At 46.8% G+C, this 219,162-nt stretch overlaps 2 protein-coding genes across 51 annotated transcripts; both read left to right on the forward strand.

Moving 5' to 3' along the window:
* Positions 1-16,531: 16,531 nt before the first annotated feature.
* Positions 16,532-178,218, forward strand: LRRFIP1 (LRR binding FLII interacting protein 1). 50 transcript variants are annotated; one of them, XM_027538063.1, is made up of 26 exons: positions 16,542-16,710; positions 104,890-104,976; positions 111,553-111,570; positions 115,427-115,474; positions 118,221-118,265; positions 118,885-118,935; positions 122,009-122,047; positions 125,678-125,737; positions 128,748-128,810; positions 131,574-131,651; positions 133,012-133,056; positions 134,203-134,268; positions 139,889-139,978; positions 148,449-148,484; positions 148,881-149,006; positions 150,499-150,570; positions 152,501-152,671; positions 156,329-156,421; positions 157,344-157,436; positions 158,601-158,693; positions 160,228-160,369; positions 170,643-170,692; positions 172,810-172,927; positions 173,984-174,063; positions 175,600-175,704; positions 177,358-178,218. In XM_027538063.1, the coding sequence occupies exons 1-26, from the start codon at positions 16,615-16,617 to the stop codon at positions 177,466-177,468; spliced, it is 2,076 nt and encodes a 691-aa protein (XP_027393864.1). In that variant the 5' UTR covers positions 16,542-16,614; the 3' UTR covers positions 177,469-178,218. The 50 variants fall into 50 exon arrangements, with proteins under 50 accessions (XP_027393860.1, XP_027393858.1, XP_027393864.1 ...); XM_027538064.1 differs by lacking the exons at positions 157,344-157,436; positions 158,601-158,693 and having other exon boundaries at positions 16,551-16,710; XM_027538013.1 differs by lacking the exons at positions 170,643-170,692; positions 172,810-172,927; positions 173,984-174,063; positions 175,600-175,704; positions 177,358-178,218 and adding an exon at positions 162,584-165,508 and having other exon boundaries at positions 16,551-16,710.
* A 10,918-nt stretch (positions 178,219-189,136) lies between these two features.
* On the forward strand, positions 189,137-214,299 carry RBM44 (RNA binding motif protein 44). The gene is made up of 15 exons (XM_027538068.1): positions 189,137-189,245; positions 190,240-191,843; positions 192,128-192,183; positions 194,016-194,192; positions 194,814-194,997; positions 195,088-195,110; positions 195,243-195,324; positions 197,203-197,317; positions 198,203-198,331; positions 200,320-200,399; positions 200,499-200,572; positions 202,438-202,723; positions 208,891-209,036; positions 209,172-209,316; positions 213,476-214,299. The coding sequence occupies exons 1-14, from the start codon at positions 189,173-189,175 to the stop codon at positions 209,293-209,295; spliced, it is 3,153 nt and encodes a 1,050-aa protein (XP_027393869.1). The 5' UTR covers positions 189,137-189,172; the 3' UTR covers positions 209,296-209,316; positions 213,476-214,299.
* Positions 214,300-219,162: the final 4,863 nt, after the last annotated feature.

Below are 219,162 nucleotides of genomic sequence, written 5' to 3' on the forward strand. Positions count from 1 at the left end.
AGGAACATAAACCCTGCTCCCAATGCAGGGGCCCCAGGTTCAATCCCTGGTCAGGGAACTAGATCCCACATGACACAGTTAGGAGTTTACACGCCACAACTGACAATCCCACACACTGCGACTAAGGCCTGGTGCAGCCAAAAAAATTAAAATAAATATTTAAAAAATTAAGCAATCTAAGTATTTTAAGAAAGGAGGAGGGCAGCTTCTACTCTGTTTGCTGGGCTTTTCCTGTGTTTGCGTATATGTGTGCGCAGTCTGACTCTTTGCGACCCCATGGACTGTAGCCCGCCAGGCCCCTCTGTCCATGGGATACTCCAGGCAAGAATCCTGGAGTGGGTTGCCATTTCCTCCTCCAGGGGTTCTTCTGAACTCAGGGATCGAACCTGCATCTCTTGCATCTCCTGCATTGGCAGGTGGATTTTTTTACCGCTGAGCCACCTGGGAAACCTGTGTCTGCCATTTCTCAAAACAATCAGCTCAGAATAAGCCTCACACCAAAAAGGCATATTTTGGGATACTGCATCCTGCTACCCTTGGGGGCTTAACACTTGTGCCCTTTGGGCAGTGAAACTGTGGCTGTGGACTAAAAAGTGAAGTCGCTCAGTTGTGTCCGACTCTTTGCAACCCCATGCACTATGGCCTACCAGGCTCCTCTGTGCATGGGATTCTCCAGGCGAGAGTACTGGAGTGGGGTGCCATCTCCTTCTCCAGGAGATCTTCCCAAACCAGGGATTGAACCAGGTCTCCCGCATTGCAGGCGGATGCTGTACTGTCTGAGCCTCCTGGGAAGCCCGCTGTGGCCGTGAAGCCCGTGTAAATGCAAGGCTGCAGCTCATCGCCTTGCTGCCTGGGCTTTCTGAGGTTACCACTTCTCCCTGTGGGAACAAGTCTGGTGCATCCACAGGACTGTGCCACTCCTTCCTGATTTTCCCAGCGAGAAGCTCCGCTGGAGCAGAGCCAGTCTAGGCCTCCGTTTGCTGCCTTGAGACCCACGGGGGACAGGAGCCGGCTCTTGCTCATCGTTCTTTCTCCCTGACCGCCTTGCATATAGTAGGTGTGCTAATGTACATTTCCAGCGGGCTGTGCTCTGCCGGGCACTTGGCATGAGTTGTGATTTCATTTAATCATCCCAGTGATGCTAACTTGCATAGTGATTAGATTTTACTGTGAATAAACAAACCGCCCCCCAAAAAAAATGTTTCCCAAGAAGAAAACCATATCACCTCTGTTCTGCTTGAGGCAAAGCTGAATTTTAGACACTGCTTGTAACAAATTTTACAAACTGCTCTTTGTCTGGGAGTATGGATATCAAGAGCTCCAACTTGAGCACAGACTGCAAATGAGTAAGTGGCGAACTATTTTTCTATTATGTTCCTAAAATAGCCTGAGTGCTGGCACTGAGCGCTTCATCTCAGCCCAGAACCCTTGGGCGCTGTCACGGTAGACAGTCACACGAGGCAAAGCTCAGGCCGCGCCAGGCTGGTCTCAATTGTTCGGCGCTATCTTAATGTAGAAAAAATTTCCAGTGAACTTCTCAGGAGAAAGTCTTCGGCGCGCTCTTCGGTAGAACCAAAACAGGGGGAAATGTTTGTGCTATTTTAAAATTGGCAAATTCAGCACACAGAACGCTCTTCAAAGCTACTGCCAAAAATACAGCGAGCATCTTCCTAAAATACTGAGAAAGACCTGAAACATGTGATTCAGTCCCCGCCTGGGAGGAGTGGTGTTGAGCAGCTGATAAGGACGCTGTTTGCTCATAGATAGCAGCGATTCCTCAAGGGGGAAAGCTCCATTTGCTGACCGGTCCCTGTGAGGGCTGGAGAAACCAGTGACCTCCTACTCAGGGTGCCTCCCTGCCCTGCCATCCCTGCAGGTTGGAAAAGAATCTCCCGATACAGTATTTCAGAAGGGGGTGAGTTTATTAAGAACAAAGAGCAGAGATAATCAGGGCGTACCAAGTACAGTGGGCTGACCTTCTAACAGGCCAGGGAGAAGCAACACTTTTTGTGGGTTTGTAGCCAATTTTTATAGCCTCAAAACAAAGGAAATTCTTGCCAGAAGGTTGGCATTAGGTGATTGGTTAGGGGACTGTATGGTGATCCCTGAGGTGGGCGTTTTTGCCGAATTTAGGTTCAGGAAGCCTGCTGGTGAGGATCTGGCAGCGGTTATAATGGGGCTCAGTCAGCTTCAGAGGTGACCTTGGCTCCGGGCTCTGCTTCTGAAGCCTTGGTGCATGGCCTTGGCCCTGTGACCTCGGGGCCAGACCCCACACTCACCAAAGAAAAGCTACGAGGATATGTTGTACAGCAAGGAGTGTAGAGCCAATATAACTTTAAATGGAGTGTAACCTATAAAAACACTGAATCACTATGTCGTGTGCCTGAAACTAATCCAATATTGTAGATCAACTATGTATGCTCAGTTGCTTCAGACGCGTCCGAGTCTTTTCGACCCTGTGGACCACAGCCCACCAGGCTCCTTTGTCCATGGGATTCTCCAGGCAAGAATACTGGGTTGCCACTTCCTCCTCCAGGGATCTTCCTGACCCAGGGATCGAACCCACGTCTCTTATGTCTCCTGCATTGACAGGTGGATTCTTTACTACTCTTGCCACCTGGGAAGCCCAGGGTTGCCATATGCTTCCATTAAAGAAATAAACTTGGCTGAAAACCAGAAAAGAAAAAGCCTCACCAGAGGCACAGATGTATACAAACTGTCAAACACGCCACAGGAACCAGCCCACAACTCAGATCACCTTGCAGTACCGGACAGGAAACACGGCAGATCAGACACCGCCGGGATTTCCCTGGCCCCGCCCTCCAGCTTACAGATGCTCAGTGACCACGAGGACAGACAAGCTCACAGGGAGACAGGACCACAGGACACCTGATGAGCTGGCAGGAGGCAAAGAAAAGAAGTGAGCTTGGGGATTCTTTTCAGAACTGCCACAGTGGGCTGAACTGGATGGTGGGAAGATCACCTCTGTTTCCATGTCCTGACGCTACCCGTGGTCCTTCTGCAGCAAAGCAGCAGGCCAACGGCTATCTGAGACCCCACCACAAATGACCACCCCAACCTCCTGACACTCCCAGGAGACGGGGGTCAAACAGGCTGACACCAAACACCCCTTCACGGCATCTGTGTGTCCAGGCCTCCTCATCCTGGAGGAGGTGATGTGTGGTCAGCCGTGTGTCAGGTTACGGGCTTTCAAAAGTCATTACACTATAACCACAAGTCTAATACGATGCTCAGAGGGGGCCAGTGCTCTCTCCTGTTGTCTCCTTATGTTTCCATCGGTTTCATCTCATCATCACTTTTTAAAAATATACTTACCTGTTTATTATTTTGGCTGAGCGGGGTCTTAGCTGCGGCCCCGGGGGTCTTCACTGCAGCACATGAACTTCTTAGTTGTGGCAGGAGGACCCTCAGGTGCCCCACCCATATGGGATCTAGTTTCCCAAGCAGGGATCTAACTCGGGTGCCCTGCACTGGGAGCCCAGAGTTTTACCCAACAGACCTTCAAAGAAGAACTTCATCCTCATTTTTAAGTACTTTTTGAAAAATTGTATAATTTATACACAGTAGTGTGCATGCAATGGACATGTGTGTAGATGTGCATGCAGATTGCACAGATGCAATCATCTCACACGCTAGTAAAGTCATGCTCCAACTTCTCCAAGCCAGGCTTCACCAAAACGTGAACCGTGAACTTCCTGATGTTCAAGCTGGTTTTAGAAAAGGCAGAGGAACCAGAGATCAAATTGCCAACATCCGCTGGATCATGGAAAAGGCAAGAGAATTCCAGAAAAACATCTATTTCTGCTTTATTGATTATGCCAAAGCCTTTGACTCTGTGGATCACAATAAACTGTGGAAAATTCTTCAAGAGATGGGAATACCAGACCACCTGACCTGCCTCTTGAGAAATCTGTATGCAGGTCAGGAAGCAACAGTTAGAACTGGACATGGAACAACAGAATGGTTCCAAATAGGAAAAGGAGTACGTCAAGGCTGTATATTGCCACCCTGCTTATTTAACTTATATGCAGAGTACATCGTGAGAAATGCTGGACTGGAAGACACACAAGCTGGAATCAAGATTGCCAGGAGAAATATCAATAACCTCAGATATGCAGATGACAACCACCCTTATGGCAGAAAGTGAAGAGGAACTAAAACTGAATTGAACTGATGACCAATGTGGACACACATCCTTGCACTGTGACCAGCTGACTCCACTTTCCCTGGGACTGTCCGTCTTTGTCTGAAAGGAACAGGTCTCAGAAAGCCCTTTGTTGTTCAGTCTTTGTTCAGTCTCTCAGTTGTGTCCAACTTTTTGCAACCCCATGGACTGCAGCATGCCAGGCTTCCCTGTCCTTCCCAATCTCCCAAAGTTTGCTCAAACTCATGGCCATCGAGTCAGTGATGCCATCCAACCATCTCATCCTCTGTGGCCCCCTTCTTCTCCTGCCTTTAATCTTTCCCAGCATCAGGGTCTTTTCCAATGAGTCAGCTCTTCACATCAGGTGGCCAAAGTATTGGAGCTTCAGCTTCAGCAACAGTCCTTCCAATGAATATGCAGGACTGATTTCCTTTAGGATGGACTGGTTTTATCTCCTTGCAGTCCAAGGGACCCTCAAGAGTCTTCTCCAGCACCACAGTTTGAAGGCATCAATTCTTTGGCTCTCAGCATTCTTTATGGTCCAATGCTTACGTCTATACATGACCACTGGAAAAACCATAGCTTTGACTCTATGGATCTTTGTTGGCAATGTAATGTCTCTGTTATTAAATATGCTGTCTAGGTTGGTCATAGCTTTTCTTCCAAGGAGTAAGTGTCTTTGAATTTCATGGCCGCAGTCACAATCCACAGTAATTTTGGAACCCCCAAAAATAAAGTCTGTCACTGTTTCCATTGTTTCCCCATCTATTTGCCATGAAGTAATAGGACCAGCTGCCATGATCTGTGTTTTTGGAATGTTGAGCTTTAAGCCAACTTTTTTACTCTCTTCTTTCACCTCATCAAGAGCTCCTTCGTTCCTCTTTACTTTCTACCATTAGGGTGGTATCATCTGCATATCTGAGGTTGTTGATTTCTCCCTGAAATCCTGATTCCAGCCTGTGCTTCAACCAGCCCGGCATTTCACATAATCTCCTCTGCATATAAGTTACATAAGCAGGGTGACAGTACACAGCCTTGATGTACCCCTTTTCCAATTTGGAACCAGTCTGTTGTTCCATGTCCATTTCTAAATGTTGCTCCTTGACCTGCATACAGATTTCTCAGAAGGCAAGTAAGGTGGTCTGGTATTCCCATCTCTTTAAGAATGTTCCACAGTTTGTTGTGATCCACATAGTCAAAGGCTTTAGCATAGTCAATGAAGCAGAAATAGATGTTTTTCTGGAATTCTCTTGCTTTTTCTATGATCCAACGGATGTTGGCAATTTGATCTTTGGTTCCTCTGCTTTTTCTAAATCCAGCTTGAACGTCTGGAATTTCTCAGTTCATGTACTGTTGAAGCCTAGCTTGAAGGATTTTGAGCATTACCTTACTAGCATGTGAAATGAGGGCAATGATGCCATAGTTTGAACATTCTTTGGCATTGCCTTTCTTTGGGATTGGAATGAAAACTGACCTTTTCCAGTCCTGTGGCCACTGCTGAGTTTTCCATATTTGCTGGCATATTGAGTGCAGCACTTTCACAGCATCATCTTTCAGGATTTGAAATAGTTCAGCTGGAATTCCATCACCTCCACTAGCTTTGTTCGTAGTGATGCTTCCTAAGGCCCACTTGACTTCGCATTCCAGGATGTCCGGCTCTAGGTGAGTGATCACACCATCGTGGTTATCTGGGTCATGAAGATCTTCTTTGCACAGTAAATCTGTATATTCTTGCCACCCCTTCTTAGTATCTTCTGCTTCTGTTAGGTCCATATTGTTTATGTCCTTTATTGTACCCATCTGTGCATGAAATGTTCCCTTGATATCTCTAATTTTCTTGAAGAGGTCTCTAGTCTTTCCCATTCTATTGTTTTCCTCTATTTGTTTGCACTGATCACTGAGGAAGGCTTTCTTATCTCTCCTTGCTATGCTTTGGAACTCTGCATTCAAATGGGTATATCTTTCCTTTTCTCCTTTGCCTTTGACTTCTCTTCTTTTCTCAGCTATTTTTAAGGCTTCGTCAGACAACCATTATTGCCTTCTTGCATTTCTTTTTCTTGGGGATGGTTTTGGTTACCATCTCCTATACAATGTTACAGACTTCTGTCCATAATACCCAGATAAACCTGGACAGTTATTTTCCCTATGCAGCAGCCACCTCATGGAAGGAGCATCTACTTCATTCAGAAGCTTCCCTGTGCCCCTTTGTAGTCAGTCCACTCATCCTGCAGCTCCATTCATTCGCTCAGTCGTGTCTGACTCTTTGCAACCCCATGGACTGCAGCACACAAGGCTTCCCCGTCCATCACCAACTCCCGGAGCTTGCTCAAACTCATGTCCATCGAGTCAGTGATGCCACCCAACCATCTCATCCTTTGTCATCCCCTTCTCCTCCTACCTTCAATCTTTCCCAGCATCAGAGTCTTTTCTAAGGAGTCAATTCTTCACATCAGGTGGCCAAAGTATTGGAGTTTCAGCTTCAGCATCAGTCTTTCCAATGAATATCAGGACTGATTTCCTTAAGGATTGTCTGGTTGGATCTCCTTGCTGTGCAAGGGACTCTCAAGAGTCTTCTCCAACACCACAGTTCAAAAGCATCAATTCTCCAGTGCTCAGCTTTCTTTATAGTCCAACTCTCACATCGATACAGGACTACTGGAAAAATCATAGCTTTGACTGGACAGACATTTGTTGGCAAAGTAATGTCTCTGCTTTTTAATATGCTGTCTAGGTTTGTCATAGCTTTTCTTCCAAGGAGCAAGCGTCTTTTAATTTCATGGCTGCAGTCACCATCTGCAGTGACTTGGGAGACCAAAAAAAATAATGTCTCCCACTGTTTCCATCTTTTCTCCATCTATTTGCCATGAAGTGATGGCACAGGGTACTATGATCTTCGTTTTCTGAATGTTGAGTTTTAAGCCAACTTTTTCACTCTCCTCTTTCACTTTCAACAAAAGGCTCTTTAGTTCTTCGCTTTCTGCTATAAGGGCGGTGTCATCTGCATATGTGAGGTTATTGATATTTCTCCTGGCAATCTTGATTCCAGCTTGTGCTTCATCCAGCCCAGCATTTCACTCGATGTACTCTGAATTTAAGTTAAATAAACAGGGTAACAATATACAGCCTTGACATTCTCCTTTCCCAATTTGGAACCAGTCTGTTTTTCCATGTCCAGGTCTAAGTGTTGCTTCTTGACCTGCATACAGGTCAGATGGTCTGGTATTCCCATCTCTTGAAGAATTTTCCACAGTTTGTTGTGATCCACAGTGAAAGGCTTTGACATAGTCAATAAAGCAGAAGTAGATGTTTTTCTGGAAGTCTCTTGCTTTCTTGATGATCCAACGGATGTTGGCAATTTGGTCTCTGGTTCCTCTGCCTTTTCTAAATCCATCTGGAACATCTGGAAGTTCACAGTTCACGTTCTGTTTGGCTTGAGAATCTGAGCATTACTCTGCTAGCATGTTCGATGAGTCCTACAGAGGTCATCACCGTTCTATCTCCACAGCTTAGTGTTGCCTGTTCTAAGTTTCATATAAACAGAACCATTCAGTACGCACATTTTTGTGTCTGACTTCTTTCACTCAACATCGTTTTTCGGAGATTCACCCACATTGTTGTCTGTCTTAGGGGTTGTTAGTTTATATTGCCAAGTACTGTTGCTCTATGATGTGCTTGTCTATCCACCTACTGACGGACACTGGCTTGCTTTTGGCTTTGGGCTACTCTGAACATTCTTGCACGTGTCTTTTTGTGGACATGTTTTTCATTTCTTTGGGGCAAATACTAGTGAGTCTAGTGACCAGATCACAGGGTAGGTTATGTCTTTAAGAAACTCCCAAACAGCATTCCAAACTGGCTGTACAATGCCGTACTCCCACCAGCAGTGTGAGAGTCCCAGCTGCTACACATTACCCACATTTGGTCTTGTCCGTCTTCCCAATGGTGGGCAATCTGGCAGATGCAAACTGGGATCTCACTGTGGTTTCGCTTTACATATTCCTAACGCCAAGGATGTTGAGCATCTTTCCTGCACTTTGTGGTCATCTGTGTATATTTTTCAAAGAACGTTTCACTGAAGTAGAGTTGATTTACAGTGTGGTGTTAGCTTCAGGTATACAGCTAAGTAATTCAGTTTTATATGATATATAAAAATATGTGTGTGTGTATATATATTCCTTTCCCATACTTTTCCATTAAAGTTATTACAAAATATTGAATACAGTTCCCTGTGCCATACAGTATGTCCTTGTTCTTTATTTTATATATCTGTGGAGAAGGAAATGGCACCCCACTCCAGTGGTCTTGCCTGGAGAATCCCAGGGACGGGGGAGCCTGGTGGGCTGCCGTCTATGGGGTCGCACAGAGTCAGACACGACTGAAGTGACTTAGCAGCAGCAGCAGCAGCAGTGTATATCTGTTAACCCCAAACTAATTTACCACTCTCCTCCCCTTCCCCCTTGGTAAACATAAATTTGTTTTCTATGTCTGTGAGTCTATTTCTGTTTTGGAAGTAAGTAAAGCCATTTGTATGATTTTAAGATTCCTCATATAAGTGACACATGGCATTTGTCTTTCTCTGTCTCGCTTTACTCAGTGTGATGGTCTCTAGGTCCATCCACGTTGCTACAAATGGCAGTATTTCATTCTTTTTAGTGGCTGAGTGATATTCCAGTATATACATACAGCACATCTTCTCTATCCATTCACTTGTCAATGGGCATTAGAGATACCAAGGGAACATTTCATGCAAAGGTGGGCTCGATAAAGGACAGAAATGGTATGGACCTAACAGAAGCAGAAGATATTAAGAAGAGATGGCAGCAATACACAGAAGAACTGTACAAAAAAGATCTTCACAACCAGATAATCACGATGGTGTGATCACTGACCTAGAGCCAGACATCCTGGAGTGTGAAGTCAAGTGGGCCTTAGCATCACTACGAACAAAGCTAGTGGAGGTGATGCAATTCCAGTTGAGCTATTTCAAATCCTAAAAGATGATGTTGTGAAAGTGCTGCACTCAATATGCCAGCAAATTTGGAAAACTCAGCAGTGGCCACAGGACTGGAAAAGGTCAGTTTTCATTCCAATCCCAAAGAAAGACAATGCCAAAGAATGCTCAAACTACCACACAATTGCACTCGTCTCACACACTAGTAAACACATGCTCAAAATTCTCCAAGCCAGGCTTCAGCAATACATGAACTGTAAACTTCCAGATGTCCAAGCTGGATTTAGAAAAGGCAGAGGAACCAGAGATCAAATTGCCAACATCTGCTGGATCATGGAAAAAGCAAAAGAGTTCCAGAAAAACATCTATTTATGCTTTATTGACTATGCCAAAGCCTTTGACTGTGTGGATCACAATAAACTGTGGAAAATTCTGAAAGAGATGGGAATACCAGACCACCTGACCTGCCTCTTGAGAAACCTATATGCAGGTCAGGAAGCAACAGTTAGAACTGGACATGGGACAACAGACTGGTTCCAAATAGGAAAAGGAGTATGTCAAGGCTGTATATTGTCACCCTGCTTATTTAACTTACATGCAGAGTGCATCATGAGAAATGCTGGGATGGATGAAGCATAAGCTGGAATCAAGATTGCTGGGAGAAATATCAATAACCTCAGATATGCAGATGACACCACCCTTATGGCAGAAAGTGAAGAGGAACTAAAGAGCCTCTTGATGAAAGTGAAAGAGGAGAGTGAAAAAGTTGGCTTAAAACTCAACATTCAGAAAACGAAGATCATGGCATCTGGTCCCATCACTTCATAGGAAATAGATGGGGAAACAGTGGAAACAGTGTCAGACTTTATTTTTTGGGGCTCCAAAGTCACTGCAGATGGTGACTTCAGCCATGAAATTAAAAGATGCTTACTCCTTGGAAGGAAAGTTATGACCAACCTAGATAGCACATTCAAAAGCAGAGACAGTACTTTGCCAACAAAGGTCCATCTAGTCAAGGCTATGGTTTTTCCAGTGGTCATGTATGGATGTGAGAGTTGGACTGTGAAGAAAGCTGAGCGCCAAAGAATTGATGTTTTTGAACTGTGGTGTTGGAGAAGACTCTTGAGAGTCCCTTGGACTGCAAGGAGATCCAACCAGTCCATTCTGAAGGAGATCAGCCCTGGGATTTCTTTGGAAGGAATGATGCTAAAGCTGAAACTCCAGTACTTTGGCCACCTCATGCGAAGAGTTGACTCACTGGAAAAGACCCTGATGCTGGGAGGGATTGGAGCAGGAGGAGAAGGGGACGACAGAGGATGAGATGGCTGGATGGCATCACTGACTCGATGGACGTGAGTCTGAGTGAACTCCAGGAGTTGGTGATGGACAGGGGGGCCTGGTGTGCTGTGATTCATGGGGTCGCAAAGAGTCGGACACGACTGAGCGACTGAACTGAACTGAACTAGGGGAATTACTTTTTTGAAAAGCTTTTAAATTCTTGAAAGCTATTTGTCCACTTTTGAGTTTTGGTTGAAACTAGATTACATAAACCATAAATCCATTTAATCTTGTTCATCCAAATGTATCAAAATATTCTGAAAATGATCTAATGAGAGAAAAGGCCCTCGGAATACATTGTGATATGACCTACAATGACTTACAGCGACATTATAGATCAAATATTAACATTTGATATATAACACTCTTATATTTAGTTTAAAATACATGTTAGTAGAAGTTTTAGTATGTTCTGCCTGTACCCCAGTTGTCTCATGCACCCCACCCTGGAGACCCCAGGTCCAGGAGATCCTGCAAGTCATCCATAGGTATGACAAGATGAAGCAGTTACAAACCATTGTGGAGTAGGCAAAGATGTGGAAGGGGAATAGACTCAATTAGAGATGAAGGATAAGATAAATTTTTAAAAATCCAACATGACTCCAAAGTTTTAACTACAAGAAAAATGGAAAATAACTGCAAGTGTTACTATCCTGGGAGAGAAGAGGCATTTTAGAATGGCAAAACTGGGTTGGGTGGATCCATCCAATTTGCTACTTGGAGATGCTGAACGAGGCAACTGACAAAGGCCATCGGGCCATCGGAGACGTTAACCTCTCAGGCATGGTAGAGACACTGACCTCAGCCAGCCCCGCTCTGGGCATGATTTTGGCTCTGTGTTCTGCCCACTGCCTTTTGAGCCATCCCTGTGAAGGGCTGTGACCCTCCGCAGCCCTCCTCCAGCTGTAATCCCCGTGAGCTTTACCCGTCCTCTGTTAATTGGAAGAGTAAGACTGGAACTTCCCAGTCTTGCTTCTCAGGTGATGTTAGTGGTAAAGAACCTGCCTGCAATTCAGGAGATGTAAAAGACATGGGTTCTATCCCTGGGTCGGGAAGATCCCCTGGAGAAGGAAATGGCAACCCACCCCAGCATTCTTGCCTGGAAAATCCCATGGACAGAGGCACCTGGCGGGCTATAGTCCGCGGGGTCACAAAGGGTCAGACAGGACTGAGCAAGCCGCAACAAACAACAAGACTGGAACATGAGTGGACAATGTTTGAAGCACAGAGAAGGCCTTCTCAGCGGACCCAGGTGAGTGGCGTAGCATCTCTGTCTCCTGCTCAAAAATAACCTTGCATGGGTAGTGTAGTCACCTGGAACAGGAAAAGGGCCACGTGGGAGGGGGCTTTAGTGCCAGGGGCAGTCTTCCAGGTAGAAGCAGCTTCATGGACAACCTTGCAGGAGCAGCTGAGTGTCCAGAGCAAAGAGAAAGCCACTGCTCCTTGGTGAGCCATGGCTCAGCCTGACGGATGGAGTCTTGTGGGCTTCTGTATCCCTCAAGGGGCACCCCAAGAACAGGGGATACCCGCAGAGCTGTCTAATGCCCTTGCGCACCCCCTCACGCCTCAGCAGAGGCAGATTCATCCCAGATCCTGGCCCTTTGGGGACAGGAGCGCAAGGACCGCTTATTGACTGCTGTGTATCAAGCCCTGAAATACCTCATTACATGAACTGCCTGCACCCAGACAACGCAGGTATCGTTCACAGGCCAGAACCGATCCCCAAGGGAGAAGCCGTTGCAGAGCACGTCACCAAAGAAGGAGGAAACAATGGATGGTGGTCCACGAGGTCATGACCTCATGGGACCACGTGAGGACCAGCAACCTTGGTTCCGATGATTCCCAAGAAGCGGCCCTTTCCCAGATGAGGGTGGTTGATGGAGGAGAGGTGGGAGACAGAATTCACTGCAGTGTCTGAGGACACTGTGTAGGGACTGAACTTTTCAGAAATACCTCCAGGCAGTCCCTGAGGCAGCGAGTCCTCCCGTCTCTGGACAAAACCCAATGGGGTCAGTCAGGAGCGGGGTCGGAACCTGTACTCAGCCCCCAGTTTCAGACAGATGCTCTCATTATGATTAAAGCAGTGAAACATCCAGTCCCCAGTGAGGGCAGACAGCTGAGCAAGATAAGGTCAGCACAGAAGAATTTCAGTGCTGGCATACAGAGCGGCTTGATGTCCTGATGAAGACGGGTGAGGGAAGCAGAAGCAGCCTTAAAGAGCTGGAAAGACTTCTTCCAGAAGGGAGCTGTTGGGGACTTTCCTGGTGATCCAGGAGTTAAGACCTGATACTTTCCCTGCAGGGGGCACAGTTCTGATCCCTGGTTGGGGAACTGAGATCCCAATATGCCATGCAGCATGGCAAAAAGAAAAAGAGTTTTAATTTCTTAAAAATTAAAAAAATTTATAAGTTAAAGATTTCAATTAAAAGATTAAAATAAAACAAAGGAGATATTGGAACTTGGATATGTCATTGGATGAGCAGTTCCGGGTGTCTTGGGTAAGTCCAGAGAGAACAGCGGCTCTGTCTGAGTCCTTGGCGGGTCTGCCCCAGCCTCTGGCACAGATCCTGCCAGGCAGCAGGTGTGGGTGAGTGAGTGAGGGAAGCCATGGGCACCAGCCTGAGCAAAGACAGAGCCTTCACAAGGCATCAGGTGCTGGGGGAGCGGTGAGCCTCCAGCAGGACTGAAGAGAGACCTAGGGATGCTCTTCCACCCAGGACTGCGTCATCTAAGGACTGTGGGGACCTAGGCGGTATAAAATGTGATGTAGGAAACCCAGTCCACAGACACTTGCCCAGTCCCTCCACTGTGACAAGCAAATGCAAGCTCCCGGAGTACAACAAGGAACGAGGTCACTGCCCCTCTGCCCTGCTGACCCACCCCACAGCAGTCCACTAAGATGTCCTGAGCAACGGCACCTCCTGGGTCACTCCCCCACCGTCTTTTCGCCGCAATAAACCTCCAGCATCCTTCTCGGCCACTGCTGGGTCCCCTTTCTGTCCCCTCTTCCAGATTACCCCCAGGTTACTTCCTAAGAGCCCAAACCTACCTGGACACATCACTTGGTCAGAAACATACCAAACTGTTAACCATACTTATCTCTGAGGGGGAGGAGGGTAGGAAACACAGGTGACTTCAGAGTGGGCCTGCCCTCCTTTCTTCTCTTGAGCATTAAAGTTCTCCCCACACCCCAAAATAGTGGTAACTTTTGAACCCTGAGTTTCTACCAGCACATTTCTTCTTCCCTAATCCAATACTGACAGGTAGTTGGGTCTTTACCCTGAGTGAGAAGGCAATGGCTTTGTAAATCTTATCTGATCCTCCAGTTTATTTTGTTTTTGAAATTGAAGTATAGTTGATACACGACGTATAGAATAGTTGATATGCACACTCAGTCCGTCAGTTGTGTCTGACACTCTGTAGACCCCATGGGCTACAGCCCCCCAGGCTCCTCTCTTCATGGGATTTCCCAGGCAAGAATACTGGAGCAGGTTGCCATTTCCTCCTCCAGAGGATCTTCCCAACCCAGATATGGAACCCGAGTCACTCGCGTCTCCTGCATCGGCAGGGCAAATTCTATACCACTGTGTCACTTGCTAAGTACCAAATAAACTATAGTTGTGTTAGTTGCTCAGTGGTGTGTGACTCTTTGTGATGCCATGGACTATAGACTTTCAGGTTCCTCTGGCCATGGAATTCTCTAGCCAAGAATGCTGGAGTGGGTTACCATTCCCTTCTCCGGGGGATCTTCCTGACCCAGGAATCGAACCCGGGTTTCCTGCATTGCAGGCAGATTCTTTACCTTCTGAGCCACCAGGGAAGCCCATAAATAAACTATACCTCAGAGTTATTTTTAAACCCACCCTTAGAGTGTGGAAGGTAAAGCTCAGGTTGTGGAAGGTAAAGCTCAGGTGAAGTCATTCCTTTTTCAACATCTACTTCCTGAGAATAGCCGACCTGTCAGGGCTTTTCCTAGAAGATGGGGATACAGGAATGAAGTGACAAGTCCCAGAAAACATGCCCCTGAAGAAGGAAGCGCCATCAACACAGGGTTTCTGAATGTGCTCTAAGGCTCGGCAGAGGGGGTGGGATGGGGGTTTGGTGGTGGCCAGATCCCGCAGCCTGGTAGACTGGAGCCAGAGCTGAACGCCCTGCTTATTTAACTTATATGCAGAGTAAAATGTGAAATGCCGGGCTGAATGAAGCACAAGCTGGAATCAAGATTGCCAGGAGAAATATCAATAACCTCAGATATGCAGATGACACCACCCTTACGGCAGAAAGTGAAGAACTAAAAAGCCTTTTGATGAAAGTGAAAGAGGAGAGTGAAAAAGTTGGCTTAAAGCTTAACATTCAGAAAACTAAGATCATGGCATCCGGTCCTGTCACTTCATGGTGAATAGATGGGGAAACAGTGGAAACAGTGACAAACTATTTTGGGGGGATCCAAAATCACTGCAGACGGTGACTGCAGCCATGAAATTAAAAGACTCTTGCTCCTTGGAAGAAAAGTTAGGACCAACTTAGACAGCACAATAAAAAGCAGAAACATTACTTTGCCGACAAAGGTCCCTCTAGTCAAGGCTATGGTTTCTCCAGTGGTCATGTATGGATGTGAGAGTTGGACTATAAAGAAAGCTTAGCACCTAAAAATAGATGCTTTTGAACTGTGGTGTTGGAGAAGACTCTTGAGGGTCCCTTGGACTGCAAGGAGATCCAACCAGTCCATCCTAAAGAAAATCAGTCCTGAATATTCATTGGAGGACTGATGCTGAAGCTGAAACGCCAATACTTTGGCCACCTGATGCAAAGAACTGAGTCACTGGAAAAGACCCAGGTGCTGGGAAAGATTGAAGGCAGGAGGAGAAGGGGACAACAGAGGATGAGATGGTTGGGTGGCATCACCAACTCAATGGCCATGAGTCTGAGTAAACTCCGGGGGTTGGCAATGAACAGGGAGGTCTTGTGCGCTGCAGTCCATGGGGGCCAAGGAGTCAGACACGCCTGAGTGACTGAACTGAACTGAGGCCTGACTCCATCTGTGAGGTCAGACCCCATCTCACCTGGGGTGTAGGTTTGAACCAGGTCCCTACAGCCACCTGTTAGTACAAACCCCTTTCTGCAACCCAATCACTTCGAGTCCTCCTCTGTCCTCGCTGAGGTCCAGACACAAGCAGTAGCCCCTGCCCTGAGGAGGTCAGCCCAGGATTGCCAGGGAAGTCCACCCTCCAGGGTTCCCCATGGGGCCAACCCAAACCCTGGGGGCTCCAGGCATCTCGGGCTCCGCCTCCTTTCTCTGATCGTCTGCCATGGCTTGCTCCCGGTCCCCACCAACGACCCGAGCCCCCATCACCCCCTCCCTGGCGCCCACAAGCTCCCCACCCTGAGCCATCCCAGGCCTCCTGCCATTTTCCTGTTCACTGTCCCCTGTCGTCCCGCACCCCCATCCCTGCCTCCCACTGGAATCCCCAGCCCTCATAGTTCCCGTGCCCCTGCGCCTCCGCCTTGCTCTCGCTCCTCCAGCCCCTGTTCCCACCGGAACCCCCAGTCCCCTTGCCCCACGCATCCTCATTCCCCTTCCCTGACTCCCAGCGGTCCCAAACCTCCCGAATCTCCACGCTCACGGTCCCCAGGCGTCCCCGGGCCCCTAGCCCCCAGCGCCCGGATCCCTGGCCCCTGGAGTCCCAGCGCACCCGGCTCCCGGGTCCTTCGGCGCATCCCCACAGCCCGGGACCCGTGCCCCTCTCCCCGGGAGTCCCCAGACTCCAGCCCCCAGCGCCCAGGTCCCCATCTGGCTCGCCCCGGTCCCCGTGTCCCTTCACCCCCACTCCGCTTCAGGCTCCCCAGCCCCTGTCCCCCGCGTCCCTGCAGTCCCCGCAGCCCGGGTCTCCGTGACCCCCTCCCGGGCGTCCCCAGACCCAGGCCCCCAGCGCCCGGGTGCCCATCTGGCGCGCCCCGGGGTCCCTGCAGTCCCCGCAGCCCCGGTCCCCGCGTCCCCCTCCCCGGGCGTCCCCAGCCCCTGTCCCCGCGTCCCCGCGTCCCCGGCCCGCGCCCGCTTACGCCATGACGCCGGCGGAGGGCGGGGCGGAGCGGGGCCGGGCGGCCAGAGGGGCGCGGGCGGCGGAGCCAGGGTCCCGCGGCGCAGCGGGCGGCGCGGCCGATGGACATGGGCACGCAGGGCTCGGGGCGCAAGCGGCTCCCCAACCGGGAGCGGCTGACGGCAGAGGACGACGCGCTGAACCAGATCGCACGCGAGGTGAGCACGGGGCCCGGCCGGAGCGGGGCGCGGGCGCCGGGCTCCGCCGCAGCTGTCGGGCGTCCGTCCGCCGGCTCGGCGGGAGGGGCGCGGGCCGGGCCGGCACCTCGGTGGGCCGGGCGCGGGTCCTCCGCCGCGGGGACGGGCAGGCGACACCGAGCCCTACCCCCAGGCCCCCGGCCCCATCCGGCCGCCGCCCCCTCGCCGAGCCGGACTGGGGTGCCGCCCCTCTTGCGCACGGTGGCCTCGGGCCGGCCTGGTGGGGGGCGAGCGCCCGACTGGGTTGTTCGCCGCATCGTGGGGGTGACGTAGGCCCGACCCCCGGAGCCTGCGGACAGTCCCCGGAGGCCACATGGCCCTGGCGAAATGACCCGGCTCCTGTGTCTGACCCGCTGTCGTCTCGATTGTCACACAGGGCGCAGCTGGGGCGCGAACTGGGGTCTCCCTGGATTTCGTTTCCGGACCGAGGCTTAAAGCGGGCCCAGGCACGCTGAGGTTCTCATCAAAGTTTCCAGGGCAGAGTTTATTATGACGGTCGATGATGAACTTGAAGTGTGCAAATTAAAGGAGCCCCGCTAGGGTGACTTGTACAAACGCCTTTTCTTCCCACAAGAATTCAACCTTTGGGCTAAACAAACCGCAGGGGAAAGATGGCAGGGAGACCCGGGGCAGCAGGTTCCCTGGGAAGGGGTGAGATTCCTGGGGCCCACAGGGGACAGAGCTTGGCTTGTCATGTCACAGAACACCTTTGTACGCCTTCTGGATTGCCTAGCCAGCGTGCTCACTGTAGACAGGCCCCCCTCCCCATCCACTCTCTTCCAAGTGTTGGAGTGTGATGGAGAGGCTGTCTACATGTCATTATCATCACGTGGAAAAACCTCCAGGCGGTGTAGACTGCGGTGTCTGGTTGCCTCACTCAGCTATTTATGGAGGTCCACTCTAGTACCAGGTCTTAGATGATTGGCTTTTATGGATTCGTGGCTGTCGCTCAGTATTTGTTGAATATTGAATGAATAAATGCATTTATTTTTCTCCATGTGGGAAGAAACTGGGCTTTCCAGGAAAACTCCTATTCAGCCCTTAAAACCCATGGTAGATTTGTGTCCTGTGTGGGACCTCCCCCATAAGCCCAGGCAGAGGTCTCCCTGCCTGCACTCGGGCTCCTCTAGCTTTTGCTCCCTACATCTGCCGTGGTGGTCACGTGGCTTCAGCCATTTCTGTTCACCTGTCCGACCCCCGTGGAAGGTAGCCACCAGGCAGGCACCGTCTTACTCATTTCGCATCCCCAGCACTCAACACAGAGCCGGGCGCATAGTAAGTGCTACTAAGTCTCTGTTATATTGCCTAAAAAACCTAAGGGGTATGAGGCACTTACAGTACATGTGGCTAAATATAGGCGCTTGCTAAATGTAGCAGCTTGAACATAATCCCCACCCCTGTGAAGACGGTCATGTAAGTAAGTGTTTAAACATAAAACCAAACAGGTGTTCTCCGGGAGGCCTGAGGTGACATGATCCGTGGGCCTTGTCTTTCCAGCAGTGGTTGCGGACAGAGGAAGGAGACTGAGGGTCCCGAAGTCCACCCCGTGTCTGCTGGATTTTATTAAAACAGACTGAAAGGAAAGGCCAAGGGATGCTCCTGGGGGGAGAGCCTTGAGATGCACAGTAACCGGGCACCCACGGGCCTGCCTCCCAGCCTAGGGACGCAGTTGGCAGTGACAAATTCAGACACCGGCGTCAGACCCAGGACTGGAGCTACACACAGCTCCTCTGTGCTCTCCTAGTCAGCCCCTTCCCGGTCTCTGTTTTTTCATCTTTAAAATGGGGAAAAGACCTCCCCTGAGGCTGTCAGGAGTAATGGAAGTGAGCAGCAGATGTAAAGTGAGTCACTGGCTAGATGTAAGGACGACAGGCTTGGAGCGTCCCAATAACCCTGGCCATGTAGCTGTTCCGAGTGCTGAGTGGCAGCTATTTGTCATGTTGGAAGGAGCCGGTGCAAATACATTTTACTGCCAACTTAACTCTGTCTCCCAACTGTGAAAATTAGAATCACTATTCAAATGGCAAATATCTATTCACCATGGAGTTCTAGAGAGTTCTTATAAAAATCAACAAAATTATCTTAAAGTTTCATATGAATACTTTCTCATTTGCTCATTGACTCAGCAGATACATGCTGCTCTTTCTGAAGCCCTGTACTAGGGAGACTGGGATTCAGGGATGGACTTAAAGAGCATCCGCCCTTGAGGAGTTGGGGTCTGACTTAGAGCATGACAATAATAGAAGACAGGAAGAGATCTGAGATTAAAAGGATATTGGGCCATGAAGGTTTGAAAATGAGAGAGTAACAATTTATTGATGGGACTAAGAATAGCAATCAGAGGTGGCTCCCTGGAGGAAGTGGCATTTTGAGTTATTCTTGAAGAAACCCTGACCTGGACTGGCCTCCACCAGGGGAAATGTTCTGGCTGGAGGGCAGATTCTCTGGGCAGTGTCCCCAGGGCGGTGGACCCTGGTCTCCACAGCGTCTCTGCAGCTGGCTCTGCTGGGCGTCTCTGCAGGTGGCCTCATCCTCAGGCTGCCTTGCTTTAGCAGACTCTGCCCCCCACCCCCTGAACCCACATGCTCCGTCTCTTCTGGTGGCTCTGTCCTGGGAGCTGGAAGCATCTTCCCTGACAAATCTCGCAAGTCTCCCTGCTGCTCCTGAGCCAAGCTCTCTGACCGCGGCACGGGGGCAGGGCAAGAAAGGTTACCCAGTGATCAATCAGGCCTCTCCTGGAAGTGGGAAATGGGGGGACGTGGCCTCCCCCGAAGCTCTTGGGGACATGAGGGGGGCCTGACGGAAAAAATCAAGAGGCCTCAGGAAAGTGGCAGGGGGTGGGACAGGCTTGGGTCAGGCAGGCCCCCAGGAATGTGCACTCAGAGGATAAGTGGAGAATTCCAGGCTGCAATGATGGAGTCGGGCAGGGACAGGGAGCAATGAGGACGGAGGGGGTGGGGGACGCGGGGAACAGGGGCAGGACCACAGTGGAGGGCTGGCTGCATCCCCCTCGATAGCTTCGGACTCTCTTTGTGGAGGAACAGGAAGCAGGGACCCAGTAGAAGCTCTGCTTTTATATTTCCGCAGTTCCCTTATGGTCTCACTCCGGGCAAGTTGATAGTAAATGGAGCTGTAACTTGAAAACGCTGCAGATGCATTTGCAGGAGTGGCTTGTTTCTCGCTGTCTGAGGTGGGATTCAGGCAACATGTTGTCAGGAAGAAGGTCCAGTAAGCTACCTTGAGGCACTGGAGCAGCGTGTCTCTCACCCCCGGGAGGGGTGTCTGAAAGCAGATGTAGTTTTCTCTCCCACCGCCTTGAGCGTTCTGCTCAGGATTCTGGTAGCATCCACACCTCTCATCCCATGCTCTGCTGGGAGTGCGAGCATGTTGTCTCAGAACACTGGCCGTTTGTGTTTCCAGTACAAGGAAGTTGGCTCTGCAGGCTGCAGGAGACCGGCCCTTCGGTGAGCTCACCACCCAGTGAACGCTGGTGGGGTTTCCTTCCTCTTTCACAGCACAGCGACCCGCCACGACTGTGGCCTCCTTTCCAAGGTGGTCTTGCTGGGACGCTGCCCTCGGGGTACCCTCGCCAGGGTACTTCCCAGGTTCCCCCCTATTGGTGGAAGTTGACCCCTGACCTGTGAGAGCAGCTGTTCTGGGTTCATGACCCCTCCCCTTCACTAGAGAAGCGCCCATGGCCCCATAAGGGTCAACCTTTCCGGGGAGGGGAGTTAAGACCTCGTACCCCAGGGCCAGCGACTGACCCAGGGGAGTGAGGATGCAGGAAGCCCCACCCCACCCGCTTGCCTCCTGAAGGAACCGACAACGGGGTGCAGGTCACCCTCCAGGGCCCCCGAGGGAGGGCCCGAGGGCAGGCTCCACTGAGGCCACCTCCCTTCCCCCCAGCCCCTCACCGCCCCCCACTGACAGTGCTCCCTGGACAGAACACTCACCTTCAAACCCCAGCCCCGGGCTCCACTTCTGGGCACCCAGCTTAGGACAGCCTCCGTGCCTCACTCTGGGTGGTCCCACGAATACAAAGTGTTCTGTCCTAAAGCCCCCGGTCACTTGCTGTCCTCCCACCCCCCATCCTTCCCAGATAGCCCCAGAGAGATCACCCTGTCCTGAAGGACCCTGACTGCTTTCCGGTCCAGCCTTGAGGCCATTCGAGGGCCCAGTCTGGGCGTGGGCCTCTGCAGAGCGGCCCCAGAGTCCGGTTCCGTTGGACCCCCGCTTCCCCTTCTTCCAGCTCTCGGCAGGCAGGTCTGACTCCTCTGGAGTCAGAGGTGAGCCCTGATGGCACGATGCAGGCTGCTGGTGTCCGGGCGTGGCCCGTGCCCTCGGGGGAGGTCACACGGCGGGCGGCGTCTACAACCTGGGCTTCCTGCAGCTGGTTTCCCTCATTTGAACCGTCACCTTCACTCGCTTCTCCCCAGCGAGTTTGCCTGTTTGAAGCTGGCCAGTGGATGCAGGCCGTTTGGACTGGAGGATGAAATCTATCCAGTGTGGCCGCGGTTTGGGACTGGGGTGGTGTCAGAGCCCCTCCTTCCAGGGTGGGAAGAGGTGAGGGGCCTTCAGACACCCCCACCCCCGGCCCCAGTTCTAACGCAACCACCGTGGGGTGACCCCGGGCCCCTCCCTGGCTTGTCGTCCTGAGACACTTGCACACATCTTGGTGCATCAGTAACAAGCATTAGGAATATGACAAGACGAGCCTTCCGAGTGGATGTGTGTCATGGTCTGAGCTGTCGGGAATGGCCTGCGCCCTGCCTGTGACCTGGGGCTGATTCCCGACAAGACGGTTCTGGGTGGGGGGTGGGCAGTCCTGCTGGACTCCCATGATCTGTGGGCCCCGCTCCACGGCTATTTCTGTCAGAGGGCCAGCTGTCTCCCTGTCCCTTTTCTGGGCGACTCTGTGATGACTCACGGCTTTAGTAGTCAGGGCTGTGAATGCATGTGGAGGACCTAAAGCATCTGCTCCATAGAGTGACTGTCAGGGACCTGGGTTCTCACTGAGCCTGTCACCTGCGAGCCTTGTCAGGGTTCAGGAGGGACAAGGGGGACAGGTGGCGACCGAGGGTGCTTTTAAGGTCTGAGGTGCGTCAGGGACTCCCAGGAGCTTCTCCCCTGTAAGTGTATGCCATCCCATCGGAAGAGTTTAGAGCATCCCTGTTAGATGTGGAAAAACTGCTCCGAGATGCTCGGTGACTTGTCTGAGGTCATCTAGTAACTCAGAGGTGCCAGGTCATCGTCCAGCCTGTTTCCTGCATCAGAGTCTTGGCTCCACACAAGGCCCTATTCCAGGCGGTGTCCTGAAGTTAAGCTGACTTGCTTCCCATCTCAGGCACTGTTGTCCTCAACTGCCCTCTGAACCATCAGGCTTAACATTGCATGTTCAGTTCAGTTCAGTCGCTCAGTCGTGTCCGACTCTTTGCGACCCCATGAATCGCAGCACACCAGGCCCCCCAGTCCATCACCAACTCCCAGAGTTCATTCAGACTCACGTCCATCGAGTCAGTGATGCCATCCAGCCATCTCATCCTCTGTCGTCCCCTTCTCCTCCTGCCCCCAATCCCTCCCAGCATCAGAGTCTTTTCCAATGAGTCAACTCTTCGCACGAGGTGGCCAAAGTACTGGAGTTTCAGCTTTAGCATCATTCCTTCCAAAGAAATCCCAGGGCTAATCTCCTTCAGAATGGACTGGTTGGATCTTCCTGCAGTCCAAGGGACTCTCAAGAGTCTTCTCCAACACCACAGTTCAAAAGCATCAATTCTTCTGTACTCAGCTTTCTTCACAGTCCAACTCTCACATTCATTCATGACCACTGGAAAAACCATAGCCTTGACTAGACGGACCTTTGTTGGCAAAGTAATGTCTTTGCTTTTGAATATGCTATCTAGGTTGGTCATAACTTTCCTTCCAAGGAGTAAGCATCTTGTAATTTCATGGCTGCAGTCACCATCTGCAGTGATTTTGGAGCCCGAAAAATAAAGTCTGACACTGTTTCCCCATCTATTTCCCATGAAGTGATGGGACTGGATGCCATGATCTTCGTTTTCTGAATGTTGAGCTTTAAGCCAACTTTTTCACTCTCCACTTTCATTTTCATCAAGAGGCTTTTGAGTTCCTCTTCACCTTCTGCCATAAGGGTGGTGTCATCTGCATATCTGAGGTTATTGAGATTTCTTCCAGCAATCTTGATTCCAGCTTGTGCTTCTTCCAGCCCAGCGTTTCTCATGATGTACTCTGCATAGAAGTTAAATAAGCAGGGACAATATACAGCCTTGACGGACTCCTTTTCCTATTTGGAACCATTGTGTTGTTCCATGTCCAGTTCTAACTGTTGCTTCCTGACCTGCATACAAATTTCTCAAGAGGCAGGTCAGGTGGTCTGGTATTCCCATCTCTTTCAGAATTTTCCACAGTTTATTGTGATCCACACAGTCAAAGGCTTTGGCATAGTCAATAAAGCAGAAATAGATGTTTTTCTGGAACTCTCTTGCTTTTTCGATGATCCAGCAGATGTTGGCAATTTGGTCTCTGGTTCCTCTGCCTTTCCTAAAACCAGCTTGAACATCTGAAAGTTCACAGTTCACGTATTGCTGAAGCCTGGCTTGGAGAATTTTGAGCATTACTTTACTAGCGTGTGAGATGAGATGAGTGCAATTGTGCAGTACTTACTGTTTCTCCTCCTCCTCTTGTTTTTTTTTTCACACTTTCATCTTTAAAAATTAATTTTATGTCATTAAAGTAATGTTTGTTTTCACCCTGGTCCCATATTCTCAGGCCATTCTCCACACAACAGCTGGGTGGTCCTTCTAAAACATGTCAGATTGTGTCGTAATGGCTTTCCATATCCCTCAGTAAAAGCCAAGCTCTTAATGGGCTTTGTTGTTGTTGTTCATTCAACAACCCCATGGACAGTAGCACCCAGGCTCTTCTGTCCTCCACTGTCTCCCAGAGTTTGCTCAAATTCATGTCCATTGAGTCGGTGATGCCATCCAACCATCTCATCCTCTGTCATCCCCATCTCCTGCCACCTTCAATCTTTCCCAGCATCAGGGTCTTTTCCAGTGACTCAGCTCTTCACATCAGGTGGCCAAAGTATTGGAGCTTCAGCTTCAGCAACAGTCCTTCCAATGAGTACTCAAATCTGATTTCCTTTAGGATGGACTGGTTAACGGCCTTAAAAGACCCTAAATGACCTGGTAATGGGCTCCCCATTTGTAAATAATATGCATGTGCACTATTCATTGATTTTTCAACTGTAGGCACCGTGTGCTGGCCTCCTGATTGGAGGGGAGGACTTGGGTCTGTGGGTCTAGCTCAGGTTCACTCCCCGCTTTCTCCCCGCTCTTCTTCACGTCATAGTCACCTTGCGCTTATAGATTCATAAGCAACCGCTAGCAGAACAATAGGCTGGTTAAGAGTGTGGGGGCCCAAGTCAGTTTTCCTTTTTCCTGGGTTCAGTCCCCGATCCTTGCACTTGCTCCATGACCTCAGGCAAGTTCCTTAACCACTTTGTGTCTCTATTCCCTCATCTGTAAGATGGGAACATTTTAAGAGTATGCTTCTTCCCGGGTTTTATGGGGGTAAATGAAGTATTTCCTGACAAGACTTCAGAGGATGACCAGAACATGCTCAGTGAACACTAGTGGTGATGATGATGTAGTGTGATAGCGCTAACTGCAGAGCCAACAAGTATACGATGATGTTTTTCTTTATACAATTTTCTGCTTTTTTTGGAGTTCATTATTTCCTTTTTTCCCCAATCGCTCATCTCTTTGCGTATCTCTCATGCCTAATTTCTCACGAGCTTTTGAACAGAAACCTTCGCAATATTATTTTCTATGTGATTAAATGAATCTATCAGTTCCGCTTTATGCCCTCCTGGAAATCTCCCCCCGAGACCTCTGTCCAGTCTGTGCTGAGTGCTCTCGGGGTTTGTGTCAGCTGCCCTCCCTTTGCCACTTCTTTGTTGCTGTCGATGCATCCGTGTGTGCTGGATTCTGCACTGTCTTCTTTCTTGAGCTACTAACTCATTTTGTTGGAACACACCCTTCAGTAGCTTTCTGAGAGGGAATGCCTTTTCTAAGCGCTTGCATGTCTGAAAATGTCTTTATTGTACCCTCACACTTGATTGTTCGGCTGAGTATAGAGTTCTAGGTTAGAATAATTTTTTTTCCGAAGAATGACAGAGATTTCTATGTATACTTTGAAATTATTTCCAGTGTGTATTGTTAACTGGGAAAAAAAGCAATGTGCAGAAAATGAAGATAGCATGCCATTGCTCAGGTGAGGAGGTCTGTGACTTGCCTGCATTTGCATAAGGAAACTGGCAGAAAGTCCAGTAAAAGCAATGTGGACATGTAAGTGGAAATGTAGATTTGTTACATGTAATTTTTATACTCCTTTGATATTTGAACCCTGTGACTGTATGATTTTTATGTGATTTTATCTCTTTATTTTTGGCTCTGCTGGGTCTTCCCTGCTGCACGGCCTCTTCTGTAGTCGTGGAAGCGGGGACTGCTCTCTAGCTGCAGTGTGCAGACTTCTGATTGTAGCGGCTTCTCGGTGCGGAGCTAGGGCTCTAGGCACGCGGCTTCAGTAGCTGTGGTGCCCGGGCTTCGTTGCTCCACAGTGTGTGGAATCTTCCTGATCAGGGATCGAACGAACACGTGTCTCCTGTATTAGCAGGTGATCTCTTTACCACTGAGCTACCAGGGAAGCTCTGTATTACCTATTTAATAAAATAAAATAATAAATACCAAAAACGTATAATTAACTGTTTTCTACCACAATTTTGAAGACATTTTTTTCCATTTTATTCTACCTTTCAGAATTGCTTTGATCATTTTGATGCCTTATATATTCTCAGTATCTTGTGTAACATCTATTTTTACACTCTACAAGCTTTCAGGATCCTCTCTTGATTTTCAGTATTCTGGATTTTATTTTTACATTCATTCAATCTGGAAATGTATATCCTAAAATTCTGGGATATTTTCTGAAAAATTTCCCCTTCCCACTATTTGCTCTGTTCTTTTAAAGCAACTGCTGTTGATAGAAGTAGCTTCCTTTTTCATCTCATTTTCTAGCTTTTTGTATTTTGGTGATACTTTATAGCTAATTACTCAGCTTTATCTTCTCCTTCTTCTACTAAACTTATTTGTCCTATATTTTATTTCTAAGAGTATCTGTTCGTTTGTTTTGGTTCCGTGGTCCATTTTTGCAGCATCCTTTTTGAGTCACTAATGCAGCACCTTTTTCTGTCATTCTGAGGAGTGTTTATTTTGGTTTTCTGATTGTTCCCGAAAATCGCTTTTGTTCCCTGTGTGATGGTCTATTCCTTTCCGTCCTTTGTGTGATTTGGCCTCTGTCTTTAACCTTGGAGCCCTTCCCAGAGGTGTGGTGATCCTTGGATCCATTCATGTATGAGGACAAGGCACTAAAAAACTGGGAGACAATTTGAGGGAAGGCTAGGAGGGCTTCCCAGATGGTACTGGTGGTAAAGAATCCACCTGCCAATGCGTAAGACATGGGAGAAGGAAGTGGCAACCCACTCCAGGATTCTTGCCTGGAGAATCCAGAGGAGGAGAGCCACAGAGGCTGGTGGGTAACAGTCTATGAGATCACAAAGAGTCAGACACAGTTGAGTACATAGGAGGGTAAATACCACAAGATTCGGCCAGGACACCTCCTGGGGTGCAGTGGGGTGGCGGAGGTGTTGGCCCCAGACTTTAAGTAGCTCCTCAGGGCACTGGCACACAGTCAGGATTTGAACCCGAGTCCCCCTGTCTTCTGGGGAAGGCAATGGCACCCCACTCCAGTACTCTTGCCTGGAAAATCCCATGGACGGAGGAGCCTGGTAGGCTGCAGTCCATGGGGTCGTGAAGAGTCGGACACGACTGAACGACTTCACTTTCCCTTTGCACTTTCATGCACTGGAGAAGGAAATGGCAACCCACTCCAATGTTCTTGCCTGGAGAATCCCAGGGATGGGGGAGCCTGGTGGGCTGCCGTCTCTGGGGTCGCACAGAGTCGGACACGACTGAAGCGACTTAGCAGTAGCAGCAGCAGCCCCCTGTCTTCAAGGCCAGCAACTTGACCACAGGGTCAGTGTTCAGAGGAAATGCTGCTTAATGCGAACAAACCAAGCCTCTCTAATTTGGTACCTAGAGATAGAGTTTTGTTTTGATGAAGTGGGTAGAAGAGATTGAGAAGAAAGTTGGAAAATAGTCTGAGACTTATACCAAGGAAGAGGTTGTGTCCATACAGCCCAAACTGGAGAACTGGTCACGACAGTGTGCTTTTACTCAGGGTGGAAAAATGTCAAATTAGGTGAGCAAACAGAGAGCTTTGTTTTAAAAAATAAGATTTTCATAGCTTCAGGCATCAAGAAGAATTCATTTGTTGGTTCGGAAAATTCTCTTAAGATCTGAGAGATACTTTCCATAAAACAAATAGAAAATACCTGGAGAGGTTAGGTAGGCAGAATGTGATATGGTCTTGGCAGCGGGTGAGCCCCTGGATCAGCAAGAGCCAGAGCCAGAGCCGTCCAGTGCCTCCCCTGGCGGATTAAGTTGCAATGTTCCCACCCACTCCTTGGCTCAGGGGAGCGAACGAAAAACCCCGCAGTGGTCACAGTAGTGTTTCAGCAAGCAGAAACCAGGAGATCTAAAGTTGTTCGTTAGGCTTTGAACCTCCCTCGCATAAGTTTATCCGTTTTTCCACCCTTACCCTTGATTGCTTTCTATTTATCTTCTTTTGTGATGGCTCTTGTTGTTGTGCCTTTTAATATGCTTTCTAGGTTGGTCATAGCTTTTCTTCCAAGGAGCAAGCATCTTTTGATTTCACGGCTGCATGCTGTGATTTTGGAGCCCAAGAAAATAAAGTCTCTCACTGTTTCCACTGTTTCCCCATCTATTTGCCAGGAAGTGATGGGACTAGATGCCATGATCTTAGTTTTTTTTTTTTTTTTTTGAATGTTGAATTTTAAGCCAACTTTTTCACTCTCCTCTTTCACTTTCATCAAGAGGCTCTTTAGTTCTTCGCTTTCTGCCATAAGGATGATGTCATCTGCATATCTGAGGTTATTGGTATTTCTTCCAGTAATCTTGATTCCAGCTTGTGCTTTATCCAGCACTGTGGTGTTGGAGAAGACTCTTGAGAGTCCCTTGGACTGCAAGGAGACCAAACCAGTCAATCCTAAACGAAATCAGTCCTGAATATTCATTGGAAGGACTGATGCTGAAGCTGAAACTCCAATACTTTGACCACCCTATACAAAGAGCCAACTCTTTGGAAAAGACCCTGATGCTGGGAAAGATTGAAGGCAGAAGGAGAAGGGGACGACAGAGGATGAGATGGTTGGATGGCATCACCAACTCTATGGACATGAGTTTGAGCAAGCTCTGGGAGTTGGTGATGGACAGGGAGGCCTGGCGTGCTGCAGTCCATGGGGTCGCAAAGATTCGGACACGACTGAGCCGCTGAACTGAACTTGTTGTGCAGTTGCTAAGTCATGTCTGACTCTTTGCAACCCTGTGGACTGCAGCATGCCAGGCTCCCCTGTCCTTCACTATCTCCCGGAGTTTACTCAAATTCATATCCATTGAGTCAGTTATTCTCTCTAACCATTTCAGGCACATGAGAAGATATGGAGTTTTCCAAGTTGACACTGGGAGAGATGGAATTTCCATGTTGATTGAACAACTAATACGACCCCACCCTGGATGCCCTAAAATATAGCTTGAAGTTACCCTTGAAGCCCTCAGAGCAGAGCTGGCCAGTAGGACTTTCTGTGATGATGGAGATGCTCTGTGTCTATGCTGCATTGCTGTCGAGCACTTGAAATGCAGCTAGTACAGCTAAGGAACTGCATTTTAATTCATGCTTCGTTTTACTTCCTTTAAACATAAATAGACACCCCTGGTTGGTGGCTACTGTATTGGACAGCACAGCTCTTGAGCAATGATTTATTCTTTGTTGAAATCTGCTGTCCTGGAGGTGTGCTCTCTATTGCAGAAGCTGTTGATTCTCATCCGGAGAGGGGTGACAGGTGGACAGGCCTGGCGTCCCGCAGGCCGGAAGTGAGTCCAGCCCAGGGAGAATGCATCGGGCAGTGGGAGAAGCACAATCAGCCTTTTGAAGTTGTGTGTCCGTAGGCAAGTTAGTGAGTCCGAGTCTCCTTCCCTTTGTCTGTGACAGAGGAATAACGTTTTCCATGTGGTTGTGGTGATGAGTGGAGCTTCCCTGGTGTCCCCGTGGTGAAGGATCCACCTGCCAACGCAGGAAGCAGGAGACTCAGGTTCGATGCCTGGATCAAGAAGATCCGCTGGAGGAGGAAATGGCAACCCACTGCAGTATTCTTGCCTGGAGAATCCCACGGACAGACGAGCCTGGCGGGCTACAGTCCATGGGGTCGAAAAGAGGTGGACACGACTGAGCGACTGAGCATGCCTGTGGTAATGAGTCGTGCCAGGAAATGGAGAGCATCTGCTGGGGACAGGAAATACACGATGGTTCTGGTGGGTGCCTGGGTACCTAGTGGGCGCTAACTGGATAGTGGCTATTTTCTCCCTCCTGCCGGCTGTGTTCCTCTCTACCAAGGGACAGCAGTACTGCCAGACTGGCCAGGATGTGCCCCGGGCATCACCGATGCAGAGACAGGGGTGATTGGCAGGTGGATGCTTTACCACTGAGCCACCCTCCCTCATAAGATGAGGGCTGGAACGAGAGACCAGGATCAAGATAAGGAAAGAGAGTGGCCTATAGGAAAAGTGTGAGAAAAATACAGGAGAGATGATCTCCTGTGTGCTGGGGGGGAAACAGACAGCCCTGGCTCTGGGTCAGTGAGCTCAGAGGAAAAGCCCTCACCGCTACCCCTTTAAATACGCTAACCCCATAAACTTTGTTTAGTTTCAGAACCCCATGTGCTTTCTTATAGTTTAGAGCCTGTGTTCAATTCTTTGGCCTTGAGATGGAAGGGACCCTCCGCTTTCGATTGTTTTTTGCTTCTTGGCCTTGAACTGAAGAACCAGTAATAAGATGCAGTCATATTTTTCTAGCCCCTTTACTGTCAGGCAGCCAAGCTCTGGTGTCGGGCCTCTGGTTAACGTCCTGGAGATGACGGCCCACTTCACCCAGGCCATGTCCCGCACCATTTATCTTTGGGTTTATCTGACCTCTCAGAAGCTACTAAGCTACCTGCCTATTTTTAACCTGTGCCTGGAGCCAGCTCCAGAATGAAGTGGCCACATGAGCCACGATGAGGTGGTGACCACACAGCCTTCCAAATCTTCACTCCGCTTTCTCGGGCTTTTCCTCTTTTGTGTCGGGGTTTGCCAGCCTCGGGATTACTGACATTGGGCCGGATGTGGGGGTCAGGGGAGGGTTTCTGGACATAGCGGAACGTTTAGCAGCATCCCTGGTTTCCGCCCGGGAGTGACGACCGCAAGGGCCCCAGGGAGCAGAGCGGCCTGTGGAGAACCATCGTGTTTCCTGTTCCCGCTGGGAGTGTACCTCAGCTCTGGACCACACGCCTCGTCTCCAGAAACCTGGTTCCTTTGCTCTCACCTCTGATCGGTGGCTGCAGCTGCTCCCCAGGAGGGCAGAAAGCACCAGCTGACCAAACCACATGGTCCTGGGAGTTTTTCCCAATTAAACCTCCCGGAAGTTACTCTGAGGGGCCGCCTACTCTGGAAAGTTGTGGTGGAGCTGTTCTAGGAGCAGCTGTGCAGACTCAGGAAGTTGGGATGTTCATAGCAAACTCGATGAGCCTTTGCTGAGTGCCAGGGGACCCTTGAGTCGATGGTGGGGTGCGAGGGGCATGGGGAGAGGCTAAGGGGGGCTGGAATGGACCCTGAGAGGCAGGTACAGCAGTAACTCTGGCTGCCTCCACGGAAGGTGGGCTGGCACGAAGCTGGGGGCTGGTGAGAGGTGGTCTTTTGTGTTACATCCTACTAGAGAGAGTGGCTCCTTTGTGCCCACTGGAGATGCCCTTTGCCTTCTGGATGTGCTTGAGGGCCGTCAGGCCAACATCAGGCCCAATTTGGGGACTGCAGAGCAGAGCTGCCTGCCACCAGGCCGTGTCTGCCTGTCTTTCTCTCTGGGAAAAGCCCCAGGCCCACGGCTCAGGTGCGCTCTGGGGACAGCAGAGACGAGGTGGCGTCATCCACGTGGTCACCATGGTGAGCGCTGTGGAGAGTCGGCTCTGCCCTGGGGGCGGGGACGCTGCAGGGTTGACCTTCCCAGCCAGCCGGGGTCCTGTCCCCCCAGCCCACAGGCTCTGCCCAGCGCCCTCCAACTCCATGCTGGGGATTCAGCAAGAGATGAAGACAGAGAGGTGCTGCTGGACGCTGCCCGGACATAGCTAAGCATAGCCACCTGCGACGCCCCCCATCCTGTAACCCTGAGTGGGGCATCTCCTTACAGCACGCACCGCCCCCCTCCCCCAGACAAGGGAAGCAGCCTGGGACAAGCATCGGTCCAGTAAATGGCCGGGCCTGGGATGACACTGCTGGTTGACTTGATGTCCCCAAAAGGGCAGGAACGGGGCAGTGTAAGGCCAAGGGAGGGAGCCCAGGCTGTCGCCTTGTCCTTTTAGAGCCAGGAGGCCTCCGTGGCTGGGTATGACCCTAGCACGCCTGCCAGCATCACTGCTCATTCGAAATCCCAGGTGTGTTGTGGGCAGGGAGGACCCCCCCCCCCCAACTTTAGCGTCACCAGTGGGGGCGGTGCTGGCAGCCCATTAATACTCCAGATCCCCAGGGAGGCCCGCCCCCCAGATCAGAAGGACGCTGGGTGTCGAACGACGTGAAGACTGGTGACCAGCACACTTCCACAGGGCTAAAATTGTCCCAGTGCCTCCCAAGAGGCACAGTTGCTTTTGACATTTGTAGCTGAACTTCTTAAAACAGATGACCAGTTCTGGGCCCTGCGAGGACCCCTCTGTGTGCCGGGGTCTTTGCTCGTCTTGTTCTTTAGGAAGTTCTGTGCAGCCCCGTCTCCCCATACTTCCAGAGTGAGAACCAGGAGAATCAGCCATCCTAAGGGCTCACCTGCCCCGCCCATCCAGGGCCTCGCTTCCCTCTGGATTCCCTGGGGCCCAAAGGCCTGTGAGTCACCCCAGACGCTGCAGAGATGAGGCAGGAAGTGGCCGTTAGCCGTGGGGATGCTCTCTGTTCTGTCATATTGCCTTCCGAGGTTTAGAGCTCTGGCTTCTGTTTTAATATACAGTTTTCAAAGAAAAACACAGACATACCGCATCCCTCTCATGCTTGGAAAATTCAACTTTAAGATTCCTTTCACTTAGATTTTTGCTTGGTGAACAGCGCCACAGTTTTCTTCTATTTTTTTTATCTTTCTTAAACATCTTTTCCAACTTTCCCTAAACGTGATGAGGCAGATGATAAATTACCCTGAATACCGGACGCCGTGGGCGGGTTGCCTTGCAGCTTGGCATTGTGTCCAACACTAGCCAATCGCCTGCTCTTTAAATATGATTAAGTGTAGAAAAACACAGCAGGTGAAAAGCACAGCGTATGTAATGTGCATCGTGTCCTGTGCGGTTCCAGCTCACTCTGTCTGTGCTGCTCTGTATCCGGCTTTTCAAATGTTGAATTCTGTCGGGTGAGGATGCGCCCGGCCTGTTGGTGGGTTTCACGGGCATCCTTTAGAGGGTCATCATGCCCCCTGTCTCGGGCCCTGGCCGCGTTCCGTGGTAGATGGTCCATTTCTTCCGGAGAAGTATAAGCTGGCCCAGCCCTGCTGACCCCTGGATCTGGGATGCGGGTCCTTCACTCTTCTTGCAGCACCAGGTCCTGGGCGGTAGGGTGAGGACGTGGTGTTGAGAGGACTCAGGAGAAGATGCCTGTTGGTGGCCGGGGTCTGGGCTTCCCTCCGACCTCACCCTCCCGGAGGTCACTTCCTCTGGGAGGCCCCAGGCCGTGCGTCTCCCACCCCCAGGCCTGAGACGAGCATCCTTCCCAGTGTCCGCAGCTCCTCCCGTCCCCGCAGCCGTGGGCTGGCTGCTGCCTCCTTGTCTCCGCCCTCTCCGCACCCCCGACCCCCAGCAGGCTGTGTGCTCTCCTCTCTCGGGGCTGTGCCACGTCCAGTGCCCCTGAGGCCCGTGCCCCGGGCACACGGGAGGCCGTCACAGCCCACCTGTGACTGAATGCAGCTCAAAGCGCAAGCCAGTGTTCCTCTTCAGGTGGCTGGGGACGAGTATCCTCCGATTAAAAGGAAAGCCTTTGAATGTGGCGTTTTTCTTCCAAGGAGTTTCAGCTGCCTTTACTACACGCAGTGGGTTTCTTGGCCACTCATTCTGCATCCTGACAGCCTCCGCAGGCGCCAGCATAGGTCAGGAGCCGGAGTCGCTCTGTCCGCATGCTGGCAGCGTCATCGGCGTTCATCGGCGAGGGACCGGCACCCCCAGAACCACGCTCAGCTCTGCCGCCGAGGCCAGGTCCATGTTAGCTCCTTTCCGGCTCTCCTTGTCCACCGTTAGTGTGGCGGACAGCGTTGTGGGAAATGCACTGTCCTCCTAATTCCCATGGTTAGAGACATGAGATCATCTTTAGGAGCCCTGCAGAGAAGGTGCGCATGGGATGTCAGGGTCAGGAGACCTGGGTCTGAGTCCCCAGGGCACCATCTCCTGGCTTCGCCACTTTGGACACGCCACCCAGCCTGCCTGAGCCCAGCTGTGCCCACCTGTAAGGTGAGGTGAGAACCGTGGGGTGAGCACCAGGTGAGGGCCTCTGGACAGAGTGCGCCTGCCCTCCATCGGGCATCCAGGTCTCCCCATGCACAGATGCTCTGAAACCGGGTCAGGGGTCACGGGGCCCCTGCCACCCACGTTAGATGAGATGTGGACGGAGACAAGCCTGGCTCCTGTCCCCGGCTCCAGGCGCTGCTCCAGGCTGCCTGCTGGGGAAGTGGGAGGCATGGGGGGTGTGGGGGGGGAGGGGGCGTGCATGGTAGGGGCTGTGCCTGGGATGAGTCCTCCTCAGCTTCGACCTCCTTAACTACTATAAGGAGGGATGACCCCCACCCGCCAGCCTCACAGGGTTCACGTGAAGCCCAGGTGGGAAAACACATGAGCACGTGCTCACAAGCCCTCAAGGGCTCTGCACACATAAGACGGTGGTATTACTGTCGGAAAAGTTGGAAATAAATTCTTAACACCTGGGCGTCTCAGGCTGTCTTGTAGCTGCTCCTGGGGCTGGGAGAGGAGTGCTCACGGCAAGAGTGGTGCGTTTTTCTTCACATGGGGCCCTGTCTCTTTTTTATTTCTTAAATGTTACTGGGGTGTAGTTGATTTACAGTGTTGTGTGACTCTGTCTCTTGTGGTGCTGATGTTGCTCTCTTCTAAGACTGGAGGAGGAAGCCCTGCATGCCTGGCATGTCCATCAGGAAAGAAGCGGGTGGAGGTAGGGCGGGAGGTGCAGGAGCCGTGGCCCAGAAGCGGTCCACACGCAGCCCTGGTCTGGCCTTGGAGGCCTCTGCTCCTTTCAGGTCCGTGGGGAGGGGAGGAGGAAATGGACCAGAGTCACCATCACCATGACAACCACAGATCCCCCCGGCCCTGGCTCAGGGAGGGGTGTTGGAGGGGCTGGCACGGGCGCCCTCCTAACCTTTTCTAGTCTCTCTTGAAATCTCTTTTTGCCTTAATTCCCTGCAGTCTGGCCCTGCGTGCCATCTGCATAGAACAGGAGGGAAGTAAGTGATAGAAGATCCGATCTCATACAAGGAAGCGGCCCCTGTTCTCAGCACACGTGCGTGCTGTCACTTACACACTGTTACTGAATCAAGCCTTGTCTCAGGGACACAGGAGGGCGCTGGACTCTTAGAGCTTCGTGTGGACTTTGCAGTAAATGGCGTCCTTTTGGCTTTGTGGCCTCTTTTGCGTTTTGTGGAATCAGCTGTACAGCAAACCAGCAAAAACCACCAGTCCTCATGGGGTGGAGTCGAGTCACCTGTCACCCCAATGGGTTCTGGTCCCTCGGAGAGGGATGTTCACAGAGCTTCTCTGAAATAGTAGCTGTTAAGTTACTCAAACTGACTCTGAGTATACAAAGCACACTGGGCTGGAATTGAAGGTGGCGGGTAGCATCTTAGATCAGTGGTTCTCAAAATGTGGCCTCCAAACACAGTATCCACACCCCTTGAACTCTTTAGCAATGCTGGTTTTCAGTCCACCCACCCAACTGAATCAGAGCCTTGGGGTGGGGCCCAGCCACCTGTCCTGAAAGCCATCCCAGTGGTTCACATATACTCTGAAGTTTGAGAAGCTCTGCTTTAGATTAAACGATGCTATTGGTGAGTCTGATTATAAAGATGACGTGAGGGTGTGAGTGAAAGTGACTCAGTCACGTCCAGCTCTTTGCGACACCATGGTCTATCCCTGGAGTTCTCTAAGCAATAATACTGCTGTGGGCTGCCATTTCCTTCTCCTGGGGATCTTCCTGACCCAGGGATTGAACCTGAGTCTCCTGCATTGCAGGCAGATTCTTTACCATCTGAGCTACCAGGGAATCCCATAAAGATGAAGAATAGCCTTTATACTAATACTTCTGATTAGAATAGTAGGGCCTTTTCCTGCTCAAATGCCTGAGGAGTCAGTCAGGCTGGGTAAACCTGCTTGTTGAGGAACTGACCCTTCTCACAGGTTTTCCCCACCCCGTCTCCCCTCTCCATGAGATCCTGGTGTGGCTGCCAGCCCTGATGGTCAGCCTCCTGGCACATAACAGGTGCTCAGTTAGTAGGGTTAATGGTGAATGAATGAACAAGTGAATGGCTGAATGAATGATTGGATGGATGGTGGATGGATGGATGGATGGATGGATGCTTGAGTGGATGGATGAATGGATGGATGGATGGAATTAGCCCAACTTCAAAGTAATATTTGAAAATACAGATTCTTTTGAAACTAGAACAAGATTTTTAAAGGTTTTTGATGGTTACTTGGGTATAAATGAAGATTTTCATTTACTGAATGAAAGCTGTTGCCTGCAGGATCTCACTTGGCAAGCTCTTGATCCTGAAATGTCCATTCTGTTTCCCCGCCACAGCTCCACCTTGGGCAGCTTGGTCAGTGACCTCGTCCGCCTTGCATGCAATAGGAGACGGAAGGAGAAATAAAGCAGGAAACTTTCCATTCTTTCCGGTGGTGCATGCAGTTGTTCCCTCCTCCCAACTCCTCCTTTTCAGACTTTGCCCCTCGTGTTTTTCCATTGTGTTGTTTTGTGATGTTGGCACTTGGGAAAAAATCTTTGAATTATCCTAGTGATGGCCATTTGGACAGGGCACGGGCGATCAGGTTCCACAGCATGTCGCCAGTGCCCCGAGCTCACAGTCGCTAAAAAGGCATTCATTGTGTCCAGGGAGACTGCTAAGGCTGGTGGCACCCTACCAGGGGCTGAAGTAACTTGGACTGGGTTTGTAGAACATTCTCCTCTGGTTTCCCTATTGGGGAGCAGGGTTTGGACTGGAGGAATTTAGGTGTATTCATGTATCCTGCCAGGTGCAATAAATAGCTGTCTTTGCCTGACCTTACCCCCCACGTAAGTTCTAAAAAGCCCTGTGCACACCAGGAGGAACTGAACACTTTAGGAGCAGGCTGATGCTAGTGTAACACGTCAGAAGCATGTTGGGCACACAGATGGAAATTGAAATGATTAAATGTTGGAGATATGCCTTGTAAAACCAAAAACTTAGCTAGACTGATCATTAAAAGAAGGCCTAACCTGTTCTAAGTGACTTTTGTTTGCCAAACTACAGACCTTAGACAGATCTCCCAGCTTTGTTTTTTCTGTGTTGGGGTTCTTGTTTGTTTTAATAAAGTCTTCTTTCTGTTTGGGGATCCACACTGCATTTTGTCATTGTGTTGCCCTTGTCTCTTCCAGCCTGTGATGGTTTCCAGGGACTTGTGAAGAGTGTCAGCTGTGTATGCACTAGAATGTTCCTCAGCTTGGATCTGTCTGATTAGACTGAGCTGTGGACTTGGGGGAGAATTCACAGGTGCAGTGCCCTTTTGCTCAAATCACATCAGGGGTGCCTGATGTCAGCATGACATCCTTGACAACATCCCCCCGGACCCACGGGCTAAGAAGGGGTCTTGCCAGGTTCCTCCATGGCAATGTTACTGGTTTTACATTTCCCTGCTTTTTCCTCAAGAAGTGCATCCCTAAACCCAGTCCATCTCAGTGGAGGGGACATCTATTCCACATCTTAGAGGGAGGACTATCAAAGAATGTGTGGTCCTAGGTTGAAACCATCACTGTAATTAGCAAATTTGAGGAGAGATGTTTTCAGGCTATGCAGATATCCTGTGCTACCCTAAAGTTTTTCAGTGGATAAGGCATTCTTTCTTAACTATGAGTATCGAAATTGAGTTAGTAATTCCCCTACAACAGAAACAAGTTCTATCCTGAAAACGTGTTCTTAAGTCCTGGATGGCATCACCAACTTGATGGTCATGAGTTAGAGTGAACTCCAGGAGATGGTGAAGAACAGGGAAGCCTGGCATCCTGCAGTCTATGGGGTCTCAAGGAGTTGGACATGACTTAGCGACTTCCCTGGTGGCTCAGAGGGTAAGGCGTTTGCCTGCAATGCGGGAGACCTGGGTTTGGAAGGACCTGGGTCAGGAAGATCCCCTGGAAAAGGAAATGTCAACCCACTCCAGTATTCTTGCCTGGAGAATCACATGGACGGAGGAGCCTGGTGGACTATAGTCCATGGGGTCACAAAGAGTCGGACACGACTGAGCAACTTCAGTTTCTTTCTTTCACTTTCTAACAACTAAACAACAGCAAAAAGTCCAACAAATTTAGCCTACCCAACTAACACAATCAGCTATATAGCACTGTACTCTAATAGGTTTATAGCACTTTTCACACAAATAATACGTAACATTAAAAAACAAACACAAGAAAATAAAGAAAACGTTTTTAATCTTATACTGCGTTACCTTGAAAAGTACAGCAGTTGCAGCTACATCATCGCTGCTTTCACACTTGCTCCCTGACAACCTGGGCTTGAAATAAAGATGCTGTACTGCGCCCTCTGGACAGTACTCCACGGTAAAGTACACAAAAGCACAGCCACCTGCAGAGGATCCACACACATGACAATGTACGCCAGACACATGAATAACTTACATCATTGGACATGCGAGTTCAGTTCAGTCCAGTCACTCAGTCGTATCTGACTCTTTGCAACCCCATGGACTGCAGCACAGTAGGCCTCCCTGTCCATAACCAGCTCCCGGAGTTTACTCAAACCCATGTCCATCGAGTCGGTGATGCCATCCAATCATCTCATCCTCTGTCGTCCCCTTCTCCTCCTGCCTTCAATCTTTCCCAGCATCAGGGTCTTTGCAAAAATGAGTCAGTTCTTTGCATCAGGTGGCCAAAGTATTGGAGTTTCAGCTTCTGCATCAGTCTTTCCAACGAACACCCAGGACTGATCTCCTTTAGAAAGGACTGGTTGGATCTCCTTGCAATCCAAGGGACTCTCAAGAGTCTTCTCCAACACCACAGTTCAAAAGCATCAATTCTTTGGTGCTCAGCTTTCTTTATAGTCCAATTCTCAGAGCCATACACGACTACTGGAAAAACCATAGCCTTGACTAGATGGACCTTTGTTGGCAAAGTAATGTCTCTGCTTTTCAATATGCTGTCTAGGTTGGTCATAACTTTCCTTCCAAGGAGTAAGCGTCTTTTAATTTCATGGCCGCAATCACCATCTGCAGTGATTTTGGAGTCTAAGAAAATAAAGTCTGTCTCTGTTTCCATTGTTTCCCCATCTATTTTCCATGAAGTGATGGGACCGAATGTGATGATCTTAGTTTTCTGAATGTTGAGTTTTAAGTCAACTTTTTCACTCTCCTGTTTCACTTTCATCAAGAGGCTCTTTAGTTCTTCTTCTTCTGCCATAAGGGTGGTGTCATCTGCATATCTGAGGTTATTGATGTTTCTCCTGGCAATCTTGATTCCAGCTTGTGCTTCTTCCAGCCCAGCGTTTCTCATGATGTACTCTACATAGAAGTTAAATAAGCATGGTGATATACAGCCTTGATGTACTCCTTTTCCTATTTGGAACCAGTCTGTTGTTCCATGTCCAGTTCTAACTGTTGCTTCCTGACCTGAAAAGGCAGAGGAACCAGAGATCGAATTGCCAACATCCACTGGATCATTGAAAAAGCAAGAGAGTTCCAGAAAAACCTTTGTCTGCTTTATTGACTATGCCAAAGCTTTTGACTGTGTGGATCACAATAAACTGTGGAAAATTCTGAAAGACCACCTGACCTGCCTCTTGAGAAATGTGTATGCAGGTTAGGAAGCAACAGTTAGAACTGGAAATGGACAGGCAAACACACAGAATTTGAAGGTTCACGTGTAGGGGACTTACTGTATTTGGTGTAACCGCTGAACCCAAGAATAGAGCTTGGTCAGGGGTTGTGGGCCCTGACCTGGCCTCTTCCCAGCCCGGCCCTGTGGCCTTTTCTGCTTCTCCTCGCTGTACAGACACCGGCTGCGGGGGGTGGGGGGGTTCCTCTGGGTCCCACCAACCCCTTTGAGCGTTCTGCTCACCACTGCATGTGGACTGGATGCTCCAACACCGCCCCGCCCTGCACCTGGTCCCCTTCCTCCCAGCTTCCATCAGCAGGCGCGTGCTCTGAGCAGCAGCCCCATTCCCGTTTCCTCGTGGTGCGGCCAAGAGAGGCCACGCTCCCATCCCAGGGGGGACAAGACTTGCTTGGGAAGATAATTCTCTCTCTTTTGGAGGGCATTCCAAGGAGACTAAACAGTGGGTCGTTATTGAATGAAGGTTATATAATGCATCCCTGGAGTAGGGAATGGCAACCAGCCCAGTATTCTTGCCCGGGAAATCCCACGGACAGAGGAGCCTGACAGGCTACAGTTCAGGGGGTCACAGAGAGTCGGACACGACTGAGCACACGCACTAAGACGGATAGAATAATGACTTTTTTCATCTTCACTCGTCACTTTTCATAGTCGAGACGTTTATTGCCTCAGTTTGAGATGAGATCTCAGTTTTTAAAGGCACAGGTCTGCCGTAGAGAAGCTCTTGAACATGTCACCTTGTACAGAAGTCCTTTGGCAGAAAACAATCACCTTTAGTCACTTGAAGCTCGCTTTGCAGTTAAACCTAAATAAAAGTAGCTGCTGTTTAGTGCACATACTTTTTGCTAATTTTGTTCCCTGCTTTTTTACCAATAAAGTGAGCCAAGACTTAAGGGGAAAAGTCTAGTGGAAAGAAGGGCAAATACAGCACCTGCCTTTTAGAAATTATCCTAAATAACAGTGAGCCATAGAATGTGAGAAAAATTGGGGGGGGGGGGCAGAATGCAGACCAGACTATTAGAAGACAAAATGTCTAAATTGCAGAGAATTATAAACCTTTCAATGGCAACCCACTGCAGTACTCTTTCCTGGACAATCCCATGGATGGAGGAGCCTGGTGGGCTGCAGTCCATGGGGTCGCACAGAGTCGGACACGACTGAAGTGACTTAGCAGCAGCAGCAGCAGCATAAACCTTTCCCTGGAAATGCCAACCAGAAATCCACACAAAGCAGCACTCATCGGGTTCTAGAGAGCTCTCAGAATTGCAGTTCTCCGTAATCTCTGGCCTAGCTCTTCATCCTGTGATACGGTTCTTTTCTTCTTTTCCTGAGATTGATTATCCACTGTGGGCGCCCTTGGTAATAAGATCAGGATAACAACAGAGGGAGTGGTAGCGGCTTTTCCTGAGTGGTTAATACCCTTTGATTAACTCACTAAATCTTCCCAGTGACACTATAAGGCAGTGTATGGCCTGAACGACCGTCCTCCCCACACCACTCATACAGCTGAAGCCCGGTGTGGCTGTGTTTGGAGGTGGGGCCTCAAAGGAAGTAGTTAAGGATAAATGAGTGCTTCAAGATGAGACCCTGACCCGACGGGACTGGTGTCCTTACATGAAGAGCTCTCGCCTTCTGTGAGCACACAGGAGAGGGTGGCTGTCCACACACAGGAGGAGCACCTCGCCAATACCTGTGCCTGCTGGCATCTTGATCTAGGACTTCCAGACTCCATGACTGTCATTTAAACTGCTGTTTAAGTCATTTATGTGACTTCTGCTCTCAGCAGCAGTGAGCAGAGGCCACAGAGACTTGTTCACTGGCTCTGACGCCTCTGCCCTGAAATGGCACACGTTTCGGACACAGGTGGCAGGGAGCATGCTGACTGAGCCCCTGGCCAATGGGAGACCCTCTGTGCAAAGGGGCAAAGGGAGGAGACCCACCCCGCAGGTACCCCTTAGGTGGGCAGACCCCAGGATGTGTGGCTGCGAGGGGCGGGGACAGGTTCTAAGCATGTTTTGTCTCTTCAGCCAGTGTTCAGTTAGTGGGAGGCCCCCCACCCCAGGTCCTGGCCCTTGGTTGTGTCTCAGCTGAGATGGAATGAGGTTTTGCCTCTTTTTTAAAAAAATAATTTTGTCTATTTGTTTAGTAATTTTTGGCTGGGCTGGGTCTCTGTTGCTGCAGCTGGGCTTTCTCTAGGGGGCTTCTCTTGCTGTGGCGCTTGGGCTTAGCTGCCCCACAGCACATGGATCTTCCTGGACCAGGCATCGAACCCATGTCCCCTGCATGGGCAGGCACACTCTTAACCACTGGACCACCAGGGCAGTTGTGTTTGGCATCTTTTCAGCCTCCGTGGGAATTGTCAGGAGCAGTCGGGGCTGCCCCCAAGATTGCCATTCAGACTGTTATTGATGTTGAAGCCGTGTCTGTTTATTGAAGGTTCCAGAATCTGGGGATGCACTTACTCTTTTCCCTGGTGTCCTCAAGTCCTGAGGCCTGCTCTTGACGACAGCTGCATCTGCACCGCAACGTGAGGCAGCGTCTGAGGACGATGGTCTTTATGCTCTGTTTCACTTCCCTTGTTTGGATCCCAACATCACCCTCATTCTGTGCCCCTGTTAAAATTGCTTTTGAAAGACCAACGAACAAAGCTAGTGGAGGTGATGGAATTCCAGTGGAGCTATTTCAAATCCTAAAAAATGATGCTGTGAAAGTGCTTCACTCAATATGCCAGCAAATATGGAAAACTCAGCAGTGGCCACAGGACTGGAAAAGGTCAGTTTTCATTCCAGTCCCAAAGAAGGGCAATGCCAAAGAATGTTCAAACTACCACACAATTGCACTCATCTCACATGCTAGCAAAGTAATGCCCAAAATTCTCCAAGCCAGGCTTCAACAGTGCATGAACCGAGAACTTCCAGGTGTTCAAGCTGGACTTAGAAAAGGCAGAGCAACCAGAGATCAAATTGCCAACATCTGTTGGATCATAGAAAAAGCAAGAGAATTCCAGAAAAAACATCTACTTCTGCTTCGTTGATGCTAAAGCCTTAGACAGTGTGGATCACAACAAACTGTGGAAAATTCTGAAAGAGATGGGAATACCAGACCACCTGACCTGCCTCCTGAGAAATCTGTATGCAGGTCAGGAAACAATAGTCAGAACCAGACATGGAACAATGCACTGGTCCCAAGTTGGGAAAGGACTATGTCAAGGCTGTATATTGTCACCTTGCTTATTTAACTTCTATGCAGAGTACATCATGAGAAACACTGGGCTGGAGGAAGCACAAGCTGGAATCAAGATTGCCGGGAGAAATATCAATAACCTCAGATATGCGGATGATACCACCCTTATGGCAGAAAGCAAAGAGGAACTAAACAGCCTGTTGATGGAGGTGAAAGAGGAGAGCGAAAAAGCTGGCTTACAACTCAGCATTCAAAAAATGAAGGTCATGTTAAAAAGGCTATACAGTATAAGCATAGGAAGGCTGGAGGAGCTATATGGATAATAGGTAAAAGTTCAAAATAGAGATAAAGAGATATAAAGTGAGACTGTATAACAATAGAAAGATCAACTCATCAGAAAGATAAAAATCATTAATGCACATTTGTCTGATTAAAAGAAAAGCTTCAAAATACATAAAACATGATTTGCCCAAAGTTTAGGGGAAAATGGGCTTCCCTTGTGGCTCAGCCAGTAAAGAATCCACCATTCAGGAGACCTCGTTTCGATCCCTGAGTTGGGAAGGTCCCCTGGAGAAGGGAAAGGCTACCCACTCCAGTATTCTGGCTTGGAGAATTCCATGGACTGCATAGTTCATGGGACTGTGAAGAGTCGGACACGACTGAGCGACTTTCACTCACTCACTCATAGGGGAAAATAGTGCATTAAAAAAAAAAAAAATGAAGGTCATGGCATCTGTTCCTATCACTTCATAGCAAATTAATGGAGAAACAATGGAAACAGTGACAGACTTTATTTTCTTGAGCTCCAAAATCACTGCAGAGGGTGACTGCAACAACAAAATTAAAAGATGCTTGCTCCTTGGAAGAAACGCTATGACAAACCTAGACAGCATATTAAAAGCAGAGACATCACTTTGCCAACAAAGGTCCAGCTAGTCAAAGCTATGGTTTTTACCATAGTCATGTATGGATGTGAGAGTTGAACCATAAAGAAAGCTGAGTGCCAAAGATTTGATGTTTTTGAACTGTGGTGTTGGAGGAGACTCTTGAGAGTCCCTTGGACTGCAAGGAGATCCAACCAGTCCATCCTAAAGGAGATCAGTCCTGAGTGTTCATTGGAAAGATTGGTGCTGAAGCTCCAATACTTTGGCTGCATATTGTGAACAGCTGACTCTTGCAAAAGACTGTGATGCTGAGAAAGATTGATGGCAGGAGGAGGAGACGACAGAGAATGAGATGGTCGAATGGCATCACCAACAAAATGGATACTAGTTTGAGCAAGCTCCAGGAGATGGTGAAGGACAGGGAAGCCTGGCGTGCTGCAGCCCATGGGGTTGCAAAGAGTTGTTCATGACTGAGCAACTGAACAACAGCAAATGCCCAGTGAGGGTTAATACCCAAGATACATACAGAACCCATGCCACTCAATATACAAAAGCAAACAACCTCATTCAACAATGGGAGGATGGCCTGAATAGATACTTTTCCCAAAGACTATAGAAGATGGTCCCAGATACGTGAAAAAATGCTCAACATTGCTGATCATCAGGGAAATGCAAATCAGAGCCACAACGATGTATCATCTCACACCTGTCAGGACGGCTCCTGCCAAAAAGACCACAGATAACAAGGGCTGGTGAAGATGTGGAGAAAAAGGAACCATTGTACAAACTAGTGCAACTACTGTAGAAAACCATATGGAGTTTCTTTTAAAAAATTAAAAATAGAACTACCATACAATCCAGCAATTCCACTTCTGGGTATTTTTCCAAAGAAAACTAGTTGAAGAAGACGTGTGCACACCAGTGCTCTTTGCAGCATTGTTTACCATAGCCAAGATACAGAAATAACCTAAGTGTCTGTGGGTGGATAACATGGATGATGGATGGACATAGGGGGTATTACGCTAAGTCAGTCAGAGGAAGACAAGTCCTGTGTGATTTCACTTGAATGTGGAATCTAAAAAGCAAATGAGCAAACATAGCAAAATAGAAATAGAGTCATAGATTCAGAGAACAGACAGGTGCTCTCCAGAGAGGAGGAGCATGGAGGGGCAAGTGAAGCAGGGAAGGGAGATTAAGCAGTAGAAAGTTCCAGTTACACCATAAACGAGTCATGGGGACAAAATGTACAGTGTGGGGAATATAGTCTTCAGTTCAGTTCAGCCACTCAGTCATGTCCACTTCTTTGCGACCCCATGGACTGCAGCACGCCAGGCCTCCCTGTCCGTCACCAACTCCCGGAGTTCACCCGAACTCATGTCCATTGAGTCGGTGATGCCATCCAACCATCTCATCCTCTGTCGTCCCCTTCTCCTCCCACCTTCAATCTTTCCCAGCATCAGGGTCTTTTCAAATGATGAATATAGTCTTAAGTTTGAAAACAAGGAAGAGATTTCTGTCCCAGGCTACGACACAGATGAACCTTGACGACACGATCTAAGGAACTGAGGCAATCACAAAAGGACGAGAACCACGTGATCCCACTTATATGGGGGAGATCTACGGACAGGAAGCAGGTGGTGGGGCCTGGGGCGGGGAGAGAGGGCTGGGGAATTTTTAATAGGGTTTGGGAAGATGAAAAAAGTTCTGGAGTGGGATGGTGGGGGTGGTTGTACAACGTGTTGTACTTAATGTCCGTAAAGTATACACTTAAAAATGGTTAAAATGGTAAATTTTATGTTATGTATATTTTACCATGAAAGAAAAAGGGGTGCGGTGAGGGGGAACTTGAGGTGGGGTCTACATTGTAGGGGTGAGGTGTGGAGTAGCAGTGTCAGATGGCAGGTGGAGATGAGGATGGAATTAAGAAAAACCGGGCGGTCTTCTACACAGGAGTTTAGCTGTATAGACTTTCAAGGGCAATACATAAAAAATGTTTCAAAGTTAAGGAGAGGAAGTAGCCACTTTGGGCCACTTCTCTATGGTGACCTTGGAGGCAGTTAAAAAAAAAAAAAAAGCAAAATCCAGTAAACTCTTGATATAATTTTCAGGCCAGGCTAAATGTGCTTCCAGGGAGTGTGTCCTCAAAAACAGATCATACCAAATAGATTATATAAAACAGATATCTTTGGGGTGATGGAAAAGTTCTAAAATTAGATTGCGGTAGTGTTTGCATTGCCTTGTAAGTGTGCTGAAAATCCTTGAATTGTACACTTGAAGGAGATGATCGGTGTGGAAATTGTGGCCAGTAAAGCTGTTAAAACACACGCACAGGCAGAAATGGTTGTGGGTCCCTGTAACCCACCTGATCCCTTAGCCAGAGGCGCTCTGTCTGTTGTCCATTTCACTAGGAAAAGAGGGTGGTGGCGGGCAGTGGGCTATCCAGCTGTCGGGACCCTTCGCGCTTTTACGCCTGGAAAGCGTTCTAATCTGGATGTGTGACCTCATTGCGGGCGGCTCCTTGGTGCAACTCAGCAGTCCGCTCCCGGGCGCCGGTGGTGAAGGCTTCACCATGGGGCGGGGGTGGGGTGGGGGGGGTGTCACCAGGATGAGGCCAGCTCTCGGGTGCCAGCCACGCTCGTTGGTCGTGGGGTGGTGAGCCCTTGGGAGGTGTGAGGGTGCGCCCACTTCTCCGCACAACCCCCGCCCCCACCCCAGTCACTCGGCCTGGCCCTCTGCTGTCCCTGCCGCCACGCCAGGCACCTCCCCAGGCGGCGGCAGCTGGGTCCGCAGACCCGGCTGGAGCCCCAGGCTTTCCTGCAGTAGCTGCAGTAGCTCTGAGCACAGCTCTCTGTCCGCAAGCCATTTACCACCTCATTCCTTTCCATGCTGCCACCAGCCCCTGTGCCCCCTCCAGACTCCATGGGGGCAGGGCCGAGCCCGCGGTGCTTGCTAGCGGGGAGGCATTCGGGCCGGGTGACTGGAGTGGGGCAGCTGTTCCCACCGGGGTCTGAGTCTATAAAAGGAGCATAAGGCATACCCGAGCTCTCTGCTCAGACTCAGTGAGGACCGATGCTAAAGGCTCTCGGGAGCTTCCCGGCACTAAATCAAGCGATCACAGTGACTGAGAGCTGGAAGGGGCCTTAGAGATTGTTCATTTCTATCCCATCGCCCTTATCTGAATAACGAGACTCAGAGGGCCTAGGACTGTCCCGAGGATACACAGCCAGCCAGGGTCAGGACTCAGACTTTCTGCCCCGTTTCTGGCTGGGCTGACTTCACTCCCTCAGGCCTGATGACCCCCAGCCCGCCTTACTATATTTAAATGCTTCCGTAACCCAACAAGGCCCGTCTGTTCAGGGACGAGATGACTTACACGTGCGTAATTAGAGCAACCTGACAGTTTCAGGAAACGGACAGATGGCTGTGACCCGCGATGGCAGTAAAGCCTGAATCTGGAGTGAAATGACTTCAGGCCCAACTGTGTCGGCCCCAGTAGAGGACTAGGCTGTCACCCACATGACTGTAGTTTTATCAGTTTATTTAGGTGTTTAGTTGGTGTCAATTCACAAGGGATTTTTTTCAATGTCAAGGCTGTCTGGCACCTAGAAGGCATTCTAAACTGTTCACTATTCTTTTATGATGTGAGTCACTAGCTTGGAAACCAGGACTTGGAGGCTTTGAGGGGTGGCCCCTCTGGGAGGGTCACTCAGCCCGGGGGACTCAGAGCTGGGGGCGAGCCCCAGTTGGACATCTTGATGACTGAAGAGACTCTTCTTGTGCCCAGATTGGCTTAGGAACTACTCTTCTAGGGCACAGCAATCAAAAATAATTTTTTGAAATCACAATTGCATAGCAAGGTCACAGTGATTTTAGAAGACTCTCCAGGCCAACTCAGCATCACTCACATTCTAAGGGAGAAGGGTTTTGTGTTTAAAAGGAAGACGGATGCCTACCGTTTTTCTAGGAAGCTGAATTCACGGTGGCAACACAGATGTCTCTAAAATCCCCCACTGCTGGGTGCTAAATGGGATTCCTGGTGATCTCTAAGTCCCGTACATATCTGTTGGCAGAGCCAGAAAGCATGCAGGGCAGGTTGTCTAAACCTCCTGCATTCACAGAAGCTGATCTGCTCCCTTGCATTGTAATTGGGTTTATATAGTACAGCTTTATGATTTAACTCAAAACAGTCTGTGTACTCACTGTAGAAAACATACCAGCTCAGTGTTGACTGACATCCAATCATGTAGACAAAAGGAAAAGTATCTGAAGATATTTTTATGTCTTTTTATATACAAAAATATCCATTGAATCTGTAGATTGCTTTGGGTAGTATAATCATTTTCACAATATTGATTCTTCCTATCCAAGAACATGGTATTTCTCTCCATCTGTTTGTTTCATCTTTGATTTCTTTCATCGCTATCTTAGAGTTTTCTGAGTACAGTCTTTTGCCTCTTTAGGCAGGCTTATTTCTTGGTATTTTATTCTTTTTGTTGTAATGGTTAATGGGATTGTTTCCTTAATTTTTCTTTCTGATCTTTCCATAGAGTATAGCAATGCAAGGGATTTCTGAGTATTAATTTTGTATCCAGCAACTTTACCAAATTCATTGCATGAGTACTAAGTCATGTCTGACTCTTTGTGATCCCATGAATTATAGCCCACAAGACTCCTTTGTCCATGGAATTTTCCAGGCAAGAATACTGGACCAGGTTGCCATTTCCTCCTCCAGGAGATCTTCCCCACCCAGGGGTCTAAGCAGCGTCTCCTGTGTCTCCTGCATTGTCAGGGAGATTCTTTGCCCCTAAGCCACCTGGCAAGCCACCAAATTCATTAATTAGCTCTAATAGTTTTCTGGTAGCATCTTTAGGATTATCCGTTTATAGTATCATGTCATCTGCAAAAGTGACTTAAAGTTTTACTTCTTGTTTTCCAATTGGGGTTCCTTTTATTTATTTTTTCCTCTCTGATTGCTGTGGCCAGGACTTTCCAAAACTATGTTGAATAATAATGGAAAAAGTGGACATCCTTTTGTTCGTGATCTTAGAAGAAATGCTTTCAGGTTTTCACCATTGAATCTAAAAATATCCAGACCCTCAGTTGAAATAATCAAAGACAAAACAAGAGAAAAACTACTTTTTTGCTATTGAAAAAGACGCGTAATTCCACCAACAGGACAGACATCCCTTTCTGGTCTCATCTTGTTTTCTGAAATGGTTCCCAGTCTCAAATTTATGCATGTAGTAAACTATCAGTTTTGTTGTTGAAGTTGTTTCTCTTTCATTTCATTTGGTTTTGACCTTGACTCTCTGGGCCTGTAATCTGGGTGAAGAGATTGAGAGGATGGGAAGGATGGGGACCTACCTGGCAGGAATTATCTGAAAGTGAAAGGGTTAGTTGCTCAGGCGTGCCCAACCCAACTCTTTGCAACCCCAGGGACTATTGCCCGTCAGGCTCCTCTGTCCACAGGATTCTCCAGACAAGAACACTGGAGTAGGTTGCCATTTCCTTCTCCAGGGCATCTTCCTGACCCAGGGATCAAACCTGGGTCTCCTGCATTGCAGGCTGATTCTTCATGGTGAGCCACCAGGGACTTACCTATGTAGCCTTTAAAAAAAAAAAAAAGAAGAAGACAAACTTTTTGGTGGCAATTGTGCTACATATTTGGGCTTCCCAGACCCAGGTTTTATCCCTGGGTCGGGAAGATCCTCTGGAGAAGGGAATGGCAACCCACTCAAATATGCTTACCTGGGAAATCCCGTAGATTGAAGAGCCTGGCAGGCTACAGTCCACGGGGTCGCACAGAGTCATCCTCGACTTAGAGACTAAACAGCAACAGCACTGCTGCCGCTGCTGCTGAGTCGCGTCAGTCGTGTCCAACTCTGTGCGACCCCAGAGACGGCGGCCCACCAGGCTCCCCCGTCCCTGGGATTCTCCAGGCAAGAACACTGGAGTGGGTTGCCATTTCCTTCTCCAATGCATGAAAGTGAAAAGTGAAAGTGAAGTCACTCAGGCGTGTGTGACTCCCAGCGACCCCATGGACTGCAGCCCACCAGGCTCCTCCATCCATGGGATTTTCCAGGCAAGAGCACTGGAGTGGGGTGCCATTGCCTTCTCCGAAACAGCAACAGCACTATTGTGTTAAAAAACTAAATAAATTGAAACAAAAATCCCTTAAGCAAATCAGTGCTACCTATATATTTCCCTTTTGCTTGTTTGCGATAGAAGCCTTCTTTATTATGCAATTAAGGGTTAAAGTAAGAGTAATTAAAAAAAGGTACTTACTAGGCAGGAATGAGGCATGGATTTTTAAATCTTTGAATGTGTGTGTTAGTCGCTCAGTCATGTCCGACTCTTTGCGACTCCATGGACTGCAGCCCACCAGGCTTCTCTGTCCATGAGATTTTCTAGGCAAGGATACTGGAGTGGGTTGCCATTTCCTTCTCCAGGGGATCTTCCCAACCCAGGGATCGAACCCGGGTCTCCTGCACTGCAGGCAGATCCTTTACTGACTGAGCTATAAGGGAAGGCCCTAAATCTTTGAATCTATTCAAATCTTTGAATAGATTTACTCAAATTACATATATGCTCCTTTTTTGGCCAAGTTGAGGTACATGGTTTATTATATTATTTAAATACCTTTCATGGTCAGTAAATCAACTAATATTTATTGAGCAACTATATGTACAAGACTTCGGCTAGATTTTGAAAGCAGTGGTTCTTGGCTGTGGGCCACAGAGCCCTCAGAGTCACAGTGCCTGGTACTCTTGTATTCACATCAGTCACTGTTGAGGACAGTGATTGAAATCCAGCAGCAGATTTCAAATAGAATCTCTATCCAACACACGTGTGGTTACTTATTCATAATTATACGTGCACTACCTCCAATACTCTGGCCCCCTCATGCAAAGAGCCGACTCACTGGAAAAGACCCTGATTCTGGGAAAGATTGAGGGCAGGAGGAGAAGCGGACGACAGAGGATGAGGTGGTTGGATGGCATCACCAACTCGATGGACATGAGTAAACTCCAGGAGATTGTGAAGGACCGGGAAGCCTGGTGTGCTACAGTCCATGGTGTTCCAAAGAGTCAGATACGACTTAGCGACTGAACAACAACCACCACAATAAAAGTTAATTCACTGTACAGTACAGTGAATAAAAATAGAAGGAGAAACTAAAAAAAGACGAGAAAAAAGATCATTTGAAGAGCATACATTTCACTTTGGAGAAGTAGGCCTACCAGACAAAGATAAATCTGCCTTATACCTGAACAGACTTTTAGTTTTCAAGCATTTGTTGATGCTATCGTCCTTAATAAAGCAGGCGGTGGAGAGTCAACACATGCAAAATTGGAATCCTCAAAGAAGAAGCCAAAATAAATGGAATGCAATAAATATTTCAAAACACGGATTAACAGAACACCTTAAAAAGAAGACTTGAATTTACACTGTGACCCAGAAAACAGTCATAGTGCAGTCAATACCAAGGCGCAGTCTAATAAAGTTACTAGATGCCATAATAAAGATTCCCATGGGAAGCTAAGCAAAAAGATCAAGTCACACATGAAAGGAAAAACATTCACGCTGGCCTGACTTCTCCATGGTAACACTCAAAGTAAGACAGTTGGAGCAATGGCCACAAAGCCAAGGACAGGCAGGATGACCCAGGATGGTACACCCCACACTGCCATTCAAATTTAAAGAGGAAAAAAGTTGTATGCAATTACTTTGCCAACAAAGTCCATCTAGTCAATGCTGTGATTTTCCCTGTGGTCATGTATGGATGTGAGAGTTGGACTGTGAAGAAAGCTGAGCGCTGAAGAATTGATGCTTTTGAACTGTGGTGTTGGAGAAGACTCTTGAGAGTCCCTTGGACTGCAAGGAGAGCCAACCAGTCCATTCTGAAGATCAGCCCTGGGATTTCTTTGGAAAGAATGATGCTAAAGCTGAAACTGCAGTACTTTGGCCACCTCATGCGAAGAGTTGACTCACTGGAAAAGACCCTGATGCTGGGAGGGATTGGGGGCAGGAGGAGAAGGGGACGACAGAGGATGAGATGGCTGGATGGCATCACCAACTCGATGGACGTGAGTTTGAGTGAACTCCGGGAGATGGTGATGGACAGGGAGGCCTGGCGTGCTGCGATTCATGGGGTTGCAAACAGTCAGACACGACTGAGCAACTGAACTCAACTGAACTGATATGTGCATAGAGTTTCTCTGAAGAGATGTGTATGGAAACAAAATTCGATTTTTGAAAATGCAAGAATTCAGGAATATCACTCCAGAAGCCCCTTCTTGGATAAACTATTGGGGATGGTGTTTTCCATGTAATGTTGCTCAGCGGAACCACCTGGAGGTCCTTTATAAATCCCCTTCCCAGGCCACACCCCACACTCATTAAGTCAGTTGCTCTGCTGTCTGCACCGAGTGACCAGTATTTTTTAAAATCCCAAGTTTGAGAATCAGTGCAGCCAAGAGAGTAAACCACCACACAAAAGGCCTGAACGTGAGCTTTGTGCCTATTGCGCTGTAGGACTAAGGTTAAAACCAGTGGAGAAGAGCTGTGACCCAGAGGACCACCTGGGAAAAGGATTACAAACAAGGCGTGAACCCAGTAGGGCAGCTGGCTGTGAAGAGCTGCACTGAAGTCAGCGGGCTCCATAGACACATGCAGTGACCAGTTTAGCAGCTATGATGGAAAAAAACAGTCCCATTTAATAACTGCAAAAATTAAAAATAAAAACAAGAAATAAGCTTAACAGCGCACAGTTTATGTAAAGTAACCTTTAAAATACCATTTGGAGATGCAAAGACTTCAATAGTAGGAAAGGCATACTATAGTCTCAAATAGGATGACTTAATATCAGAAAAATATCAAGCCTCCCACATCAATCTGCAGAATGCCAGTTCCAATCAAAATAGCAATAGGATTTCTTTTGAAACCTGATTGACAGCCTGATTCTAAGATACATATGGGAAAATTAACAAGCAATAATAACCAGGAAATTCCAAAAAAGTAACATTCATAGGCAGATTATCCTTAAAATATTAACTACATTATAAATCTGTAATAAATAAGGCTGTATGATACAAGCACATCTCAGAATAGGCAGGTCAGGTACAAGGTACAAAATGCAGAAATAAAGAGCTGTTATTTGTGGTCAAAGGAGCATTTCAAACCAGTGGGGGAAAATAAATTATTAAGTGATTGTTTGGGGACAAATAGCAAATTGTATGGAATAAAGTTAGGTCAGTAAATGCTTCACAACTTATATCAAAAATAACAAGAGTATCAATGACTTAAATAGAAAAAAAATGAAGCCATAGAATTATAAGAAGAAATGAGAGAATCTTGAAATAATATTGGAAAGCCTTTCAAAGTAAGATATGAAACATAGGAGTTATAAGAGATGCTTACATTTGACTTAAACATGAATATATTCATTATGGCAAAAGTGAAAGTGAAGTCGCTCAGTTGTGTCCGACTCTTTGCGACCCCATGGACTGTAGCCTACCAGGCTCCTCCATCCATGGGATTTTTCAGGCAGGAGTACTGGAGTGGGTTGCTATTTCTTTCTCCAAGGGATCTTTCCAACCTGGGGATCGAACCCAGGTCTCCCCCAATGCAGGCAGACACTTTACCATCTAGGGAAGTCATTATGGCAAAAACCAACATTAAAAATAGGTCAAAAGACAGTCAACCAACAGAAAAAAGCTGTTTGCCATTCTCGGGCCCCCAGGAGTTTCCCGTCGGGTGGAGCGTCTGCTTTCCCAGCCTCTGCTAGTTGTGGGGGACACAGTGGACCACGTGTCCAGCCAGCCCAGACGGCACCACGCCTGGAGCCCTCTCCTCTGACTGCAGGTTCCCCCACGCTCCTGGGAGGGCAGGCAGCAGGAGTGTTGGTTCTTCGGAGCCCTCCGGCTGGCAGGCTGCCCTCCCCAGCACCCCCCCTGCCTCTGGATCCCAGTTGAGTCTGGGACGTGGCTGGCACTCGCTCTCGCTTACCCCACCGCCCACCTTGCTCTGGGCCCTGGTCCTCCCTGCCTGGGGCCCGGGGCTGTGTGGATGCCCCTGTCCTCAGCGTGGTGCCAGCTTCGTCCTCGGTGCGATCCTCTCGGGCGGAAGCAAAAGACTAAAGAAGATCCCGATGGCCTCGTCGCTGTCAGTGGGATTTTAAAATGAAGCTGAGGTGTGTGACGGGCATGTGCCAGTCATAGCAAGTACATCCGCTTGCCCTGCATGGGGACAGCTCCAGAAAGACGATGGCAGCACTTCTCTGTCTCCCGCATCCCCCCCTGCAGTTATGTGGCCAGACTGCCTGGCAGAGGCTGTGCCAACCGGGTACCCGTGAGCCCCCAGAAGAGGGGTCACTAGGATTCCTTTGGGCAAGATGTACAACCTGGCAACCTACGACAGGGAGCTTTTGTTATGCCCTGAGGTGGCCGTCACAAACTGCTGCAAACGGGGGGCTGAAAACAGTGTAAATTCCTTCTCTCGCGGCTCTGGAGGCTGGAGGGGTCGTTCGGGTCAGTTCCTTCTGGAGGGTCTTGGGGAGAGTCTGTTGCCTCTCCAGCTTCTGGGAGTTGCTGAAACTGTCATGTACACGCACGCCTCCAAGCTCTGCCTTTGTCTCCACCGCTTTCTCCCTGAATGTCTGTGTCTCTGAGTCCAGGCTTCTCTCTCCTTACAAGGATGAGGGTCCGTCCTCATCTAGGATGACCTCAGCTCAGCCTGACTGCATCTGCAGAGAACCTGTTTCCAAGGAAGGTCACGGTCACAGGTTCTGGGTGGACATGATCATTGGGAGGATGGAGTAGGGACAGTGCTCCTACGCTCACGAGTGTGCTCGTGTCCCTCAGGGTGGAAGTGTGTGGTGTGTGTCCTGTGCTCTGAAGCCCTTCAACAAGATCAGGAAAACCTTTTTTTCCTCCCAGGCCTAGCCACTGAAGGTATTTTTTCCCTTTATCTTGGGACTTGAAGACGTATAACAGTATGTGATAAACTGACCTGAAATACCTGTTTGTTCTGCAGTAAAATCCATTAATAATACCTGATAACTAGGACAGTTTTATGCTCCCTTTCTCAATCTGGCTATTTATAGTGAAACCTATTTTCTCTGAGTTAAAGTGCACTGGTTACCATTAACAGCTGGCACTGGTTTAACTAAAAGGACTCGATTTTTCCGTTTGATTCTGTCACCCCAGACCACTTGACCATCCTGATAACGACGGTCTTAAAACATGATGGATAAAGACTTTGCCTGTTCTGACACAGGAGGGAAAGAGGTGAATAGCTAGATTTCCGGCATGGGGAAGGAGGGTACGCTGTCACGGTACTGTTTATCCAGACTGGGGAGCCAGGAGGCTGGCGGGGCAGGGTGGCACACAGGGGAGAGTTAAGAGTCCGTCTGAAAGCATTGTGTTTGAGGGAGCTGAGGGCTGCCCCGATGGAAAGGTCTAGCAAACGTTCAGACATGGTGACCTGGAATTGGGAATCATCTCATTTGGGGATGGTCCATGAAATCTCGTAAGGAGATGGGGAGAATGGGATGCAGAGGGTAGACAGACAGGGCCAGAGAAGAGCCACCCAGACTCAGGGGGGAACCCGGCAGCACCTCACGCCTCGGGAAGACCCAGAGGGGCATAGTTAGAGGATGTCAGGGGGCCTAGCCTGGGGCTTCAGGAAGGGCCACGGTGGACTGAACCTCGGTGGCAGGACTGCGGATGGAGGTAGGGTTTGTGTCATGGGCGTTGCAGCAGTCTGAACACAGGTTGCAAAAGAAGCTCCAGACTCAGAGGATCTCAGAAAGGAGTGAGTTTATTAAGAACAGAGAGCGGAGAGCTTGTGGGCATTGCAAGCGTGGCGGGCCAACCTCCTGAAGGCGGAGGAGAGCGGATAATTTTTGTGCCCTAGTAGCCAACTGTTACAGCCTTAAGACAAAGCTCCTGCTAGAAGAGTGGCATCAGGGAATTGGTTACGGCACCATTCTCAGGTGGCACTAGTAGAAAGAACCCACCTCCCAGTGCAGGAGATGCAGGAGATGTGAGTGTGATCCCTGGGCCAGGAATATCTCCTGGAGGAGGGCATGGCAACCCACTCCAGTGTTCTTGCCTGGAGAATCCCATGGACAGAGGAGTCTGATGGGCTACAGTCCATGGGGTCGCAAAGAGTTGGACATGACTAAAGTGACTTGGCACTGGGCACTGTAGGATGAGTACCAGGGTGGGTATTTTTGCCTAATTTGGGGTCAGGAAGCCTGCTGGTGATGATCAGGGGGGCTTTTGGCAAGGCTCCCTTCTATACAAAATGGAAAGTGATGCTGCTCAGAAACTGAATGGACTTCCTTGAAGATGTGAGGTCTGGTATCTGGAAGTGTGTTTTTGCTGCCTTCTTTGAACTTTTTTGTTTGAATACTAGAATTTTGAGCAAGTATCATTTTTTAAAATAATCACTGTAAATGTACATTTTTCTACCCACTGGCTGCACAGTGCTCTTCCGATATTTACCACAGTCTGTGCACATAAGCCCCTCATTCCCTTGCTCTAAATAACATGGAGACGAACAGCCACGTTTAACCATCTCTGCCTGCATCTCTGGCGTGGCTGGAAGTGAAATCGCTCAGTTCAGAGGATGCGAGCTTTTGTGAAGGCTTCTTGAGTGTACTGAGTCTCATGCCCCCTTGAATTAGTTTTCCACTACATTGCGGAATTTCGTGACAGCCAAGAATCTCCATTCACGAGACTGCACGTAGGGTTTTTTCTGGAAGCTAATACACGACTTCAGGCTTGTTATCGGCCCACTGCACCGTGCTGACTCTGAAAGATTTCTGAGTTTCTCATGTATCTTAAAGAACACATACAATTTTAATAATTCATGAAACATTTAAATAAGCTTCTTACTGTTAAATAATGCAGGAGGTCTGATGGTGGAATAAACTATTTACTGATGCTTTTTGAAGTTAACGAAACTGAAGTCTAAGGGTTTCAAATAAAGGTTAATGTAAAACACAATAGCAATTTTGTTTAAAAAGAAAGAAATGTTGATTTTGTTATTTACTGGAGTGAATTGTTCTCCTGACATATTTATATTTTGAAATGATTTAATTTAATAGCCTGCAATTTTGATAAAACATATATAAATAACCTATGATCTGTGAAACACAGGAGTCCCGATGTTTCTCCCAGATTTGAGAGTCAGCATAGGAATCCAGTCTTCCCGTGAGACTGAGTTGGTTCTTGGAGACAGCTATAACGCAAGATATCATAGTCTGAGGCCTCATTGATTATCAGCACAGTATTTCAAAGTGAATTTTTATCCTAACTCATTTCCTGCCATAAACTACGAAAAGGCACTACAAAAATAAAGCAATAATATGTTCTGTTAATAAATTTTATTTTATATTGGACTATGGTTGATTGGCTCAGAGGTTAAAGCGTCTGCCTCCAATGCGGGAGACCTGGGTTCGATCCCTGGGTCGGGAAGATCCCCTGGAGAAGGAAATGGCAACCCACTCCAGTATTCTTGCCTGGAGAATCCCATGGACGGAGAAGCCTGGTGGGCTACAGTCAACGGGGTCGCAGAGAGTGGGACACGACTGAGCGACTTCTCTTCACTATGGTTGATTCACAGCGTTGTGTTAGTCTCAGGTATACAGCAACAAACATGTGCTCTTCATAAGCCTCATTAGCATGAAAACTGGACTTTCTGTGGAAGCGATCTTGTGTGTGTGTGGAGGGGGGTGTTTGACAATTTCCGCACAGCTGAGTTGGCTGGTGTAGCAGAGAGGCGACACCCCTTCCATGTGGAAAGCATGACGGGCATTCTTTACCTGGCGAAAGGGCTGGGACTGAGGTCAACGCTAGGGGCCCTGGGACCAGCTATTCCTAACTGGCTGGATTTGCAGGACAGAGGGTTTCCATGGCAACTCCCTGCTGCTTTCCAGGCCCCTGACCCCGAGGATCATTGATTCAAAACACCCAGGCTCCCAGACCTTCCCCTTGGGGGAGCCCCTGGGTCCTGGCCACACCACCCACCAGCCACATGACTTGGGGCAATTTATTCAATAGTTCACCTTTTTTTTTTTTCTTTTTTTTTGCCTCCATAACCTTCCTTGGAAAATGGCTGGGGTGGAAATTAAATAGGAGAACCCAGGCACTCAGCAGGCTCCAGAGTCAGGTTCCTGCCCGCCACGTGGAGCACGTGCTGTCTGTGGAGGGACATGGACGCAGCCGTGAAGCAGGTTGGGGCCGCTCAGCCATGTTCCTGCTGTCCAGTTGCTGGAGGCCCCTGTGGGCTGGCGTTTCACTCTTCTTGCCCGTCCTCTCAGAGACTGGGGTTTTTCTCTTACCTGGAGATGGAGCAGGAGGCAGGGAGGGTGCAGGGGAGGGAGGCTGGCCCTGCCGCTGTGGAGGCCAGAAGCCGACGTCCCACCTCCGTGAATGGGAGCACAGCTCGCTCATCCACCCATCACCACCCACAGTGTGGTACCCGCGGCTTCCGTCCGGGATGGACACAGACCAGAAACCACCTACGCAGGGGCTGGGGAGCCGCGCTCTGACACAGAGCGGCCCCTCGGCCTCCCTTCCTGCCGTGTGACCCTCAGACCATGTGTTTCCCACCTGCCCCTGTCTGTCTCCTCTGTCACACCCTAGGCTCTTCTTTGTGCAGCCGCTCCCACGGCTTTAACCCCCGTCACGACCTCTCCACGTCCTTCCCTGAAACCCTCTCCTTCAAATTTGGTTTGATGATGCTATGTCCACAGCACTGAGCATCTTCACCCCTAACCGGCCACTACCCCCCTGTATCTCCCGTCCCCACCCCGCCACAGCCGCCTGAGCCAGGATCCCTCATCTGAACCCCAACCCCCTCCATGTCCCTCCCTCTGTGGAGCTGTGAGCATGGCTCGCGTGGTTGCCTCTGTAGCTTCCTAGCCTGTGGGCTTCCAAGACTGGCTCCCCTCAAACCTGTCTTCACTGTGGTGTCCCAGGGAGTCCCAGCAAACACAGACCTCATGCCACAGTTTCCGTCTGTTACCATCCTTGTGAAAGTGAAAGTCGCTCAGTTGTGTCCCACTCTTTGCAACCCCATGCACTGTAGCCCACCAGGCTCCTCTGTCCGTGGAATTCTCCAGGCCAGAATACTGGAGTGAGTAGCTGTTCCCTTCTCCAGGGGGTCTTCCCAACCCAGGGATCGAACCCAGGTCTCCTGCATTACAGGCAGATTTTTTACCGTCTAACCCACCAGGGAAGTGCCTTCACCATTCTTAATGACTCCCTATAGCTTCTAGGGTCACAGTCCATGGGGTCTCCCTACAGCTTCCAGCTGCAGTCCATGGGGTTGCAAAGAATCAGACATGACTGAGCAACTGAACTGAACTGATAGCATCCAGGACCAATTTAAAGCTCTTAGGATAACACCAGGGGCCTCTTAGCTCCCCTTCCCATCTCCTCTCTCTCCCGCAGCATCTTGCACTGCAGACGTGCTGAGCTACCCAACAGTCTCTCCCATCACTGTCCATCCTTCTAGACTCAGTTTGCCCTTCCTCCAGGAAGCCCTCCCTGACTTCCACAGGCTGGGTAAGAGCATTCACACCCACTGCATATTCTCCTGAGAGCATTTATCCTAAAATTTGGTTTACAACAAGTTTTTGGCTGAATAAATGAAGAAATTACCAACAAGGGTAATAATTGCTGACGACAGGAAATGTTTATTACATTAACTGTCGTACATATTCATTGTAGAAAATAATTAGGAAAATTCAAACAGAAAATAAAAATGATGCCCTGTACTGTGACCAAGCATAAGACCTGTTAGCATTTTGCTCTATTCCCCTCTATTGTATCAATGGCGTTTTTAAAGATGGCTTCAATTATATGTTTAGCAATACTGCATCTTTCGTTCTCCTCTTTAAGGAAAGAAATCCACTCAACCTCGGTACTGAATGCTCTGTAAAACCTTTAAATGGCCACAGGATACAGCACTGAGGTTGTTACATTGTGTCTTTGTTTTCCTCTTGTTGGATGAGAAAAGGTGTTTTACAGGTGTCTCTTTTCTCAGTTGTGAATAACATGGCAGATGAATGTCTTTAAGAATAAATCATGTTTTGTAGGAAAGTGTTAGTGGTTCAGTCACGTCCGACTTCGCAACCCCGTGGGCTGTAGCCCACCAGGCTCCTCTGTCCATGGGATTTCCCAGGCCAGAATACTGGAGTGGGTTGCCATTTCCTTCCCCAGGGGACCTTCCCAGCCCAGGGATAGAACCCAGGTCTCTGGCATTGCAGGCGGATTCTTTACCATCTGTGCCAGCAGGGAAGCTGATTTCCTTGAATGGGATATTGGAAGTGCAAATAAAGCTTTTAAACGCTTAAACACGTGTGAGGGTCCCAATACTTGTTTTCCAACTGCCTGCCTGAGAGGCTGTCAGTTTACATTGGCATCTGTGTCGTCTGGAAGGATCTCACCACAAGAGGAGGTGCCTTTGTAAATCTGGGAGATAAAAACTGGTGACTCTTTGATTTGTCAGTCTCGAAAGCTCTTTTTCAAACTGTCAAAGCTTGCTTGCAGTGTTAGTATTTCTTTCTTTCTTGGTGACTTAGAGCTTACTTATTAACCCGTTTGCATTGCCTGTTGCAAATCTGTCTCCTTAGCTGAGATTAGGAGAGTGTCTTTGGCCATGCTGGGTCTTTGTTGCTGCGCACGGGCTTTCTCTGCTTGCGGCAAGCAGGGGCTGCTCCCTGGTTGCAGCGTGCGGGCTTCTCGTGCGGGGGCTTCTCTTGTTGCCAAGCACAGGCTCTCGAGTGCGTGGGCCTCAGCAGTGTGGTACACGGGCTTAGTTGCCCTGAGCTGTATGAAATCTTCCCACACCAGGGATCAAACCCAGGTCCCCTGCACCGGGACTCCTAACCACTGGACAACAGGGACGTCCAAAATCGGGAGCTGAACATCTTCCTCCTTGCCTGCAAGAAACACCCTACCCAGGTGCTTGATAACCCTAAAATAGGTTCTCCACCGGGCTTATCTTATAAGATGTTGAAGCCGACACCGGGTGTTAGGCCGATGAATGAGAGCAGAAAGTTGGACTTAAGTGGGACCAAAAAAAGGACTCCAGCTCGGGTAAAGGCGTATACGCACTCCTCTCTTTAAAAAGAACATGATCTCCTTAGACGCCGACTAGTTGTTCCATCACACTGTTCCCTAGGCAACAGTCACTGACGAGCAGAAGCCTGCAAGGTCTCCTTAGCTTCCACCCAGCTGAGATGTGTCCATTGGACACAAAGTCTCCCACATCGCCCAGAGAGTGGGCTTGAGTCAGCTTCTGGCAGGAGATCAGGACAGTCTGGACAACTCTGAATGTTAGACACCAAGCCATCTAACAAAAACCAGCTGGGAGGAGTAGGTTTCCTGTGTTCTTGGACACTCGACAAATGGTGGTAGATGGTTGTAATTCTGAAAGGGAAAAAATAACACATTATCTAAGGACAATTTGTCAACTGGGTTTTTTTCACGGAGAGGAAAAAGCCTGAAATGTCCCCAGTAAAGCTGTTTGCCATCGTTATAACCACAGTTGGCGGGGCGGAACACGGAGGCTGAAGCGAAGATGGCTCTGTCCTGGGTGTGGTGCTCGGCCGTGCGGTCTTGGACAGGTCACTTGTCAAGGCTGGAAAAGTGACGTCCACTGGGAGCAGCAGCCAGGCCAGATCATGTCCGGAGGCCCTTCCAGCTGTGGTTTTAAGAGGGAGAAAGAGAACATTTGTCCGGTGGAGGCAGGGCTGGGGTAGGAAAGAGCCGGGGCTAGGGAGGGAGCCGTTGAGCTCCTGGTGTGGCCACGCCATCTCGAACCTGCGTCAGCTGGAATCCATCACTCAACCCCAAGCCACGATTTCCAAAAAGATGCCCGGGAATAATAATAACCACCTTTCAGGGCTGTCGAGGCTTAAATGAGATAAACCCGGAAAGTGCCAACACAGCGTGTGATACAGGGTTCAGTGGCCGTCTTGTGATGGTTTGGGGACCCCTTCACACCGGTCCTGGGCTCACAAGGCCCCACTGCCTGCTGTTTCCAGGACCTCAACGAGCCTCTCTCCCTGTCTCCACCTCCATCCTAAATCGGAGAGTGGGTCCTTTCTCCTGATGGGGCTTCTGTGAGAAATAACAAAGCATGTCAGGCACTTCGATAGCCTCTGCTACACAGTATTAGTGATTGGTTTTGTCATCAGCCTCATGGGGAAATGTTTCCCTTGAGAGTCGAGCAGAGATGCTGAGCGCAGCACATGGGGCTTGGGGTCGGGGGGTTTCACAGTGAACCCTCCCCCCACAAGGTTCTCATCCGCCCCTTGTTTTATCTGAACAGACACACAATATCTTCAGGTCGTATGTGGAGAACCAGTCTATTCTATTGCATTTTAAAAGGGTCCTGGGGTCCTGAATTAAGGGAACCCCTTCCAGTTCATGTGGCAATTATTGCTGTAACATTGGTCTCCCCCTTTGCAAGGGACGAGCAATGGCCTTGTGTCAGCTCGTGGCGTCAGTCATGGATCGTGTGACAACGTGCAGCATGCACACACTCGACAAGCAGTAGTGGGTGGTTCTCAGCTGCTCTAGAGGCTCAGAGCCGAGAGCCAGAGGCTTTCCACAGCAAGTCAGGTCCCCACACGCTTAATCCCAACCGGTGAAAACAAATGGTCCCACAAAAGCTAATTCATCTGCCACACGTCAGACACCCAGGACAGCACAACTAGATTCTCTCTTGCTGTTGGTCATCTAAGTCAGACACTTCCAATTAAGGGTAAACCCTTGCTTTCCTGGTGGCTCAGACAATAAAGAATCCTCCTGCAATGCAGGAGACCCAGATTCAATCCCTGGGTTGGGAAGCTCCCCTGGAGAAAAGAAATGGCAACCCACTCCAGTATTCTTGCCTGGAAAAGTCCATGGACAGAGGAGCCTGGCCGGCTACAGTCCATGGGGTCTCAAAGAGTCAGACACGACTGAGCGAATTACACACACTATAGTGGTGACATTTGTGTTGGGTCTTTTGTATCCTTAGGACAACCACAGAGAATAGCTGGGGGCCAGGGGGCTCTGCAAAGGCTGAGGGGCTGCGGCGGGCAGCCCACCAGCTCTTCAGTGCCTGTCCCCGCTTCCGTGGTCCCCGAGAAGCCAGCCCGGCCCGGGGCGCACGGCCAGCACTGGCGTTGTGTGTGTGGCTGAGGGGCTGCGGCAGGCAGCCCACCAGCTCCTCACTCCCTCTCCCCGCTTCCGTGTCCCCGAGAAGCCAGCCCGGCCCAGGGCGCCCGGCCCAGGGCGCACGGCCAGCACTGGCGTGTGTGCATCTGTGCACGTGTGTGCACGTTTCCTTGTGAAGTATCTCAGACCACCTCGCCAAGTAGATTAAGAGACGTGCAGAACCAGTCTGGTAACATACTTCTTACAGCTTTTTCGCTGTTCACAGGGTTGAGTTTCTTTTCCTCATTCTAATCTCTGCATTTTTTACTAAATGAAATGAATATTAGGTCCTCAGGTTTCTAGAAGTCTATGGAAGCACACAACGAGCAGGTCAGTCTCAGGACAGAGTCACTGATAGATCCTTAGAGATGAAGGGTCAGTGCCCCCCATTTCTTGTCCTGTTACTGACTTTAAATGTGCAGACAACATAGAGCTTCCTAAAGCAGAGGCAGAAAATGTGGTTCTTGGAAAGAGAGTTATACTTTTGTGTTCAATGAGAGTTTAATATTTGAAAAATTAAAAATTGAATACAAATAAGATATTCAAAAATTCTTAGATAGCCATTATGATCATATTACTTGTTCAAACTGGAAAGCAGAAATTTTTCTGTACCGTATGACACAAATTTTATCTTGCCTTAAAAAAATACTGACCTAAATTTAAGTTTGTTCTATACTTGGTTTATTATTCTGGTTATTCTAAAAGAATATATACTTTATCTTATATTAAAATAAGACCTTACAAATATCTTAGAATGGATGATACATATTTTAAAATGTCTCTTAGCTTGAAGTGCTAATCAAGTCTTGCAATGTGATTCACCCTGTATTTTTCAAATATTGCTATAAATAAGCAGCAAAATGCTGACTTTCAGTGCCTTTAATAAATTGTTAATTTTTCAGTTCTTCACAGAGAATAATGTGTTTACAGTCTGTAGCACTGTTCAAACTTTATAGATTAAAAGTAGGCTTATCAATGTGTGTATATTCCATCTGTGAGACAGAAAAGTGATCTTGTTTCTGTGTTAAATAAAACTCTGACATAGATGAGCTTGTTACCGAGGTTCCTCAGCTGGGAGTTGGGTCCTCTTTTATTACAAATGCTGTTAGAAACACTGTAACGAACTGTCTCATGGACGGAGGAGCCTGGCGGGCTACAGTCCACGGGTTCAGAGTCAGACACGACCAAGTGCCTAGGCCCACACATGAGCTGAGTTCGTGGGAAAAAAGAAACACGGGGACTCAGCCGCCAAGGTTGGAAGTGACCACCAGGAGGCAGTCCTCTGCCGCCGGCCTGAGACTGCAGGGTGCCGCTCGGCCGCGTTAGGGCGCCAGGAGGCCACCAGGAGGCCTGGGGACTCGGAGTGTCGCCCTTTGTCCGGCTTTCAGAGGGGAGCCCCACCAGCCTCACGGGAGGGCTCTCCTCTCCCCCACCTCGAGTCACTTGTTGTTTTCTCAGAAACACAAAGCTGCGTGTTCTGGCTGCAAGCCCCACGCCTGGCACGTGTGGGGATATTTTCATTGAATGGCATGGCACCTGTCACGGTTATAAGTGGTTACTTATCTGTGCAGTTACTTGACATCAGTCTCCCCCCAGAGGCATGACTGCCCTGTCCCCTGTTACGTCCGTGGTCTCTGACCCGTGGCAGCCCCACCCCCGCGTGATGACGGGATGAGTGACAGGAGTGGATGACGTGACGATGATTGGCAGGGCGATAATGGGGGCGGGGAGGGGGCGGCACCGGGGACAACTGCGGTAATTCTGAGGAGACTCGCTGAGGCGGGGCTGGGGCGGTGGCCCGGGGGCACCTTGAAGTGACTCAGAGAGGGGAAGCCGACTTGCTGGTGGACTGCGCAGGGCGGGGAGGAGCGCCGGCCTCACTCGGGCGGGCATTTGCTGATGTCCGGACCTGAGGGATCATTTAGTCCTCCCACCAGCCCCGAAGGTTGTGTCTGCCACTGCCTCTCCTTCACTGATGGGCAGCTGAGACCCAGAGACCGCAAATGAAGTCTTCCCCAGAGGCGCTGGTCGGCAGCGCCCCCTTGGAAGAGAAAGTGCAGAGGACAGACCGTTGGAGGCGACAGGAATTCCATTTTGAATACATCTCGAGCTTGAGGTGACTGGGCCCTCCAGGCAGAGATGTCCACCTGGCCGGTGGGCTGAACCTTGGACAAATCAAGAGAAAAGAAATACAGATCTGGACTGGGGAACGTCTGGGTCACGGTCAATGAGGCGGGGCTGGCCAGGGGCCTTACGGGAAAGAACTCTGAAGACTTCCTGGGAATCCTAAAATCCGTGCCCCCAGGAGCATGGGATGAGGATGTAAGTGCAGCTGTGTGTTCGCTTTCTTTCTGGGGCATTCAGAAGTAGGTGCAATATGATGGATAAAGATGCAACAGTTACTGCTTACTGCTTGCAAGACGGGTTGACCATATCAGTGAAAAGAGAGACGTGCACCAAAGACATGAGCTTGCATCACCGTTATTTTCTCTTGCAAAGAGAAACCTGGCATCAGTGATCCACCCTGTGATCACGCGATCAAGCCTGTGACTTTTAAAGCAAATTTTAAGGAAGAAAAAAAAAGCACTTTAACACCCAGAAGGATTCTGAACTTTGGGTCCCCTCACCCTCCAAGGGCCTTTGGTTAGATTTCAAAGGATCCCTGAAATTGGGTCAGAATAAAAAGAGCAGCATTACCTCACGTTATGAGTGCCAGCCTCAAACCCGAGCAGAGTTAGAAGTGCGCGTGGTTTCATCACCGAGTACTGTTTTTGTGTAACTTTTCGGTGGTTGCAGACAGCTGGGGAAATTCACATGGTCGTGTGGATATTAAAGTAGACGTGAGGTCTGGCTACTCAGGGCACCAGGAAAGAAGCTGGTACCGGGGCCAGTTATTCCCGGCCGTGTGACGCTGGGCCGGCGCTCTGCGCACCTCATCTCCCCCGGGCTCTGCCCACGGGCGCTAGGGGGCGACAGTGAGGCGGAGGAAGGAGACAAGTCTGCTCCGCCCCGCCTGCTTCCTGTTTCTGTAAGCCGTCGCCCCAGCAACCGCCTTCACCGGCAGCCTGGTTCTGTTTCCAGCGTTCTTCATGCTCTGAGAAACCACTGCCGCGGAGCCCGTGGAGGTTCTGGAGCACAGTGCCTTCTGAGTCTTTGGGGTACACTAACTCACCCCTCTGTTCCCCCAGCCCTAGTGTTCCCCGAATTATTACCTCCTTGTTACCTGAGTCTCCTATGCCTTCTAAGTCATTCAACACTTGCTTAGTGGGTCCCCTGTATTAAATTACTCCTATTAACATAACTGGTATAATTTCTCTTTTTTTTTTTCCTGTCTGTATTGTGATTGATTGATTGCTGTTGTTGTTGTCAATAAGTCATGCCCAACTCTTTTGCGACCCCATGGACTGTAGACTGCCAGACTCCTCTGTCCATACAATTCTTCAGGCCAGAATACTGGAGTGAGTAGCCATCTCCTTCTCCAGGGGATCTTCCCCACCGAGGGGTTGAACCCACATCTCCTGTTTTGGCAGGTGGTTTCCTTACCACTGAGCCACCAGAGAAGCCTGTGATTTATACTGTATCACAATTTTAAAATATATTTTGACAATACGTTTCATAATAATCACTTTCCTTTGTAACTGTGTATACTTTGTTTTACAGATCTTCCCTGTAGCTCAGACTAGGTAAAGAATCTGCCTGCAGTGAGGGATACCCGGGTTCAATCCCTGGGTCAGAAAGATCCTCTGGAGAAGGGAATGACAATCCACTCCAGTATTCTTGCCTGGACAATCCCATGGACAGAGGAGCCTGGCAGGCCACAGTCCATGGGGTTGCAAAGAGTCCGATACGACTGAGCAACTAACACTATACTTTGCTTTAAGCACTTACAAATACCATTCTGAGGATGGCCACAGGCTTCACCAGCCTGCCTCACCAGGGGCACCTGTGGTGGTATAGTAGAAAAGTAGGAAAGAGGCAAACACAGTAGAAGCAGCCTAATTAATTGCAGTTTCCTTTTAGGTTTAAAAGCCTCTAGGAAATGAACACATAAAGGTTTTTCTTTTCGTTCTTCTTTTCCTTTCAAATAAAGTTACAGAGGAAAATGAAACTGTGTTATTCCCCCCTTTAAAAGTAGTACATGTGTATAAAAAAAAAGGTGAAAAATAGAAGGAAACAAAAAGCTATCTATACTCTCATTATAACATAAAAACAATCATGGCACTATTTCAGCTCATTTCCTTGGGTCTAGTAGTGAAAGTCGATCAGTCACGTCCAACTCTTTGCAGCCCCATGGACTGAACTCTCCAGGCCGGGATACTTGAGTGGGTAGCCTTTCCCTTCTCCAGGGGATCTTCCCAACCCAGGGATTGAACCCAGGTCTCCCACACTGTAGGCAGATTCTTTACCATCTGAGCCACAAGGGAAGAATACTGGAGTGGGTAGCCTATCCCTTCTCCAGGGGACCTTCCTGACCCAGGAATCGAACGAGGGTCTCCTGCATTACAGGCAGATTCTTTACCAACTGAGCTATCAGGGAAGCCCTATTTTGTTAGGGTCTTTGTTATTTATTTTTTCATAGATGTTATTGGAGTGTGTATGTTGACAGTGTGCACTCAGCATGGTCCTAAGCGCTTTGCATTCTATTACATACTCATCAAATATACCATTTTTATAGCCAGACAGAATGCCATAAAGTAGATATCCCAAGATCAATTTGGCCATTTCTTATGGTCTAAAACTTTCAACATAAATTAATTTTTAGTGTGGTAAAACACACATAACATAAAATTCCCCATCTTACCCATTTTAGGTATACAACTCAGTAGTATTAAGTACGTTCACAGTTAGCAACCATCACCACCACCTTCTCCAGAGCCCTTCTCATCTTCCCAGACTGAAACTTTGTGTCATTTAAACACTGACCCTCATTCCTGTGGGTTTCCCAGGTGGCGCTAGTGGTAAAGAACCCACCTGCCAATGCAGGAGACGTAAGAGACGGGGGTTTGATCCCTGGGTAGGGAAGATCCCCTGGAGGAGGGCATGGCAACCCACTCCAGTGTTCTTGCCTGGAGAATCCCCAAGGACAGAGGAGCCTGGTGGGCAACTGTCCATGGGGTTGAGAAGAGGTGGACACGACCGAAGAGACTTGGCATGCATGCACTCATTCCTGTGTCCCCTCCATTTGGCAACCACCTTCTACTTTCTCTATAAATTTGACAATTCTAGGTATCTCATGTAAGTGAAATCATATTTGTCCTTTTGCAATGCGCTTATTTCACTTTGCACAATGTTTTCAAGGTTTTATTCACATGGAAGCATGTATCTGAATTTCCTTTTCTTAAAGGCCCAATAATATTCCATTGTATGGATATACCACGTGTATTTATCCACTCATGTATCAGTGAACACTTGAGGTGTCTGACATTACTAGCCAATAAGAAAGCTTTCGCTCAGGCCCCTTGGGAACACTCACCTGTGGCCAATGGGAGGCAGCCACTGAAATTTCACCACCCCTCCCAACTGTGTATCTGTTTCTCCTTAATTTCTCCTGTTCTTCCCTACTTATGAACTTCCCAGGTGGTGCTGGTGGTAAAGAATCCACCTGCCAACGCAGATGTAGGAGATGCAGGTTTGATCCCTGGGTTGGGAAGATCCCCTGGAGGAGGGCGTGGCAACCCACTCCAGTATTCTTGCCTGGAGAATCCCATGGACAGAGGAGCCTGGCGGGCTACAGTCTATGGCGGGCGTCACGAAGAGTTGGACACGACTGAAACGACTTAGCACGTGTGCACTCCCTACCTACACATCCTTTTGCCTCCTTCCGGAGATAAAGATGCTAGAAGATACGGTGTTGTTATAAGTAAGTAAGCAAGTGAGTGAAAGTCGCTCAGTCGTGTCTGACTCTTATCAACCCCATGGACTATAGTCCATGGAATTCTCCAGGCCAAAATACTGCAGTGGGTAGCCTTTCCCTTCTCCAGGGGATCTTCCCAACCCAGGGATTGAACCCAGGTCTCCCACATTGCAGGTGGATTCTTTACCAGCTAAGCTGCAAGGGAAGCCCCAGTTTTATTATATTTTATGCTAAATGGAGGACACATGTTCTAAATAATCATAGAATATTCAAACTGAAAACTTTGAATATCTTTATTCAAAATTCTTAGTTGCTTCACTGTGGGACAATTTCTTCTTTTTCAAAAATTGTACCAAAGGAGAGTCTCTTTACCCAAAAAGAGAAGTTCGTGGGCTTCTGTTGCCTAATCCCCTTCTTGGGAGACACAGTCGTTTCTCCTTATCTGGGCTGTGAAGTTCAAGTCCAGTCATCTGACCAGAACTTCCTTCAGAGTGTCTGAAGGCAAATAACGTTCCCAAAATTCAGGCCACTTGTTCTAGAACAGTAATCATGGTTCCTCCTACTCCAGCTCACAACTTAGAGTTGCAGTTCGTCTTCTGGTTGCAGGGGCTTACCAAGCCTGTGTGTTTCCCCTGCACCAGAGCTACCCAACAGGCTGTGGCTTCTGAGCCACGGAGATACTGGCAGAGATAGAAGCCAGAGTGGGTGAGGCCGGAAGGCAAGAAGGAGGGGCGGCTGGTCTGGGACAAAAGTTAACTCTCAGATCCCTTTGTGAATAGTGACTGGTTCCAGTAGATTTAGGTTACATGTGCCTTGAAGAACTTTGTAACGTGTGCACTGTGAACCAAACACCTGCACCGCACTTTATTTATTTAAGTACAGGCTTCGAGTCATCACGGATGGAACCTGACACACCGCGTGCACCAGGTTACTGCCGCTGTCCGTCCTCTCTGACGGATGAGGAAACCGAGGGGTGGACCGAGGTTACAGGACTGGCCAAGGCGGGCACCACGTTCTTGGCAGAGCGCAGCTCCCCGCACGGGCAGTGTCGGTCCCAGACCTGATCGTTCCTTCTCGGTGCCTCTCCCTGCAGAAAAAAATCAGACAGTGACGCTGACAATAATAATTAGCTTTTCACTGACTTCAGTGCTAATCCTCCTTCAAGTCGCTTTGCCTGTTTATCTTTTATTGTTTAAAATTAGATTCTGGCCTTTAGGCAAGAGTGTCTTTTTTCTGAGCCTTATAATTTCTTTCCTTTCAGGGGCTTTATCGAGTGGCTGACAACAGAGTCTCTGTTTACTTTCTAGGCAACTGCAGTGCTCTTTCTGTTCTAATAAGCCTGCCGTCCTGTCCTGTGTTATTGCAGCGCAAGCACAAACTCCCAAAGCTGCTGAGTCCTTACTGCTTCCCTAACTCAGAGCATCCGATGGAGGAAGAGACGGCAGGCCGGGGCTGGTGTAACGTTCTGATGATGGGAGTGCTGCTGTTCAGACAGGATAAAGAGATCAACAGTGTAACTACTGAAGAGAGAGAGAGTGTGTAACTACTTGCACGCTAATCCAAAAATTCAGCCCCAAACTGAGTCCTGTGTTTGTAATTATATAAACAAACATCCATAGTAGAGGGGAAGGGTGAGGGGGGAGGGATGGTTAGGCAGTTGGGGGTGGACATGTACGCTCTGCTATATTTAAAATGGATAACCAACAAGCACCTGTTGTACAGCACAAGGAACTCTGCTCAATATTCTATAACAACCTAGTGGGGAAAAGAATTTGAAAAAGAGTAGATACATGTAGGTAAATAACTGAATCACTTTGCTGTGCATTTGAAACTAACACAACATTGTTAATCAGCTGTGCTCCGATACAAAGTTAATTGGTTGATTAAATGTGCTCAGGGAAAAAGTTTCTCTACTTCTCCCCTCCCCCGGAAAAAACCATTGCATTCTCATACACCATGGTCGTTTTTTTTTTTTTTTTTTTTGAATGATGGCAAGAAGATAAGCTTTCATTCAAAATAGCATTTAGGAATAAAGAAATGTGCAAGGCCTATATGAAGGCAACTATAACAATATACCAAAGGACATAGACTAAAAAAATGGAGAGAGAGGTACCTTGTTTCTGAATTAGAAGACTCTGTATTGAAAAGATGTTAATACATCCATAAAGTAATTCCAATGATATCCCAGTTTAGGGGACAAGGTTGGCTTAAAGTTAAAAAAGTAGACTCTGAAGCTGATCTGGAAGAATAAATAGTGAAATCAGCCAAGAAACTTTTGGAAAAGATTAACAAAGGTGATTTTTAACCTTTTTTTGTTTCCTGCAACTTCTTTGTTCAAACAAAATTCTACTTCCCTATTCAAACACTTTCAGTGGGTCCTTTACTGCCTCCTGAATAAAGTGCAAGTTCCTTAAGCTATTATATACAAAGAGCGTTCTAACAATATCTGAGGATATTCTGAACAGCAATACAATTCTATCACTTAAATAGAGCAGCTCTTTTGTTTATGTGTTTCCTTCTGGTCTTTGTCTACGGTTTCACAGAGTCCTATTCATAATACATCAAGACCGCAGAAAGCTTGGCTTTGGGGAACTAGTAAAGCCAAAATTCTGGACTTGGAAGGGGGAGGTTCCAGAAAGAGGACAAAGCACCCAGTGCTCAAAAATGCTGACCAAAGCTTTCAACCTAATGCCAGCCAATTAAGTGACATGGGACTCACTCTACCTGCAGCTTCTCTCAACCTATGTGTCAACTGTTCATTCCAGAGTCCCTTACCTGCAGGAAGAATAACCCATGTATTTTCGAATAACAGCCAGAGTGTGCAGCAGGTGCCAGCCTGGGGTCTTACCACTTACCCGCTGCCTGCCTGCTGGCCGCATCTGTGCTGTGTCACACAGGAAGCTGTGGAGGTCACAGCAGTGGCCCGAAACTGCAGCCTCGCCAGCAAGAGAGCAAGAATTCTATTCAGCTTTCTCCCAAACCTCTGCTTTGGAGGTTTTTCACTTTGTTTTCCTTGTTACTGGCCTCTTTCGTTGGTTTACAGTATCCTGTTAGTTTCAGGTATAGAGCACAGTGACTACGTTATATATAAATGTGCATATATATATATATATATATATATATATTCTGTTGAGACTCTTTCCCATTATAGGTTATTACAAGATATTGGATATAGTTTCCTGTGCTATACAGTAGGTCCTTGTTGGTTTTCTATTTTATCTATAATAATGTGTCTCTCTTACCCCCAGCCTCCTCATTTACCCCTCCTCCCCACCTTCCCCCTTTGGTTACCATAAGTTTCTTTTCTGTGTCTGTGAGTCTATTTCTCTTTTGTAAATAAGTTCATTTGTATAGTTCGTCGCTCAGTCGTATTTGACTCTTTGCAACACCGTGGTCTGCAGCCCGCCAGGCTCTTCTGTCCATGGGATTCTCCAGGCAAGAACACTGGGGTGGGTTACCATTCCCTTCTCCAGGGGATCTTCCTGACCCAGGGATTGAACCCGGGTCTCCCACCTTGCAGGCAGATTCCTAACCATCTAAGCCACCAGGGAATCCCGGATAGTTTATTTTAGATTCCACATATATGTCTCATCGTATGATGTTTGTCTTTCTCTGCTGGCTTACTTCACTCAGGAGGCTTTGGAGGTGTGAGGGCCCCTGCGCTGTGTGGACTCTGCCAGCCGCCTGTGGGCCCCCACCCTCGCCCTGGCTGTGTTCTCCATCACGCCCCGCTTTTGGATCAGGTCTTCCCACCGGGTCCAGGAAACCAAACTCAGTTCTTTGACCGTCTCACTTCCTGTGTTCTTCCTTCCAGCCCACCTCCACTGTCACCGCCTTGCCCTTGGCCTGACTGCACCAACTCTGAAAGCTCCGTCTCTCTCTTCCCACCCTGTGGCCCCCGCTTCCTACCTTTCAGTGTCAGTCCTGACTTTCTCGCTGCTCCTGACCGTAACATCCAGCCCCGCTTTTGAGTTTTTACTTGAAAAACTGAGGGCCACAGACATCAGAGGACATGGTGAAATATTTCTGTCATGACCATTACTTCTGTGCATGTTTAGCTTGGATCTGTTGGGGTGTGACTCCTCTGTGTGAGTTAGTAAGTCCTTCTACAGTGTGGGTGTCTTGGATGAAGGCACGAGCTCCCTAGATCAAGGGTTCTCAGCAGGTTCCCTTCGCCTCCCAGAGGACATCTGTCGGTGTCTGGAGACACCTCTGGTTGTCGCAGGAGGGAGGAGACTGCTACTGGCACCTAGCGTGTGGTTGCTGTTCAGCCGCTCAGTCACGTCCGACTCTGCAGCCCATGGACTGCAGCACTCCAGGCTTCCCTTCCTCTACCATCTCCCAGAGTTTGCTCAAATTCATGTCCATTGAGTCGGTGATGCCATCCAACCATCTCATCCTCTGTCAGCCCCTTCACCTCCTGCCTTCAATCTTTCCCAGCATCAAGGTCTTTTCTAATGAGTCAGCTCTTCACATCAGGTGGCCAAAGTATTGGAGTTTCAGCTTCAACATCAGTCCTTCCAAAGAATATTCAGGACTGATTTCCTTTAGGATGGATTGGTTGGATCTCCTTACAGCCAAGAGACTCTCAAGAGTCTTCTCCAACACCACAGTTAAAAAGCATCAATGCTTTGGTGTTCAACTTTCTTTATGGTCCAACTCTCACATCCATACTTGACTACTGGAAAAACCACAGCTTTGACTAGACGGACTTTTGTTGGCAAAGTGATGTCTCTGCTTTTTAATATGCTGCCTAGGTTAGTCATAGATTTTCTTTCAAGGAGCAAGCGTCTTTTAATTTCATGGCTGCAATCACCTTCTGCAGTGATTTTGAAGCCCAAGAAAATAAAGTCTGTCACTGTTTCCATTGTTTCCCCATCTATTTGCCATGAAGTGATGGGGCCAGATGCCATGAACTTCCTTTTTTGAATGTTGAGGTTTAAGCCAACTTTTTCACTCTCCTCTTTCACTTTCGTCAAGGCTCTTTAGTTCCTCTTCACTTTCTGCCATTAGGGTAGTGTCATCTGCATATCTGAGGTTATTGATATTTCTCCCGGCAGTCTTGATTCCAGCTTGTGCTTCACCCAGCCCGGCATTTCGCATGATGTACTCTGCACAGAAGTCAAATCAGCAGGGTGGCAACATGCAGGCAGGGAGGAGAGTGCTGTGGCGCCCAGTGTGTGGAGGCCAGGAATGCTGCTGGTCATCCTCTGACGCACAGGGTAGCACCCAGCAAAGAATCACTTCACCCCAGATGTCAGAGGAGCCACGGTTACAAAACCCTGCCCTGTATTTGTATTAAAGTTCCATCTGGGGAGGGAGATGGGAGGGAGGTTCAAAAGGGAGGGGACATATGTATACCTATGGCTGATTCGTGTTGATGTTTGACAGAAAACAACAAAATTCTGTAAAGCAGTTTTCCTTCGATTAAAAATAAACATATAAAGAAAAGTTCCCTCAAAGTCTAATCCCATATTTAATACACATGCCTCAGTGGAAGTGAGGATAATAGGAAGGGACTTCAATGTAATCTGAGTAACTAAAAATCAAACCCACAGGTCAGAAGAGGCATTTGGAAATCCTACAATGGACTTAGGGAGCCACGCCCTTCCATTACCGAAGGCGGGTCGAAGCTGCCCGGTGAGGTGGCGGGTATAAAGGTGCCTCTAATTGACCTGTCGGCTGGTACTCAGAGCTGACGTGGTCAGGAGTGCTATTTGATCTCTAGTTATTCCAGAATTTCCACTCTCGTGCCAAACATGTCTCTTCAGACGGCTGTTCTTCGCTCTTCCTTAAACTTCTCTTGAAGTTCATCTGAAGTCTTCGTGTTTCAGAGGTGAGGTTTTTATGCTCTGTGTTAAGTCTTCTGGAAAGATGTCTGGTTCATACAAATTGGTGATAAAGGAGGTGCCCATAATCTGGCACCTTTCTGAGGCTATTAGTTGATGGTTTTTCTTTGCACTGTATTTCAGGGGCTAAAATGCAGAAGGGAAAATCCTTATTTTAGGCTGTGGACATGTGTTTTTAGTGTTTCCCAGGTGGCACAGGGTAAAGAATCCAGGAGACACAAGAGATGTGGGTTCGATCCCTGGGAGGGAAGATCCCCTGGAGGAGGAAATGGCAACACCCTCCAGTATTCTTGCCTGGAGAATCCCATGGACAGAGGAGCCTGGCGGGCTGCAGTCCATGGGGGCGCGAAAGGGCTGGACACGACTGAGCGACTGAGCACATACACAGTGTGTTACAGTCTTTGTTTTCTTTAGAAATATGTATTTTCTTAGGAAGATTATTTTAGGGATGCTGTTTTAGACATTTCTGTACCGTAGGCGAGAAGGTTGCTTACTTCTGATGTTTCTGATTTTCCTGAAGTCGGGTCACCTTCAAGTCAAGCTGTTTAGCAGGAAGGCCTGATTTTAAACCTTTGAATTCATCCTACATGCCCTCAAATTTCCCTATGTGCTGTGGGTACTGTTTAAATTTAGATTATAAACTCCTGTGTTTCCCATACTTCCTTTCTATGCATGACATTTGTCAATAGCATTTGTAGCCTGACTGATTTCTGGATTTTTCAGTGAGCAGGGTAAATGTTTGTTTCATGGTTCTGATTGTTAGGCACTTTTTATCTCTCCTAGATGTTAAACTCATAGGCAAGATTACTGAGGCCAGAGCCAAATAAATCAGTGAGCATCTAGAAGAAATATTGCTTTTATCTGTAATCATTTTATTTTCCTAAATATATATTGAAACATTTCCTTTATTTCTTACCAGAAAGTGTTCTGTTAGCTAGTAAATACAGTTGTTGAAAGTAAAGCACATTTTTTCTGTCTATTCTGATCGAAAGTATTATACATGTACTTTTCCAAGTGCATGTAGAGATATTTTTTCCTTTGAATTAGGGTGGACTTAGAAGGGCTTTTCAGCCTTTTCCTATATTATGGAGAAATATGTAATGGATTTCAGTTGTTTTGTCCTCAATATTTTTAGAAAATAATTGGCTGATACTTGCAGCGTGTTGTGTTCATGAAAAACAGAATTGGTTTTGCTAAGAGACGCTTTATCACAGGTGTTTGTGGCCGTTTCCTTGGCCACAATACATGAGGAGTGTTCCCGTGATCACTCTCATCTTGGTCTTAAGGATCAACCGTTCTGAGGAATGGATTGAAAAAAACTGATACATTTCCCCCCAAGACTGCTATGGACTTATTCCCGGGCACTCTTGGAGATGAACGTAATCCCAGAGTAAAATAAGCTAGAAATTACTTTACATGTGGGTAGCGTTTACCCTGCCGCAGCATTTGTGGGCTGTCTGGAGCCCCGTGGAAGGGCTCCGGGTGCAGGTCCTGAGACCAGCATCGCCCAGGCTGAGCCAGAGGCAGCTCTCCCGCATGCCCTGCAATTTCTGCTCCACCCGCCCTTCTCCTGCCCCAGCTCTGTGTCCACAGTCTCTGCACCAGGCCTGTGCTTCTCGTGGTCTGTCCTCTCCTGGACACTGCGGTTTTCTCATCCCCATCTTAGCTCGGAATCAGGCCAAATGCTGAAAGTCCGGAGAAACCCCCCAGCCCACCCCCTCCATCCCTTAGTCAGCCGTCTTGCCCACGCCCCCTCTGTTTTTCCTCCCTCTCCTTTTGACTCTCCCACTTTTCAGTCTCCAAACTGGCTCAAGTCGCTTCCATCCTTAAAAACAGATGGGCAAGTGAACATGTCTCTCCCCACCCAATCCCTCTTCTTGCTTCTGTCTTCCTCCCGGGCTGTCATGTGTCATGTACTATATGAGCAGAAACCACTGAAAATGCTGGAATGTAGAATTTCAACAAGAGAATACAAGAGCCAGTGTTTATCGAGTTGCAAATTAAAGGCTTTCCGGACCCTGTTGTCATCACTTCATCTGCCTTGCTTAACACTGGTATTCACACCAGCCTTCTGAATAGTGGTTTCCAGAAGGCACCTCTGTTATGCGTTTCTCTACCCACCCATCGTCTGTGTTGACTAAGTGTTCTTGTATTATGACGATGATGATCTGGCTGTTCTGGGTCTAAGTCGCAGCATGCAAGCTTGTCAATCTTGGTCGAGCTTGCAGGATCTAGTTCCCTGACCAGGGATCAGACCTGGCCCCCTACATCGGCAGTGTGGAGCCCTACCCACTGGACCACCAGGGAAGTCCCCCTACGTCGGCAGTGTGGAGCCCTACCCACTGGACCACCGGGGAAGTCCTGGTGTTGGCTTGTTCTTATCACTCCTCCTATTCATGAAATGTGGGGATCCCCAGATTCCTTCCTTCAGACTAGTTTCTGTTATATGCATGCCACCATTTTTCTCATCACCTTAAACCAGTTTATACTTCTGGTGCCAAAGCGCCTGTTGGACACCTCCAATAAGGCTTTCTGCCCCTGCTTCTAGTTCAGTCCAACCAAAACTCGAACTCATCACCTTGCTTAGAAAATCCAAAGGGATTTTAAACATACATATTAAATAAAAAAGAAGTCTGGTGAATTGCTGGGTGCTAGGTAGCCATGCAGAAAAAAACATTCCTAAAGTCATGCCACTTTTAGAAGAGAGTTTCTATTCTCCGTGGCTACAAAAATATAAAATACATAAGATAAATAAGAGTTGATGAGAAGCTATCGAAGTCCCTCGTTTTCGTGGGAGAATCACCTGTGCATCTGTCGTTTATGAACTGCCCTCTGTCCCCCGAGGTGAGCACATGCACCCATCCCTGAAGGGCCCACTCAGTCCTGGGCGACAGTGAGGACCACGCAGGCAGCCATGAGGCTGAAGGATGTGGTCGTAGGACACCGGCCCAGGGTGGGTGCTTAATGAGCAGGAGCTGTTTGTGTGCTAGAAACAAGCTCCCTCGCTTTCCAGTCACTTGCCTCCAATACTTGTGTCCACCGGAGGCTGTCAGGATCTTGGCTCGAGGGTCAAGTCCACTGTGGCCTGAGCTGGGCCAGCTGACTGGGAGGTGAACGGCATGCAGGGTCTGACTCCCTCACCTGATGCTCCTACCAGTGCCCTGGTCTTACCAGGAGAGCCGGCTACACCCTTGACCTTGATCTGGCTACATTATTTTGTCGGTACCCATGGAGCGGGAGATGGGGCTACTGGTCCAGACTGAGCCCAGGGAGGCGGCCTGTCTGCTGACTGTCTGTCCCAGTGAGCATCCCTGGCTGGCCCGGGCAGGGAGCACCTCTGTGTCAGACAGTGTACTGGACACTGAGGGCTTGGACTTGGGTTAAAAGCCGGGCTCCACTCTTCCAACGATCATCTGTGTGGACACGCGACACAACCTTTGTGGCCTCAGTGTGTGTACAGGCAGACCTCTACTTTACTGCACTTCAAAGATACTGTGGTTTTTTTGTTTGTTTGTTTGTTTAACAAATAGAAGGTTTATGGCAACCCTGTATTTAAGAAATATGTTTCATTAGGTTATCGCTGCCATACATAGTGATTCCTCTGGTGGACTTGGGCAAAGTAAATTAAAACCCTTCTAAAAAGTATTCACTATGCTTCATGCCATTAAGAACATTTGTAATGCATTGGAAGAGCTCAGAATATCAACACTGACAGAAGTCTGGAAGAAGTTAATTCCAGCCTTCATGGGTGACTTTGAGAGCTCAAGACTTCAGTGGAGGAAGTAACTTCAGATGTGGTGGAAACAACAGGAGAACTAGAATTAGAAGTGGAGCCTGAAGGTGAGCCTGAATTGCTGCGATCTCATGACTAAATGACATTCGCTGGCTCATCGGACATGAGTTTGAGCAAACTTTGGGAGATGGTGAAGGACAGGGAAGCTCTGCGTGCTGCCGTCCATGGGGCTGCAAAGAGTCAGACATGGCTTAGCAACTGAACAATAAAACATGTGGACAAGCAATGCTAATGGTTTCTTGAGATGTAATCTACTCCTGTGAAGATTTGTTGACATGTCAACAAAGGATTTGGAATATTCCATAAACTTAGTTGCTAAATGATAAAGAGAGTTTGAGAGGAGGGACTCCAATTTTGAAAGAAGTGCTACTGTCCACAAAAATGCTATCAAACAGCATTGCATGCTACAGAGAACTCCTTTGTGAAAGGCAGGATCAATCACTGTGGCAAACTTCATTGTCATCTTATTTTAAGAAATTGCCACAGCAGTTCTTAGCCTTCAGCAACCTCAACACAGAGGCAAGGCCGTCCTCCAGTGAAAAGATTATGACTTGCCAAAGTTTCAGATGATGGTTGGGGCTTCCCTAGTGGCTCAGTGGTAAAGAATCTGTCTGCGATGCAGGAGACTAGGGTTCAACCCCTCTAGGTCGGGAAGATCCCCTGGAGGAGGGCATGGCCCACTCTAGTATTCTTGCCTGGAGAATCCCATGGACGCAGGGGCCTGACAGGCTACAGTCCATGGGTCACAAAGAGTCAGACATGCCTGAGGGACTGAGCACACACACACATGATGATTAGCGTTTCTTTAGCAATAAAGTATTTTTAAATGAAGGGCCTCTTGAAGATAAGAGAGGGGAGTGAAAAAGCTGGCTTAAAACTCAACATTCAAAAAACTAAGATCATGGCATCCAGCCCTGTCACTTCATGGCAAATAGATGGGGACACAATGGAAACAGTGACAGATTTTATTTTCTTGGGCTCTAAAATCACTGCAGATGGTGACTGCAGCCATGAAATTAAAAGATGTTAAAAAAATAAATAAATAAATAATAAAAAAAAATAAAAAAAGATGTTTATTCCTTGGAAGAAAAGCTATGACAAACCTAGACAGCTTATTAAAAAAATAGAGACATCACTTTGCTGACAGAAGTCCATATAGTCAAAATTATGGTTTTTCCAGTAGTCGTGTATGGACGTGAGAGTTGGATCACAAAGAAAGCTGAGCACTGAAGAACTGATGCTTCTGAACTGTGGTGTTGGAGAAGACTCTTGAGAGTCCCTTGGACTGCAAGGAGATCCAACCAGAACATCTTAAAGGAAGCCAGTCCTGAATATTCATTGGAAGGACTGATGTTGAAGCTGAAGCTCCAATACTTTGGCCACCTGATGGGAAGAGCTAACTTATTGGAAAAGTCCCTGATGCTGGGAAAGATTGAAGGCAGGAGGAAAGGGGGATGACGGAGGAGGAGGTGGTTGGATGGTATCACCGATTCAATGGACATGAGTTTGAGCAAACTCCAGGAGATAGTGAAGGACAGGGAAGCCTGGCGTGCTGCAGTCCATGGGGTCGCAAAGAGTCAGACATCACTGAGTGACTGAACAATAATGACAACTTTAAAATTAAGGTGTATACATTATTTTTTAGACATAATGCTCTTGCATGCTTAATAGACTACTGCTGCTGCTGCTAAGTCGTGTCAGTCGTGTCCGACTCTGTGCGACCCCATAGACCGCAGCCCACCAGGCTCCGCCGTCCCTGGGATTCTTCAGGCAAGAACACTGGAGTGGGTTGCCATTTCCATCTCCAATGCATGAAAGTGAAAAGTGAAAGTGAAGTTGCTCAGTCATGTCTGACTCTTCTCGGGTCCCCATGGACTGTAGCCTACCAGGCTCCTCCACCCATGGGATTTTCCAGGCAAGAGTACTGGAGTGGGGTGCCATTGCCTCCTCTGAATAGACTACAGTGTAGTGCAAACATCTTTTTTTATCCGCTAGGATGCAAAAACTTCATGTGACTCTCTTTATTATGACACTCACTGTATTGCAGTGGTCTGGAACCAAGCCCACAGTATTTCTAAGGCATGCATGTGTAAAATGCTTTGTAAACTGAAAGACGTGGTGCACATCTGGGTAATCGCTTCATGAACCAGCTTTACTACATGGAGTGTTCTTTTATTTTAGTCAAAGGGATCCATGGGAAGTTATAACATACATGTAAGCTCACTGTTTGTAGAAGTAATATAGAAATGTTTACTCTCCTGAAACCAATGACTGGTGATTCATGTTTATGAAAAACAGCTGTGATGGCTATGATTTGGAAAAATGGTTTTGTGCGAGCTATCTGAAGAGCAGGACGGCCAAGGACCACCCTGCTTTCCCCTCCCGGCCCTTTGCCTTGTCCTGCAAACCTGGAAGCGTTTGTCTTGGTTGCTGTAGCTTTCAGAACCAAACCACAGAAGCAGGCGATGCTGGTGAACCTAGCAACGGCTCAACACCATGGAGACCAGTAAACGAGTTAGGGTGTGGCCCCAAAGTGGTTGAATGTTGTGGCGTTTGCTGGTGAGCTATGAAGGCTGATGTTCCCAGAACAAAATTAGATCATTCTACTTACCTGTTTGTCCTTATTAGGCATCCTTTAAGAAGTTAAGTTCCTGCACGTAATCTTGAATGTTGGAGAACTGCTTTTGAGATCTGGGACATTACACTTTTGGGGGGAGGGCTCCAAGCAGCATAAGCATGGTGGCTTTTAGGAATGCCCGGGACAACCGGAGCTTTCACAAAACCTGAGGCCCCTCTCAGGACAGAGTCCCTGGGTGCCTGTAGGTGAGTGGCTGCCCGCAGCTTGGAAGGAGTGAAAGTAGCCAGCCTGCTGGAAGTGGGGATCTTGACCGAAAGAAGGGAAAACGGAGCCTGTGTCACTGACCTCACAGCTCTGCATATAAAGACCCTAGGCCCACACTGGAGCAGTCAGGATGCATGGCCTCCCTCTTCCTGACCCCTCCCCAGTCCCCCCTCCCCATTTTGCGGCTCAGATCTTTCAAAGGTGCCCTGGGTTTCTTCTGCCAGCCTCCCTGAGGATGGAAACTGGGGGCTTCTTGTCTGATTTTCTTCTTACCTGACACTCTTAGGTGACTCTGGTTTTGTCTTCCCCAATCTAAAGGATTTAGGTTACTCTGCCTAGTGGAGGAGGGAATGGTAACCCACTGCAGTATTCTCACCAGGAACATCCCATGGACAGAGGAGCCTGGCGGGCTGCAGTACGTAGGGTCGCAGAATCGGCCATGGCTGAGCTGTGGCCCTAGTGACCTAACACACACCCCTGGTGACCTAACGCTGTGAGCACAGGGGTAAAAATGTAGTGCACGTCCGTGGTTTCTCTTCTACAAAATGTCACTTTCTTTGACTTCTGTGTGGACTTTCCCAGCACCAAGTATGTAGGCGACACTCAGTAGTCATCCTCACAAGTGTCCATGGTGAGTTTAAAACACAAGAGCGGGGTGAGTACTGCTGAGAGAGGGCCCCAGGGGGGCCCCTTTTCATCGGAGGGCTGCTTATATCAAAATAAAGGCAACTAGACCCTCGACACTGTGTTCTGGGGCCCCGGCGTCTAAATAACAGAGAAGTGTGAATTCTGCAGCACTTAAAATGCAGACTGACATTTGCCCTACAGCTGGGACCGGTCTGAGCTGTCCCCCCAGGGTGGCTGGCTGGGACACATGTCAGAATGTCCTGGCCTCTCATCTACAAGGATGTTGGTACAGCTGCTGTGGCTACTGGGTGGAGTCAGAAATCTCTTGTGCCTTTACTATTATTATCTTACTGTTGGTGTTGTTTGTTCCTGGGACTAAAATTAATCAGCCAGTTGCTTCTTCTGAGACAGTGTCCTGCCACCTGGGGCTTCTGCAGCTGGGCCCTCCCATAGCTTCTGTGGGGGCTGTGGGTTTGTTGTCTTCTCTGGGGCTACTCACCATCTTTCCCGGTTCTCAGCCATGTTAACCTGTTGTTGCCCAGCTTTCCTCCTGCTGCAGAGCAAGGCAGGTAGGCCCGGGTGCCTTGTGGGGGGTTTCTGGAGGCAAGGGGAAGGTAGGAGGCCAAGAGGCAGCCAGGCGGCTCCACCGACTGTGCTCAGGGGGGCCTCCCCTTCACCCTGGGCACTTTCATTATAACTGGCAGGTTTCAGATGAAACTCGAGACACAGGGGCTAAGTAACTTGCTCACAGTCCTACAGCCAGTGACAGGGCCAAGAACTGAGCCAGAGGGTTTAACTCCAGGGCCCACTTCCCTATGCGGTTTTCATAAAGCTGACAACTAGCAACTGGAAGGCCACCCGGGAGGTGGTGGGGAGGGGGTGCCCGTGTCTACAAGCATTGCCCTGAGACCTGCAAGACAAATGAAGCCTTCTCCCTGGCCCTGGCTCAGGGAGATGTGGTCACAGGGTTCCAGGTGGCAAGTAGCTCTAGAATCTGCTGATCTACATCAGAATATTCCAACTGATCAGATCAGATCAGTCGCTCAGTTGTGTCCGACTCTTTGCGACCCCATGAATCCCAGCATGCCAGGCCTCCCTGTCCATCACCAACTCCCAGAGTTCACTCAGACTCACGTCCATCGAGTCAGTGATGCCATCCAGCCATCTCATCCTCTGTCGGCCCCTTCTCCTCTTGACCCCAATCCCTCCCAGCATCAGAGTCTTTTCCAATGAGTCAACTCCTCGCATGAGGTGGCCAAAGTACTGGAGTTTCAGCTTTAGCATCATTCCTTCCAAAGAAATCCCAGGGCTGATCTCCTTCAGAATGGACTGGTTGGATCTCCTTGCAGTCCAAGGGACTCTCAAGAGTCTTCTCCAACACCACAGTTCAAAAGCATCAATTCTTCAGTGCTCAGCCTTCTTCACAGTCCAACTCTCACATCCCTACATGACCACAGGAAAAACCATAGCCTTGACTAGACGAACCTTTGTTGGCAAAGTAACGTCTCTGCTTTTGAATATGCTATCTAGGTTGGTCATAACTTTCCTTCCAAGGAGTAAGCATCTTTTAATTTCATGGCTACAGTCACCATCTGCAGTGATTTTGGAGCCCAGAAAAATAAAGTCTGACACTGTTTCCACTGTTTCTCCATCTATTTCCCATGAAGTGATGGGACCGGATGCCATGATGTTCGTTTTCTGAATGTTGAGCTTTAAGCCAACTTTTTCACTCTCCACTTTCACTTCCAACTGAAGGCTCCCAGAAGGCGATTTTATTAACAGGTTATCCTTCTCATCTGTGGAGCTGTTACTCAAATTATCTTTGCTTTCCACCAGAGATTCCCCAAATCCCATAGGTATTTACATAAAATAACTTAAAATTTTCTCCAACGTGTTTAATCAAGAACTGTTAACACATTAACGGATTTTAAAAGCGTTATAGTAAGAAGACAAGGTATTAAAGGTACGCATTTCAGTCTTTCTGAAAGTTATTCTTGCGAACCTGACAGTCCTGTGCATTAAAGCTTAGCTGCCGTGTTCACTTTCATCAAAGCTGACACCTGCTGTTTCTCCCGCGGTGGCCACTCTGGGTCTTTACTCGGCCTTGCTTTTCTGCTGCCCCTACTCCCTCCTAGGTTAGAACCCCCGGGCCCCCCAGAACCTCCTCTGTCCACCCCGCCCCGTCCTCCACACACATACATACACCCTTCCTTCCAGAGCCCCCTCCCCTGAAGCCAGAGTGGGAAGGTGAGCGCACACAGTCCGCCGCGCTGACACTTTACTGAGAGCTAGGTTAGGGTGGCGGAGATCGGGAGACGGGGCGACGGTAGCATTTAAGTGCGCATTGGTGGTCTCAAGACGCTTGCTGGAGCCGCCTTTGCAGACACCTCGGCCCAGCCTTCCTGTTGGAAGTTTTCATTTTGAGGTGGGGAGGTGGTCTTTCTGAGAAGGGCTTCCGAACACGTGCCCTCAGGGCGAGGTCAACAGAGGCCGGGGCCGCCTGGATGCGGCGTAGGAGCAGGGGGCGCCGCGGGCGCGGGGCATGGCCGGGACAGGCTGGCATTCCCATAAAAATCTGCGTCCTTCCTTCCCGTCGCTCCCGCCCCGGCCTGGCGAGGTGGGGACACGTTTCCATGATTTGCTTGTAGGACTTTTAAAGAACGAGTCACGCGTGTTCTGGGGCTGGAGGAGGCGCGTGCGGAGCCGCGGGGGCCCCATCCCGCCGCGGACACTCCCCTCCGCGCGGCCCCAGCCTCGCACGACCTCCCGCAGGACCCTGGACGGTGCGGCCAACCCCCCCGCCCCCACCAACCCCGGCGCTGAGACCCCGGATCCGCGCCGAACATTATTCTTCTGCCGCGGCTTGTTGAGCGGGAGCCGGGCGGGGGGGCGCACTCGGCCACCGGATGCTTGTTCTCACCCCGGCGGGCAGCGCATTCTGCTCGCCCTAGAAGGCGGCCCTTTCTCCGGGGGACGCGTTAACGGGGTACCCCGGCCAGCAGACGCTGCGGAGCTCGGGCGAGGCTGTCGTGTCCGTAGAAGCTCAACTTGGCTTGAATTTGGGGCCGCAGCCCAGCACCGACGGCGCGGGGGCGGCGGGCGGGGGCACAGGCGGGGCCTGGAGAGACTGTCAGCTCTGCCCCCAGAGGACGCCGCCCCCATTACCCCGCCCCCGGAGGACCCCGCCCCAGGGCCCCGCCCCCGGAGGGCTCCGCCCCCGTGCAGAACCCGCCCCCTTACCGACCCCTCCCCAAGGGGAGCCAGGCCCCGTGCGCACCTCCCCGCTCCCGCATCTTCCAAAACTCCTCAGTTCGCCCTCCCTCCGCGGGTGGTGGGTGACCAGGGCCGGCCGGGGGTTTTCTCCTCGGGTGGGGACCGAAGGGGGCTGCCGGTGATTAATGACCGCGCCGGGGGGCGCGGCGTGGGGGCGGAGCGCGCCCGGTGGACCCGGAGGGCGGCGAGGGCGGAGCGCAGGGGCGGAGCTCGCGGGGGGGGCGGCCCGTCTCCTCGGCTCCCCGCACCGCCCCCCGCCCCGGCCCGCGGGCCCCGGCCACCTGCGCCCCGCCCCTGCGGCCGCGCCCGAGCCCCGGAACCGCGGAGGCGCGCTCCGCCCGGGCGAGGGCGAGGTTGCCGTCCCGACGCGCGGGTAGTCTCAGGCAACGCGATCCCGCTGTTCTCGGCATGCGGCTGCGCTGAGAGCCCGCCCGCGGATCCCGGGAGCCAGACGTCCACTGAGGATCTCTGCTGGCTGTGTGAGAAGGTGGTCTTCAGCCGGCAGGATGACCAACCCTGCGGCCGCGCAGAACCAGGAGATAGACTGCCTGAGCCCAGAAGCTCAGAGACTGGTAAGAGGACAACACATCTCCGAAACGTTTGGTTCTGACTGCGAATGTGTGGACCTTGTGGATGTGCTGGGACCGGCCGAGGGCGGGCGCCACCTTCCACCGCAGCCATCTGTGCCTGGTGAGGTGTGGGTGGGCCCCGCCTGGCCGGGGACCCCCTTAAGCGAAAGTCCGTCCCCACGCGAGGATGTGCGGCGGGGCGGGGGTAGGGAGTTCTCGGTTCAGTTCGCGGTTTCGTTTGTGCTGCCCGCCTTGCACCCCGAAAACACGTTTCCCGGGACGGCGTTCCTCGCCACCGCGGAAAAGAACTCGGTCTAGTCCGCTCAGGCCGCATTGTCGGGCTCTGCCCAGTTGGGTGTTTCGTCCGCGGATCCAGCCGAAATCTGAGACCTGCGCGTGGTCTATAGAGTTTCACTCACAACTGCTGGTTTGGTGTTTTACAAAACAGAGCACCTGGGCACTGGTGCCCAGGGGCGGTGCCTTCAGCCTGAGGCTGGCACCCCCAGCGGCTGGGTGGTTTGCAGTGTTTATCCTTCTCTGGGCCTTAGAGCCTTCTCTAGTCCCCGAGATTCCAGTTCCCAAATCCTCCTTGGCTGGTCTCCTGGGGTCTCTCCGTCTGGTGGGGATCTTTCATCTGTGGGATTTTGCAGTTATTCAGCTCAACACCCAGTATTGGGACTATGGATGTGAGGCATTAAGAGTCCAGCAGGGGATGAAGTGGGGAAGGTTTGTAATTACCTATTTTCGTGTGGCTTGTGGCTGATCATGAATGGGAATATTTAAAAGTGAAAGGGTGCAATTTGGAAAAGACATACATTATTAAGTTAATACTGTAGAGAGAGAGAGACCCTAGATTTTCACTTTATTGGGCCTTTGTGGAACCTTAATCGAAGTGTAAGCCCCCAATAATCACTCCTTCACCAGGCAGGAATTAACCCCCTACTGAGTGTTTCTGGAAGGTTCAAGATGAATAAGACTGCTCTGCCCTCAGCTTCCTGGTCAACCCCAGAAAGAAGTGTAGAAATAGATTCTGATGAACACACACTTGAAAATCACATTCCTTCCTGAGGACTGTCAGGTGGGTATTATTTTTAATGTCCACATTCGGTGTGCTCCTCTGGCCTTAGATTCCAGCCTTGAACCAGATCCTTGGAGCTGGTTCCTACCCCTTGGCCTAATTGGGAACCTGCAGAGAGAGCCTTGCGTCAGCATCAGGGAAGGGCCCTTGGAAGAAAGAAGGATGGGAATGCTCTGAGAAAGGCCGGTGCTTCCAGGAGCCGCCTAGGCAAGCCATAGATGGCAAGAACAGACTGATGTTAGTCCTGGGCAAGATTCGAGCTCAGAGGAATGAACTGCTGGGCACGGAGAAGAACAGAGTGACTGTGGGGAGCAGGATTTGAGGCAGGAGTAGAAACAGCACCTCTTGTTCAACGGCACTCGATGCGGCGTCTCTTTAAGCCTTAACTTACCTCGGGATCGGGTCTGGTGGAGATGTGTGCCTCACAGACATGCTGCTGGGAGCCGGAGCCAGGAGAGACTAGAACAGCTGCTCGTTGAGAAGGTGCCCACCCCCTCCTGCCCACGATTCCAGGATCTAGTATAGTCAGAAAACTAAGGCTGTTTCTCTTTTTTGTAAGTTGTGAGCAGAATTCATTTGGCAGTGACGGGAGGCTATTTGTGTCCCCTCCCAAGTCTCATCGTATTGTGGGGTCCTGTGCCAAGTTCTCCAGGTCCCATTTATTTGGCTGATGGGAGGTTATTTTCAGTCTTTATTCTTCTTAGTGTGAATGCGCATACATTTCTCTGCAGCCCCGTTAAGGTACTTGATTAAGGACTGTTACTCTGAGTCTTTAGAGAACATACAGTGTATGCCTCTTATTACCCTTCTAAAACCCAAAAATGCTGAATTCTGAAACATCCTTGGTCCCAGGGGTTTTCAGTAATCAGTTGTGAACTTGTTAGAGTTTTTGTTTGTTTGGGAGAGGGCTTGTTAAGGAGGGGTTTGTTTGTTTTTAGTAAAAAAACAGCAAAAAAAAATTTTTTTTTTAAGCAGAACATGGGGAACAGAAGTAAAACTCAGTCCTTGTTTTATGACATTAGTGGTTGAAAGGAAACAAGTGAGGTGGGGTGGGGTGGGGTGGGGGTGGGGTGTTGGGTGGGCCATGTCCGAAGGACTTACCCAGCGGCCACCCTGGGCATTAGTATTCTAGCCAGAGAAGGGTGGGCATTTCAGACTGGTTTGTGCCGGCTTGTGTTCAGCACTAAGTGACCCTGTGTCCCAGGAACAGTGGTCCCCAGTGGAGGAGGAGGAGGGCCGGGGCCCCATGGGTGTGAGGCCAGGGCTGGGATTGGCAGGAGGACATGGATTTGTCTAGCTCCACCTCAAAGCAAAAAGCAGGATCCGAGCAGGAAGTCCAGGCTCCTTGCAGGACTGGACGGTGTGGAAACCGTGTTTCCTTAACTTGGGCAGCTTCCCCGTGTGCACGCTGGTTGTGTCAGTTGGCTTTTTCCCACGAACTGAGCAGCAAAGGGTCCTCACAAACACCCAGCCCCATCCTGAGAGAGGCTGTCGGGGGAACGTGGACCCCCCAAGTCTCCTCGCATCGTAGGTGCCTGTGCCCGGGTCCACTGGCCCTGGCGAGTAGAAACACGCAGCGCTCGGGTGCCTGGCCCTGCTAGGCTCAGCCTGAGACTGGGTGTTGGAACCCTGGTTTGTGTTAGGTGCGTCATTGCCCCAAGCTCTTAAGATATAAAAGCAGTAAGTTAGGTCTTTTCTCTTAGTAGTAAAAGTGTCCCACTAGGGCAAAGATGGAGACTCAATTTCCCCTTTTCTTTAAGAATTAGTTTCTGTTCAGCCTGAACTTATGTCAACGGAGCGGAAGCCTCATTTGCACCCTTTTTTTTTTCTTCAGATCCTGCAGTCTACACTGCCGCTTACACTGAGCACAGGAAATTGCGTTATTTATAGCGGCTCAAGTGTTTTCAGACAAAGTTGATCCGAGTATTACCTGATTAACAGTGAGGTTCTTATCTAGTTTCTACAGAATTACAAGGTCGCATGTTGGTGTGATGTTTGCTCCTCAAAAGGCAATGTTCAGGAGGAAATTCTTATCCTTGAAAAATCAGGCTGTGTGACTCAGCAAAGGAAATGTTTATGACTGGTTGATTACTCATATGCCAGTGTTTCCAGAATATCTGATCATACTTAAAAGTTTTGACCTCGGAGCCCCACTGGCCATAGGGTTCAGGTTACTAACCTGTTAGAGCAGGAAGGCTGCTATATCTCACTGTATGTTAGACATGGGTCAGAGAGAGAGGAATTTTTGTTACTTCACTGCTTTTACTCTGGGGCACCCCAGTTTTAGTGCACGCACACTCACGTGTGTGTGTGTGTGTGTGTGTGTGTGTTTTAAAGCAGGTTATTTCCATATTTTCATGGATTGGATTTACCAGAACTTTTACGGTTCAGACTATCTAGAAAAAGTAAATGAACTTCTAATTTAAACAAAGCACTGTCTTGACTACATCCAAGATTCAGTGATTCAGAATTCCTGTGCATTTAATGGTGGACCACTACTTAAATCCCCTTTCTGAGACTGATGTTTTTGTTTAGGGAAGGGCGGGAGTTTCAAGTGGTTTTCTCCTTCAGGCTATAAGCTGACACCTTTAAAACCTGTGTAAATACTTTGGTTTGGACTCTGAAGGAGGGCTACTTTGTAGTTTAAATTACTATAAAGATTTACTTTTCCTTTTAACTAAAATGTTTCATTTATATGTTTGTGTCCTAGAGCTTACCAGAGCAACATGGTTTCTGATCCTCAGGTCTGTTTTATCTCTGGCCGGTGGGGGTGGAATTCTCGCGGCGGGGAGAGAAACAGGAGTGGGCTTTTGGTGTGGGTGGGCTATCTCCCCAGCACACTTACTCCTGGTGGGTGTTTCAGCATGCTCGTCTTCTCCCTTGTCTTGTAAGCTTCCTCTGAGCTGAGTTCACGCTGCTGGGACAGAGACAGTGTGTAGGTAGACACAGTTGGTAGCGTTTCCCAAACCCCTGCTGTGTCAGCGATCTTCAGGGTTTCCTGTAGAAATCTTCCCTTGCCCTGGCGTATCTCAGGGGCAGTTAGGTTATCTCCACTTACACATAAAGAGAAGATGAGCTCAGAAGGTTCAGGGGACTTTCCCAAGACTGCACAGCCACAGGCCGCGGGGCCCGTTGGGCCCCAGGCAGGATGGCTCAGAGCTGATGATGGTCACTGCCACCCCTGTCCAGCCTGCTCAGGCAAGGTCTGGTGAGGCGGCTGGAGAGCATTCTTGCTGTTGTCAGCCTGTCTTCTGAGCCCTGGGCCGTCAGCCCCAGGCTCGGGCCGAAGGACGTCTTTCTGCTAAGGCAGCTTCTCAGGACACACGTCTTTGCAACTGAAGTCTTGATTTGATTAACATTTCCTTTCTATTTCTGGTAGTTTTTCAGACAAAAGAACACTCAATGGGCTATTTTTTCTAAATAAGAACATGAATAGAAACCACATAGCTGCCAGAATTTTTATTTTTCTGTAGTTCATACCGTACCCACGTTTTAGCTGTCACTTGGGTCAGCCCGCAGCGGGAACTGCTGGGTACCAGCCTCATTCCCATGTGTTGTAAAGCTCCTCCCCACCATCCCAACAGACGAGCCTGCTGAGGATGTTTGAGGGCTCCTGGCCCTTTCCTGGCTGGTTCCAGGAGGATCACCTGGGCAGAGGAAAGGGTGTCAGTAGCTGTGTGCTGCCTGCGTGGGAAAGCATGGGGCTACTGGAGCATCAAGTCTTTTTTTTGAGAAGGAACAATGTCAGTGTTTTGTGTCATCTCAAAGGGGTGGGGGGTGGGGCGGCTTCCCAGATGGCTCATTGGTAAAGAATCCGCCTGCAGTGCAGGAGAGACAGGTTCGATCTCTGGGTCGGGAAGATCTCCTGGAGAAGGACATGGCAACCCACTCTAGTATTCTTGCTTGGAGAATCCCATGGACAGAGGAGCCTGGGCTGGAGTCCATGGAGGGTCACAAAGAGTCAAATACAGCTTAGTGACTGAACAGCGAGAAAAGTATGCGGTTTACAAGGAAGAACCTGAGCGGAGCAGGTGAAGCGAAGGCCACAGAGACCAGATGGATTGCCCGGAGGGAACCTGTCACAGGGAGCGCTGCTCATGTGAGGCCAGGCTGCTCCCACCTGTCACTTGTCAGTCACACATGAGGTTATTTGCGACTATTGCTTGCTTGTAGCTCCAATATGCTGAGACCCTGAAGGAAGTATGAACATCCCTCATCTCAGAAAAACATTTAAGATGTATTAACAGCAAGAGGAGAACTTTTTGCACGGAAAATACTGTGCCCTGTTTTTTGTTTTTTTTTTTTAGTTTTTATTCATTCGGTTTTATTTTTGGCTGTGCCGGGCCTTCATTGCTGCACACAGCCTTTCTCTAGTTGCAGCGAGCGGCGGCTGCTCTCTGTTGCGGTGCACAGGCTTCTCATTTCGGTGGCTTCTCTCGTTGCAGAGCACGGGCTCTAGGTGCTCGTGCCTCGGTCATGCGGCCTCTGGGCTCAGCAGGTGCGGTTTTCAGACTCTGGAACACAGGCTCGGTGGTTGTGGCACCGGGCTTAGTTTCTCCGTGGCATTTGGGATCTTCCTAGACCAGGGATCGAACCCGTGTCTCCTGCACTGGAGGGCGGATTCTTTACCACTGAGCCACCAGGGAAGCCCTAAGTATGCGCTGTTTTTGTTCATCAGCTTGAGTGCGGGTCACTGCTAAGCTGAAGATCGTTTTGTGAAGTTTCAATAGGTAATTGCTATTAGTCTGCTCTCTGTTAAGTAACATGAACACTTTTGTTCGTGATGAAAATGTTTGTTCTTTTGGTGTGTTTCTCTGAGAAGAAAAGTCAGGAGATTTCCAGTAGCAAAACGGGGAAAGAGAACTCTGTGGACAGTCTCAGTGTAACAGATAATTCACCCCTTTGTAGACCAAACATTTCAGAGGCAAAGCAAGCTCCTAGAGACCACGTCACCGGGTTTCCAAAGTGACGTGATTTGTCTAAGTTGTCATAATGGGCGAGTGGCAGAGCCAGCACTCACAGCTTGGTCTTGAGACCCCTCTCAGGACAGTCTCAGTCTTTGGAAACCCTGGACCCTGCTGAGAACACCACCACCAGGAGAGGTGGTTTCTACGCCTGGTCCCCCGAGACCAGAGGATGCGGCGCCAGAACTCGACCTCTGGGCACAGACACGGGTGGCCTTGTGAGGTCAAGGCTTCTTTGAAGGCTGCTGTTTTATTATAAAATTCCTTGATCATTTTATAGTCCATAACTCATCTGATTTGGTTTTGATGGAAACATAGTGTTTTAAATAACCAATTAAACTTTAGCCTGATTAGTCCTTAACTGTATGTCCTCCATATCATCAAGTGAAGTTGATAACTTGTTTATTTTGCGGCTTCAGCACTGGCCCCCAGACCTGTGCCCTGAACCTGTGGTCAGGCTGTTTCAACAAGCGTGGACATGCAATAGAGGGGTTCAGCGTCCCCATTGCACCCCAGAGTTTTAAAAAAGTGGTTCCCAGTCATGTCAGACCCAATGTCCCTTTTTATAACAGGTTTTTAATATCCTTGTTACTAAACCAGAAATGAAATTCCTAGGTGGTAGAAGCTACCTTCACACATAATTTCAAGTCAATATAATGTTTGCACCATAACATTAAAAAGAAATCAAATGAAAGTAAAGTGCAGGAATAGAATGTGAATATTGTGAATAACTCTTGGGAAGGTTCTGAACAAAGCCGTGTATAATCTTTCCTGATTTCCATGCAGATTGCATTCCTGGAATATTCGATGTATGTTGAAACTACCCATAACATTTTGAATTTACATGTGAGTCGAGATCAGTTTGTAGGTCTGAAAGTTATGAATGTGGTTTTTAGATCTGGTGGGAAAATTCCTCATTGTACAGGCCTGCCCGAGGACAGGATGGTTGGCATGCCATGCCCTGCCCCCAAATGCCATCAGTCTCTGCTCCAATCACTGTGACTTCCCAACACCTGCCCCCTCCCCCCAGCATTTCCTAAATGCCCTCTGAGAGCTGGCACATGCTCCCTGACAGCGTCATCCCAAAGTGCCTTTTCCTCCCTGGCGATCATACAGTTGTGGCTGGAAAGGCAGGCCCCTTCGTGGAGGGACTTACCATGATTGAGGGGGTTGGAAAGATGAAATTTTGAGACTGGAGTCCAATCCCCATGGCAGCTGAGGGGTGCAGGGAGGGCAGTGGACACACATACAGAGACCCGGGTGCCCACTGATTCTGGGCTGCCAGCCGGATGTTCCCTCTCCTGTTCCTGCCTGTGCGGGAGAACACATGGCCCCATCTACTTGGTTACTTTGACTAGCACGCTATTTTTAGAATCTACTGCATATGAGGAGTTGGGGGTCTATGTAGAAAACAAAAGTTGGTGGCTATTGTCAGTTCCTGTAGCCAAGTCAACTCAGCAAAATAATAAAGATCAGAGTGTACATAAATAAAATAGAGATTAAAAAATCAGAAAAGATCAATGAAACCAAGACCTAGTGTTTTGAAAGGATGAGGAAAATCAGCAAACCTCTAGGCAGGCTCCCCAAGGAAGAAAAGGGAGAGGACCTAAATCGAAGAAGAAATGAAAGAGTAGAAATAACAACTGAGACCCCAGAAATACAAAGAATCATGGTTATAAATACTATGGATGGCCGTGTGCCAATAAATTGGACAACCTAGGAGAAATGGGCATGTTTCTAGAAACACAGCCTGCCAAAACTCAGTCAGGATGAAACAACTAATTTGAACAGACTGATCACTAGAAGTTAAATAGAATCTGAAATTTAGGGAGGAAAAAAAAAAAGAACCTCCCTGCACACAGAAGTCTGGGACTAGACAACTTCACTCGGGAATTCTACCAAACATACAAGGAAGAACTTATATGTATCCTTCTTAAACCATTCCAAAAACTGAAGAAGGGGGCACACTCCCAGACTCATCCTGTGAAGCCACCAACACCCCGATGCCAAAACCAGACACAGACACTACAAAAAAACGAAAGGTACAGGCCAGTGTTGCTGTGAATGTAGATGCAAAATATTAGCAAAGCACATACAACACTGCATAGAAAGGGTCATGCACACAGTCCCGCGGGATTCATTCCAGGGCCACAAGGACGGTTCCACATCAGCAAATCGATCAACGTGATATACCGCATCAACAGAAGGAAAGATGGAGACCACGTGATCACTTCAGTAGACGTGGAAAAAGCATTTGACAAAATCCAGCCTTTGTTTATGGTAAAAACTCTCACCAGAATGGTTATAGAGGGAACATATCTCAATGTAATAAAAGCCATTTATGATAAACCCACATTCAACATAATATTCAATGGTAAAAAGCTGAAAGCCTTCCTGCTAAATTCAGGAATAAGACACAGTTGCCCCTCTCATTACTTCTATGCAGCATAATATTGGAAGTTCTAGTCATAGCAATCAGACGAGAAAAAAAATACAGAACTTACCTGGTGGTTCAATGGTTAAGAATCTGCCTTCCAATGCACAGGACATGGATTTGATCCCTGATCGGGGAACAAAGGTCCTACATACCACTCAGCAGCTAAGCCCATGCGTCACAACTGGAGAGCCCGTGCACTCTGGAGCCTGTGCGCCGCAACTAGAGAGCACAAAGAACGCACAGGCCAGCGAGGACCCAGCACAACCAAACTAAAAGTAGATGAATAAGAAATACAAGGCATCTAAACTGGAAGAGAAGAGGCAAGCTGCTACTGTTTGTACATAACATGATGCCCTATACAGAGAACCGTGAAGTCGCCACGTAAAGCCTATTAGCACTAATACATGAATTCAGCAAGACAGCAGGATACAGGGTTAGAAACCTGAACCTGTTGCATTTCTTTAATAAGAAAATATCAGGAAAATAACCTTTAAAAAAAAAATCCTGTTTAAAATCACATCAAAAAAAAAAAAACAAAAAACCTAGGATGAAACTTAACCGTGGTGGTAAAAGAGCTGTATGCTAAAAATTATTAAATGTTGATTAAGGAAATTGAAGAAATCCACAGGATCACTAAGTGTCAGACACAAGTGAGCAACTGAACTGACTGAACTGAAGGAAATTGAAGATAATTCAAAGAAATGGAAAGATATCCCATGCTTTTGCTGACAAAGGTCCATATAGTCAAAGCTATGGTTTTTCCAGTAGTCACGTAGGGATGTGAGAGTTGAACCATAAAGAAGGCTGAGTGCTGAAAAATTGATGCTTTCCAACTGTGGTGTTGGAGAAGACTCTTGAGAGTCCCTTGGATGGCAAGGAGATCAGTCCTGAATATTCATTGGAAGGACTGATGCTGAAGCTGAAGCTCTAGTACTTTGGCCACCTGGTGCGAAGAGCTGACCCACTGGAAAAGACCCTGATGCTGGGAAAGATTGAAGGCAAAAGGAGAAGGGGACGGCAGAGGATGAGGTGGTTGGATGGCATCACCGACTCGATGGACATGAGTTTGAGCAAGCTCCGGGAGACAGTGAAGACCTGCAGTCCATGGGATTGCACGGAGTCGGGCGCGTCTTAGCAGCTGAACAACGACGTAGATCACCAGAACGGAGAGCCCAGAAATAAACCCACAAACCTCTGGTCCAACTTCAGCAAAGGAGGCGAGAATGTAAAACGGCAAAGCGGTGTCTACAGGTGGTGCTGTGAAACTGGACCACTGCATGTAAATCAGTGAAATTAGCACACTCCCTCACACCATATAAAGCATAAACTCAAAATAGTCTAAAGACCTAAGTAAAAGACATGACGCCATAAAACCCCTAGAAGAGAACATAGGCAGAACATTCTCTGACATAAGTTATAGCAATATTTCCTTAGATCAGTCTCCCAAAGCAAAAGAAATAAAAGCAAAAATAAAATGGGACCTAATTAAATTCAAAAACTTTTGTATAGCAAACAAGACTATAAACAAAAGGAAAAGACTGGGAGAAAATATTTGCAAAGGATCTGACCAGCAAACAGTTAATATCCAAAATGTACACACAGCTTCTACATACAACTCAATCTCAATAAAACAAACAACCCAATCAAAACATAGACAAGACCTAAATAGACATTCTCCAAAGGAGACATACAGATGGCCAGCAGGCAGATGGAAAGATGTTCAGCATTACTAATTATTGGAGAAATGCAAATTAAAAGCCCAGTCGGGTATCACCTCCCACCAGTCAGAATGGCCATCATTAAAATGTCTACAAATAATAAATGCTGAATAGGGTGTGGAGAAAAGGAAACCCTCCTACACTGTTGGTAGGAAGGTAAATTGATGCAGCCACTGTGGAAAGCCATGTGGAGGTGCCTTTAAAAGCTGAAAATAGAGTTGCCATGTGAGCCAGCAATCCCACTCCTAGACATATCCACTTATGTGTGGAATCTAAAGAATACAAAAGAATTTGTACGCAAAACAGAAACAGACTCACAGACCTCAAGACGAACTTATGTTACCAAAGGGAAAGGCAGGGAGGCAGCACAAATGAGGAGCTAGGGACTAACAGATCCAAAGTACCGTGGATAAGATAGACACACACCAAGGCTATACTCTACAGCACAGGGAATTGTATTCAATATCTTGTAGTAACCTGTTAATATAATAGCATAGAGTGTGAAAAATAGCTGAATCACTTTGCTGTATGCCGGAAACTGACACAATCAATTCTACAAAAATTTTTTTTATAAAGGCAGGTCAGGGAAGGGCTTCTGTGTTAGAGCCTCATGGTGTCCCTGCACGGAGTGCAGCGTTGTAAGTCCCTTCAGCCTGGGGCCCTGTGTGTGCTCCGGTGAGTCTGCGAACTTGGTCATCTGTTCTTTCCTCATTCCAGGGACCAGTCACATGTGGATGGACGGAGGGCCCCTGCTTCTTTCTAAACAAAACCGGTTCTTTGTCCCACTTCAGGCTTCAACCCCTTGGTACTCCTCTTACATTAAAGTGTGCGTGCGCTTTAGTCCTTTAACTTTTCCCAAGAGGTGATAAATACCGTGGTAACATGTCCTGTGGCTGGAAGAAAACTCTCCCATCACAGAGCTTTGGGGTCACTGATCCACATGTCAGCCAAGAGCATAAGTCTCCTGGGCTCTGCGGGGCGGGGTGGGAGCTGCTTCCAGCAGCGACACCCCTTTCCAGGCCCCGGGGCTTCTCTGCGGAGAGGGAGGAGATGACAAAGCTGCCAAGCTCATTTCCCAAGACTCACACCAGAGTTATGGCTCATAAATCCCTGCCCCTTTCCATGTAGAATTCTGGAGCCCCAGGAGAATCTAAGAACAGAGGAGGAGCTTTTTCTGTGACATGGGATAAGGGATGTGGGGATATAGAATTCCACACTTTGCTTGAATCCCAGCAAAGCTTTGGAGCTCGGAAGAAAGTGTGCAGAGTCAGGACTCTGGACTTCATGTGGGGCTTTTCAGAAAAATATTGAGTCTGCCTCCAGGCACCTCTGTCCTCTCCAAGCAGGCAGGACTTGGGTTCCACCGGCGTTTACCACATTTCTGTTTTTTAAAGACGTGGGGTTGAATTGGTAGCAGCCACAAAAGGATACAAAGAGTATTAGAGCTCTTAGAGCCCCCCAGACGCCACTGAAATTGGGGTGCAGGGTACTGGGGTGGTGTGTGGTCACTCCACCCTTGGGCAGAGTCTCCCCTTCCTGCTTACGAAACCCCCACCACAGACAGGAGGTGGGGGGAGGAAGGAAGCTGTGCTGGGGCCGGGCTAAGAGGCAGGGCACACCTCGCCACTTTCTCCTCCTGCCCTGGTGAATCACTTCTGCTTTAGTTTTGCTCAGTCCCCAGGCCAGGCTGGGCTGTCCCTGAGTTCCCTGAAGAGAGGAGCAGCTGAGGTCCTTGGAGCAGTCCGAGCAGGGGGCCTGTCGGGGTCCCTGATAGAACAGGGGTGCGTCTGACTGTTTATCCACTGACTCCGGTGTTTCATCCTGGTAGAACCCACTTTTGCTCTGTGGTCTGATCTAGAACCAGAGCCCATCGAGCCCTTGGCATAGAGACCCGTCACCAAAGTAACTCCTGCTTTTGCTGGTGACATCTTCACATAGCTCGCCAGCCTTTCTCTGGCCCTGTCTGGGTCTGCGCCTGCCTCAAGGGCATTTCAGACAGAGAAGCACTGAAACCACTGGGTGTCATTTCTGGGGCTCCAAAGAGCTCAGGTACCATAGACCTTTCTGTTTCAGTGCAGAAAGAATTCAGTGAGAGAAAAAGTTATAGGTAAGAAGTGATTTGTTATTTGGTAGAAACCAATGCAATACTGTAAAGTTACTAACCTTCAATTAAAAAAAAAAAAGAAGTGATTTATTAGAATAGGATGCTTGTGAGGCTTACGAGCGGGCAGGCAAGGTGGTACCACATGACTTAATGAAAACTTACTGGGCTACAGTTTTATAATCAAACAAAAAGTGGGAAAAGGAGACCATCTTTGTCTTTTTTGAGCAGATGTCGCGCCTCCCTTATCAGCTTCTCCTCCAGGTTGAGCAGAGGAGTTTTCTGGTCCTACTTGGTCAAACCAGGTTCACAAATTATTGTTTTTTAATGTGTGTGCAGAGAGCATGTCCTGCGTGCATGTGTGCTAAGTCACTTCAGTCGTGTCCGACTGTGGGACCCTATGGACTGTAGCCCTCCAGGCTCCTCAGTCCATGGGCTTCTCCAGGCAAAAATACTGGAGTGTGTTGCCATGCCCTCCTCCAGGGGATCTTCCCAACCAGGGATCAAACCCAGGTTTCCCACATTGCAGGCAGATTCTGTACCATCTGAGCCACCAGGGAAGCCCAAGAATACTGGAGTGGGTAGCCTATCCCTTCTCCAGGGGATCTTCCCAACCCAGGGGTTGAAAGCACATCTCTTGCATCTCCTGCACTGGCAGGCGTGTTCTTTACCACCTGTGAAGCCTGAGCATACCCTAGGGATCATCAGCTTGCTGAGCTCACTGGGCAGGATGTGGGTCTCATGCCAACATTGTTTCATTGTTTGGGCACATGTCTCAGGCTTCTGCTGGGTGATTTTGTTGTTAGGCAAGCCTGCTTGGTTTTGCAGTTAAGCAAACCTGCTTTTCTGAGTAATCATTAACTTACAAGGGTCTCCCATAGTTTTTCTACTTACAGTCCCCTAGTGAAATTAACTGCTTAATCACCTACTTTGTCCCTTTAATCTGACCGTATCAGCAATACTTTGGCTGTCTGTCTCTCCAGCCAGCCCGTGTGCTCTTGTGGCTGGGTTGCTGGCCGGAGGTCTCCGAACCTCCATCCCAGACCATGGGTGGCACTGCAGGGCTGGCACCCCAGGCTCTGACTGGGTGGGCCTGTCTGTTTTTAATTAACCCTTTGTTCAGAAGTCCCCGGAACTCAGACTTTGCTGCTCTGTGTATTTTTTAGCGTCTCTCAGACCATACCGGTCACCTCAGGGTCAGAGTGTTATCTTGTTTATCGCCAATAAAATGTTGAAAGTGGAACTTTGGAATCAGGGGTTCAGCTTTTGAGGATTATTTTGAGGCCACTGGGGCGATAAAAGAAACTTTCTCACCCCAACCATCTCCATTGTCAAAGGCTGCCTTGCTTTAAAGCCCAGCATCTGTAAGGCTCTGTTTGTGGGGTTCCAGGTCAAGTGGGACCTGGGGATGGGGGAGCTGTGTCTCCTGGGAGGGGCTGGGCCTCTGGCTCTCGTTCCCCTCCAGCCCTGGACTGTCCTGAGAAAGCTGGGGAGCCTGGATCTCATCAGAGGAAGCCTGGCCGGGTCAGCTCCTCCACCCCCCCTCCGACCTCCTTGGTCCTGGAGTCTCGGCGGGACAGGGAGGGGGGCCCAGGTTGGGGGTGGGGGCAACACTGCAGGGGTGTTTAGTGGCAGAACCAAGGCTACCTTCTCACAGCAGGGAGCTTGGTTTTGGTTTCAAGGCTCCTTCACTTCCTTCCTTCCTTCTCTCTCTCCCTCTCAGCCTCTGCTCCCTTCCCCCACCCTTTCCTTCCTTCCTTCAAAAATGTTTGCTCTTTGTTATGAAAAACGTCAAACATACCCAAGCGGAGATGGAATAACAGAAAGCGGAGGTCGTCGCCCTGGAGGAGCAGCCAGCACCCGGGGCATGTTGCAGCCCAGACGGGCGTGGCCCAAGGCTCTGACTCAGCGGTCTTGGGTGGAGCTGGGCATTCTGCATCTTTAACAAGCCCCGGGGGGGGGGGGGGGGGGGGGGGGGGCGGGGGGCTGCTCCTGCTGCTGCTGCTGCTAGGGAGCAAGACCCTTCCCCCATCCCACCACCAGCCCCCGCAGCTGTCAGCTTGCGTGAGGCCCTGAATGTCTCCTTTGTATCTCGACAGAGATCATCTTGGGCAAAGGAAGGAGGGTCTGGGGTCCGGAGCCCCTTCCAGGGATAGTGGACTGACGGAGGAGCCGCAGGACTGGTGGGGCCCGACGGCCAAGCTCTGGAGGGAGCGGGGGAGGTGGACCTCAGCCCTGCGGTGCCCTGGCATCACAGCCGGCAGGCCTGGGCTCAGTGACCAGGGGGAGACCCGCGGACCTTGACCTCCAGTGAGTACGAAAGGACTACCACTGGCAGCTGGGGAGGCAGGTGGGAGAGGAAGCCTGTGCAGACTCGTGCTTTTCTATGTGTGTGTGTGTTTAAATTTTTATTTTGTATTGGAATATAGCTGATGGCTTCCCTAGTGGCCCAGACGGTAAAGCGTTTGCCCGCAACGTGGGAGACCTGGGTTCGATCACTGAGTCAGGAAGATCCCCTGGAGAGGGAAATAGCAACCCATTCCAGTATGCTTGCTTGGAAAATCCCATGGATGGAGGAGCCTCATAGGCTACGGTCCGTGGGGTCTCAAAGAGCCGGACACGACTGAGAGACCTCACGTCATAGCCGACGAGCAATGTTCTGGTAGTCCCAGGTGGCCAGGCCGGGACGCGGCCGCGCAGGTACACGTGTCCCTCCCCCTCCACACTCCCCTCCCGTCCAGGCTGCCTCCACACTGAGCAGAGCTCCTCGTGCGCACGGTGGGTCCTCGTGGGCCGTCCGTTTGCATTATCGCAGTGTGCGCATGCGCTTGGTTCCAAGGCCCTGCGAAGGTCGTAGCTTGTGCTCTGAATTCCGTGGGTCTGTCAGCCCCTCTCCATCCTTCCCCTTGGTCATCATCTCCTGTGAGGCTGGGAGCTGGGTGGGCAGAGGGTCAAGGTGGAGAAATAAGCCATCTTCAAGGCCAGGGGCGTCAGCAGACCATGTGAGTCTGGGTGGGCCTGCTGCGTGGGCCTGGGTCTGGGCTCTTGTCCATGGCTCTCAGCTTCCCAGGGCCTCGGGGGCCTCCTTGGGGCCTCGGGCTCCTGACCTCCTTCCGGAATCCTCTCCCATCTCTGCTCAGCATCATCCTTGGCACGTGGTTTATGCTCACAGGCTCTCTGACCGGAAGCGTCCCCTCCTCGCCTCCTAGGTCTCAAGTCCCTCCTCCCACCCCCGCTCCCGCTCCCCACCCTCATCCAGAGCGGTGTTTCTAAAGCAGAAGTCAGACCCCACTGTGTTCCTCCTCCTTCAAACCTGTCAGTGCTTCCGCATTCCTTCCTGAGATAAGGTTCCAGACACCAGGGCTGCAGCTGTGGGGGATGCCTGAGACCTTGGGGACCACCCCCCGCCCCCGGCCCAGGCCCTATCCTGGCACCTCGCCACCCGCCCCCTCGCCCCGGCTTTCTCTTTGCTCCTCAGGGTGGGCTCAGGGCTCCTGATCCCCGAGTGGGTTGTGTTCTCCTCCAGACAGCCCAGCAAGTTTTTTTTTCTCACCCAATGTAGCACTCGTCACTTGTCCACAGCCCCCCATTGCTTTGTGTGCACCCGTGAGACTGGGCCCCAGCCTTCCCTGGCTGGCTCAGCAGTGCTGCATGACCTGGGCTGGTGGTGGCGAGGGTCCTGCAGCCCGTCCCCTACAGGCACGGGGCAGAAAGTGAAAGTGCATTAGGAAACTTAAACAGTCCAACGTGGCTGTGACCCCCGGCATGTGAGTTGGTATTTTACAAAGTGTCAGTCTGAAGTGGATTTGTCCTGCACCATGGAGGCTCTGGCTGTGGGCACATCGACCGTCAGAACTGCTACCCAATGGTCGCCAGCTAGAGGGCAGGGCTGGGCCCCGCTGGAAATGCTGGGTGAGTGACCTCATGCCTGCAGGTCACCAGGGTGGACCATCGCTATTTGGTACTTTTTAGTTCCCTGGACAACTTGATCTTACCGGAGATTTCCTCTGCTGCTGTCTTGAAGGATGGGTATTCGGGATGCTCTGTGTCCGTTTTGTGTTCTTGGCAACATGAGTGTTTCAGGATGCACTGTGTTATCGGGGATCTGTGTGGTTTTCTCTCTGGCATCTCAGGCCATGTCAGGGTTGTTCTGCTGGTACTAGTTTTGTGCTGGTGAAGTTAGCTGTGTGTAGGTTCTGTGCCACTTGAAACGTTGGCTTGTGTATCTGTCAGCTTCTAGCCAGAGTCCCAGAGGCAAGCATGGTTGTTTCTACTTCCTGTGTCGTGAGAGCCTGTTCTCCACGTATGAGTCATGTCAGAATCCATGAGATGAAGGGACTTCGTATGGTGGTGACTGCAAGCATTTGAAACTGTGCTGAATCCTCTCCTTCCCTCCCGCCTTCTGATCTAAGGTGAAGCGTGGCCGTGTTGACGTGTCCGCAAGGTTGATTAGCTTGGTATCCTAGCAGGGAGTTTGTCCTAGGACTTGGTTCATCCATGTGGTCCCTTTAGCAATACAGGCCCAGGTCCCTCAGATCATGGACGGGACAGACAGGCTGGATGGATGTAAGGACCAGAGAGGGGGCGGGCCCTTTCCTGGGGGGAGGGTGACCCGCCAGAGTAGCCAGGGTCTGATGATGGGCCATGATTTGGGAGACCTGCCAGTCTGATGGGGAGGTCACCCCAGGAGGTGGGGGCTACCTGCTCAGACAGGTCCCTTTGAGGATCATTGCTCCTGTCCCAAGCAGGGCAGGACAGACAGGCCAGGGAGGAGCTGGGCGACCAAGGGCTTGGGCTCCCTTTGATCACAAAGGCTCCCACGCTGTGTGAGCAGGAGTCATCCAGCCCTCACCCACTTGGGCCAGTTCTCCACTGCTGTGTAACCAGTGCCCACAAACATGGCAGCCTGGAACAGCACACGTTTTTCAGCTCACAGATTCTGAGGGTCAGGAGTCTGGCCGCAGCCTCCCAGGTCCTCTGCTCAGGGTATCAAACAGGCTGCAGTCAGGGTGTTGGCTGGGCTCAGTCTTTTCTGGAGCGCAGGGTCCTGAGCCCAGCTCCCATGGGTGTTGGTGGTGGTCTCGTCCTGCTGGTGTGGGACCGGGGTGCCGCATTCCCATCCGCTGGGGCCACGCTCAGCTCTCAGAGGCCCCCACACTCCTTGTCGCGTGGCCCCTCATGGGCAGGAGACTCTGATCTCTAGACCCACCTTTCCAGGCCTCCCCTGGTGAGGTCAGGCCCACACAGAACTCAAGTCTGCAGTTGAGGGGATCTTGCTCACCGGGGCAATTGTCTCTGCAGCGTGGTGTAACCCAGCCCCAGGGTGACACCCGTTGGACAGCGCTCTGCCCACACTCAGGGGCAAGGCATGTGTGCAGCGTGTACATCGGTGACGGGCATCTCAGGGACCACCTGGAGTCCTGCCCGCCGCTCACCTCTCTCGCTGTCCCCCGCCAGCAGCCCCTCCTTCTCCAGCCCCTGGGCTCTTTCTTACATCCTCACTCCTCATCCCCCTTCTCTTCCTCCTTGGCTTTCTTTCTGCTTTTCCCAACTGCCCTCCTCCCAAGCTGAGGGACTCTGACTGCCTGGTTCCCCACTGGTGTGGACCCTGAGCCTACAGATCTGGAGCCCACGGCTCCCCAGGCAGGGCTCTGAGGCCACTGCGCTCAGCGTGAGTGCAGATCTCTTGCTGGCCCGTCCACGGGGCTGTCGGGACTCCGCGTGGCCAGGGGCCAGTCTGTTGGACCTCCCCCCATCCTTCCCCCCACCGCACGACACCCCGGCTCTCCAGTTTGGCTCATCACACAGTGTAACATGGTTTAGAAAGCTGAAAATGGCAACGAGGTATCAAAGTTCTGATGGAGCTTGATTCTTGACACCATTGATTTGAAGGACTTGGGCTTGGGTTGGTTGATCAAGAAACCACATGAACAAAGCAGGTTATAGAATAAATTCCTTGTAAAGACATTAGCCAGCCAAACTGCGGCAGGCCAACTAAGGCCAGTTTTCAACTTAGATTAGAATTTAGAAAGAAGATGAATTTGTAGCGCTATGCAATATAATTTGGAGAAAGAAATGGCAGTCCACTCTAGTATTCTTGCCTGGAGACTCCCATGGACAGAGGAGCCTGGCAGCCTGCAGTCCATGGGGTCGCAAAGAGTCGGACAGAACTGAGCAACTAACACACACACACATGCAGTATAATTATAGGGTGGAAGTGAGGGGCGTCGTAGACATCAGGACCCACCATCCTGATGGGAGTTTGGGGTACAGGGTGCCCCGCCCTCAAAATTGGACAAGAGGACTCAGGCCGCCTCACAGCTAGCCAGACACAGTGACCACACCAGAAGCATGCTGGCCGTCTCAGTGGCCTCATTTTAGGATGATCTAAGGAACAGTGAAAGCTGGGTCAGAACTGTTGGAAGCATTACAAGTGAATTCCCATAAAAATTTAAGTGGAAAGGAAAACGGATTTGTTTTAACAGCAGGAAACCTGGATCCTGGCACCTCTGCACCATTTAGCTCACTGGGCCGGTTTATCACCTGCAGCAGTGCATAAGCTCGAGATTTGTAGAACAGGAAACAGGGTTCAAGCACCAGGTCCCACGGCATTGGTTAGTCTTGGTCAAGCATTTTTGAAAGTTTTTAAATAGAATATTGCGTGCGAAATCAGCTGCAAGTTGACTAGTAGTTAAATGGAGTCGGGTTTTGTTTTAATGTAACCTTTCTAAACAGCTGGAGCCACTCAGCTCTGGTCTGAGATGCTTTGAGAGAAGGTGGGGCTTGCCCAGGCTCCAGTGCTGAGCCTGGAGGCAGCAGGGAACAGCGAGGGGTGACCAGACTAGAGTTCTGGGAAGCAGGGGCAGAGTCCCAGCCCCGTGACCTTGGATGGGTCTGGTGGCCTCTCCAGGTCTCTGCTCCCTGCTCTGTACAGGGAGCACTTGAACTGGTGACCCCAGGGTCTTGTCCAGCTCTGATGCTCTGTTCTTGCATTAATCTGTCATCCCTCCAGAGGAATGCAGACCGCCCAGTCCTGCCACTTGACGGGCTGTGTGACCTTGGGCCCATTGCCCTCTCTGTGCCCTAGGTCTCTTACTTGTTAACTGGGTGTGATAACATGATCGTTGCAACAAGGCTGCTATGATGAGCCCACAGCTTAATGTGTGTGAAGCCCTCAGAACAGCGCCTGCTTGGCCTTTAGCAGAGTGAGCAATCCTGACTACTGAAAGTATTGTAATTCCTGGGCCCTCTTTAACACGTACGGGTCTGTGTTACTGTGTGTTTGGTAACCTCCGAACCAGAGCACCATGGTTGACCGGAGCCTGGAAAGGAGCCGCTGGTCTGTCTGCTAACACAGTCTCTGGGTCTGTTGCAGGCGGAGGCCAGGTTGGCGGCGAAGCGTGCGGCCCGTGCGGAGGCCCGAGAGATCAGGATGAAGGAGCTGGAGCGGCAGCAGAAGGAGGTAAGGCTGGGCTGGTCAGTGGGCCCCCAGGAGGGTCCCTTCCAGGCCCTGTCCCTCCTGTGATTCTGGTCCTGGTCAGGCCAGGCGCGGCGTCCTGGACACTCGACCCGTCCGATCCGCACAGCGCACTTGCCCGCGTGGATCACACTGGACCAGCCTCCCGGCCTAAAGGAACCAGGAGATGCTGCTTCCAACTGTGGAGCCACAGTTCCCATCCTCTGAATTAAAACGTGAAAGAACAGATTATTATTTTTTGAGGCTACCCAAACAGTCCTGTTTAAAAATACTTCCCTTGCGGTTTTTACACTTTGTAATAGGTTTCATGAGACCTGAAGCCCCGTTAAGTGATACAGGGAACAGAATAAACGCCGGATGAAATGGCCAGGGGGGGACATGGCCCTCCTGGGAAGTGGACAGCGTGGTGTTTACACACCCGTTAATGCTGTTTGCTGCTTTCTTTCACCACCTCGAGCCGGAGCCAGAAGCCACGTGGGCGGCATGAGGGCTCTCTCACTCGCAGCTTGAGGGGTGGGCTTTCCCCTGACCTTAAAGCTCACGTGGTGGGTGAAGGAGTCCCTCTCCAGAGGCTCCGCCTTCTCCTGTGGGCCTCGGCCTCTGGGGGTCTCGGGAGCAGCCACGCCAGGCCCCCCCGGAGGGCTCTCTCTGTTGGGAAGATTTGAACATTGTTGTATTGGAGAGGGGGCCAGATGCCTTCTCACAGCGGATTTTCGTACAGAGTCTGGTCTGGTTCACGTAGTCACATTTTCTAAGTTGAACCAGTGTTTTAAAATTCGTCAGGCTTCAGATAAAACTGGATTTCCAGCCTCTTGTGAAACTGCAGTTTCTGCCAGGTTCCCAACGTCACATTCCCCGTGGGGGTGAGTCCCTCACGCTCACTCTCGCCCCTTCCCGCTGCCTGCAGGGTCAGCCGCTCTGAGTGAACTCAGGGGAGGGGCGTGGACAGGTCTGAACTTGAGGAGGAAACCTCTTGCGTGTGGCTGCGAAAGCAGGTTGGAGGTCACTAGAAACTCAAGCCCGGGGGCTTAGTTAGGGGAGTCATACCTGGGTCCCAGTGGTGGAAAGCTGAAAGCCGCCAAGGAGGGTGTGATGTCCCTGAGAGAAGGGCCACCCCCCAGGCCAGCAGGGATGCTGGGAAGTGAGCCCGCAGTAGGGCAGCAGCCACGTTTCTTGGGCATCACTTGTCCTGTGTTTACATGCAGACAAAGACTAAACAAATATTTGAAGGTAGATCAACCACGCCCTCCCTCCTTGTTGGAAATACAAATAGGATTGTAAGTAAGTTCTCGCTTTTATGATATTTTGCCTCTAGAATTAATTTAGTATTTTAATTTGGGGGCTTTTCTTTTGATTTACTTGGAGAAGCATGGGTCTGACATTTTCTCAGTGCCTCTCCCACCTAGAATCACATTTACCATTTTAAAAAATGGAAATAGAGCCTCCTGAATTCTCAAGTTAGTTATTTGAACTCTGCAGTTGAGCTGAAACTGCTTAATGCTGGGGTTACCTGCAGCCCCTCCCCTGCCATGAGGCTGGTTAAGGGCGAGGGTGGGAGCCTGACTCATATTCTTCTGTAAACAACTCTGGGGACTGGACCTGGCCCAGAGTAGTTGTTAAAGTGCATTCCAAGAGGCGTTTTCAGGAGACGCTTCAGGGAGGAGTACTTGCACTGGGAGGTGGAGAGGAGGCGTAGACCTCGTTGTCTGTGGGCCTTTGTCACCTGTCTGTCTGAGACACGTCACCTGGGCTTTAGGAATCACCCTGACACCAAGAGCCGGCACTAGACGGACATAAAGCGTACGCATTGGAGGCCACCTCGGTTTTTAGGTTAGGGATTTTATTTATTTGTTTTAGATTTAATTTTATTCTTTATTCTTTATCGGCCGCTCCGCAGTTTATGAGACTTCAGTTCCCCAACCAGGGACGAACTCAGGCCCCGCCAGTGAGAGTGCTGAGTCCCAGCCACCGGACCCCCAGGCAGTTCCCCGAGTCAGAGATTTTAAGTGACGGATTGATTGTTCGGACTGCCTGGTGCTGATGTCTGTTCAGAATGTTGCTGTTCACGTAGTAACTCCTTGCACACCCTGAGTGCAGGACACCGGGAGCCCCTTCCCTGTGCTTTGGGAACCCACGGCAGGGACGTTCAGGGGTTAGTGCCGCGGCTTCATCAGTTCCTGGGGCAGGGGCTGCGTTCCCCAGCCTCCAGCAGGAGTGGTGGCTCGTTCCTTCGTCTGCTTCCCCTGCTTCTCCTCCAGCCCCCAGTCTTTTTATATTAAGGCCTTAAAAGGGCTGTAAGAAGAATTTTCCACAGTGTTTTGTTGCCCCATCCTGGTTTCTCCGCCTCTGACTGAGTATCCACACTGCACCCTCCTCTGCTGGTAGTAAGTGTTTTTGGCGGCCTGTGGCTGTCCCCTCTACCTGAACCACTGGACTCGGGAAAGATGACCTTGAACCTGAAAGGAGGATTCCCTTTGGTTTCCGTGGTGGAAATCATTTTACCATTTGTCTCACAAAGTAAGAGAAAGTTACTCTCACCAAGAACACAAAGGGAAAATTTCTACCAAATCAAGATTAAAGTGAGTTAAATAGTATGTGTGTACATATCTGTCCTCCAGATTATAATATATTCTATCCTTAATTATGGGCAGAACTGAATTAAATATATATTAGGCTGTCCAGAAAGTTCGTCCCAGTTTTCCTGGGCGCTCCCAGACGAACTTTTTTGGCTAGCCCCTGCTGAATCATATGAGCAGCATGTTATTCACAAAGTTCTTTGGCAGAAGTTCTTGTTTTAGAAAATAAAGGTTAAGAGGAATTAAGCTAAGTAAGAAATTATGTGAAGTGCCTCCTTTAAAAGCAAAGCACCCCTTTCTCTTTTGAGTCAAGGGAAGTCCCCTTCCGTTCCACGTTAATTCTGCAAAGTGATCTCTTGCTGAACTCCTGCACTGCAGTTGCAGTACCTCGAGCTGCAGAACTGCAGCTGCTACCCAAAGATGGGAAACTGCGTCCGGGCCATTCGATCTCGGTATCATTAAATGGGCATTGGGTGTCAGCAGGGGAGTGACCTTGTGGAGTCTTCCCCCAGCCCACCCCCGCCAGCACAGCGCTCCCAGGACAGAGGAGCCCGAGGACTTGAGCAACCTGGCCCAGCTGCTGTGTGGCGTGGCCTGCCCTCGGGTGTCTGGTGACTACTAAGGACCTCAGGCTTTGCAGAGAAATTTGATTAAAACCTGGGAAATCTGATTTAAAAATGCCACAGTTTGCCTCCCTCGGTCAGACACACAAGTGCCGTTGGTTAATAGATGCCATTAGAATTTCAAAAAAAATTTTTTAATTTTATTGAGGTATAGTTGATTAATAACATTGTATTAAACCTCTGCTATATGGCAAGGTGATTCTGTTTTACCTATATATTCTTTTTTGTCTTTTTTCCCCATAGTGATTTATCATAGGATCTGATTATAGCTCCCTGTGGTACACAGTAGGGCCTTGTTTATCCATTCTTTATGTAGCAGTTTGTACAGAAACTCTGTATTCTTACAGTAGAGACACATACGTGGTCACGGGGTGAAACGGCATTGTTGTGACTCAGGTTCCGGGGAAGGTCTTGCACGAAAGTGGTGCACTGACCAGGGGGTTCTTAGCATTCAGTCCCCTCAGGGACGCTTTCAGACATGGGAACGGGTTTCCAGGGTGGGTGGGTCTGAGCGTGAGGACCCAGAGGAAAGCTCACCTTCACTGCCTGGAAGGTACCTTAGGTAAACGTCACCTTTTTAAATGAGCCCTGTGTGGGTCTCCTCTGTGGGACCCTTCTCCCTGCCATGAGCTCAGGGACAGGCCAAGGAGACTGTGACGGTGTCTTCTCTGCTGAACGCACGCCTTTCTCAGGGTCAGACCACATGCCTGGCGACCACGCCCCACACTGTGAATTATCTGGGTGCAGAAAGACACCCTGAGTGTGGGGCCTTGCATGTGTCAGGGAGGAAGCAGAGGAACTAACTCTTGTCAGCACAGCGAGTGTGGACACCGAGTGAAGAAGCTGCTGGTGGAGAAAGGCAGGGCGGGCAAGGAGGCTGTGGGCAGAGAGCTGGATGGCGGAGGCTGGAGCGCGGACAGGGGCCCTGGCTCGGCCCAAGGTTTGTATTCAACCTGTGAGCCTACGAGCGCTCACTCACACCAAGGACAGCTTCGCGCGCATAAATCCAGTGTCCTTGGGGCAGGAGAGCATTGCCACGGACCGTTTCTGTCTAGTTCCTCAACTAAGGGATTTGGAAGGTTTAAGATAAAATACGTGGATATGTATTAATAGTCAAAGCGGACTGGGGTGGGGCAGGGGGTCGGCAGGGACCTCCCGGAGCCGCCTGGAATGTGGCGGTGCTGGGCTTGGGTGCCCTCACCGTTGGGAACAGGGTCTATCCGGGTTTTACTGACAGATGAGGAAAGCAGGCCTTAATTAGACAGAAGCCAAGAAGGTGGCCGAGCCAAGATTCAAACCTAGAACCGAAAAAGCTGCAGAGCCTGTAATCCTCACCCTCTGCCTCCAAAGCAGGCGTGTCATCACCGGTGGCAACAAAGGGCCTCACCAGTGTGTTGACCTCGGGATTAACACCAGCAGGGCGCACGCTGGCACTCATGCAGCACGGGAGTGCAAACACCCACGTAATCCTCAGCGGTTCACAAGCGGAAGCACACCTTGAAAAACCAGTTTTTTTCCCTTGGTGCTGATTCGGGGCACGTCATGGGAACGCAGAACAGACCGTGGTGTCCGCCCGTGTGCTAGAGAGACACGAACAGTAGCTGTTGGTCTGGCTGATTCTTAGCGTGACCCAAGTCCAGGGCTGCGGGGTGTGCACAGGTGTGCCCATCTGGAGAGAGGAGGCAGACGGCTTTCAGGTTTGGGGCCCTGCTTTTAGTAGCGAGGATGGCATGCAGGCATACTCCTGGGTCTCCCCTTCGCATATCACGTCTCTGGGCCTGCCTATAATTAGATCCAGCCCCACAATCTGTGTTACACAATCTGTCAGCACTGGCATTTTAAGTTGTTGATGAAGTGGAAATGAATATGCTTTGGAAGACCGGTGTTTAACCTGTAGCATTGGTATTTCAGTATAAAAATTGAGAAACACGATCCCTCCTTCCGTGTGGTGGCGAGCCACCACACCGCTGCTTCTGAGCAGGGCAAAGGCCTTCCTTGACACGGAGGTGGGCTTGGCAGCAGGCGAACGGAGCCTGTGAATGCCTGGAGAGCAGTGAGGTCCCTGGAGGCTCATGAGAGCAGGAAGCTGACGACACCACTGGAAGGTGTTGGAGGTGGGTGGTGCATGAAGCCACGCTGGTGCCTGGGCCCCTCCAAGGCCAGCGTGGAGAGTGCACACAGAGCAGAGGTGAGCCGAGTGTCCCCCCTCTGGTGCTGGAGGAGCTGGGTCTGTCAGCAAGGCCTAGCAGACCCTGCGGACACGGGGGCTGGGAGCAGGCTGGTGATCCATCCTGGTGGTGCAGGCAGCCCCAGCCTTGCAGCTGAATGGTTCAGAGGTTCTCTTCACCCCTGCGGATGCTGAGAACCGACTGCGTGGCTGTGCTTTGGGGCTATCTCAGAGAACTATGAGCTCCTTCTTAATGGATTTATTAGGGAGAATATGCAGATGTTCTTTGGGAAATCTGAGTGAAACTTCAACTCTGTCTGAGAGCCTAAACTAATGGGAAAAAAATTCTGGTGTGATGATCAGGTGATCTGATGATCAGGGCGTGTCTCTTGTTGTTACTGACCTGATCAACATTTCTGTTGGAGACTAACATCTAATGCAGTACAGGTGCTGGGTATATTGACATCTGCTCACCTCTGTAGGACTGGAAGCGTGGGGTCTGAAGACTTAGAGCTGTAGCAATGCCTTGGGCCATGCTCGGCAGTTTTGTTGGGTGAATAAAGAATGAATGAGTGAATGAGTGATGGAATAGGCATCTCAGTCTTACCTAGGGATTACTACAAAATTAGGAGAAACCTCTAGAGCAAGCTAGTATGTCCCAGTATGATAATAAGCGTTTCAAAATGTGTTTCAATTATATCCTCGCGATCAGTCTGTTTGGTGGAAGTTTTCCTGATTTGTATCTGCATGAATCCAAACATGAAAGAATGTTTCCTAACTCTTTGTGAATCTGACCAGCTGACTTTCCAATTAAATTTCTGTACTTCTTTGCTACACTTTGGTCATGTGAAAAGAAATTTTATATTGAGGATGAAGTTCTTTTTCCCATTAGTGGTATTAGTTAACACAAACTTTTGCATTAGACTAATAACAGGATTCTCATAGACTTGTGTGGACGTGCCTGTATTTCATCAACGTAACTAAAATAGAATGTAAGATCTGTTATGAAATTACTGATTATTTCGATGAGACTACAAGAGAGTTTTTTTCATTCCCGTTTTACCGGTTTTTGCTTTGTTTCAATATGGCTTTTATTCATATTTCTAGGTCCTTATAGAACCTTTCTTTCTGATTTTTCTACTTCTGTAATTGGATTTTGTGTTTCTTTCCCGATTTCTTTTGCCCTTCTCTGAAGATCTATCAGGTTCAAAAGGTAGGCTCTTCCATATTTATTTTCTGATTTGCATGTACTCTTTTTCCCTTGCCAAGGACCTGGTCGCCTTTCAGAAATAACGCCTTTGATTGAGAACTCATTAAAGTTCTTACTGCTTCTTTTACTGTCATATTCGTGAATTGGTTTGAGCACGAATGCTTAGGTGTTCACATCAGCCCCCACGAAAAGCAGCCGTCAGCACACACGTCTGTGTACTGAATGCTTTTTCTATCTCCATTTTTCTCAAGAAATTGGAAAATTGTTTAAGAAAAAAATTAAGACAAAATAAATCACACTTTAGAGTCTGGAAAACCGTTTAGAATCAGACATTTGAAAAGAAAGAGTATCCTTGCATGTAATTTTATTATTAATAGTAAGTGTTGAAATTTTCAGTACATGTTACTATACGTTGAGATTATTACATACTGAATTAAAACTGAGTAAAAAAAGAAAATGATGGTATAACAATAAAACCCGGTAGCTTAAAACACACCTGCCTTCCATCCCTAATATTCAGAGTGCTACCATGCATCTCTGTTTCCTAAGGGTATTTTGTAAAGGCAGTGAGGTTTAGAAATAAATGCGCTGAGCTGTCCCGCTACAGAAAATAAAAACAACCAAGTCAGTGAGTCCTGATCCAGCAATAATGAAGGCAGGCGCGAACGGTTCCCTGGGAATTTATAGGAAAGTGTTCACAGGGAGTCTTTCCCATAAATGAATTGAAATAATTTCCTATTTACAAACATATTTAGTTTATAAAGAAGAGTTGTAGTTGTCTTTGAGAGCAGCTAAGAAAATCAACAAGGTGACCTAATCTCATGGGTTAGAAAATGCAAGCCCTTTAAACACAGAACATCAGTGTGTTTAAATTTCCAGAGTCTCCAGCTCCTGGGGCTGCTGTCTGGTTAGACCCCAACCCGGAGCCACGTCTGATTTCTTTAGAATCATAACCTTCTCTGGAGAGTCTAAATTGCCTCAAGTAGCAATTTCCCAAATTTCCATTTGGTATTCAATGAAAATGCCCGTTCACCAGGATTTAGAGTTCTAAGAAGCGTACACCAGACAAACAAAATGAGTAACATCTCCATTTCCTTCTGCACTTGACTCCTCAGCCTTCACTAGCCCTCCGGGAGCCACCTGGCACTTTATAAGAATATTAAATGCAGTGTTAATTTTGAAAAAAAAAAAATTGTTTCTGGATTCCTTTACCAGCTGCAGTTCCACATTGCCTCCCCCCTGCCCCTCTCACTCTGCATAAATATTATCCCCCAAAGTGTCAAGAAACCAGTTAAGAAGGTGCCAAGATCTATTAGAACTTTGTTAGTTTTTGCAGAGTCCACTTGGAACTGTATACTGAGGCTAGAGTTCGAAACCACACATAGAGAATCCAGGTCAGAATTTCACAGGCGAAAGGCAAGGCTGGGAACCGTCACGGTAACTGATGGAATAGGACACAGTCAACTAAAACCTAGACAGGGACTCCTCTCTGGTCGTTTCTACTTGACTCATTCCCATCTGGTGCTGGATCAAGAATATCTCCTCCTCACTCCCAGGGATACGCCGTTAGAATCTTGTCAGAATGGTCACGTGTCACACAGTACAGGCGGCCCAGCTGGCCCTTAGTGGTAAAGAACCCACCTGCCAATGCAGGAGATGCAAGAGACCTGGGTTCGAGCCCTGGGTCGGAAAGATCCCCCGGAGGAGGGCACAGCAACCCACTCCAGTGTTCTTGGCTGGAGAATTCCATGGACAGAGGAGCCTGGAGGGCTACAGTCGGACATGACTGAGGCGACAGCACAGCACGCACACCCAGCACACACACCCAGCACACACAGCTAAAGGGAGCTCAGGGAGCCCTCAGCGGAAAAGCAGATGTCCATTATTATCATAAAGACATGACCCGGGACGCAGGGGGAGGAGGCAGTAAGGTTTGGTGGCAGCCCGTGGGCTGTCTCCATCACAGTTTCTCTTGTGTTGAATCAAAGCTGTTTCTGAAAGTCAAGCACGTGTGCACCCGTCTGGCTCTTGCTTCCCTCTGCATGGCTCACCGGCTCCTCACAGCCTGCGTGTGCGGTGTCGTGCACTTCCTAGAGTTTGCTGTGCCGCCCCTGCTACTAACACCAGGACGACTCCTTAACTGTGCTTTTCCAGGGGCGTCCTCTCCCCACGATGGCTTGGAAACGTAGCTAGAGTTACCGCAGCTGTTTATAAGGCCACCTGTGAACTCAACGGAAGATTTTAAATACTGGTTCTTACTTTTGTCCTAAAAAGTGGGACAGGTAGAATGCAGTATTTGATACGGGTATAGAATTGGCCAAAAAGGAAAAGACAGAAATAGAAAAACGGATAATGCGGACCTCTTTTGGAATTTACTTTTTTGTCAGATTCTATAGGCCCATTCCTTTTTAAAAGCCACATTTTCTATCTGTGTAGTCAGGGCATGAGATAAAGGAGGGTTGATGGCATCGAACTTTTATACATGGAGCTTGACAGTGAAAGCGGAGCTAGCAGGATTTGAACGCAAAATAGCTTTAAGCAGTTGTGTTTAACTTAAGCTGTTGTTGAAACATGACTGTGGGAAGTATTTCCCTTCTCAATTTATAGTCTAAGGGAAGGAACTTACAGAAAAGTGTTTGGCTCATGTGCTTTAGCTGCTCAGGTTCTATATTGGTTGAATTTTTAAAGCACTGATAAGTTCTCTCCTAATTTTCTTCGTCACGTTTTCTACTTACCACCATTCCTAAGAGAAAGGGGCGAGACCATTGAAGGGCCATATGTTTTAAATCTGGCCGACTTTCAAAATAAACAGAAACTAAACCAAATATAAAGCCAAGTATAACAGCAGCAGCCTGTTTGGGTCATTGTAAAACCATTTCAAGTGCTGTCGTGCACTTCTCACATGCGGTATTTTCCCTCTGATTTTAAGTTTTTTGTGTGCGAAAGGAAAATCGTCTCTGTGTTATACGATACAAAGGTTTAGATGGTGGTTTCTTGGTTTTCTTATTGGAAATCAAGGGAAAAGTGAGGAGAAAAGCAAAGCCCCTTTATTTGGGACTCCACCGGGGCTCCCACCTAAATTGGGAATTGCTATATTTTGGCGACAATAATAGCCATCCTGAATCTGCTTTTGTAATTCTCACTTGGGCAGCTGCAGTTTAGATAGGCAAGGTGAAAGCATGGAGATATTGGCTTTTTTTCCCTGTATCAAGACCTCTTCTACAACAGGCTGCTTGGCCATCTTGCCGTTAGCAGCATATGATAAAGACGTCCACAGCCCAGAAATTCTCGAGGGCCTAAATTTAGCATAGATATCAGATGGCTGGAGCAAGTGTATCAGAAATCTAGGGCTCAGGACATGGTTTCTGCCCCTTTCCTCTGGTTTTCTCATCCCTGTTGTAGCAACAGAGAAATGGCTCTCCAGTTTGGCTTCTCTTAAACAGGGGTGGAAAAGAGCCGGACACGACTGAGCCACTGAGCACACGCACACGTGTGCGCGCGCACACACACACACACACAGTGTTTTATGGCTGCAGTACATTTTCTCTGAGGGCACAGCCAGCTTGACAGAGGGGCTCGTCATGCTGCCGGGCTGTTGAAATTCCTGGTCTCTACGGAGGTCTCCCCCTCGCCCCAGCAATGCTTTGTCCTGGCCTGTCTTCCCAGGTGGGGAGGGTCATCTTCCTGGGCTCACAGGTGGTGTGGGGGTCTGCAGCCCCCCGCAGAGCCCCGCCTGTTCTAACTCTTGTTGCCTCGGCATGTTCCCTTGACCCTGGGGCTTGGAAATGCATGTCGGAACAGTGTCCTACTCAGAGCGCGTGTCACTTCTTGCCTCATCTTCTTTCCCTTCTGTCTACAGAAATATTATGGGCTGGATACAAAATGGGGCGACATCGAGCAATGGATGGTAGGCCTCAAATATGATTTTTCAAAGCTTGAAACGGTCTGTGATTTCATTCTCCCACACTGTAATTGCATAGCTAGATCCTGGCTGCCCCCTAATTTAATACTGAGAGGCTGCCTTCCGGGGATGTTTGCATCTGGTCTGCTTGTTTACAGCCCCTGTGAAGGCTGCTTAGAAAAGGTCCGGCCAGGCGTCTGGTGAGGCGGCTGGCTCCTGGAGCCCCCCAGGCTAGCATGGGGACACTCATGCCGGACCAGGGCCCCCCAGTGTGAGAACCTTCCTGTGACCGGCCGGCCTAGCCAGCAGCTCTAGCCGGAAGCCAGAGGAAGCATTGTGCTGTGTGGTCTCCATTCCCAATTGCAGTCAGCTGCCCGGCCACTCTCCTTCCGAACTTTATCCTTCACTGCTGGGCCCTGCTCACCTCGTGCACTGTCCCTGAGAAACCATGGTTCTTGGGGGAGAAAATTCCTTTATCTTCTCACCCTGTTTCCTGGCACAACTTATCTGTTCTTCGTTGCCGGGGACCAGCCCCGGCTGATCCAGGGTATTCGAAGGAGAGGCGACGTAGGCGAAGATCAGGAAACAATTGCTTAATTAAACGTTAATTAAGGATATAAAGAGTAATAGAATGAGGATAGCTCAGTGAGGAAATTCAGTAGAGAAAAGAGGCTGAAATAAGGATAGCTCAGTGAGGACATTCAGTGTAGAAAAGAGGCTGAATAATTCAGCCAGAAGGTAAGAGAAAGAACGACATGGTGAGACCAAGTTTCGGTGAACAAGGCCCGCACTTTATTTTCCAAAGTAGTTTTTATACCTTAAGTTATGCATAGAGGATAATGGGGGAAGGGGTAGAGTCATGCAGCAAGCCAGGCTTTCTTCCTGCAGACTTATCATATGCAAAAGCTTAGGTGATTTGCATCATCTTCTGGCCCGGAGGCCTGTTAACATTTTAAGACCCTTTCTTCAGAAAACTTATTTTTCTCTAAAGGTGATTGGCCAGGAGCCACCCTCCAAAAGCATTAGATAAAGTTGCATTCCTACAGAGCAAAGGTGTGGTGGGCTATAACAAGAAAAAGAATTAACTCAAGGGTCCTAGGTTACAAACATTAAAGCTACTACTTACACCAATTATATTAATCAATGCACTGCCAGGGACACAGCAGGTAAGGGATATGCAGACTTAGCAGCAAACATTGGCCCAAGAAGTGAAAATCCCTTCACCAATACAATTTCTAATCAATCTTTTAACTACTCAAAAGAATCTGTGTTTAGACAGTTTAGAACATCTCCTGCCTCTCACGGTTGGGAGGCTCTGAACAATCACATGTGGCCGGAAAAACCTATTCAGGCAGGCTAGAGGATTTCCAAAGGAGTTTGTAGGTTAAACACTGTCACACCCAGGAATCGTTAACTGGAGCTGTAAGCTAACTCTTTTTTCAGAGAGGTAGTGGGGGACAGCCCCCCATAAAGTCAGAGGTGTAGGTGAAAGCTCAAAGCAGAAAGTAGGCAGACTCTGGTTTTGGGGGTAGATGGGGGACTCCTGAGGCTCGATCCCACCTTTGCGTATGCCGAGCCTCCTTCCTCATGACCTTTGTCATGGGCGGAGTTCCTCACTGGCTCCCAGCAGTGATAGAATTCCAGTTGAGCTATTCCAGATCCTGAAAGATGATGCTGTGGAAAGTGCTGCACTCAATATGCAATATGCAATATGCACTCAATATGCAATATGCCGGCTCCCGGCACTTCGTCATTTAAGAGCTGGCCTGCCCTTCACGATACCACCCCCCGTCCTTACAAGCCTTTCAGGCGGAGATGTTGCCCCACAGTGGGAGGCTCTGGAAGGGGGGTGGGCTCTGAGAGCCGTCCAGTGGTCATCAGTTCACCCCCGAGTGCCCCCCACCTCTCCTTGTCCTTGTCACCTTGCTTGCTGGCCTCACAGACATCATCGCATCCTTCCAGCCTTTGAGAACCAAGCCAGTATGCAGCTGTCCCATTAAATGTCCGTTATACATAAAATGATCCAAGGAAATAGAAAATTACCTACATCGTAGAGATCTGTGTATAATATAAAAGAAAACAGCTGTTGATATACAAAGAACACACAATTCCTCTATTTAAACAATTAACTTCAACCTCTGTTATGTGTAACCATCATTTTAACGCTTATATGGCATAGGTATAAATTTAACAAATCTTAAGACACAGTTAAAAGAGGTGTCAGTGTTTTATATGCCACTGAGAAAGAAAATGCTAATTATAATTGTGAGCAACTTTGATTATAAGGTATGCCTCGACTTCAGAGAAGTCCAGATGCAAAATGAAACATCTTAGGATGCAGTGAATGTAGTAGATAGGGTGGCATCCACGTTGGATCTCTTGCAGAAATGGTTTCTTCTCTGATTCCTGAACAGAAGTGAGTAGGTTTTGAATGTCAAAAGTAGGTTGATTTAAATGCACCAGATTCGATTAGGAAAAAAAAAAAAGAGCCTGCTTTTCACCGAACACATGCTTGTTTTTAAAGCCAGAATGAAACATCCCAATGATTTGTGTGCTTAAGTTCCAGCCTCCACCCCCACCTGCTTTAGAAGAAAACATTTTCTCCCAGTGGTTTAATTGAGGCCTTTAAGCAAAGTAAATATTTGTTTGACATTTATATCAGAAATACTGTATTGAGACGCGGTTGGACGGTCTTAGGGCTTCTCCTGTCTGCCTCTAACCTTTCTGTGCTGTCTCCTCATTGCTTTGGTAGGAAGACAGTGAACGCTACTCTCACAGATCCAGAAGAAACACGTCGGTTAGTACTGTCTTCCTCTGTTACCTCGGCGTTTCGGCTGAAGTCTGCTTGGCTATTCTAGTGGCTGAAATAACATTAATTATCTCTCTATCCGCCCACCTATCTATAAGTATATATATCTGTCTACAGATCTGTGTCTATATCTATATCTAAGAAATTAACACTGATACGATTACCGATACAAAGACTGTGAACTCAGCTTTTAGTACTTTGACTTGACTTTGGTGAGAGGAAACTTTGAAAATTTCCTCAGTATTTATGAATGTTTTAACGAGTATTAATATGTTCATTACAGTTTTAGTGCTTTCTTTGCTGTTGAATACTCATGAATAATTTGCAGTCATGTGCATGAAGCTATATATTTGTACATAACCAGCGAAGTGAACAACACCACTTTAATGAAGTTAATGTAAAACCATGTTATCCAGAAACAGTCCTGTGATACTTTGCACAAACAGAGCCCTTTTGGGGAGCACACAGGTTCATGGGCACTGAGATTCTCAGAGGGGCCTGACCTGCCCCCGGCCGTGTGTCAGGTCAGCTGCTCTCCTCTGAGAGCTGGGCGTCTCATGTCTGTTACCATATCTCCTCACGGTTGTTTCCATCTTTCTTTCACTAGGCGTCTGATGAAGATGAGCGCATGTCAGTGGGTAGCCGCGGAAGCCTGAGGGTCAGTAACCAGGATGGTTGGGTTTGCATGGTACAGTCTGTGTCCGTGGTCTGTGCCCTCCCACCCCTGCGTTCAAAGTCCTCGTTCATTGTCAAGATGCTTATTTAACATCTGTCCAACGTTGGGATGTTTCTTTGCGATGCAGAGAGTTGATTGATGCGTTGTGTCTTTCTCCCCAACGTGGAAGTTATCGTTTTTTCATGTTGGGTCCACGTCACCAAACTGCCCCATTTAGATCGGGTCGTCTCGTTGCTAGTATGATGAGAGGAGCATGAAGACACATTCTGTCCTTACAGAAGTGCAGGCTCCCATCCAGTTGGAATCTCAGTGAAGTAACTACAAGTTAAAGTAGCTGTTATGCAGTGATGCTTTGCATGGCTCCTTGAAAGCTGCTGTGGGCTGCCTGGTAAAAAGTTGGAGCACGTTGAATCTATCCAGCCCGGGGCCTTCGGCAGCCTTCCCTTTCATCAACTGTAATGAAATCTCTGCATCACGGACAGCTTGATGGTTGATAAACAGAAATACACATCCTTCCTTAAACATTCCAAAAATCTTAATTATACTTGAAAACATGGTGTGCTTTGGGAAGTTACGTAGAGAATATGTGTTTGGCTTATTGGTTCTTCAACTCAATGAGTTAAACTCAGCATGTCATTGACATTTGTTGATGTTCAGTTGCTCATTCGTGCCCGACTCTTTGCGACCCCATAGGCTGCAGCACACCAGGCTTCCCTGTCCTTCACCATCTCCTAGAATTTGCTCTGACACGGAGTCAGTGTCATTTGCCACTGGGTTAAAGCTGCATCTCCCTGGTAATAATTCAGTCTCAACACAGCCTCTCATTTTACTGAAGGGCTGTATGGAGCAGAAGGCTCACTTTTAATCACTGTGACGACTAAGTTGTGATATCACTCCTAGCCTTCTTATATTCCCACTAAATGTGCATTTAATTCGGCTGTTTATAACAGAAAACTACAAAGGTGATCACAGTTCGCCTTTCTTATCCCCAAGTTCTGCATGATCCAACCAACCAGAGATTAAAAATAGTCAAGGAGAAAAATTTCCAGAGAGTTATAAAAAAGCAAAGCTTGAATTTGCCGCACCGGCAACTATTTACATAGCATTTGACATTGTATTTACAACTATTCACATAGCAAAGAGTCAGACATGACTTTGTGACTTTGCGTCTGAACGACAGCAACACAGCATTTACATTGTGTTGGGTGTTGTAGGGACTCTAGAGATGACTGAATGTATACAGGAGGGTGTGCATGGGTTATGTGCAAAAGCCAGGCAATTTTGAACTAGGAACTGGAGCATGTGCAGATGCTGGTGTCTGTGGGGGTCCTGGAACTGACCACCGCCCCCCGACAGATGCTGAAGGACGGCTGTATATTGTTGCTCTGGTGTTAGCAGTGGTCATTGTCCTTAAAGTGCCAAAAGCAGATACATGGTGACCTTGCCAGAAAGTTACAGTTTAAAAGTGAAGTCAAAGAGCTTCCTTTCTATTTGAAACTTTCTCCTTAGCCACCTACTTGTAAATTCCTCATCTGTCCTGTGACATGATTCATCCAAGAGGAAGTAAGATTCATGTAACGCAAACAGTATCAGTGTAGAACTCAGTTTATAGACTCTGTAGTCAAGGGACAGAAATCACAGCTGTTGAGCAGACCCAGGAGGAGATCAGGTCCTTAAAACCAAGTGAAGAGGATACTTTTTCAAGGAGGAGGAGGGTGAGCATGTGAGCACAGGACTCACATGACCGTTAGCCTCCACACCATGAGGAGGTCCACAAGGGAGCTTTTGATGGAAATAGAGCAAAACCTGATTATTTGGGGGCTCAAAGCTCTCTATCAAAACAGCGTTTTCCATCTATGATACTCCTTGAACTTGTATTCAAGATTTTTTATGTACTTGCATTTTTCTGGGAAAATAATCAGTTCACTTTAAGATTCTCAGAGGGTTTCCTGGCCCCCTTAAAACTATTGTACTATTCGTTACTGTTTGGCTGTTTACAGCATTTATTTCATTTTTAAGGATTTTAACCAGAAATGAGCTAAGCTTTTATGCTGGATACCTGTCTCTGCCAAGATATCAAGTGTGTTTGTTTTAGGATATAAAATTTTAGAGGACCTCCACAGTTAGGACACTGAATAAGAGAGGGGAGAAAGTGGAAAGTTGGTGGTGGGTGGTGTTTGTCGTTAGCCGAGGGGTATGTTCCCGTAATGCTCTTGATCTAAAGGAATAGCTTAAAGATTTTAAAGATAAAAACCACAGACCTTGAGAACCTGGATCCTGGGAATAAGAGTGAAACTTTTTTATTTTTATCAATATAGAAAAAGCCCAGAGCAATTGAGGAGGCTGCTCAGAGCCAGGGCTTTGTGACAGCATCACCCCTCAAGCCCCTCCGGGGCCCAGAAGCTCTGGTCTCTCCAGGTTGGTGGGCGAGCAAGGCTCCCCACTGCCCCCTGAGGGCAGCTCATCTCAGTCCATCTCTGGGTAGGACCAATTTCTGCTGTTTTACATATTTTAATATTTGAAAATCTTTATAGTTTGCAAAGTTCAAAAACCATATCTTTTATCTCCTGACTTTCTCAAAACACAGGCCGTCTTCATTCCATTCACAGTGATGATAAGCCCTTAAAAATGGAAGAAATTTTTTTTTCTAGTGTTTGTATGGACATCCTCAGAAAATCTGGATTTAGATATCAGAAGTCTAAGTTTTCTTTATTTAAAAATTGATAGTGATGCATCTACTGATGCTCTGTCTAATGTAAATGGCGGGCACTAGGTAGGGGAGGAAGCAGGATTGTTCAAACTGCTTCAGATTTCATGAATTACAGCAACGTCTGCCATGGAGGTTTTATTCAACGTTAATGCATTTTATGGCAGCTGCCCTGCTGCTGTAACTGCGTTTGTAAATGCACATGAGATCCTAGAAGTCATGAAGAAAATTAATTTTAAGATTTTCAAGATTGCTTTGTTTTATGTTTCTGTTATATTATGCTTAGCTTTTACCTGATTGTGGGCAACTCTCTTCTGTTGTTTTTCTCTTCCATCCTTCCTCCGACAGTCGCAGCCTGACTTGGAGTACGGGGGCCCCTACGCCTGGGTGAGATGTGCTCTGATCCGAATAGTGTGGCCTGGCAGATAATAACCTGTGGTGTGTCCACTAATATTGTGGGTGCTTGTCTAAAAAGCCAAGTTCATCTTTGTGCGAAGAGACACACGTGCCCCCCTCCAGTCCTTTCCTGGAGACTGAGGCCAGAGGGCAGGCGTGCCCGCAGCTGTGCTTCCGAGAGCCTCCTTGCAGCTCTGCCCCTCCTCCGGTGTCCAGAGTCCAGGTGTGGACGCTTGACCGTCTCCCTCACCGGGCAGCCTGTGAGCACCGCTGTTTGCCAGGCTCTGGGGTAACAGCCGTGGGCACCAGATGGAAGAGACGGGGTCTTCTTGCAGGAAACCCCAAATCAGATCAAGAATTCCCAAGCCTCTACATTTCCTGTAACAGATTAAATTTAAAGTCATTTTATCTAATGAAAAATTTATTATTTCCTAATCTGTATCCTTTCAAATTAAATGTCCCAGATGGCTCTTTGGCCAGAGAGTGCTCTTTGAGAAAGACCCCAAATCCAGTAACAAAATAAAGCCTTTAAATTCAGCATTTCCCTTCTGACATCTGTCTAGAAGAGTTTCTGCAGCTTATGCTTTCTGTAAACCTATACATTTAAATTACACTCAAGGTAGAAAAATGTAATCTCACCAGCATTAATCACACTCAGCATTAAAGTGACTCAGCACTGAAATTATATTGGATTATACACTTCTCTGCTTGAAGGATTTTTTTCCCAAAAGGATTTTGTGCTTCATTCATCCCATTGTGCTGAAAAATTATTTAGCAAACTACCATTTTTAAAACACATGTTTACCCTTAAGGTGATAACAGGGCACAGCACAGCTCATCTGCACAGACATTTGTCCCCAGAGCCTCCCCGTGGAGCGGCTCTTCTCCACTTCAAAGACAACTGAGTGCATCGAGTGCGCTTCAGAGCTTTTATTTTGCCTTTCGTTATTTGTTTCCCATCTCTGATGCCCTTGAAGGTGCTCTATCTTCTGACTTGGTAGAAACAAATGGTCAAGTATCGGCCTGGAATGCAGGCGACCCTAGTTCAATCCTTAGGTTGGGAAGATCCCCTGGAGAAGGGACTGGCTACCCACTCCAATATTCTTTGCCTGGGAAATCCCATGGACAGAGGAGCCTGGCGGGCTACCGTCCATGGGATCAAAGAGTCAGACATGAATAACCAACTAAACACACATATACATTAATTTTAAAAAAACTATTTAATAACAGTTGCCTTTTGCATGGTCATGTGTGGAATTGGTTGATACTTTGACAGCACTGCATGTTATTAGATGACTAATTAGAAGTTCCATTAGACTCATTGGTTTTGATGGGGCATCTATTTTTGTATCTTGCTCGTCCTTTTCCAGAAAATGCAGATTGGTAAATGTCTCTTTACTCTGTTCTCTCTTAAGAGCAGTGCTTCCCAATGTTACTGTATGAAGGATTCACCCGAACTTGTTAAGATGCATATTCCCAGGCCTCTGGGGATTCCGATGTCTAAGGGGCGACCAGGATGCAGGGGGTCTGTGCAGTGAAGAGAGCTGAAAAAAATTTCTGTAGAGCAAAGCTAGGTGAACACATGCCTCCTGTGGGCTTTTCGTTCTAATGTCGTGACAGTTAATTTTCAACTCTCCTTATTATCCTCTTATGCCACTAAAAATGGTCCCACCAACCTGAAGTCAACACAGAAAAACTACCCAAGAGGAGAAAGGTGGTGTGTTCGCTAAGAAGGTCAGAGAGATTCTTTCTAGAGATGTTGTCAGTGAGATCTCTGTGTGGAGGCTATGTTGTAGGAATACATTCTCTGCGACAGAATTTCATTACGACAGAGAAGTGTGGATATTCATTCCGCAAAGCTTTCCAAAGAAGGGTTTTTCCCGCATGTTCATGGAAGGCCAGAGTAGACAGGGACAACTGGAGGAGTGCCTTTGCCCTCTCAGCCCCCACCCGCCCTCTGCTTCTTGCTGCAGGCTAGACTGGAGACAGAGAAGAGGAAAGGAAAAATTCACCTAAAGCAGTATGTATGTTACAAGCAATAATGGACAGCCAGAGGGTTTATATATGCAGTGTGTTTTCTTCCTTATTTATTAGCAAAGTAAAAGTCACCTAAAATTGATTGATGCTAGCCTTCAATATTATATTAATTTTTTTCCAGAAACTAGTTTCTAAACAGATATCAAAGGAATAAGATTGAGATCTGAAATGTAAAGTCCTTGACATTTAAGATTATTTCCAATAATCTCATCAGGCAAGAGAAAAAAAGGAGGCTGAATAAAATGTCTGCCAACCTCCAAAGATTTTTTATTATCAAATTTATTTCAGAAATGTTTTAATGTACTCATAGTTTTAAATTTTACTTTTGAAGGATTTCTGCATACTCCTTCTCATTCGGAAACCTCATATTGACTTGCTTTTGAGTTGTAACACAAGTAAATACATAGTTTTATAGTCAAGGTTTCCTGACCCTGGCTTTATAATGTCTGGAAATCCGTGTATTTATCGTCCATCAGCATCACAGCTGCAGAGTATGTCTGCCTACCCCCACCCTTCCAACAAGGAAACATATCCTGGTCCTTCCTCTGTGCTGGGCGCGTCCCCATCTGGGCAGCACATCCTTCACAGTCAGCCCTGATCTAATCACTCGTTTTAATCAGATTTAATCCCCACAAGGGCCTTGTAAAGTATTTATGACTCTGCACGTTTTCACAGCCACAGCAGTGGAAGTTCCAGTGGATGAAGTAACTTGCTTTAGGCCACATGACGGAGCTTCTGCTTGGAGTCTGGACTCACGTGTGACCCCGGGCATGTCCTTCCACTTTTAGCCGCTGTGCCTCCTTTTTCCAACTCGAGAGCTGGCTGTGTCCCTGACACCTGACAGTTCTCATCCTGAAGCAGCAGAAATTTCCTTATAGGTGAATGAGAGCAGGTGTAGAAGCCCAAGCAAACTTTGACAAGGACTTGGGAGGAAAAGGGAGACAGACACACTCTTAATCATTCTCTCTTTTTTTTCCTGGAGAACAAATTATGAAATACGTCCTCAGATTTCACTTTGAAAAAGTAGGAAAACTGGATGAATGAAAGCCTCATATTATAGATTAGATTTTCCATGATGAACGTTTGCATTTAATTACGAATTGAGTAGACCGCTGTCTTTGAATCTTCTGAACACAGCTTCATAATGAGCTGTGGTTTTAAGGGTGTCATGGCGAACCAAGAGCTGAAAACTAGTTGACTCAGATGGAGGCATTAGCCTGCTTGGCTGGCATTCAGGCTTCTCAAAGGCTGGGATTCGCGCAGTACCACCACAAAACTGGAACGCAAGTGCGACTCACTCCACGAAGACGTGGCACTGCTTCCATCCCTGAGTGAGTGCCTTGTAGGCTCCAGTGATACTAAGAGGACAGCTTTGACTCCCGGACAGGGCTGGCTTCTCCTGAGCTACAGCTCAGAAGCATGGAGCCAGTGGGGCGCCTGCTGGGACACGTGCTCTGCTGGGCATGTCCATCCACTCCACTCCAAGAGCTCAGTCTGTGCCTGGCTAATTCTTCTTGCCAACCTGTCCCTGTCTCTTCGTTTGTGTACTGATACCAGCTTCTCTCCTTTTCTTCCTTGACACAGACAAATGGGTATGATGGAGACTTATATGGATCACAGTCCCTGAGTAGAAGATCTGGCAGGGTTCGTATAGTAAATGTACATGACGCACAACTCAAACAGGTTGCTGCAAAGCCTTTTTAAAAAGTCTGCTAGATTTAGCTTCTTTGGTTCTTTTCTGTGTTATATAGTCCTCTTGTGTGTGTGTGCATGACAGAATGAAAGCTAACGTTTTTCAACTGGCTAATGGTCTTTGTCTTCTAACATTCTAAATGTTAGTTTAAGAGATCAATACTGAAAGGAATCTCTTAGGTACTAAAAGGTTGAATTAAATATTAGCTCTCTCTTTATTTTATTGCCCTGGGTATATGTATATGATGTGCATATGACTATATCCAGCTCTCAAATACACTTAAATTCGACATTTTCACAGTTCTCCACATTGATCCTTTGTAATTTCAAAGACACATGTACTAGAGCCTGTGTTTTGCTAAACATTGCTGCTTGCAGTGTTCACAGCTTTGGGGTGGGAAGCGGGACAGAAGCAGAGAAGGGCTGTACATGAGGAGAGAGGCCTTGGGATTGGTCAAGGAGACCATTGGGAATTCAGGTGCTTGAACTGGGCACATTTGAATTTAGTTTTCCGGATCTGCTGCACATCTCTTATACATTAAATTATCTAAAATCTTCCTGTTCTTCTTGACTTCATTTATTTTCTTGTTCAGTTCAGTTCAGTCACACAGTCGTGTCCAACTCTTTGTGACCCCATGGACCACAGCACGCTAGGCCTCCCTGTCCATCACCAACTCCCAGAGTTTACTCAAATTCATGTCCATTGAGTCAGTGATGCCATCCAACCATCTCATCCTCTGTCGTCCCCTTCTTCTCCCGCCTTCAATCTTTCCCAGCATCAGGGTCTTTTCAAATGAGTCAGCTCTTCGCATCAGGTGGCCAAAGTATTGGAGGTTCAACTTTAACGTCAGTCCTTCCAATGAACGCTCAGGACTGGCCTCCTTTAGGGTGGACTGGGTGGATCTCCTTGCAGTCCAAGGGGCTTTTGGGGCTTCCCAGGTGACACTAGTGGTAAAGAACCCACCTGCCAATACAGGAGGCTAAGAGACTCCTGTTCAATCCCTGGGTCAGGAAGACCCCCTGGAGGAGGGCATGGCAACACACTTCAGTATTCTTGCCTGGAGAATCCTATATACAGAGGAGCCTGGTGGGCTACGGTCCATAGGGTCACAAAGAGTTGGACACGAAAAGTGAATTAACAGCAAGAAATTTTACTAGTTGTGTAAAATAGTATTTTTAAAATTTATCTTAGTTATATTTTATTAAGAAATATTATATGTACTTTTAAAAATATTTTCAAGTTCCAAAGGAGAAACTCAACACTCTCTTAGCTTTCTGAAACTAGCCGATCAGGTTTTACTGCCTTATCCCTATAAGGATTGCATCCACTTCTGTTTCATCTAGTTTTTCTCATTCCAAGCTAAAAGATCCTCCCACTTTAAAGGCCCTGTCTTCCCCTTTATGTTGCTTTTTGCACTGACAGCTTTTGGACTTTCTCGAGCTCTGTTTTCCTTTTCAGTAATAATACAGCACTCAGGAGACAGAAGCAGTTGCAGCCATTCTGTTCTCTTGGGATGCTGACAACTTTGCTTCCTGTGCTCAGCATCCCTACAGGCTGTCTACTGCTGACATCACAGGACAGGGACTCTGATGGCCCCCGACTGCTTGTCGGGGCTAAATTGACTAGTTAGTAACTTACCACCCTAGATGCGTTATTCCACTATGTTGATCACAAAGATTCATAGTTTAGAGTGGAAGTTACTTAAGAAGTTCCTTAGTCCAACTTCTACCCAGGATTACATTCTTCTCTAGAACGTCCCAAACGTGTAGTTGGCAGCGTTTGTGCCTGTACAGGTGGCATCAAGCTCTGTATTGCTTATATCCACATATTTTAATCTTTGATTTTTATATTGAAACAATAAAAGTGTGCCTTGTGCTTTCATGATTAAGTAATGCCTCTAGAAATTAGATAGAAAAGAACTTGACTATCAAACTGTTCACTGAAGAGCAAAATTGAATATAAAATCGATTTAATAAACAATCAGGAAATAGAATGACCCAAGTACCGAATAGCCTACATCTAAGCGGCATCTTGGGCTCCCAGGTGGCACTAGTGGTAAAGAACCCACCTGCCATGCAGGAGATGTGAGAAACCTGGGTTCAGTCCCTGGGTCGGGAAGATCCCCTGGAGGAGGGCACGGCAACCCACGCCGGTATTCTTGCCTGGAGAATCCCATGGACAGAGGAGCCTGGCGGGCTACAGTCTGTGGGGTCACCAAGAGTCTGACATGCCAGAAGCAACCAAGCCTGCGTGCATTGTAACGGCCACACACACCACCTCCCCAGCCACAATCTTGGTGGGATCCTCTCTTTATAAGGTGTGTGTTGAGACCCCACAGGGCGACGGCAGGGCCCAGCCTTCTGTGGATGGTTCTCAGCTGCAAGAGGGTGCCGCTTCCCTCAGGCTCCACTCGCCTCCCTCCAAAGCCTCCCTGGAGCTTTAGAGCTGAGCTGTAGCCCTCGGATGTGCTGAGCTGAGCAAAGGGTGAAAACTGTGCAATAAGTGGAATTTCAGTTACCGACAAAGAGGTGCATTGGTTCGGCCAAAAAGTTCGTACGTCTGACAGAAAAACCCAAGTGAACTTTTTGGCCAACCCAGTAACACGGGAAGTCTAGACTAAGAGGTTATAGACAGTCCACCATGAGATTTAGTTAGTAGTTACAAATAATAATAAACAGGTACGCTGAAATATAAAGAGTGAAACCCTAATGATAATAGTTAAATCACGTGATGCCACCGAGACATAAACAAAGCTTTGCTTTGTAAAACAAAGCTCAGGCCCCTAATGGTTAAAGGGTTCTGCTGTCGTGGAGCATGTCAGTTCTCTCGCTGCCCGTCAGTCCGGGAGTACTAACACTGGTCTGGCTGTGTGATTGCATAGTCGCCTCTTAACCGAGACTGGTGGTGCTTTGCAGGAGTGAGAAAGGGCTCATCACTTACACTGTCTTCTTTGCCGCTCAGAATTCGAGCTACAGCGGTGACGGCCGATTCTCCACTCTGTCATCATCCAGAGAGGACACCTTGGTTGGTTTTCCCTTAAATCTTTCCTGTCCTCGCTGCAGAAACTGTAGGTTTTGTAGCATGTGCTCTTGTATGTGTAAACTCAGCTCTCTTTCTCTTTTAATGTCTGTTCTATGAAGTTTCATTTGGATAACTGTTAAGGTCCATTTAGGAGCAGTAATTAACATGATATTTTTAATTCAGATTTACCCCACTATCTTGCCTTTGATTTCAGATTCGAAAGTTGGAATACACATTGTGATGTCAGGTGAGGTACGGTGAAAGAAAATAGGTGGATATTTAGTAGTTAGAATTAATCAAAGGGGAAAGAGAGAAGAAGCCTTGAAATTCTTTCCTTGAGGGTTCTTGAAAGCAGACTGACCTTGCAGGGTAAATGCACACATGGAGTAATTTTACAGGAACAGACTAGACTTGAAATGAAAATCCAATCCAAATGTCTACACAGGAGCATTCCTTCACATACTTTAAGGACACAATCAACCTTGATAGGCACATATTTCTCAATTATTGAAGAGCCCTAATGAGCAAGGCTCGTTTATCCTAGGTAAGGCTTGTGTTCACTCAGCAAACACTAGGGAACTAGTTTAAGTGGGGCAGTCACAGCGACAAGCAGGCGAGTTAGGTCCTCTGGAAGCATTTACTTCTAGAACAGAGGACAGATCCCTGTATGTGATACACTGGAGCAGAAACTAATTTTGCCAGGAAGTGTCATAATACAAGGATGTCAACTGACTCTTAAAGAATACATGGGGAGGGGAAATAAATAGAAACTAACTTGGCAGAGCCACAGCATTCTAACCATGGTCCTCACCCTGTCCTCAGCCCCCTTCCGCTTTGTGTTCCTGCTGTGAGGGAGGCAGGGGCTCCAGCTCCTCCATCACCCCATCAGCTTGCCCACTTCCCAGCCCCCCACTGCTGCCCCCCGGCCCCCTCTAATGATGAATATCCATCCTTTCCTTCCCTGAGGAGGTGAATTCCGACTGAGTACAGGATCAGCTGTCAATACCCAAGGACTGGTGGGGTTTGACACCATGAATTTTTTGTGTATTGGGGGCATTTCTTAATTCAGTGGGAGATTTTGCTGCCAAAAAGAGCGCTTTGTCATTCAGAAAACTTAACTTCCTCCACACTTTCCAAGCTTAAATACTTTCTGTAAAATAGAAGACAATGAGAGAAATCTAATACTCAGATGTGATTTGGTCATCAAAGTTCAGCATATACCTGACTCCTTTAAACTCAGTTGAAATAACCCACATCCAAAGTACTAAGGGCGAAAGTAGAGCTGTCCAAAAGTAAATTAATTAAATAAAAGGTTTACTCATATAAGGGGCTTCCCTGGCGGCTCAGATGGTAAAGAATCTGCGTGCAGTGGGGGAAACCCGGGTTCAAACCCTGGGTCAGGAAGATCTTCTAGAGAAGGAAATGGAAACCCACTCCAGTATGCTTGCCTAGAGAATTTCATGGACAAAGGAGCCTGGTGGGCTAAAGTCCATGAGATCACAAAGAGTTGGACACGACTGAGCGACTAACACACTTACTCATATAAAAAGTAGAGCTGGCCCATTCAAAACCCGAAACATCAGAACTTCCCGAAGGACGTGTGTCCCTACCATGCAGCTGCCTGAGATCACGTTTTACTCAGCATCCTCGGAGGCTTGCTGGTAATTCCTGTGCTCCGCAGCTGCCATAGCTGTTCCTGCAAACACACTGGCTGGTTTGCTTTGATTTCACTCTAACGATGGGAAGGAATCATGCGGCGCACAGTACTGTCTTCAGTCCTGTAGTGCTGTCTTCCTTTCTGCAGACCCTCTCTTGCCTTAGACTTGCCGGAAGCAAGCCCTGGACGTGGCCGTGCAGTGTCAGGTGGAGGCCTTGGGCTCTTTCTGTGACCCAGAGGGGCTGACAGGGTGGCTTCCACGAAGGGCACTCTCTCAACCTCTGGAACAGGTTTTCGGATTCATGTTAAATGTTAAAAACCTTCTACCTGCCCATCCCAGGATTCCACTCGCTTGTCCTTCAGGTCATTCTAGGGTAGTTTCTTCAAGGCACACAGATGACAGGCTCCAGTTATGGGATCCTCAAGGCCCAGTGGAATATCCTAGGGACCATCAGACTGTTTCAACAGCATCACTTCATCCCCTTCAAGCACTGCCCTGGGTTTGTACCGTCAGGAAAATACTGCTGATGTGGGGATCAGAAACCGCTGGCACCCTCGTCAAGGATCCTTCCTTTTGGATAGAACGCTTTGGATAGAAACTATTCATCTATCTAGTAATATTCCCCAGAAATGCTGTATAGACTGCTGGCCTCAGAACCGTACCACTGAGTCAGTCATGTCTTCTGTGAGTCCTGAGCACGTGGAGCATGTCCATACCTAACCAAGGACTCCAAGCTGCAGATCGTCACCAACTGGCTGCATAGAACGGAGATTACTGTCTCTGTAAACTCCTGACTTTGAGTTTTTCCCACCAAATGTTAAATATTAGAGTTTGCATCAAAAAGACCTTCAGAGCCCCTAGGGCCTAGCTGTCGGCTCAGAGCGATGAGCTCTGCCTTTGCCTGGGCATAGACTCCGAAGTCCTGACTTGGTCCCGTGGCACAGCTCTGTCACCTCACTGAACTGTCTCTGTGCTCTCCCCTCTCTCTCGCTTGCATGTCCTTTCCTGATGTTGCGGAAGCCGGTTTTCTGTGCCTTGATGATGCCTTTGAGATGGAATGAAGCTGTAAGCTTTTTCCCCACCTCCAGCCCGTTTTCTCTGATTCCAGGGACTTTCCTGCTCAGACCTTGGGCTTCGCCATCGTGGCCTGGCTCCCAAACCCCTGTCTGCCCAGAATGGAAACCGGGTCTGTTCTGCTTTTTACCTCACTCTTCCCTCTTCTCCCTTCTGTTGACTTTAATTCTGAGTGAATGGACATGGACGCTTCAACCTCTTCGTGTGACATCCGAGGAGCCAAGCTTAATAGTGTGTTTCCACTGGCCTAACTGCTGAAGACTTTTCTCAAACCATTTAAAACATTATCAAAAATAATTTAAGACCTTACTTTTTTTTTTAAAGAAGCTTAGGAAAAAGGAGGATCTACTGAATGTATGTTTTCAAGAGCTCTAGTCCAAAAAATTGGTCTCTTGGGTCTCTCCTCCTTTTCCCGCAATTGTTCCCCATTTAGGGTTTCCTTTGTTTTTTTAAAAAAAACATTTTTCTCTTGTAAATGTGTCCAGGAAGCAATTTGGAAGGTTTCTGTGCATAATTGGACTCCTCCGTCCCGGATAGTGGGGAGAGCAGCCTTATTTCTCTGGCTGGCTCCCGGCCGTGTTTCCTGTTTGTACAAGGCCGGCCGAGATCGTTTTCAGCCCCAGGTACAGGAGGCCGGTGCTCTGGGAGGAAGTCGGAGTCAGGGCCCTAGGAATGGATCACGTCACGGAGGTTGAGCTGCCCTGTCCTCGCATTGCCGTGTTCCCTGAGTGATTGCTCCCCGGTCCTGCACATCCCCTAACCCACCGCTGGCCCCGAGCCTCGGGCTCTCCTGGTCCTCTCTGCCTGCAAACGGGTCAGCATGCTCTTCTGAGCCGAGGCTCAGGCCACACCAGCACACCGCCTGTGTGTCCCAGCGCACCCCGCGGACTTTGTCTCTGCTGCGGGTGTGGGCTCCCCTGTGACAAGGACGTGCCCCCACCCCAGCCCCGGAGCAGCTGAGAGCTTCCCAGCTCCTTCTGTATCTTGGAGACCGTCACTCGGATCCTCCAACACAAAGAAGCAGGTTCCTCCCGCCACACCGCTCCTCCTCTGGGGACGTCTGTGTATCAAACGCCCCGACGTGCTTTCTTCCCCTGGGACTCTGGGTTGCGGGGTTGGGGCTCTTGTGGGTGCCGTTGACCTTGTCACCATTCTGTCTCCTTCCCCGACCCTTTCTTCCAGGAATGCCTGAAAAGAAGTGACGAGAAAATAGCCATAGTTTCAAAGGTTCTGCGGGAAGTTTACTATTTTTAAAGCCAGAAATCCTCTCCTATTTATTTTCCTTGTAAATGTGGATTTCCCTCTGTCAGATTTACTGAAAGCAGGGTACCTCCTGGGACTCTCTTCCTTCTGACGGTTGTACAGTCGCTTGGCTGTGATGATCACTGGAAGCATCGTGACGACCTTGTCAGTATTATCTGTTGCTGTTTTTTCAAGGGTTTAAAAACCTGCCATTTGCTTTCATCCTCCAGCCCTCCTACCTGTACAGCGCTGCCCGGCCGGCGGGGAGTAACCTGGTGCGTGTTTCCCCCACCCCGGCCCTTCTGCCGCCCCCTTGGCCTCTCCCAGACCCCACCCAGTCCCGCTTAAGCGCCCCCGCCCCGCTGACTCTGCGCCCCTGCGCCCTCACCGCGCATGCGCACCCCTCTCGCGCCGAGCGCCTGCTCCGAGTGCCTCAGACTGACCTGTTTGCCTCCCTTCCGAGGGAGACTCACCCCTTTACTCGGAGCTTTACACGGAGCCCCCACTGTCCAGATCTGGGATTTATTTCTCTTAACAGGTGGCAATAGCTGGGGAAGACACGTGTCTGCATAGGATGGTTAGGCATGAAAAAATCATTAGCAACGTTTACTTAATCAGTGGGCAAAAACAAAGCTCTTTATTCCTTTGGTAGCCTTAACGGATATGAATCCATTATTCTGCGTTACTTTGGGAAATTTTCAGTTTTAAATACAAGGTATTAATACCCTGCAGGAAACTTAAGTATTAAAGTAGCTATATTCTTCTTACTAATAACTTTCTGAATCACCATCCGATTGCACATTTATGAATTAGATATATAACTGGCCCAGCAAACCCACTGTGTCTTTCGGGGAAAATGGGGGAAATTAAAGTGCCATTTATCCTATTGTAAACTCCTGTTTGCCCTCAGTGATTAATTACATAGGATTTTCAAGTTGATGAAATGTTCTGTCCTTTAGTTAGCACTTCTTAAAGAATGATAAAATGTTGAGCTCTAATCACCATGCTGTTTTTATTCCAAAGTCATTTCATATTGGAGTAACTTTCTGAGGGTCAAGTATGAGGATGCCTTGACAAAATTCAGCATATTTGAACTATCTGCTCATTTTAAGTCTGTATTAACAACTTTTTACTTAGCAAGGAATATTTTTTAGAATCCGATTTAAAGGATCTGTTGGAAATTCTATTGCATACCGGTTGACAGCACCTGAGACTCCCCTCTCCCAGATTTCCGCATGACCCTGTTTTGCTGCACTGTCCTTGCCTGTGGAGGCGGTTTTGAGCCTTTGCTGCAGCTCTGCCGCCGTGATGTTTTCAGGACGTGTTCCCAGCATGTCACTCTCCTCTAGCTTACGCTTCAGTGTCTCCCGGGTGCCGATGGAGAGGAGGCACCCCGTCCTCACAGTGTGTTTCCGTCACAGGCGTCTGCGTCCGACGAGAGCAGTCTCGGTGGGGCTCGGCGGGGCAGCGCCTGCGGTTCTCAGGCTGTAAGGCACTTTCTGTGTTTCCCGAGCTTTCTGCTGCATGACCCAGGGGTGACTCACTCTGCACAGCTCCAGTCCTGGGAGATAACTAACCAGAATTGTAGGGAGGAAGCACTATCTCATCCCAGTTTTCCATGCTAGTGAGGGTCATGGATAACATGAGTCATGTAGCCTTTAGTGGCTGGTTTCACGTCCTCAGTCAGTCATTTCAGTCAGTCACGTCCGACTCTTGGTGACCCCACCCCATGGACTGTAGCACACCAGGCTTCCCTGTCCATCACCAACGTCTGGCGTCCTCACCCATCAATTTATGTTAATGTCCTCATTCATCAATGTGTGTTGACGTCAAGGGGAGAAAGACTGACCTTCATTGAGTTGCATCCGCTCTTTCCCTGCAACAAAGCTGGAGTGATCTTACAATAATAAAAAACGGCAAAAGGGAATTCAGCAGGCCACAAAATATTCTCACCTCTCGATAGTCAAGGAAGATGAACAAATTTAAGGACTCGGAATATTACACATATGGAATCTCCTTATTTTATTGTCCTTTCACCTCTTCAAAGGATTTGAAGTGATGGGCTTTCTCGATAAAGGTGTGGAGAGTGGAGTGGAGTCGCTCAGTCGTGTCCGACTCTTTGCGACCCCATGGACTGTAGCCTACCAGGCTCCTCTGGCCATGGGATTTTCCAGGCAATAGTACTGGAGTGGGTTGCCATTTCCCTCTCCAGGGGGATCTTCCCGACCCAGGGATCAAACCTGGGTCTCCCACATTGTAGACAGATGCTTTACCATCTGAGCCACCAGCTTAAAGGTGGAGTAGTTGTATAAGAAATACTTGTTGTGTGGAAAAGATGAGTGAATGAGTGAAGGATAAAGGTAGACAAAATGGAAAAATGAGACCAGTCCATGGAAGTGAGGAAGCTGGTGGCCTGTCCTGAGACCGGTTGAAACTGAGCATGAGCCCCAACTCAGCCCTCCCCAGGGGCAAAAGTTTCTGCCTCCCGGGTCTCCTCCACAAATCCTGGAAAGATGTGTTCAAGCCTCACGTGAAATATGATGGCATAGGAAATACTTGAAAGTACTCTTATAATTTTGCTTTGGGAAGTAATTGACTACTTAATTAGGGGCTTCCCTGGTAGCTCAGACGGTAAAGAATCTGCCTGCAAAGCAGGAGACTCAGGTTCGATCCCTGGGTTGGAAAGATCCCCAGGAGAAAGAAATGGTAACCCACTCCAGTATTCTTGCCTGGAGAATTCCATGGACAGAGGAGCCTGACAGGCTACAGTCCATGGGATCACAAAAGAGTTCGACACAACTGAGTGACTAACACTTTCACTACTTAATTGATTGGCTAAACAATCCAACTTTATAATTTATTATATTTCTCCAATCATCTTGAATATTCAGGAATTCCTGTGAAGAAACCAGCATAACTTACAGTTTTCTTCAGAATGTAATTTTTATAAATATTAAATCTAATAGAGATAGCATGGGTTTTTAAAATTTTTTATCGGAGTATAGAAATCCCGTGGACTGAGGAGCCTGGTGGGCTACAGTCCATGGGGCGGGTTGGGGCGGCGGGGGGGGGGGGCGCGGTCACAAAAGGGTCGGACATGACTTAGCAACTAAACACCAGCAACATAGTTGATTTACAATGTTGGGATAGTTTCAGGGGTATAGCAAAAAGATTCTAATACACACACACACACACACACACACACACACACACACACTTGTACACTCTTTTGTAGATTCTTTTCCCATACAGTTTGTTACAGAGTATTGAGTAGAGTTCCCTGTGCTCTACAGGAGGTCCGTATCAGTTTTCTGTCTTATATTTAGTCGTGTGTGTGTGTCAGTCCCATGCAGCAGGAGTTTTTGCTGACATCTAATTAAACACTTGCATTGGACACTTTTATACTGCATAACATTTTGAGGCAGTGGAGTACACTATACTAAGTCTTTCCCCCAGTTCTTAAATATTTTTGTAGGCCCTTAAAAAGCTCACAAACTACACATGCTGGATAAAATAGCTCTGGCCTATCTGACAGATAAAATGCAACTAAATGCTTTTCTTTCATCCGTAAGAGACAGCAGCATCCTAACTCTTTAAGAGAAGGAAACTTCTGAAACACCAAAGCAGAACTCCTAACTGTTTGGCGGGATGTTCGTCTCATAGGTTCTCTTTGATGTTACTTCTGTAGATGGACTTTCCCCGTAGCTGATTCCTGGCCTTCAGAGTGCAGCGATCAGCATTGCCGATTGCTCTTGTGTACGGCATGCTTTCAGCCTCCTGGAGGAACCACCAGGGAGGGATGGTTTTAGGGAGTTGAGGTGAAAGATCTGGCAGCAGAAAGCCTAAAATAGGGCTCCTGTGGCTGGTATCACGCCAGGCAGAAGAAACAGAATAAAAGGACGTTTTTCCGCACCTAACACTGCATTCCTACGAAGAGGGAGCACAGCACGTGTTTATTAGATTAAATGGGACAAATTGAACCCTGGGACACAATCCCTCAGGAGAGAGTTCTGTGCTGGCCCGCTGCAGGCCAGCGGGCTGAGCAGGAGGGAAGGTTCACTGACCTCTTGTTCTCTGCCAGCTCAGCTCACAGAGTCACAATAGCCCTCCAGGGGGGTACGGAGTTCCCCACGCCCAGGAATGCAGTTTCCCAGGTTCTCCCTCCACATAGGAGCTGTGGCTGCTGATAAATCCACGTACAAAGATCTGAGGACACTGCGCCTCTGGGGTCCCTTCGGTCCTGACCCGTGGTGCTCTGACCTCAGAGTCCAGGCTGACCCCAAGCCCGCACAAGCCAGCCCCGAGCCCCCTTTGAAAGACATGTCCTCATCTTCCTTCTCCCAGAAAGTTTGCCTCAGACACAGGATGTGTTTACAGCTAAACGACTTACTGTGTGCATAAGTTGCTTCAGTCATGTCTGACTCTTTGCAACCTTATGGACCATAGTCTGCCCAGCTCCTCTGTCCATGGGATTCTCCAGGCAAGAATTCTAGAACGGGTTGCCATGCCCTCCTCCAGGGGATCTTCCCGAACCAGGGATCGAATTCACATCTCTTGTGTCTCCTGCATTGGCAGGCGGGATCTTTACCACTGGCGCCAGCTGGGAAACCCCACTTATTCATAAATGACTTATCACAGTTACAGTTAAATGATTCTTTTTTTAATGACTAGTTCTTAACAGTAGAACAGTTTTTTATATTTTAATTGGAGGCTAATTACTTTATAATATTGTAGTGGCTTTTGCCACATTGACATGAATCAGCCATGGGTGTACATCTGTTCCCCATATTGAACCCCCCCGCCACCTCCCTCCCCATCCCATACCTTGAAACCTTTCTATTTTGTACCTTCCTTAGCATTCGTAAGCTGCTTGTATGTTGTAGGGAGGACTCCTGGCCCTGTGTGACATGACCTTCTAGGTTGTTCTGACCCTGGGTCATCACCACCATGCCACCCGGTCCAGGAGCCATGCAAATTGTTTTATCAGGAGGAGACAGCAGGGAAAAGCCAGCTTGCGTTCTCTGCGTCATCCTCCCCACCCGCGTGGTCAGTAGCCCTACGTGATGCCACCGGTGACATGCTACACAACTTTGCTAAGGTCTCCCAGCTGATTAGAAATGGACCCTGGACTCAGAACTCTCTACCTTACGTCAGCCCGCAGTTAACCACGTTGGCTCCAAAGCACGGGTGGCTCCGAAGGTGCCACATGGACCCCATGGCACAGGCTTTGAACTTGACCCTTCCCTCACCAAGTCAGGTCAGATGATGTGAGAGCAGCTTTTGACTCAGGAATTGGGGGAACTTGGGTCAGAAAGAAGCCTTTTTAACAAGAATCCACCACATCTCTGCACCATAAACCGGGATGTGAATGATGTAGAATATAGTAGGATTTGCCTACACGAGAAAGTTTTCCTCACTTTTTCATCAGCGAAACCCAAAAGGCAAAATATTGCTTTACAGTGCTGATGTCGAGTGTTTTTCTTTATTTTGAACAAATTTTCTTTATTTTGAAGAAAGCTGAGAGGTGAGGCCAGTGACACTGGTGAATTTCCTGTACGTGCCCTGTGTGGCAGTGATTCCTACACGCGGTGTACGTGCCGCCGTGTTGGGTCTGTGCGTCTGAGAAAGCATCTTTCACCTACGTGTAAATATACCTGAAGTGTTTATGCAGCCGAGGGGTGAGTCCGGGCAGGCAGAACCAGTCTGGGGAACTCACGTCTCCATCAAGGCTATTTACAGTCTAACGTTGAAGTGGTTCGTTCAGCAAGTATTTCTCAAGTGCCTCCTGCATGCCAGGCCTCCTCTGGTGGCCAGGGATTCAGCAGGGAGCAAAATACACACAGACTCTGCCCTTGAGAATTCCACGCTGATGGAAAACAGGCAGAGCGAGCAATGGTATTTGCGATAAGGATCAGGAGAAGCCCCAAAGCTATGGCTCCTCCTAACCTGCAGTTGGCATGATGCCTGCGGGTCTCAGAGTGGGGGTGGGGTGGGGGGCAGGGAAGGGACAGTCAGCGGAGGCCTCTCAGACCACTGCTCAGTCTGCTGACGCCCTGGGTCCTAAACAGTGTTCAAATCCTGCCTCTCCTCCCACCCACTGCCTACCCTGCCTTGTTTAAGAGGCAGGTAAGATCTTGTTGTAGGGCTAGAACAAATGTGAATACAGATCAAAGTTAAGAGGGCAGAGCCTCCGGATAAACGATTTGCTGGTGTTTTCCTGTACCAGAAGAGAGAAAGTTTAACAGATCAAAGTTAAGAGGGCAGAGCCTCCGGATAAACGATTTGCTGGTGTTTTCCTGTACCAGAAGAGAGAAAGTTTAGGGAAGATGGATACGTGGTAATGGATACAGGCTTCCCTGGTGTCTCAGTGGTCAAGAATTCGCCTGCAATGCAGGAGGCGCAGGAGACTCGAGTTCGATCCCTGGGCCAGGAAGATCCACTGGAGAAGGAAATGGCAACCTACTCCAGTCTTCTTGCCTGGAAAATCCCATGGACAGAGCAGCTTGGCGGGCTACAGTCTATGGGGTCCCAAAGCATCGGACACCACTGAGCAACTAAAGAGCAGCAACATAGACACACACACAGGCAGCCAGATAGAAGGTCCTGTAGCACTTGAACAAGCCACGGCTAGTCTTGTATTGGCCCTGGGTCTTGTTTTGTATCCACTCGCAGAGATAGTAGAGAAGCAGACTTCTCCGTTGCCCCAAAGCCAGGCCTCTGTCCCCGCCTTTCCTGTTCCCATGCCAGGAGGCAGCTCACAGTCCCCGTCCCCCACCAGCTCTTCCATGTCATCCAGGGTTCTCTGCACAGAAACCGGACGTCCCCCCAACCCCCGGCCAAGCAGGTGCTGTGTGTGACCTGCACCCAACCGAGCAGGAACCCCACGTTCCTTGATAGGATGATTAAGTTGTGTGTTCTGAGTGGCTGCAGGTTGGGAGCTGGGACAACACTGCCTTCTTGCAGGGGGCCGCCGCTGGCCGCACTAACCTCTCCTTCCTCCCTGAGCTGCTCCCGCTGGCCTCGCCACTAACCGGGGCGTCTGTCATGTGGCCCCCCTCCTCCTCACTGACCTGTTCCTCTGTTTCTGTCTCTGTGTCCCGCGGCCAGCTGGGTGGGCAGGCTTCGGAGCTCAGCGGCCACTTCAAGTCCAGCTCCCGCGCCTCCTCCAGAGCCAGCTCTGCGCGGGCCAGCCCAGTGGTGAGTGGGTCTCTCTCTCTCTGGCCCCTGTCCCCTCCCTTCCTTCCCTGCCTCCTGCCCTCAGACCCTGATCTTCTGACCCCCAAGAAGACCCCCCAACCCCAGCCTCCAGATGCCTGAACCCAGGAGCAAGCCAGAAGGCGTTCCATGACTTAGTCCAGGTCTCAGTTTAAAACATAGGATTGGGGAAGACGCTTCCAAATTTAGAAAAGGACGGCTCAGTGAGATCGGAATTGCCCTGCTCAGGCTTCTGAAGGACCGTCTCGGAAGCCACTGACAGGCCTTCCCGGGAAGGGGAGCTTTGTGTGGTGGGGAAGAAAGGCAGCCGGGTGCATGGATGTGTTGTTTTTTACGATTTAAAAATGGGAAGGATTCACTCTTTTATTTTTTTTTATTTGTCCCAGTTAACTTTTTTTTTAACTTTTATTAGAGTACAGTTGGTTTACGATGTGGTGTCCGTTTCTGCTGCACAGCAAAGTGAACCAGTTACGCGTATACATGTATCTGCTCTTTGTTAGATTCTTCCCATAAGGTCATTACGCAGTGTCGAGTGGAGTCCCTGTGCTCCACAGGAGGTCCTTGTCAGTTATCTGTGTCATGGGTAGTGGTGTGTATATGCCAGGCCCAAACTCGCAGTTTATCCCTCTGCCCAGCTTTCCCCGCCAGTAACCAAAGGCTTGTATTCCACATCTGTGAGTCTGCTTCTGCTTTGTACATAAGGTCGTTTGTACCACTTTTTTAGATTGGAGGATTCACCTTTAACCTCTGTTTGGAACGTTGTCCATTCTTGGACCTGACAGTTTTTAGGGTGGAGTGAGTGCCCGCACCCAGGCCCTGCTCCATCCCCCTCGACACCCTGGTCCTCTGCTCAGAGCCTGGGAGGCCGACCTCAGAGCTACTCTGCTGTCCGTCACTGTGCACGAGGTGACCCCAGGGCCCCTCAGAACAGGGGCTCTGCCATCTAGTCCCCCGTCACTCAAGTCTCGTTGTTGTATGTCTCCCCCGGTCTTGCGAATTTTAGACAGCGTCACCGCATCTGATGGTTTGTAGGAGGCCACTGTGTTGTTCTTTTGACCACAGGTGACTGGCAGGCCACTTTTGTCCGGGGGACATGTAGGGTGGGGGCTGACACGGTGACCAGGGGAAGGGCGTTCAGTGGGCAGGGGCCGGGGCTGCCACACCGAGGGCCGGGGCCCCTCCCGACAGACCCTGGGCGGAAGAGGCGCAGATTGGCAAAGCTGGCCTCTTTCCTCACCCCTGCATCCTAGAGGAGCTTGACTGAGGCTCTTAACACTCACACAACCCTGCTGTTAGCTGTCTAAAGTTTAGGAAGTCTTCCTGGTCATCAAGAAGAGACGTGGGGGTGAGTCACTCCTTGCCCAGGTGCGCCTGTGGGCGTTGCTGCTTTGTTTTTAAACCAGATGCCGCCTTTGAAAGCCAGGAGGTTTCTCACCCTGTGCAGCTTGTCTGCAGCTCCTGGGGGAGCAGCAAGGGATCGCTTTTGCAGACGGAGCCTGTGTTGCTGAGTCGGGGACCTCCGTACCCCCACGCCTGCCTGGCTCTGCCTGCTGCCAAGGCCAAGGCCAGAGGCGTCCCTCACTGGGCTGTACGGGTACTTTCCTGATAGGAATGCTTGCTCCACCATTTGCATATCGAGGGTGCAGAAGCAGAAGGCAGATAAGGAAGCTGAGTGTTAGAACAGAAGAGCCTGTTTCTCTGTGGAAATGAAGGCTGCCCCCTCTGTGAGCCCCCCATCCCCCCATCCTGACCGTCATGTCCTGACCGTGCTGAGGTGGGGCAGAGGGGACATGGGGTGACGGACACCCCACAAAGCCCCCTGCTTACTCCTGCACCCAGGACCCGTCAGGCCAGGACAGGAAGACTTTGAGCTGCTCAGTGCGCGTGAGCACAGTGCTCAGACCTGGAGGGCGCTTCTCCTGATGTGACAGGCGTGAGCGAGGGGCAGCGCTTGTGAACTTGGGCTCCACGGGCAGCAGCCCGCACCTGCGGGGGCCGGCCCGCCTGCACCTTTGGGCCCACAGTCAAGTTTCAGACACACGCGGTCCGGAAACCTTCGACTGGCAGGAGTCGCGTTTTGCACGATGACTCTAGTGTGAAGACACTCATCGTCAGGTGTAATACTCTCTTGTGCTCACCTTTTGGGAAAAATGAAAGTTCACAGTTGTCAGAAGAGGCTGAGGTCTGATTCCACACCAGTGCCCTGCCCAGCACGGCTCAGGGGGACAGGCAGCTGTGAACAGTGCTGGTCTGGCCATTTTGGGTTTATTTGGGCTTCAGGATGAAGCCACAGAGTAGCAGCTCAGTCAAGCTCCCCAGACCCTAGGCCGACAATGAAAGTTGCTCAGTCGTGTCCAACTATTTGTGATCCTGTGGACTACACAGTCCATGGAATTCTCCAGGCCAGAACACTGGAGTGGGTAGCCTTTCCCTTCTCTGGGGGATCTTCCTAATGCAGAGATCGAACCCAGTTCTCCGGCACTGCAGGCTGATTCTTTTCCAGCTGAGCCACCAGGGAATCCCAAGAATACTGGAGTGGGTAGCCTTTCCCTTCTCCAGGGGAGCTTCCCCAATCAGGAATTGAACCCAGGTCTCCTGCATTGCAGGCGGATTCTTTACCAACTGAGCTATCAGGGAAGCCCCAAGAGATGGAAACCAGAAACAAGTTCCTCTGTCATCTGCTTCCTAAACCTGAGAACAGTTTACTCAGAATATGGGTTTAGTGGACGCAAGAGAGGTGAACGTTCACCTGGCTGGTGCCCCTGGGGCCTGATAACGAGAGTTGGATGTCTCTTTGTAACTGGGACGCTAGCCATGCCTGCCCCACCGCCTCTTGGTCCCTTGAGAGCCCTGGGTTTGCAAGACTCCCAGGGACTTGACTGAGCTGAACCTTGAGTTCACTGCACACAGGTCATCGGTCCAGTCTCCGCTCTCCCCTGAGTCATCTGCTCACTCATAAAGGTCACTGACTCAGGTTGGCACAGTCAGTGAGCAAAGGCCAGCATCTGGGCCCTCACGATGCGGGGGGACCTCAGAGCTGAGGACGCCTCTGTATGAGGCCCTCAGGCAGCAGAGACACTCTGGCTGTGCGGGGCGGTTCCCCAGGGCATGTGGTTACAGTGGCTCTTGGCCATGGGAAAGCCAGAACATGGGCAGCACCCTTGGCCTCTGCAGAGAGTCTGTAGGATGCAGCTGAGCTAGCCCTTGGCTCTGTGCTTCCAGAGCTCAGTCTCTTCCTTGGAATTGGCTCGTTTCTATTTTCTGAGTTCTGGGCGGTCCCAGCACTGGAAAGGGGTGGGTGTTTGTATTTTGGGCTTGGGAGACTGGCAGAGTATAAGTGGGTGTAGTTGGCCGCGTTGACTGGAAAGAGGCCAGGAAACTTGTGCTCAGACTCCTCTGGCGCTCCTGCCTGGCAGGGAGGAGCTGCGGGGCAGGCGGGGCCCCAGGGAGAGGACCCTAGGGGTGACCGACTGTCCCCACCTGGCCTCTCAGAGGGACGCAGGGCAGGAAGGGAGGAGGGATTCCAAGAACCCAGGCTAAAGTTCACAGCTCTCATTCCTGCCTGGGGACACCTGGCCAGGCATACATGCCTGAGCTCCACTTGGAAAGACGGGTAATTGATAACGCTTGAAACATAAAAACAAGAAGAGATTTGAACCTGCTTCTCCCGGGGTGAATTTTCCAGGGGTGGGAGTGTTGTCCACCATGGCTCATGGGGAATGTCCCCAGCTGTGATCCAGCAGGAATATGGTCCCAGGAGGGTGGCATGAGCCAGGGCAGGGGACAGGAAGGAAGCATGAGCCATGCAGGGGCAGCTCTAAGTGCGGGTGGCAGGCTGGTGCCCTGGGGGGTGGGCGAGGGGAACGCCATCCAAAGCAACAGTAACCAGAATGAGGGAGGCGACAGCCTGTCCCACTTTGAGAAAACAGAGGTGCCTCCGCATCCCAAGGGTGCCCCAGCCGCCGGTCCTCCAGCCTCAGGGGGAGCAGAGAGGACCCCCGCCCCGTCTCGGGAGGCACACGCTCCTGGACCTCATGCTCACTGTCACATTCTGTAGGCCAGCTGTGTTTCCTTCTCTGACGAGCCCAGAGTCTTCCTCTTGAGGAAGTTGGGGTCTGTTCATTCAGCTGTGTTTATCGAATGTTCCCGGCACAGGGCTGCAGGGTAAGGACATATACCTGTCCCCGGCAGGGACGCACAGGCCGGGAAGGCAGACCTCAGCAAGTGGGCAAGATGCAGGATAGAACTCAGAGCACAGGCTCTGAGGTGGGGGTGAGCGGGGGGAGAGGGTGCTTCTGGAGAGCTGGACTCAGCAGGCCAGGTGACCCAGCCTGGAGGGGCCAGTGCAGCCGTGTCCCCCATGCCTCAGGGCCCCGCGCAGACCCAGCAGAGCTGCCAGGGCTCTGAAGCATCCTCGGGGTGTCCTGCACACAGCCCAGCTTCACGGGCTGCTGTGCTCACAGAGAAGCATGACTGGTGAACAGGAACCTCGGCCCCCTATGAGCCAGGAAAACAGAAGGCTGTAGTGACTCACGTTCAAGTCTTGTAAAGAGGTGAGGGCAGGAACCGGGTGGAAAAAACAGGTCTTGAATTATGAATACAATAGTTGAAGGACGAGTCATCCGGATGAGGTCAATATTATTGGATTGAAAACCAGAAGTCTCCAGTCTAATGGTAGGCTCCACTGCTGTTTACGTTTGAGGGGTGTTGTCTGAGCAGTGTTCACTGCTGTCCGCTGGTTTCTCGAGAGGGAACCTGTGGTGACCTGCTTCTGTCTGTGGTCCCGTTTCCTGCCTGGGGTCTGGACACCATGAGGAGAAGTTCCTTTGTCCCCAAACCGTTGACTCGGGTTGCCCTGCGCCTACATACTGGGCTCTGTCTCCAGGAAGGTGGGCAAGTCAGGTGGTGATATGCCAAACCTGGAATTTAAAACCTCACCAGACGTGATACTTAAGTGAGCCTACATAGTAAGCTCACTTAGACACCATTTTAGAAGGTTGGAATTAATAAAATATTTAAAGTGCTACTTTAAGCTTTTGTTTTTGAAAGGAAAAAGTGAAAGCATTAGTCACTCAGTCATGTCCACCTCTTTGAGACCCTAGGGACTGTAGCTTGCTGGGCTACTCTGTCCGTGGGACTCTCCAGACAAGAATACTGGAGTGGGTAGACATTCCCTTCTCCAGGGGATCTTCCCAACTCAGGGATGGAAGCCAGGTCTCCTGTGTTACAGGCAGGTTCTTTACTGTCTGAGCCACCAGCGAAGGGAGAGTTGACATAATTTAAAATGTCAAAGAAATTTTTCCGAAGTGATTATCTCCCAAAGATTTTTTTAAATTGTTGTTGAAATGCTGTCGCTTTACAATGTTGTATGAGTTTCTGCTGTACAGCATGGTGAATCAGCTATGACTATAGCTCCTTTTTGGGGGGTGGATTTCCTTCGTGTTTAGGTCACAGCACTGAGTAGAGTTCTCTGTTCTCTGCAATAGGTTCTCATCAGTTCACAGAGTAGTGTTCAGTTCAGTTCAGTTGCTCAGTCATGTCTCTTTGTGACCCCATGAACTGCAGCACGCCAGGCCTCCCTGTCCATCACCAACTCCTGGTGTCTACCCAAACCCACGTCCATCGAGTCAGTGATGCCATCCAGCCATCTCATCCTCTGTCGTCCCCTTCTCCTCCTGCCTTCAGTCTTTCCCAGCATCAGGGTCTTTTCCATTGAGTCAGCTCTTCACATCAGGTGGCCAAAGTATTGGAGTTTCAGCTTCAACATCAGTCCTTCCAATGAACACCCAGGACTGATCTCCTTTAGAATGGACTGGTTGGATCTCCTTGCAGTCCAAGGGACTTCTTCAAGAGTCTTCTCCAACACCACAGTTCAAAAACATCAACTATTCAGTGCTGAGCTTTCTTCACAGTCCAACTCTCACATCCATACATGACCACTGGAAAAACCATAGCCTTGACTAGACAGACCTTTGTTGGCAAAGTGATGTCTCTGCTTTTTAGTGTGCTATCTAGGTTGGTCATAACTTTCCTTCCAAGGAGCAAGTGTCTTTTAATTTTATGGCTGCAGTCACCATCTGCAGTGATTTTGAAACCCCAAAAATAAAGTCTTTCACAGTTTCCACTGTTTCCCCACCTGCTTCCCATGAAGCCATGGGGCACAGTAGTAGTGTGCGTGATCACAGTTTCCACTGTTTCCCCACCTGCTTCCCATGAAGCCATGGGGCACAGTAGTAGTGTGCGTGATCACAGTTTCCACTGTTTCCCCACCTGCTTCCCATGAAGCGATGGGGCACAGTAGTAGTGTGCGTGAGTGTATGTACGTCAGTCTCAGTCTCCCAATTCTTCCCACCCCCTCTCCTTCCTTGGTGTCCATATGTTTGTTCTCTCTTAGATTTTAAAAGATGCCCTTGTGTACACTCTTTTGTGATTTGCATATTTCAAAAGCCTGTTCCTGTGACGTTTTCACGTCCACCTAAGGTGTTTAGTATTGCTCAGTAAATGAGAAGAAGAGAGTTAATAGGCTGCAAGATCCATGGTGCCGCTGTCCTGTCTGGGACGAGGAGGTGAAGTCCGCAGAGCCCCGTGGCTTGTCCCGGGTCCCAGGCGGCCACGGCTGCAGCGCGTTGGGGTGTGTATTGCCCACAACATCCTCTGGGTCACTTTGTGCAGCAGCCACGACAGTATTTGAAAGCCCTCCATCTGTTTATTCTGTTTCTTTGTATATTACTTTCAAAGATAAAGTGCTGTGCTTTATGTCAACTTAAACTCACTGTTGGGGTTCCTTGCTTGGCTGTTCCTTTTTTAGGGGTGGTCAGAGGTGCCCTGCCCCACCAAGGCTCCCTGGGCACGTCCTCCTCCACGCGACACAGGCTGCCACCTGGTGGCAACTCGAGGGGCTGCAGCGGCAGCACACTAGTTCAGTCGCTTGTGACCCCGTGGACTGCAGCCCCCAGGCTTCCCTGTCCTTCACCATCTCCTGGAGCTTGCTCAGACTCACGTCCATCGAGTCAGTGATGCCATCCAACCATCTCGTCCTCTGTCATCCCCTTCTCCCCCTGCCTTCAATCCTTCCCAGCATCAGGGTCTTTTCTAATGAATTGGCTCTTCATATCAGGTGGCCAAAGTACTGGAGCTTCAGCTTCAGCATCAGTCCTTCCAGTGAAGATTCAGGGTTGATTTCCTTTAGGTTGGACGGGTTGGATCTCCTTGCAGTCCAAGATACTCTCAAGGGTCTTCTCCAATACCACAGTTCAAAAGCATCCATTCTTCAGTGCTTAGCCTTCCTATGGTCCAACTCTCACATCCGTACATGACTACTGGAAAAAAATCATAGATTTACATTGTTGTGTTAATTTCTGCTGTACAACAAAGTGATTCAGTTATATATGCATATTTTTTTTCAGATTCTTTTCCCTTATAGGTTATTATAAGGTACTGAGTATAGGTCCCTGTGCTATACAGTAGATACTTGTTATCCATTTTGTATATAGTAGTCTGTGTGTGTGTTAATCCCAACCTCCTAATTTATTCCTACCAACCACATTTCCCTTTTGGTAACTATAAGCTTGTTTTCTTATTTTTAAAAAAAACTTTATTGAAGTGTAGTTGATTTACACTGTTGTGTTAATTTCTGCTGTACAGAAAAGTGATTGTTTTATATATATATACATATATATATATATATATGTTCTTTTTCATGTTCTTTTCCAAAAATATTGAATACAGTTCAGTTCCCTATGCTCTACAGTAGGGGCTTCCCAGGTGGCTCACTGGTAAAGAATCTGCCTGCCAATGCAGGAGACACAGGAGATGTGGGTTCAATCCCTAGGTTGAGAAGGTCCCCTAGAGGAGGAAATGGCAAAGCACTCCAGTATTCTTGCCCAGAAAATTCCAAGGACAGAGGAGCCTGGTAGACTATAGTCCATAGTGTTGCAAAGAGTAGGTCATGACTCAGTTAGTCATGAGCAGTGGAAAAATTACAACCATTGTCTCCACTGCTTTCTCTTGCTCGGAGGCCAAGGTTAGTGATAGCCAAAAGTAAAACCCTGCATGGTTGCGTCTTCCAGCCCCTGGAGCCCTGGATACATCCTCACGTTCTGATCACAGTGCCTGCGGTGGGTGAATGAGGCTGGTGCCATCCCGTCTACACTCGGCTCTGCGCGCAGTGTAGAAAAACCTGTCAAATCAACCTGTTCAGATTCAGATCATTCACAAGTCACCTTCCTGTGGAAACTGTGAAAGTTGAAAAACCACACAACGGACCTCAGCCAGGCACTGTGAGCTGCCCACAGGCCACCGTGTGGCACCAAGAGTGTCCGCGAGTTTCATGGCACCTAGTGTTTGAATCACAAGAGAAGCCAGTGCTTTACCTTATTATTCTCTTTCCCCCTAAATCCAGATTCTCCGTTTAATGTGTTTCCATATTTAACGTGTCCATTTTCTCCTCCAGGTTGAAGAGAGACCAGAGAAAGACTTCACTGAAAAGGTAGAGGATTTCTTTATATGATGTCATGTAGAAACCAGAGGGCCCCCAAATTTATGCGTGAAACTGACCAGAAAATGTATTGCTTGATCTTGAGTAAAGAATGACTCCCCAGCCAGCATCACCACCTTTGGGGGTCCCTTCCCGGTGCGTGTTTAAATCTTGCAGAACAGTGAAGGAATTCAGTGATGGGCCCAGGCGTGGAGCTCACAGTTAATCCAGACAACCTCCAGCATTCACGAGGCCCCTTGAGATGAGGCCCCTCTCTTTGTGGCTCGCCATAAACTCAGCAAAGATTTTCCAATTTGGAGACTGATTCCAAGTAAGGGAACCATCCTGGTAGACTGAGAAGCTGTTCTGGTTTTGGCTGAAATCCCATTGCTCTTTGCCACGTTACAGGGGTCTCGCAGCCTGCCTGGCCTGTCTGCAGCCACACTGGCCTCCCTGGGGGGGACTTCCTCTCGGAGGGGCAGCGGGGACACCTCCATCTCCATTGACACCGAGGCTTCCATCCGGGAGATCAAGGTAAGGTTCTCTGCTTAACTCTTGAGCCAGAGAAACCGGAAAGGAGTCTTGAAATAAAACAAGATCGAGTTTGTAGATTCCCAGCTCTTCTTCTCGGTTAGGTCTTCCCTGGCTCCCCTAAGCTCCGTGTTCCAGTAACAGCCGGGTCCAGCCCAGTTCTGGTGTCCTGCAGGGAGCCACCCCTGACTTCCCTGCCCCGGCGGGGCTCACCTGTGCTGGGATTCCTCAGCTTCCCGGGTACAGCTGGGCGGGAGCCCGTACCACGCTGCCCAGAGGCGCTCAGCCCCCTCTGCACACAGGACAGGCACAGACACTCCGTCCTCAGCGCTGGAAGGTGCTGGTCACAGAGTCCTTACCACTCCCGGGGTCCCACCCTGCCCTTGGAGCACCCGCGCCCTCTGCCTGCAACACGCCCTCCCTCCCCCACTGTAACTGGCTTCCAGTCGACCCTGGCACGGCATTTTAGTGATTTTTTCCTCCTCCCACTGGAATGTGTACATTGTTCTCTGTTACATCTCAACACTGAGCGTGTGACAGAGAAATGGCCTCTGCTTGTCAAAGCAACGGGGGATGCCCCGTCTGGAGGCCGGGCCTAGGGAAGGCTGAGTCACCAGACCTCGTGTCCACTGGAGACAGAGCCAAGGCCAGCGAGGTGCTTCCAGGTCAGGTTTGGCCTCGTTTATGGACACGCTTTCTAGTAATGAAAGCTGGCTGCGAGAGAACCAGCCACCCCTGCTGCTGTCTGAACCGCGGGGTGTCATTTGCCAGGGAGCCCAGAGCATTGGGGCTGGCGGGGGACCAGCTTCCCGGCAGACCCCTTCCAGCTCCCCTGCTTTCTAAAACAGTTTCCAATCGCTCTTCCTGAAATGTCCCCACCCCCGAACCACCCCTCCTCGGCCTCCTGCAGCCTGGGGCGTCCTTCCCTGCCTTGAGGTAGTGTTTGCCGCAGTCATACTCCATCTCTGTGATTGGCTCGTGAGCCTCATCCCCTTGATCAACAAGGATTTACTGAGATTCCAGCTCATACCGGATACCAGCCCCCAGGAATGTGGGGGTGGACCGGGCAGGAAGGCAGAGGCCTGGCGCTCCATAAGGGTTGGGGCAAGGCTTTGCTGGCTTCCATCTTCAGTATCTTGCTCTGTATGTAGCACAGCGTAGATCTCAGAAGAGCTTGAATGACCTGTTAAATGTGAGCAAATTAACTTGCTCCTTTCTCAGAAGCTCGTTGGCCTGTTTTATAAAGTTGCATCAAAATATATGAAGACATCTACGTCTGATAAAGTTGCGTAACATTATATGAGGCACACCGAAATTTTCATCTTTGTAGTATTGAAATTCATCTTATTTTTCTTTTAATACTTAAAAAGATGAAGAGAAGATTGCTGCTAAGACTACCCAAATAAGGGAGCTGCCTCTCCTTCTCTGTGGTCTCTGTCCATTTTTTTTTTTTTCCCCTTTGACATCGTTTGCCTTTTTTTGACATTTCCCCCAGGAACTCAATGAGTTAAAGGACCAGATTCAGGATGTAGAAGGCAAATACATGCAGGGATTGAAAGAGATGAAGGTACCAACTTACAGAAGCGTGGGCTTATGGAATTAACCCAACTTAACTGTAAAAAGCCTCCAGAAAGCCTTCAGATTGCATGCTTGCTCTGAAGAGGCTCCAGACTGCAGACCCCAAAGTGGCAGCAGTGCTAGAAGCCTGGGTGTGCGTGTTCCTGGTTTGCCCAAAAGCAGCTTTTAAGCCAAGACCTGAAAATTGTAACTCACTAGGAAAACTTACTAACTCGTTTTCCTGATGCATGTCCTTTACTCACTGTCCTCCCACCACCACACCCGAGTTAAAACCACCTTCTCATTTCCCACAGAAGTGTACCCTCCATGGCAGACTTCCAACCCACCTGGAGAAGGATTTGGGGTTTTCTCCACTTATATACAGACCTTACATAACAAACACTGCTTCATCTTAATTTGCTTCTCAAAACACCTGATGTCTCCCAGTAAGAAAGTTTGGTTGCTGTGCTTTTTGAAACACACAAATTATTTGCATCCTGAGCCATTTTACTAATGGAAGCAATGTCTGAATATGTATCATCTTGAATTTATTTGAGTAAATACCCGATACTTTTAGAAAGTGGAGTTACTGTGTTGTGCCAACAGGAAATTGAGTTGCCACGCTCCCTGAAGGTGAGGTGGGGAGTCAGGGGCTGTTCTCTGACTTCACTGGGCAATGAGAGAGGGTAAATCTGTGCCTTCCTTTTCAATCCCCAGGAAAGTACCCCTGAAACAGTCTGAGTTCAGTATCCCAGGGGTCCAAACCACGTGACTGATCACTTGCTTGTTTGTGACCTCTCTTGGTGTGGGTACTAAGTCGCTTCACTTATGTCCAACTCTTTGAGATCCTGTGGACTGTAGCCTGCCAGGCTCCTCTGTTGACAGGATTCTCTAGGCAAGAATACTAGAGTGGGTTGCCAGGCCCTCCTCCAGGGGAGCATCCCGACCCATACCGCATCTCAGTATGTCTCCTGCATTGCTGGTGGGTTCTTTACCACTGGCACCCCCTGGGAAGCCCTGTGACCTCTCTGTAGGGTGGGGATTAAGATTCTGGCTTTCAACTCCTGGTGGGGCTGAGAAGGGAGCCAGGGAAGCAGCCCAGGGATCACAGGTCCCACCTGAAAACTTCGCCCTGGTTTGCAAGTGCAGGCGTGCATCACTGGTCTCCATGGATCCCTGGGTAGCACCCAACAGGCCCCACCCAGAGGTGCCCACCATTCTGCAGCTCAGGGTCCTTTGCTGCCCCCTGTTCTCCTGGGGTCGCCTTCCCCTGATCTGTGTTTCAGGACCCACACGCTGCTATACCCTGTGGCCTTCCTGCCAGGGTGTGAGCGTGTTTATTTTGGAGGCTCTTTCCTTCATTGTCGTTTCAAAGGAACGGCGTTTGCCTTTCCAGGACCTGCCCAGGGAGGCCTGAGGAGCTTGTTGAGTTTTCCTCTGGGTTACAGATGTGAAATTGCCCTTAAGCCTCTCCTGGTTCCTCAGTTGCTATGGGGACAGTGGGCAGCTGGTGGCAGGGGTTCTCTCGCCCCTCCCCGCCTCACACTGGCACTGTCCCAGGTGCTGATCACGTGTCTGGAGCGGTCACGTCAGGCGCCTGTTGAACAGCCCAGCCCAGTTCAGAACCCACGGCTGAACTCTGCTGCCTCTGTGACCAGCGCCCTTTCCACCCGGGGTCCCCCTTGTCCTAAGGACTGTAAATTACTTTCATCTCTAGACACAGTTAATAACTAATTTTCCAAGTCTCGAGAATTTGAGCAAATTAAAAGGAGGACTTTCTGGGCAATCAAAACTTGCTGTGTTTCTTCTTCTGATTCATTTGCTCTAGAAATAAAATGTGAATTTAGAGCTGAGTTTTTGGGGTGTTGCTAAAAATGCTGAACTGATCCGTGTTTTTGTTTTCTTCCTACAATTTCAAAAACCTGACCTGGTTTCTGCAGGACTCACTAGCAGAAGTTGAGGAGAAATATAAGAAGGCTATGGTTTCCAACGCACAGCTAGACAATGAGAAGACGAACTTCATGTACCAGGTCGACACGCTGAAGGACATGCTGTTGGAGCTGGAAGAGCAGCTGGCCGAGTCCAGGCGGCAGTACGAGGAGAAGAGCAAAGTATGTGCCCCCCTGAGGGGGAGAGTGACTGTGTGTGTGTAGATGGTGTGTGTGAGGGGGGAGAGGATACACAGAGTGATACACACAAGGATGGGAGAATGTATATGTGTGCACGTATATGTATAGTGAAAGTCACTCAGTCGTGTCCGACTCTTTGTGACCCTGTGGACTATATGCAGTCCCTGGAATTCTCCAGGCCAGAATACTGGAGTGGGTAGCCTTTCCCTTCTCCAATACATATGTATACACACACACATAAATATAGGGCTTTTCTTGTGGCTCAGTGGTAAAGAATCTGCCTGCAGTGCAAGAGATGGGAGTTTGATCCCTGGATCAGGAAGATGCCCTGGAGAAGGGAATGGCAACCCACTCCAGTATTCTGGCCTGGGAAATCCCATGGACAGAGGAGCCTGGCAGGCTACAGTCCATGGGGTCGCAAAGAGTTGGACATGACTTAGCGACTAAACAACAGCAAGAATTTATATACATATATTTGGTATATATAAGGATGGTAGAATATATGAAAATGATATATGAGAGGATAGAGTATATATGTAAATGGTCTATGTAAAAATGGGAGAATGTATATATATATACACATATATATATGGTATATGTAATTATGGTAGGATATATGCATATATATATGGTATTGATACATATAAGGATAGGAGAATATATATATGATATATGTAAGAATTGGAGAATATATATATATGGTATATTTAAGAATCAAAAGATATATGTGTGCACATATATATATTTGATATGTGGTGTGTATCTACATACATATATGTTACATATGTATATATACATGTTTATGTATATATTTGTGTGTATATAGTTTTTTAAAAAACAGTCATTCTCTACTTGCCCTGGTAGCTCAAACATCTAAGAATAAGAATACCATGCTCTTTGCCGAGGTACTTGATATATTGATATGCAAAATTTCAATATGTAAACTAGAGACAATTTTACTAGGAGGACACTTGTGTTTTTTGCATGTAAGGTAAAATCATAACCGTGGAAAAACCTGCCTCCAAAAGACCCAGAATGCTTGAATAAGCATAATTAGATGCTTCAAGATTTTCCTGTTAATATTTATTTCTGGATTTTTATTTTGTTATCTCAACACCAGAGAGAAATAGTTGCAAGTATCAAGGATTTTAAGGAAATTATATTCACTCGTTTTCTGCTGATTGGAAAAAAACACAGTTACTCCATTTAAGAATTAAACACCTTCATCAGTCTCAAAAAAGAGGAGAATCTTATTTGGGCTTTCATTAAGAGGCACTGGAGTTAACGTGTTAATTTACAACATCAACAAAAGGCGTGAGCATGTGTGGAGATTAATGACAACAGGTTGACTTGCTAAAGGCCAGACTTAACTGTTCTTTGTGAGACAGAGAACACGAATACTTGTTTTTCGTATTATTATTTTCGTATTTCGAATTAGTTGGTTTCTCAAATCCTAGAGTATTGACCAGTTTCTAAGTTGCTGAGATAAATAGAAAGTTTAATTTGTGAGTGTCATTATCTTTTTTTGTAACTGGTTATATCCTCTAAAGGGCTTCCCCAGTGGCTCAGCTGTAAAGAATCTGCCTGCCAATGCAGGAGACCCAGGTTCGATCCCTGGGTCGGGAAGATCCCCTGCAGAAGGAAATGGCAACCCACTCTAGTACTCTTGCCTGGAAAATCCCGTGGACAGAGCAGACTGGTGGGCTACAGTCCATAGGGTTGCAAAAGCTTCAGACCTGACTTAGCGACAAAATAACAACAAAAATATCCTCTAAATCCAGGAGTTAAACCCAAGGTGCCATTAACAACTCCAAGGCCTCTTTATTTCACTGCTGTGGTTGAGTTAGAAGCTGAAGAAGAATTTTGTCTATGAAGTCCCTGATAACTGAATGCTGAAATGAAGGAGAAACTTTTCATGAGACCTAATGTCATGAAAGCTTCCTTTGAAACTGACTGACAATTTAGGAGCAGAGAGCATATTCTGAACCCCACTCAGATGGACAAGTACTTAACACATTCTAAATACTCCTAGCATGCCCTCAGGCATCAGGAAGTAGACCGAGAGACCCCAGATCTAATTCCAGAGAAGTGGAGTGACCCTGGAACATTGCCCCCAGTGGGTATCACAAGCCAAGCAAAGCCCAACACACAGGTCCTTGTCCTGGTCTGGAGGGTCCAGTCACCCCCGAACTCCAGAAAATGAGTGTGCTCAGGATGCCACGGTGAGCTAAGGTCCAGTCCCTTCTAGAATAGCCAGGCAACACATCTAGGGAAGGTGTCCCCTGCTACCCCTGAAATCCTGGGAAATGCCATGGACAGAGGAGCCTGCCGGTCCATGGGGCTGCAAAAGAGTTGGACGGGCAGCTGGTTGGGCACCAAGCCATCATTAGGGACTGTGCTACTGTACGGAGCCGAGCAGAAGACAGCAGAGCCGCAGTGCCTAGTTGTGGGGGTGCGTTTCATACACGGGAGAGTCGGACTGGGGGAGTGGCTTTATGTTGACGAGTGCTTTATGCCCCCTTGCCCCTATTTTGTCTCTAGGGTACAGAGCTGGCTATCTACTGTTAGTAGAGATAAAATGGCCAAAGTAGACCACATTTACCCCCTTTTTATCCCAAAGAGTATTCACTGGCATATTTCAAAATCAGGGATAATTTTATTATCTGTTGTTGTTTAGTCAAACGATAAGTTGTGTTGGACTCTTTAGTGACCCCATGGACTACAGCATGCCAGGCTTCCCTGTCCTTCACAGTCTCCCAGAGTTTGCTCAAACTCCTGTCCGTTGCATCTGTGATGCTATCCAACCATCTCATCCTCTGTCACCCTCTTCTCCTCCTGCCTTCAGTCTTTCTCAGCATCAGGGTCTTTTCCATCAGATTCTTTTTGGCTCTTTGCATTAGGGGGCCAAAGTATTGGAGCTTCAGCTTCAGCATCAGTCTTTCCAATGAATACTCGGGGTTTATTCCCTTTAGGATTGACTAAGGGACTCCTTAGTCAAGGGGTTTGATCTCCTTTCAGCCAAGGGACTCTCAAGAGTCTTCTCCAGCACCATAATTCGAAAGCATCAATCCTTTGGCACTCAGCTTTCTTTGTGGTCCACCTCTCACATTTGTATGTGACCACTGGAGAAACCAGAGCTTTGATTTTGGGGACTTTGTTGGCAAAGTGATGCCTCTGCTTTTTAATATGCTGTCTAGGTTTATCATAGCTTTTCTTCCAAGGAGCAAGCATCTTTTAATTTGTTGGCTGCAGTCACTATCTGCACTGATTTTTATTTTTATCATCAGCCTTTTACAAATTTTATTGCCAGTCTTTTGCAATGGTGGCTCCTCCAGGTCTTCAGCCCAGACAACCCTGTGGACTTCAGCAGATACCCTGGAGAGGGACCCCTTCCAGGGCACTGCTCACCTTAGAGAACTCAGGAGCCTCTGTCAGTTGCATCAGCTCCTCACATTGATTTTATGGTAAATCATAGGGGTGTCTCCTAGAAAATCCAGAGAAATGGGCTCCTATCATTAAAAAAGCCTTGAAAACTGTGTTGACATAGTAGCAGGTGAAGGTCAATCATAAGAATGTGAACTAGAGGGACAGAAAAATGTGATTCCACTGCAACCTGAATGTTCCTCTCCTCTTTTATAGGAATTTGAAAGGGAAAAGCATGCCCACAGTATACTCCAGTTTCAGTTTGCCGAAGTGAAAGAGGCCCTGAAGCAAAGAGAAGAAATGCTTGAGGTGAGTAGCTTTTCCCTTTTTTCTTTTCTTTCCTTCCTTTTTTTTTTTTTTTTTTAAACTTGGGAGCATTTTGTTGGTTTACTACTGAAGTTAATCAGTTTTCTTGGACACTGACTTCAGGTGAATTCTCTATGCCTGTATAAGGAGGCAGCTGCTTTTATTAGAGCAGATTCTCTTTCTTTGGTGGTTTTGGGTTTGTTCGGGGACGTGTGGCAGAGAGAATAATGGCCCCCTAAGATGTCCACGTCCTAATCCCTGGAACTGTAAGTCACGTTTCACAGCAAAGAGGACTTTGTAGATGTGATTGAGGACCTTGTGATGGGAGTCGATCCTGTGTTGTCTGGGTGGGCCCAGTGTGATGCTAAGAGTCCTTGTAAGACGGAAGCAGAGTCAAAGGCAGATTAGGAGACGTGACCACGGGGTTGGAGGTCAGAGCCATGTGAGGGAGGGGCCACAAGCCAAACTGTGGGCACCCCTAGGAGCTGAAAGGAAGCGGGGAATAGATTCTGTCCCCGCCCTGCCCCATCCCTGGTCTCCAGAAAAGACCCCAGGCCTGCCCACACCTTGGGGGCACTGCAAGACTTCTGAACTTCCAAGCTCTCGAGCTGTAAGAAAATAAGCCTGTGTTGTTCGAAGCCACTGGATGTGTGGTTATTTGTTCAGTGACAACAGGAAATTAATACAGGCTTGATTTTTTTAATCTTTTTAACTTGATTAGAGCTTTCGCACCTGTCAGTGAGGATTTCACTCCAGGTTTTCCTCCTGCACTGGGAGCTGGGGAGCATCCTGAGAACAAACTCAGTGAGCCGTCCTGGCGCTGGGATCCGCGGGGTGCGCGCTGGCTCCGGGGCTGTCCACGCCACAGAGTGCCTCCCTGTCTAATCCTGTGTCTGCTCTCTTTCTGTCTGTCCCTATTCTTCAGGAAATCCGACAGCTACAGCAGAAACAGGCGAGTTATATCAGGGAGATTTCTGATCTTCAGGAAACAATAGAGTGGAAAGACAGAAAAATAGGGGTAGGACTCCCAAGCCTCTGACATCCGTGCAAGTGGGCAGCCTGCCTAGCAATTGAGCGCTTTCAGATTCTTTGGTTTGCAAAAAAGGCTTGTTTGAGTTTGCATGCGACCCCCCACGTGACACGAAATGAATAAAAGAGAGACTGCAGAACTCACCCAAATGGACGTTAACTCCAAATTGGAAGCTAACTTCCAGCCAGGGAGATTCTCGTTTTGTTGACACCGCTGGGCCTCCGGCCTGCCTGTGAGTGGCCAGAGGCGCAGAGGTCAGAGGGGCAAGGCAGTGCACCTGGCGGGCCCACGTGGGGCTCAGACCTCTTGGGACGCCCTGTCGGTGTCATGGGGGCTCCTTCTCAAAAGGCTTTGAGGAAGCTGCCAGGCGGCAGGGGCAGTACCCCTCGAAGCCCCACCTCGGGTCTCCCCGGGGAGGTGTCAGCATCTCCCTCCCCAAGGAAAGAGGCGGTCCACCTGCCTCTTTTCAGCAGTGCAGGTTGGGCAGCAAGGAGCCCACTTAGTTAAGGAACGGCCATGCTCCGTGATGCCAGGCAGCTTCCAGACCACAGCAACTCACGCCTCACGGCTCTGACAGCCGTCTCTAGATGTTAGAGCGAAGCTCGGCGCTTTCACATCGTGAAGCTGCGCCTTGCCTTCACTCTGATGCGCTCACCGACACGGGATTTTGTGTGCATGTCTGTGCGTGCTCTGTGCTTGCTTCAGGACCACTCTATGCTTACCTGTGACAACAGACACCGAGAATCAACATACAGAAATAATCAAATTGCTATTAAATAAAACAGTTGTCACCGGGGGTTCCTAAGCATGTCTCCATTTACCCCTCACTGAAATGGGTGCATTGCTTCTGTTACTTCCCTGACGATGCTGTGAAACCACAGACTGAGCCAGGAGAGGATGTGAAAAAGAGAGCATCCTTCAAAATGCCGATGTCCTTCAGGGAGCATGCACAGCGACATTTCTTGGCTGGCGTAAACTACATGAAAAGCTTCACACTTGCACTGCGTTTGTGTCTCTAAGCAGTCTGTTGAATGTCTTGCTGATGTCAGCGTTTTCCTTAGTATTCATAGAAGCCTCCTTCCTAGTCCTGCTTCTGAGGTCATCTGCTCACCTGTGCCTATCTTCTCTCTCTCTGCTCCACTACACACTCAGGCGTTAGAGAGACAGAAAGAGTTCTTTGATTCCGTAAGGAGTGAACGAGACGATCTTAGAGAAGAAGTAGTCATGCTGAAAGAGGAATTAAAGGTATGAAGCCAAAGTACGGTTTAAAAAAAAAAGGCAACAGCAGCAGCTCCAAGATTCTCAAGGATGAATGTGTGTGGGCAGTGGTGTTCATTAATTTTATGACGTTGATTTTTGTTCCGTTAGTAAAATCAAATCGTGGGTTGACTGACACCAGAGAGACAAGTGAAGTCTGTACATCCTGTGGGGGGCATGCCCATTGCTTGTCAGTGTTTACAGGCACATCTGATCTTGAAAGCAATTCTGATTTCCAAGAATTTCTTTTGATAAGCTGTCTAAATTTTTTCTCAAACTCATTAGTAAATTCTCTAGGACATTACTCCAAGTTGGAGTAGATCTTTGTTCCATATAAATACATATATCAAGCCTGGACTGTAAGGACCTTTCTAGCTGAACAGTGTGTAGGTGTCACTAGTCAGACTGGGAGATCTCACGGACTGTAGGAAGTTCTGTGTCCTGTCTGGGCCACGTCTAGGGTCTTCTGCTGCTGGCTGGACCCTGAGTGAAATAAACCAATGGGCAGCAGTGGGGGTCAGAGCTCTGGGTGGACTCTCGGCACCATAGGAGGAGGTACTGAGTCTAGGGATCGTGGCCATGGACTGGCTCCTGTGTTGCCAACAGAAACATCAGCGTCGGCTACGTACAATGAAAGGTCAAGGCCAGAACAGTAAGCCAGCAGGGTCAGAGCCCAGAGTCACAGAGCTCCTCCTCAGCAGGCTGTGCGTACACATGGAGGGTTGGGAAATTCCTACAAAGCAGAAGAGAAAGTGCTGCAGATGGCAGGAGGGCCGAGGGAGGGGGTGGTTCAGGGTGAAGCGGGTATCCTGGCATTGTGAAGTGCGGCTGAGTTTAATGTGCTTTGCTATGTGAAAGAAAGTGTGAAAGTGAAAGTCACTCAGTCCTGTCTGACTCCTTGTGACCCATGGACTATACAGCCCATGGAATTCTCTAGGTCAGAATACTGGAGTGGGTAGCCTTTCCCTTCTCCGGGGGATCTTCTCAACCCAGGGCTGGAACCCAGGTCTCCCACATTGCAGGCGGATTCTTTACCAGCTGAGCCACAAGGGAAGCTATGAAGCGAGCACAAATTGTATTTCTTTGGAAAACAACAGACATTCCAGCCAAGGTTCACCGTTCCTTTCAGAACACGCACATATTTCTTTCTTTACCTCTCTGCCTCCTTTTAAAGAACACAACTGGGGTTCTAGAGGTCAAGACCCTTTCACGGTGAGGTGCTTCACGTTCCACTTTCTGGCCGCCTGCAGTTAAAAAGGGAGGCTGGCTGAAAGCGTTTTGTTTTGTCACCAGCCCATTAAGACATGGATGGGAACATGTAGGAAAGACGGGCCTTTGGAGGAAGACTTCCCAGATCTGTGTGTGTTGATGGAATATTTCCAGGAGCCTAGCAATTCTCTATTTCTGTAGCGTTTTCCTCTGCTTAGGGAAAAGTGAGGTTTCTTACAATTACTATTTATAAAATAAAGTTTAACTGTGTGTCACTTCATGAGTATTATGATGAGCCTGTTTTTATTCCCAGAAACATGGAATAATACTAAATTCAGAAATAGCTACCAACGGAGAGACGCCAGACACTCTGAACAGCATTGCCTCGCAAGGTTCCACAAAAATGACGAAGGAAGAGCTGAATGCCCTCAAGGCAACGGGGGACGGGGCCCTCGGTAAGTCCGTGCTTTCCTTTGACCCTTGCGTCTTCCGATCAGCACTGGTCCACCTCCACGCATTGGTAGAGCTGACGTGGTCATCACTGATCAATTAACCATCACCCAGCATGCCCTGCGTTCTGTCACTTCACGGGAACTTCCTCACCACACGGTGCTGCCACCCACGTGTGTTGTCTGGCGTGTACTTCTGTTCATTGCTCACCACCAAAGGCTCAAGAATATGTTTCTTTTGCTTCTCAAAGCTGCCTGTGAGACTGTGAATACACGGAAAATAATGTCAAAATTCAGTGACAGTGTTGACTTTTCTATTAGGTTTTCCTCAATTATGTGCCGAATATGGCGTTGTGACTTACTCTGTTACAGAATTATCAAAAGAGCAGAATAGCAGCGGCTGTACAGTGAGTTAGTTGTGCAGTAAGTTAGTTGACCATGTCTACAAGCCGATGCTGCAAGTCCCGTGCACCGTTAAGTGTTTGGAGAGCCTGAGGTGCCCGTGGACAGTGTAGATGGACAGGGAGCCCTGGGTGGTGGGGAGGTGGACAGGGAGCCCTGGGGTGTGAGTGTGGTCGGTGCGGACGGCTTTCATTATAACAAGAGTCTGAGTAAGTCTGCCCGTTTGTCAGAGGTGATGTTCCTTTGTACGTCCTGTTTTTACTTCTGAAAGAGTATAAACTGAGGAACCCCATAGATAGTAGGAATGCGTAATACAATCTGCAGATATCGGAAAAGATTCACCAGTTAATATTTGTCATAATCCTCGGCTTTGGTCAGCACCTGATGGACAGCCTGAAATAGAAGCTGGCAAATAAGGTCTCCCTTGCAACCGGGGATCAGATGCGTTTCAGCTTTTCACAGTGAGGCTGGGACAAGGTCAGGGACTGTGGCTTTCGTTTCCATTTGGAAGGTTCTCCATGGAAGTGGAGAAAACTGTAGGCCCAGCTTCCCAGGTCTGCCTTTCCAGAAGGTGCTTCATTATCTGATGGCTATTCAAGAACCACAGCTCTTTTCATTGTGTTGAAGTTACTGAAAGAAAGTAAGCTGATGAATGTCCACCCTCCCTTTACGTTCCTACCTGAGCGGCTGGGGTGCATCCTGCTGCTCTTACACATTTTATGCATCCTTGGTAACTACTGTGTAACAAACACTCAAAGAACTAGGAAATGCATTTTGTGCATCCACATATTTTTGGATCGTATATCCCTGTTAGTAGAGAATTGTGGGAACTTCCAAATACATAGGTTTATTTTTCATTTATATGTGTAATATTTAAGTAATATAAAATGTGCGTTATAAAACAGACACAATACTAGAGATTTTTAAGGGGTGAAGCAAAGGTGACTGTAAATGGAATCCTGCTTGTCTGTCCACTTTTCCCTGGAGACCGCTGGTGCTAAGTCACCAAGCTGTGACTTTCAGTGACGTGGCAGCTCCTACCCCTCGGTGTTGTTTGTCTTGAGAACCCAAAATGTAATTCTTCCTTTCAAAGCAGTAACAGATTGCTTCATTCCTAAGTCTTTAATCAATGAATGGTTTATGTGTGACTAAGTGGTCTCTTGATTGGAGGCGTCAGCTCCCGCCCCCCCCAGGAAAGGAACAGAGGTGTGGAAGGCACAGGCTGCTTCCCCAGGAAGACAGGGATTAGGGGCGGAGGTCGAGTTCTCTTTACCTCCATGAGCTGTTTCCAAAGTGGCTTCCTGGAGATGGACCTCGAGGCTGAGTTTCTTCAGATGAACTGAATGTTTCTTTTAAAAGTGATCTGAAGGCTGCTCTTAGAGCTGGGTGATGTGCAGTGCAGTTCAACGGCTGGAAGAGTAGGCGTGGTCCCCTTGTGCATCCAGAAATGAGAATGGGGACCACGAACCTTGAGTCATTCTGAAACCCCTCATCTTGGACGGCTGGGCTGTCTGATCCAGAGGTCTTCCTTGTCTGTTAAAAGTTCCCCTTTGAGAGTCCGTTCACCCCACATGGCACCAGCAGCCCCTCTGGCCCCTGACATGGCGGCAGTGGCCTCTGTTGACCCCACATTTGCTCACGCGATGGCTGCTTTGCCGCACAGAACTGGCAAAGGCTTCTGTCCGTGTGCTTCTCTGATGGCTCTCTCTCTCTAGGAGCGGGGTTGGCTGGGAAAGAGAACATGTGTTTACGTTGTAATTTCTGTTGTATGGTCAACCACATCATGGGGTCCCTTCAATTTTCTCAATGGTCTTTTAGGAAGAGCCAATGAAGTGGAGGTGAAAAATGAAATGGTGGAGCATGAGGGGAAAAGAGCAATCTTGCAGAGCACTGAGCAAAGACAGCACAAGGAGGACCCAGGAGAGAGCTGTGTGGACACAGAGGCGTCACATCCTGGTGACAGTGCTGAGGACCAGAGAGCCTCTGCGGACGGTGCCCCCTCCCCGGGAACACTAGTCAATTCCGAGAGCGAGGAGGAGGTTCAAAGCCGAGTTCTAGAAACCGCTTCCTTTCTTGCAGACACCCAGCAGGTTGAGTCAAGTGAGGTCTTAAACAGTGAACTAGTTGGTGAAATCCCAGATCCTGGGATTGGGCAGGGCAGTGGTAATGCTTTGGATATGGAAAACCAAAGGGAAGAATCTGCCGAAGAACGGGAAAAAGGAAAACAGGAAGATTTGAAGGCCAACTTGGAAGAGATGAGCACAAAACCATGTCAGGAGTCTGCTCTTCCGCAGATATCTGAGGCTGAAAGGGAGAGCAGTGAAGATCCTTGCAAGCAGAGTGGGAGCCCCACAAAGGCTGAGCCAGAGGCAGGGCTCACTGGGCTGGGGGCCCAGGGGGGCACTGCAGCCTCAAGTCCTCTAAGCGGTCGTGATGACCCAGGGAGTCACCATGAAAAACGCCTGGTAGACACCCCAGAGGGGTCAGACCCCAGCGCAGGGCAGGATGTAGAGAAAGAACTTGCCAACCAGGAGGTAGCTGAGCCCAGGGAGGCCCCAGTTCAGAGCACAGAGGCAGGCAGGGAGAACGAGGAGGCGGAGGAGGATGAAGGAAGAAACTTAAGGGAGGAGAAACCAATTGAGCCAGAGGTCCAAACTAGCCCTCGTCCTCCAGAAGCCGAAAGCAGACCTCAGGAGGTGACGGACCCGAGGGTGGAAGATGCTGAAAGCGAAGCCCTGGATGTGAAAGACCCCAGTGAGGAGAATGACCAACAGGGAGAGGCACTGGATTCGTCGCAGAAGAAGACGAAGAGCAAGAAAAAGAAAAACAAGAAGAAAAAATCACCGGTACCTGCAGAGCTCAAAGATGTTCAGAAAGAGTTAACATTTCAGAACCCAGGTTTAATCGAAGTGAAAGAAGAGCTGGAAAAAGACACTGATGAAAAACCGGTTGTAGATGCCCAGAACGAGGTCACTAAGAGCCCAAAACAGAACAGCGTAGCAGAGAGCGGTGAAAATAGTGGTGGTCCAGAAAATCCAAAAGTTGAACTGGATGGAAAACTTGACCAAGATGATGCTGCTGTAAACGCTAAGGCTGGTGGAGACACATTGGATTTTGAAGATAATATGATTCAGTCGTCAGGCACCAGTAATAAAGAATTAGACGAAGGTGCTGTAAAAGATGAGGCTGAGGAAGATGGTGGTACTCCCAGCAGTCCTCCAGGTCCAGAGAATACAGAGGTGCCCAGCAGCGCCCTGCTCGAAGATGAAAGTCCCGCAAAGGACATTAACGATGCCTCTCACACAGAAGGCGCAGAAGGGCGTGTGACGCCAGAAAATCTAGGGCAGACAGTCAGAGAGTTTTCAGACAGCATTCCTCTAGAGAACGATGGCCTGGCAGCAGCAGACGAGGTGGGGGACTTTAATTCAGAAAGCAAGGAAGAGAAGACAGGTGGGACCGGGAAGGGCAGAAGCAAAGAGGACTGCACCATGTCATAGGTCGGGGCAGGGTCCCGGGGAGGGGCCAGGACTGCACAGCAAGTCAGCTGGGAGAGACTCAGAGAATGTTCTAGACCGGTATAGATGCACCAAATGACAATCAGCCGCCAGGTTATCTACTCCTTCAAGCTATATAGACTGTTACCTGTAGATTTCTATGTCATCATTAAAATGACCACCCTGCTGAGAAGGACTCTTCTGTTATCAGAGTAAGTTCTAACGGGGAGCATTCCAGAAGTATCAGACAGCAATGTATACTGTTTTGTTTCTGCTTAAAATCAAAATCCAAACATTTAGCTTTTATCTTAAGCTGATATGAATGTGCATATTCTTGACCAAATGTATCAGCATCTAACTGAAAGGACCAAATAGTATCCTGAGATTTCCACATTATAATTTTTAAATGGTCTCATTTAAACATATGTGCATTCATATTTGATTTTGATATGTGTAATATAACCTGTACGGTATTTTATTTAAAAAGACATAAATAGCAAAGCAGTGTATAGGTCACTGAGTCATGAGATTTGCACCTTAGGACAATAATTTATCACATGAGGGATAGCAAATAGCTTACTTGCATTTACCTCGTACAAGTATCTTACTTTGGACCAATACTTTTCGATTTCATTCTTGAGGACACCTGAATTCATTTTGTAGGAGATTTTGACTTTGTGCCAATTATGTACCAAAGTTATTTTATACAAAGACTTTTTTTGTTCTGGAAGAGATATATGTTGTAATTGCATTTCCTCCTGCAGTATTTGGGCAGGGAGAATCATTTCTGAAATTTATTTTTTTAATTTTAAAATCAGTACTCTTTGTATTTGTCTAATCATTATTCAGTAGAGCAACACAAAAGGACCCTTGTGCAAACTGCTGAGTAGAGTCCAACAGGATAGTTTTAATAGTTGAATCATTTTTGGTATTTTGGTATAAATATTTTCATTTGTTGTTTTTCAGTATATTCTTAGTGAAAATTTGTTGTTTCGATCCTCCTAAACAAAGTATATATTTTCTATATGAAGAAACATTTAAAAATAATTGTAAAGTTAAATAAAAATCATTGTAAAATATTACAAGGGGATGTACAGTGTGAATGCTATTGATACTTTATGAGATCACATGACTTCGTATTATTGTTACAAGGTATAATTGAGTGCAAAAAAGACCAAAAACCTCAACAAAACTTGAGGCAAACGGAAGTGTTACTATGTCATTGAAATAAAGACATTTTATAATTTTACAAGCCTGTGCTTTCACTCTTGTGCTACTTGAATTCTGGTTGTGGCTACATAATGCTATCTTTAACCTACTCTTGTCTGTTTCTGGGTTGCTAATTCCCAGTCGGCGCTCTGTGAAGAACTGCGTCATGGCCTTTGCCGGTAGTGAATAGCTCCGCTCCTGGCACCCACCCTGGGGCCAGTGTTGGACCGTCCTTGAGCGAGATCTTTTCCTCAGAGAATCTCCTGTGATCTGTGGTTCTGATCAAGAGCTCAGTTGAGAAAAGTCTCCATCCCGTACTTAGGAGTGCTTACAGGTGCCAACATTTAGACTTTCGAAGAGGATGATGGGAATTTCAAATAAACACTATTTCTTCATCCTCTCCTGAAGCAGGGGACAATGGGATGGACCAGTTCTGTCCACTTACGCCACGTGCATAGGAAACTAGAGGCCTTCTAGACCATCAGGACCGAGGGCCGCCACAGACTTGCAAGTTGGTGTCTCTAACTTGAGCAAAGCTGCGCTCGGACTGGAATGCACTCTGTGAGGCAGCCCCCGTCCTGCCTTTTAAGGCCACTGCGGAAGTGATTCAGGCGCTGAACTCACTCCGTGGTGAGCTCGTAAAAGCCTTTTAAGGTGTTTCCTCTGTTTCCCATGTTCAACAGCACATTGAAGGGCACTGCAGTACACTTCCCATCCCTCAGCAGTCTCAACTGTTCACTCCTGCATTTAATCAATAAGCATGTAGATCACCTCCTACATGGAAGGTGCTGGGAGCAAGCACCTGGGACCAGCCTCTAGGGGTACAGGAGCTGAGAATCTGAAAGGGAGCGAAAGAGAAGACAAGGATTCTAAAGGGTCAAACGATTCTTGATCATCTAAGAGCCTTCATTATGAACGAGGACGAGATGACATTACAGCCCTACCCAGTAATTACTGTGCAGGTGAAGGCCCCTGAATCACCAAGAAATGGTTGCCTCTGGTGTACTTGGTGTTGGAAGGCATGGCAGTATTGAGTTGGCCAAAAAGTTCATTTGAGTTTTTCTATACCATCTTATGGAAAAACTGGAATGAACTTTTTACCCAACCTAATATATAAGGTAATTTGGAAAGATCTCAATGTCAAATGAGTCAGACTCAGAAAAGAATCCAAAGGTTACCCGCCAAACACATCCCCAGAGTAACCTGGACCACTGAGGTTTCACTATAATGCAGACAGAGAAAAACATGGATCCATCACTGATTCTTTAAATCAAAAAGCTGGGATATTTTTCAGCCTCAAACCAGAACATAGCGACTGTGTGTAAAATGTTAATCTTCCCTTCAAAGTATAAGTAAGTATAATTATGAGTTTATTTTAAAAGAGAAAGGTACAGAGAATTTTGAATTATAGGGTATTTTCTCACATAAAAAGGTTAGGAAGCAGTAAAATTTTTGAAAAGCGTGTTTAAGAATTACTTTCTGTAACATTGAGTATTTCTAGTTAATGGAAAACCTAATGACCTCAGCATTTAAATTTCCACTGTCACTGGGACCCTGGAATGCTGCTTCTAGGGGTTTAGGTAGTTTAGGGTTTCCTGTTTTCTATTGATAGATTCCTTTCCCAGGAGACCCCTTTGTGCAACATGCCAGCGTGACCATTGAAACGAGATTCAAAACAACAGTAAGACTCATTCCGAGCGTTGGCTCCAAAAGGAAAGGAAGGGGTGTTTGTGAGTGTGTTACATTCGGAATACGTACTTATTCGGTGTGATGATCTTACATAGGGAAAACATCAGGAGAAAAACCCCTTTCACCCTTTCTGCCCCTCTTACTTCAAAGACGTGTGTATTTTTCAAGACATGAAAGACTTCAGCCGTTCAGCTGACCTGAAACAGCGGCTGGTGCAAGGCATCTGTACAGACCTCTTTGGCCCCGTGCTGCTGCTGCTAAGTCGCTCAGTCGTGTCCGACTCTGTGCAACCCCATGGACCACAGCCCACCAGGCATCTCCATCCATGGGATTTTCCAGGCAAGAGTACTGGAGTGGGGTGCCATTGCCTTCTCCGTAAGCAGGAGGAAAAAAGAATCATCAGCAGCAGCCTGTCCTGTCCCAGTTCCCCCTTTTATAGGAAGGAGGGGTGGTCCTGGCGTGGGAGGCTAGGCCTGGGCAAGATGGAAATTGACCACCTGGATTAAGATCAAACTAAGTCAGTGCAAGAAGGAAGCAGAGAGAGGGCCACACTCAGTGGCTTTCTCGAGACCTGTCTTATGATCATTGTCTTCACGAACACGGGGGGAGCTGACTTTTCTCTGCAGTGGGGCGGGGAGGCCTAAGGATGGGAGAAATTAGCCTAAGGATGAAGATTATCATTATTAAAAGTAAGCTATTTACCCTCTCTGTGCCTCACTGTACTATCTGAAATCGGGGTTAGAACCTGCCTTTTAGAGTGGTGATGAGGATTAGATCCAAGTAATGCACGAGAGAGAGGCGTGCTTCTTGCTGGTGGTCGACCTTGCTGTAACCCCTACAGCCGCAGTCACAGCACACGGGTCCCCCAGGGCAGGGCTGGGGGCCCTCTGCTTGCTTGCTGCTCCCTTGACTGTCTCTATGGTCTCGCCACTTTGTTCCTCATTTCACAGGTCTCTAAAGTTCACACCAGAAAGTGTGTTGGGATTTAATATATCGGGTGAGTGGGCCAAAAATCTCATTTGTGTTTTTCCATTCAATCTTATGGAAAACCCCAAGCGAACTTTTTGGCCAACGCAATATAAAAACCAGATTTGTTTAAAAAGATAAACTGTTGACAATATTACTAAAAATAACTTTAATTTCCAGTTATTTTTAACTTCCTAATATAAAGGAACACTCTGAGTCTTAGACTTTGTGACTTAATTTTCTTAAATGTTCATCTCTTGGGTGTCAGAGACCAGTGATGAGTAGGATTGCTTAGTGAGCATAAGTTTGAGACATCCTTGCTGAGTATTACAGTGATTACCAGTCGGGCCTCACTATTCACCTGACAAGTTAGACCTGTTGATTTTTAAAGCTGTAAAAAAGCGGTACTCCTTTTCTTTTTTTATTGAAGTACAGTTGAGTTACAATATTATATTAGTTCCAGATGTATAACATATATAAAAACATAGTTCAGTATTTTTATAGGTTACACTTTATTCCCTAACCTATACAATGTATCCTTTAGCCTTTTTATACCAAGTATTTCATACCTTTTCATCATCTTCTCCATCTTGCTTCTCTCCTTTCCCTCTCCCCAGTGATAACCACCTGTGAGTCTGTTTCCATTTTGTTAAATTCATTCGTTTGCTTTATTCTTGCAGTGTGTGTTATATGTGATAACACACACTGTTTTTCTTTCTCTGACTACTGTCCTCATTTTCTTTATATCAGACAATTTTGCTTCTTTCTCTCCTCCAGTTTCCTAAAACTGTCTAGTTTTAATCTTCTCCAGTTCTGCTTTAAAATTTCTCACATTTCTCTCTTTATTTTTCATGTTTCCACTGTAAGACTAAAGGTCACATTATCCTTGTTTTTTTTATTGCTAGCACTGTTATTACATTTTAACATTTTTTACTTGATATTTGAAAACTTCTAATAGAAAAAATAATAATAAATTGTAAATGGACCCATGAGCCTCAAGTCCCTTTCTGTTATATTCAGTGTTTCTTATGCCTGTGGTTACTGTATATAGGAGTATTAAATATACAGGATAAAATGAAAAGCGATATTGCATATGAGAGCCAAGTTTTTAATTTTTTTTTAATTTTTGTTTCAGTGTTGAGTGCATTTATGGAAAGGACAAAATAAAACATCTGTCAGAAGCAATTTATATGTCAATTAAAATGGAACTCAGAAGGATGATAAATGTATCTTACACATAACTTTTTCTGCTTTCATTTATTTCATTGTTATGCCTTTCAAAATAGCAACTTAGGATGTTGGGAAAAGCCAATTGAGAAAGCATATAATTTTTATTAGGATAGATGACTTTGCAAGAATGAAAACGAAGGTGTGTCTTTTATGAATTTTCCATTTCACACATCTAATCAAAATCTGGGCAGTGTGAGAGCGCTGCCCCTTGGGAATAGGAGCCTCAGTTGGTCTGACTCAGACAGCCAGGTTTATGCAAACAGTGAGCGCAGTGGTCAGGGGTGCGGCCCGGGGCCTCAGGAAACCTGCTGGGCCGGGGTCCTCCCCTGTAGAGGGGAAGTATAGCAGCAGCGCCCCCCGTGGGGCTTCGTGGGCGGTAGTGTGAGTCGCCGGGGCACACCACAGCACACACGGGCATCTGTCAGCATCAGCTCATCCTGATGTTGCCTGGAAAAACTGGGGAGGATGTTGCCCCTAAAGCCCTCCCCAGTCTTAGTTTCCCCCCTGTACTCTGGAGACCATATTCCTCAATGCCCCTTCACAGAGACGTTGGGGGGATTTCTGGGTGCTTCCGTTCAGCTTAGTCGCTCAGTCGTGTTGCACTCTTTGAGACCCCATGGACTGCAGCACGCCAGGCTTCCCTGTCTTCCACCATCTCCCGGAGCTTGCTCCAACTCTGGGTGCTTACGTACATGCAAACTTCTGTGTCTGGGGTGGGAGGAGTGACAGAAACCTGAGCTATTGTTTCGTTCTTCCTCAAAAGAAGAGCAGCTCCTCACAAGTGGGTTAGCCGGTGTGTCATCGGCACACTTAGGGTCTGTAAACAACTCTGACGTGGGTGAGTCTTTGAGAGAAATGAAGAAGATACACATGTCTGGGGTAGAAACTCGGAGAGTCAAGGCTAATGAAAATGCTGGTTATATCTGGTCGTGATACTCGGTGTGTTTGTAATACCTTGCTAATGATGTTAAACCATGAAGCCTGTGAGATCTTGTGTTGCAGTGTGGTTTGGCCTTAGAGCTCTTGCATGCTAACCCAAAGTAGAAGATTAGCCTGCTTGCATGCAGCCGGATACTGCCCTACGGGACAAGCATGTGTGGGAGGTTGACGCGGCTCAGCCCTCCCTTGGCTGAATTCCTCCCATCCTGTCTGTGGCCTCATTCACTGTGGTACGTGCGTAATACCATCGTCAGTTTCACTAACCCCAGTGCTCATTCTGCGGTTTAGCCATCTGCTGAAAGACGCATTCACCGAGTCACCTAAACCTGTTGTCTTTCTGATTTCTTTAGATATTAGGTTGAAAAAGCTTGTTGATGAACGGGAATGCTTATTGGAACAGGTAACAATCTTTTTTATTACTTTTCAAGTTCTGGAATGGGAAACCTGAAACTGGGACCCTCCCCACTCCAGCTTCTTGCTTCATCAGGAAACCCCTAATGCATCATGCCTGAAGATATCATCAAGCCAACCAGTGTTCTTAATGTTTTTATCCAAGTGAGACATCAGAAGTCATACTGGACTTAGGATGTCCCAGAGATTCAAGGCCATGTTCTGAATTTGGCACACTCTACATGAATTGCTGCTTAAATAAAAGATTTGGGTAAAAGACGTTGAATAAACATTGAGAGGCAAGGGTGTTCCTGAGACATTCCAACACCCTTCCTCATCTGCCTGCCCATAAAGGTCAGTTTTGGGGCTTCCCTGGTGGTCCAGTCGTTAAGAATCCACCTTCCAATGCAAGGGGTGCACTATGAATCCCGGGTCGGGGAATTAAGGTCCCACATGCAAAAAAAAAAAATTTTTTTTTAAGTCGGTTTTGTAATCTCTCAGTGATCAGCACCCCTGTCCGGCAGATATTTCTTGCTTATAGCTGATCCAAGTTATTTTCAGTGCTGTTTACCTACCTTGATCTCTTCTGCCTCAGGAAATCCGACACAGTTGTACGCTTTGGTCTTTTTCATAGTGGGATAGTGAAAGCTGCTCAGTCGTGTCCAACTCTTTGTGGCCCCATGGACTATACAGTCCATGGGATTCTCCAGGCCAGAATACTAGAGTGGGTAGCCTTCCTTTCTCCAGGGGATCTTCCCAACCCTGGGAAGACCTGGGTCAAGCCCAGGTCTCCCACATTCCAGACAGATTCTTTGTCAACTGAGCTACCAGGGAAACCCTTTTTCATATGCAAGGTAGTATTATTAAGAAATTATTCCACAATCACTTTCTTAGGAAACTCGATTCTCCTCATTTTCCCTCGTAAGCCTAATCAAAGGTATCTGCCTCACTTTTTTCGAGTTTTGAAGATTTCTCTCAAAATTGGGTAAACCACTAAATGTGGTGAGAGGATTCTCTTGAAGTGTCTGTGATCTTCTGTAAACCTGTGTCCATGGTAATTCTGTACTTGCTTTCCAAAGCAGTGTGCACCAATGGTCTGTATATCAATGTGGGTCTGTTCTGCTCCTGTCAATGGCAGTGGGGAGGACTTCCAACAAGTCCGCAGAGATTGGAGGCTAACAGGACCAGGGCTGGGAGACTCCCCATTGCACAACAGAAAATTCTACACACACACACACACACACAGCTGTTAATTGCAATCCCAACTGCTATGTGTGTGTCTGTCTCAGAGGGAAGAAAGCCATGTAGACACCAACCCCTTGCAGGTGGCAAACCTGCAACCTGATGGGGTTCTGCTGGGGACAGTGCTTCTGTGCCTGGAAGGCTCCTGGTGGCCTATCTGGCTTTTTAGTGAATAAAGCAAACATAATTGTGTACAGATTTATGAACTTGTAGATAAACACTTCGGCTTCCCCGGTGACTCAGCTGGTAAAGAATCTGCCTGGCAAAGCAGGAGATGCAGTTTCAATCCCTGGATCGGGAAGATCCCCTGGAGTAGAAAATGGCAATCTGCTCCAGTATTCTTGCCTGGGAAATCCCATGGACAGAGGAGCCTGGTGGGCTCCAGGCCAAAGTGTCACGAAGAGTCAGAGCATGACTGAGTGCATATGCATACATAGATAAACATTAAAACTATTTTATGGAAGAATCTCCTGAACTCAAGAGGAATTTCAGCCTTAGAGATAATTTTTCACCCAGAGTTACAAAATAATGCATGCCTGATACTGTAAATATAGTCTCATTTTCACCCATTATACTATTACTTTCAAAGAAGAGTGCTCACTGGCGGAAGGTTTTTCATTTGTTTATTATTTGGGTTTGTTCCTTGACAAATAAATCAGAAGAGAGACTCCCCATCTTCCCGGTGGGTGGTAACATTTTGCTGTATTTCTCTCCGGCTTCTTTATGTAACTCTTTACCTTAGAGAAATGCGAAGTGCTGGCAGGACAACATCAGATTGTACTTGTGGGGCGTGGGGTTTGACTTGACATGCTCCTTCCTTTCTGATAGGCTCTAGTCTCAATTAAAATAGAGAAATTAATGTACTTTTTCGGTGGATGTTTTCAGATTAAGAAACTCAAGGGGCAGCTGGAAGAGAGACAGAAGAATATCAGATTAGACACTCTGCACCCGGAAGACAGTGTCTTACAAAATGGGACGGACGTGCACGCGACGGATCTACAGAGTAAATGTCAATCCTCGTGTAGAAGGAATCCCTTAGCCGTGTGTGGCTTTTATTGTACTAGTGCAGGCAGAGAAAACTATCATGGCAAGGAGTGGCCAGTGTTCCCCACGTTCTCCCAGGAGCCCTTGAGTACAGAAGCAGAAAGCTGTTTCTTCGTGGGCTAGGACAAGGATGGGCAGTGGGCAGGACAAGCATGTTTCTGTCTGAGCCTAGGAAACAGAACAGGTACCCCAGAATGAGCACCAGGGTACCACCAGATGAAACCACATTTGCTATGCTGGACACAGTCTTTGGATCTGCTGACTGTATGGGGAAGTCAGAAGGTATTTTTCTGTGCCAGTAAACTGAGTAGGAAATGGCAATCTGCTCCAGTATTCTTGCCTGGGAAATCCCATGGACAGAGGAGCCTGGCGGGCTATGGTCCAAAGTGTTGCAAAGAGTCGGACGTGACTGAGCACGCACGCTCCCACAGATAAACACTAAAACTATTTATGGAAAAATCTCCTGAACTCAAGAGGAATTTCAACCTTAGAGATAATTTTTCACCCAGAGTTACAAAATAATGCATGTCTGATACTGTAAATATATCAGTGAAGAGCTGACTCTTTGGAAAAGACCATAGTGCCGGGAAAGATTGAGGGCAGGAGGAAAAGGTGTGACAGGATGAGATGGTTGGATAGCATCACCGACTCAAAAAACACGAGCTTGAGCAAACTCCAGGAGACAGTGAAGGACAGGGAAGAATGGAGGGCTGCAGTCCATGAGGTCGCAAAGTCAGACACGACTTAGCGGCTGAACAACAGCAACAACAAAATGAGAAAGAGGCTTAAAGGGATAAAAGCGTGCCCAGTCTCTCGGCCTACTCCCCGTTCCCCCACCATTTCTTTGTCTTCTTTGCTCTAGGGTGCTCTCCCTGCGGGGTGAGAGCGCCTCCTGAGTTGTGGGACCACAGGCAAGAAGATTACATGGTTAAGGGCTTGGTTCCCAGTAACTATTGTTTTAACATTTTAAAAGCCCCGAGAGCTTAACAAATTTTCCTTCTCTTTCAACCTTTAGGGGATGCCAACAGACAGATCAGCGACCTCAAATTTAAACTTGCAAAATCTGAGCAAGAGATAACTGCATTAGAACAAAATGTACGTGCGCACTTTTAAGCCATCATGGGCAGCCCAGCCGATGATTTAACTGAAGTTTTTTATTTGCTAGAAAGAACTCACCCTTCAAAGGCTGAGGACAGAAAGAGGCAGAGAATTTTAGAACCAAAAAAGGTCCAAAGGAGGATAAACAAGGCAGCAAGTCTCTCCAAGCATTTCCCGCAAGGAGAGGACATAGGGAGGAAAGGCCACTGCTAGGATCTGGGCTGTTAGCGGGCCTTCCCCGTGGCTCCCACTGTAAAAAGTTGGCCTGCAGTGTGGGAGACCCCAGTTCCATCCCTGGGTCGGGAAGATCCCCTGGAGAAGGGAATGGCAACCCACTCCAGTAGTCTTGCCTGGAGAATCCCACAGATGGAGGAGCCTCGTGGGCTACAGCCCATGGGGTCACAGAGTCGGACACTTAAAATCGATGCCAATCCTTTACAGGGCTTCCCTGGTAACTCAGAGGTAAAGAATCCACCTGCCAATGCAGGAGATGTGGATTTAATCCCAGGGTCACGACAATCCTCTGGAGAAGGAACTGGCAACCCACTCCTGTATTCTTGCCTGACAAATCCCATGGTCAGAGAAGCCTGGTGGGCTACAGTCCACAGGGTTGCAAGCAACCTAAGCATTACTTAGTGACTAAACAACAACAATCCTTTATAAACAAGATTAGTTGAAGAAAGTACCTAATGTGGCTGGGGAGTTTTCTTGAAAGTTCTTTAAACAAACAAAAAAATGGTTAATCACCAAACACTTGATGCAGGTGTCTCCCTCTTGCCTGGGTTTTCCCTCTTTCCCTCCCAGCCCGGGGCTCGCTCTGATCTCCTGATTTGGGGCACTCATACTTCTAGCATGCTGGGCCCTGGGACAGACTGTGTCCTAACAGAGGGGAGAAATAAAAACAGGTCCTCTTGCCCCCTCCATCATGGGTATATGTGGCTGGAACTTCTGAGAAATTTTGTAGAAACGAAAATGAGAAGCCCACCTCCAAAGCAATGTGTGTTTGGAAGCATGACTTTGAGGGCAGCAGAATCTATCTCCAGCCCCAGATGCCACCCAAAGCCGCCTCCTGTACCCCCCCCCCCCGCCCCCGGCACCCCGAGTCCCTTGTCTCTCTCCTACCTTCCTGCTTCCTCACCCCACCACCTCTGGAAGAGATCGGATGGGAGCTGAGGTCCTGAGGGAGCCGTTGCTTTGCCAGGCTGTTCTGCAGGATCGACCCTCATCAGAGAGGATGGTGTCCCAGGGTCAGCACGGTGGGAACCACACTTGGGACAAGGGTCAGAGAGGAAATGAGTCCCTGATAGGTGCCAGTACTGGGTTGCTCGTAAGTGTGAACAAACAGCTTGCGTGGCTAGAACCTATGGGACAGCTCCACATCCTAGATCATCATCTAGATCATCATTCTTGCTGCAGTGTCTTCTCTCCTTTTATTACTTTACACCCTCGGATCACAAATATAAGCAAGCAGTCGGGGAGAGAAAACAGGCCTATCAATTTATACACGTGATTTTTTTTTTCCTTTCCTTCCAGGTCATAAGGTTAGAAAGTCAAGTATCACGTTATAAACAGGCTGCTGAAAATGCTGAAAAAATAGAAGATGAACTTAAGGCTGAAAAACGGAAACTCCAAAGAGAGGTAAATTTTCTAGGCTATTTCTAGGAAAAGAATGGGTAATGATATTCCGGTTGGGAGAGCAGGGTGAGGATCTGCTGCCCGGAAGTCTGCCGCTAAACCATTCATTGTTGGTCTTCCAGGCCACTCTGAGGAGCCTTGCTCACATCGTAAAGGAGGGGTTCCCCTAAAAAACCTGTCATTCTGTTTTTTGCTCACGCGTGTGCTTAGTCGTTCCCACTTTTTTGCGACCCCATGGACTATAGCCCACCAGGCTTCTCTGCCCATGTGATTTCCCCTGCAAGAATACTGGAGTGGGTTGCCATTTCCTTCTCTAGGGAATCTTCCCAACCCAGGGATCAAGCCCATGTCCCCTGCATTGCAGGTGGATTCTTTGTCACTGAGCCACTGAGGAAGATCAGGATTTTTTGGCTTTTTTTTCCACTCTAGCTGCTCTGCTGTTCTCTTTCCTTTGATTTTCTACATCTCACACGAATACATGTGGGTTTACTGCTATTTATTCTGCTTGACATGTGTTGTGTTTCTTTGATCTGTGACGTCTCTTTTCTAAATAAATGTTGGAAAATTTTCAACCACGATCTCCTTAAGTGACTCCTCTTCCCGAGAGTCCACCTTCCCCCTGGGACTCTGATCAGAGGATACCAGACCTGTTCATGGACCCTCTGGTATTTCTCTGCCCATTTGTCATTTCCATTTCCTGTCTCCTTACTTCCCAATGTTGCAAAATGTACAGTTTTTAGAGATCTTCCAGTTCGCCTCCTTCTGTGTTCTGAAATAGACTCATTCCTGATAGTTCCTTTGTTGATCATAGCCTCATTTCGTGAAAGATTTCGTATGCAGCTGTTCTGTTTCCCACACTGATGACCAAAGCATGTTCAGTCTTTGAGGTCTGTTTCTGTTGTTTTGCTTCTGTTGACAAATGGTTCGTCCCATCCTGTCTTTGGTGTCTCATGAGGTTATGCTTGATTTAAATGTATAGGAATACTCCAGGCTTGCCTTGGGGGAATTTCCACTGAGGGGCTTGCTTCTGCGTCTGCTGGTGAAAGCCAGGGCAATGGGAGTTTCACTTGTCTCAGAACCCCACCCAGCCACCTGGAGGGTTTTGGATCAGAACCAGAACCACAGACTCTATTCGGACGATGCATGTCTCCACAGTCACAGGGCTGTGAACCCCCACCTTGGGGCACCCCCACTCTGCATGCTCCTGCTGGTCCAGGCGGCTCCCTACTGATGTGTCTTCTGCTGTGTCTCCCAGGCTCTGTGGCCCTGGCTCCCCGGGTACCATCCTGGCCTCAGGCATTCTTGCTTTGGTTTCTGGCTGCAGAACCCAGAAACCCAGCTGCACAGGGCTGTGGGGAGCGCCTCTTCCGGCTGGGCTGGCTCAGCTCTTGATTGTGTGTTTGTTGGCCTCACCTTCTGTGAGACCACCAGGATCCCCAAGACTGTGCCACGTCTGGGTCTAGTTCCCAAGGGAGGGTCCCTAGTTACTCATGAAGCTAGAATCTCATGCCTTGTGTTACTTTTTAAATTAAGAAATATACATATACACACCTGGAGGTATGTGTGTATTTTCAGGATCTTGATGGGTCTGGGTCATCATTGTGATTTTCAGTGGGGTTAGAATCAAAGCTTGCTGACTTTCACCTTTGTTTTCAGCTTCGCTCTGCACTGGACAAAACAGAAGAGCTCGAGGTGAGCAACGGCCACTTAGTGAAGCGTCTGGAGAAGATGAAAGCCAACAGGAGCGTCCTCTTGTCCCAGCAGTGAAGGACAGTTCTGAACAGGACACGGATGGGTGGGTGGAGAGCACGGGTTCATAGGCTGGTCTGTGGCTGCCCAGGAGCGCTGCTTCTCCCCCTGCTTCTCAGAGGACACCCCGGGGAGCACCCTGCTTTTGCCTGGAGCCCTGGCAGCCATGAGACGCCTCTGTCTGCAGATTGAGACCCAGTCCAGGGCAGCCGCTCTGCACCAGCAGGCCATTTAGTAAGCACACTGGGCCATGGAGCTCTGTTTCCGACAGTGCGGTGGCCTCTTCACCCCGTTTAAAATGGTGTTTGGAGTAAAGACAAATGTGGGACTCGAGTTCTCTTTCCATGTGTCTTGCTGAACATTAAGGGGAAATGTTTCAGTGTTGGGACTTGCTTTCGTGGCAGAATCTGCAATTTGAGCGACTTCAGTAGTATCTCTTAGTCTATGCTTTTCATACACAAAACACTGTGGAACCACAAGCCATTACCAAGCAAAACTCTTTCACTAGAAACAAGTGGATGGTCTAGAAGTAAAAGTGACCTTAAGCAGACTCTTTCCAGGCAACACTGAAGCTTTTCTAAGGGGGTTTTGCATCAGTTCAATCCGAAGAATACTTTTTTCCAGGGTAATTAGGCAACAACTTCACTGAAAAACAACAGCTTTTCATTCGCATTATTGAATCCTTATATTTGGGAAACTGAAGTTGTTAACTTCTTTTAAAAAATGTACTATTAGAAAAATTAAAAATTGAAATGTTGAAAGACTTCAGCAATGTGGTTTTTATTTTTCCCACTGAGAAAGAAGATCTTTAACTATTTTATACTAATTTTTCTGTATACTTTGGGATACTTTTTCATTTTCTCAGCATTATCAAATCAACCCATATTTCTTTCCCTCTTTAATAAAGAAGGTGTATTCACAGTGAATAGGAATAGAACACAGTAAGAATCAACACTCTTAGAATAAAAAGTAAACTGAAGAAGTTACAGACCAGAGTAGACACAATTCTAATATCTTCAAGGACAAAAGTAGAAGTCATTTCGATACTTGCTAATTTGGGGTTATTCTTTGTATATGTTGGATTTTAGATAATGCTGGTTTAGCAGGCCAGCTTTCAGGGTATTAGCAAGTGCAAACCAAGATAATATCATCTGTATGTATCCCTAGTGTTGACAGCTGGAGAGTGCTGAGGTAGGAGACATGAGTTGTGTGTATATAATTAAGAAAGCATTCCCAACAGGGTGCTAGAGGTCTGGGGTACACAAGGCTGCATTTCACTGGGTAAGAGGAATTTGGTCTCCTTGTGCCGAGAATATTTTACAGTGCTATCTGCATAAAATATTCAAATAAACACATTGAGGTATTATAGGAGAACGTAGAAAAAAATCATTTGAGCAGAATCAATCTGTTGACACCAAGCAGATGTGTTAATGTGTAGTAACAGAAATGACCCCCACGCCTGAGGTGCACACTACAACACAATGGTAAGATCTTGCCTGATGAAACAGGGAAAGTGAAATGCAGTCAAGACAGGAAGTCAAAGAGGAAGGCCAAGGAGTTCCATTTAGGCCTTGTCAATTTTGAGAAGCTAAAGAAACATAAAAACAGCTGTGTGATGGAGGAGTGAGTACTTCCTGACCACTCTGTTTAAAATTGCCAGCCTTCAACAATCCCTATTCCCTTTCCTGACTCATTTTTCTCAACTTACTGTCTAAGAAACAAGAGATCTTGTTTTATTTACCATCTCTCATTGGGCTTCCCGTGGCTCAGCTAGTAAAGAATCCGCCTGCAATACAGGAGACCTGGGTTTGATCCCTGGGTCGGGAAGATCCCCTGGAGAAGGGAAAGGCTACCCACTCCAGTATTCTGGCCTGGAGAATTCCATGGACTTATAGTCCACAGAATCGCAAAGAGTTGGACACGACTGAGCAACTTTCACCCCCCACTGGAATGTAAGCTCCAGGATGCCAGGGAACTGTGTGGAACTCAGGAAAGAGACCTGGGTGAAGGTATAGATTTAGGAGTCATCAGCAGAGAGGGGATTTTTCAAATCTTGGGACTAGACTTGCCTAGCTGTTATGTTCAGTTGCTAAGTCATATCCAACTCCTTGCAACCCCATGGACTGCAGCACTCCAGACTTCCCTATCCTTCACTATCTCCTGGAGTTTGCTCAAACTTGTAGACTGAGTCGATGATACTATCCAACCATCTCATCCTCTCTTACCCCTTCTCCTCTTGCCCTCAATCTGTCCCAGCATCAGGATCTTTTCCAATGAGTCGACTCTTCAAATCAGGTGACCAAAGTATTGGAGCTTCAACTTCAGTATCAGTCCTTCCAATGAATATTCAAGGTTGATTTCCTTTACAACTGACTGGTTTGATCTCCTTGCAGTCCAAGGGACTCTCAAGAGTCTTCTCCAGCACCACAATCCGATAGCATCAATTCTTTGGCGCTCAGCCTTCTTTATGGACATGCCTCGGGAAAGAGTGTAAATAATTAGAGGGCACAGGAAAAGCCAAGAACAATCTGATGGGCGTTGAGGAGCATTTACTTGTGAATGTCATTGGGAGTTCTTAGAGAAATGCACGAGGTGCAGTTTCCCAAACTGTTTGATCATGGAACCCTGCTTTTCTCAGAACCTTCTGAGACAAGGACTCTGCGAAGCACAATTTAGAAAGTACTGCTGTAGCTACAAGACCAGGCACAAGCGTATGAATTCCTTGTCTGAGTCCTCTGCTCCAAGCCTGCATCCAGAAGCAGCCCAGTATCCCTTTCCATGATGTTCTTCAATATCTTGACCCTGCACAGTCCAGAGTGCAAGATTCCATTCTTTTATCTTTACAGAAGGCCTTTCAAGTTGCAAATTTGGGTGTCTGAGGCTCATTTCTGCTTGAGGGGACTACCCTAGACCATCTCCAGGTGTTCTTCAACTGTGGTCACCACATTACGAGCCCATCAGCAAAACCATAGCTTAATTCATCAAACCACTCACTCCTCACCATCTTATTCATCAGAATCTTCTTGTTCCACTATTTTTCTTTCTTTCAGAGTCCTATGCTTAGTCACTTCATTGTGTCCAACTCTCTGTGGCACCACGGACTATATCCTGCCAGCCTCCTCTGAACATGGGGTTTTCCAGGCAAGATTACTGGAGTGGGTTGCCATTCCCTACTCCAGGGGATCTTCCCAATCCAGGGATCAACTCTCGTCTCACTGGCAGGCAGATTCTTTACCACTAGCACCATCTAGGAAGCCTAAGGGCCAGTTATCCAAATTTATGAAGATAATTTTCCCCACTTTTAAAAGGAGATTAACAAGACTGTTTCTAATCATAAATGAAAATAATATTCTCATTATGTTACTAACTTTGATCACAACCTTCATAATGCTTTTTACTATTCATTACAGTGCTTATGAGAACAGGGGGCAGAACAGAGAATACAATTTCATGCCTACTATGTGCTACAGTTCAATCTTATTTATCAGTATAGATGGAAAACTGTAAGTAAAATTTTAAAGTCAGATTCTACAACATGCTGCTTCGTCATTTCAGTCATGTCCGACTCTGTGCGACCCCATAGACCGCAGCCCACCAGGCTCCCCCGTCCCTGGGATTCTCCAGGCAAGAACACTGGAGTGGGTTGCCATTTCCTTCTCCACTGCATGAAAGTGAAAAGTGAAAGTGAAGTCGCTCAGTCATGTCCGACTCTAGCGACCCCATGGACTGCAGCCTACCAGGCTCCTCCGTCCATGGGATTTTCTAGGCAAAATTACTGGAGTGGGGTGCCATTGCCTTCTCCAATTCTACAACATAGTAAAAGACTATTCAACAAACAGGGTTTGTAGATGGCTTAATATTAGAAAAGCTAATACTTTTCTAACATTACACAGATTTCCCTGGTGACTCAGTTGGTAAAGAATCTGCCTTAAATGTGGGAAACCTGGGTTCGATCCCTGGGTTAGGAAGATTCCTTGGAGAAGGGAACGGCTACCCACTCCAGTATTATGGCCTGGAGAATCCCATGGACTGTATAGTCGATGGGGTCATAAAGAGTTGGACATGACTGAGTGACTTTCACTTTCACTTTAATAATTAGAAAAGCTAATACTAGATCAATTAGGAAAAAACATTTGATCTCTCGTTAGATCCTATGAAGATTTCTAATGACAAAATTCTTAGACTGAAGAATAGGATAATTCCTCAGCATCATTAAAAATACTATTTCAAACAGTTAACATCACATTCTATAGTAAAACCACAAATAGAAGCATTTTCATTTAACAGAAAACAAAGATGCTTAGTCAGCAATGTTTAGGCAATACAGTAAAACATGAAGCACTAATAAGGTATATATGTTGGAAAAGAGGTAAAATATTATTTGTCCTCAGTTGCAAAACTATAGAATTTAATGAGTAGTTGTTGTTCAATCACCCAGTCATGTCCAACTCTTTGGGGCCCCATGGACTGCAGCACACCAGGCCTCCCTGTCCTTCACCATCTCCTGGAGTTTGCTCAAATTCATGTCCATTGAGTCAGTGATGCCATCCAACCATCTTATCTCATCCTCTGTCATCCCCTTCTCCTCCTGCCTTCAATCTTTCCCAGCATCAGGGTCTTTTCAAATGAGTCAGTTCTTCGAATCAGGTGGCCAAAGTATTGGAACTTCAGCTTCAGCATCAGTCCTTCCAATGAATATTCAGGGTTGATTTCCTTTAGGATTGGTTGGTTGGATCTCCTTGCAGTCCAAGGGACTCTCAAGAGTCTTCTCCAACACCACAGTTCAAAAGCATCAATTCTTTGGTGCTCAGCTTTCTTTATGGTCCAACTCTCACATCCATACGTGACTACTGGGAAAACCATAGCTTTGACTAGACAGACCTTTGTCACCAAAGTAATGTCTCTGCTTTTTAATATGCTATCTACATTTGTCATAGTTTTTTGTTCAAAGAGCAAGCATGTTTTAATTTCATGGCTGCAGTCACCATTTGCAGTGATTTTGGAGCCCAAGAAAATTAAGTTCCTTAAAATATTAAGATATGCATGCACAGAAATCAATAGCTTTCCTATATATCAACATTGACTAGTGAGATTTAGATAATTTCATTGGGGATCTCATTCATAATGGTGAAAAGTAACTCTCCCCACAACAAAACAGTAATAACCTTAAAAATATAATGACCTATATTAAGGAAATCTGTGTGTGTGTGTGCTCTGCTGCTAAGTCGCTTCAGTTGTGTCTGACTCTGTTCGACCCCATAGACGGCAGCCTACCAGGATCCCCCATCCCTGGGATTCTCCAGGCAAGAATACTGGAGTGGGTTGCCATTTCCTTCTCCAATACATGAAAGTGAAAATGAAAGTGAAGTCGCTCAGTCGTGTCTGACTCGTAGCAACCCCATGGACTGCAGCCTACCAGGCTCCTCCATCTATGGGATTTTCCAAGCAAGAGTACTGGAGTGGGGTGCCATTGCCTTCTCCGGTGTGTGTGCTCAGTCGTGTCCAACTCTTTTCAACCCCAAAGACTGTAGCCTGCTAGGCTCCTCTGTCCATTAAATTTTCCAGAGCAAGAATACTGGAGTGGGTTGCCATTTCCTACTCCAGGGGATCTTCCAACCCAGAGACTGAATTCATGTCTCCTGCATCTCCTGTATTGGCAGGAGGATTCTTTGCCACTGCACCACCCGGGAAGTCCAAGGAAATCTATACATTCTCCTCAGAAATGTAAGACATGAAAAACTACAAACATGTACAGTAAAAATAAATATCATAAAAAAGTAACTTTCTCCTAAATTTATAGATTTAATATGTTTGTTAGGAAAATCACCTTGAGTTTTTGGGAGGTACACTCACAAAATTATTCTAATTGTCATCTGTCATACTGCAAACCTAGATAATTTTGATAAAAGACAGTTTGGGGCAGTGAGTAGCCTCTGCCAGGTGTTATGGATACAAAAGTGAAATGACAGACAGGTCCCTGGACAGCCAGCCTAACTCACAAGGGCACACACTGTTTTTCTCTGCCATATTTTCCCACTGCATTTCCTGAGAATTTCCAGAGTGTGGCTTCCATGCCATTAAAGGAGCTCTACAAATTGGCCCCACTCTTGTGCGTCTCAGTCTATTCCAGACATTTCAGCTCCCAGTGACTTCTCTCTGGTATCAGCTGGACTATATAGTCCTTCAGAGGAATTGCCTTAAGTTTGTACTCCTTGGCCTGCCAGATACACAGTGAGACCTCAGCAGGTGTTTGTGGAATAAGAAAAAAAAAATGTTAGCAGCTCCTGAATACAGAGATAAATATGCGTAAGGACAGGAAAGTCCACATGGGAAAAGATTCCAATTTTAACTTTCTATGTAGCACTCCCAAGTAACAATCAAAGGGAGGCTCTGGGAGAAGCAGGATTACAAGGAATTTCTATTCTCTTCTTTATATTTTTATGCATTAAATTCATGCGACTTCAATAAGTTTAAGTGTTTCAGTTATAAGAAATGAAATGTTAAAGTAATCAAATCATAAAGGACAAATAAAAGCTATTGTGCAAATACCATTATTCTGTACTTGGAGAAGGAAATGGCAACCCACTCCAGTGTTCTTGCCTGGAGAATCCCAGGGACGGGGGAGCCTGGTGGGCTGCCGTCTACGGGGTCGCACAGAGTCGGACACGACTGAAGCGAATTAGCAGCAGTGGCAGCAGTACTTGGAATGGGGTAAAATCACATTAAATCACAAATGTATTGACAAATTTCATTAAAATGTAACACTTCACATCAAAATTATGGAAGCCCCAAATCGATTATATAAGAATTGCCTGACAGGAAAGGCAGTGCTGCAGGCTACACACACAGACACCAGAAACTACTAGGAGCAAGAATCCCGCTGCCCCAAGGCTAGGGGGGAATATCTGGAGATGGCATCAAAAAACTGATTTTAATGCAATCTATGTGTGTTGCGGGGGGGCGGGGGCGGCAGTACGTACAGTCCTGTCCGACTCTTTGCAACCCCATGGACTGTAGCCCGCCAGGCTCCTCTGTCCATGTAATTTTCCAGGCAAGAATCCTGGAGTGGGTTGCCATTTCCTCATCCAGGGGATCTTCCTGACCCAGGGACCAAACCCACCTCTTTTTGGCGTCTCCTGCATAAGCAGGTAGATTCTTTAACACTAGCGCCACCCGAGAAGCCATTGCAACATCAAACGATTTTAAACGAAATGATATAAGCAAAAGTCAAAATCAACACACACAAAATGATGGGAAAATGCTCATTTTAAAGACAGGATAACGATCCCTTGAGGAGCCATATTAGAGCTGGAGGCAAAAGGAAAAATTAGGAGTACTGATGTGGCTATCTCGTCCAATTTGGATTTTTCATTACGTTTGATTTCCTTAAACGACGCGTTAAAATATCATTTATCTTGATTACTGAGGGTTTTGATGCCCCCCCTAAATTTTGAGCCCGAGGCCAAGTAAATGCCTCATTCTCTCACCCCAACCCTGTTCCTGCTAATAATAAAGACTGCCCGTAGGAGGACAGGTTGAATTAGACACGAAAGGACACGGGTCAGCGGTGACAGCTGCCCTAGGAGGGCGGTCAGGCGTGGTTGTCCCGATTCTGTGGGCGCGCGACTCGGACAGTACCGACCCCAAACCAGGCGGCAGTGGGGCCTCTGCGCGAGGGTGTGGCGCCTTTGCACAATCGCGCGGTCCACACGAGAGTCAAGGGTCCCGGGCTACAGAGCAGTTAAGGTTCCGCTGGGCTTCGCTGCGAGCTGATCCCGTGGGCCGCACCTCTTCTCCCGCCGCCAGCCAGCGCACTATCACAGCGGGCGACCCCGTTCCCGCCTTCCTGCCCGCACGCCCGGCCAATCACGGCGCCGCCCCTGTGCACGCTGACCAATGGGAGCGCCCCACCAGGCGGCGGGCTGAGCCGCCGGCCGTTACCCGACGGGCCCCGCGGCTGCACGCGGAGCGCCACTTGCTCTGAAGCGGAGGCGCTCGCGACTGGAGGCTTCACGAGTGGCGGCGGCAACAGCGCGGTTCTGAGGTGCGACGGGAGTGGACGCGGCGGGCTGTTGTGGCTGGCCAGAGCGGAGGCCGGGGCTTGAGCAGACGGGGTAGCGAAGCCTAGTTGAGGCGGGTCCCCGCCTGGGGTGCGCCCCCGCCCAGGGTTGCGCCCCCGCCCAGGGTTGCGCCGTGTGAGGAGGCAGTCGAGGGCTCCTCCGGCGGGCCCTGAGGGGAAGCGGCTGGGGTCCGGGGGTGCCGCCGTGGTCCGCGGGGTTTGCGAGTCCGTCGGATGGCCTTGGAGTTCTAGAATCACCCAATTTGGTACCTTTGCATTCGGTTCCAAGTGAGCCCCCCAGCCTCGCTTCGCAGGCCCCGAGACGGGGTCTTGCGCTCCCAAAGCACTTTTAGAGCCGAGTGGCGGGGCCGGACGCTGATTTCTCCGGAAAAAGGTGAAAATTCACTCGTGTGTTTAACGTTGTGACAAACACGAGCGGAGTCTCTAGAGCGGGTGGGCAGAGTACGGCGGCAAGCGAGACACTGTCCAGAGCGAGAGGTGGACGCTGGACGTTAACTAGTGTCCAAGATATGGAGGATGGACGGCAAAAGCGTGGGGATGTTGTCCAAACTGACAAAAGTTCCTGATGCTGTGTGAAGGGCCAGGAAATTTTCCCTAAGAAACGGTTACTGGGAGTGAGATTGGAAGGTTGAGCAAGAATTGTAGGTGGTTGGGGTGGGGGCACAGCAGGAGAAGAACGCACTTGGCACAACCTGTGTGAGGAAGTGTGTGTGCTTGTGTGAAACCCACCAGTGCCGAGGTGAAAGCGCTTGGCGCAGCCTGTGTATCCCACAAGTGCCGAGGTGAATGCCAAGGTGAATGCAGGGCCCAGGCCCATGGAGGGGCGTAGACGGTACTAAGATTTCAGTCACTCTCCAAGGAATGATGCCAGTCTGTTGCTTGGCTTTCAGTAGGAGGGTGAACTGATCAGATCTGCATTTAGAAAAGATTATTCTGGCCGGCTAGAGGTTGTTGCCCAGATCCACGTTAAGAGTCAGCAGTCCCTGGACTAAAAGGTGTCAGGCTCTGGTAGGTCACTGACAGGACCTGGTATGGATAAGGGAAGTATCAAAGGAGAGCAATTTCTGGTTTGGTTCTGGGATTGAAAACACAGGAAGGAGGGAATGGTTTGGTAAATGAGAGCTGGGAGAGCAGAATAAAAAGGAGTATATGCCTAGGAGTGGAATTGCTGGATCACATAGTTATTCTTTTTTTTTTTTTTTTTTAAGAACTGCCAGATTGTTTTCCAAAATGGCTGTACCATTTTACATTCTCACCAGCAGTGTAAGAGGGTTCCAGGTTCTCCATTTCCTTGCCTGTGTGTGTGTGTGCACAGGCTCAGTTACTCAGTTCTGTCCACTCTTGTATCCCATGGACTGTAGCCCGCCAGGCTCTTCTGTCCGTGGGATTCTCCAGGCAAGAATACTGGAGTGGGTTGCTATTTCCTTCTCCAGGGGATCTTCCTGACCCAGGGATCAAACCTGCCTTGGATTGGCAGGTGGATTCTTTACCACTGAGCCATCTGAGAAGCCCCATTCCTTGCCAATACTTAACTCTCTCTCTTTTTTTTAACAGCCATCCTAGTAGGTGTAAAGTGTTATCTCATTGTGGTTTTGATTTGCCTTTCCCTAATGCATGGTGGTGGCTCAGCTTGTAAAGAATCTGCCTGCAATGCAGGAAACACAGGTTTGATCCCTGGGTCAGGAAGATCCCCTGGAGAAGGAAATGGCAACCCACCCCAGTATTCTTGCCTGGAGAATCCCATGAAGAGAGGAGCCTGGTGGGCTACAGTCCATGGGGTTGCAAACAGTCAGACACGACTGAGTTACTAACACTTTTACTTCAATGCATGGTGATAGATTGAGCATGTTTTCATAGGTTTATTAACCACTTGTAAATCTTTGGAGAAATGTTTATTCACAGCCTCTAATTCTAAAAATTGGGTCATGTGTCTTTTAGTTAGACCTGCAAGAGTTCTTTATATATTCTGGATGATAGACCCATATCAGATGTATGATTTACAAGTATTTTTGTTATACTAGAATTTTTCCTTTTTTCAAAGTTCTTGTACTTGCGTGTCTGTTAACATTTAAGAATGAAACAAAACATTGAACGCAGATCTGAGCGCAGAATCAGATGTGAATGAGAATCCAGCTTGTAAAGACAGTAAGGAGATTTGCAAAATAAGTATGTTCTTCCTGATAATTTTTTAACATATACTTTTGTTTTTTAATTTAAAATGTTACTTATATTAAGTAGAGGGCTTCCCAGGTGGTGCTAGTGGTAAAGACCCTGCCTGCCAAAGCAGGAAACATAAATGGCTCCTGGGATCGATTCCTGGGTAGGGAAGATTCCCTGGAGGAGGAAATGGCAACCCACACCAGTATTCGTGCCTGGAGAATCCCATGGACAGAGGAGCCAGGTGGGCCACAGTCCATAGGGTCTTACAGAGTCAGATACCACTGAAGCAACTGAGCACACACTATATTAAGTAGTGGGTTGTTTATGGATAAATTTTAAGTATTTGAAATTTTGAAAGTTTTTGTTTTACTCTATAATATGATAAGTATTAATAAATATTACCCACATAAACAAATACTCCTTGGGATTCTCAATACTTTTTAAGAATGTGAACAATTCCTGAGAATGCAAAGTAGGAAAAGAAATCACTTTTCTTTTTAATGTTAATTATTTTGATAAACTGGCTTTCTTTACATCTACTCTTTATTTTAAATATTTACCTGACATTCTTAGAGTCTTTACTGACTTAATTAAAATCCCTTAAGCCAGGAATTATAAACTTTCTGCTTTTAAATGTAGTATAGAAGTCCATAAATCCTTTAATTATATATGTATGTATGTGCATTTTCTCAAACTTTTATCAAATCTGCAGAAAGTCTGTAACCCCAAAATTTAATAACCGTTTCCTCAGTGTACTGTTACCCCAGAAGAAGCCATAGAGACCATTTAGGGAAGAGTATTTTTAGTAGCGTATTTGGGGTTCTTCCTCAAGAAGACCCAGCCTCCCCTTCATTTAAGGAGTTGTAGGTCTCTACTCTGACACAAGTCTGGGAATTGATTGAGAAGTCATGACTATCTGTATGATTCAGGTAAGAGTTTTGTTCACTTGACCTAGAACTTTTCTGCTTTTGGTAGCCTAATACATTTTCCAAATGTTCCTTGGAAATCCTAAAAGAATATGTCTTATCTGTTTAAATAATGGGCTTGCAAGTTGGCTTCGTGGTAGAGAATCCACCTGCCAATGCAGGAGGTGCAGGAGACATGCATTTGATCCCTGGGTCGGGAAGATCTCCTAGGGGAGGAAATGGCAACCCACTCCAGTATTCTTGCTTGGGAAATCCAATGGACAGAGGAGCCTGGCAGGCTACAGTCCATGGGGGTCACAGAGTTAGAAACGACTGAGTGACTGATCATGCATGCACGCGTGATATTTAAATGATATAATCTTTTATTGTAGTTCTCTGTTCATATCTTTAAAAAAATTATTCAAATGTCTTACTGTTTTATTAGCCCTCTGATGTTAGAATCTTTGACTATGATTACTACTCTGTCAAATTCTTGTTTTTCTAATAGTTTTTAAAATATGTGCTGAGTATCATAGTTCAATATTTATACCTCTTTTAGGATATACATCCTTGAGTGATGCAAGCCACTGCAGTGGTTGAGACAGCTTCTAATAAAGGCTACAACAATAATGGAAGAAACATTCAGAAAGGTAAGAGGCGTTACCTTTGGTTGGCTTTATTAATAGTTCCCTCCTCAGTGTTGCTATATGTTAAGCCTTCCTACAAGTAAGATGAGATTCAGCATGTTTTTAACTTGACGGATCACTCAGGTGATTTCTGGCAAATGTGAGCAACCTAAACAGGATCTCTCAGGTAGATGGAAAATTTAAGAAATAGAAGTGAGCTAGAAGAGAGGATTTATGTCCAGCCAGGCTTTCAGGAACTACTGACAGGTACAGTTACCTTCAGGATAATAAGTGGAAAGTGGACCCAAGGAAAGATTTTTTCTTTATATCGATCTAAAATTTCTTTTTCTGTCGTAAAGGTGGAAGAGAAAATAACAAGGGCATATAAAGCAAGTTGATTAAGCTTTAAGTGTTTATGAATACATGTAGTTTTAACTGTTAAGAAGACTTATGATAAAAATTCTTTTTCAAGTCAGAAGGGAAATAGTGGATTTTTCAGCAAATAGTAACCTTAGTCATTCTACTTCGTCAGCTGGGTTCTTATAGCACAATACCATTGAGGTGCCTTTAACAACAGGTACTTATTTTTTCACACTTCTGGAAGCTAGAAGACCAAATCAGAGTGTCAGCATGGTCAGATCTGATAAGGGCTCTCTCCTGCCTTGTATCAGTGGACAACCACCTTCTTGCAATGTCCTCACATGGTGGAGAGAAAAAGAAAGCAAGCTGTCTGCTGTCTCTTCTCTCATATGTGCACATATCCCATTTTGAGGGTCATGACCTCATCTAGCCTAGTTACCTCCCAATGTCCCATCTCTACATGGGGAGTTAGGGCTTGAACACATATGAAATTGAGGGAAACATAATTCAGTCCATAGTAGCAATTACTTAGGGATATTTGTCATGAATAATACAGAAAATATTCCTCCATTGGGAAGATCTTGGGCCAGACTATATCTAAGGTCTTATGTTTAAATTCTGTGATGTCGCTAACATTTTATCTTTTTTTTTTAATCAGATGAGCCTTCTCATCATAAGAAAGAAAATTTGTTATCTCCTAATGGTTGTAAAGAAGCCAAATTGACTTTTCTTAATGATTACTATGATTCCTTGGCATTAGAAAAAAGAGCTAATGATAAAGAAATCAGCAATATTGACAAAATAGATTTATTGGAGCCATCTTTTACCATGAGTCCAGATACTAACATAGAGAGTGCTCACTCTCAGTCAAGTGAATTTGAAGATAATATCGACTCTGCTTTCCTGAATGAAACCTACACTATACATTATTCAGAGTCAAAACTAAAGAGTGAAAGTCTTATTCATTTAAATTCAGAGTTAGATTCTGAAATGCAGAAAAGAGAAGAGGTGTTTTTTGATATTTTGGAACATCAAGGTGATAAGACTACTGACTTGGAAAGAATCTACAAGATTTCATATGATGATTATAAAAAAACTGCTGAAGATGTGCAAAAGCCTGATATAGATGAAGACTCACAGCAGGAATATCACAGTGCAGAAGAACAAGAGTGTATAAATAACCATTTATCATTTTACCAGGCAAAAACATTAGACATACCTAATCTGGAAGTTTTGGGATTAAGAAATTCAGGCTGTGAAGTTAAATGTGTTAGCAATCTAGAAGACAGTCATGTTAAATTGGAAAGTAATTCCAGCATCTCTTTTGATTCAGTTGATGTTTATGGACAAGAAGATTCACCTAGTGTCTCCAAACTTCAGAATTCTGTTACGTTAAGAGCATTTCATGAACCTAAATATGAAAAGTGTAAGGAACAAGGGACTAGTTTAATGCTTCACACTGTATTGGATGAAATTATACTCAGGAGTAGTCATCTTGAACACAAGGAATCTGAATCTAAGGGTTTCCTAAACCCTCAAAAAGCATTAAAAACTAAAATTTATACTCACAAAGTGAACCCTCAATTAACTAAAAGCAAAGATTCTATTGGAAATGTAATTGTTGAGGACAAAATGTTACAGCACCTTGATAATCCAGGCACATTGCCTCAGGACAAACATTTAGAGACATTACTCCAGCCTTGTAAAGATTGTCAGACTTCCTCTGTTTTTGATGATTCAGTAATTTCTGCCTGTGGGTATTCACATTATGAAAGCCTACAAAGCACCCCTAACCCAGCCTTAGATGTTTCTATTACTCTACCAAGGTCTGCAATCAGAGGTAATCAGGCAGTAGAAGAAAGTGGCTCCCTAAAAGTCGCTAATGGCAATACCATCAGTAAAGCACACTTTCACAATATGGAAGGACCGTGTCCCAAATCAGAGACAGATGCAGCAGATTGTACAGTCACAGTTGATCAGACGGTGGATGTTAGCACTGACTTTAGGGCTTGTTTCACAGCAAGCAGGGCGACAAGTGCAAGATCGTCTGTAGTATCCACATCAAGCAACACAGAGATAACAATGATGAATAAAAAACGGCCTAGTGAATGGCAAAGTGAGAAACAAAGAAGTGTGGCTTGTAACACAGATTGGTCATACATTCAAGATACTGAAGATCCACAGATGGCTATGACAAAAGGGCCCACAGGGAAATCTCTCTCTGTTGACAATTTAAAACCTAATGGAAATGTCCTAAATAAGGTAAAACCAATATGATTAATAATAAAAAATGTACATATAGACTTCATAAAGCTACTGTATGCTAATGTAAACATTTTGGTTTATTGATTTATATCAGGGATTTCTGAGGCTTTGGTGAGAAAATGCTGGATGAAGGGAAAACATGACTAAGATTGTTACCAACTCTGTTCTTTGGGGGCAGTTATTACCACAAAATCACTTAGAAGTTGGATTTTACATCTTAACAGATACAATGTGTATTGTTTGTCATATATGTCTAATTTTATTTTAAATAATGTTTTCAGGATTCCCTGGAGTTAAAAACATTTGAGTTCACAGACTTAAAGAAACATTCTGAAAGGTAAGTCAGATGTATATACTTCCAGATTGTTGTTGTTCAGTCACTGAATTGTGTCTGACTCTTTGCAACCCCATGAACTGCAGCACACCAGGCTTTCTTCCTTCACTTATCTCCCAGAGTTTGCTCAAACTCTTGTCCATTGCGTCAGTGATGCCATCCAACCATCTCATCCTCTGTCGCCTCCATCTCTTGCCCTCATTCTTTGTCGGCATCAGGGTCTTTTCCAACAAGTCATCTCTTTGCATCAGGTGGCCAAAGTATTGGAGCTTCAGGATCAGTCCTTCCAATGAATATGTGCTTGCAGATACATCAGTATAGGTCATTCACTCAGTCGTGTCCAACTCTTTGCAACCCCATGAACTGCAGCATGCCAGGCTTCCCTGTCCATCATCAACTCCTGGAGCTTGCTCAGACTCATATCCATCGAGTTGATAATGCCATCCAACCATCTCATCCTCTGTCGTCCCCTTCTCCTGCCTTCAATCTTTCCCAGCATCAGGGTCCTTTCCAATGAGTCAGTTCTTCACATCAGGTGGCCCCAAGATACACAGAAGGAAATAAAGTAGTAATTTTCCTTTTTGTGTAGGGTACTTTCATGCTCAGTCACTCAGTTGTATTTGACTCTCTGACCCCATGGAGTGTAGCCCGCCAAAATCCTCTGACCATGGAATTTTCCAGGCAAGAATACTGGAGCAGGTTGCCATTTCCTACTCCAGGGAATCTTCCCGACCCAAGGATCGAACCTGTGACTCTTTCATTGGGAGGCAGATTCTTTACCACTGTGCCACCTGGAAAGCCCAAAGGGTACTTAACCATATAGAAAAATAGCTGAGAAGGATCTGAAGAGATCATCCACTTCAGCCATTTGTCTTGAAACACATAAATATTAGAATAATATAGAACATTAAAGCTTTCCACTTACTGAAATTTAAGTCAGAATAATTCCTTCAGAAAGCTAATGTCATCTTTATCTAACTCAGACTCACACTGATTTAATTACTTTGTTTTCTTTCATTGGATCCCCTATAGACCAAAACAAGATAGCACATATGGATAAAAAACCATATATTGGATAAATAAATACTTGTACTTGAGTATTTTAGTCTTGATTTTAATTCAGTGTATAATTTACTTTGCATTCATGCAGAACTAGGTGGTTGGGAAGAGGAGAGAAAACGGGAGGTCTCAGAAGTCAAATAGTTTTCATGCTCTGAGGCCATTTACTTTTTCCTTCATTTATACTTATTCTCCTAATGAGTTTAATCTGGTGTCCAGGCCTATAAAATTAAATAGTTGGTTTCAAGAGACAGAAGTATTTGAGAACAGTTAGAAGTGGCAGCTAGTAGGAAGGGAAGAGCTATTAACATTCAAAAGAAGTAGTGATTTTGGAGCTTTTTGATATGATAACAGCAAAATATTTACTTAACACAAGCATTATTATTTTTAAAATGTAAATTATATCTTCTGTTTAAACGGTAATGTGTAAAAACCATTTCCTCCAGAATATTTATCACTTTTAAAAACCAGTGCTTGATTTAAGTTGAAAATCTGTTGATTCTGGATATATAAGTTAGTACTTTATTTTAGAATTTTTTCCTTGGTTAAAAAAAGAAGTATGAATTTGAGAATTATTTACTCTCTTAACTTCTAAAAAGAATATATGTAGCTTTGACTCTTGACATCCTTGTTTTAAATCAATTTCTTTAGTGGAAATTGATTTAAACTTAACAGAGAAATGTTAGAGATTTAAAATCTGTTTCTGGAGGCTTTCTTTGTCATTAACACAGAAAAATATTTGGAATCTTACCTAATCCCAATTTTTTATTTCAAAGGGAATCTCAGCTTCCTAAAGAGGTAGAGAAGAATTTGCCATCGAAGTGCTGTCAGCAGATAATGCAGAGAGCCATCCAGGCCGAGTCGCACCTTTTAAATGTTCACTATCAGTTGTGCCATCGCCACTGCAGCGATATTTACAGACTTGTGATGGAAGATAGGGAAGGACTAAACAGGTGACTGTTAGGGCTTTTTATTACCTGTTCTTTAAATTGAAGTATAGTTGATTTATAATATCATATGTTTCAGGGATATATCATAGTGATTCACAATTTTTAAAGATTATACTTCATTTATAGTTATAGGTGATTGTTAATTGTAAATCTGTATCTTCCTAGAAACCTATCATTATAAATTTATTCTAGAAAATTTCTTTAGTTTTCATTTTTGAAGGGCAAAAAGAGGGTAGATTGTAACTGGGTTTTTAACTAGCCTAAGGGTAATTAGAATGTAGTATATTTTAATTTCATGGACAGGCAACAGTGCATGTTGGGATAATGAATCCAGTAAAAAGACAGATTCAGTGTTTATAAAGTCCAAATATGGATGAAGTCAGTTGGAGTGTTTTTTATGACATTCTACCACATTCTTTCTGGGTTATTTGTATACTGAGGTTTGCTTTTACTGCCCCCAGAAAAACATATCTTCGTGATTCATTTTCTGTTATTAAACATTTAAAAAAAATTTTTAGAGATCTATTAGAGTTAGAAGTAAATGTATATAGATGTGTAATTTGATATTAGTTTTAAATGGGTGGCTTGGGCCTAAATAGTTTTGTGAACTTAACTTTTGAACAGGAATTTATCAAGTAATTCTACTAGGAAGGAATTAGGATCAGCACTGCTGTCGGTTTTAGGAGACTTGAAAGTTAGATACATGAATTTGAAAGAGAAGATAAACAAGGGTATACCACTGGAAGAACTGCCTCCCTTGTCAATAGAATCAAGATTATTATCTGCCTTCTCTACTTTTGCTTCCAGGGTATGTATTTATGTTTTACAAATAAAATTTTTACTTCGTTTGGACAGGAAACACTTTAAAAGCTTTTTCTTCCCTTCTCTCTCTTTGCAGCTGATGAAAGAAGAGTCACATATGTAAGTTATGTATTCATCTAGTTTGAAATTTATTAAATTTTAAACATTGGTTAATTCAGTTAACTTTGTTTTCTGTTTTATTCTGTATTCAGAATATTGATAAATGCTTTAATGAAATATTAATCTGTTTAGCTTTTCAGGAGCAGATTCTGAACTAGATAATCAAAGTACACGTGATGTTGGTTCTTCTAGCCTAAAGAAGACACTCTCTCAAGTGAGATTTTTTTTAAGTAGTTCATCAAGTATAAGTCTTTAATTTTATGGCTTGCACAAAGTAAACTCATTTTTAGGAGCTCTCCCATCCTTCTTTTCACTCAGCTGGCTTTGGGGCTTCACTGGTGGCTCAGATAGTAAAGAATCATACTGCCATTTGAGGACTGTGACTGATTAGAAGGAACATAGTGTCCTGACCAAATGGATGTCAGTAGCATATGTTGAGTAAGATGACCACACAATTTGTCATCAAATCAGGAGACTTTGAGGATGAAAGGTAGTGATTTAATAATTCACCATGACAATTGATATAAAACTTGACTGTCTCTGGCAGATCATAGTTTATGGTCCCCATCATGTTAATCCATTATAGTGAAAACTAACATGCTATGCCTTTATCTCACGAGGTAGTATAATATCCAGTTCATTTTGGATGGAGCAAAGTTTCATTGCTTCTTTGCTAAAATGATGAAAATAGTTTTTAAATGCCTTTCATAGGTTTTCTTAATTGATGTTTGTCAGATGACAGTTTGTGTAAGAGTACTTTGAAAACTGAAGTGATAGAGAAACATGAGTTATATTCACTGTCAACAGAGTAAGAAAACTGAAGTTTGTTTCTGCTTTCTGACTTTGGTCTTAACCCTGTGGTTATATTATTATTTGGGTAGTTATAAACAGTAAGATGCATCCCAAAGCCAGAAGTGAAATAAATACTTGATTGGTTTATATTCCTTTCTGTTAAGATAAATGATTAAAAATAAATTAGCAAATTAGTTATTCCATCATTCTGTTTTTTAAAAAAAAAAAGTCTCAATTATCCACAAAGAATTAACAGGTCTAAAATCAGATTTTTATAACTTACATAGTTTGCTTAAACAACTTGTCCATTTACTGATATATGATGTTCTGAAGGGGTTTTGTTTTTATCGTTATAAAGGTAGCAATGGTGTAACCTGCTTATTTGGGCAGAACAATCTTTAAAAGTACAAGATGCAGATATAACATATTTATAATCTTGATTCTGAAACTATCTTCTTTAAGTTAGAATTACTTTTTAATACCTATCTCACTAAGTTACACATGAAAGTATGCAGTTTCTAAATTTCAGCTCCTTATGTACCTCTTCATAATTTTTCTTAGTCTTGTATTACCTATAATGTTTGCTTTGTATTTTTTTAAATGATTCTCCTTTTTTAAAAAGTGTATGTGAAAAGTAACTTATGTATGGGAAAGAAATATTAGACTCCCCATAAATAAAAGGTATAAATAAGCATACATTAAACATATAACTTAAATGTTAATGTGAAAAATACTTACATGCATACCTCCAAAAATCTTCTCAGGTACTTCTGGTGTGTGAATGTCACACTTTGCTAAATATTGATGGTGTTCACATACAGGGGCTTCCCTGGTGTCTCAGTCAGTAAAGGATCTGCTTGCAATGCAAGAGACCACCTGCAATGCAGGAGGCCTGGGTTCGATCCCTGGGTCAGGAAGATCCCCTGGAGAAGGAAATGGCAACTCATTCCCGTACTCTTGCCTGGAAAATCCCATGGACAGAGGAGCCTGGCAGGGTTCATGGGGTCACAAGCGTTGAGCACAACTTAGTGACTAAACCACTGCCACCTCGCATACAGTCACTGGATAGCTAGTTTCAAATCATAATTCTCATGTGTGACAGACATAAAACTAAATAAACAGATTACCTAGGTTCGGTTTGCTCATCTGTAAACTGGGTTGGTAATGATTTTGTCTCATACATAGCCTTTGCTATTGTGAGGGATAAATAATGCCAGTAAAGCATACATGTCACATAGTAAGAGTACATAATAACTGTTAGTCCTTATTTATTATTTTTGTTCTTGTTATTAATCCTTAGACATCTCTGTTACTTGACAATGGTCATCCTAAACAAGATAAATCACCCGAAGAGGGTGGTTTAAAAAATGGTGATATAAATGTAGACTTGAGTCAACTAAAACTTGATGATAAAGGTTAGTATAAAAATATTTGTCTTGTGTTATTGCCAGAAAGTAAATAATAAAATTTAAAATATCCCTTCTGCCCATCTATTAAGTTAAACTTTTTAATTAACTGAATGACACAATTCAGATTATGAATGTTAAGTATGTTCTTATTACATCTACTTGATACCTTTAAGGTTACTTAATGTATCTGATAATGCCAAATAATAATACAGATTTTTTTCTTCTGGTTCATGTTTTCCAATTTAAAAAAATTCCTTCTTCTGTCCAGTTTATATCTCTGTAAACTGTGGTTTTTCTTTTTTTTTCTTTTTAGTTTTCTCTATGAAAAGATTATGATCATTCCAGGAAGATCATTAATTCAATTTTTAATGAAATAAAGACCTGTAGCACTGCTTAACCCCTTTTTTACAGATGTTTACTATTATTCTATCTATAAAGATATTTCTTCTTCAGTAAAGGATAATTAAAAGTCAGAAAAATACGGAAATTTTCTGGTTGTCCAGTGGTTAAAAATCCGCCTGCCACTGCAGGGGACAGAGGTTTGCTTCCTGGTCTGGGAGGATCCCACATGCGGCAGAACAGCTGAACCTGTGTGCCTCAACTACCGAGACCCAAGCTCTAGGGCCCGTGCACCATGGCAGGAGAAGCCACCACAATGAGGAGCTCGCTCACCGCAGCAAGGAGGAGCCCTGCCCACTGCAGCTGGAAGAGCCCGCGTGCAGCAACAGGGGCCCAGTACAGCCAAACATAAATGAATGATGTGTTTAATCAAGATATAAGACTTTTAATAAGTTAGGAATCTGTGTTAATTAAAACCGGAGGCAGATCACACAGATAACATCTCAATGTTAAACGTACATAACTCATTGCTAATTCTGTTCAATTTCTCAGACTGCAAAAATTACCGAGAAGTAAGTGAAGACTGGTTTGATGCTAAAGAGAACCTGACTGGAGCAGACTTCTCAGGAATACAAGAAAATCAGATAGAACAAGACAAAGGGGACCCGAAGTTTACACTCGGTTGGTTCTTAAAAGTTTACTGAGAATCCTAACCTAGCTCATTCATAAAAAGTGCTTACCTTCATCTGTATTATTTGGATGGGTGGCGGGGAGGTGGTGGGGGAGCTGTACTGTTTTAACATTTTATTCCCATTTGCTTTCCCACAGTTAATAACTTAGTCTGCTTCAAGAATGTTTTCATCTTTAGATGGCATTTAATTGCTTATGAAGGTTGGAACTTCCTCTAATATCTGAGATTACTGCCCCTCTGTTGTTTCTAATGATATGCTATTTTCTCCTATTTCTTTCATATATTTCTATGGATTTTTGTTTTATTCAGCATAATAGGATACTTTTATTTTTTCCCTGCTTGATAAATAATGTTTAAGATTTTTAAGCAAAACATAAAAGTTAAAATTATCTGAAGTGTCTCCAACCTGCAATAACTACTAATATTCATTACCATTCTTCAATGTGTTTCTTTATACTTATGTTTAATATACATATATAGTTTAAAATAAATGGCATCATATTGTCTAGTTTTATTGTAACTACTTTTTTCTTTCTTTGCATTGTTTTTCTCTTATCACTTATCAAATGCTGTGTAGTTTGCTTACTCGATATTTTAACTGCCTTCCCACACTCAAAATATCAACTTAGCGAGGTTTTGTTCACTGCCTACGCCTAGTGCCAGGTATGGCATTCAACCTGTGGGGTATTTAGTAGAGATGCTAAACTTGTGAAGGTGAGGTGATGGGTACAATGTATGTCTCCTGATTTCTTATTTACTGCCTTTTCTACTAATATTGTAGCTCCTTGCTCCCTCCACACCCCAATGTAAAATTATAAAGACAAGTAATTCATTCTTTATATACATTATAAACATTATACATTATATATTTTCTCTCTGTACATTATAAACCAAAGAGATTATAACAAGTTAAATAAAGTAACCTGATGAAGAAGGTTAGGTATTAATTGCCTAGAGATGAAGGACTCTGCCTAAATTTCAGCACCACCGCTTATTGGACTGGTGGCGTAAACTCCAGACCTCAGTGTCCTTATCTGGAAAGTGGACAGGGCAGTGGTTGCAGCTTAACAGGGTAGCTGTGAGCATTGCAAGAGACGGTGCACACACACAGTTAGCACATTGCATGAACATGGAGAGCACTCCAGAAGTGTTATGTTACTAGTATTATTTAATGAAAAAAAATTAAACTTACAAATACCCTATTTCATAAACAGGTATAAAACGTAAATAGAAGTACTCTAAGATGTTATTCCACAGATATTTATTGTTCGCCCTCCATGCGCCAGGTTTAGATTTTGGTGGTAACTTGAAAGAATCTCAGTTCACTAAATTCTTTTTGATTTCAGACCAGGTTTGCTTCAAAATTGAGATCATGAAAATGTCATCTTAATAATTTTGAATTTTTTCATCAAATGAGGAAAAAAATCTATATTTCTGATATTTATGGTTTTTAAAATAGTATTGAGGGTGTGTCCACCCTTTTTTTCTTATATGCAGTTACCATTACCACAAGCTGTATACCTGCTGTTGATATTTTTGTCTGATTTAAAGGTTTCCTTGGTATGTTTTCCTAGCAAAGGAGTGTATGTAAAGAGAGCCCTCACCAGCATGCACACAGAGCATCCTGGGTGCATCCAACATCCTGGATAGCACTCTGAACCAGAGATAAATGGAGGATACTTTTTTTAGTGGTTGATGTAATTAATTAGATGTTATTGATCCATTTTTCAGCCATAAGGGACTAAATATCAACCAATCCAACCTCTTTATTTTTAACATGGTATGATTAAATCCCAGAAATTTTGAAACTATGCTTCAGGCTCTTACTCTCTAGCCTAGTACTGATATTTGCTAATAGCTTTATAATAATCTTTGTGATAATAAAAAATGAAATCTTTACCAATTTTTACGTTCTCTCTTTAAAATATTGATACATAATGATTATGTTCTGCTGTGTATCATGTTTATCTACAAGCAGAAATAAAGAATGTGGAGCCCTTACGAAAAGATAAAGGTTACTTGATGCACGTTGGTGGCCTCTGCCCTTCAGTGTCTGAGGTATGCCAGGGTTTATTTTTTGAGCTTCACTTTCAGATCTATCAGTGTTCATATTTTGATTGTTCTGCCTTTCACAAACTTTTATTTATCTTCTTTTAGGCTGATTTAAGGTCTTATTTCCAGAAATACGAAATTTCTGACATTTCAATTTATGATTCTTCTCCTAATTACAGGTATGTTTCCCAAATTCAACAAATGTACCTTTGCTGGGTGTCTGCTGTGTGTAGGTCTAATTTTAGGGGCCCGCTCTGTACTGAATGTCAACAACTTTGGTGATTAAGCCAGGAATTTTGCAGCCTAGAGTAGGAAATGTCAGCCCACTCCGGTATTCTTGCCTGGAGAATTCCATGGACAGAGGAGCCTGGTGGGCTACAGTCCCTGGGCTCGCAAAGAGTCGGACACAACCAAGCAATTAATGCTAACACTTTTATAGCCCAGAAGAGGAATACACATTGACAGATAGCTGCAGTCATTAATTGGTGCTGTTCTTAATCAAGTCTTTCTTTCATTATACTTTTTAACATGCTACTAATGAGGTACAGGAGAATTTCTGAGTTTTCTGCAGTTACCTTGTTTCATACCATTTCATGGGGGGCAGTAGAGTACATTAGTTAAGAGAACAAGCTCTACAGTTAGATGGCTTGGATTCACTTCCCAGCTCCATCAGCAACTTGGTGAATAAGTTTGGTCAAGTTACTGAACCTTTCTGTATCTCAGACTCTTCGTCGGTAAAGTGAGGATGATGATACCTACATAGCATTGCTGTGAAACTGTCATGAGGTAAATAAGTAAGCCTTTAGAAATGAAGCCTGGCATGCAGTGGGCACTCAGAAAATTATATTCAATTTTATTATTTTTTATTTTAATTACTTTTCAGTTGATACTTTATTTTTTAGGTAGATGGCTATGTTATCTACAGGTAGTCATTTCTAATACATATGTTGCTACTTCCTTTTTTGTGATATCATCAGAGCATTCAAAAGAATCAAATAAGAATGGTGATAGCTTAATGGAAATGCCTTTACTGTTTTAACACAAACAAGTATAGCTTTTTATTTCAGATATGAAAAATTAAAATACATTTTAAAAGGATCCCATTTGTAGTTGGGTTGAAATTTATTAAAAGTAAGTGTTTCATTTTGTCTTAAATGTATAGACTTAAGATCATATGCTTTTTTTGACCCATTAATATGTTAATATATTTCAGTATATTAAAAGTAGTGTTGTGTTCCTAGGTGTATTATTACTGTTACACTTGATGTGAAAGATTCTTTTAGTGTCTTACTGAATCCTTTGAAAAAGAGAAACTATGTATTTTTATTCCTTGAAGTATTATACATTCTGTGTGAAAATTTAGGAAATATAATTAAATACAAAAATATAAGGAGGTTACAAAGATTTATCATGGTCCCATCTTTTGAAGACATCTGCCCTTCAGAGTTGATATATTCTTCCATTTACACTGTCTAGAGCTGGCACTTTCAGAAGGAGGGCTCTTGCCCAGCCTTGTCACTTAAAAAGTTTAAATTCTGGTTATATTTTCCAACTCTTTTTGGACTATGTATTTTTTCAGTACAAGACCATAGGACATTCTCCTATTTTCTGCTAAATGTTTTGAAAGTTTTCCTTTTACATTTAAGCCTACAATGTATTCAATGTATCTTTCAGCTACATTTATGTATATAGGGATTAATTTTAATTTTTTAATGTGGATAACTAATTGTCCTGAGAACACTAATCTGTGTAATAACTCTGTCATGTATTGGCTTTGCAAATGTTTTACATTAAATTTTTATATAAAATTAATAGATAATTCAGAAGAAATGCTGTCTTTTATTTCCCATCTTTGAGTTTGTTTTTTTTTTTTTAGTGTTCTTAAGTATTCTTTCTGATCCCAAGGTAAGTGTAGTGACTTTTTTGTTTTTAAGAGTAGTTATTCTTGTGAAAGATACATGCTAGCCAATAGTGACACAATGATGTTTAAGGCCATTTAAAGTCATTAACAAGAACCTTTTGGTTTTCTGCTTTTATGTTTTAGATATGCATCTCTTGCTTTTAAAAAAAACAGTGATGCAAAGATGGCTGTGAAAGAAATGAATGGCATAGAAATAAAAGGGAAATCAGTAAATGTGCGGCTTGTCAAAACTCCTGGAGAATATACACCACTTTCCTCCAAAAATGGAAATAAAGTTAGTTTCAGTAATTTGGAAAAAAGCACCAGCAAAGAAATGAGCTCACCATCCTCTGTTTCTAGACTGCCCAGAACTCGGCCGAGACAGCTGGGGTCTGAGCAAGACAGTGAGTTCTTCCCTTTTGACCAAAAGGTTAGTTTTCTTGATCAAGCCCTTAAATGGTCTTCTCGTATGCTATATTTCAATAAGCAGCTCTGTAGGACAAATAACTCTAGGACAGCATCATGAAATGGGAATAAGGACATTAATCTGAATAGTTTCTAACATTGACTCCAGAGTAGGCTGCTTCTGTACAACTCCAGTTGCTCCTGGAGGAAACAGATCTTTGCAGACCTTGCTTCAGAGAAACTCATTTCTCCTTAACTAGGCTCTTGGCCAATTCTGTGCAGTCTTTTTATCTCTTTATCTAGGACAGTATTACTCTGTAAGTGGCTACTTACACTTTCATCATTCTCTTTTTTTCACAGCTAACCTTATCTCATAATTATTAAAACCATAAAATACAGTCATCTTTATTATGTGTGCTCTCCTCTTTACCTCGTTGAGGTTTTAAATGGCACATGGAAGGTGATGAAGTTGACTTACTCGTTCTTATCTCTGTACTGCTCAACAAAAGAGCTGGCATCCTATAGGCTTGTCGTACGGTTTTTTTTTTTAATTTACATGCAGTAAAATTCACTCTCTCTGCTGTCTTGAGACATATGTACATAGGCTTGTAACCAGCGCCACAACAAGGTATAGATCAGTTCCATCATTTCAAAACATTCTCTTGTGCTCTGCTGTTTCCTGTTTCTTTTAATATAATTTTACCTTTTATAGAATATCCTATGAATAGAATATTATATAGCCTTATTAGTCTGGCTTCTTTCACCTAGCTTAATGCATTTTATTACTGAGTTCTCAGAGGTTTTCATATTCTGAAGATAACTCTATCAGATAGATATGAAATTCTCAAATACTTTTCCCAGCCTGTACTTTGCATTCTTTTAATAGTGCATTCTCAGAGCAGGAGTTTTAAATGTTGACAAATTCCAATTATCAATTTTTTTAAAGTGTGTTTTTAGTGTTGTTTCTGCATTTCTACATAAACCTCTGCATAACCCATGGTCACAAAGATTTTGAGTTCATTTTTATATGATATGTGAGATATAAATTGAGGAGGCTTTTGGTTTGTGTTTTTGTTTTGTGTGTGGAATTGTTCTAGCATCATTGTTGAAAAGACTAGCCCATCTCCACTGAATTATCTTTGTGCCTTCATCAAAAATCAATTGACCATATTTGTGTGGATCTATTTCTAGAGTGTTCTCCTATATCTCTTTCTCAAATTTTCCACCAGTACTACACATCTTGATTATTATAGCTTTCAGTGAGTCTTGAAATTAAGTAGAATTAATCCTCCAACTTTATTCTTTTCCAGAATTGTTTGGGCTATTCCACTTGTCTTTGCCCATAAATCTCATAATTCTGCTTGTCACCATCTCTTAAAAAATCCTGCTTGGATTTTTACTGGAGTTAGTTGGACTCTACAGATCAGAGAAAATCCCTTTTTAATAAATGGATGAAAGGAAAACATATTTGTTGAATAAATGAATTTAGGTTTTTTTCCCTTGAAAGTAAGATAAAGGGATCTCTTCTCCCTGTGTCCGTATCCCATCCTTTCCGCTAATTCCTCGAGTTATCCCATTGTTTTTCTGTACCATTAGGGACTCTGTTCTACTCACAGGCCTTTCTCCACTTAGAGTTATGCACAGCTCTTCCTAATCCTGCCAACATTTCCACTTGACTTTTCATTCTTTTGACATGACCGTCCTTATTCTGTGTTTTTCCTGTCAGACCTCCCAAACAAGTAGTTATATCCAATGTCTGGGTTTCTTTAATTGTTCCTTTTCTTCATCCTAATAATCTGACTTCAGTCTCTTAAAATTTTATCTACAGTGCTCTTTCTATAGCCACTAGTGACATTATCATTGGTCTTTCTCCCTGTCTCCCTTCATTTTGACCATTTAGCCCATTTGATGTTGGTCATTCCTTTCTTGCAACTCTTTTCCTTTCATCTCAGTGACACTTGTGTTTAGGATGGGTTTTTGGTGCATAACTTGAATCCATAATAGGAAGGAAGGAAACAAACTACAGTTGGGCTACGGGGACTTGACCTTGGAGCTTTGGGAGCTGTGGCTCCTCCCTGCCCCTCACCTGGTCTCTTGCCTCTAAATCCCTGTAAGTGCCTTTCTTCTGCTTCTCTCTCTGCACACTGGCTTTCTCTGCTGCTCATGACTTCTCTCACCCTCCAGGAGGCTTTATTTTGCTTAATTCTGACTCTACAGTATTTTTCAGTTCAAGCTCATCTGTTCCAGTTGCACATTCTTTAGATAGGGAATCTGATCCAGCCTGGTTTTGGTGTTCATGGGTTCAGGCAGTAACAGCACTCTTGGTCCTGTCAGCAGAGGCAGCAGGCCATGGAGCTGGCAGAGGGAAGGTCATGTGTTGTAAACAGGGCACCGTGGGCTAGGCCAGGAGTCTGCTGTCCTCAGGTCTATGGACAGGGCAGCTCTTGTTGCATCTTTGTTAAATTGTACTCTTACTTTTCTAGCAGCTTCCTGTCACCTTTATTCTCAGATTCTTAACATTTTTTCATTATATTCATTCATTTATAAAATAGTTATTATCTATAACAAGAGGTAGAGAGTGGTGATTAAGAAGAACAGATTCATAACCTGGCTTTACTACCTACTCATCAGGGGCTGGGCAAGTTACCACCCTCCGTGTCTGAATGTCCTTATTTTAAAATTGGGATAAGTGTTACTGCCTCACAAATGTTGTGAGCTTTCAGTGCAGTTCAGTTCAGTCACTCAGTCGTGTCCAACTCTTTGCGACCCCATGAATCGCAGCACGCCAGGCCTCCCTGTCCATCACCAACTCCCAGAGTTCACTGAGACTCACGTCCTTTGAATCGGTGATGCCATCCAGCCATCTCATCCTCTGTCGTCCCCTTCTCCTCCTGCCCCCAATCCCTCCAAGCATCAGAGTCTTTTCCAATGAGTCAACTCTTCGCATCAGGTGGCCAAAGTATTGGAGTTTTAGCTTCAGCATCAGTCCTTCCAATGAACACCCAGGACCGATCTCCTTTAGAATGGACTGGTTGGATCTTCTTGCAAGGGACTCTCAAGAGTCTTCTCCAACACCACAGTTCAAAAGCATCAATTCTTTGGTGCTCAGCTTTCTTTCTAGTCCAACTCTCACATCCATACATGACTACTGGAAAAACCATAGCCTCAACTAGACGGACCTTTGTTGGCAAAGTAGTGTCTCTGCTTTTTAATATACTATCTGCCGCTGCTAAGTCACTTCAGTCGTGTCCGACTTTGTGCGACCCCATAGACGGCAGCCCACTAGGCTCCTCTGTCCCTGGGGTTCTCCAGGCAAGAATACTGGAGTGGGTTGCCATTTCCTTCTCCAGTGCATGAAAGTGAAAAGTGAAAGTGAAGTTGCTCAGTCGTTCCCGACTCTTAGCAACCTCATGGACTGCAGCCTACCAGACTCTTCCGTCCATGGGATTTTCCAGGCAAGAGTACTGGAGTGGGTTGCCATTGCCTTCTCCGCCTATCTAGGTTGGTCATAATTTTGCTTCCAAGGAGTAAGCATCTTTTAATTTCATGGCTGCAGTCACTATCTGCAGTGATTTTGGAGCACAAAAAAATAAAGTCTGACACTGTTTCCACTGTTTACCCATCTATTTCCCATGAAGTGATGGGACCAGACGCCATGATCTTCATTTTCTGAATGTTGAGCTTTAAGCCAACTTTTTCACTCTCCTCTTTCACTTTCATCAAGAGGCTTTTGAGTTCCTCTTCACTTTCTGCCATTAAATGAGTTTAATACACAATACCTGTCATGGAGCGTGTACTCAGTCAATAAGGAAATGGCAACCCACTTCTGTATTCTTGCCTGGAGAATCCCATGGACAGAGGCTACAGTCCATGGGTTCACAAAGAGTCGGACACGACATTGAATAACACACAACAACAACACACACTGTTATTTACTAGTAACTTGGCTTTCTTGGAAAACCCATTTTCTCTGTGGTTTCAACTGCTACCTAAACTATTATATCAGAAGTATTTATTTATCAAATAGTATACCAACTGTGTACACTGTTGTAGGCAGTGGGAAAGTAGCAATGAACAAAACAGACAAAAATCTGCTGTTAAAGAGCTTAAGGTGATTCCCTGGTGCCTCAGACAGTAAAGTGTCTGCCTGCAATGCGAGAGACACAGGTTCAATCCCTGGGTCCGGAAGATCCCCTGGAGAGGGAAATGGCAACCTGCTCCAGTATTCTTGCCTGGAAAATCCCATGGACAGAGGAGCCTGGTAGGCTACAGTCCATGGGGTCACAAAGAGTCGGACAGGACTGATCAACTTCACTTAAAGAGCTTAAATCTAATGAAGGCGATAAGGCAGTAGGCAAATGTTTAAAATATATAACATTCTGATTTGGGAGATCTAATATTATATATTATCTTACCATGAATTTTCTTCTAGATATGAAAGTGTCAGCTCTTGTTGAACTTTTATGGGATGTACAGTGGTTTCATACAATTTATAGCCTACTTGCATTGTTGTTGTTCAGTCACTAAGGTGTGTCTGACTCTGCAACCCATGAACTGCAGCATGCCAGGCTTCCCTGTCCTTCAGTATCTCCCTGAGTTTCGTCAAACTCATGTCCGTTGTGTCAGTGATGCCATCCAGGCATCTCATCCTCTGTTGCCCGCTTTTCATGCTCTCAATTTTTCCCAGCATCAGGGTCCTTTCCAGTGAATTGGCTCTATGCATCAAGTGGCCAAAGTATTGGAGCTTCAGCTTCAGCATCAGTCTTTCCAATGAATATTCAGGGTTGATTTCCTTTAGGATGGACTGATTGGATCTCCTTGCAGTCCAAGGGACTCTCAAGAGTCTTTTCTAGCACCACAGTTTGAAAGCGTCAGTTCTTCAGTTCTCAGCCTTCTTTATAATCCAGCTCTCACATCCATACATGACTACTGGAAAAACCATAGCTTTGACTATATGGACCTTTGTTGGCAAAATGTCTAGAATTGACAAAGCTATTCTTCCCAGGAGTAAACGTCTTTTAATTTCGTGGCTGCAGTCACCATCCACATTGATTTTGGACCCAAGAAAATGAAATCTGACACTGTTTCCACATTTTCCCCATCTGTTTGCCGTGATGTAATAGGAACCAGATGCCATGATCTTAGTTTTTTGAATATGGAGTTGTAAGCCAGCTTTTTCACTCTCTTTCACCCTTATCCAGAGGCTCTTTAGTTCTTCTTCACTTTTTGCATTAGGGTGGTACCATCTGCATATCTGAGGTTATTGATATTTCTCTGTGTAATCCTGATTCCAGCTTGTGATTCATCCAGCCCAACATTTTGCATGATGTACTCTGCATATAAGTTAAGGAGGGTGGCAGTATACAACCTTGACGTAGTCCTTTCCCAAGTTTGAACCCTTCTTGTTCCATGCCTGGTTCTCACTGTTGCTTCTTATCCTGCATATAGGTTTCTCAGGAGGCAGGTAAGGTGGTCTGGTATTCCCATCTCTTTAAGGATATTACACAGTTTGTTGTGATCCACACAGTCAAAGGCTTTAGCGTAGTCAGTGAAGCAGAAGTAGATGATATTTTGGATGGTTAATAGTAATTAACTGATCATTTTAGTTTTGTCTCTTCAGTTTAATTATAAGATATATAACTGATGGTTCTATTTTATAGCACTAGTTTCCCCCCCTCGCCAGCATGTGCTGGGCATATAGGTTGTTCATTAAATGTTTAGTAAATAAGACATAGATTGTAAGATATGTATATATATAATTACCATGTAGACTAGCATTTCTCTGTCTGGTTGGGTAAAAGAATTAAGCCTTCATGCCCTAAGCCTAAGATACCCATTGTATGTAATGAATGAACCTCTCTCCTGTGCATCTAGAACTGGTTATGTCCTATCTTAGGGAAAATTGAGAAAATAGTTAACATTATTTTCTGAGTCCTGTGGATCAGATGAGCAATCCTTTTTGAGAAAGGCTAATTTCAACATAGCCCATATACTTGCCGTGTGTTTAACATTTTTTAAAACAAGTTGCCCTGAATACATCTCAAGTAAATCTACTTGGTAGAAAAAAAAAGTATCTCGAAGTAAATGTTTAGAAATTTTAATTTTACTATTTGTAACTTTTTAATTTAGAATAGGCTGAATTGCCTCCGTAATCATCACTGATTTAAATAAAACTTTAAAATGTTTATTTAGGGTGTAAAGAAGAATTGTAAACAGATTGAGTCTACTAAATTATTACCTGATACACCTATTCAATTCATACCTCCGAAAACATTGAACCTGCGTAGTTTTACCAAGATCATAAAGAGACTGGCTGAACTACATCCAGAAGTTAGCAGGTAATGACTACAGTTATATTTTAACTGGCTTTAAAAGTTTGTATAAAAATACAGTTCCTTTCAATAACTTAGCCATATTTAGAATGTGCTACTTTGGAAAAGACAAATGCTCATGTATGTTTTCCTTTGGCATAGAGATCACATTATAGATGCTCTTCAGGAAGTAAGAGTAAATCATAAAGGTTTTCTGAATGGCTTATCTATTAATACTATTGTGGAAATGACTTCCTCTGTTTTGGAAAACTCTGCTTCCAGTTAGGAATAAAAGAAGCAATAAGAGGTAAGTCAGTCATATCTTTCATATTTAAATAGTAAACATTTTAAGCTGTGGATTCCATTTCCTTTTCAAGTAAAAATTATATTGAAAATAATAATATTACAAAATCTAAAGCAAGCATACTGATTTGGTTCACTGTTAATGCAAAACTAGTTACCCCAAAATTAATTGACTTAAGCAACCTTTATCATCACCTAGTTTGCAGGTCAGAATTCAGGAATGGCATAGCTGGGTGTTTTTAGCTTAGTGACTCGTGATGTTGCATCAGGGTGCTGGCATGGGCTGTGGTCGTCAGGAGGCTTGACTAAGACTGGAGGACCGCTCCTGAGACGGCTTCTCCCCACAGCTGTTGGCAGGGGCCTCTATTTCTCACCACATAGGCCTTGCTGTAGGGCTGCTTGAGTGTCTTTACAGCATGGCATCTGGCTTCTTCAGAGCAAGAGCCATCAGAGAGAGAGCAAGATGGAAGCTGCAGTGTCTTTTGTGACCCACCCTCAGGAGTCATACTCCCATCATTTCTACCACATTCTGTCAGATGCAAGTCACTGTGTGAATTCACACTCTTGAAGAAAGGTGTTTCAAAGAATTTGTGTATGTACTTTAAATTACCACATACAAACATAGAATCCCTGTTTACAAAATAATGGATGAGGCCTTGTTCCTATTTATAGCTGTCTGGGTGAGTAAAGCCAACTTTCCACAGCAAATAGTTAGAAAAGCTGAATAAATATAAAGACTATGCCTGCTTGAAGACACAAGAGAGCTATCAAGATAGTATGAATTACTGGGCCAGGTAAGAGAAAATTGGGGCTTCCCTGGTGGTTCAGTGGTAAAGAATTCGCCTGCCAATGCAGAAGGCATAGGTTCGATTCCTGGGTCAGGAAGATCCCTAGAGAAAGAAATGGCAACCCACTGTGGTATCCTGCAGTCCATGGGGTCAAAAAGAGTCAGACACAACTGAGTGACTGAACCATAACAGCATGTGATAGATGGTTTGCAAAAACAGCCACAATCATTCCCTTCCCCATAACCATGCCCCCTTTGCAGTGTGACTTGGAAGCTCCTCTGATCAAGAAGTGGAGTCTCTTTTCCCACCGCTTGAATCTAGACTGACCTTTTCAGTTGCTTGTGCCATTTCCAAGCCTAGCCCCTCAAGAGACCTTGATCACTCTCTCTGCTCTCTCGGAAATTTACTGCAGCCACCTAGGGACACCCAGGATGCCTGCTAGAGGACAAGAGACTATAGTCACCCCTCAGCATCCATGGGAGATTGGTTCCAGGAACCCCCACAGATACCAAAATTAGAGGTCACCCAAATCTCTTATATAAAATAGCATTATTCAGTCATCAAGTCATGTCCAGCTCTTTGTGACCCCATGGACTGCAGCATGCTAGGCCTCCCTGTCCCTCATGTCCATTGAATCAGTGATGCCATCCAAACATTTCATCCCCCATTGCCCTCTTCTCCTCCTGCTTTTAATTTTTCCAAGCATCCCACTCTTTTCCAGTGAGTTGGCTGTTCACATCAGTGGCCAAGGTATTGGAGCTTCAACTTTAGCATCAGTCCTTCCATTGAGTATTCGGGGTTGATTTCCTTTAGGATTGACTGGTTTGCTGTCCTTGCTTTCCAAGGGACACACATAACCTACACACATCCTCCTGTATACTTTAGATCATCACTAGATTATTTCTAGTATGTAATACAATTGTAAATAACTATGAATAGTTGTAAATACAATATAAATGCTGTAAATAGTTGCCAGAGCACAGTAGATTTCAAGTTTTGCTTTTAGGAGCCTCCTGGAATTTTTTTTCAAATATTTTCAGTCCGTTGTTGGTCGAATCTGCAAGTGCAGAACTCGAAGATATGCAGGGCCAGCTGTACATGGAGGCTGGCCGAGGCATTCCATTCTACATCCATTTTCCCCAGAACACGGGACAGAACCTAGCACAGATCGGCAGATCACCTACCAACCTGGCCGCTGTCCACAGATGCATGAGTGAGCCCAAGCAAGGGAAGCCGAATCACCCAGAGGAGTCTAGCCCATTGCTAACTGCAGAATCAGAGGCTAAACAGATGCTCACTGTTTTAAGCTACTAAGCTGTGAAAGTTATTTGTTGCACAGCAAAAGCTAATTAATTCAGATGTATTATGTTCAAGGAGACAGAAAACAAGGTTAAGAATTTTAGTGTAGAACTGGAAATATTTTAAAGGAAATTCCATTAATGAAAAACAGAATAACTTAGATGAATAATTCAATTAATAAGTTCTACAACATATTAGACAATTGGAAAGGTCAGAAAAATTACGGAATGAAGCACAGAGATAAAGGGGTGAAAAACCCAAAAGAGAAGAAACAAAGATATACCAAGAAAACCTTTAATAATTTGTGCAACTGGAATTTTAACCAAAAAATAAAAAGGGAGGAAATAGAACAGATACAATATTTGAAAAAAATTTAAATGATAAAACATATCAGAAATTTCGTAAAACTTTCAAATGCCAAGCAGGAAAAATAGAGAGACCTCAGTGCATTAGAAAAACTGCCTGAATGTGATCCTGGTGACCACTGTGCAAAGCTGCTGAAAGTCAGTCAAACCATTTAATGAGCCTCAAAGCTTTATGAATAAGGGGATAAGCAAGAGAAATAAAAGCGCGGTACACACCTGCACCCAGACACCCACACACAGGAAAACTGAAAAACAAAAACGCTGTAAAGCAGCTAGAGGGGAAAAAGTACAACAGTCAAACTGACATCTGATTTTCAACAGAAGCTGTCAATACCAACCTAGGATTCTGTACTCACAAAAAGAGCCTTCAAGAGTAAATGTGAAATAAATTTATTTTTACTCAATTAAAAGCTAAGACAATTTGTTACTTAGAAGACCCATTGTAGTAAAGAAAATACTAGAGTGTTTTCTAGAAAGAAGGAAACATTTCAGATGAAAGGTCAGAGATGCAGACAAATTGAAGAATAAAATGTACAGATCAACTAATACTATATAAAACAAGAATAATGGTATTTTATAGGGTCTAATAATTAATGTATGACAATAATCGCATGTAAGTTGAGAGAGAATTAAGTACTGCAGCTGTTCTAAGCACCTTGTAACTTGGGAAGAGAGTAAAGTGTACTGTGTTGGCGGTCCCCAGCAACACCCCCAAGAGCGAGAAGTAAAATCTAAGAATAGAGGAGAAGCCTCACACTGTTGGATTTGGCAGTGATTTCTTGGATATGACACCAAAAACACAGACAAGAAAAGATAGACAACCTGCATCAGAATGTAAACCTTTGGTGCATCACCATCGGCGGTGAAGAGGCACCCTGCAGAACCGGGGGGAGTGTCTGTACATCGTTTCTCTGACAAGGACTCACATCCAAAACATAATAAAGAACGCCTGCAACTCCACAGCAGCCCAGTTTAAAAGCGCACAAAGGATTTGAATAGACTTCCTCTGTAGAGGATATGCAAATGGTCAATGAACATATGAAAATAGGCTCATTATCACTAATCATTAGGGAAATGCAACCAAAACCACATGGGGTATTCACTGCACGCCCATTAGAATGACTGTTATCCTCCTGCCAAAACCAGAAGATAACAAGTGTTGGTGAGGATGTGGAGAAATTGGAATCTTTGTGCATTGCTGATGGGAGTGTAAAATAGTGCAGCCATTGTGGAAAATGGTATGACCATTCCTCCAAATATTAAAATAGAATTATATGATCTAGTATTCCACGTCTCAGTATTTACTGAGTTTAGTGATATGCCTAGTAGGGGGTAGAAATTAATGGCAAGTATGAAAAGTGAAAGTGTTAGTTGCTCAGTTGTGTCCCACTCTTTGTGACCCCATGGACTGTAGCCCACCAGGCTTCTCTGTCCATGGAATTCTCCAGGCAGGAAGACTGGAGTGGGTTGCCATTCTCTTCTCTGGAGGATCTTCCTGACCCAGGGATCGAACCCAGGTCTCCTGCCTTGCCAGTGGATTCTTTAATGCCTGAGCCACCAGGCAGGCATATATAAGCATATAAGTATGATAAATGAGTTAACTAACAATGATTGATTTAGTAATAGAGTGTACTGATAACTATGTACTTTTACGGAATTTTGGATTTAGTGTAACATTTTATTGTTGGTTTCTTCTTTTCTTGACCTCTAGAATTTCCTTGGAAAGCATGACTTCCTTTCTACAGAGAATGTTCTCTGGCACTTACAAAAAAATTGTGATAACAGCAAAACAATATAGTTAAATAGGCTCGATAAATGGGGTTAGCTGTTTGTAATATTCTACTTTATATAGCCATCTCTTAAAATCTAGCAACTGTTGTTTCGACAATATAAAGATCTCTATATAAATTAAAAGATACTTTTTAATGTTTATAGACTTTGTATTTCAAACTTGTCACTTAGAGACTTGAAGCTGCATGTTTTGGAGCAGAGACAAAAATGGTGTCAATTTCAAAAATCTGTGTTAAGTCAGTTTTAAAAATATTGACCAATAGAAAGTATGATTTTATATGTGAAAAATATAATTTACCTGAAGTTTAGTTTCAGTTTTCAGTTATCTTAAGACTTTTATATTGGGCCATAGCATAACAGATAAACTGGATCTACAGATACATATTTTGTAATGTTTTTAAGTTTCCAAAATAATTACTGTTGTGATGCATTAATAGGTTTAGATGTATGTTCCCTGTTTTCACTAGGAACAGTGAACCCATGTGTGCTCTGGTAAACTGTTTCCTTAAATGTGAAATGGTCCCTGTATTGATTATGTTCATTTTGTAAGAAGTTCTATTAGGTTAGAGTGTATATTGGAACACTTTTCAAGACCTATTCTTTGGCTTTATCTGGTAACATAAATTACTTTAATTGCTTACTTTTAAAGGTAACATATTGTTTAAAGTTACAGTCTTATTAATAGTAAGATGAACACTTAAATATGCATTTTCTTCAAATGTTTAAAATGTTTATAGCATTCAATATGTAGCTGGTATTGCTTGATTAAAAGTTACCTATTTAACATTTACATTTGGTGTATTATATTTAATAAAGGTAGAATCTGAAAGGTTGTTGTTGAATCACGCGAATACACCAGGATTCTTGGCCCCCGGAAGAGAAGAATTCAATCCAGGGCCAGAGACGAGGCTTAATCTCTCAGAGCTTTTGTGTAATAAAGTTTTATTAAAGTATAAAGGAGATAGAGAAAGCTTCTGACATAGGCATCAGAAGGGGGCAGAAAGAGTACCCCCCTGCTGGTCTTCAGCTGGATATTATATAGTCACTAGCAGTCTGTTAATGAAAGAAAGGAATGTCTTAAAATTCAGAATGGCACCAGGCCCCTCACCCGTAAGATGCATTTTGGGATAATCTTGGCACCAAATGGCTTATCCTGGGCCATAAAATGATTAACTTGAATCTTGAAGAAGGGCAGACCACCATACAAATAGTTTCATTTACATAGATTAGGGGAACAATATCTGAGTATAACATACTGGTTTGTCAAGTAGGTTCTGGGCCAAGAGGCAGAACCGACTTGGAGACAGAGTTTGGGGTAAAGGCATAGTACATTAGCATAGCTTAAGACGGACATTTCCATAAGAAAAAGGCATTGGTTATCTCTAGGCTCGAGAATAGCTAACTTCAGGCGAAACCAGGTGTCATTATGGCAACACAGTATTTTAAGAGAAACCTCCCTTAAATTTGTATAGAGAAGGAAAAAATATTGCTAGTTTGTTTCCTCCTGCCGCTTAAGAGAGATAAAAATGTCTGACACTTGCAGGCTATTTCCTCCATTTGGAGACCCCTCTCTCCTTGGGGACCCCTAGATTTCCTATCAACCTGCCTAGGAAATGACTCTCTCAAATCTATAGTAAACTTCAATACTTTCTGCATGTTTGATGGCATTCCAAGTGTAAATTAACCTACCAGTGTTTATATGAAATATACATGGACAGTAAGACTACAAATCAAACTATTGGGTTTCAAATTTTTTCTCTTCATGGAATTTTTGGGTTTATTTCATATATTTATCTCGTTATTACCAGATCCACTCCAAATGTTTACCAGAAATTGAGTTCCAGGATGTAGAAAGTAATAATGATTTAAAAGGACACTATTAACTGAAACTTGAGAATCATCAGGTTAGTGAGTGATTCTTTCCTTTGGGCCGTACATCAAGTTAGCAGAATCCTAGAATTACGCAAATTGCTTCCTATAATGATTATTTATATTAAAAGGCTACATTCAAAGTAACCTTTTTAAATACGATTGAAACATGGATCAGTCATTATTTTTAACATACTAGTGGCAGTGAGGAGTGTACGCATGTGCTTGTGTGCTCGGTCGTGTCTGACTGTTTGCAGGCCACCCGGCTCCTCTCTGTCCATGGAATGTTTGCCTCTAGTCATTTGTTTCTAAAAGGATTTAATGAAGTGGAATTCCCTTTTAAAAAACATACAGACCAAATTAATGAATTCATTTTGGGGGAAATATAGAAAGGATCACTTGAAATTCTAACTTTGAGATTTTTTTGGAATAAAGATATCCTCTTCAAAATGTAAAGGAAAGATCAGGCAACTTTTAGATCAACAGGTTTTTAACAGTGACCATGTAAATTGATCCCTGTTATTAAACTTCCCAAGTAAAATATAGAAACTAGAATAATTCATGAATCTTTAGTCCTACAAGTGAAAAAGCAATATTTATTTTCTAAGATCTCTAATTTGATATTGGTTAATTATATAAAGTTGTTAGAGAATTTAAAAGACTGGTCAGATTATCCAAGTTTCTAAATATCTTCAGCAAAGTTTCAGACAATTTCAATATGATTAATTGTTGCTCAGAATCATTTTTTATTTCATACTGTATTACTGGGACACCAAAGAACACTTTAACTATATCAGCTATGATATACAGATAGTTATGTTGAGAGATAACCAGAGATCTAGAATATTGTAAAATACCCTGAGACTGTCCCCAAAAAAGTGGGACTAAAAATTCTAAATTGGCTCTGCCTAATGCCAGTGTTAATTTTGGTCAAAAGAGATAATATGTGTAACTGAGAAGCTCAATATTTCAGGTAGTTTCTTAAAAAAAAGTTCTTCAGCCAGAGTTCTGTATATGTTGACTTAACTTCTTTTTCATTATTGATCAGTTACTTATTACAAAGTATCTATCTGGCATAATAGTAAAATGTTTAATACTGTTAGCTCTTGTGGTCAGTAAAGTAATGGCCCTCCAAACTGACCAGTCTTCATGCCCAAACCTGTGAGTATGTCACATGGCAAAAGGGAATTAAGGTTACAGAAGCAAGTAAGATTGCTAATCAGCTGACCTTTAGATGGGGAGAGGATCCTGGATTATCTGGGCGGGCAGAAGAGAGAACCAGAGAAATGGCATCTGAAGAAGGGCTCCACCACTGTTACTGGCTTTGAAGATGGAGGAAGGTGGCTAGGAGCCAAGGGATTGCAAGTGGCTTCTGGAAGCTGGAAAGGGCTGGTCCATTAGAGCCACCGCAGGATTGGTACCTGCGGACATCTTAATTTTAGCCTGGTGAAACCCATCTCCAACTTCTGACTTCTAGAAGTATAAGAAAATAGATCTGTATTGTTTAAGCCACCAAACTTGTGGTAGTGTGTGACATCAGCAATAGAAAACTAATACAGCTATAAGGGTTATCTCTCAAGAGCTGCTGGGAACAATATGAGATTCCTGCCTGAATTTTGATTCTTGGGGACAAAGCAGTTATGAGCTGTGAGTATTAAATAACCCCCTAGCTTTATTGTTCAGTTGCTAAGTCATGTCTGCCTATTTGCAACCCCATGGACTGCAGCACCCCAGATTTCCCTGTGCTTCACTATCTCCTGGAGTTTGCTCAAACTCGTGTCCGTTGAGTCAGTGATGCATCAAACCATCTCATCCTCTGTCACCACTTCCGCCTCCTGCCCTCAGCTTTCCCACCATCAGGGTCTTTTCCAGTGAGTCGGCTCTACACATCAGGTGGCCAAAGGATTGGAACTTCATCTTCAGCATCAGTCCTTCCAGTGAATATTCAGGATTGATTTCCTTTAGGATGGACTGGTTTGATCTCCTTGCAGTCCAAGGGGTTCTTAGTGGTCTTCTCCAACACCACAGTTCAAAAGCATCTTTTCTTCAGTGCTCAGCCTTTATGGTTCACCTCTCACATCCATACATGACTACTGGAAAAACCATAGCTTTGACTAGCTAGCTACTGCTTAGCTACTAGTGTTTATATAGAACTTAGATCTTAAGGTGGCTCAGATGGTAAAGAATCTGCCTGCAATGTGGGAGACCTGGGTTTGTTCCCTGGGTCCAGAGGATCCCCTGGAGAAGGGAATGGCTACGTACTCCCAATATTCTTCCTGGAGAATTCCATGGATAGAGGAGCCTGGTGGGCTATAGTTCATGCGGTCACAAAGAACTGAACACGATTGAGTGACTAACGCTAACACTTTAGATCTTAATACTTAGGGTTGATAGTAATAGTCCCCTGACACATGAGAGAATGTCGTTAATATGTATATTATGGACATTGATTGTTTAAAATGGCTTTGCTTTTCCTGCCAGCAAGCTGAGAGCCAAACTCCTGCATCACTTTTCCTGCCAGGAAGCTGAGAGCCAAACTCCTGCATCACTTGTAATTGTACTGTTAAAGAAGGCAGGCTCTGAAGCCAGATTCCCTTGATGCAGGTTCCTGGCCGAGCTTGTCAGCTGTGTTTAACCTTGGACAAGTTAGGTAACAGCCCTGGGCCTCAGTTGTCTGGTGTGTCAGGTGAAGATGGACGCACCTGCCCTCACAGGGATGGCGCAGAGCGCTTGCCTCAGTACTTGTCACAGTGGACGAGCCTTTCACGCTTTGCTGCTGCTGGAAGGGCCTCTGCAAGCAGTGTGCACTGGTGCGTCTTTCTGTGCAGCGACTGCCCGGACTCTCTTGTGCTGTCCTGCTGCTTTGCTTTCATTCTAGTTTCTTATCTTCTTTCTCTCTTCTATAAATGCCTATACCCTGCCTCTAAATTTCTTAGAATGAAGCAGGCCATAAGTTAGTATGTTACTCAGGGGGCAGTGGATTGCAAATGATAGAAATACTACTCAAACTAGCCAAAGCACACAAAAAAGTAAAATTTAACTCCCGTAATTGACACCTCCAGAAAAGAACTCAGATATAACTGGATCAAGAGCCTTCTGCTTTCTTCCCATTTTCTCATCTTTTCTCTCATCCCTCCCTTCTTCCCCCACCCCTCCACCTCCACACATACACACTCCTGAGTAAGCAGGAATGGTTACAGTGCTCACTGAGAACTTGTAGGAAATAGGCACACAGCAGTGCTCAGATTTGAATGCCGAAACAAGCTGAGTGCTCCCAAGACGCCGCTGGTTATGGCTCATGTTTGTCTGACAGTTGTGCTGTGTGAGCAAACCACAGAGCGGAGGTGTTACTGCTTACAAGTGCGTCTTTGGAACCACTCATTCGTTACTGATAAGGACTGAAGCATCGCCTCTGAACTGCTACCCTGGGAGTGGGGACTCCAGCAAAACTTTCCCCATTGTGTCAGCAGATGACTGAAAAGCTGTCTGTAGAGCATGGGATGTTCTTTCCTTCCGTGCTCACTAGCGTTGCTCCATCCCTGTCTGGTTCGCATTGTTTCCCATGAGAACCTTGCTGTCGCCGTTATCTCTGCTCCTCTGTATATAACATAGTTTTCCTCCCGTCGTTTTAATAGAGGTTTTCTCTTTATTACTGGTTGTAAGCAATTTCATCATGGTGTGCCTTGATGTATTTTTCTTCATTCTTGTCCTTGGGGTTTGTTGATATTCTTGAATTTA

Source organism: Bos indicus x Bos taurus, chromosome 3, assembly GCF_003369695.1.
Source record: "Bos indicus x Bos taurus breed Angus x Brahman F1 hybrid chromosome 3, Bos_hybrid_MaternalHap_v2.0, whole genome shotgun sequence".
NCBI lineage: Eukaryota > Metazoa > Chordata > Mammalia > Artiodactyla > Bovidae > Bos > Bos indicus x Bos taurus.

Coding starts and splice junctions, on each gene's coding strand:
- LRRFIP1 (XM_027538013.1), top strand. CDS start 16,615: ATGGACATGGGCACGCAGGGCTCGGGGCGCAAGCGGCTCCCCAACCGG. Junction 115,475..118,220: donor GCGACATCGAGCAATGGATG/GTAGGCCTCAAA, acceptor TTGCTTTGGTAG/GAAGACAGTGAACGCTACTC. Junction 139,979..148,448: donor CTGCGCGGGCCAGCCCAGTG/GTGAGTGGGTCT, acceptor TTTCTCCTCCAG/GTTGAAGAGAGACCAGAGAA.
- RBM44 (XM_027538068.1), top strand. CDS start 189,173: ATGCAAGCCACTGCAGTGGTTGAGACAGCTTCTAATAAAGGCTACAAC. Junction 191,844..192,127: donor ATGGAAATGTCCTAAATAAG/GTAAAACCAATA, acceptor TAATGTTTTCAG/GATTCCCTGGAGTTAAAAAC. Junction 195,111..195,242: donor ATGAAAGAAGAGTCACATAT/GTAAGTTATGTA, acceptor TAATCTGTTTAG/CTTTTCAGGAGCAGATTCTG.